The sequence below is a fragment of the Pithys albifrons genome, chromosome 11 (assembly GCF_047495875.1).
Source record: "Pithys albifrons albifrons isolate INPA30051 chromosome 11, PitAlb_v1, whole genome shotgun sequence".
Taxonomy (NCBI): domain Eukaryota; kingdom Metazoa; phylum Chordata; class Aves; order Passeriformes; family Thamnophilidae; genus Pithys; species Pithys albifrons.
This window is the reverse complement of record NC_092468.1, coordinates 4,763,798-5,002,861: the sequence shown is the minus strand read 5'-3', so window position 1 is coordinate 5,002,861 and position 239,064 is coordinate 4,763,798. Positions and strand designations below refer to the sequence as shown.

General features: G+C 43.7%; 2 protein-coding genes and 1 long non-coding RNA gene across 3 annotated transcripts; 2 read left to right on the top strand and 1 right to left on the bottom strand.

The window, feature by feature from the left end:
• Window positions 1-104,466: 104,466 nt before the first annotated feature.
• On the top strand, window positions 104,467-204,769 carry ARHGEF4 (Rho guanine nucleotide exchange factor 4). The gene is given in 12 exon segments (XM_071567023.1): window positions 104,467-104,787; window positions 161,273-161,412; window positions 192,656-192,835; window positions 195,471-195,653; window positions 196,616-196,795; window positions 197,339-197,571; window positions 198,854-198,983; window positions 199,826-199,957; window positions 200,958-201,201; window positions 201,914-201,991; window positions 203,184-203,281; window positions 203,284-204,769. Coding segments are annotated over 12 exon segments (2,013 nt in total). The 5' UTR covers window positions 104,467-104,600; the 3' UTR covers window positions 203,512-204,769.
• On the top strand, window positions 176,134-181,182 carry LOC139677214 (uncharacterized). Its single transcript, XR_011698792.1, has 2 exons — window positions 176,134-176,769; window positions 176,856-181,182. It is a non-coding gene; the product is annotated as an uncharacterized lncRNA (long non-coding RNA).
• A 6,717-nt stretch (window positions 204,770-211,486) lies between the features above and the next one.
• Window positions 211,487-236,708, bottom strand: FAM168B (family with sequence similarity 168 member B). Its single transcript, XM_071566230.1, has 7 exons — window positions 236,605-236,708; window positions 229,733-229,813; window positions 225,153-225,236; window positions 220,797-220,939; window positions 219,630-219,807; window positions 217,816-217,945; window positions 211,487-216,479 (listed from the first exon to the last, which is right to left on the bottom strand). The coding sequence occupies exons 2-6, from the start codon at window positions 229,800-229,802 to the stop codon at window positions 217,833-217,835; spliced, it is 588 nt and encodes a 195-aa protein (XP_071422331.1). The 5' UTR covers window positions 229,803-229,813; window positions 236,605-236,708; the 3' UTR covers window positions 211,487-216,479; window positions 217,816-217,832.
• Window positions 236,709-239,064: the final 2,356 nt, after the last annotated feature.

The following is a 239,064-nucleotide window of genomic DNA, read 5'->3' as shown; positions in this document are numbered from 1 at the left end:
AAACCCAACAAAAACAAACAAACAAATCAGACAAATAAAGGTGCAAAATGGAATATGTGTCTCTAAGCTTGGAATTACTCCCACTGACAGGACTATGATCAAGTTCTTCTATATTATTTTGTAACTTTTCTTAAAAATAGAAAAAGACTTTTAGTTTGGCCATGGAAAACCTCATTGAATGTGTTGTTATTATTACTTCAGTAAGCTTTCTGAGATTTTACTGCTGTGAATGAAGAATTATGCATAGCCTACAGTGTTACTTTAGCTGAGAATCTTCTTCCTCATCTTAAAGATTGTAGTTTCTGTGAAACCAATGAGGTGGGAGAGGTCCTTTAGACATACAGAAAAGGAAACCTGGCAAAGTGTGCATAAGAAATGGGGTTTGGGCTCATTTTGTAAATAGAACATCAATTGTTGTTTTATAAGGCATTAGTATTGGAGATGGGCAAAAGGTCTTGAGGCAGAACCTTCTGCTTGAAAGTTTTATTTTACTTTTTCATTTCCAATGCAAAGTTCAAGCCAAGTTCACTAAAGTTTGTGAACCTTTCAGCAATGCTTGGCTAAGTTACAAGCAAGCTTGAAATGGTATGTGGTTTGGGTGCAAATCAGGAAGGGTTTGATCCCAAGCCACTTGAAACACAGCACTTTTGGTCACATTTCAGCGTTCTGGCCCAGAGCTGGACTCACCCAGAGGAAAGCTGTGGTTACAGCCCCATGACTGGTGCCCGCTGTACCTCACACTGGTTTTTCATGGAAATGGTGAGCCCCGTGTGCCCATCCTGGATGGATGGCTCAGGTTCCAGTTCAGCTGCAGAGTCATTAGACGCATATCCCTATGTCTGAATTTCAAAGCTGAGGTAACATGTGGGTCTCGTGCAGTTTTCCACAGGGAGTTTTCTTCAGAACAGACTCACTCCTGGAGCTACACTAAGGCTCTAAAGAAAGCCAGAATGATTCCAAAGGGGGCACATTGGCACTCTTCCTAAGCTTTACTTGTGGTGTAATTCCTCCAAAGAAATTTTTAAAAAGTTAATCAATAAAGACTTTTTGGACCTGTAGAAGTAGATTCCTTCCCATAAGTTTAAGTTTTTCAGTTCTCTTCTGAGTAGTTTAAGGTCTAGGGAAAATGTTTTCAGGAGCTACAAGGTGCTTCCTGCAGGTCTCATGGATTTATTTCTCTGTGTCAGCAGTCACAATATGACCCCCTGCCATGATGGCAGGATCAAACTTTGGTAACCCAAAATGAGCAAACGGTGGTCCTGTCTGTGCTAAAGACTTGACATCTGTGGAGCTGAATTGCTAGGTAAGATGTTATAAATAATTACTAATATAATAATTAATGATTATAAATGACAAGAGGACTCTTACAAAAGCTGTTATTGAGTGAATATTTTGCTACCAACTCGTGGAATATTATTTTGTGATACAGGGTAACATCTCCTTTGGTACAATGATTGAACAACTTTGAATTCCAGCTGAGCAAATCTCCAGCCTTTCTGAATTTGTATGGAAGAACTAAGCCTTGGCTGGGAGTTTTGTGACATGGTAATGTCTGTTCATGTCCTTTGCTGGCTTCCTTTCTTCCCTGTGAAGCTCGTGAATAAAATGACCAAGAAATAAATGCAAGCACCTTTTAAAGAACAACACTAGGAGTAAGTCTACAGCTTTTACAGCAAAATTTTAAAGGTTTGCCATGTAATCAGTCCCTTCAGAATCTGCTCCTGTTAGAGAATTCTGGGGATATGCTCTGTATGGAAGATGCCAAATCCTGGGGCCCAGGTGAGGCAGAGGGTTTGACTCTGGTTTTTAGGTAAGAAATGGGTAGGTTACTTCCCCTGTCACTTAGACAGAGTTGTCACTGGCTAATACCTTGTGTCCCTTGTCACCTGAGCAGTGACTAAGGACACGTAGCCCTTTCTAGAGGTGCTGCTGTTTAGCTGTAATTACTCACCTGAGAACACTTTTCAAGTGACATGAGCTTGACAGTGTGTTTACATTTATGTAACAAGTGTTCAGAAAAGAACTACCTGAACTATTCTTTTTATGATCTCCAGCACAGGAGTAATTGAGAATAATAGAGGAAAACTTTGGACATGAAGTAAATTTTTAGAAAGTGGGATTGCACAGTTTAGAAATCTTTCAGTTTGCTGTTGAACTATACAAATGCTGCCTTAATGTGTGCATTTTGAAACTCTTTTGTTGCATAGTCCACAGTGAAATCTAGCATTTGAAACAATTTGACATTAAGTGCCATTTTTAGTATATTTTGATATGGGTCAAATTCTATTACCTCTTTTTACTTCCAAAAATTACTTCTGTTAAAAATCAAACAAACCTAAGATTGTGATTTTATAGCAGAATAAGTTATATGTGCATACAGGTAGCACAAGGGAGAATTTACCACAAAATTTTGTCTCCAGCAACCCCTCTGTTCACCCTTGCTTGCAACCTCTGCTTGTGCTGTTTCCAGACCAGTCTCAGATTCCAGCCCTCGAATCCTGCCTCCCCTGCCCACTTGGGGGTTGGTTCTCTTAAGGATTTTTTTTCATGTTCTTTTTAGACACAAATACTTTTCAACGGGGTGTGGAATACACACATTCTGGTGGCAGATTCTGGACCTCTAAAAGCAAAGTTCTCAGCACAATTGTTATATTCTGCTGGACTTACAGCCCAGACAGTGTTAGTATATGCTTGCAAGATAAATAGAATTCTTCTCTAAGAATGACTTGCACTATATACTGCTAAGAACTTTAAACTCATCTGCTAAGCAATAAAGAATTTAGGACTTGCTTATGATCTGACACTAGAATTGTCTAATGCTCACAATTAGGGAGTTATTCCTGACTCATCACTTTGAAGTCAGGGCATGGCTGGCCATTTATATAAAGTTAACATCAGAGAGCTTCCAACCTGAATTTTTTTTAAAAAAGTTCTTGTGAATCCCCATCCAGACAGACTTTTTCACGTGTTACCACCACATAAACATGATTACTGCTTTAAAGCGCTTGTGGTCTTAAAGAGAAAGTGGTCTTAAAGAGAAATGTAAGAGAAAGTATTAAAGCACATGAACTAACTGGAATACTGATAGGCAGGAATTTTGCTACCATTTTTTTTTGCAGTGTGTATAGAAAAAGCTTCCTCTCCTACTCTTATGCCGAGCTCCTCTCTGAGTAACTGTTAAGTTTTCCTTTGCTATTTTGACTGGTTTTGCCTCTCTTCATTTAACCCACCCTGTCAGGCAGAGTCCTGAATGCATAAGAAGCTTTTGCAGTGTGCCCTGGAGCATGTATGCTGATGGAGCACATGCAATGTAATTACGGGGAGCACAATGCAGCATCATGAAGTGCCTTTGTTTACAACTTCTCTGTCATGAGAGGATAATGAACGGATTCGCTGAGGAAATGCAAAAGCAGATGCTTTTGGCTGGCTCCTGTTCTCTTTTTTGGCAAAGACACAGGGACGAATCTACTCTGGGACTGCCCCACTGAAGTCCGATGAGTTGCACCAGGCAGGAACCAGGAACTGCAACCTTTTTCTTTTCTTCTTCTTTTTTTTAAAATTTCTTTTAAAGAACACGGTTTCCAGATCTCTCTTCCCTGACTGTCACAATTTCTCTTTCCACAGAAAGCCTATGAGAAAAGACTCTCTGCTTCTAAAAAGGTAGGATATCCTTTTAGTCACCAATAGCTAATTCCCTCAGCAGTCTAAGTTCTGTGTGTATCTACCAATGTAATAATAAAATCAATAACTATATCTGTTTAAAAATACTAAAAAACTAAAATCCTACTTTACTTACTGGCTGGGACAGTGAGATGAGTTCATGCCGCGAGGGGCTGAGCGCTGACACTGCCGTGTGACCGCCTGGGGTGGCCCAGCCCAGCGCGAGGCATCGCCGGGCAGCGCGTGCGGTACCTGCGGGGGCTGAGGCGGGCACAGCTCCTGAGGGCACCTGGCTGGGAAAGCGCCCACTGCACACGTCTGTGAAGTCTTTAGGGAAGACAAGCCTGTGGCGACTCGAAGCGTCTGCATATTTGCAAGTGATGATCTTTAAAACCAGTTTGTTGGGGTAAACCCGGGGTTGCACCTCATAGCACAGAGTAGAAACAAACGTTAGCAGCGCTGCTGCTGCTTTGGGCCTGCTCGTGCAGCGACCATACTTGGGGGGTTTCTCCTCTGCTGAGGGCCTGAATGGAGCCTCTCATCTAAAACCTGCCACTTACAATTTGCCTTTTGCTGAGGCCTCCTTTGTGCTCGCACAAGGCAGCTGGCAGGAGAGCTGACCTCCCCGGAACAGAGCTTGCCAGCGCTGCCTAATCAATATTCAGTGAGTCGGCTGCTCGTTAGGAAGCCATTGATTAGCTCGGGGAGGTCACGCCCCGTGTGGGTGTCACTTTTCGCTGTCCCCTTTACCGCCCCTCCGCCCCCAGCCCAGGCTCCCAAGGGGAGGAGTGCTGGGATGGAAATGAGGTTCGCTTTCAGCATCTCAATAGTTTGTTGTCAGATGTCAAAACAGTCTTTGGAAAGAAAGTTATTTCCTCACTGCCAGATTTTTGTTTATACCAGGTTTGTACTTTTAATTTCTGGGATACTTGTAATGATTGCAAGCTGTGACCCTTGAAGTGTTTGTTGTATTTGACTCAGGCAGGTTGCTATACTTACACTAAGCCTTGGTCTCCTGTGACCAAAGGAAAAACCCCACATCTTTTGCACAGCTGTAGCTGACCTTTCTGACCTCTTGCACAGAAGGGGATAGCCATGATTTCATATTCCATGCTATTCACAAGCAAATTAATAGGGAGGCTCATGGAGAAGTGAAAACATGGCACAAACCCCAGTTTGCTGGTGTGCTCTGCTCAGAGCATACCCAACTCCTCTAACAAAAGAGAGGAGGCCAGTGAGGTTTGTGTGGCACAATACCTGCCCACTAACCTGAAATTAATTTGGCAAAAATCATAATAGGTCTCTCCTTTTAAATGTGAATTGTCTGCTTAAGGGTGTATTCAGTCATCAATACAGCAGTAGAGAACTGTGAGATAAATATGCAAGTCTAAACACTTGAATGTATTAGGATATAAGAGTAGATACCAGATATATGGACTGATACAGAAGAGCTACTGAATCAATTATTTGGCTAGTTTGATTTAGTTACTTTAGTTGTAAATATGACATTAACAATCACAGCAGAGATTACAGGTCAAAAAGGCCAGGTCAGAGGTCTCAGAGGAGGTGAGAACGCAGGCGGAGCTAAGAGACAGATGGGGAAAAGAAAGGCATTTGGCACAGAATAATTGTATTCCTATCTCCATGACACTACTCAGTTCAAGTCAGTGCCCCCCCAAAGAGCAGAAACTGCACTGTGTTGTGACCATCTACATTAGCAGAAGAATTGAGCTTGCAGTTGATGGACAGTAATTCAGTGTCCAACTTCCTGTTTGCAGAAAGGAGATTGAAAGTCAACAACTCTCGGGCTTTATCCTGCTTGTCTCTTCCCAGCTTGGATTTAAGGCACCAGTAAACTCAAGCCAGAGGCTTCTGTCTGAATGGGAGTAGAATCAACAATGCAAGTCAAGTACAGCAGGAGAGAAGATGAGTGTCCCTTCTCCTGCCCTTAGCACTGAGGGAGGGGCTGTTGGTGCATGGAGAGCAGACCTGCTGTCTGCTTCTGGTTTTATACAAAGTGCTATCAGGGAACAGAACAGGGAAAGCACTAATGCTTCTGTAGTGGAAGGCAGTATTCACTGTTGCTGGAACAATACCTAGACCATACCTGGTTAGCACCTTGCATTGCTGCATCTTGGTTGATCTCCCAGTGGCTGTGGTTTGTCAGGTGCTGATGATTGAGCCCATGTCTCCAAGGGCTATTCCAGCAGCCAGCTCTGTGACCATTGCCAGCAATTTGATCCTGTCCAGTTACTGATACATACCAGAGACAATGACAGGGATGACAGAAATGGCAAGCTGGCATTAACTGGGCTTTGTTTAGCCAAAGGGGTTTCCTGTCAGCTCCCTGTCTTCCTGATCAAGGCATATGACACAATGGATCTGTCTGACTGCCAGAGAAAGTTTATTTGAAGTGTAAATCAGGAGTTAAAGTGAAAGTGGACAATGAAGAGACAGTTCCTCAGCTGACACAGAGGAGCTGTCCCTAGCATAGCAGAAGAGTGACTCCACATGCCATCCTCTGTCAAGAAGTACTTCCTTTTGGTGCCGGTTCTCAGCCCACAGATACTACTTAGTGTTTTTTGTATTGTCTGCAAGAAGGCTGTGTTGCTACTAAAGTGAAAGGATTCCCAGATCTGGTATTGTAATGAGTTTGGACACAATGCCATTTACAACCAGTTTGTCTTTCAGCTGCCTTAAACACACCTGGAATGTACTTAAAGGTGAAGGACTAATGTTATACCTTGGTCAGAGAATATTACCAGTGTATTAGAAAGGAGATCTTAACAGAGAGCCTACTGTTCCTATTCCCCTCTTAGGCAGAACCTTTCTGTCTCATATTTACATTACCCTGTAGCTATCACTGCAGTCCTAGAGGGAAATACTGACAAAGACAGTGCAAATCACAGCAATCACCAACAAATCCATCTGATGTAGCACAAATATTTGTCCTCTGTATCTCCTTTCCATTCGTGCTTTGGGATGTAGTGAGTTCTGAGGGAAGCAGAGTCCTCTTGGGGCTGCAGTGACAGCCAGTGGGTTAAAGAGCAGTGACATCTTTGTGAAACATTCCAAGGAGATGTGAAATGCCCCTGAAGCCATCTTATGTGTTTGGCAAATAAAATTTAATCACAGAGTAGACTTATGTTTTTCCTTCTGGATTATTCATTATGCTGGTGGTGCCTACTAGCTGCACAGTGACAGTTATAGTGATGGAAAAGAAAGACCTCATAATGGTATCCAAGTATGTACTATGTTGAACCTGAGAACCCTGCATTTGTTTTGAGCATGATTTTTACTGGAGAAAAAGTATGTGTTTCTGGTTTGGCAGTAAACATGGAAGGAGAACACAGAGATCAACTGTGTAAAGACTCTGTAAAATCCCATGTCAGTGTGGTCATGCAGACAAAAGAACTGTAGGACTGACCTCCGCAAGTGGCACATGCAGAGCATGAGTTCATATTTGCAGTGTAGCAAATGAAGTATCCTCTGGAATTCATGAGTGTAGAATACAATTCTGAAAGACCAAGGAAACTTTTGGTGCCAATGTTATTCTTGCATTTTTAAAAATTCCGTAAAGGAACATAGATGTGAAGTCATGGCTGATATTTTGGGCTATGCAGATTCTCAGAGCAACTGTAGGTCAGTGGCTGTTTGCAGACTTCTCAACTGTTGTATATGGGACTGAACCAGTGAGTCTGTTCATATTGCAGATGCCTACAGCCACTGAACCTGTATGGACCTCATTTTATTACAGGACTCCATAAAAAACCTTAATATATTGCAGTCTGAAAGTAATAAAACTCCAGCATGTGGAATTGAATAGAAGGCCAGACAATCTTTTGTAGCAGGTATATTTTATACATATATTGCATGCAGTTACACAGTACACACTCTTACACTGTTGTGTACTTATGTTTAAAAGGATTGGTCAGAAAGTATTTTCAGTAATCCTTGCCCAAAGGCAGCAGGCTGTGGGAACTGTTTGTGCAAATGTCAGCATTTCCCTTTATAATGAAATATATCTCTACTGGGTAGAGGTGAGCTCTTGCCCTGCATTATCAGATGCTGTCTTTGATTAAATGCCAGTAAAAAGGCCCACTGAGTAATCTGCCTTGTGTGTGTGTAGCCTGAATTATGATTACAAAGGTGCTACAGATCTCTGTTGCCTTCCACGTTGGAGTTGTGCCAAGTATTTTCTTCTGAGTTGATGAAGCGCAATGTTGATTATTCTCTGTTTGCTGTCAGTGCAAGCTCTGAAAGCAAAGATAGAATCTGGAGTCATTTGTCTGCAGTTAGAACTTGTTTTCATTCTGGTACTTCAAAGGCTGTTGTAGAAAGAGTATCTGATGGTATGTGTTTGTTAGTGTACGACAGGTGGAATTGTTGCATGCAACGATTATACTGCTCAGACACTTGATCTGCAGTCAAGAGAATGAGTTTGTGTCAATGGTCACACTGAATTTTAACATTACAGTGGTCTGTAAGAAATTCACCATTAGCTTTCTGCTAACTTGTTTTAACTTTCAGTGTAAAGCAGCACATAGAAGATGATTGTCCTTGGCAAAGAAGGAAAAGGGAATGATAAAACCCCCACTTGTTACTTTGCGATTTTTTTAGGTGAAGAACAAAAACCAAACGGGGTTGGAGGAGGTGACCTTTCAGGAGAGTACACAGTTTATAGCAAGTCAGGACAGCATTATCTTTTCCTTTAAATATGCTTGTACTTTTTTGTATAGAACTTATCACCATGGTGTCTGAGTGCCTTTTCCATGCATTCAGTCTTCCAGTGTCTTTTTGTGATGTAGCAAAAGGAGGGTGAGGGGTGGATACAGTGAATTATTTGCTCAAGGTCATTCAGAAAGTCTGAGACAGCACCAAGAACTGAATGCAGATAACCTCACAGTCATATATTGTCTATCCTTTATTTTAGGAATGAATGAATCCCAAAGATTGAAAGCAGTCCACAATATTATTTTCTATAGCTGTTTCAGTTTAGATTGACTCAGATCCAGGCTTTCCCTTGGCATCCATTTGTAGTAGTAGATAAAAGGCAGATGTGTTCAACAGTAAGCCCCTGTTTACAGCATGACTTGAGCTTGCATCACTGCAGCCTCTTTTTTTGTTGTAACTTTCTGTCCAGTGTTGTCTTTGCCTGCCTGGTGCAGAGAATCACTTTCTATAGAAAGTGGCTTGTAAACCCCTGGGCTCATGGCCAGTGAGGACAAGAGGTTTGCCTGAGGGGGGCATAGAGCTACTTCCTTCACACATTGCTGCTCTGGCTTCCTTCAGGCACTTGTGACCTGTTCCCATTTGCTGCAGGTTCTACAAACAGGAGCTGTTCAGGGTGACCCCAGTCCAGGAGCTCCTCCTGGTTCAGCGTGGAAGGAAAGTGCATTTCAGAATCCCCATTTTACATTAGTGTGAACATCTCTGTGACTGTGTCTAGCAGTGAAGAGCACTGGAATGCTCAGAAAGATCCTTCCTTCCCGGTAGGTGCCTGCTTCTGGAGGTGATTTTCTCACTCTCCAAATTTTGTAGCAAGACTGAGTGCAGAGTGCAACTTGTTCTTTTTTCCATCTCAGTGTCCCTCAGTGAGGGCAAGATGCATGGCTTAAAGATGCCTTATCCCCTCAATGCTCTGCTAACCTGGGAGCCAAAAGTCTTTTATTTCTTGTTGCTTGAACTCAGTTCCTGTCTTCGTTCAGGTGACAAACAGAAGGGTCCCTGGGGAAGTTGTGGTCCCATCAGGTGTTATACCTGATTCACTATGATTTCAAATCAGAATTTGTCCACTAGCTTTGGAATTTGGTCTCGGAGTCCATTGCAAGTCAGGATGCTTAGGAGTATGACTGCACTGTATGTGGACCCTACGATTTCTACCTGTTGCCTCAGTGACTCAAGATTATTAGCTGCAGTTACCCTTTAGGATAAGATTAAAATTGATCTGTGGTTTGCATTCAGGAAAGTGGAAACAGTGAGGGATGAAATACTGGAAATTTCTCGGTTAGGTGAAATTGATGACTAATTTCATACCTACTCTCAGTTCCCACTGGTATCTCTTAGTACAGATTCAGGCTCATAATTAAGATGCTTATTCTGCAGGATATATTGCCTTTAAAGTCAAATATATGGAGCTATTAAACTATTATTTTCACTAAGTTTTCCTGGAGAAACATTTTTCTGGGACTTTGTACTGTACACAGCATGTAAAAATATATGAGATACTTTAAATTATAATAAGGAAAACCTGGGCTCAACCCTTGGAGGATGAATTGCTAAGGCATACATTTCATATGATACTGGCTTGTTCTCTTGTTTGTAGCAAGAATGTTGCAACTACCATCTGGGTAATTGTTCATACTATCTTATGTTGCAGAGGGAATGGGGAATCTGCTTTCCAAAGAGATTTACAGGCCACTAAACACTTCTGGTGTAGTGTACAGCATGAGATATATCAGGAAACCAGGCTTAATATCACCATCCAGATGAAAACATTTGAAGGATAGAAAGTAAATTCTATCTTATTGCTGAGACATTTCATTACAGCAATTGATGTCACCACTTTGCAGCACTGACCTGGAAGGTTCTGCTGCAATAAACCTGTACCTAGTGAGCATACTTATACTTTTTATACCTTGTTGATGTTGATTCATCCCACACTGCTGTGTGCAGCATATCTGTTTAACAAATAAATTCAGAATGAGGTATTGCAGTAGACACTGCAGAACATATATGAAGGTGTATAGAAGTTAACTCTTTCAATCCTTTGACAGAGATAATCCCTAAGAATCCAGGGCTCTCTCTTTCCAATGCTTAGTTTAAGGTATTACATATTTAAAATGGCCACTGTCCAGCCTTTCTAACTCCCATACTTAGCACAACACACACTTTACAGATGGCCATAGACCACTTTCTGCTCTGTCAAACTTTCCAATCATTTCTTGACACTCATAGAAAGTGTTTGAGTCTGCGGAGTTTAGGAGGAATTTTTTTTACCGTGTGAGGTTGGAATACTTTTTATCAAAACCTGCATCCCTAGAGGGTTTCTGTCCTTAAAATGCCTACCAATCCAAGGAAACTTCTGCTGCCATCACATCTGTGAAAGGCGTGGGTTAGTGGGAGTCCTCACTATCCCAAAATGGGCAATGGGGGAATGCAGTTGTACTGGGTATCAGAGTTAACAGTGAACTCTGAAATGGCAAAGGATCATCATTTGCAGTCCTGAAGAACTCGCAGAATCACATTTTAGTAAGTTTTTACTTTAACTCCTAAGCAAATGTGGCAGTTGAGAGGTCTGTGTCCGACTCCCTGCATGTACCTTTTGAAACTGTTTTTAACCAAATTTAAATGAGAGGTAGAAGTATCAAAGCTTCCTGCAAGTTTCATAAACACTGGAGTTCAGTAAACAGGGGAACAAGCCCCAACTGGCCAGTCAGCATTTATGAGTGGGAATATAGTGAATGCAGTGAAAAAGGGTATATTAGGGGACAAAAGTCCATAGGAAACCATGGTTCATCAGTTCTGCCTCTTGGGGAACAAACTATTGTCTAGCAGAGCTCAGAGATGGTGCATAGATGTGAAACCTCAGTTACAGTTTAGCTTTTGTCTTTTAGTAACTGAGTGTGATGTGTAAAGACTCTTTCAATATTTGGACAGTGGAGCTGAACAAAAACGAGACCATTATATGCAATATCTGTCAAAACTGGTGAATGGTCTGTGCTAGCCTGCCAAATGCAAATGGGGATAGCCTATTCATTTAGTCCAAGAGAGAAAATGATATAACTTCTTTGTTCAATTAGTTTACTGTGACAAATAAACAAGGAGGAGAGGACTCCCATATGGCAAATGTTCAACTTTGGATAGCTTTAAGGGCTGTGGAAATCACACTGCCCTGATGGTAAGCCTTATTTTACATTCTTTGCTCTAACAGAGTTCTTACACCTTCAGAGTGATTTATGTTTCCCCCCTGCCCCAACCAGTAGACAAGAATTGAGGCCCAAGAATTAAGACACAAGTTTCACTTATTTGCCTTGGACTTTAAGGCAAAGATATATTCATCTTTGTTGGAATGTGGGTTGTTCTCAACCAGGCTGAGCTGTCCAATTTATTCTCTGCTGTATTAAGTTCAGTCAAAGCACTAATGCAATTTTGTACATCTCTGTCATGGAGACATTCCAGCTTTGTTTGCAAATGCTGGTCTGCACCTGTGGGTGGGAATGAAGGGATATGGGGATGTGGGTTTGGAAAGTGATGGTTGGTTTCCAGCAAACCTCCCAAGCACTTTGCAGAAACAGGCCACAAAGAAACGGTTCAGCTGCTCCTCTGTGTTTCAGCTCAGGTTGTGAGACTCACCTGAGTCAATGAGGCTCTGGGAAAAGATGGGTAGGCTAGAAGGGAAGCAGACATGCCTTTGTGGTTGTGATAGGATTGACCCTCTCACTGATGGACATAGCATGGGACAGTTGGGGTGCTCAGCCTGGGCACCTCCAGAGCAGCAGATTGGATGCCATTCTGGTGCACTCTCCTGGCCATTCTCTGTTGCCCAGAAAGGGCAGTCCCATTTTGCCGTGGAGAGTGAGCAGCAAGCTCACAGACTGTGCTTGTGCCAGGCAGGCCAGCTAGGAAATGTCCAGCAAGGTGATGGATCCTGTTCAGCCCAGAGGTCAACAAACTGCTACAAATAAGACTGTCACATCAAAGACCTGCCCCACAAACTGGGGTTTTCTTCACTTGGTAGCTGTGCTTCCTGGCAAAGCCTCACATCTTCACCAGCACCATGTTATGGTTGGTTGCTCAGTGCAAACCTTGTGCATCCTACAGAGGCTGCAGACCTTCAGTGCCTATACCTTCAAGTAGATCTCACTGGTAACCATTCACTGCAAAACTTGGTGACTTAGTTTAGGAAATAAAAAATGAGAAGATTTTCAGCCTTTGTTTCACAAGAATGTTTTTAAAGAAAAGTAACAGACTATGTGGCTTGAAATAGGGTTATTCCAGGAGCCTGATTTGGAGGGACACTTGAGGTGTGGTTCATCTTTCTTTTCCAACACTGGCGGGTTGCTGCCTTCCCTCCAGCTCCAGCTTAGTCCAAAAATGTATTTGCTCAGCTGTTTTGAAGGAAATGGAGCAGGGGCAGCTTGCCCTCTGCTGGCTGCCGGCACCCATGCAGAGGGACCCCCTTGGGCAGCATGAACTCATGAGCTGGCTAATTCGGGAGTATAAACTGATTAGAACCAGATGGGTGTTGGCTCAAAAGCTCCTTCTCCAAAGTGACTGCCGTAGGAAGTGGAGCAGTCTGTCAGCAAGCCAGCATGAGCAGTAGTGTAACCATCCCCAGACTTGAACCATCAGGTGTCAGCCTAGTTCTGTCTCAAGGGTTTTCAGTGCTGGGTTGTACTGGTTGTCTTCTGCCCTACAAGCTCTCTTTCTTTTCCCCACCATACACACGAGACTGAGGATCAGGTGCTCCCAGTGAAGTCCACAGTTCATATTCCCTTGGAGAGAAAAGTTAAAGGGATAGATGGGTATGTGAGGAATGGCCAGGACTGCTTTCTGGGAGCTGTAGGTGTGTTGCTGTCTGTTACAAGAAGGTACAACACACACCAGGTGTGCTCTCCTGCTCCCCTCTCCAGCTGCAGGGAAGGTGAACAAGGGTGGCATATCCCTCCCAGAGCTCCACAGTGCACTCAGGGTTATATACACCTTGTGCTTCCATACTCAAAGCTGCCCACCCTACAGCTTTTCTGTCCTTGTGAACTGGTTCTTCAGCAACCCTGAATTTGTTTTGCCATGTCCTTCTGTCAAAAAGAAAAGCTGTTTCCATAACCTTATATTTCATGGGTTTATGTTAATCCTGACATTCTTTATCTAAATCCAAACAATATGTATCACTTTTACTATTCTAAAGGAAAAATACTTGTCTTGGATCTTAAATGCCTAGTTGCATTTGATTAAACAAAGCCTTCTTAAAATAGACCCCAGAAGGAAAAGACACAATTGTTGGCTTGTTAAATATCAAACTAAAACAAAACTCTGAGGAAATGAAGGGGTAGCTGCTGATGGTGTTACAGTTGCATAGGGACTGATGGTAAGAAAAGTGGCATATGTCCAGAAGAGGCCCACAGCAAAGAGAGGAAACCTGGGTCATATGGAGAGTGGGATAAGGTACTACAGAGAGTGGTTCCTTTTTTCAAGTGAAATTTAAGAGACAAATGTGTATATATTATATAGTTTGAAGACTATTAATTAAATAATATGAAATAAAGTGGAAAAGAAAGTAATTATGATGACAAGAAACAACTCAAAACACTACTGTGTTCTTTCTTTAGCTCTCTGAAGACTGCAGGTCTTTGTGTTTCAATGCATGAGCTACTGTTTGGCACATTTCCTGAACCACTTTGTCTATTCACTTCTTCCTAATGTGAAAGTGCCCAGACTCCCTGGAAAGGCAGCTTTGTTGGAAACCTTTCATTATCAAGGATTAGCTGTTTGGTAAACCTGTGTCCCCTTTAACAGTCTGATGGGAAGTGCCAGCTAATGAAGGGCTCATTGTAGTGGTGCTGTGAGTGGGGGACTTGAGTCCATTTTATTGCTCAGCTCCCAAACCAGGGTCTTTTGTGTTCCAAAGGACTGGAGGGAAACCGAGTCATGCCCTTTGGTTCTGCTGAAAATGCATGGTGGAAAATATGCTTTCCTTTCTCAGTACTCTTGCCATGTTTGTGGTCTAAAGGCTTCATGTGTCTGAGAATTTTGTTGATATGTTACGGAATTACATGTGTACATTTGAGCAGTGTTGTGCTAATGCTTATGCACAGCTTACATCGAGCATTTCCACATAGTACCAACATGGAAAACTGAAATAATACAAACTATGAAGTGCCTTTATCACTTCATAGTGTAGTTACAAAGCTTTTGAATTAACAAAATCTGAACATCCTCATGGCACCCCTAGGCAGGTAAAAGGCATGGTAGACTTTTCCATTGATACACTTCCATTTTTTTTTAAATTCAAGACAGATTTATTGAAATCATTTATGAAAGTAATGTAGTAGAAATCCATTCTCTCTGAAAAGTGTTCCAATACAACTGAAATCATGAAGAAATCCTGCTGAAAATCACCATCAGAGTCTGTGATGTCAGACAGGATTCTCTCTCGTTGAAACTCCCACGCCACTCACACACCCAGGGATGCCCAGTGCCTACAAATGCAGGGGAGCAAAGAAAGGCAGCCCTGTAAATCATGTGGGCAGGGAAACAAAGCCATGCCCACAGCCCCATCCAGGCTTCATGTGCTTGGGGAGGGGAGTGTGAAAGCACCCAGAGACTGTGAAACGCCAGTGCTGTTGGGGTGGGGAGGCTCAGTGTGCAACTCCTCATGTTCAAGTCAAGAGGAGGCCCCAGGCACATGGATTGGATTTTGCTCTCCCCTTCTGTTACAACTAATTAGGCCAAGCGCAGAGAGTGTCCCTCCTGATCCAGAACTCCTGTGACACAAGTGGTTCCTCCCAAGGGGAAGCAGCTCTGGGTGAGTGTTATTAGCTCTGCCAGGGCAGGAAGGGCAATCAGGTAACCCAGGGGGGTGTGCAGTTGGGGGGAGTCATGGAAGAGATTATGTTCTAATGCAGAGTTTTGAACTCATTGTCTGACCCACATTCAAAGGCTGCAAGAACACTAATCATGCACATTAATGTGTGTGGTGGGAAGTGACTGGAGAGTGGCCAAGGCTATAGAGGGTACTGCAGCCCACATCTCACTCTCCCACTGCCCAAGCCCTGCCTGACCTCTCAGCTGTGTGTGGTTCTGCCTGTCTGGTTATACAGGGCTGTGTGAACACACAGGATTGTGTTACATTTTACTGGTGAGCCTCAATAGTTTTTGACCATAGGCTTCTTATGTCTCTGTGCCAAAGTGGCTCTGTACCATTCATAACGGGAGGAGATGTGGTGCTACTTTTATATCTTTCTGATGTAGCTGCATAAGTGGGTGTAGGACACCAACTGCCAGCACAGTCTGGGACTTTGTGGTGGTGCAGGGGGACAGAGCAGCACCAGGACACAGGGCAGGAGCTGTGGTGCTGCTGCTGACTGATGACACCAGTGCAAACCAGGCCCTCCCTCTCTAAAACTAAACATTCTTCTGCCTCTTTATTCTGCCAATCCTTATGTCCCCCAATAAATATGTTCAGTGTAAGCCTCAATTTCTGAGATACCCCAAGGAAAAAGGTACACTATATTCTTCCAACAGCCTGTGCCTTGGCTAAGCAGGAGGGACTGGATGTGGGATCATTTTCACTGACACAAATCTCATTCCCTGGATAAAACTCTGGCCTGTGCCTCTACCCCTGCTGCTGCAAAGCCACGGGCACCAAAACTGGTCCAAGTCTCAGCTGCAGCAGTTTTTCCAGAATCACAGCACTTCTGGCAGTACCATAGTAGGACACTGAGGTGACAGCTTCCCACTGAGCACCCCAAGACCATTCCCACATGCAGAGGCTTACAATGCTCTTCTGTCTCCAGCAGTTAAAGAACAAAGACTGGAGCCACATGCTGAAACAGGCCAACAAAGTGACATCTTTTTTCCCCCCCCTCTGCTTTGCAGCAGCAAAACCAAGGCACCTAATTCCCACCTCTGGGTGTTTCCCCGGAAGGGGAGCCCAAGGAGAGGGAGGAGAAGGACTGACCCTGCCAGAGGGCTGCTCTGGATGCAAGAACCCTGGGAGGGTGCTGGTTCCAGCAGAATGTGATGCTGCTCCAGCTAGTCCTTCAGAGCAGGGATCTGGACTCAGGGATCCCTTCTGACAACAGAGAGTCTGTGATTCCTCCTACCATGTCGAGGGCCACTTAAGCTGTCCCCTGGCTGTCAGGTTTCTCTTTCTCTTCCTTGGCCTTGGCTCTCTGTTTTTTGGTGTTTTTTTTGGGTGAGGGGTGCTGTTCTTCTGTTTCTAAAGGAGTGAAAATGTGTAGAAACCATAAAATGCAGAGGCAGAAATTACTGCCCCGCACAGACCAGACCCTCAAATGTTTGTGTGCTAAGTTTGAGCCTATTGTTTGGTTACCTGTCCTTGCTGTCCTGAACACTCATCCCTTCACCTTACATGGCTATGCCTCTTGCCTGTAGACCTGGCATGCCCCTGGGCAGGGTTTCCATCCTGGTTTTTGCTATTTCCTCTGCTCTGGATCAAGCTTCTGTGTTTTCCTGAGACACAAACCCCCAGCCATCACATGTGCAGAGAGGATGGGGAAGGGCTGGTAAGTGACCTGAGCTTGGGGCACCAAGCATGAAGCTGCCCAGTTAAAGGTTTTGTTGGTCTCTCTGAAGGTGAAATGGTACCAGCATGTAGCCAAACTCAGAGAGAAAGCTGTAAGAACAACTCTATTTATTTAACAATTATTTTAATATCATAATTAAAACCATAGAGGCCCTTTCTGATTCATATGCAGACCTTATTTAGAACTTTGCAAACATGATTCTGTTCAGTTTTAGAAGTCTTGGACATAAATACAGCAAGTGCTGTATTTGTCACAAAGCTGGTGACCACATAGGAAGAGTTGCTGTACTAAAGGGTTGTCAACCACTCCAGCTTGGCCTCACAAAGCTCTCCTATCCCTGGGCAGGGAGCACCTGCTCAGGGTTTGATCATCCTAACTTGGTCCCTCCTGGTGTAAGTCACAAATGAACCATCTACAACAACTCTCCAGTGAAACGAAGCAGGGATGTGGAAGCCACCTGTGGCCCTCACCTGGCCTGTGCACAGCACCAACGTTTTACTGCCTGGAGCTGTTCTACAGAGCCTCCTTCCACCAGAGGGCAGCTGGGAAAAGGAATGTGATGGGCTTGCCTGGCTCGAGATGAGACAGCAGCTAATTTGATACTAATTATTGTGGTTGTAATTTCCTCCCTAACCAGATGCAATTCCCTTCAATGACCTCTAAGGGTGTTATGCTTAGGGAATGCTTCCCATCACAGAAACAAAGGCAGAGTTCTTCACCAGTTGCCCACAAGATCCATCCTCAGACATAAGCTGAGCTGGACATAGTGCAATTAGTTATTTGTGTTCCTGAATTAGTAAGAGACTAAACTTTAAATATCCAATAATGCATCTGAACAATGTGTTTGCAACCAGTTTATCCCTGAGCTCCATCTGTTGCAGATCTGGCATGTTTTCTGCAGCCTAAGGTGGGCAGGGCAGAGGAAGTTGGCAGCTTTTTACAGAGACCTCAGCACTGCATCTCCTCCCTTTATGTAAAGTGTGGAGCGACTTTAGTGATGAGACATAAAAAGCCTATGGTGAAAAACTATTGTAGGATCACAAGTGAAATAAGTGACAGCTACTACCTGGTGTAGTTGTATATGAAGAATACAGGGAATGAGGCAAAACTACTTGTCCTGAGTACATACTTTGCCCTTTCTTGTGACAGAAGAAGGAGTTACTCAGCTACCAGACTTGGGATCCTTCTGTGCTGGCATATCCCACACTCACTGTGGCCATGGTGTGTGCTTTTGCTGTTACAAGTTTCAGATAATCACTGAAGACTGAAACAAAAGATTCAGTGTTTTTCAAACAGACACAAGTGGCAGCTCTGACCACCCCCTAATGACTAATCTCAGCCTAATTGTGGTTTTTGCTTTTCATGCTTTCTCTTTTGCTCTTTCTTTCATTTACTTTCCCTTTTATTTATACTGTTGCTTTCTCTGGGGAGAGAGATTTGCTCCTCTGTGTCATACTGAGGCCTAATTCAGCTGAAGTCAGAGAGGTTTCTACTGCACTTGCAGTTCTTTCCGTGGAAATAAACTGGACTTCAGAGAAGCTGGAGCTTAGGATGATGCTTGCAACTGAAATATTATTTAAGGGTTTTCATGTCTCATGTTGTAAACAAGAAACTCCACCACTGTACTCATCTCTCACAAAGACAGCAAAACCTTAGTTGTGATCAGTTCCTCTCCCTCCAGAGACACCACCCATGTTAAACCCGAATGTTTGTTGTTCTTCTCAAAGTTTTAGTTAAAACTTTGCATTGAACAGACAGGGGATATGTACTCTGAGAGCTGAAGACATTCTGCTGCTTGTTGCCTTCTTTCGGGTTTTGAATGGAAAGGTCACATTTTCATACCCATGGTCCCTCTTGGTTTGTGTGGCTGGTGTCTGATCATCAGGACAGACATGGGAGAGAGTGGGCAAGAGCATGGTCTACAGATGGCTTTAGGGATATGGGAAGAGTGGAGGGATGAGAAGATAAAAGAAGGAGCAGTTAATCTCTAAGGCATGCAGGATGAATAAGGAATTGAGTTGCTGTGAGTTGCCAGAGCTACAAAGAGCAGAAACTTCTCTCCTCCTGGAATCCCCAGTGGTACCCCAATGCAGCCACAGCTTATGCACTGGCTGGCTGCTGCCAGGGGAGCAGGGCTGTGCTTTACATGGACACAGAATTTTGGTGCCTACAGCAGCAGTTGCTTCTTTCCTCTTCTTTGTAGTCTGAACAATGACAATAATAACCCCAAGTCTTGAGTGAGTTTTGTCCATTTCTGTGTGAGTGAAGCCTGGAACTTGTGAAAATCCATTTATGTTATGTAATTAAAGACTCTACTCAAATACATAGTGTCACATCAGTCACCTTAAGTCTGGTGATTCCTAATGTTTGAGAGCCTGATTTTGTAACCAGAATGATGTTCCTTTAGTTCTATTTTCTATGAATAGTTTTCACTTAATTCAAGAAAGATTTTTCCCCATGGGCAGGTGGACTAAAAGCAATAGTGTTGATGACTCCTTGTTCCCAAATTGATTTTTTTCCCCTTCCTTGCTGTATCTCTGCACAGGAGTGCCAAGGAAGTGCTGCAGGAAGGATTGCTGGAGAAACAGAAGAGAATATTTCTGAGAAGACACGGTGCCACTTTGAGGTGAGAGTTGTTTCTATTTGAGCTGGGAATGTCCTTTCATTCATGGTATAGTCAGTAGGGCTCTTTGTCTCTGCAGGGACTGGGACTAACCATCTGTGTTCTACCAGTTTAAAACAAATTCTGGCTTCTTTAAGTGGGAATATTTGAGCAACATAAGAAAATGTTCACAACAAAATCTATTTCAACATGATACATAGCAGGAGGTTGCTTTAAAAGCTGCCAGCTGTCTTTAAAGAAATTTCAGAATATTCTTTAATGGAGAGCTAATTTTATAGCATAATCTTTCTATCAAGCTCTGACAATACCAAATACACAATTGTAAGTTCACTTGCATCTCTTACATATATTGAATTATGATAGATTCTTAATTATATGACAGTACACTAAATATCACATACAGTGTGGCAGAATTTAATTATTCATTTGAAGACAATGCAACCTAAATGTGTTCAGCCTTCCTAGGGTTGTCTCCCACATATGCACAATGACTCCAGCTTAAAAGCTCAAAGCAGCAGTGATTATTTTTTTCATGATTATGAGCTATGTGAAATTATTATTTGAATCTGTCAAACTAAGAGTTTCCAGAACTTAATCCTTTTTTCATCTTAAATGGAGTTGATCTTGGATAAGTCAGTGTGTCAGACCTTGCACCTGAGCCCTGTTTGATGCTAGTTTTACTAGTTTATTTAATTAATTTTCCTGGTACTATGTAGACCTGTTTTATGCAGGTTAATAATGCTCTCACACCTTTCTGTTTAATTTGTGTGCCTGCACTGTGATAGGATGTGAGAGAATGCCTTGCATTCTTTGTGTCTGCCTGTTCCATTATGGCAATTCAGGGAGGCACAATTATCCTTGAGGAAATGTTGAAGGGAGGTGCAACAGCTATGATAGGGCTTGTCTCTGCTCTGTCTTTTCACATAATTGCTCTACTTATAAGCTTGATCTAAGTGTCTCCCATTCTGCTTCTTCTCTGTTTCTTGTTTACTACATCTCCATTCTTCCCAAAGCCATAAAGTACCTCAGTTTCCATATGTGTATCTCTCCTGCTTTCTCTAATCTGGCTTTTGTCTCTCTGCTGCCAGAAGTGTGACATATAAGCATTACAGCTTCCTAGCTGCAAAGGATACCTCCAAGAACATCTTGTTTATTGTTCTTCTGGTTTGAAATTAATGAACTTTATGGCAAACAAAATGAACGTGGCCATGCAAGTGGGACCATAAAAACCTCTGGCCAGGAAAGCTCCTTTCTGGCAGGTTCCCTTCCTTCCCAAGCCTGCCCATGAAGGAGTTCACACATCACTTGTTGCAAGTGTTTTCTCTGCAGCTAAAACTGACTCCTAAGGCAAATTGCTCTGTCTAGGGAGGAGGAGCTCAAGGCTCTGTGTCTGTCCTTGTGGGAGGGGTTCTGGGGGGGAGTCTTAGGGGGAGGCTTATTTTGAGGGGAAGCTCAATTTAGAACACAACTGAAAATGAAAAATAGGCCTATTCACTGAATTCCAGGTAAGGTTAAGAGGAAAGCTTGGCAGCCAGTGCTGTCAGTGATCTGTTTACCTGCTTATGGCCTTTTCTAGCAAGCAGAAATTTAAAGGGATTAATATGAAGTCACTACATTTGAATGACATTTAAACAGCAGTTTTCTCTGTTGATTTAATATATATGAAATATTCTGCTAAAGTCTGGAATTTCATGCTGCAGATGCATGAATGTATCCCCTTCCCTGTGTTCTCCTCAGAAGAACATCAGACAGCACCACATACCTTTGAAAAGACAGAATGGTAAAACTGGTTTCAGAGAGTTCCTGTCTGAGAGGAAACCATTCTTCAAACATCCTGGATTTCAAATGTTTCTGCTGCTCCCTGGGAAAATAAGTAGTAAAACAAGCTTGTGTGTATGTAAAACCAGTTATAAAAGTAAGTTGCCTACATATAAACAGTCTTAAAAGTGTAGGGTTTTTTCACATAATGAAGGAATTTCTGTTAGCTTTTAGCATAGGAGCTGATGTCCTGTTCCTGTTGGAAAGGTACAGCAAAATTTTGGAAAGGTGAGGGGCTCAGTGTTTCAGAACTGAACAGCTTCAGTTCACTTCCTTTACCTGGTCTGGAAGGGGCTGACTTGTAAGCAAGTTCAAATCTTACAAACAGCATTGAGAATCCCTTGAGATCAAAAGGAATATTTACATTTCTGACATCTCAAGAGTGGAGTAGGACAGTGTTTCTGGTGAGAGCTGCACATCATACTTAAAACCCTAAACATTTCATGATGTCCCCTGTCTGAAAAAAGAGGCCCTGAAAGCAAACTATGAAATAGCAGTTGAAATGATCAGCTACTTGAGATGTAAAAGCCTGTCTTTAGTGCTCCTGTTTCAAAATTTTGGCAGATGCTCACAATCTCTATAGATCCTTTCCTCACAAAATGAAATTAGGTATTAATTCAAACCCACCATGGACATTTATGATTTACCAAAGTTAGGATTCATATGGAAACTTTGCTTTCATTTATGTCTAGGACTCCCTAAGCAAGCAAATTCTCCTGGGGTAATGTTCATTTTAAGTGGAATCTATAGGAAAGTTCATGTTTCCTGAAGCCATCTCTGAAATCCTCATATCTCCTCCATTGATTTGCAGGAAACAGAAGGTATGGGCTTTAACAACTCAAAGATAGGATGTGCCATGTAGGGCTTATGTGATACAGAAAAGGTTGTGGAGAAATTTAGGTTGTTTTTCAGTCCTCAGTTTCCTGGTTGCTGTTCAAATGGATATTACTGACAAAACTTGGGATCCCTGGAAGCAGAAGCACAAATGCTGTTACTTAAAATAAGGCTTTCATGGAGTGAAAATGGAAGAAAATCATCTCGTGTGGTTTGAACTAGTGGTAGCAGAATAAAAAGCCATATTAAAAGCTGTGCTGTGGCTGCTGACATGAAAACCATCAGGGTAGAAATGTCCTCCTCTAATGTCGCCTTCATTACAAAGCAGGTGTACTGAGTTCCTTGCTTGGAGAGAGCATCTAAGTGGAGATACAGTTGCTTGAATATTTCAAACAAAATAGCAGATTTAGGGCAAGGAAAGGGTTGCTCAAAGCTAAAATGGATGTGTTGACTTGAGGAAGGGGTTCTAGCATTAGTTGACTGGAAGTTATTTAATTTAATGAGACTGAAGACACAGATGTTCTTCCATGTGAATGTATGATTGTAATCAATTACCAAATCAGAAGTAAGTTTTCCCAGTTTGAAATAGAAGTATCTAGAATTCATTTATTCTTGAATGACTTAGTTCAAACATAGGAAAGCCTTGATATTCTGTTGCACAGTGGTTCAGCACAATAGTTGGTAGAAGAATTTTAAGTATTATTTTAATAGCAGGCACAGTGTTGTGAAGAAAAAAGCAGCATGCTACTTTCCTGGTCTATCAACACAGTCCTAGGAAGTGTAAAGGAAAGTGAACTTCTTTGTGGGAAAGATTGTTGGGGTGAGCTTTTCCCAAACACCAGCGCATAGCTCAGATGAGGAAAAAAAAAGTCATAAAATACTGTCAACATTAATTTGCACTGAAAGAAAGATGGCAAATGGAGAACACAGTAAAAAGCAAATTGGCTTCTTTCCGTGACTCTCTCTGGCTTTCACTGTCCTGGAGCTGTGCAACTGGTTTTTTCTGAGCGTGAAGCAGATGGGACACAACAGGCTTAATCTTGTTTTTCTTGATGTTGGTGACTCACCTGAGCTTTTATACGTGTGATTTGAAGCCTGTGATCAAACAGCAAGGACTGAGAAGACATGAGGAATGGGATACCCTGTAAGTCAGTGGATGGTCCAGCATGGTTTGGTCCAGAGCTGAGAGCCTGAGAAAAACAGCTCTTCTAATCTGGTATCTTCTGCCAGCACATGGGTGTTTTCTTGGAACTTTTTTTAGTCTCTATCATACTGTGTTGGAAAGAACTAGTTTTGTGGTGAGCCAAGGGAGCATCTGGCAGGCTATGAAACTGGTAGCTAACCCTTAATGACTCAGAAGAAAGCTTTGTGTCCTGCCTTGATTTACTGCTAATTCATAGACAATCAAGCTGGCTTTCAGTCCCATTACTAATGCCAGGCACACACAAACAACATAAAGCCTGGGATACAGTGACATCTTCCCGGTTTGAAACATTTCCATTTCTTGCCTGAACTGCACTTTCTGGGACAGCATTCTCCCTTATTTCCATCTTCCCTGCTTTTGCTGCTGATTGGAAAGAGATTTTTGCAGGTTACTTCTGCAAGACAGGCCCAGTGCAGGGGACAGGAGCAGAAATAATGATCAAAGCAGGCTTAGTGTTCACAGATGGGTGTGTGCAAGCTTGAACTTGCAGGTATTTAGAACTGCCTTGGTGCATAGGCAATGCCAAAATATGCTCATTGTCTTATACACACATTGAAAAATTTGGCCCACTATTGTAAAAATGTTTTTAAACTGTTCTTCACAGCAGAACATGGTTGCATTTTTTTACTTAAGTCTTGAACTCTTGAGCAGCTCTAAAACATTCAATAGCAATGTTTGGCAAAAATAAAATGCAATAAATCTTCTAGACTGGGCCCATTTTAGAACATAGATTTGCCAGATCTAGCTTTTTGTCCTAAGAAAGTGCTGCTGTTCAGAGTCTTCAGCCAGAGTTTCATCTCCCATTTTTTTTTTGCTGGCATTGGTGTGTGAGTTCTTCGGGCTGTGCAGACAAAACAGCCTGGGGAACGTGAGTTCATTCAAGTGCATAATGCTCTGTGTCTCTGACTTTCTCCATTGCTGAGATCATCCAGATCCAGTTCTCCTCTCTCAAGATGTCATCGCTGTTTTACTTTTATCTCACTGTCAACTTTTCACAGGTTTTCCATTTTCTTGTCATGCAAAGTTGCTATGAAAAAGTCTCAGAATGACAATTCAATTATTGTAGCTCTTTTGGGGAGCCAAAAAATGAAGGGGTTTGTAGGCTGAAAAATGAAATATTTTTTGTTTGTTTTTATTGTTCCAAACCTCTTCCCTGAGTTACTCCTGAGCTTTTCAAGTGCAAGGATTCTGTTCCTGGAAAAGTTAAGACACTGACAATTTAATTATTTAGTATGTGCATCTCAGTGAGAATAATTAGTCAGTGAACGTAGCAAGTCACTGTGTTGGTTTTTCTCACCTGCTGTGCTGAAATCCACCATTACTGTAGAACTGCTTACCTCAAAGAACAGACATGGTTATAGTGTCCCTTTTCAATTCTCCCTTGCTGTTTGTTGGGAAATTCTGCCATTTGGACTTTTCTGGGCAGGTTGTTGAGGGTGTTGATAGCACAACATAGCAGTGAACATAAATCTTATCTTACTCTGTCTTGCCATCAAAGAGTGAGCAAATAGTTGGAGTTCCTTACCACTCAGCAGAAATAATCAATGTTTCTGGACCTCTAGGTGTAATAATTGCATCCATTCAAGATGGTGAGGAAAACTTCAGCAGCTTTCAGGTGCTGAGGGAGTAGTTAACATTTTAAGTAGCCAGCTTTGTAGCTGTATACATCCATCAGTGAACATAATTTTCTGGCAATGGCAGATGCCTGGGGCAAGATTTTATCCCTCTCTTAAAGTCAGTGTGACAAGCCTGAATATTTGTCCATTTGGTCTGTCACTTGACCCATGACATATGTGAAAAATCGCTCAAAATACCTCAGATGCATGAATCTGAAAAGATCTTAGTGTGAATAGACATTGGTAAGTACATGAGTTCTTGTGGAAGGTTTCTGTTCAGCCATGAATCTGAAAAGATCTTAGTGTGAATAGACATGGTAAGTACATGAGTTCTTGTGGAAGGTTTCTGTTCAGCCAAGCTTAACAGTATTTTACCAATCTGAAAATAAACTACATAAATGCCACAATGCAAATAACTGGAAAGGCAGGGATTGCAGACTGCAGGTCAGGAATGTCATTTTGTCTATTGCTTTGTGCTTGGTATTCCACAAATGCAAATATCTGCAGGGCTTCAGCAGTCACAGTTATGAATACAATGATGAGGCCTTATGATCTGAGTAAAATGGAAGTGACAATAAACGAAGACAAAAATAACAAAATTCTTACACTGCAAAAGCTGAGTCTATAGAGACATTGGCTGACAGATGTTCTGGGGCTGCTGCATACTCAGTGTGCAGCTCAGCAGTTCAGGATTGTGTTTTGGCACTGTGATGAACATGCTCTCTGAAATCTGAGCAGGAATGGATGTTTCTCGTTCAGGTGACTCTGCTTGTCCAAGATCTATCCATAGACATGCAGAGATGCTGCCATTAGCTCATAGTTCATGATGTACCTGGAAGCATTACATGGTCAGCACACACCTCTCCATACTAATCCTTGGATCTAGCAGAAAGCAGGAAGCAGCCCTATGCTGAACTTACTGGGCTCTTTGATAAAGTCTTCCCTGACCTGCATGAGGAAGGAGTGGCTACCTGTGACTCCTGCCACCTCTGGAAAGCAGTGCTTGCTGAACCTTCTGAGGTATGGAGAGCTGTGAAATATCACAAGACTCTGCAAGACTTGCTTTAGTTCTAAAAGCCTGAGCCTTTTGAACTGGGATTATGTGAAGAACTTTGATTTACTTTGGAAAACATTTCTGTTCCTTAATATTTTCCAGTGTGGATAAAGGCTGAAAGCTAAAATTAGGAAGGTAATTAGATAAAAACTTTATTTTTCTTCTTATAGCATGGAGACAAGGCTAATGGTCTTTGCACTTGGGACAAGTTGGCAACTGTTTGTGTCTGTGCTCCTTCCATGACTATCACACAGCAACAGCTCTCAGCTTGTTTTGTTGTACATGCCCTGGCTGGTCTTAGTCATCTTGAAAACGAGAGCTGTGCAGAAGTAGATCAATATCCACAAGCTGTGCCTTTTGCAGAGATTATTCAAAGGGCATCTCTGCATTGCAGCTGCAGCAGAGATTGGCTGTACATGGTAGCTTTGTCCCACCTGGAATAAATCATAACCATGAAAGTGCAACTGCCTGGCATCATCCTGATTTTCCCAGGGTACTGGTGCAGGTTGTGCTGTCTCATATTTTCTAATACTGCAGCAACAGTATAGTCTCAAAAATAGTGTGACTCCACTGGCACATAAAGCAGGCCAGGATTACAGAGACTGAGGAGAGGTCTGAGGTGTCTTTTTAACAGATCGGCTCAGTTTTCTAAGATTCATCTAACGCAAGCATGTCCCTGAGAGGAAATGGAGGAAATTCCCGGTGGGTGGAAGATTAGAAGCACTTACATGGTTATGATTAGTCTCTTTCCACTCCATACATGCATTGCCTGTTAATACTCCAAGTGCACATGGACTTCTGCAGTCCCCAACTCCAAGTCAATGCACAAATGCCTTTGGGCACAGCAGGCAGAATGTCAGCAGCTGAGATGTACCTCCAATACCAGTTATGTTCCCCATGAAGAGATACCTTGCAAGTGGGTGGTACTGATCAGTGGCTAAGGGGGAATTCTTAGGTAATAATTTAATATATACCAACTGCAGAGTCAATACACAGAGTTAATCCTTGGATCATATACTAAATATATGATGGTGACTTGGAACAGCTCAAAGATAAAAGGCATGAGGTTTTAGAGCCTGAGACAGATCCCATCAGGTGGTTTGGTGCAGTAACTGTTCTGTATCAGCTGTAACTGCTATTGTTCAGCATAATCCATTAACAAAGCTTTATTTTTGTTTCACAAATTCATTAACTTGATCTTGAGTACAGAACTGAGGAACTGGTGGACACGGGAGCAAGGTAGGCTGGTAGTCCATAAGCTCCATGCTCCCTGCTTGCTGCACACTGCAGTTCAACCCTGGAGCAGCTCTGTTGTTCCAGCTGTACCTCCCTGCCTGCTGCCTCAGTCGTTGGTGCTGAATGGGTGAATTACAGGCCTGTCACATGAACTCATGAGGGTTGCTTGGGACTGTTCTGCTGCCTGACCAGTTCAGGATTCTAAAATACTCAAGTTAGTGTGATTTAGGGGGCTTTTAATGCACACCCACACAGGTGTGGCAATTTGCCATGAGTAGTATGACTCAAATACCGGGTCATGGCTTGCATAACAACCGGTTATTGCTGGAAGGAATTAATACTAGAACTATGTGTCTTTAACTCTTGCCAAGTGCCATGCCATGCTGGTGGAGATGCATATTTCTTGTTTTCTTCTGATACTTTCTCACCTGTATTGGACTGTTTGTGTCTGAGGAGTTTGCAGGATAAGAGCTCTTGGCAGAGGCTGAGCAACACCTGGATTTTCCAGTGGTGGGCAAGTGCCAATGCCAACTAAGTTTGCAGCCTAGCAGTGGGGTGTGCCCAGTTCTTAGACATCCAGCTAGTTCTGTAGAAGCATGGAAACATGTGTCACTTGGTTTCTCTGTCAATAGAACAAATTGTTGAGTTCTCTCCCATAGATAAACTGCAAGGCAAGGTTTTAAAGATATTTGTGAAAAAATGACCTGCACAAAAGAGCTAAAACTATCATGAAGAAGTAAAAACCAGAAAAGCCAGGAAATTATATAGATGAAACAATACTGCAGGAAAAACACATGCAAGAGGGCAGGCACAGTGAATGGATGTTGAAGTTAGTACAGGATCTGTACACTGTGATTTCCTGGAAGAAGGATTGCTGCCAGACCAACCAAGCAGGAAAGCAAGTTGGTCATCAATCTGTATTAAAGGAATACAGTGGAATATTGTCCCTGGCTATACAAAACTTTGTCCTTCCAGGCTCAAGGCTTGTTCTGCATTTATATTTTCCACTGTAAAGTGTCAATAATGGCATACTCGTCTCTGGCTACACAATCTACTGTATATTGTGTAGCTATTGTCTCTGTATGCATGATCTAATTACTTGTGCTACAAGTGAAGGCATACTAATGCTAACAACACCTTGCTTGAAAATATGTTGGTTAACAAGAACAGCATTTATATGTTAATCAAAGAAATAATTGCACCAGGAGTACAAGTACTTGGTTTTTTCCTCAGTTTTGAAGTAGTTCTTGACTGAAAAACTGGCCCCAACTTAAATAACTAACCTTGTGATGTCACCCACTTGAGAAGAAAGCTCTAGACTTGTTCCACGCTGATCAGCTGTGGGATCTCATGAGAGAGGGAGACAGCAGCTTGTGGGAATTTCTTTTTTGTGTGTGCACTGGCTATTTCTGGAATGGTTGCCAAAGAGCTTTTCCTACATGCAAACCTCTCCAAAATGTATTCTGCCTCTGCCTCACTTATTAAGCTTTCTGGATTAGAAATCTGAATGTTATAAGTACTTGAAAGAGTAACATTGTCCTAACCAGAATATATCACTTCATAAAAGGGTATTGTTTTATTCCCTGTCTTATCAAATCTCCCTAAAAGCTTCCTTTGATCAGTTACAGTACAATGTAGCCCTCAAAGTGGGACAAGGACTCAGACTTGAAAGCAAACTTTTAGTAGCCTGAATATTGGCTGAATATTGGCTGTTTTCAGCCTTCCATCAGACTGGTGATACCCACTGCTGGTGTATGTGTCTTTCTGTCCATGCACCAGTGGCTTGATATTTTAGCTTTAGCACTGGTGCTGGTGTCACTGCATCCCACCTTACTGCAGGTGCCAGCACTTCCTGTGCCTCTGGGGGGTGCAAAGACATGAAAATGGATTTATGTCCAGCATAGGGTACATTTAGAGTGATGGTTTGGATTCTGGTTTGCAGCACAGTAATACTTCCAACCAGGCAGAGGAGGTTTTAATGGCAAACTTGAATCTGATATAAGATGGTATAATCTTACAACTCTGAGACAGTTATAATCTTCCAATTTTGAGACAGCTGTCCTGAGTTCCTGAATAACTTTAAGAATAAAAATAGTGGAACTCTGCTTCATTATGCCCTGTCATTTTTCATCATCTGCATGTGATAACACCCCTCTGCCATCCACTTGGCTTGGAGACTGTGGAGAACAGGAGGTGGAGAAGCCAGTCATGCTGCTTCTGACTGACTGATACCAGCAGGATTTCTCTGCAACCACAGGAAAAAAATCATATAAACTTACTGCATTCAAATTTCCTTTTATTTGATTTGTTCAGAGCATATTTGAGGGCAGAACTGCAGTTTGGGACCTTGGTATTCCCACTCTGGACTTTCTCTGGACCCAGTCAATTCTTTCTAGAAATTCTATTTGGCTTTATTAGGGTCTAAGGCAACAACTGTCCTGGGTTTTTTAGCTCTTTTCTGCAGGGGATTTTTAAATTAACATGAACAAGGTATTTTTGTAAACCCATAGTAAGAGCTCCCTGTTGGACTAACCTTCCAGGCATCCAACTCTGTGTTTCTAGTTTAGAAAGGAACTTTGGATACCTAACCAGCCCAGAATTAACCTTGTAAGACTTGTAGTAATGCTGCTGGGTCTCACAGCCTGGGCTCAGTCCTGAATGGTATTGTCAAACTGGATTGAAAATATGTTCATTTTTCTGCAGTAGGGACTGAGCATGTGGTGACAGCAGTGACTGTTCTCTTTGTGGCAGCACCAGAAGCTCCCATACATACATCCCAATGGATGCTGGTGCCATTACTGAACAAATTCCAATCAGGGTTTTATCCATGACTTTTGCTGCTAAGATTTTTTTTCCTGTGGAAGCTTATAAATAAAATCAGCTCTTAAACTGTCCTGTCATGTAAAGCATAGCCTGAGAAATTGTGACTTAATAGCTGATGTCCATAAGTAATGGGATTTTGTTGAGCAATGGTGGCCAGTGTTGGTGTCCAGGGATTTCTGTTTTAGCAGCACAAATGTTTACCCAGCTGAGAGCTGAGGCTGTGGTAGAGCACAGAAATACCTATATCAGCTCCCAAAAGTGCTGGTCTGTGTTATAAGCCCAGAATCTCTTACCTTCTATGAAGACAAAAAACTTCAGTGCTTTGATTACAGGAGGGAAGTTCAGAAGGATTTGAAGAGTACTTGAACCAACATGTTAGGCTGCACCAAGAGGTATATTTTTATGATAATGGTAATCAAATGAACTGCCTAAGGGCAAATAAGCAATTACAGGGGAGATGAAAGTGTCTGACATGATCAGAATACCTGTTTGGTCACTTAAGTCATCATGTTCAGACACTTAGTGATGGCTGCCTGCAGCATGGCCCTTACTGCCCTGGTCAGGTTGACAGCTGAAAGTCTTCACTTTTGGTTTCAGAATGTAGTCTTTCAAAATCTAAGAGTCTGGGGACATAAAATAATGCTCCACTGAGCCATATTCAATGCCTTATTTAATAGAGTGTGGTTATGTCTTTACTGACATGAAGACAATGAAATCTCTGGGCTTTGTTGTCCAAGGGGAAGACATAGAGCAAAATTGTTCCTTGGATGAATCTCACAGAGCATATGGTGCTCTCAGGAGAGGCAAGAGGGCAGACTCAGGTCTCCATCCTCATTTTAAGCTCTGCACTATGCACCCAAGACTCCTCAAGTTTGACCTTTGCAGCCATAAATGTGGAATGACATCAACATATTTTCCAACCTGGAGTTGGTTTGGAAGCCAACATGATACAATCTACATAAAACTCAATTATGTCAAACTAACCCAAGTGAATGGTACATGAAGTAGTCAAATAGTTGAAATCAGGGGAAGAACAGCCTTCCACTACTACAGTAGTGGAGTTTCAGTGCCACTGCTCTGCCTTCAGAGAATGCTGGTCTCAGTTTTCTGCAAGGTTTTGGTTTCTAACTTCAGCAGGTAATTTGGTTCAGGCACCCCGTGGTGCTGCTCTGCTGAAAGCAGTGTCACTTTAAACAGTAACTTTTGACTGTGGTGGTAAAAGGCAAAAGAGATATTTTGTTCTATGAGTCAGTGATAGTTTTCAGCAGCTGTTCTTTATAAAGCAGAAAAGGCATGTGGATTTAGATAGGGTATCAGTAAGAAAAACGTCAACAGTGGCTGGCCTTGGGCACTTGAGGATTAACAGCTCTGTGCCTGCCCCAAAGAGAGTAACTCCTCATTGACCAAATAAAACCTCAGAATCACACACTGAAAAGATGAATACCACAGTTTTGCAAGTGAAGTTTATGTTAAGTGATAATCTCCTCACTCTGAAAATGGCCTGGATAGTTGTGAGCTCCTGGGAACTGATTGTTTGCTTTTAAGGGGAGGGGATAAAACGGTGAAAGGGTAGCTGTGGAAGCAAGCCAGTCTTTCAGCATTAGCCTGATGTTCTAGAAAGTGCAGAATTTTACAGATTTACAAACCCGAAGTCAAGGACTTCAGTAGATGTAGGTTGGAGGGGGAAAGGAGATCCGTCAGATGTTTGCAGATGTCACAGATTAAATGAGGTTGCAGATTCTCTCGAATGCTGTTAGGTCCGTGTGGTGGTGGGTTTGTTCCCCCCCGGGTTGACTTCTCCCCATTCCCTTGACTGGTGGAAGGAGATTGGGAGTGGGTGGTTGTTCCTGGCACAGGGCAGCCTCCTCCCCACACAGAGACCAACCCACCACCCCCTCCCCTCACTGAGATCCCTCCACTGCCCACTGTGACAGGGCACCTGGTCTGGCCCATATTTTTCAGGACTGTAAAAGGACTTAGGTAGCCCCATAATGATTACTCAGGTGCAGCCTCACACTGGCCTGGTTGCTAAGTAGTTTATTGCAATTTCTCTGAAGTTTCCAACAGCAGAGTTTCAGTAACAGAGGTGTTGCCTTCAAGGAATTGCAGGTTAAGGGAATACTGTGCAATTTGCACATCCTGTGTGGTGAAGTGAAGTTTACCAGTCTGAGGGAAAGTTCTCAGCTGATTTACAGAAGGAACATCCTTGTTTCCAGCCCAGGAACAAGTAAAGCATGGAAAAATAGAGTGAATGATGGGCAGTTGAGCTTTAACCTTAATTTCAGAAAAGATAAACAAGTGAAAGGGGAGTCAGGTCAGAAAAGACAAACAAGTGAAAGGGGAGTCAGGTCCTCGGAGTAACCCCCATGGCCGGTGACAATGACCTGCTTTGGGATGTTGTTTGTGACAGAGACGTCTCTGTAGAAATTAGAAATACTTATAGATAAAAATCAGGCAACAGAAATCTGGCTTTTCACATACATAAGTCGATTTTTAATAAAAGTCTCTTAATTCATATATGAATAGAGCTTTATTTTCCTTTTCACTTGTGAAAAGTAAATGCCAAGGCACTGTGGAGCTGGACTTGTCTTAGTGGGCATTTCCTTCTGCTCAGAGTCTGAGCCAGGGCTCAGGCAAAGAATGTTTCAGCTGAACCTTGTGAGCACACACAGCCTGTTGAGTCAATACGAGGAGAGGCAAGCAGGAAGCAGAAGCCTGAGTGCCACTTCTTGAATTAGCAAGGTTTAAAAGAGTGACAGTAATTTCAGAATAAATAATAAAAAGTAATCCTTCAAAATAATTTAAACCTAAAAATTAACAAGTGAAAGCATTGAAAAAATCACAAGCCAGGCACATTTCCCTTCAAGAAGTTTTTTTAAAAACTGACATTGGATTTTTTTATTATTTTGAGACTTGTTTGAATTTTTATCTGCAATTTCCTTCCAAATTGTGGGCCAAAAGTTTACTTTAAAAGTTTGCTGTTTATCTATAATATTGACATATGTTTGTATTTTAGAACTAAGCTTTAGGGAAAACCAATCTTTTAATCCATTAATTCATAGGAGATGGCAGGACCAAACCTCACAGGAGCAGTATTGTCATTTGGCAGATGAAAGCACAGACAATATTGCATTTGTGCCTTGTGCTGCAATTTAGAAATTACTGGCCTGGCTTCTAACAAGTGAGGTGTGCCCTTCTGTGTGGCTGCATGTGCTTAACTGAGGCAGGTCCCACAAAGGCAGAGAAACTGTGTACGTGGTCAAACGCGGCTTCCTGCTCCAAAGGGTGTGATTTATGCACCAACATCTTATGTACTGCCAAAACACCAATATTCCTGTTTGCTATGGGCTATCCAGGAGAACAGCTCTAGATGCTGTGGAGGGGTTTGCAGTGTGGCAAATCCAAATCAGGTAGGGGATGTCCTTACTGGGGCTGATGCCAGAGACCCTGCATGGCACGGGGCGAGTCAAAGAGCATGTCTAATGTCCAAGCTGGTGCCAGTCTTGGGCAAGGGCTGGGGCATCAGCCACACTGGGGGACTCTGTCCCTCCTCCCACCTTGCTGTGCTGAGGCCACTGCACATCCATTTGTTTTTCTCCTCTGTGACAGTGGCATGGAGCATCACAAGCTACTCTGGAGCACCTCCCTAAAACACCTTCTCTCGGTGGAAACATTTTAATGGTGGACAGTTTGAATAATTCACTTATAAGCCATAGCTAGGTTAAAAAATAAGTAAAAGGCTGGGCTTGACAGTTTCTGTAATGCAGAATGATCCCACTCTGGAAACTTGCTTGCAGACTGTAGTTGTCTTTAATTCTAAGTGCACTGTGAGCAGGCTGTGTGTAAGTCTCAGTCCTGGCCACTAAACATTATAGATTCTTTACAGTGTGGCAGAACTTGCATCTCTGTGTTGCTGAATGTTCCTGAAGCACAGGTAAATTTCAAGGGACTTTAATGTCAAGTGAGGAAAAAGAAAATGAAATTACATTTACTCTTTGCACTTCAAAAGGCTTGTTCTGTAATTTTTCCTTCCCTTTAAAGATAGTAACCAGAAAGCTCACAGTGTGGGAGCCTTTGCTTTTAAATGCTCCAGCAAGTGTAGCACTCACTGGTTGAACTTGCAGTTGGCAAAAGCAAAAGCTGGGGGGGATGTACGGGAACATGTGCTGTCCTTTGTAGTTCCAGTTCTTTTAGAAGCACTCACAAATAGCTTTAGTTTCTTTAGCAAATACAATGGCATCATTCTGGGCATGCCTAGTGCAAGTGTTCTGGGGCTAGTAAACTGTGAACAAACCTGTTTGCATTGCTGCACTGTACAGCAGCACAGATAAGCCCTAATTGTTATGCAACTCCTTAGCATAAGCTCCTGGCATGGCTCATATGCTTCCCTTGTACTAAGACCGTCCAAAATAGCAACAAGAAAGCATGTAACCAAAGACACAGCAGGAGTGTGGAATTCACCCAGGCCTTGGATGTGCTAAAGATTGAACAATTCTTCATTTTAAACCTTCCAAAATGCTAAGCATAATGTATTTTCTTCGGAGCTTCTTCAAGGTAAGCAATTTCAAACTTTTCCTGTTTGTTTGGTTTAGTTTTGTTTTGGCAAGAGAGAAACTTAGATTTGAAGTCTTTGTACAGGAATGTAGTAAGTAGCTTTCTTGGGAACTGATGCCCAGGAAGTAAGTGCACTCACCAGGTTTACAGTTTGTTTTGTTGTATTTATTTGTAGAAAGTGCTTATTTTCAGCTACAGTAAAAAGGAAACACTTGCTGTGGAGTTGTGTTGAGAGATCCTGATATGATGCAAACCACAAAATTTATGGTGTAAGCTACATCCATCAACAGGGAGTTGTTAGCAGTGAAAGATGAATTTTATGAGACAAAACCAAATTTTAAATCCTCATTTTATGATGATTTTCTGAAGTGTTTCTTCTATTTTAAACAAGCCAAAATTGATCAGTTGAACACTACCACAACTGAAAACATTTTAGATAAAAATTAAAAAAAATCTAAAATGTTGCCAATAGGTGTAAGTTTGTATATCATATCAGGTGACCAGACCAAAAATCCAATACTCATTGATGGCTGGGGACAGTTTCAGTTTGTGTAAGTCTAACTCCAGTTGTGTGACAGAGGTCCTGCTGCTGCCAGGCTGTGTGAGATCTGAGTGCCAGCTGTGGCTGTCACCCTGCCCCGAGCTGTGGCAGCTGGAGCAAGGGCTGCAGCTTTCCTGGAAGTGTGCACTGTGAAATGCAGGGATGATTTGGGGAAGTGTGAGTCAAAGGAAATGAAAGTTTAATAGGATTAGAGAATATTGGATTATTCCCTGATCTAAAATATTAGAATTTTAAGCTCAATGGAGAATTATGCTAACTTAGAAGAAAAATACTTAAGGAATAGAATAACTGTAATCAGCTGAATTCCAGTTTTCCATTACACATTTGAGTGCTGAGCTGCTTCTTGACAAAGTGTGCTGCAGGATTGCAGCTCCAGGGTAAAGCCAGCTGTAAATCTCAACACTCTCTGTGGAGACCAACTGCTGTTTGAAATAAATATGAGACAAAGTTTAATTTTGGTCCTAAGCATGGAGCTACATTTAGCACCTGCAACCACCTGATGTTTTTTAGGAAACCAGTAGCCCTTCTAAGGAGCTGGGCCTCATTTTTGGCAGCCTTCCTTAAGAACATTGTATAGAGCTGGTCTTAAAAATCTGCCTACATTTGGGTTGAAAATACCTACTGAGTTTTTTTCTTAATTACCTTGTTAATCTAAACACTGCATTCTTTGGGAGGTAAAAGAGAGAGACAGGAAAAATACAAAGGGAAGGTTTTTCTCCGTTACTGGGATATGGCTGTTGACTCATCATACTTACATTCTTGCTGTTTTATCACATGACAAGCCTTGACTTTAAAAAATTTTAGCATAAATCTTGCTGCTAAAGTGTATGTAAATATCTTACTTTAACGTGGGAGAGTATATACTTCTCAGTACTTAAAAGAGTATATTTTTACATAAAGATCAGTCATCTACAATAGTGTTGAGACAATAGTGTTTGGGAAAAACAGGACTGAGTAAAACTGGTAACTGTCAACTGTATTATAGGGATTACTCGTTTCTTTCTGAATTATTTTAATATAACAGCTTTGTGCCATTCCATTGGTTTCAGTTTGAGAGATTGGCAAGGGCCAGTGCATGTCTATGAGTTTCATTGTGTTTTCATGGACTTCAATCTAACAGTCAGCTAAGTCAGCCAAACTATGTCTGAAATGGAGGAAAAGTTAAGATTATTTCAAGGACAGTTTCTTCATTGTTTTCTGTTAAGCTTTCTTCAAATAGAAAGCTCTTAATTGCAAGCTGGCCAAAACACAGTATACTATCTAGAGCTGTGTTTTACAGGTCCTGTGCATTGTGCTGCTCTCTGAACTCTGATACTCTTGTGATTTGGGTCATGCTAGAATGAGCCAAATAGCTTGAAATGCAGTCTCAGGTCTTAGCCATGTTTCTCAATAGGATTTGAGCTACTAAAATTCCCATATCCATGTCTGGGAACTTTGAAAGTATCACCCTCATCTGACTGGAAACAAAAAGTAGCCTGGACCAAACAGCTGATAAACCTGCCCTCAGTTTTGGGATAAATGCTGCTATGGGAGAGTTATTGTGGTGCCTCTTGTCCTCCTCTGGAAGTTGCATCAACACCTCTGCTGATGGAAGGAGCAGGAGGAAGTGGGAATAGCATAAACCTGTGAATAAAAAAAATAAATAGCATAAACCCCTGAGAGGTGGGGGCAGGACCATGGGACAGAGTCGGTAGGGAAGAGCTCAGGCCCCTTCATGTGCCCCAACTTGTGTCTGATTCAGGGCTTTTCTAGCACAAGACTGAGTTTTCAGTATCATGGTGCCTTTCAAGCAGACACTAAATTGTGTGTACATCTCATTTTAGGAAGATATGTCAGCAGTTATAGCCTGTTATATCTTGGCCAATCAAGATTTTTGTCTCCAATAATAATAAATTTAAAGGCTTAATATTTTTATCTGTGGTTCTGCCAAGAGAAGTGGAAATGGATATTGGGGTTGTTATGGGTGCAAGACTGCATGGGTCTGAGCTGCTGATTTTTCTCATTAATTTAAGTAATTTAAGTAATTCTGTAATTAAAATATTCTACATGACTGTTCACTTGGTGTGAAAATATTTGGTTTACACACAAAATATGCAGAAATCAAAGCGTATCTCCTTATTAAATGAAAACCCATATAAAATGGCTCAGAAGCTGCAATTGCTTGGTTTTTGAGAAGTGGGACAGCAAAGTTTATGTAGGTATCTTATTGTTTTCTGTAATTTCAAAGCCAGAAACTGTTGATTAATACCGCTGTCTTTTATAATGATGACCACAATAAGAATCCTGCTTATGGCACAGAGCATTTTGAAACAGGCAGCCTGTTGCAGTCATTTTCAATTCACCTCTAATGCCACTGGTACAGCAGTAAACAAGGCACGATGCAGATTTGCCACTAATACCTTTAATGCCTCTAAAATAGTACACCTATTGTTCTCCCTGAACCAAAGCTCCAGGCCACTAATACCAGCTCAACAGTTCCTGGCCAGTGTGTGCCTGAGCAGAGGTGGCTGCGGTGCCAGCTGCAGACAGGGATTTTGGGAGCCCTGCTGCTGCTGTCATAGGGAGCTGGATTGCACAGCTCTGGAACATCCTAAATTTGTATCAGACTCAGTGGTCCAAGTGTGGTACCTTTCTCTCTCTCCTTGGCCATGATTTTTGTTTAATTCTGCTCAGAAATCTGTGTCACCTGCCTGATTAAACTTGCAGCCCATCCAGCTTTGACTTTGGATCTGAACTGAACTTTGCTGGTTTTCTCTTTGATCAACATGCCAATCAAACTGAAGAGTTAGTTCTCTGATGTACTTTTGTTCTGATTTAAGAAATCAAACACCACATTTGTAGTAGTTTTAGATGCATGCATTTCACTAGATATTCACCTACCCTGAAAGCTTAGGTTCCCCCTTAAACTTTGTGATTCAGTTCCTTTTTTATGGCTATGAGTTGTTTTGCAGAGCTAGTCTTTATTAGTTTCAGTCTTGGCATCTCAAAGATACCTATGAAATGAACACTAAAATAATGTTTGGTTACTCAGCTCTGAAGGTCAGCTCCGTTTTCCCTTCTAGTGAAGGAGCAGAGATTTCTAAACAAAGTTGTGTTTTCAGGTGGACTTGTGCCAGATATTTATCAGAGGCAGGGATCCTGCTGAACAGACATTCCCTTGGAAAGTCAGAAACTTTCTCACTAAAAATGTACCTTGTTATCTGCAGAAGCCTTGGTTCTGTTGTGTGCAGTTGTAACATTGCTGCTGAGTGGGGCCATGTCTTGACTATAACATATTTATCTGAATAATGACTGTGGATATTGCAGGTTTTGCCTAAAACTTAGGAACAGCTGTAACATGGAGCTGTTCTAAACATGTTTATCAGTTGTGTGTCATCTAATCTATATGATGTGATCTTTAGGCATGCTGAGGTGCCAGGCAGGGAGATGCCATGCAGGTATCTTAATGGTGCCCTGACCTTTGGCACCCCATGAGCGTGTGGAGGTTCCAATCTTGGGACTGGCGAGGTCGTCCCGTACTGTGGGATTTCTGTGCTCTGAAGCTGCAGCTTTCTAAATAGCTACAAAAAAAATATAAAGAACAGAACATTTCAGTGCTGGGTGGGAACTGCTTTCCTGCAAAACTGGCTGAAGAAGTCTGACAGTGCTTAGCTAATGAACTTCTCGTAGCATAAATTAAACAGGGCCAATATTGAGCTCGAGCTAAAATGACAATCCCAGAACAGCAGCTTAGATCTTACAGTAATGCCTATGGCAACTCCTACTACCTGAGTAACAACTCTGCAAGTAATACCAGAATACACACCTCTTCATTAAAAACCTTAAAAGAGTTGCTAATGTCTCATTTAATATGCAAAACAACAAGTTTGTATGATGGCATGTATGGTTGCAGGGACCCCTGGGTTACTGCAGCCAATGCACCGAATATTTGTTCTTGGAAAAATGGCTTTACAAAGACAGCTATCTTAGGAGCATAACTTCACATATAAAATGCCTCTGGGAAGGTCTTGCTTTCAGGGGGACTGAAGCAGCTGTAGATGAATACTTTTCAACTGAGGTAACATGAACTCTAAATTTTGCCCAAAGAAAGTAGAATGCTTTGACTGAAGTGTGTTTTCCACTGAGACAGACAATACGATGACCAGAGTTAAATTATCTAATAGTAGCTTTGATGCTAAAGAAGAATGGAAATTCATATGTTTTATTCCTGCAATGGTTTCCATCCAAAAAGACATTGTTTCCTGATACTGAATTAAGCTGCAAAGTGTATGGCAAATTATCAGAACTGGGAATTTCTTGTCCCAGACAGTTATCCCCTACCTTCTTAACCCAAAAATGCCATATAGTGCATGGCAATGGGCAATCTTCATGCAGGAAAAAATGCTGTAATATGGGGAAGAAGATGATACTAGATGAGGGTACAGGAGATATCCAATTCTGTATCAAAAGCAAATAAATTGGTAAGATTAAACTAAGAGCTAGTTCACATATCAGAAGATTAAAGAATTAGCCTGAAAAGACTAATAACTGAAAAATGGAATGAGGTTTGGATCAACTGTAGTCATTATGTCAGTGAAGATGTGCTAGTACAGAAACAAGGTGTGTGTCAGATGAGCTCTCACTGTTTTAAGGAATGAATGACTTTTGAGTGGAAGAGACTTAAGGAGGTATAAAGGGAAACCTTGTACTGTTTAGTGTGCAAAGTATCTGAATAATGAAAAGACAGAGTCTCTGAAGCATTAATGCATCCTTGACGATAATGGAAACTGGAATTAATGGCAGCCAGGTAATTCCTGATTAACCAGCCTGTATGTATGTAAATTAAAAGGGGTGATGCACACACAATACACTCCTCATCTGAAATACTGCTGCAGGAGTTAGAGTGTCTTTGTCTTCAATACAGGAGTGCTATTATCAGTCTGGGAGAGTAGAAGGAAATTCTGCATCCAAGCATTAATATGTGCAATTGTTACTCAGTTTATATTAATGCCTCACTTCTAAGGCAGGACAGACTGAGCCATGACTTATATTGCAGAGAATGGCCACTAAAATGTAAGTGTTACAATAGGTACAATTATAATGTGTCCATTGACAGGAATTAACAAATATATCCATTTGCTCAGACCTTTAATTGGGAGGAGGTACTAAATGACATAGCATTTGAGGGAATCACTTTGACTTCTTGGCCACTAGGATTAGTTACAAAGTGCACCTCAGTATATGACAACATACATTGTTTGTAGGCTCTAGATGTTCCAAGGAAATTAGTGTCTTATGTTTTAGAAAAGAATCATAGAATCATGGAACATCTTGAGCTGTGTGGGACAAGTCCAAATCCCAAAAAGATGTGTGCAAAGTGACATCCTAGAGTGAACAATGGGTTTGTCACAGGTCAAAGTGTGGGGAAAGCCCTAGAGGGCTTGGTCAGCTTTTGTGTAATCAAAGCTTATATTATGCTGAGGTCAAGATTTCCTGCAAAGGGGTCATTGGTACTTGGTCAACAGTTTCCCAAATCACCAGAATTATGACACTGTTGGCTGTGCTCCAAAGAATTCAAGCTGCTTGGGAGTCAGAGTTTTCTTTAGCCTTCAGAGGTGGAATCCTGCACAGCCAGAATAGGTCTTGCTGCTGAGAAACATTTAGGAACATTATTGAGGTCATACAGACGAGTATATAATTACTTTGATAAGCAGAGTTTCTATTAACATGATTGCAATCTAGTAGCACTTAAATAGGGTTTCTTAAGAAGAGGATTTCACCCTGTACACAACCTATACATGAAGAATGAAAATCTGTATGATTAAACCACACCACAAAGTTAAACATTACCAGAACCTATACATAGCCTTAGGTTCAACTTTTGACCCCACAAGAATTATTGCCTGCATAAAAATTCCAGGAGAAGGGATCCAAGACAGGAATTTACATCAGATCAATTGTCAATGACGATGTTTTTGTGGTTTTATGCAAAATGCAAGAAGAAGATTAAAATAATGAACAGTGCCTTGCAACATGCAAGCACTCCTTGACTAGGCCAACCTTCTTCCAGGCACCTCAGCCAGCTGGGGCTGGAACCTGTGCAGGCATTTTCAACAATTAGCTGAAACACTTCCCAGATGAAGCAGCAGCTTTCAGATTACACACACAAAAATAAAGTGAAATACTGATATGCTTTTCAGAGGACAGTCTTGACAAGACTGAGGGTGGAAATTCAGACAACCTTTGCTCCAGCAGTGAATGATGACTACTCCTTCTTCTGATTATAACACTTCTCTGTGTCAAACCCCTCTGCTGAGCCAATTTCCTACTCTGACACCAAATAGGTGGGGGCTAATGAGCAATCTGTTACTCTTGGAAATCTCCCATGGTAGGCCTGCCTCAGACATGCACTTGGCAAGTTCAGGACAGTGTTTAATTTTGACGGAAATGTTACCTGGGCATATGTGTGACCTTTCTGAAAAACAAACCAAATGCTTTTCCTCTTCGGTGGGGTCTCATAGGCACCTGTGCTTCTCTGCTACTAAAAAATTCTCCTTTTAAAGCAGTTTTGTGGTCATGGAGAGCCTCAGACAAGCCTTGCTTGCAGAGCCTGGCTCGCTCTGCTGGCTGAGGTTCATCATTTTTAACAGACAACTTTCTGATCAAACTTAGAATGTGACCTTTTTGGTTTTCAGTACAACTTCAACAGGTCTGTTTATAGCAGGTGAGCATCAGGCTCTGTGTATTCTCTGTGCTTGTTAAAGAGGTCAAGTATAATAATTTAAGAAGCAAATAACCAATTGTATGAAGAAACCAAATTGTTTATAATCATATTTTGTAAAGCAACAGCAACAACAAAAATAATTTGATTCATTATCAGATGAACATTCAAAAATTAGCAATTTAAGACTGGATTAAAAATGGGTATTTCTGCAGTTTTGGGAAAGGAAGAAAGTCTTTGAGTTCACAATGTGTCCCTGTAGTGGAGTTAAGCTGCTGCAGTTTACCTAAGCTTTGCATTCTTGCCTGCTTCCCAAATTCTAGGGTTTATATATGCCAGTTTTTACTTCAACATTTAATTGGCAAAGATATGTCATTAAATGGAATTTGGGATGCTCTTTATATATTTTCCTGAAAATTAAGTTTCATGAGTTGAATGTCTTAGAGACCTCTGTAATAGGAATTGTATAAAATGATGGAGAGGCAAGTCATGACTGGGATAGTTTGAATCAAGTGTAAGGGAAATGAAACCTTTTGAAAATCAACCTATCTGCTGTCTAATAAAAGTGAGCCCTCTGTCTGTCTCTAACTGACACTCTCCCTTCTGTAGATTTATCTCAGATTTGCCTGCTAGGTCAATTGCTGTGGGTAATTGGATGTAACACAGACTAGAGTTAACACTCCTTAGCATGGAGTTACCTTTCAAGCAGTGGAAAGAACTGGATTGCACCTGAACTCACCAGTAGGCTGAAATCATCATGACCAAATTGCTAAGACAGGTGTCTTTGATCCTGCTCTTTATCAGGCACAAAGTTATTCTGGAGTCCTCATGGTTACTACAGGGTTTCAGCTGGTACCAGGTACCATATCACCATTAATTATAACACCTTCATAGCACACAAAGTTTGTCTGTGGTGTGTGCTGGCAGTTCCTGAGAGTCTAAGTTTGTTCAGCTCGACACACAGCCATGTAAACCCTCCCTATCAACACTAATCCATCATTGTTTATTCTAGATTTCAGTTTAACAAGTGCCATAATGCCCAGGCAATAGAATCTCAACAGGCATCCCATGGTAAAGGTTGTTTCTAGCTTCAGGACCTTGTTTTGAAACAGATGGCTTTAAATATTTGTCACCAATTGCAATGAAGACAATTATGTTTTCAGAGGGAGTGTCTGTTCAGAAGGTATAGATCCTGCAGTAACACCTCAACTGTCTGCTGACAGTGAGGGAGCACGGGACAGTTCTGGGACTGATGGCACAGCAGAGGCTGCTCCGGTGCCTGGGCAAACAAGAGAACTGAGCCCCCAAGGAGCCACTGCTGCCATGCCTGTGCTGTCACCCTGCTGCCAGCTCCTCCTTTGGCACCTCTCTGCAACTGTTGAAAGAAACATTGGCCTGAATTTTGAAACCAACATGTCCTGAGCCAGCTCTGGGGGTATTCTATTCTATTCTATTCTATTCTATTCTATTCTATTCTATTCTATTCTATTCTATTCTATTCTATTCTATTCTATTCTATTCTATTCTATTCTATATCCCTCATTTGTGTGAGGAGAGACATGCTACCTTATTGAATTTTGGCCATCTTCAGGAGAATCAAACCATTTGATTACTCTTCATTTATTTATAAAATGAAATAGTTTTCTCATCCAGAATAGAACATGTAATAATCCTACAGGTAATATTATGTGCTCTCTGAATGGAAATGGAAATTACCTGTGAACTTTCCTTCATAAATTCATAACTAGCCATTCTGCACTGCTATAACAATATACATATAATAATGTAAGAATATATGCAATGTGCCTAAGAGACATCTTACATTGCTGTAATCCACCCTTGCAATAAGCAAAAGTTCAGGAACAAATCGCATGTGAGTGGGAAGCCAGAGATGGGGCGCTGCAGTCCCAGCCCTCAGGGCTGTCACTGCCCAGCTCTGCAGTTACGTCTATGATGATCTCAACAGGTTGGGTTTTGTTTCTGCTCTTAGTCCTGCTATAACAGGGATGGTATCACTATGCTACAGGAACAAACCAGAACCTGAAAATGTTTGTGCCTCTTCTCCTTCCTCCTCTTGCCCTCCAAATGCAGCAGAAAATAGGCAAACCATCCCCATGTAGCAATAATAAGCTGCTGTGCCTCCTCAGCTGTTTTTCCCCCCGCCCGTCGCATTCTGCCAGCTCGGCAGGTTCCGCTGGCTCCGGCCGCCGCTCTGCTTTGTTCAGCTCCAGCCTGTGATGACACGATGTCTCGGGGCCGGGCACAGCAGCCTTGTGTGTCTTTTTTCTCCTGGCTGTGAGGTGTAAACTGCTGGGACAGTATCCTCTACCCTGGCAGTTCTGGAGAGGGAAAGAAGCAAAGTCAGTTTGAGTTATGTACTCCTGGAGATCTGACTTTCTGTGAAGAAATAAAGATTGCTCAGATCCCTGGCCTTCCACCCTCCCTCTGGCCTCTCCTGTTAATGCATCACCCAGCGGGCGGTAAGAGCCTTCACACGCTGTGTTTGCAGTGCTGTTCCCTTCGTGCTGTTGCTGCTTTGGTATTTTCAGTGGTTCAGCATTCAGGCATTAGCTAATACCACAGGTCCTTGCCAGAAAGCCTGAAACAACTGGAATCATTGTTATTTGCAGTATCTTAAACTTTTTCTAATGAATTTCCTTTTCTTGTTTGATTGTTTTTGCAGCCCTGGGGCATTTGTTTCTCAACAAGACTTCTGAAATAGGCCAACTTTTGCCTTTCTTACTGTTTGTTTATCCAAATCATGATGAAGGCATTTACTAAAAGCAATTTGTATGTGATCTTGGTGTACCATTCATAGCCTTCCCAAGGCCGAGTTTCCATGACAACTAATTAATAAAGATTAGCTTTTCTTATAGAGCGTAAGACTCAAGTACATCTTGTTTTGTGATGTAGATGATCTCTCGATCTGGTTTTGGAGGCTGGGTCTTGTCACAAAGATGCCACAGGCAATCTGTTCTGATTTATAGCCAGACTTGGAACACCTTTAGGAGTGAAGTCTTTTAGATAGTTTTTATTTTCCCAGTTCTTACGTTTGTCCACTTGCTCATTTGTTTACATGTCCTTGGTAGGTGGGAGTTTCTCAGCCTCTTTTGGTTTGAAGGACATGGGAAGAAACCACACTCCTGAACTTTTGCTAACTTTAAAATTAGCTGAAAAACAGCCTAGGTCTACAGACAGCTAAATTATGTTTAAAATAAGGTATTTATTTGAAAAGCATGATGTTATATGGGTAATAATATAAAAGTTATCATAAACCAATGTAACAATTATTCTACTTCTTAGCATCATTCTCATATAACATCATTCTCATTATATAACATACCTCTTATATTATTAAGAGCTATCACTGGAATTTCGAAAACAAGCTCGATTTTGTCTGCCAGATTACTTTTGGTGCTAAGAAACCAATACTTGCTTTCATATTTAACCTTTTCTCAACTGTGAAGTTGCTAAAAATGCTGTTATTTTCCATTTGTGGGAAAAGGGAAGACAGGCATCAAAGCTCCCTTATCCTTAGGGGCCTGTATTATATACTTGGGCAACATCTGCTCTCTGTTTCAAACACTCTTGGTGACACTTCCCTGAATGGAAGACTATTTGCTTTTGTGTAAGGGTGAACCAGGGACATCTGATGGTGTACACTTGATTTTACTTGGATATGTGACCAACCTGAAACTTGTGGTTTTTGCTAAAACAAAGAATTTTTAGAAGAAGAGGATTTTACATTAGATCCAAGATGGTGTCTTTCCATCACCTGAGAATATAAGCTCTACATCCATGCATTTCTTGTCTTCCTGTATCAAAACCCAACCAAACAGAAAAGAATGGTATTCTGTCTTAAGTTTTGCTTTTGATCTCCCTTTCTGTCTGTGCCTTATCTTTTTGAATCAGTGAAGTGCTACTTGGCAGTTCCCGAGGTTGTGTCAGTCCCATGTTAAGCTATGAGGAGATTCTGGCAGTAGTAACAGTGTAGAGCTGTGTCAGAGTGGTGGCACTCCAGGGACTACCCAGCAATTTACACTTCAGCAAAATGCTTTGTTTTGCCTTGACTTTTGTACCTCCTTATTGTGCAAAGCATTTTTGCAAGTGAAATCCTTTTTACTGCTGACATTTAGTTATAGACTTGTTGGTTTGGGTGCGTCTTTCAGTGAGGTATCAGGTACCAGGTGCTTTCTGATGTGCTGTCAGTAGCTTGAGCTCCATTTGGTTATGATAAACCTCTGACAAAAAACTAGTCTTAATAAGATCTGAAAAAATATCTCTTGAATAGATTTATTCTATCCTTACTTTAGTACAGCAGGTTGTCTCACTAGGCTGGCATGCAACAAGGAAAACCTGACTGACAAAACACTTTTTCACACGGTCTCTGTGCAGCCATTCAGTGCTGCATCCCATTTGCATGAACAGTGCCAAGTGCTTTGGTGCCCTGCAAATGAGGATCACGCTCCTCAAAGTTGAGAAATAAGCCAAGACCACCCACATTTAGGAGGAAATGTGCGTTTGCAAGCTGAAAATTAGCTGATGCAGCATATATCATCATGGGAGAGCACACTGGGCAGTGGTGATAGTGTGGAAGCTGTCCTGGAAAGCAGTAAGGAATCACAGGGTCAGAAATCCATGGACAATCATGTCATTCAGTGTAGCACAAATGTCTGACTTGCTAAATTGTCAGCATCTGTTTGCTAATACATCAAATTTAGTCACTTCATCTTTGCAACCAGAGAGCAACTGAGGAGTAGCATGAGTTGCCTTTCTGCGGGTGTGCACAGCTGGATTGCAACCTCCAGGGTCAAGAGACGCTGCCCTACAGGAACTGCCCTTACCTTTATTTCCTATGCCAGTCACTGAGAGGGGACTGGTTCCAGTGGGTGTCATGTTGGTGTCTCTGAGGCAGCAGGGGTGAAGAACAGCTGCAGTACCCAGAGAGCAGGGCTGCACCAGCCCCTGGGCAGGGCAACAACAAAGGCATTTTCACTTCCCAACTGCAGCTTGGATGAACTGTAGTCCAGCTCTTGTTGCCTGAGCAATACCTCTAAACTCTCTAACTAGCATGCTAAATATTTTTATGTCTTGCCAGGAGAGTCAGATGTCAGTGTAGAACACAATTATCCCAGAGAGACTTTAACCCCTCATTTATCTTACACCACACTTGTGGAACTCTGCTGCAATCAGTGGGTCTGTGTCAGTCAATTGTGTTTGTTCTGGGTTTATGACACTTGGTCTGGGCTGTCACGTGAAGATACATGAATGTTTTCCTTCACAGTGCTTTTGATTATCATCCTCCTGTTCCTCCCTCTCATAGTTTCTGTTTCTATTTTGACACATCTGCTGTTTTAAGAGCAAACTTTCCACATGTTTTTAATTCCAGGAGTTTGGTGTTTCAAAGGAAATGACACCACTGCTTCATGCAAAGATCTGTGTTGTGAGCTCTGCAAGTGCAGAGATTGCTGTAAATGCAGCTGAATTCCCAAATAAGAAACATGCAGAAAATGTTTTTATTGACAAGATTTTTGCCACTGTTGGACAGGGGAGTTCATCCCCAATATTTTGTACTGGAAATTTTACAGAGTTAGAAGTTCTGTGTCAGATTAATTAGAAAAGAGGTTTTTCCTCATTTTGTAATGGGTGAGAATACTTATTCTGCTTTTTCTTATGCTGAGAGATAGATAATTCTTCCAACCTTAAGCTTTTTAGCCTGTTGGAATGTGCCCTGCTTCTTTTACAGGGTTCTTTTTTCAAACAGATCAGTTTCTTGAACAAAGTAAATACCCAGTTTTGGGCATGAGGAGCTGATGGGAGGCTGAAGTAAATAAAACATCTGTAGGCACAAGTCACTTTCTGGAGAGGTGAATATGCTGGTATGAAATTTGACCCAAAGCGTGTTAAGAACAAACAATTTCTCCTGCTGACATGTTTAGACAATTTACATGTCATTTTCAAAGGAGACTGTTTTCAGCAGTGGGGGGCCTAACAGGCTTCATTTCTATGCTCAGTTCATTCTCAGCTTGAATTTATGAACAGCCTATAAATTATTTAAACATGAAAAGCTCTGGCATTTATCATGGCACAATAGCAAATATAAAAATTGCTTAACATTCAGTATCAGCATGAATTATTGTCACCTGCAGGTCTGGCACCTCAGATACTATCTCAGCCTTCAGAATAACTTGTGCTTGAAAACAAGTCCTCAGGTAACCTGAATCCTCAGGTGACACCCTCCTGCCCTGAGGACAGGGAGGACACGGCCAGCCTTTGGCAGTGGGTGGGGTTGTTCCTGGGTGCAGGGAGCACCTGAGGGCTGGGAGCAGAGGATGTGGGATCTGGAGCAGGGGCCACTGGGCAAAAGGCCTTTGGAGTAAAGCCTCTTTTTCTTTCCCATGCTGCTAAACCTAAGTGGCAATATTATCCATGCATTTATCATCTTTAAAGTGATGGATGCTTGCAGGTTTTCACAGGTAATATCTATGGAAAAGCTTGACACAGACAACAAAATTTCTGTCTTGCTGTTTTTTCTGAAAGAAGACTTTAATTGTGGATGTAGAATAACCTTTACTCTCCAAGAACAGTATTCATCCTATCCCAGTCATTCTCATAAATGAGGCTTTCAAGAAAGAAGAAATAAGACTTTTACTTCTGAATCAATAGAGACCTTTTTGGCCCCAAAATTAAGGGGAACAGAACACAAGGCTGTATTCTTACAAGTGGGATACTATTAAACCCCACTGAGGCAAGAATTCAGACTTGGAAATAAGGGAACCTTTTCAGATCTTGCTCTCAGTCACTCTCAGTCTTTGATACAGTGATATAACATTATTATTAAATCATTCTGGGGCTTGTCATACAACTTACAATGTGTACATTATAAATTTAATCAGATTCCAGGGGTGTTATTTTACCATTCTCTTGGAGAATAAGTCCCCAGATTCTTGGAAAGGAAACTTTCCATGTAAAGGAAAACTTCCAAATGGTAATTGTGTATGAGAAGAATTTGAACACTGCATGTAACTGCTTAAATTTTTCAGAACCGTGTGTTTCCCTGTGTTGGCTTGTGTGTAGGTTGTACCTCTTTGATACCAGTTTATTGGTGTCTGTCTTTCCCTGAGGCAGAAGTTGTTGTGGTAGGGAAAGGAAAGTGTGATGTTGGTACTTTGCCCCTTTGGGATTTCCACTTTCTGCTTGCAAACATGAACTGAATGAGTTCCCCCTCCTTGAACAGCTCCGTCTCCTTGGCAACGCCAAAGGGAGGAAAGGTGTTGGGAATGCCTTTACAAACAGAGAGCTGCTCTGCTGCAGATCCTCCTGCCAGCACAGACTTTGGGGCGAGCCCACCCCCTCTGTTCCTGCTGAATCGTGGCACAGGCCTTGATCCTTCATCCAGCTTTTCCCAGCATGGATAGAAACCACTGTGCCAGTTTTGACTCTTGATGGTTACTGACATGATTCTAAGTAGTGTAAATGTGAAATAGGCTCTCTCTCACATTTTGAGCAGCAGGAGACACTGAAGGTATATGTTTTTTTCTGAAGAATATGAAGAAGGCTCTGACTTCAGATGTTTCATAAACTGGGTGTTTCAACTGGGGACTCCTAATCCAAATAGCTTAAAGACAGGTCCTTAGAGGACACAGTGCCCACGTGCTGGAGTTTGATATGCTGATTTGTGTGTCTTGATTATGCTTTTTAGAGTTGTGCAGACAATCCTGCACTCAGTTTTCCAGACCTGTAAGCTGGAAGCAAGTGACACATTTCCATCAGTGAATCTCCACAAAGATGGGTCCATAAAGCTGAGTCTGAACTAGTATGTCCTCACTTGTAACACAGCCAAGGGATAAACAACTACTGGCACACACAACACATGGATATGAACTAACATTGCTATGAAGTTTTGTACCAGAAATGTAAGGCAAGTAACAGAAAGCACTGACAACACTTGTATCTGAAATCCCTCTTCCCTCCACTTTGAAGTTGAATTAAACAGTGGTGTAATGTGATGTTTGAATGTGATGTTTGAATGTGATGTTTGAATGTGATGTTTGAATTGTCACTTTTTGATTACTCTTTGAACTGTTGGGATTTTACAGTCAAACCCAAGACAGTGGAAGCCTGGCTGCCAGAGGGAAACCTTCAGTGGGAAGTGGAATCCCATGGAGGAGTGTAGCATCTGGCTGTGTCCTTTGGGTAGTATTCTTAGTTTTATCCTTTTGCAGTCATCTTCCTTGCTTTATTCTGCTGACAGGGATATTGTGGAGGTCTTTTAGCACAGGGTAGGGGAGTTGACAGCAAAGTGTTCTCAGAGTGGTCCCTGCAGTTATGGACAGCTCCATATGTCTAATCTGGGTGGTGTGTGAAGTGGAAGGGTAAGAGTTGCTGTAAGTAGGCCCATGACAGGGTTTTAACTGGTGAGCAATGGATGGATTACAACAAAAGTTTGCTATTTCAGCATGACATAGTAGTAAATAGTGGATGAGTGGTGGTTCTTGATGTTGCTCTGCAGAGCAGCTCCTGCAACCCTAAGACTCCTAAAAGTTGCAGTGGTATTTTGGTATATTAAAGTAGTGGAGACATATTGGAGTAATCTGTGAACTGCAGCAATTGAAATGTAATGGTCCCTGCTTGGAAAAGGGCCAGGATGCCACTGAAATAGTATCACTGATGGCTGCAGGAAAACAGAAGTATTTATAGGGTTGTGGAAGTGTCAAACCTTTTGAGGAGAGACTGGAGGCCAACTACAATCATATGAGGTGTTTTTGTTTAGCCTGCTCTTTTAAAAACAAAATTGAAGGAGACAGGCTACCTTTCTATTTTGGTAAATATAGTAAAAACAGATGTAGCAGGATGAAGGCAATACTAATGTGCTGGCTTAGCTTTACTTCTGGAACTCATTTCTGCACAGCAAAGCCACCCCACCAGCAAATAAACTTCATGGACTTGCCAGTCAACACAATAGGCAGGAATCCTGCCTGAAATCCTGATGGAACAGGGTCCCACAGGGCAGCTGTCCAGACAAAGTTAATCAAATAGCTAATTATCACCATGCTGATGATCAAGCAGCTGATTTGACACAGAGCAATAGGCTTTTTTTTTTTTTGAGCAATAGGCTAAAACTTTGGAGCTTAGAGAAGCTGTGAAAAGGCAAAAAAAGAGAATAGTTTGGAGTTGATCCAGGGGAACAGCGAGAGACAGGAAGTATCGGCTTTGGCTGCTCTGGGTTGAAGCCAGAGAAGAGGTCCTGCTACAGTGCCCCCCCTGTGACAGAGGGAGCAGTGGTTTAGAGGTTTGTGTCAGCCCATTTCTGGGGAAAGGGCTGGAGTGGAACTTTTGGTTACCTGTGGAAGAAGAATGATAACTCAAAAAAAAAAAAATTGGAGTGGCAAAAGTGGTGCTGAGCTGGCTTTGGCTGCAGAGCTGTGGCTTGGGTTGTGCTCTGCAAGCCCAGCCACTGAGTGTGTGGTTTGCTTTGGAGCTCCCAACTCCCTCAGGATGCCTGAGGAAATGTTTCTCTTATTTAATGGCTTACCCCTGCCACTTACAGCCACACAGCTGGTACAATGGACCTGGAAAAGGCTATTTTTGCCCACAAGCACATTTTTGGTTTGGATTTTCCTCCAGTAACAGGAAAAAAATATTCCTTCTGCTGATAAATATCTGGAAAGTAAGGACTGTGTGCACTTCTCTTACTTGGGGGACCCACAAAAGAACCGAATTCATCAGAGAAATTGAGGAAGTGTTTTCTGGAGTATTGTTGCATAATCTTGCATGTTTTTACAGGCTGTACTTTGATATGCACTGTGCTTTAGATGATTATTACCCTGTGTTGAATTTCAACTTCATGCCCAATGTACTTCACCTGGACTTGAATGTTTGAGCAACTGAAATTCTGTCAAACCACTTGTGACTTGCACAGATCCAGTCCAAAGCTGTTTGCCTCCTGCCAAGCCCCATCCTTCAGGAGGCCAGAAAACTTAATCTTTTTACTTTTTCAGAGGGAGAGTTGTTATCTTTCAGTAAAACAACTGATGTATTTGAGATGAAAAACAGATATCCAGCCCTTCTGGGGGTTAGAACTGGATGATCTTTAGGGTTTCTTCAATCTGATGGTTCTGTGATTCCTCCATTTAGTTTCCTTGACCACTCAAAGGGAGAGAATTTTGTCATTTGGGACTATTGTTATTTTTTCCCAGTGGGCTGATCTCATCCCACACTCACACTGTGAGCCTTTCTGTGCATATAGGAAGATCCTGCTCAGGTGGTGGGGGAACTCAGCTTGTCTTTGCCCTCTGGAATCTACTGTGGGGTTCTCAAAAACAATTGCTATAGCCAGGACTTTCACATCAGTTTGTTCTTTGTCTGTGTGTGGGTATGTGTTGTACTACTGATGCTACTATTCTAACACTGACAAAAACTAAATAAATGAAGCAAAATGCAGAGCAGAGTAAGTTCAAGTACTTAACATCTGTGCTGGCCAGGAGCCCTGATGTCTCTGTGAGAGCCTTCTGGGGCTTCCAGGTGTGATGAAAAACTGACAGTCCACCTCGGTGTGAAGAAAAATGGGAGAATACTGGCCTGGCAGCTGAGCAGGGACTGTAGAGTTACCTCCTTCTCTGCAGAAGTGGAGAAAAGAAGCCTGAGATGGCCTAGTGTGAGACAGGACAGGTATAAAGAAAATAGGGACATTTGAGGATGGACAGGTGAGGTGAAGTCCAGAGTGCCTAGAACAGCTGCAAGCCTAAAAGCAAGCTGGGGAGAGAGGAGGATAAAGAAAGAGTTGAGTGTCTGATGTCCCAGAAGGTGCCTTTTTCCTTCTGTGTCTCTTATACCGTGGAGAGCAGGTCTGTCTCTGTGGGTGGAGGGCTTATTGTAGAAAGCTCATATTTTCCTCTGGAAAGTAAAAAAAAATAGCAGGTTGAACTACACTTAATGGCCTAAATAAACAGGTTTTCCACTCTGGAGGTTTCACCTGGAACAAGCCAAGGTAGGCTAAGGCAAGGCTGACTCTTGAGCTGTTCCACACATCACTGTGCTTTATCAGGTGGAAGAGCCATCCAGTGCTGTAGAGACCCCAGCCTGGGCATGTCTGGGACACTCACTGGCTACACCCAAGGGACCTGCCTGATCTACTGAACTCTGGTTCAGCTGCTCAGTTTTGTTTCACTATGGATTACAATTTTAATCTCCAGCATGATGGATGAAGCCCTAAAACAAGAGTCATCTTCTCTCTGGCAGACCAGGGCAGTGTATTTATCTGGGTAGTGATGGAGGAAAGCAAGGAGCCAGCAGCATCAAGTCCCTGATGAGCCCCTGTAACTTAACAGCAGAAATATTGTTGGACTCCTCCTTATTGCTCTTCATGCTCCACACAAGGCTCACTCTGCCTCCGTGTCTTTGGCAGACCTGGACAGACACTACTGATTCAGAGAACTGTTATATATTCACAAACTGCAGGAGCCTGGCAGGTGTGAACATCAGGCTTGGGCTGAGCTGTGCATGAAATGTGCAAGTCCTTTTCATGTTCACTCCCTTTTTTGCTTTGGTTGTAGAGCTCATGTGGGCAAGAGGAAGTCTCAGGAGGGAAATACAGCATGTATGATGTTAGGCCTGAAAGGTTCTCCGAAGATTTAGATTCTGATCCTATAAATTTCAAATGCATATCCAGGTGCTGGGAATTGCTCATCCAAGCAGTCTGAACCTCTTATGTCTAAACTGTAGGACTCTTGCAAAGTTGGGAGTGAGACTTCTGGAATGTCTGTGGCTGGTTGGGGGTTTTTCATTCTCGGTACTATGCAGTTTTAGCACAAATAAATATAATTTTACTGTGTCAGAATAAGCCAATTCTACACTTCTGCTTGTCCAAATCAGCTGTGAGAAGTGCTGTGGGTGCAGAGGGCAGAGAATTCTGTGGCTGGGCTCCACCTGCTGCTGGCTGGGGCTCCCTGCACGAGCAGCTCTGCCGGTGGGCTCTGCTTCTTGGGCACGGATTAAAAGCAGCAGCAGAAGGGAAAACTGCGTCCCTCCTGCCCCTGAACCCGCTCTAGGGTTTTCTCTTGTGTAGGTGATGTAAATGTGCAGGGATTTCTGCAGATCAGTTGTGCCCTCTGTCTTTGTGAGGTTTGTGCATTGTAAAGAATCTGCTCCTGGAAACTGCCTGAGCTTTGGTTGTTAACAGTCATCAGAATTAAATCTTCAGAATTTCTCCACTGAGCATGGAAAGCTAACAAAGCTGACTTTGGTGTATTTTGCAGCATCAGTCAGTGTCTTTTATTAGAGCTGTTAAATAACTTTGTTTGGTCTTAATACTGCTGTAGTTCAATGCAAGATTTCTTCAGAAGTGCTCATAGTACACTTGGTGCTGAGCAAGAAACACACAAAGGAGGAAAACAAGGTAAAATTCATAATTCTTGTGCTAGCATGATTTTGCCAAAGAGGAAAACCTCTTTAAATGTTCACTATTACTCCCATGTTGAATACCTTCTTAGGGAACTTGATGGTGCTTGTATTTCAGTTCAGGCTTTGTGTGTCTTCACTTGAGATTGGGTTTCCCTTTTTATTTCTTATCAATTCCTTTTCTGCTCTCTCTGAATAGGATGTCAGGACTCCAGCAGGATTATGAGAGTCTAGAGGCTGTGTAAACTAGACTGATGCATTGAGCAATAAATGCTGTTTCAGACCACAAAGTGGCAGCATAAGCAGTTTAATTCTCTCCCTCTCACATTCAGTTTTCTTTATTATGCTACACTGTACTTTTAATCATAAGCAGAGCACTTAATGGTAGCAGAATGTGCTGTATACACCACAGTCAGGGGCTGGCTGGACTGTTCACATCTGCTCAGGACTGAAACATTTTCAAAGCACTCACACTTATTCTTCCAGTTCTGGGACTTGTTTGGGCAGAAATTCCTGCTTCGGTGCAGTTTGGGGTTGCTTTTTTGATGGCTGCGAGTGAACAGCATGAAATGCCCACATTTAGTTTTCTCTGAGATGGACTTGGGCTTTGAATCCAGCCCTTAAAAAAGGAAAGGTTGATGCATTAAACTCTGAAGTACCCAACATCCTCAAATATTGTTTTTTTAAGAGGCACCACCCCCCACTACCCCCAAATAGTAAATAGAAAATATGTAAAGAGGAAAAGGCTGAAAATGTCTAGCAATGGAGTTGACTTATGTTCATTAAGAAAGTGAATGTTCTTTACCCAGGTCTTTTGTACCAACCAAATAATACATTCCAATGTTGAGAATTAGGATATTAAAGATAGAATGGGAAACCATAAATGTTCTTGTTCTCCTACTACTGTCTGCTCCCAGTCCCTTTTTAACTTTTCTGCTTTCCAAAGTATGAGCTGCTTGTTCCAAGTTAAAGGACTTTTCCTCTGTTACCTGTGCTGTCATGGTGCTTTCCAGTCTCTGCAGAGGGCAGGGCTCAGTGGAAGCTTTCCCTGGCTGAGGAGGGTCTGGGGTGAATGAGAAGTTCTTGGTGTGAAGGTGATCACTCCCACCCCTAAGCTTTGGTCTTTTTTCTGTGATGAGAATTTTCTTTACTCTCTTTTATCCTCTGATGGTTCAGCATATTCGTCTTTAGACCTCCTCATTTTCTCCTGAAGTCTTCCTGCATTCAGACAGATAATCTAATCCCTTGTTGCTGTTCCCAAGAGGAAAGGGAGCTGTGGCCCAAGCTTGTACCTGGTACCCTGCTTGGAATGGTGGTGCAGCTGATCAAACATGAAGGAAGTTCCACAGAAGGAGCTGAGTTTTCTTTCCTGCTGCACTTACTTTGCATTTCCATTTCTCAACTGCACCAGTAGCATTCATTTTATACTCCCCAATCTGATCAAATATTTCAGATTCAAGTGGTTTGACAATTTGGTTTTGTTTCCTGAATAAATGATGATGGCAATTAATTATTATTATTTTTAAATAAACCACATTTGGGGCTGGGATTGCTTTTAGTCATCTTGACCAGCAAAGCTGTGTTAATTTTGAGCCCTTGGCAGTGTAATTATGTCACATAAGGAAACCTAACTCTCAGAATCCTGGCTTTGCACAAAGAAGTTATGCAAACAGCTGTTTCACAAAAACCCGTGTTGGGAGTTTATTAACCACAGGAATGACAAGCTATTGTTGCATTTTCATATAATCTCAAACTCTTGAGGTTTCCAAGGTACTGACAAAGTGCATACCTTTACCTCAGCTCAAAATTAAAACCACAGCTCCAGTACCTCAAAGGGACTGTGGAGAGGACAATGCCCTTCTTTTCACTAGCATTGAGAACTTGCAAAAGCCCCATTTGGAGACACTTTCCATGGAAACTGCTGTTGTGAATAAAGCAGATTACTCCTGTTTGTTGAGGATTTGTATTTCTACTGAGCAGGGTAAATCAGACTGTGTGAGTGTTGGCCTCACTTGCTGAGTTGGATCTGGTCTGTGGGGACGGTTCCCCAGGGCATGAAATAGCTCCTGCCAGGCCTCATTCCAGAGCAGTGGGGAGTGGGAGGATGCCATGAGCTTTCTCTGAGGGTGTCAGCACACTGACAGGCCCCACGGTGCACAGTGGGGTGAGCTCAGAGCATGTCACCTGCTGTGCAGTGCCAAGCAGTGAGTCTGTGGCTAAGCAGTTTGCTCTGGTTCATCATTGCTTTTTGTTGTAAGTTGAGGATAGTTCTTCATACAGAAGCTCAACTTGAAGAATAAAAAGTCATTTTCCTTTCTCTCTGGTTGCTTTTGAGCTACTGCTATTCATCTTCTAGCAATCTTCACTAGCTTCTAGTTTCTCTCCTTCACCCACCCTTAGCACTTTCCTCCTTGCCTTCTCTGAAGGGTTGACTTGTGAGGGGCTCCCTTAATTTCATAGTACTGATCACACAGTGCCACTCACTGAAAAAACACTCCAAGGGAATCTTGTATAAGGTTTCAAATTACTATGGGGCAACCGCCCTGTATATAAACATGAGGTACAAATGTAGGATTTTCTCTTCTAGCATAAAGTCTTCCATTAATCACAGGTTCTCCTATGAAGAACCCCTGGTTCAGAGGCTCTGTAGTTTTTGACTGAAAATTGTGCCCTGAAACTCCTGAAGGGCACTTCCCACGATTCAGGGCTGTGTTTGTGAGTGACGGAGAGGCAGAGACTTTGGGCAAAGAGTTTGTAGGCTCCATTTCCATGCTGTTTGTAGGAAATGAGTCGGTTTGCATATGCAATGTGGATAAAACTTCTTAAAGGCAAAGGGCAGAGCACAGTCCAGCTTTAGATGTTCAGGGTTTCAGAGAAGTTGTGGTAATTTGTAGTAGCAAAAACTTTTGGTTTAGTGTCCTTCATTTCAAGCAGAGGCACTTTTAAGGGTAATGTTGTTTGCCAGAAAGATGCACTGCAAGTTTTCCACAGTTTTGCTAAGGATCAGATTTTAGATCTTGAAACATATTTCTGTCTGACAACTAGATATTGTGTCTGAAGGTCCCTTAAAAATGGTGTCTTATGCAGTAAGGGTAAGGTGTTATTGTAGTAGAAGAGAAACTGAGATAAAATACGTGCACTTGAGCTCATTGTTCAGTGATGCTATCAAATAGGAGGCTGCCTTCTGCATCACAGACTTCACCCTGAAAAGGCTTAAATACAAGGACTTTACTCAAAAAAATCCAAGAACAACTATCAAAGACTCATCAAGTGTCCTTTGAAAGGGAAAAAGTTTTTCCATTTCCTTTTTTGACAGGAATACATGTTAACATCCACCTTGGGATAAAATGCTTTTGAGAGAGATTGAGGAGAGCCATGCCAAAAAATTAATATTGCTGTAAACTAATTCTTAAGTAAATACATACATTGATTTAAGTAACTTTATGCAAGTGTATGTCTAAATGTATAGTGCTGCATGATTTATAAAGGTCATGTTGTATTTGGTTACTGTTGCAGACTGAGTGTAGTAACTCATGTTGGATTACTACACAGGAGTTCCATAAACAAGATGTGCTTCCCTCAGTGAGTTGTCCTGATTAATTATTAGCAGGGCACTAATTGATTTGGCAATGTTCCCTGGGATTGCTGAGTAGTACCCAATTTTTCCCTGTGTTTGCATTGTTGTGGCTTAAAATCTGTATGACACAACTAGATGCCAAGTCAGCACATGTTTTCAGTCTATCTTCATAGTGTCGTGCCAGGCTTCCCTTTCTTTTATAGGAGAGAAAAGAAATAATAGTTACACGGTTACTCATGGGGTGGGGAGGCTTTCACCCTCAGGATTCCCAAGGGCTTTTTTCCCCCACATAGTCACAGCTTAAAGCTCAGTCCTATCTTGTGATACTTAATTTGGTGGGGCTTTCAAGGCTGCTTGAGAAAGTAACTTCCTTCAGCTCACAGTCTGTGAGGGTGCAATTCTCTCCTTTTCTGGCCCATGCCCTGCCCAGCAGCACCAAAAGTTCCAGCACTTAGAGGTGGATCCACTAAGTTTTCTGCAAAACACAATCTTGAAATCTGAAAGTAGAGATGTTCTTGAAGTTTTCTTGTGTTGCCTCAGCCAAAGAAGTTAACTAGGTCCTTGTGTCTGGTGGCTGGAGTGAGCCTTGCTTCCCAGGCTCAGCACCATTGCCTTATGGCACTGTTAGTCATGAGGATGGAAAGGAAAGGTATTGGTCTCTGATCACTTTGTTGACACAAATTCCCATGTACACATCACTCATCAGCCTTTTCCAGGCCTGGTAATCGCCTCTGGCCTCTGACTTGTGCTGTGCTGGGAATTGAAGAAATGTACTTGGATCTGGTCTACAGAAAATGTGTTTCATCCCTCTAACTGTTGGCTTGGTGCACAGTTAAGAGATTTTTTCTCAAATGAAAATAATAACCCCATACATTTCAGTTATGTGAAACTCCTGACACTAGGGCTTTGAAATGAAACGTTGCAGGATACATTGCACGTGTCTTGTCATCCTCTGGGAGCTCTAGCAAGAATGTTACAGCCAAGGACTTGTTCAAAATCCAACATCTGTGGAAATTAACACTTTCAAGTTTCAGTTTTATCTTATTTCCCCACCTGCTTGTTTTACACCACAGAAGATAAAGTTGACAGCACAAATGCTGCAGCTACATCTTAGTCTTAGGGTGGGATTTAAATGTGTACTTGATCCCATTCATCTCAGAACTGGCCCTGCACTGATGACCAACTGTGGTCAGGTGCATTAATCTTGCCATTGATCTTGATAATCTTGATATTAATCCTGATAGTAATGTATTATTTTTGAGTTTAACTGCTGTCTCTCACACTCTAACCTAGAGAATATCTCATAGTTGTCTGCCCTTCCCTCTCCCTTTTCTCTTTTTTCACCCTTTTTACTGTCTTTCTTTCTCTTGTCTTTTGACCCTGGGGTTTTTTTCCTGGCTAAACCTGAAATAAATTGTTAGTCCATAGAGTGTGCAAACAATATTAGTTTCTCTGGTTTTCTATAATGGGACACCCATTAAGGCTGAACAGTGAAGCTCTTCTGTCTTTATTTTACCTCATTTAAAAAAACCCCAAGAAAACAGCAAGAACTTCAGGTTTACCCTCAGACAATTGTCATTCATCAAAATACCAGGAGAAGCACATCTTAGATGTTTCCCCTCTTTGAGCAGTTTTTGGCCCTTGAATGTTAAAACATTATCCCTTAATACTTCAATATTACAGCCTTACTGCACCTGCCATGAGGGCAGCTGCCTTTCCTTCTTGGGCAGATCTTTTCTCACCTTCTCAATACTTAAAGTGGTATGGAAGAAACAAGTGCATATGTACAATGAAACAAGAGAGTCAAGGATATCCAGGAAATCCTGGGACTTCTAGATGCTTATATCTTTTAAAAAATATTCTATTTTTTCATCCTGTTATGTCAAATGGCAGTGAATACAATGGAGTCACACTCATCCTGCATTCTTGTTACAGATAGAAGCATTGTGGCACAACATGTAGCAAGCCAAGGTAATGCTGGAAATCTGGCAAAGTCCAGCTGAATTTGAGTTCTTTTAAGTGCCTTGAGTCTCAGAGGAGAGTTAAATCAGAATGTTGTTTATCTCAGCTTGGTGCAGACAGTTGAGCAGTGGAGCAGACAGAGCATTCTGCTTTGGAAAGACTCCATATATTCCAGTGACTAATGAAAACAGAGAGGGCAGGGGGAAAAGTAGCAATTAGGACATGGGAAAATGTGTATCTCATTTCAGAGTGCAAGGCTTCACTTGTACCTAGTTCAGTGCTGCAAGCTTGGTGCAAATTCCACTGTGTGTTAATAAATCTGAGCATTTGCCTTACCTGAATTTAAGTGTTCCTATTCCTAATGCCATATACATTTCAGTGTGACACCTCCACAAATTTGTGCCAGGATCATTGGTACTAACAGGCCTCAAGCAATTACCTCATGATTCTTTTTTCATTTTAAAGCAGTAGAAGAAGGGGCTTCTTCCACTCCAGGAAGTCTTTCAGCTCTCCTCAGCATGGCAGACTCACACTTTCTGTAAGATGTTCTCACTGCAGAAACTGAGAAGTGCCTGATGAGTAATGAACAGGATTTTCTAAAAGCTTCTGGGTAGGACTCTTGGAGCCACAATCTGCCTGCTCATCAGAGCCTTTCTAGTGAGCAGCATGCCCATGGTGGTAGCTCAGTGAACCACAGGGTCCTGTTTCACTAGCACACTCATTTGCACCCAGCTTGCCATGCTGTCTCTCTCTCTGAGGTGTCTAATGATCACTTGGCACACTGGGCCCAGCAGCTACTGAAGCAGAACTGGAACAATAATCTTCTTTATCTACAGAGGTAGGTAGAAATAGAATTAATACAACTTCTCTCAGCAGTAATTAGTGGTATGAGCTCTTATATTGCCTGGGCCTGTTTCATTATTTGCCTACTGTTATTAAGAGACAAGAGAAAGGTTGATTGTATGTGAATGATGGCTCCTGTCACCTTTGTTTGATGCAGTGATCCCAGACTGAGTTCCTGCAGTAAGCAGATAAGGCATTTAGCAGATACAGATCTTCATGGCACTCCTGGGAGCCAACTCCATGTATTTACAGTCTTGAAATCAATTGAATCCTTGCAATTGTGAAATAGTTGGGGCAGATTTTCAGTTCAGACTGTTGAACTGATATGGTTCTGTAGCAGCTCTTGGATTTATAGTAATGTAGGCATTTCTGAACTATAACCAACAAAACTGACCTCCTCTTATGCTGTCAGTGTGGGAGTTGTTGTTTCCACGAGGTTTAGGTCATTCATATTAAATGCTTTGACATAAGAAAAACTTTGTGGGACTGCAGTAACACATCATACTATGTTGTCATGTTCTTAGTGTTAGTGCTGCTCTAGTGTATATCACAATCTTGTCTGTCCAGCTTAGCTGAGATGCACCATTTATGTTTTTAAATCAGAAATAGACATATTAATCTCTATATGTATACATATATCACCCCAGATCTTGTCAGTACCTCCTTCTTTAAATCCTACATCTTTCAGTTGGAGCTGAACATTTTCCCTCATGAGCTTTAGTCACCAGGACAAGAGATTTGTGAAATCCAAACTGTAGAGTCAGTCTCTATGAGCTTGACAGGTACCATTGCAGGTCTCAGAGTCTACTGAGATTCAGGTACAATGCCAGCCTTCTCCAAATCTGCTCTTGTTGATTCTATGCAAATCTAATTTTATTTTGTAATCCCATTATCTTTACATTGACATGGCTCTGCAGTGGAAGCCTTAACAGTATATTTGCCTGTGCTGTAGAAAATGCTACATGCAATTTTCCCTCCTTTCCTTATGTTGATGCTCAGTGAAGTATGTGGTAAGAAAAAGTCCTTTTCAGTTGATCATTTAGGATTTGTTCTAATGCTGTACCTTGTTCTAATGCTGTACCTTCCTTCACTTTAATGCTCAGTGTATGTGCTGACAGAGCAAATCAAGCTGCTTTGTGGTATCTCACTTTCCAGCACTGCTCTGAAAGGCAAAGTTTAGCCTTTCTGGCAAAGCAAGATAATTCTTTTTTGGGGGAAACCTGTAAAATTCTTGAAGCACCTGGTTCCTTTTATTTACTGAATACTTGCAGATACTAATTTCCTACTCCACAGGACCCCAGATGTCTTCCTTTTCTGTTTAATCCAGACATCCTCTCCTTTCTTCAAAATCCTGGAGTTGTTTCTTCAGGCAGAGCAGCATCTCAGCTGCAGCAGAGACAGTGCTGTGGCAGAGGCTCCAGTGTGTCCTTTCCATGCCTGGTCACATCCTTCCAGGAGAAATTGAGGGTCCTGTTTTGCAGATCTTTCATGTAAGTACTCCTAAACCTGGAGGTACTCCCATGCTAAAAGGCAGATGTGGGAAAGGGGAGCAGGTTTTGGTTTTGTACATGGATGTAAGTGTGTGTACAGCTGAGGGCAGGGCTGGAGGATGCAGGGACAGAGAGAGAAGCTGACAGACAAACCACTGAGATGACAGAAAATACACTGTGCTTCCCAGAAAAACCTTTGTGTTTACTATAACCTTGACAGCTTTGCAGCTTCCTGGACTGAGAAGAAAGGACTTGTTCCTCAAGGACACTGGGCATGGGAAACTTCATCTACATCTCCTTTGAGTGTGTCTGTTTTGTCTGACTGATCTGAGGGCTTTAAGCCCTTGGATTTTCTGGTCTATATTCCTATACCACTGAGGTTTCACAGTTTACACCTGCTTGGGTGTCTGTCTCTTCTGAGGAATCCTGCAGGTAGAAGTGTGTCATGGCTGGCTCAGGGAACCCAGTATCTCTGCCTGATTAAACCTGAAGGGACTGTATAAATGCTGCATTCTCTGAATCTGGCAAGTACTTCACTCCTTGGCTGTTGAATTCAGCCAAGCAATAAATGTGAAAAACAGACAGTGAAAAATTAGTCTATGCCATAGGAGGAGAGGAGTTAAATACCTCAGAGATATTTTTGGGGGTGAATTTACTATTTAAAATGAGGAAAACATTGATATTATTCTGTAGATAGTGTCATTCTTTCACTACTGAGACTGCAGCATTTCTCAGAGAATTAAATACTTTGGAAAAACAGATCTTGCTTAGAACCTTGAAATGAGCATCTCTGAAAACCAACAGCTCTTTCTCAGGGCTTAAATCTGGAACAGGGGAATATTTGTAATAATTTTGGTATGGCAGCCAAGAGAGGCCTCATGGATTTTTCAACATTCCACAAATAGAAGAGAGAAGTTTGTGAAGCTCTCAAAGTAACCAGTATAGAAACAAACTTCTGGCTGTGCAGTTTTTGTTTGGTTCACAACATATACTTGGCCTTGAAGTTGCACTGATAGCAAAAGTTTGTCTAATTTTAGATCTTGGAATAAACTGATATAACAGCCTGCCCAGATCTCTGCCATCTGGAATGTTACTGGAAGCCACAATAAACTGCAGGGTGGTAATTCTTTCAGCTAATGTCCAACAGAGAGGGGATTTGGCCTCACAGCAAATCAGACTCTTAATTGTAGTCTGAGAATTCTTGACTGGGAAACCTCTGTTGCTATTGCAAGTCATGTGGAATCCTGACACTACTTCCAGTGATGATCTTTTTATTGCCTGAGCAGGAGTACTAACATTAACAGTGTTGGTTGGGTATGGATTGGAAAGGCAATGATCTTGAAATTATCTCCAAAAACACAGGAGAGCATAATGTTGTTCTCGAACGCTCTGAAGCAGAGAGGGCTGGCTGGATGTGATGGCACTTGGTACTGAATCCATCTTCCCTGAGGCTACTCAGGACTGAGTGCAGAGAGCAGAGATATTTCTTGAAATAATAGGCTTAGCTGATGTGAAACCCATATACTGGCTTCTATAATTATTGAGTAGTTAATAAAGCAAGCTAAGATGGGAAAGACTTTGGTGTCTCAGTGCTGTCCTGCAGAAGACAAAAGTCCAGGAGATGTTGATAGGATTGTTTCAGTAATGTATTGCTGAGCCATTGAGATTCAAATGTCCATCCGTTGTTGGCAAAGTGAAGAGCAGCTCCACAGACAAACTGGCTGAAGGACAGATTTCTGCAGTGGTGAGGCTGCTTGATATACCTGGGATTACTGGGCTAGAACTGGAGAAATGGTGTTCACACTAAGACAAGCCTGTGGAAAGTGCAGTTTATAACTAAGGGAACTATGGATACAACCTGTGACAACTCCAAATGGCATTTAAATCCACCACCCAAAATTAATTTGCTGAAATGGGGAAGGCAAGTAAGATTAAGAAGATGATGAAGGATACAATCAAATAAACTTAAAATAAAGAGCAGATTTATTAGTGGAATGTGCAGTGATAAATATATATATACATGTGAAAATTTTTATACCCAGAAAATCCTGTAGATGTTCAAGCTAGTGTGTGATTTTCAGCCAATACAACATGCAGTCTGTGTAACTTCCCTTTGTCCAATCATGTTATACTCATGAGCCTTGTTTAATATGGTTAGACATCATGCAATTAGAAAATATCTAAAGGAAAGGCTTTGTTCTTCAGTTTTCTATCACAAACATAAAATTGTAGAGCCTTATTTACAGGGAGGGCAAAGAATCATCAGGTTCTTGGTTTTAATCAGCACCAGCAGCACCAGCAATAATGCACTTCTGGGTGTTTCTGGTTTTTCCAGTTCAAGAGTGATGGCTCCTGGTGCATGAGCAAGTGTGCAGTCACTGTTGGAAATGTAAGACAGGCAATCCCTGAGACCTGAGTCGACAATGAGAGAGAAAATGCCTCTTATGCAGCACAGCTGTAATTAGTGTTGAAAACTTCATGTTCAGTCACACCAGTGCAGAGCAAGGTAATAGTTACAGAAAGGAAGGACTTGACTAAAATACCATGTTTGTCATTCAAACTGGGTTTTTTTCTTCTTTGTAATATAATATGTTTGTTTATATCTCCAAGTCAACAGAGATGAGAATGTGATGGAAAGCAGGAACATCTGATCTGCCTGCTTGGGTTTGTCTTTGGCATCGTGGTTTGGAGACAAGAACTTTTAGAATGGTATTTGTGCAGCATTTTTATTCTTACCCAAAGTTTTTTTCACATATTTCTGTCCCTCCAGGACTCTTGTCATGATGAGGCATGATGTGGTTTAGTCATGTCTTAACAGTGAAGTCAGAGTAAGTGGAAGCTTAAGTGTAGCCAGCTCTTTATCCTTTGTCTGTGTTGTACTGTTAATGACCATGAATGGCCATTTCTGGACTCTCAGTGTTGCTCCCAACACTTAGGCTGTGCAGGACAGCCTTTCTGGACATCACCACTGTATCCAGTTATTTGTAGTCACATCAGACTCAGGTCAGATGGCCTCTGTTTGACCCACCACACTGTAGAGTGTAAGAGCTCTTGATTTGAAGAGCTGATGTAGTTCACAAAAGGTTCAGCCTGCAATGTGCTTCCTCTTAACCCAACCTAATTACTTTACTTGACTTTCCATATTTCAAAGTTAAAGGCTTTGAATATTCATTTTTACAGGCAAGTTTTCCAAAAGAAACATCAAGATTCAGGTCTCCATGTTTAAAAATCCATCCTGAAATTTTGTGAAGGTCAGTTTTTGGCATCATCTTATTTGAACTTGTTTCCTGCTTTGTGAAGTGAGGAAAAAAAATAGCCACAGTGGACAGATGGGTTTGTAGTCTGTTCTGTTTAGCTCAATATCCTGTCTCTGCAAGTGATTAAAATAAGATGTCCAGGAAAAGGTATGAAAATACAGCAAACACACTGTGAGACTTCTCCTGAGCATTCTGTCAGCTGTCAGCAATTTCAAGCTCAGGCTCTTCTTCAGTCAGAGAGGCCTTTTAAATATCATTGTTGTTAAATGTGGGGCTGGTTAGCAAGAGCTGGGCTGGCAATGGCTCCTGACTCCTTTGGACAAGTATGTTCATTTCCAGAAGCAGAGCTGTGGGGAGGGGATTGGCTTGGTGTGCTGCTGAAGGAAGGGGCATGGGATACTGAATCCTTAACTTCCTACCCCAGCTTGGTCTCATTTATTGTCTAAAGCAGATCACATCGTGCCTCTGAGCTTCTTTTCTGTGTGTGATAAGGGAGTACTGACCCAGGGTGGAACAAAGCACAGTGTGAAGGTGCTTGATATGTTAAAGAATGTCTCGTTCAACCCCAAAATACATTTGTAACTGGAGGATTCAGAGTCCATCCCCTCTGCCTCCCTTCTGCACAATTATTCTGCTGGGTCATCGAATCTTTTAGGAAAGGAAACTTTTCTTCATACTCCTCCAATGTGCATGAACAGCAGTTTCCACTAAAGGAAAATCCTTTAAAAATGTGTTATGTGGCTGAAACGTCAAAATATATTAACATTATCTATATTAGCAGTGTATTTCCCTGACAGTTTTGTCCAGCTCCAGTAAGGAGCTCTTAAGAGTTTTACTTTACAGGAATTCAGACAAAAGTCTTGTGACTACAACACAACTGTACACTGGAGTGTTCTGAGCAAAGCAGATCAAGGGACTTTGGTATTTTAAATTTTGCATAGGTTTTTGGGAAGTTTACCTTCATTTCCTTTTTTGACTTCCCTTACTACCCTTAAGTCAGCTGACCCCATAAAAACAGTGGACACTGAAAATTTTGAGTGGCAGAAAAACTATGCCCTGGGACAAAGTTGAGGGTTCTCATAAAAATAACCAAAATCTGTGTAATTAATCTCTGTACAGTAGATCTTATTGCTAAAAATGGGTCTGAGACTCTCCAGATTAATTTTAACCTAAATCCTCCTTTAACAAATTGCTGGGACCATACTTTTTAAACCTCTTAAAGGTCAAGTCTTTGAAAAATGCAAAAGCTGTTGAGCAATTCAGCATTCCACCTCCACCTAAGCCTGTTGTGTGACCAAGGCTTTACTGGCAGAGCTGGCATGTTCCCGTTAAAGGACATGGTGAGGGCAGCTATAGGTAAGTTCAGGAGCTTCTCCAGTGTTGCTCAGGAAGACTTTTTTAGCCAAAGAAATTATTCCATGTTACTGTTATTAAAACTGAACTAATAGAGCCAGCTAATTCATTGAGAAAGGGTATCTTAAAACCATGGACATCTTGGCCTATATAGGCATTTGGCTCAGAGAACCATTTGCTTCTTCCCAGTTATAGGATGGGATGCAGAGGTCCCTCAGGTCTCTTTGGCTGGGATCCAGCAGACACCCACCAAAACATGAAAAACAGGTAAAAATTGTTTTTTAGTACCATACATATTCACAAACATGCAGGGCAAGCAAGACATCTCCTTCTTTCTCATTATCTTTTCTACAACACACACTTTGGAGGTGCAGTGTTTCCAGTTGTGCCTGCTACGTGATTGCTTAAAAAACTGCAAAATGGAGGCAGCCCCAGACTCCAACCTGAGAAGAATTGACCATACAAAGGTCTTCCTACAGTCCTTCTGCTCTTACATGCTGTGGGACTGGTCTCTCTGAACTGCTGGTGAAATAATGCCTGTTTGGAACAGGTCGATGGGGTCTGGCAGGGGTGGATGCCATTCTTAGGGATGATTGTTAGACATGGAAAAAGAAAGAGCAGCCAGCCTGCATCTATGAAGGCAGGCATAAGTCATCCTTGGCTGCCTTCACCTCATTGCTGCTCTGCTCCTGCTCACTTTCCACAAATGCTCTGGAGGCATGTGGGGATTTTGTGAAGATTGTGCTGTTAGTTATTGTGAGCAATATGTGTATAACCATTAAACCTGGGGCTTGTGTTTGAGTCCCAGTAAACATTTGACAAGCCTTAGGGTATGCAACCAAAACTTCCTAGCAGGAAGAACAGTCTTTCCATGTCATCTTCTCATTTCCTTCCCATTTAATTTTCTCTTATCCTCACCTGTCCCCCCCTTGCTGCCTGCATGGGAGGAGCACTGCATTTCCTGCTCTGCCAGACAACCTGGGCTGGAAGGCAGGAGTCCTTTGGGTGGCAAGTTCAGAGGTAGTGGGAATACCAGTGGACCTCCACAGCAGTAGCAGGAAGGACTGGGGAGCTCCTGTTGCATCTTGCTGCCAGTTTCAATTCCTGCATATTGCTGGGACTGTGAAATCTCTCAGGTTCTTGGCTGATTGTTACATTTGGCTCATACAGATAAGTGAAACCTGCAGGTTCTCAGAGGACTGTTCATTCACTTTGGGTGTGAAAGATTAGAGGAATTTTTACAACCTTGGCTTCAGCTGCCCCCTTTGAAGAAGCAATGAAGAAGATTTCAGTGCACATTAAGCCCAGGGAGAGTCTGGCATTACAGAGGCTCCAATTCAGGCAATGGGAACAACTGCCAGGTGAAACTTTTACAACAAGAAAAGCTTCAGCACTACAAGAATTGGCATCAGTCTGTGCTTTTGGCTGTTGGCAGGAAGAGCTGATCCTGGATCAGCTAATTGACAAAGCAGCAGACCGGCAAATTCAGGAGAAGCTCTTGATGGAACTTGGTACCTTGTCCCTGGCCCAGGCAGGGGAGCTGGGACCACAGATGGAGAGAGTGCTGCAGAGAACGTGCCCTGGGTTTATGTCAGTTCTGACAAAGCATTGGGGAAACTGGAGCAGCAGTAAAATCTGGAAGATAAGGAATGATAATTGCTGTAATCAGTGTTGCTGCTGGGGACAGCAAAGATCTGCATTCTCAACAAAATATGATCAAGAGAAGCAAAATCAATTCATCCCGTGTTGTCGCAGCCCAATGTCATCCACACCAGTTATGAGGAGGCAGCACTTGGACTGCCAACTGAGATACCCTGCCACTTCAAATAGAAACCCCAGGAGAGTCAGGAACCTCCAGGTAGGCTGCTGGTTGCAAAGTGCTTGGGAAAGAGTGACAGAAAACTAAACAGGGGTGCCTGGGAGCCATCTGTTCAAGTTGTGGGTCTGTTGCTTATGTGGATTCTTAACTCTAGACTAAGTTGCAGTCCTCCAACTGCAAGTTATACTGCAGTACTTGAGCACTTAAGTGGAAACCTTTCCTCTCTGGAATGAAGGTATTGACTACATGGTGTTACATGCTTGACTTTCGCTTTTCATCTTTTGCAAGACTTAGGTCTTGCATGAAGGCTTTTGGTGAGGTGTTAACAGCTGTGAGAGCAGTGTCTGCACTGGTTCTGCTGTATTGATGTGTTGGCTGGAGGCTTCTACTAAAGGAGCTGGCAGAGAAATAATGTTAGAAATGAAGTTTTCAGCTTAGTACTAAAGGAGGTTGTCTACTGCCTGAATAAAATCTTCTTAACCCTTTATAACATGTAGGAATAGAACTCATTTCTGTAAGAGTTGTGGAAATCTCCACTGCTCCATAGTCATTGTGCTCTGAAATGGTTGTGTACTGGAGCATCAGATTTATAGAGATACCTGTAAATAAAGATCATAAATAATGACATAAAAAGGGGACAAGCTGGTGGGCATCAGAGAGTTGAGTCCATATATGAGATACCTCTCAAATAGGATTGAGTCACAAAAGTTCTGCTGTAACATGTCTCTGTCCACAGTATTCTGCTCTGGTTTAGTCTAAACTTCCTACTTCTATATCATGGCAGAATAAAGGAGGATCAATTCCTTGCTTCACTTCTTTTCTTTTTTTTTTTTTTTTTATTTCTTTTCTGGTGTGTTTGGTTTGGTTGGTTGGTTTTTTTTTCCTTTTCTTTAAAGACATGATTTCAGCATCTTTGATTCTGATTTCACCCTTTACTTGATTTCTCTCTGGTAGATCAGTGGAATGAGCCATTTGTGTTAGGTAATAACAGGGATGGGAAGAAAGGAGACAATGATAAGGAAACTTGGTAGAGCCAGATTCAATAAAAGGACAAATGTTAGCAGAAGTGATGATAAAATAAGAGAACACAAAGTACAGTCAGTGTGGAATTGACCTGTTTTCCAACAAGGTGATCACCACTTGGCTCCACAGAAGCTGAAGTAGTCCCCCTCTAAAAGACTAAGAGGAAATAGGATTTGTGAGTGCTTTAGAAATGTTTCTCCCACTGCTGCTTGCCTTGTCCTTGCTGAATCCTGTGCCATGAGCTCAACAGACAAGCTGCATCCCCTCACAGCTGCCCTGTCTTCCCTAAGGCAATTAATGGTGATTAGCTATCGTAATGTAATTAAATGTTTAGGCTGTCCTGAACAATTGAATATTGTACCTCTAATGCCTGTTATTAGTGCTATTCCTGACAGGTAATGAAAACAGATTGAGGTTAAAAATGTCTGATAGTCTTTGCATATTCAGCATTGAAGCAAGTGAAAAAGCTGTCTGAAGAGAAATGAGCTGTAGTGAAAAGTACTCTGACCTGAAGCTGTGCCAGCAGGATCTTCAAAGACTTGAAAATGTATGATTTGCATCTTTTTGTTTCCTTTTATATGTCACTTGATCTTTGTGGTTAAGAGCAAAGTTGAGCTCTGTTTTGTTAACCAAAGTTTACAGCTTTTTGGATGTTCATGCAGTTCTGTGTCATTTTCCTTGAACTGACCATAAGAGGGTATCAAATGCAACACAACTTTTGCAACTATTTTTTTTACCTCATGATAGTTTGAAGTCAGTGCTGTGCCAAGTAAAATCATTAGGTAGGAGGCTATAGTTACTGTATTCCTGATTTACAGTGCTGAAAGCTGGATTTTGGCTTCAAATGCACAGCTTTCCTTTTCTAATATCTGACATAAACCTGCCCTGACACAACCTCAGGCCATTCCCTGGGTCCTGTCCCTGGTCCCCACAGATCTGAGATCAGTGCCTGCCCCTCCTGAGAAAGTTGTACCTGCAGTGAGGTCTCCCCTCAGTCTCCTCTTCTCCAGCTGAACACACCAAGTGACCTCAGCCAGTCATCCGTCAAGGCCTTTCACCATCTCTGTTGCCCTCCTTTGGACACTCTCTAACGGCTCAATGTCTTCCTTACATTGTGATACCCAAACTGCCTCAGTATTGCAGGTGAAGCCGCCCCAGTGCAGAGCAGAGCAGTGCAATCCCCTCCCTTGCTGTGCCTGGTGCTCCCCAGGAACAGTTGAGGAATGAATGACTTGATATAACCACACCCAATCCCATCTTCTGCTCAAAATCCTCCTGCCCTAGATTTTCTTCCGTAAGATCTTTTCCTTCTTTCTGCATGTTGACAAGTTGGAGCAATTGTGTCATGATTTATTCCAGCTTGTGTCCTCCAGCCCTCTCTCTAAATTTGGAAAGCCAGGTCCTTCCCACAGAACCAGGGAGTGACATGCCCTTGAAGTTAACACTTTCTGCAGGCAGCAGCTTCTGCTCCTTCTGTTTTGAAAAAATAAATTACTGCTTCATTGCTGAAGTGTAGGGAAGCCAAAGACAACACTTGCTGCAATCCTAGAATCTCCCACAGGTATGACAGACAAAGGAGCTATTCCTCCACCTGAAGAACTAAGTGGATATAATTTGTGATTCTAGTTAGGGGTATATAATGCTCTCTGCCAGTGTAAAAATCTTCACTGTAATACACATTGTCCCATGAGACAACTGAGATTGCAGGGCAGATGTGCCTGGGTGGATTGTGCCAAAGGACTTAGGATAGGGACAATTTCTGTCCTTTTGGCTTTATCATATTGAAGTTTTGGGGCTTGAAATAAAAAGCCAAAATTATAAGGACTAGGTGGTATGTGACATCTTGCACTGTGAAGTTTTCTCTAGGGTAAGCAACAGGTGTGGTTCTTTCAGTCTTTTCTAGTATGTCATGTTTTCTAGACCTCTCATCTATTCAGTGGACGTTCCTCAGCCCTTTCTGAGCTCTGCATCTAATACTTGCAGAGAGCGTTGTGGGTTGCTTGTAGATCTGGATTGTTGCAGGAGTTCTTTGCTTATGACTGTTCTTGTGTCTCACCTCTGTTAGAATGGTATATGCCCCTGGGACTGTGTATTGCAGTAAAATAACTGAATAAGCACCTACAAGATAATAATTACTGAATTATAGAGTTACCAAAAATAGAGAGGAGCCAAGAAAAGTTTTCTGGTCTGTCCACCACTGGAGATCAGCTCTACCTGTGTTATTCCTGTCAGGTGTGTTTCTAACTTATACTTAAAGACAGAAAGTGATGGTTCTGTGCTATCCTCCAGGCAATCTGTCACAGTTTTTCACTATTCATACTGTTTATTGATTTTGTTTAACTTCAGTCTTATCTGTTTCAATTTAAATCCCTTAAATCTTGTTTTATCTGTTCTGCACTGGGAGAGGAGACTGCCACCTTGTATTAGGAGTTGAATATTGTTTTCACATTGTATTCTCTCTCTGGACTATGCACTGTGTTTCCAGTCTTCCCTAATGATTCATCCCAAATCATTCTTGTTCTTCTTTTGACTACTGCCACCTGCTCCATGTATCCCAAGGCAGGACACACATGAAGCTTTCTTGAAGGTTCCAGCTGAGGCCTCATCTGTGCCAAGCTCAGGTTCCCTGTGCCACTGTAACTCCTGTATTTATTGTCCTAGCCACATGCCCTGTTGGGAGTGTCAGAAGATCCCTGGAAGCTGTTGACACCAATGAGACAGGAGCCCTGCAGCAAAAGCATGGCTGGTAGTTACACTGACTCACTCATGTAGGGAGTCAGTATATCTAATCTAAACCAACCCAAGGCACATCAAATGAAGTCATCACTGGGACAAAAGGTTCCTGAGAAAAGACAGGACCTCAGAGGGAGAAGGGGACATTTTGGTCACGAATTCATATAACCCTTGTGGATTTAGAAAGATAAGGCAGGGCTTATGTGACCTCAGTTCATCTCATGAGTCAGGAGATCTCATTCCCCTGTGCCGTCATTAATCTGGTATTTGCAGTGCAGCTCGGAGGTCAGGAGGGGTGGCCATTGTTTTACAGAGCAGGAACAGACCTGGGATCAGGTATCCAAGATCAAAGGAGTAAGGCATTAAGCTGGATACTGAGTATCAGCATCAAAAAGCACCTGAGCCACTTCCTACGCCCCAGTAGTGAATGGCTTGGTCCCTCATGTCACAGTGTGCAGTCCATGGCAGCTTCAGTCTGTGTCTGCTGCCCTGGCACATGCTCATCATGAAAGGCTTTCTCTTCATGTGCCATGTGCTTGAGCTTGACCAGGAGCAGTGCCCCTCCATCCCCCATACATCACCTGCAGGTCAGGCCTAGCACTGATGCAGTTCTTGTGCCTATACCGAAGGCTTTAAATCCCTGTAAACAGCCCTTCCTGCTTCCTGTTAGCTGGGAAGAGAACTGAAAACTGAGCAATAAAAGTCTTTGCAAATGGTACAACTTCATGTAGCTGAATCCATGCTCTGCAACAGCATTGCTAGCTAAGTTTTCCTTGAAATTTGTTATTTCATACAAGTTGGCAAGTTATTTGATCTCTTCTGCTTTGAAGAGCTCATGGAGAAGATTTCTCAACCACTGTGCAGAGAGGAGGGAGGGAGAGAGCAGACTCTTGGCACTGGAACGTCTCACGTCACCCAGCTCAGCTAAACTCTAATAAAGTGCAAGGATGCAAAGTTGTGTTGGATTCAATTCACTTCTTATACTCATGAACAAGACTTAGCCTCTCCTTTTCCCGTGTCTGAAAGTCATTCTTCTTCCCATGTTCCTGGTTTTGCAGTTCATTCCAGACCTGGTGCAATCTGTTTTTAAGAGCTGCCTTTGGCTGCAAAGCCTGTCCACTGAGTTTCTGTTTGTGGAACATTAACAAGAGGCCAGAGGCCACGTTATGCCCTGCAGAGCAAATGTGTAAGAAGCAACTACTAAAGATCAGTAGGGGCAGCTGAAGAGGGGAATCCTCATGTGTTTTATGCACATGCAGTGACATAGACCAGCAGTTAACCTGAAGATGAAATGCAATGACAACAAAAAGAGGAAAACGATCATATCTGATTATCAAAGGCCAGGCTGACTTTGTTAGCAAAGTTCTTAGGGAAAACTATCAAGAACATGCAGTAATGGCAAGTCAGACTGAGACATATTAACAAATAATACCTCTGTTATTCATATCTCATGGCAGGGGTGCGTGTTTAACTGAGTGTCCCTTTAAGCTCACCTGAATGATGCAAAATAAAGTACTGTGCTTTTCTTCCCTATTTGTTCTCTCTTCCTACTTATCTTCTTCCCCTTGATGCCCATCTCACTTCTGCCTTCACTTTGATGCCATTCCTCCTTAAAATGTCCTAAGCAAGAGTCTACAACTGTGTTAGGTGCATTTCTGTCCTGTCAGTGAGTCTCCAGCTGATGTATATACATCCCTTTTAGTCACGTCTCTTTCCTTACTGTCCTTGAGATTTTCTTCTCTGTTTACCCAGTACTCTGTGTGAGGAGACCTCAGCCTCCAGAGAGAAGTTAGACTCAACAGAGAAATGAAAAGGTAAAAATAATGAGCAGGAATTGAGGTTGTTGAATGCCTGACTCTGCTGAAGATGCTCTGGGATGAGTAGACCAAGTCATTTACTCTGAGTCTGTAAATGAAAATAGTCATTCCTCCCTTTGCCTGTTTGTCTCCTTTATCTTACATAATTAAACGCCATGGGGCAGGCACTCTCACCGTGTTTATCCAGCACTTAGCACTATTAGGTCAGGGGTCTTTAGCAGCGAGGAACTCAGCAGAAGGATGTGCCAGAGGAAGCGTGTTTGGTGTAATCATGTTGCACCAGGGCTGACAAAAAGGTGCATCATGACCATAGAAATATTAGTTCAAAAGCGAACAACATAATGAAGAGGGAGCTGCAGTGGTTGAGTGTGTTGGGCAATTTGTGATGATGTTTCCAGCGATTGCAGGAGGAAGTCTAGAAAGGCAGGATTTTGTATCAGTCACTGCCTTGCATTTCCCAGGCTTCCTATAGGCCCTTCCCTTCAAAGTCCTCTTTTAATTAACAGCCTGAATTATAACTCTGAAAACTGAAATTCTTGATTTAACAAAGAAAGCTTATGGTTCTAAAGTGGGCTGAGTATTTAGATTATAAGATAAATAAGCCATATATTTCATGACCTTGAACTTCCAATTTCATTGAAGTCACACACTTGAACACTGAATTGATGACTGATGAGGGAGTATCAGTGGATGGCTTGTGGCTACATGTATGTGCACACGTACACTTGGAATTTCTTGGGCCACTGTTTGTCTTGAATGGAGTCTTTTTTTCCCCCAATGGCTTTCTTCTTTAGAGGAGTTTGCTCAGTCTTTAAAATGTGTGCCATCTTTCTACTTCTTTGATTCAGGATTCCTTCCATAATTTCTTAATGGCATTCTGAAAAAGAGCAAAAACAAAAAAAAAAAAATTGCATTTTAAAAAGGTAAATATGTCTGTGCTAAAGTGTACTCACAAAAATGTAATTGCATCAAGGCTACAGTAGGAGGACAAACCACCACAGCACTTCTTTACACTGTATCTTCAACATGAACACAGAAACTTCTGATCACCTTTTTCAGGGGCATTCCTGAGCTTTTTGCTCTTAATTAAACATAGAGGAAGTGTGGGAGGTAGGAGGAGTATTGACCTGATATTATAAGGCAAGCAAAATACATCCCTGTTCTCATGAGAAGATAATCAGCAATGTAACAATATAAGCTTTGCTTGCGCTGGAGGCAGAAGCACGATGGAGCAATAAGCAATATATTCCCCCTTCGATCTGCCAGCAGAGGGAGCGTTGCCTTGCAAAGAATGCAGATCGTGCCAGAGAGCAGGGAAGCTGCTGGAGTCTGAATTTAAGTTGCTCACATTCCAGATTTTATTTGATGTGACAAAAAACCAAAAGGACATGCTTCTATTTCATAACAGTAACAGTGTTAATTATTGATACAGTCTAAACTTTACATTTTTAGAATGAACCTACATAGTTAGTTCCTTGGCTAAAATCAGCTGTCATTTTGTGAGAATAAATCTACAAATATTTTCATGATACTTTTTGTCGTATTATTGAATGATAAAAATGTACTTCTGATGCAAACTGCAGTTTTTAAAACTTAATGGAAGAAATAAACCACAAACACCAGATACAGGGAGCCGTGAACTTTTCAGTCTTGTGCAATCATCTTGTACAAACAGCCTGTACATATTTATCTTCGACTTAACACCATAAGTAGAACACTATAAATCTTTATGCTTCCTAACTGCCTCTCCTCTTCTTCTGCTGGGCAGTCCTATCTGGCTGGAGCTAAAGCTGAGGAGTTTGCTGGTGAGCCATGTGCCCTGCAGCCCAGTGAGGTTGGGAATGCAGCTCGTGTTTATGGAGGGGAGTGTGGGTTTCCCTGTGCAAACCGAGTCTGACCAGGAGCCTCTGTCACCTCTAGATGGCTCCCAGATTACACACACTGGGATCTACCACACCTTGGCAAACATTTCTGCTGAACTATGAGTGGTAATAGCAAAAGGGGGAAGCAAGCAACAGGACAAGTCAGCAATAGGACAAGGGGGCACGATGGGCTCAAGCTCTGCCAGGGGAAATTGAAGTTGGAGAGCAGAAAACAATTCTTTGCAGAGAGAGTGGTCAGGCATTGGAATGGGCTGCCCAGAGAGGGGGTGGATTCCCCATCCCTGGAGGTTTTTAAACTGAGATTGGCTGTGGCACTGAGTGCCATGATCTGGTAAAGGAACTGGAATTGGACCAAGGGTTGGACTTGATGATCTCAGAGGGCTTTTCCAACCCAATCCATTCTATGATTCTAATGTTAATGTCAAAGGGAGAGACAATGTTTTTGGCTTTGGGTTTTAAAAGTGTTTTTATGTTGGAACTGGCTTGTTGAAAGGAATTGGAGAAGCTCTGTGGAGTGCAGCAGGCCCGCTGCCTGTGCTATTTTTCTGCTCTTTCAGTCCTGTACTGATCAAGTGTCATGAGTCAACATCATGGTGAGACACAGATGACCTCTGGGCCAGGTCAGTCAGGGCTGTATTGTTGGAATACTGAGCAGAGACAGAGAACTCAGGCTAGCAGGAGGGGGAAATTCACTGAGGTTTTGGCAGTTATGGTGCTGTTATGATGTTCAGATATTTCACTGATTCTGTGCATTGTCTTGCCTTTGATTCCAACCCCTTCTCCCTCCTGCCTTTGCCTGGCATTACCACTGCCAGAGGCTTGTGCAATTGCTCACCTAGTCCTGCCGATTTGGGAGCTGCTTTGCCATTGGGAGGCTTTCTAGTGAAGGCACTAAATACAGCCTGAGCTGTATGAGTGGATGTCTGTGTGTTGTTTCCTCATGCCAGAGATCATTAGTGTGGTGCAAGTTCTCACAAATCAACAAAACAGGCTTGGAGATATTTTTCAGCAAAAAGTATCTGCACCATTTGGGAACAATGAAAAATCCATCTTTTATGGAATAGGGAGATATGTTGTTTTAATGACTTCATATATGAATGGTTCTGTATATAAAAATGTTACCACATAAGGATGGAGAGCCCTGCAAACAGTGCTAGTGCTGTGTATAGATGATTAACAAAACATCTGTGTCATCAAACAGCTGAAGGACTTAGTGCCAAAGTTACTTTTGGATGCCTGTACATGTCTGCACTGACTGAAGCAAGAACCTCCTGGGGAAGTTCTGCTTTTCTCATCCATCTGTGCATTTCGTTTCCTCTTGTGCAGTTAAGATGCAAATGTTTCTGTCCTGCATAAAAAACTGAATATGTTTTGCAAGTGAAATGGTGTCATTTAGTGGCTATAGAGCATTCTTCTTGCTACCTGCAGAGGGTTTCACTTCTCTTGTAGTTCAGAGTGCCTTTGAATTGCCATTTGTGCACAGAGCAGAGTCACTCTGAGGGTTCAGCAGCACTGCTGACAGCAGCATCACTACTCAGCAGTCCTCATCAAGGCACAGTGCTGCATCTGCTCCTCCTCATGCTGCTGTGCTCTTTATAGGCATCTGAAGCACCTATAATATCCACTGAAATGACAGACAATTCAGAAAAAGTGGGGTTTTGCTGACTGAGACACTGAAGTTCTGTCTGAAGTTAATGTCTTTAAATCTACTTCTTCCTCATTAAATATAACAAGGTTTATTTTTACAAACCAGTAGTAAATAAAGGCAGTTTCACAAAAGGGTTTGAGTATCTGGATTTGATCAGGAAGATAGTTTGAGGCCTCAGGGACCTTATATGGCTATTTAATATTATGTTTTCTTTATAGTTTCTAATCTGAATCTTTGATGGGTCATTTTTCCAGCAGTGCAAAGGGATTCTGGGTGGGTCACAGCTACTGCTCTGGCCCCTGCACTGTCACCTCCTGTCTGAAGTCCTTTCCCCCTGGTAGCTTTTTTGAGGGCTGGTTGTGTCACTTTTCATTTTAGAACCTTTCAGAAGCTCTGTGCTTCTGTATTGTGGGAACCCTGAAAAACACGAATCTGGGCATGCAGGAGGGTTATCCCAAAGAATTCTGTGTTTTCCCTGCAGAGAATAAATCTTTACATGCACATTCATTTGCCACACAAAGTTCTCCTGAGCTATGCCTGTGTCTCTTTATTCCATGTATAATCCAACCCTGACTGTCATCTAATTTGCTTTAAGGATTTCAGGCTTTGCATTTATTGAACTGTGGAAAAGTGTAGGTAAGTTGAGACCATTAATTCTGAATCTGTATCTTTTCCTCAAATGTGTTTAAAGGGCTATTTCTTTACACCTCTGTGGTGAATGAGGTGCTGTGACTGGTTCCCTGGACATCAGCTGAGCTCGATCATGGCCATGAACCACTTCTGAACCCTGTGACAGATGTTCTTGTGAAGGGGAACACTTTTTGTGCTGTGTTGGCCTTAAATCCAAGAACATAATTTAGTTCATGCAAAGTCACTTCTGTGACTGTTCTTGGTGGTCTTAGATCTTTCCAGGCTTTTCCAACCTGGCAAACATTTCAGAGGTAACATCCCCTTGGGCAACCTTTGCCAGCCCAGCTGGAGAGACCACAGCCTTGAGGCCAGACTCCCTTCTCTCTCTCCAAGGCTGTACCTCTCAGGGCAGAGGTGTATTAAAGGCCCTAAAGGAGAAAATGAGTATTTTGTGTGCCGTTTCTGACCTGTGAGTGAACATACCTTTGGTTTTCCCTCTGTACCCTCAGCTCAGGATATCTATAATGGCAATAACAGTTCTGTGACCAGCATTTCTCAAACCTGTGTAGGCCACCTAAGACCCTACTTGGTTGTAGAAAAAAGCTCAGCTTTTCACAGCTCTCATTACAGAGAGGGTGGATGAGTTTTTTGCTACCATCTTACACTGCCTCAAGTATTTACCATTTAGCTGTCATGAAAATTTCAGAATTTCATAGCCAGTCACTATCCCTGAGACAGCAATGAGGAGTTTCAGAGACTCAGCAATTCCATTCAGCTTATTTTTTAAATATATAGGACACAAGTTAAACCAATACAAGTAACCACAGATGACATTACAACTGGAGCCTGAAGCAGCTCTGTTAACAATCCTGTACTGCCAGTGAAGGGGCCTGTTTTATCCACGAGCTTTGTCTGTTTCTCTCTCCCCGCTCTTTTTAGTGTTGTCCTTCTCAAAGACAGTAATGGAGAGAGAACATGTAGACAACCCCAGCCCAGAGTACTGAAGCAGGCACAGCCAATTCCTGGTGCCCTGAGCTCCTCTGTACTTGCATCAGCAGGAGTGCAGAGCACACAGCACTCTGCAGGGTAAGGCCTTTTGTAAATGGGAATTCCGTGGGAATTGCACATTTCCTTTACCTGATGGGCAGGGCTGAGGCTGCTGAGCAGAGGGGACAGCTGGCCTCTCTCACCTGGGTTAATGGGACTGCATTTTCCTCTCATCCATTGCAAATCAAAGGCACTGGCCTGTGGCTCCCAGTCAAACAAGGTATGAAGGGAGATTCAGGAAATGTGTATTGATAACAACTCAGGAGTTGTTGTCACCATCACCTGTGGAGAAAATAGTTGTCTGGATCCTTTGAAATGTCAACTGAAAATGCTTTCATGTTGTCTCAGTTCAGGGAAAAACTGTTCTGATGTTCCTTGAGCTGGAAATGAGGTAGTAACTAGGGTCATTAGGTACAAGTTTCTGGGAAAGGAAGTCAGGCTTGCTCAGGGAACTTGCATTCAAAGTAAAAGCAAAGGCCATATAAATGGTCAGATTCTTTTTTGTGGTTGTGAGTTTTAAGGATAAAGTCCTTCATTGAAAGACTAGTTGAAGTCATAAAATTGTTTGTTTAATCCATCCTGCCAGTTGTTAGGCAGAGAAAATTAGGGAGATACAACATAAAACTCACAATTGCCACAATATAATATTGTGTGAGAAAATTATTCAAATACTAAATCGGATTTAGAGTAAAAATGACACATGACTTCCCCACCAAATTAAAATGTTCACAAGACATTTTCACCATCCCTGGAGGTTTTTAAACTGAGCTTGGCCGTGGCACTGAGTGCCATGATCTGGTAAAGGGACTGGAGTTGGACCAAGGGTTGGACTTGATGATCTTGGAGGTCTTTTCCAACCCAATCCATTCTATGATTCTAAGACAGGAGTGATTGAGCCCATGGAAGCAGATGTCTCATGTGAGGACAACTCGGATGGAAGGTGTTTTATGTTATGCAGATAGAGATCTTCACTTCAAACAACAAAGTCACAAGTTTTATTTTTCTGGTGACTTTTAGGTTGACATGATAATATATGGCTGCATGCAATGATAACAAGACAGAGCAGTAACTTCAATTCCATCCTATTTTCTTGGCATATTTCAGGGATGGTGAAAGAGATGGAAGAGAAAAGCAGGTGAAGTGCAAAAGCCTTATTTCAGTAGTTGTTTTTCATATTTATTTCAGGCCCTTTCATCCAACTGTTTATCTGCTCTGCGACTGAGGAGATGTATAAGCACACAACTCTGTCCGTGGATACTGGGGTTTTTTCATGAGTTTTTGCCAGGAAAAAGCTGTCATTTGTCTTAGTGTAATCTCATAGAAGTTAAAGGCATGAGGACTGTTGTCTCATGAGCACCCTCACTGAGAATCACTGCTACAGTTCTCAAGCCTGTGACTGTGTTGGGGTCACAGGGCTATGCCAGAGCCCATTGGCAACTTTCCCTTTATGCTCTGACTGAGTCCTTTAGACTCGATTTTTACATTAAGCAGTAAAACACCATGAGAAGCAGTCCCAGAAACCCTAACAAAATACACACACTACAGGGTGGGAGGAAATTAAACCACCTATGACAGAGCACATGGTCAGGCCAAAGACCTGGCCTCCCAGACACACTGAGAAGTCCAAGACCCGTGGAAGAAGGTACAAATGGCACCATCTGCGTGTTGTTTGCCCTGTTAGGATTTCTTCCCTGGTCACCACAGGAAGTTCAGTGAGCTCAGAAATGTCAGGTTTACTGGATGTGGCACTCAGTGCCATGATCTAGTAATCACTGTGCTGTTGGATCAAAGGTTGGACTTGATGATCTTGGAGGTCTCTTCCAACTCAGTTCATTCTATGATTCTGTGGTACTAGAACTCAGCCTCCCCTGTCTGTTAGGCAGAGGACTTTGCTAGATTTGGTGGGAACTGAAACTTCTACATCCTCTCCCTGCTCAGGGGAACTCCATCACGGGGCACATCTGGTAGAGGTGGCCCCAGGCTGATCCTGGCACCAGCCCGTCCCCTGAGCAGCACTGGGGCACATGGCCAGTCCTGGGCCTGCTCCAGGAGTGTTGGTTGGCACTAATTGGTGCCTTTCATACCTAGAAGTTGTTCCCTTGTTTCTCACAAGTTATGGAGCCAATTTTTGGGCTCTTCTTCTGCTTTAAATGTGTAATTTTGTATAATATACATTAAAAACAAATAATGAATTTGGGAGAGTTTCACAGTATGAATATTCTGACATAGCTATGTTTGGAACTATAGATGGGCTATGAGGGATTTCTGCCCAAATTTGTTTTGTAATTTAATTCATAATTATCCTTGAGGACAATTGGGCATCTTCATTACTTTGTTCCTCCTTCCCTGAACAGTTTTGATCTTAGATCATTGCCATGTGTAAATCTGTGTTCAGAACAGTGCTGGAGAGGCTGTGCTGTCACTGCACTCACTGCTGTGGGAGCCAGTGCTCACACCCTGTGCTGTGCTACCACCATGGGAAAGGCTCTGTGCTGGTCATTTCTGTCCCAGTGACAGTGGGATTTCACATTATTAAAGGATCTCAATTACATGTATCACTGACTGCACACAGTAATGGACATATTGCTCTGCTGGTTATGTGACTCATGTGCCACTATAGTGCAATTTGGTCAGGTTTAATGGTGCAAAAGTGATTTTTGGACTAGGTTTGAAGCACTGAATTCTGCCCCTCCCCTCCTCCATTCAATTTGTATTTTTGTTCTTCTGTCAAGAGAAAATACCAGTCTTCTCACTGAGATCCCATTTGGAAATAGCTCTTTTGCCTTCCTTTTTCCAATTTACCCTTTATGTTTTGGAGTCTAGAAGCAGAAATGCTGTGACATATCCTTTAATGTGATTTGGAATTTGGCTTCCCATATGAGGACTCACAATTCCTCTGTGACAAAGCACCCTGAGGTGCAACTCAGGCTGAAGGATCTTGTGTTGTAGTTTGATGGCTGCCATTCAGTTGTGGTGGGTTTTGGTTTGTTTTTTTTTTTGTTGTTTTTTATTGTTGTTTTGTTGTTTGGGGTTTTTTTTTAAGTCTTTCATTGTTTACTATCTCAGTATTCAGATTTTAAAATGTGCCAATCATTCTTGTGAGGACTGTTACCAAAGTCTGGTTAGAGAGGCATCCAGAAATTAGGGTTAAAGGCTACCATTTATATTTATACAGCATCTTATTCTAAATATTAATTGACTGAAGCTGGAATCAGCTAAATATCTTTGTTAGATACATTTGTAGAACTTCTCATAACAGCTGAACCTGAAGCTGACAGACACCCAAGTATTATTTTTACCTCAGGAAAGCTTGCTATGATTTCATTATCTGCTTCAAACTTGAGAAATATCCAGACTTCTTTCTGGTGGTTGAAGAAAGAAGACTGAGGCTCTCCCCGGGTAGCTGTCTGGGACAAAGACATTTCCAAATATTGACAGTGTGTTTTGATTTTCCTGCTCTGAGCCACTGATTTGGATGTGCTCTGATAACTGATACATGCAGTGCTCCTGGAAGAAACCATCTGGAAAATGAGGTCTAAGGCTTCTTTCACCTCTGGTTAAGGCTTTGGTATAGGTAATATCTATTTACTAAGTGCAGCTATTCTGCATATTTTTATGCCACATTCCTGTGATATAGACACTTCTCAGGTTTTTCACATAAACCTCCTTCTCAGATTTGAAAATGTGTTCATTAGAGTTTTTAGATCTACTGGCAAGGGATGATTTCCATTTGACATATTTGAATGTGAAATGTGTTTTGGTAATGGGCTATGAAAGTTATGGGCAAAAATAAAATTTTGGCTTCTGCATAATTGCATATGGAAAAAAAGTTAATTAGGAAACATTAAAGGGAAAAAAAAGTAAGAAACAGAAAGACCAAGACCTCAGGACCACCAATACGTATAACACCAAGTATAACTTGCAAAGACATCAGTGTGTATTGAATTAATTGTGTTCCAAAGTCCCTTTTCTAATAATAATTCATGTTACCCTGGTGCTGTGGGAAATCATTGCTAAATCACTCATTTCTGTTTATTTACAGACCCCACAGCCAGTTGAGAACTACATCAGTGAAGGAGAGTTTGAGGACGATCTGAGTTCTTCCACCCCAAGCACAACAGAGCTGGAGGTGCGTGGATCGAGCCAAGAAACAGATGAAGATTATTTTGAGACTGTGTCACATCAGAGTGGATCTTTGTCAGATGTAAAAACTGAGCCTTATGAAAGTGCATCAGACACAGAATCTCTTTCCAGTGATGTAACTGGGAACGCTTGCTTGGATTCAAACTGCCTGCTTACTGAAAAAAAACCCCTCTGCTCTAATATTCCCAAAGAAAGGGCAGAAACAACCTTCCATGAACTGAAGTGCTGCAGACAACCAGGATTTACCCAGCATGTACAGTTAGGATGGTTCTACAAAACAAGAGCAGCACCAAGCAAGGCTGAATTTTGCATACAATCTGCAAAGTCAGACGGGGAAGAATTGGGTGATGAAGAACTAACATTATCTGGTGATATTTCCATCACAGAGGACCAAGTCTGTGAAGAGGGCATTGTATCACAGGCAAATAGGAGGTCTGTAGCAGCATTGCAAAATAAGGCAGAGTTAGAAAGCTTTAAAGTGCAGAGCTATACCAACTCAGTACCTACAGGAGATGATGTGACAAGGCAGAAGGAACATCCTGCAGTATCAAGCATTGCATGGTTCAAAGCAAACTCAGAAAATTGTTTGTTTTCTCCTGGGGTACAGCAATTCTCCTTCCAGTCAGATGCAGCATCAAGCTGTAGTTTGCCTAATCTTCATTTTGAAACAAATGGACCAAGCTGTAAAAGTTACATCGAGGCATCTGACTATAAGTGTGAATTAGATTCTATGTCCAGTATAAAATGCAGCAGGAGGAATTCAGTTGACAGAGAGCAAACTACAGGTAAAAGGATAAAACATGGAAGTACAGAGACCATGCTGACATCAGATTCCCTCTTTTACCAGAGTTGCTTCAAACCAAAATCTGAGCCACCATACACAAAGTCAGAGATTACAGAAAGTAGAACATGGCACAGTGTACCTGAGAACATCAGTGCTCAAAGCCAGACAGAATACGTGGGGAGCTGTTTTCACCTGACAGACAAATTCAGATGGTCATGTTCCAGAATACATCTTCAAGGACTGGATTTTGAATACACTTGGAAAAACTTAGGAAGGGAACCTGCAAGCCCTGAGAAGGCAATAAAAGTAGAGGGCCAGTTTGGCATAGAAAGATCTCTTCTTGATACTGCCACAGACTCAAATGAGTGTCAGGTTCCTCAATCAGCAGACTCTCCCCAGTGCACTGATAATTGTTTGCACTCTAAATCACAGACATGTGACCTTAGCCCAGGGCCAGCTGGTCCCTGTGCTGACAGCTTAGCACAGGGTGATGCTTCTGAGTGCAGCCCCAAAGAACAGGAGACCTTCTCTGCCCTGGACTGTGAGCCAGTGACCACAAACGCTGAAGAACTTACAAAAAGGGATGAGTACAAAGCTGAAAGAGATCTGGAAGCAGGCACACTCCCCTGTGAAACTGTTGTTGAGTTGGACACTGATAGCACTGAGAACCTTGCAGCTTCTCATGTAGGTTTCCCAGTGGAAAACAGAGGTTGGGATTGTTCTGTAAATGGTGTTTCCAGTAGTGGAATAGAGCAAAAATGTTTGAAGGAGAATGACCTTGAATCAGAACTGTCAAGTAGAGGGGTTGTGGCAGGAGAAAGATGGGCAGATGATTCTTCTAATCTTGACTTTGGTTGGAAAGTCCTGGAAAGTGCAATGCAACCAGGTGGCAGTGTCACTGGGACAGAGCACAAAGAGGCAGTGAAGCAAAATACAAGTAGCAAAACTGGTGCCTTAAGGAGTGACTCTGAGCTAGTAACAAATGGACACCCTACTCATAAAAGAAAGGATGAAGACAATGTCTTTGCTGTTGAAAGGACTCCCAGATCTGATTATATAAGCCAGAAGAAGGATTTAATGACTGTTCCAGAGTTAAAGCCTGCCCTAATTATAGTCTCTGTAGAGCAGAAAGGATTACAGTCCAAGACACTGAATGATAACCGTCCTCCTGAGGTGGTAACCGAAACATTGAGAAATGAAGTGAGCAGAGATTTGATGTCTTTTCATACTGTGAGCAAAGCTCAAGATGAGCCAGAGAGAGTTCTCAGTGAAAGCTGTAGCTGTGAAGAACAAATTCAGGCTGCCCACCCCATTCCTGGCAGTGCAGAGGTACTCCCTGGTAGGGATAGAGCTGAAGTAAAAGCAGAAGTTTCAGGAGAGAAAGGACAGAAAGGTGATGCAGTTTCATCCTTAGAGTTCCCATGTAGTAATGCCACAGCAACAAGTGCAGAAGTGGAATGCAGGAGTGTTACTGTACCACTGAGCAAGGATACACTTAGTGCAGAAAGTCAGACAGATGGGTGTGAAGAAGTGCTTCTAAAATCACACAGTAGAAGTGGTGGGAAGGTCTCTGAGGAAGAGCCCTGCACAACAAAGACTTGTTTTGAACCAAGGACAGAACAGTTCAGGAAATCAGGCTTCAGAAAGCCTGGAAGAAGAGATGACCAAGTGTCTAAAGGAGAGGAATTCAAAGCACATCAAGGCAGAGAGGAAGAGAAAGGCTTATTTATAACTAGTGCAGTAATGCTGGAAACAAGCAGCAGTGTAAGCAGTTTGTGTCAGGGAGATGGTGCTGATATTGGCCTTCAGGGGCCCAGCATTGTCTCTGAACAGGCATTAGGCAGGCAAGGAAATGAAGGCTGTAATGGCTCAAAGGAAGAAATAGGTATTTGTGAAGAACCTTCTCCTAGGGAAGGAAAGGAGGGCTCTCCTGCAGAAGACACTGCTAACCCCAGCAAAGACAGTGCACTCAGTCTAGATGTGTCTGATGTCTTTGATGACTCTGTGACCAGGGAGACCCATAACACTTGCATGCTGGGCCTGGATAATATAAGTACCTGCAGCACAAACAGCGAGGAAATGGATGACAATTTATCCCACATCCTGGGAAGTAACAGCAGTCTCCATAAAGCAGTGCAAAAGCCAACAAAGAATGAGAACTGTGGGAAAGCTTCCAGGTTTTTAGTATTCTCCAAAATGACATCTTTCAGGAAAACTAAGCCTGCCACAGCAGAAAACCAGGGAAGCAGCAATTTCTTTGCCAGCAAGGCAAAGATAGAAGAACTGTATGCTGGGAAAGATGATGAAGACACTGCAAGTTTACTGTCTTTCAAAAGCTGTCCGTCTGGTTTAGTCTTCCACAGGAAGGAAAGTTACACCTCTGAGTGCTCTGATGATGATGATTTATTCTATGAGAGACCTGCAGGATTATTCAACAGACTGAGCCTGAGGAAGGCCTCTGCCTCTGGTCGGATACTGATGGAAGATGTAGATACAAATTCAACATCTCCCTGTTTGGTAGCTGTCAAATATGCAGATCGACAAGTTTCAGGTTCATCTGAAAACAATGACAGTGAACCTGTGGAGCATTCTGGGATTAGAAAATCATTCCCTGAAAACGAATACAAGAGAAACAAAACCCCTGAGGGTAAGAAGTTCAAGACAAGATTGGCCTTGGCACACAAATCCCTCTCGAGCTTATTTGAGTCCAAATCTCCAGAAAAGGAAAACACTGAGCAAAGTTCAAGAGTATCACTGAAAAATGAAAAGGAAAAAGCCAAACTTCGCCAGAGCACCTGGAAAGGTTTTCTAAAAAGCAAGGAGGCAGATGGACTGAAAAGGCCTGGCTTAGCAAGTTTATCACCAGCACAGGAGAGTCTCAGTGCCACTGGTGGCCATGTGATGAGAACATCAGTAGAGCGACAGGGTAGTTCCAATGGACACATTTTTTTAAAAACAGAAGCAGACAATGGCTCCTCAACAGACTCCAACTATTTTGACAGCTCTGTGGAACCTGTTGATGTCTCTTCACCTGTAGGTACGTGGAGAAGACGAATACAGTCCCATGACTTGGGCATCAGATACTCACAGAGTTCAGACTGTGATGAACAGCAAGAGGTTCGGAGCAACAGTTTAAATACTTCCCTAGAGGAATACTGGATGAAATCTCCATTTAGCCCCACTGACTTGCAGTCAGCATTTAGTCAGTCAAGTCCATCATGTCCCCACCTCTCAAATTCTGATGGTAAAGACATGCCTTGCAGGCCCATGAGTCCTAAACCACAGAGTCCACGATCCAGCTCTCAACACAGGAGCTTCCGCTACCCTGGGAGAGTATGTGCCACTTCCATGATCTCTCTTGGGAACAGCTCTGGAGTCGAAAGCAATTTGGAGGCTCCTGAGAGACCAAAGACATTGAAACCCAGAGGTAGTCTCTTACTTTCTGTACACTCACTGGACAACGAATACCAGAGGGATGACAGTGGCATAAGCAGCCAATCCCAGATCAGCTTAAATACAGCTTATTCCATTAGTGACATGCTCCAAGATGAGGTGAGTTGTTGTCTGGGAGTGATCAGAGGGTGGTTTGGTTTGCAGTCTTCTGTTTTAATATGGTTTAGGAATTCCAGTGAAACTTCTTAATGGCTCAATGGACACATTGGTTAGATGAATGCATAAGTATTCCTCTTGGTCTAAGACAATCTTTCTGTTTCTGTATATGAATTTTAAAGATGCACTCTTTAAAAGAGGATTTGCCACAAAAATCTTAAGGAATGGAGTAATCACAACAGCCCTACTGCATAACATATCTCAGACAGATTTCACAGACCCCACCCTATGTTCAGCTTCAGTTTTCTGCTGAGTCTTACCTCTCTTAAGGTAGAATTGAGCTTTGTAACTAGTGTGTAATAAATATGTTTCTCAATGTGAAAGGCAACATAGAAATTCCCATTGCTAGCAGTCACTTTTCAAGAAGTAAAAGTAAAGTATTTTTTTAAAACAATAAGTAGCTGTCTTTCTAAGTACCACAAGTCTTTTGCAGTCACCCTAACTACCCCTTGGTTGCTACTAGAAGTCCTTTTCTGCCTTTTCTACAGCAAACAGAAAAAAAGCCTCATGGACTCAGGGTCTTCTATTCATGTTGTATTATGTTCTAATCCAGGAAACACATGAAATCCTTGGCACAGGCTGGATCTCACAGAACAAATTGTATCTTCAGTAGGGATCTCTTGATTGGCTGAAGCCTTTAAAAGTAGAGACTTCCTCTGTCATGAGCCTTTTAATCTCAGAGAGGATTTCCCAAGTTGTAAGGGTCTGGGAGCTTAGAAATCTCCTTCAGTGGCTGAGCACAACCCCCTGGAGTGACTGAGCCTGAGCTGTAACAGATCCCAGGACATGCCTTGGTCATGCTCCTTGCTCAGTTTTGTTGCTGATGAGTTTTGACATTAAGGAATTGGAGAATAATTTTGTGGGGCAGCTTGTCAAAAGTGGCGCTTGAGAGAGGGTGTGAGTTTCTGCATACCCTGAGCAGACAATTTTCAGAGAGTTCATTAATCTGGAACTGCTTGATCTAATCTACAGCTGAGGGCTGCGTGTGTTCACCTCAAATGAGCCCTCACACAACTTTTGCTGCTGTTGCCTTTTGTCTCTCACATCCCAGTTTATATAAAAGTTTTAAGATACCCTCCAAAATGGTTTTAGCCTACACTTTCTATTTTTTTTCAAAGACGCTTTTTATTTTTTGTATAGAAACAAACAAAGAAGTAGTTGGTGGGAGCAGGCCTTGAAATGTCATCTAGTCATACAGGACTAATGTCCAAACAAGACACTGGAGTGTTACATCAGACTAGGAAAAAGTAAGAGACTTGGACTATACATGCTGTCCACAGATGAAGCCTCTGAGAGGATGAATAAAATCACTTGACCTGTAAATTGTAGCTCAAAAGAGCATCTAGAAAAGAGTGGGAAGATGAGGCATGTGTAAAGCCTTGAATAGGCAAGCCCACATCCTATAATGTAACCATTAGGAGCAAATAAATAATTGCTTAAATTGATTGCTAGATTAAATTATTCAAAGAAAACCATAAAAAATTTAAATGGTATCTAAGCCATATAAAACCAGTTTAATTTTTCTGATTCTTCTGGAAGCTGCAAAGTAGGATATCTGAAATTGAACAAATGCAGCTGAAGCCTAGAAATGAATGTAAATGTCCCAGCTGTAAAAATACAACATCTAATCTAGTAAAGCAGATAGGACTTTATTTATTTCCATTTTCATGCCTTGAAGTAGAACTGTACCCTGGATTTTGTAAGTGAAGTTATTTTTTTCAGGAATCTCTGAAAATACAACAGAGACACTGAGCAAAGTATATTTGCAATGTTAAGTCTTTCCAACATAATTATCATCTATGCACTAAGGATGATCTTCCCAATGTATGTTGCTGAGTAAAGAGGTCATAAAATTAAGTTTATTGATGGATTTGAAGAAAAGTCCTTTTCTATTCCACATCAGAAAAGATATTAATGCAAAACAAATACATAATTGTGAAGTTCTTGAGCTCACTTCTCAATGTGCCTTCCAATATGGTGATTTGGATTTATTCCCCAAGCCAGACAGGTGTTTTTTTCCAGTGGTGTGGCTTTATCTGTGTGACAGTGCTGTGCCAAACTGCCCTGCATCAGCTTGCCCCAGACACCTCTGGCTGCCACTCTGGCAAAGAACTCTTCTTAGCCTGGGGGTGGGCACGGAGCAGCCCCTCTCTGAGTACCTGCTTGTGGTTAACATTCTCAACATTCCCCAGGTTGCCTCCAGGACAAAGATTTTATGCAGAAAACAGCAAGACAGAACCATTAGTAGTTTGCCCATCTGTCAGGGCCTTCATTATATGTTTAATTAATATTTGTGGCACGATTTTGCTTACATAATTGTGTTACTCATCAGGCAAGAGCAAACTGTCCTACAATGTCCCATGTTTGGAATTTGCATGTTCTCCTTGCTCCTCTCCAGTCTGATGGCATTAGGCATAGAACACCAGCAGGATACACTTTCCTTTTTCACAGCATCTCGTGTTTCTAAGCTGTGGCATCTCTTACCGGGGGAAGAAGAATTGATCTGGAATTGTTGGTTAGTTGAGAATAGATAGGAAGTGCCTGGAGTTTTGTTTCTTTGGGGTTCTTCCAATGAGCTGTGGGACACTGGGCAGATACAACTGCCAGAACAGAGCACTTCTTTATCATGAAAGGAGACTCCTGAGATCATTCATTCACCAGGGTTGGTATCTCCCACCTTAAATATTATTGATTCTAACACTGATGCTACCCAGAATAGGAGTTGCTTGCCTCAGGTACACTTGATTTCAAGTTGTTCCAGTATAAAAGCTGTGATTTTGTGCAACCACTCACATGAGAGTGAAGGGCAAAGCTGAGCAATTCCTCACTCTTGGCCCTGCATCAAACAAAAAAAAATGGATAGTGTAAAGAGCACATCAGGAAACACAGGGCTTAATACACCAGACCTGCAGGCACCTAGGAAGCCTTTTCACATTGTGTAGCTGAAGTACAGCTGGAAAAGCAGAGACAGAGAAGAGGTCATTTTTCTATTTTCAGAGATACTGTCTGTCCTTGTAAATAATATTATACAGACAGAGTGACCTAAATCCCAGGAGTAATTGTAATATGCCATCTACAGTGAGGGTGAATAGGGCCCTGTTCTGTGCAGAGGGAGTATGTATTGAACTCTCAAAGGACAGCAGAGCTGTTGCTCCAGGGTGGAGTCCTCCTAAGTGTTTTCTTCTGAGTAATTCTGGAGCTGGATAATTGAGCTTTACCATCTTCTGTTCAAACTGACTTGAAGCAAACAACATTTCCATCCAACAAACCCTGTGTTTCCACCTGCTGTTTGTAAAACAGGAGTCTAAACAGCAATGTCAAACAGCACCTGAAAAGAGGACAAATAAGAAATGGGTTCCCCATTGCAAAAGGAGGCCCCCCCGGATCCCACCATGCCCACGCCCTGTCTCCACCCTGGAGAGCAAAGCCTGGAGGCTTTCCTTCCTTGCTCCAGATGAAAAAGCCAAGATGATTCCAGAGAGGAGGAGGAAGAGACCTAAACCCCTCTATAAGTGCTTCAGCTTCGATGATGTTTGGATGGAGAGGAACCAAAAAAGGAAGCTAGAGAAGGAGACACAGCCAGAGAGAGGGGTTCAGTTGCAGCATCTCCCAGAGGACCTGTTAAAAGTAAGAAGCCATACATCATCCTCCTCATTCTCTGGCACTGTCTTCCTCTCTGCTCCAGCTGCTTATCTCTGCTGTCATCACGTTCCTGTCCTTGCACTTTGTCTGGTACCACTTCTGTCAGCTTTTCTGTGGAGACTGATGGAACACTAAACTGCCCCATAAGTGATGATATCAAAAGGTGATGGGTGTCTTAGTCACTGTAAGCAGTTCCTGCCCTGTGCTATGCTGGAAATAGGATGCAATAGCATCAGATTCCTCTGTGAGCTGAGAAATAGGGAGAGCAGAGAGCAAATCAAAGTTTACTTAAATCAATATAAATTAAACTGGTTAAATCTCACTCTGTGCCCTGTGGCATTGCTGTATAACTTTAATAAGGGACTTCTAAATACTTCCCTTGTATCTGAGACCAACTCCACAATTCTTACTGAGGCAAATTCCTGCTGTGAAGTGCTCAAGAAAACATCACCATTGGAGTTTTAGCTATTAATATTCTCCTCTTCACTGGGGGAGACTTTTAGATCAGCATTATGATTGCTTGTGACAAACTTTGTGGCTGTTGTGACTCACACTGATGGCATCTGTTACTCTTGGATCCAGAGCTAAGGTCTGTTCCCTTCAGGGAGAGCCATGAATCTGTGTCCAAGAGCCAAAATTAGCCCTCATATATAATAAAGAATGGCTAGGGGAAAAGGACATGAGATTAAGGGATGCTCCATGCAGCATCTCATGATAATATGGAAAAAGTTTCTGATTAAACTTGAAGTCAACTTAAATAAAAGCTTTCCTCAGGGGTTTCTGGTTTTGTCTGTTATCTGTATTTGTTTTTCCTTTCTCTCTGTTGTCCTGGTTGCCTGTTTCTGATTGCTCTTACATTGAAATGACAATGTTTGAGGGGAGCTGAGGCCCCAGCAGTCCTGTCACTACTTCAGAATGTGTTTGAGCTTATGTGTACAAGTAGTTCTGTGAATGGTGAGGGGGAAATATTCCCCTGACAGAGCTCAGCTTGTCCACTATGGCTTTCCCAAGGAAAACCTGCTGCCCCATGCCAGTCTGCCTGGAGAAGCCTCCCGTGGAAGCAGATGGACACCTGGGACAGGAAACCAGGCCAGTTCCAGAACAGTTTCTGAAAAACTGCCCACTGTTCTCCCCTCGCCAAGGACAGGGACTAAAACTCTGTGCTGTTTTGTATATGTGGGGTTCTTCAAAACAAAGTACTGCCAGTTGCTGCTTGGATGTGTGCTGGGTATGATTCTGTGATGTCTCCTGCTCTCAGTTCAGTTAGGATGCTACTCTGGCTCAGCTCCAAACTAACTGTGTGTTGGAGATGATGAGTAATGCTCCTGAGGTATGTGTATGTTAAGGTGGGAGAAAATATAATTAATTAATTAATTGGGTTACTTTTGTATCCTGTTCAAAATTCTGAGTGCATAGTGCTGTACCTGGATGAGACGAGGTAGTGAAAACAAATCCCTGGCTTACACAGAGTCAGTGATAAACAGAAATCAATACAACACGCTAAAAATATTTCTCACAATTCCTTGACAAGCGTGGATAGTGATGGAAATCCAGCCCATGCTGCAGGGCATGGCGGCCAGGACTGAGACTATTAGTGCTTCTGAGAGGAGTGACCAAGTTCCCTCAGTAATTTCCCCTGGAGCCATCAGATCACACAGCATGAATGCTATCTGCTCTGCACACTTGGATGGTGCCAGAAAACAGCTTCTCCTTTAGGCATTTCCACCCTTATTTACTGGTGCAAACTTACCTCTAAATTGGAATCAGCTGCACAATTATTTGCAGCTGCCCCTGTGCCCATGGAGACACCTCCCTTAACAATCACCTGCCCGGGGGACTCTGGGCTCTCAGTTTCCTGGTTCATTCTTCTCTGGGTAATAGAGGTGAGCAGAAGATATTTAGTAGCATGTAGGTAGATTTGGGTTTTATTGTTCCTGTCAGTTTGTGTTATGTAGGTTATTGATGCTTTAATCTTTGTGGGCAGGCCAAGAAAGCACAATGCTGGTTTATTAAGAGAGCTGCTGGGCTTCAAGGGCTATTATAACTGCCCATATAACTGCATTTCTTGGCCTGTACTTTTAATTTATAATAGTAATCACACAGTTTCTTTTTCCTATGGTTTTATTCTGCCTTTGCAATGTTCTAGTCCTGTAACAGTGCTGGATTATTCATAGCTCCAAGTGTCATGGGAGTGCTGTCACAAGCTGTGGTGTTTGAGGGCAGTTTTATAAGGATGCTAGATCCCCTTTAGTAATAAGAAACAAATTAGCACAAAAGCAGCTTTGTAAGATGTTCATTGTCTGCTGTGGTTTTGTGACTGTAACAAGGTGACTGTATGGGGCTTTGGAGATGTGAAATTTCAAGTCTGATGTTTTCTGACACACGACTGCCTTGGGATGTGCGGCTTCTGTTGCGACGAGTCGCATTGTGTTAAGTCAAGATCAGGTCAGCACACAAGGTGATGTAATGCTGCATTGGGGAAGCAACTTAATAGGGCAAAGCAGGGAGGAATTGTTGATTTTTCAAATGCTGATTTCTGGTCCTACTCTATCATCCAGATCAATACATGTGAGTGATGAGTAAAGTGAAAAATATAAGGTTACTCTGAGGGTTGGCAGTTGGGATTCAGAAGGAGATGGACAAACAATCAAGAAACTACCTTTAAACTGAAAAAATAACCATTTAAAATACCAGTCATAAACAATTCTATATAATGGTCTTTGTTTTGCTGAGGTCCAGTAAGCTGCTCCCCTGCTTTAAATGAGAACAGCCAGGTCAAACTCAAAGCCTGACCCAGCTGGCCCTTATAATGAGATGCTGCCAGTAACAAGCTGAGCAGGTTCTGATCTTGGACCTTAAAGTCTTAACATAACACCCCCCACCCCAAGGGGGAGAAGAGAAACTCATGTAGTGGGGATGAATCTATATTCTTCTGCTTGGCCAGGGGCTTTGCCTTCACATGGTGTTGGTTTCACACTGTAGCCTGGGGTCCTCTTACTTGTTTAAAATGCAGTATAGGTTCCCTAATTGGAGCACAGACAATGCCCCAAAACACTGACATATGTAATGCTGTACTGGCAATGGGCTCTTATTTGGGAATAATTTCTGCAAAAAATTTGTAGTGATGTCTCTGAGCTGCCTGTCTGTTCCCATCCTGTGCTTTCCTGTTTTGACAAACTTAAACCCTGGCTGTTAAGCTTGCTGCCTCTGGAGTGCACAGCAATAGGAGCACAGACATAGCTTCCACATGCATTTGTTCAAGCACAGTTTGTGCACTGCCAAATTAGAGAGATTCCTAAAAAGCCCATCAGGGGGCTATACCCAGAGGGGAATTGTGCAGAAAAAAAGCCCTCTTTTATTTTGTAAGAGAAATGAGAAGCAGTGAAAAATAGATCTTTAGCTTATTGCCCTGAATATGACTTCTGGAAATCTGATTTTACCCTACCTGAAGTAAGGGAAAATGAAGTTTTGCTGGGTGCTGCCATGGTTATGAGCTCTGTGGGCACCTCAGATACACTTCAAGAGGGTAATGACTGTGCTTTGGAGATGGGATTTAATGACAAAAGTCTCCCTCTGTTGTGCACCTGACAAGGTGCAGACACACAAGGGTAAATGCCAGAGACTGACAGGGACTGAACTGCTGTGCATCAGAGCATAGAAACAATCCCCTGGAACCTTCAGCAGAAAATGTAGAGAAGATAGTCTTTACTATGTTCTGGTCCCTTATTTCCCCTCTCCTCCCTTGCAGGTTGTAGAAAACCTTGCCCATGTATTATTAATGCACCTGAAAATATTTCTTCTCCTGACTTTGGGTTGCACAGGCCTGGCTCCCACACGATAGGAATCAAATGATCCCTGATATCCCAGGGATTAATAAGAAGCATGCAGGTTTTGGTGTAACAGCCCTAGGGCAGGATTCTGCTTTCTAGTCTTACACAAAACAATAATGCTTTCTATCACCTTTCATGTAAATAACCTAGACTTTACCCTTGACATTTTCAGGGCTATGGCCCAGTAAGTTGTCTCGCTTCATTTCATTGTCACTGGAAGAGCGTGTGATCTCACTGGGGCTTTGCTGTAACTTTTCTAGAAAAACAGGCACTGCTCAGGTTAATTTGAACAGGGTTCATGTTATCCCTCAGGAGATGGTGATTCGTGCCAAAGTATTGGCTGTGTTCTCTTTGGTTTAGGAAAGTCCAGGAAGAAGAAAGCAAACCAGGCACAGAGCAGCAGCACTCTCAGCTGCTTGGGCAAGTTTTGGAAGGAGGTTCTGACTAATGATCCTCTTCTAAAGAGGAGGTTTCAGCATCAAGGCTAGTCAGCAGACTTTATGCTGATTGGACATAGCATGGGCTGGTAGCGAGAAGGAAAGATCCTTGGTAAACTACTGGACCTCAATATACCAACATACCAAATTTTGGCTCCATTAAGGATGGATATGTCACAGCAGCAAAAGGAAGGGGAGTAGCAGTAGAGATGAAAAGTGGCTATGCCCATGGGACCAGTGCTTCCTTACCAACTGATCTCCCAGACACCTGCAGTCACTGGTGTGTTCTGTGTGTGCCAGCCACAGGAGATACTGGGGAGAAGAGACAGAAGGAAAAAGGGGTAAAAGTGTCCCTGCATTATGCATTAATTACTACATTTTGTACTAGAGGTCATGAGCTATGTGTATCTATACCTTTTCCCCTTTAAACCAGCAAAAGTTACTAATTCAGTCAGATCTGGCAATGTTTTCAAAGTCTCATAAAGTTCTCTAAGCTTTATAAAATAAATCAATCATGTAGAGGGAGCAAGAGTTCTTATTTGTACCTTTAGCTGAAGAGAAGAATGTTATCATCCACATTCTATATGGTCGGGGACTGGTACCAATAAATCTCTGCAGGGAAAGGTTTTATTTGCATGTTAAAATACCAGAACAGGAATGATTTGTCATAAAACTGTAGGAAAGGTTCTGTAGCTGAAGGGATGACTTGATTGATGCGCTTTCCCCTCCCACTAGAAACACTTCATAGGAAGGAGTGTAACATTCAGTGAATGTTGGTATGTTGTGATTGTATGTGAAGTATGAACCCAGTATCTGGTTATCCACTTCCCCTCATCTTATTACCTTGCAGTTTTCCTGCCTTCTGACTGTTTTCTAACCACTCTGGCCATAATTATCTATGTATGTCTACTAATGTTCTGCTTACTTACATGCCAGGTATCAGAGGTGGAAAGAGGTGCTCTGGGGTGAAAGCTGTATTTTGTCCTGTGGGGCATCTAAGTTTAATGTTTGTTGCCTTTGTTTTTGCCTCCCCTGTTCCAGGCTGGAATAAGTCCATCCATCACATCTCCTGTTGCCTTTGACATCCTGCCACTGAAACTGCATCTCTTTTCCCAGAGCACTCCAACAGGCCTGGACTGCGTGGGCTGGAAACGGCGCATCTCCGCTCCCGGTGTGTACACCAGTCCTAGCTGGGCATGAATTATGAGAGAATTAAGCTCTGGTTTATTGGGTATGGAAGCTATGTGCATTCTAACCTATTTATGATGGTTGTTGCATCCATGTCTGTGCAGAAACGTGCTTTAGATTTGAATCTTTAATGTGCTTTTCATATTCTGGTTTGTTTTCTCCCTGGGCAAATAAACAGGGTGGTGTTTAAAGGCAGTGGTCAGCTTTTAGGGAAGAAGAGCTCACTGATGGCAATGATGGTGTGCTTGGTGTAGAAGCACTGTGTTGTCTCAGGAGCACTCTGTCTCACCTGGGATGATGCCACTATATCACACTCTTGAATTAGGTTTCTGAAGACTCTGACTTGTGTTTGCTGGAGAGCACAACGGTGGGTATGCTGAGGCTCCTCTCAAGTTGCTAATTAGGCACTAAAGCAACTAAAGGAGCCCCTAGAGACAGAAGTTTCCTGTACTTGAAATCCCCTTGAGAAAAAGTATGCTGTATTTTCATGGAGTATCGTGCCTGCTTCATTTCCAGTGACTGACACTTTTTCAGAATTAAGATGTAAGTTACACAGATTATTAAACAGTGAAATGTATCTTTGCCAGGTTTTTAAATTCTCCATCTGACAGTGCCTGCCCAAACACTGCAGATATCTCTATCACAGCACTTTGGGGTGAAATAAGAAAAACAGAACGCAGAGAAGTTGTTTAGTGGTTGGGAATCTAGCCAGGAAAAGCCAGCCACAGTTGGGTGCCAAGCTGCCATTTCTGCCTCAGAAGGGCTCTGTACCATTGATTAAACACTGCTGGAGTTACCTAATTAAGGAATAATAACATTGTACTAATTACCTCAGAGTTGAATGGTCATAGTATTTTGTTAAGCAAAACTGGTTTGCTTTCTGATACTTGTACAACTCTTGCACAGAGTCATGAGGATTCATCTGGAAATAAGAAAACAAACTACTTCCCATGGTGTCAAGAGCCCTGCCTCTGCTCTCTCAGCACTGAGGGCTTTGATTGCTTGCTGTCACAAGCATCTGGTGCTGCCCCAATGCTTAGGAGCAGCTCTCTGGCTGAATTAAAAAAGCTGCAGCTTTACTCCTTGGAAATCCCAGATGGAAACCCATCATTGTCAAGTTGTCTGTGCATCTCTGACATTAGCTGAAATCCCTGAGCACTGGTGTCATAGAAGTAAATTCAGAGTCACAGCTGAGACAAATTTCATGGTAGTTCCCTACTGGGACCTGAGGGAGTTAAAAAATATGTATACATTTCTGAGGGTGAATAGGGGAAGAAAATGTATGTAGACTGACCAGCTGGCAGTGCTGTAGGTGTTTGTATGCTGTCTAGAAAAGGGGCAGGAAACCAAATTATCTATGATTCACACATTTCTGAGATAGATACAAGTGAATTTCATACCCTGGACTTCAAGAACTTCTGAGTAAATGTAGCAAAACAAATGAAATAGAGCAGAATTTTTTTCCATCACCAAAACCATGTGGGAGGAAACTGATGGAGAGAGGAAGCAGAGATTCTTCTGCCATAGCCATCTCTATCAGCGGCTGCTTGTGGGCTTCATTTGAAGTGTTTTGGGCGTGATGAATGTGTGCACATGTCCTTCCTGTGGTAGGATGTGCCTGAGAAGAAATCTGCAAATTACCACAGTAATACTCTGAAGCTGATGGATCATTTTCAGGATTGGGGATGTCCTTCAAGCAGCAGTAGTGCAGCAGAATGCAGAATCTGATTTTTGCACAGCTTTGTTGTGATACCTGTTGCTTTTGACAGAGCTGTAGGTCATATAAATATAAAATGAAATGATTACTTAATTTAATCTAATTTTAAGATTTCTATCTCCAAGGCTGCAACTGCTTATATTAATGATCTCAGTTTATGCTTTAGTCATAAAAGACATGGGATATGAAAGTACTGTGCAATATGCAGTGGTACTTTATGCTTGCATGTTGAAAATATGGATAAGTTTCTCACTCCCAAAGTCTGCACCTGGTGAGCTTGTGCAGGGAATGCTTCAGAGACTGTGGGGAATGGAGTGTTTCAGAGGCCTCACTAGTTCTTCAGGTACAAAGTGATGCCTGTGACAATCCCAGCCCCAACGGCCACACACAGCCATGGGACTCCTGTCACCGCCCCGGTACGTGGGGACAAGAGCTTAGCTGGGTACAGACTTGTCTTAGGCGAGGCTGCCTGTTCGCAGCTGGAACATATCAGGAGTGCTGGGAGAAGAGCTCAATTTTAAAGCAGGCTGCTGCGCTCGTTCCCTTCCGCTGTGCCACCAGAGCACGCAGACATCGCTCTCTGTGCCTTTCTGCCCTGCTGGAAGGGAGGAAGGAAGGAGGCAGAACAGCTCGGGGCTCTCCCCGCGGCGGAGCAGCCGCGCCGTGCCCGTCCCGTCCCGTCCCGTCCCGTCCCGTCCCGTCCCGTCCCGTCCCGTCCCGTCCCGTCCCGTCCCGTCCCGTCCCGTCCCGTCCCGTCCCGTCCCGTCCCGTCCCGTCCCGTCCCGTCCCGTCCCGTCCCGTCCCGTCCCGTCCCGTCCCGCGGTGCCCGGGCAGGCTCCGCACACACCGCGCGGCACCAGCAGGTGGCTCCGGGCCCTGGGAAATGTTCCTGGCGAGGCTGTGCCGGCCCTGTGAGGGCCGGGCTTGGCTGAGCATGCAGCCCCCGCCGGGCAGGGAAGGAGCGCGGCCACCGCTGTGCACACACATGCACCCCACAGTCCGCAAAGTTTACTGTCCCTTTCAAGGAGCAGGAACGTTTAAATGCTGTGGAAGGACTTTCTTGGCTGCACTATGCACTTCAGCACGTAGTGTTGATGAATTTAGAGAGTCTTTCCCCTTTAACTTACAGAACCACAGAATATTCCGTGTTGGAAAGGACCCACAAAGATCATCGAGTCTAACTCGGCCCTGCATGGGTCCATCCCCCCAAATCCCACCATGCGACTGTGAGGGTATTGTCCAAATGCTTCTTGAGCTCTGTCAGGCCTGGTGCTGTGACCACCTTTCTGGGGACCCTGTTCAGTGCCCAACCACCCTCTGGGGGAACAACCTTTTTCTAAACCTTCCCTGGCATCTTCAGGCCATTCCCTTGGGTCCTGTCACTGGCTGGCAGAGAGAAGAGAGCAGTGTCTGCCCCTCCACTTCCTGGCATGAGGAAGCTGTAGGTAGTGATGAGTCTCCCCTCAGTCTCCCCTTCTTCTAGTTGTCAGGTTATTTTTGTCTTCATTTGTACCTTGCAATATGTTCCTTACTGCCAGTGTTGGAAACAAGCCACTTCCTAATATATGTATAAGGATGGATGCTTTTCTGCTTTTAGGCAGCCTCTGAAGATCTTTAGAGACCTTTGACACAGGAGTTGCACCAGGAAAGGGATGAGAGGGAAGAGCCCAAAATGCACTGGAGTGGGCAGTGGTAGAGTAACAAGGCTTCGGGTTAAAGCTGTGGACCAGCATGTTTGTCTATCAGACTATCATACCTATCCTCTCCTTCTCCATCTCTCTTCTGAGACAGATATTTGTTTATAACCCAAGAGCTTTTCCTAAAATTGGGGATGTTGCTGGGAAGCTGTTTGGACAGTGTGTGCAGCTGTGAGAATGCAGCTACAACAGGGCTGAAGCTCAGAGGTGACCAGTTCTGGGTGTGAGAGCTGCTGGCCCACAGGTCTGGAGCAGAAGGAACATTCATGGGAGGTGCTTCCATCTCTAAGCTTTCCATAGAGGCTTTTCAGCTGGAAGCAAGTGACAGACAGACACAGGCAATTTTCTGAGAGTTGGAGGTGTAGTTTCTTGATGTTCTTGCTGTTATCTCAGCCAAAGACTTTTCTATTCTTGGGCCAGCTCATTATCTTTTCTCAGATGTTTTCCCAATGCTGCCACTCAGAGAATCTGTGAAACTTTTATTTGGTTTTTTTTAGTGGATAAAGACACACATATGACCATAAACCTTCAGAGTTTGTCGTATCCTTATAGAAGGAGAAACTTGTAACTAGTGTACTGCAAGATCAGGTTTGTAGCTGTGCTAGAACAGATCTTAAGCCTGTATTATTTTAAATCATTATTTAAATGCAGACCAAATCTTTTTGGCAACTTTCCATGTGTCTTGTCAAACTTAACAGCCTGAGATCTTTTAAATTCCTACTATCAGATGTCTGCAAGAGATGTCCTGCAATCACACCACAGTGCTGGTGTTGGTTGTGCCAACCAAAGAGGAATGAATTCATTGTGACTGATGTGCACTGATGAACATACTGGTGGCCTTGGAAATCTTGCAACAGCACCAGGCAAGCCAAGTTCTCAAAGGCTGAATCTTTTGTGGATAGTGTGGAAAACAGTGACCATTTCGTGATACTGATTTATCCTCTGGCCTCACTGGTGTAGCGGAAAGTATTTCCCAGAGGCAAAGGGACTGTTTGTTTACTCAACATCATGTGGCCAACTTTCATCTTCTTTTCCCAGCTATAGATGGGCTGTTAAGCTCACATTTGGCAACAGTTAATGTGAAGATGTTTGACAGCCACTGGAGAAATCTATTCTAGAGGGAAAATATTAGCTCAATAACAGGACTTCATTATGTCTTATAAATATTTAGCAGTCCTGTAGTTCAGCAAAATAACAAGCTGAGCTATTTGTTCCATTTTTGTCATTTTAATTCTTGAAGGGACACTGAAGAAAGTGGTATGCAAGTTCCCAGATGTGTACCATTGTAGCTGTAGCATGAAATGTTGATTCCATCCTCATTAACCCATAGAAGTGGCTGAAAAATAATCATGTTGCCTACTGTATGTTTTTCACTTCATCTCTCAATCACAGAAAGATTAGACCCACAATGTCAATCTTGATTCTGTTTAACCACAGCCACAAACATTTGCAGTCTATGAGGTCTCTGATAAAATGTCCTCAAAGGTTTTCATCCAGCCTGAAAAGCTGGGCCCAGTGGTGGCCGAGTTCCTGAAAATTTGTCTTAGCAGGTTGAGTGGGAGTGGTTGTATTAGCTACTGAAATGAAAGATTTAGGATATCAACAAAAACTAGGGCAAAGAGGGAGAGAAGATCTTAGCAAATGCTGAATGATTCTGGCAATCACTGTTCAAAGCAAATGAGACTACAGGGGAACCCAACTGAGGCTAAAAAATCCAACAGATATTTAGGATCAGGCTGTGCAAGGTTCAGTCCAGCCTGAGAACCTTGACCAGGCTGTGCAGTGACATCTTTAATGCTGCTGCATCAACTTTAGATGACTTCTCTCTCTAGAGTCACAGAAAAAAAATCTTAGAGTAGCTTTAACAAGAAAAAATAAAAACCTATAGTCAGGTGGAACGCAATCTTGAACTCTGATACAATATTTGCTTTCCACAACTTGGCTTTGTAGTATTTTTCCTCTTTCCATTCTAGTAGAAAATGCCTCTCCAGTACATACATACGATATACACACCTCTGTAGCACCTTCAGCTGAGGTAACAGCACTGCTGTGTTTGGCACTGAATGATATCTTTGGTATTTGCAGGGAGCATCCAGTGCAGAGAGTGGGAGGGTGAGCAGAGCCACAGCTGGAGTGATGTAAGCAGAGATCTGCCAGGCAAGGGCTGGTGTAAATAATGTCAGGTTCAGCAGGTCAGTCAGGAAGAGAAACAGGTACCTGGAGTTTCCTTACTCCTCGTGCACCAAGTGGGGATTGCAAGGAGGAAGAGTAGCATCATTAAGACTGAATTGTGGCCTCTCCTTAGCACCTTTTATGTCTGAAGAGCTGCCCTGTCCCTTTGTCTTCTCAACGCCCTGTGCTCCACGTCCACAGAACAGCTGCATTCACTTTTGTGGTCCATGCCTAACTTCCCTCTCCCTCATTACTGTAATTAAGAAGTGTTTCTCTCCAGCTGTACTTCAATGCAGGGAGTCCTGGAAGAACCACATCAATGCAGAAGACTGGTTCTGCTGCAGTCAAGCAGAGAACACATTTCTCTTTCTGTATTAGGAGGCATTAGGGAAGATATTTTGGTCTAAGCTACATTCAGAAGATAATTGAAGGAATTATTCTGTTACAGGCCACTGTAGAAATGTTATTTTTATTATTGCTGCAGAGACCTCTCTTTTAAAGAATAGCTGAAATATTTAAGGACTCAAAAGTTGGTTCAGCATTGCTGGGTGCTTTGTAATATTCTGCAGTGATGGAGGATGAAATTCTTTTCCTTTGGAAATACTCAGTAAACCAGAAGCTTTACTGAAATAAAATAACTCTGCTACTGCACAGATAGTGAGGCAAAGTCAAAGGGGTCTCTCTGTCAAAACAGGCTGTGATGGCCATATAACATGGCTTTATTTACTTTGGAAAAAACTACCATTTCAAAAAAAGTAAAAAGAAGTGCTTTCAGTTCTTGTGTGAAATTAGGCTCCTAGTTTTGGGTTTGTGTGCCCAGAGACATGTCACTCTAAGCAGTAACAGCAGCGTGGCATTGCCCAGCCTGCTCCTTTGTGGGTGGCTGTCACCCTCCCAGCTTCGCTGGCACAGCCAAGCTCCTCCTTTTCTTTGGTCATGCCCCTGAGTCTCACCTGGCCTGGGTAATCTCTCACTGAAGCAATCTAGTTCTGGTTTCTGCTGCACATGGTACACACCATGTGGCTGCTCTGAAATTATGTTGATAGTTTGACATACCTGCCATTGTAAGGCAGGTGTTTGAGCAGAGTGGCAGCCCAGAAATGTCCTTTATCATAAAACCCCTGTGATGCCTCAAAGCTGTTGTTAAAACTGCACAGGTATTTTTTCCACCTAAGGAAACTGGTATCCTTTTGGAATTCTTCAAATAGGGGCACACTGAATGACATGTTAGACAATGAGAATGTAAAACTTTCTATTTAAAAAGTAGTTGTTGATGTTGTTTCAATTGGACTGAGGTCTCTTACAAAGATCACACATGGAAATAGGGATCATCCCGGGTCTACAGTCTGCGAGTGGATGCTAAATGATTTTTCAAAGCTCCCAGCTGCAACCTCCCCAGATCTCAATCTGTGTTTTTCTGGCTTTGATTTAATTTTGAATTCTTTTTCTGAGGACTTACAAAAATAGTTTTTTAATAGCAGCAGCCGCAGCCAGTTCTAAACATGATTAGTTTATATGTTAAGTCCTTTCTGAGTTCTCAGGGGAAGCAGATAATATAAGGTCTCTCTCACTTGGGCATTTTTAAAATGCATGAAATTCTACTATTTCCACTTATTTATTTTTAATCTGACAGTCCTGCTAAATTAGGAGGAGAGATCTCCGTCTCACCCTTGCTTTTTTTTTAATGCCTTGAAAATCGGCTTTGATGAAAATCAGCCTCTCGAAGCTGCAGCTGAAAGCGGTTGAGCTGCCACAGAGGGAGCCTCCTTGGCGGACCCCTATGATGTCAGGATGCATCGAGGCAAGCGGAGAGGAGGGTAGGAATCCAGCTCAGTGCTCGGGCAGCGCTGCCAGGTCCCGCTGCCCTGCGAGCAGCCGCGCCGCGCTGCGCCCCTTTCCTCCCCCGGCAGAGCAGAGCCCCTGGCTCTCCCTCTCACCTGCCTGCATGAGGACCCAGCAGTGCCCCAGTGAGTCCAGCGGGGCACACAGTGGCGAAAACTGCAGCAGCAGTGGCAGCTCCGGGCTCTCGCCGGGCTCGGATTCAGACAGCAGCGGGGTGGTGTGTGGTGGTGGTGGGATGAGAGGTGTCCTGTCCAGATACTGGAGCTTGGAGAGTCTTCACTCTGCCACAGGTAAGGGGCTATTTTTTTTCTTTCTTTTTATTTTTTTTTAACCTGCTCTATGATATTGCACTGACCTTGAGGAATCAAACCAAACCTTCTGGAAAAAGTATATAATTTGGAAATGCAGTCTCTTAGTCTTGACAAACAGGTAAAGTGTTTAGTATTTGGTAGTTATACCCCCTGAAGACTTAGAGCTAAAACAAAACAACATAGACCCCTAATAGACTTCTTAAGTCAGAAAGGAAGAAATAGGTTCTTAATGGCTTTGGAAACAGTGCTTAGGCTTCTACCTGATTAAAGCTGTCCTTGCCTTTTAGAACAGTATTTCTTATATCAGTTTAATTCTATAGACCCCAACGTTATGATTGCCATTTCTCTGTGTAAATTCCAGTATAGAGTACTGCTGCCTTTAGAAGATGTCCAAGCTCTGTGCAGCAGATGAGGGCTAGGTAGGGTTGCCCTGCTGTGCACTGAGGGAGGGAAAGGCAGTTCCCTGAGCCAGCTGCTTGAGTTCAGTTTTTGTTTTCCCATCCATTATTTAATGCCTTTCTGAATCAGAGATATTGGAGGCATGTTCATATAGCTTGGACCTGTTCTGACTCAGCCTGTCTGGATCTGGCACTCAAGTTTTTAGTCACTGATGTATCTATTTAGGGTTTGAATGTTTGAACTGCAAGAATGGTCAAGAAGGTTTCTCCTTCCCAATGATAGGAGCAAAGGATCCTGGCAATGATGTTAACGGCCAGTGATTGCTGAGCTGTTCAGCTCTTGCTGTTCACAGATTTTTAGTAGAGCTGCAGTAAATTAGCTCCTCTATTAGATAAATTCAGACAAGTGCCTTCAAGGCCACCAGTGATGCCATTTCCTTAGTAAAAATACTCACTGCTACCAGCTAGAATCAAGGCTTGGGAAGAATTCAGGGTGTAGTTCTGTGTAATCTGCTTTAGTTGTGTATACTTTTAATTATTGAAAAGTCTTGTAATTCCCTCTGCTACTGTAGATTTTGGGCTGTTTAATACAATCTGCTTTGCTGCTCTGGATTCTCTGCTGAAGTGTGAGGAGCTGCACAATCATACAGGGAAGGAACATGGCAGTCTATCTGACTTTCCAACCCACACACCAGACTTTTGGTGGCCAAGAAACACTGAACATGTACAGTGTGTCCTGAGAGTCCACAGGCAGGAAAAAGGCTGAGGGTGAGATCAAACCATTGGTGCACTGTTTTGGGGAAAGATCTGGGCTGCAAGTCCAAGGGGATGTGCTTTTGCATCTCTGTAACATCTGCTGGCTCATTTTGTCCTGTGACTGGGAATGCAAATAATCCCCAGCACGCCTCTGACATTGGCATAAAGTAACACTGGCACAGAGACTTTTTGCAGATTAATGCTCAGAGTTGCACAGGGGCCCATGACAGTAGTTGTGTCCCCTCTGTGTTGGAGGGTTTGCTGTCAGCTCCCCCGCCATGGATGCATCCTTGGCCTTAATCAGGTCAGTTGATACACGCGGGGTACAGTGATACAAAGCAAGGAGGTTGGACACTTAAGTGTCTTTCTTTCTAAATGCTCTTTCATTTCCACAGTAGTCTTGCTCCAAGGGCTGTGAGACATCGTGTCATTTTGTGGATGCTGCATGCCATTTAGCAGGAAATGCAGAGAGAGGAGGAAATGGAATAGAAAATGGTATGGAGACAGACTGAGGACTGACCAAATTAAGTTTCATAATTACAGTGTTGATATATCAATACAGTAATAAGAGCAGATCACTACACTTCAGACTTCTTGCTGCCTCCAAATACTATGGTAAGTGTCTTCTCATGTGCAGTTTGCCTGTAACTGCTAACAAAATTCAGGTCAGAATCAGGATTAAGCCTTGCAAGCAATACATCTCTTAGAAGAAATTATTTTGTGTTGCTTTTTCTGTATCAGAATTCTCTTTTAATTAGATTAAGGAAGTTGTGGTACAACTGTTCCTCATCATTAATGTCAACTAGATGTCCAAGGCAGGATTTCTTTAAAGTTTGAGCTAAATACCATTTTGAATGGTAAAACTTAATACACTGCTTCAGTCAACCAACCAGCAGGAGCAGTAGCAGCTGGCAGTGCATGAGAGAAATGGTAACTGGAATGCAGGGCAATGTCCTCTCCCTGGAGGAGCTGGAAGTCTCCACCATCTTTGTATATGATACACCAAGAAGTTGGGGGGGGGGGGGAAGAGTATGGATGTGGAACCACTGCAAGTGCCCAACAGTGCGTTAGAAAAGGACTGGGAGATGAGTCAATCTCCTTCTCTGCTTTAAAGGGATTCTGCATTTCCAGTAGTGGCCTTTAGGCTGGATAGGTGGGCTTGGCAGGCAGAGTTCTGCTTTTCTCCTGATGTGTACATAAGCTTGTCCACAGGGATTTTCATACTGAGTCTGTTGCTGTCTAAGACTTCAGAAGAGATTAGAAATAAACCAGATTTAAGTGACTGAAAAGTAGAGGTGAAAGGAAGGTGAGAAGTACAGTTGGAATGAAGCCATTTGAGTTTCTCTTTTACATAATTTAGATTTCAAGGGAGTGAAAAGACAGGTGTGTGTGTGTGTATGTTTACAAATGTATATGTTTGACAGTGTGTGATTTCAGAAATACAAGTTGACGTCACCAGTGTAGAAAGGGAGGTAGTGTTTTCCCATGTCTTTGGTTAGTAATCTTCCTGTGCAGTCAGCAATGAAGTACAATTCCTTTTGGTTTGGAGTTGACCTTCTTGTAGTATATTGATCAAGAGGGGAAGCTAAATGTGACACAGTTGAAAGACAAAAGACTTGTTGTTGCAGCACAAATTTCTGTGCAAATGCCATTTGAAATGCAAAAAAAACATGGTTCAGACTTGTATGAAGTAGCAAATTCTACTGGTTTTTAGCATCAGCGCATGGCATTTTTGGTCTAAATGTCAGTAATCAGTACCTTACATGAGGAGGCCTCTCTCCCTGAAGCTAGACATAAACATTTAAAAGAGGGAATGCTTTGCAGTTCTACCAGGCTCTCCATTTGAGGATGCCAGAGGGCTTCACAAACATTGAAAACCTCTCAGGCCCTCTGTGAGGGTTATTGAAGTATGGCTTAGGATAAAAAAAGAGGGACATATGGTTTGATGCTTGGATAGTAGCCTTGCTATTTTTAAATACTTAGGAGCAATTTCCAAGTGTTTGGCCAGTGCAGTTCTCCAGTGAGAAAATGACTGGGAGCTGGGGTGGCTCAGCAACTCTGGAAATCAGGCCATAAGTATCTCAGCTGGACAAAAACCCATGAGGCATCCAAATTAAAGGTCAGCTGTGACAGTGCTCCAGCAAGTGATTCAGTAGCACTATGAACACTCTAGGCAAGACTTTGTATCCCAGGCTCATGCTGCCTGTATCCCGTTCATCAGTGTTGTACAACTTCCCTGAAAAGTTGGTTTCCTTTGGAATGTTTCCAGAGTCAAGCCTGTGAGCAGCTCTCTTTGCTTTTCCAGCTCCTTTGTTGCAGGTCCAATCCCGACCTCATTAATACTTCTGTTTATTCTTTTGCTTGCCCAAGTTGGGAAGGACTGGAAGAGCAAAGAAAGGTAGGGACAAAGTGGGAATCACAACCTGGAGGGCTAGTGGTTGCCATAGTTTCCCTTAGATCCTCTGAGTATTTGTGCATATGTAGCAATTTAATTGTACAGGCTACACTTCACTGTGCCTCTGCACAGTTTTGTGGCTCCTTATTTGCAGATATGCTCATCTACTGCCCTTGGGAATATGGCCTTTAAACAAACAAGAAAACATGAAACATGGGTGTGGAGTCTTTTTCTTAATTCAGAGCTTAAAAAGAAAATTATGGTCTTTTAGAAATGTTTTTTCCAAGTCCCTTGCTTCATTGTTGTGGCTGATGAGGGAGCCAGTAACAGAGCTGTGGCAAATCCTTTGCTTCTTTCTTGTTTGGCAAGAGATGTTCTTTCGAGCCCTTTCATTTTCCTCTTTCTTCCCCTAGCCCTGTCTTTTTGGTACTGCTGTCTGCAGCTGTGTTCATGGACTGCAGTACAGAATTCCACTGACTTCCTCCTGTAGGATCACACAGGCTGCAGGAGTTAGAGGTCACACAAGGAGAGATTGATTTAAGGTTCAAATTGCTTCAGAACACATCCAGAGGAGAGTGGAGAGGAAAACGTTAGTGCCTCAAAGCATACACTGCAGCATGTTGATGTTCTGTTTGCCCCTTAACTTGGCAAATTGTGAGCTGGGATGTTCCACCTGCATTCATGGCATGTGTCCTGTGTGTTCCCTGCCTCCTATACATCCTGCCTCACCTGCCAGAATCACTTCCATTCATCTTCTGAATAATTAATCAATGAGTTAAAAAGAAAGAAAAGATACAACAATCCATGCTAAATTAACTTTGATTTTTCTCTCTATGTGGATTCATTTCTAATGGTGACTGATACAACATGAAACCTAAGGGCAATTCTGGACTTTTGAGGAAGAATTACAAGATTAACATCTCTTGGTTGAACTACTGAGCTGCCCTAGAGCTTAAGTAAATATTCCTTAGGTGGAAAATACATCTTCCAAGTAATATGTTGAGTGTTGCTGAACTGTGACTTGGCATCACACACAAATAGTCAGGGCATCTGTATTAAATAAGTGGTTAAATTCATTTCAGTGAAGGAATTCTCAGTAAATGCTAAGTGTGTGTAAACTTGTCCACCTAACACATTTAGCATACTTAAAGAAATGTTTTTTTCAGTGCAAATTATCCTCTGGCATCATGCTTTCCCATAAAAGGGAGTAGAGAATAGTGTTAATGTAGGTAGGAATGGCTAATCATATTCCTGTACCTGTTTGCAGCAGAACCAGTTTTTGTAAGTTCAGCTATTTTGGAGTTCTAATTGCATTTTAACATAATTGGGGGGGGGGGGGGCTTCAGTTGACTTTCCCTTGAGATTTTTTTGTTTTGTTTCAAAAGAAGTAAATGCTTATTCTCATGTCTCTGTGAGGCATCTGTACCTACGAGAGAGAAACATTCCCATCTTTGCTGATGCTGTGTTTGCAAAGCAAAACAGGGGAAAGACAAATCTTTGGGAGCACTGCCTTTGATACTTCCCCAGGCGTCACAGGTACACCGTCTTTGTCCTTTTCCTTCTCTGCCTTCAAAACAGCTCTCACGAAGAACAGTTAAATTGTGATTACCATTCCCTTTGCTGAGGAATATGACAACTTCTAGGACTGTAGTTCCTCAAAGATTCAGTTACCTTTAGAGTAGCATTTCAGACCAACACTTCTTTGGGACACATCTAAGTTTCAGTTACTGTTATTTTTCTAAGTGGAAGTGAAACAGCCCTAAACCACCTGATTTGGACACAGTTCTTGTAGCAGCAAGAAACTTCTGTGGTCCAAGACAGCAAATGAAAGGGGGAATGAGGTGGTACCATGAAGCCTACATGACTCCTCCTTTCTCTACATTTGGATAGACATGAAAAGGCTTGGAATAACTGTGGAATGTGCCTGTTCATTTGGGTTATCTGCATCTAGTTCACATAGGTAAAGAAGCAGCAAAAAATAGGTGGCAAACATGTGCTGGCAAACAGTGTATTTGCCCAGTGGTCACAAAGAATGTGTATAATTGTTGCCTACACATGATGAGGCTTCACTTTGCTGCTGAGCATTTAGTTCAGTTGAACAATGTAGGTAACAATCAAACCTGTTCTTTGCCATCAGGATGCGTCCTTTAACTTACTAAGCTTCTCTGTAACTAAGCTTATTCCCTATTAAGGTCTTTTTCTCCAATTCATCTGAATCACCAGAAGTGTCTTTGAAGGATTAGAGAAATACAGCCCTCTTCTGAGGGTCAGTAATTATCTGTGGAGGTTTCTAATTTAATTAGAGTCCTGCTTTATCTCAGAATCCTTTTGTAGTCTGAGGTTTGTTAAACCAACCAACTAGTTCAGTAATTTGCTTAACAGTGCTAGGGATAAGCTGGGCGTGCTGGACTGCTCAGGATATCAGCCTGAGCAAGCCCAAAGTCTGAAGATGAGCTGTCTGCTTGAACACTGAATGCCTTCAGTGGCTGTGCGTTCCAGCTCTTAAACGACTCTTAAAAGTGGTGTCTGCACATGAAAGTGAGACATAAGCTCAGGTGTAAGGTGATAGGACCATAGTTTGCACCTGGTTAACTGTCTTGGATTACATTGTGTGAACATCTAAGTGTTGGCAGCTCTCACTGCAAATATACCTCAGGGTGTATTTGCCTAAGCAGGTATACAGCTTTGCTGGTCTTATTCTCAAGCCCTTCTAATCAAGGAACAAGAGAATCCCTGAGCTATGATGTTGGCTCTTAAGAGTTCAAGTAACTTTTTTTTTTTTGCCATAGAGTTCAAACAGAGTAATTGCTTTGCTGGAGTAATTGAGCCATTTCCAAGCTGTGCTGGATCCCAAAGAATGCTTAGGGAAGCTTTAATGCATCAGCCACACGTGCAGTTTCTTTCTGCATTCTCTGGCCTCCAGCACCATGTAGGCTGGCAAGTGGTAGTAGAATAGGAGGGAATTCAAGTGCCAAAGGCAACTGAGTATGCAGTTGTATTGAATGACCTTCTTGTTCTTACTCTGTTGAATTCTCTTTATACCTCATATTTGAGTGTATGTGTGTATATATACAGTCATTCATGGGTTCATCTTAGAATATTCCACAACCTTATTATCTTGAAAACAACCATTTCTAGGTTTGGGCTCCAAATTTGTTTATCTACTAGTAGATAAGGCTTCTTTTAGAACAATTCTTAAAGGATCTAACAAATACGTAAATGATAATTTGAATTCTATTTGAAAAGTACTGTTAAGATATTTGGTACCATTCTATTGTATTGGAAGGTAAATTAAATGTAAGTATTTATAAAATAACTTGGAAAATAAGTTTTTGTTTCAGAAGCATGCAGGGCTTTGATTTTCATCTTCTTTAAAATAATAAAAAAATCCCCATTACATCAGCATTGCAATGTTTCGTGTTGAGAACAGAGAAAGATAAGATTGGCAATGTTTTCAGAACAGCTGGCAGAGATTAATTTCTATGTGGGAGTGAAATAGCAAGAGTTTTCCTTATGGCAAATGGAAATAGTTTCCGTGAAGTAGTTTTCAATTAGCCTCTTTTTTCATTGAAGTCTGTTCTTTATAAGTTAGACAAAAAGACGATGAGGTAGGAGGCCCAATGTTAAGGCCAAATGATCTGTTTTAGTGGGTAGGATTAAGCTGTCTGTGCTTTCCCCCTGCCAATGAAATCTTTCCACTCTAGGTGTGAAAATCCCTCAGCTATGCATGAACCAAGATCACTCCCCAAATGCACATGCAGAAAGACATACTTGGCAATTAGAAACTGCAGTTCACAGAGTCTTTAAGACCGTGGCACTAATTGGCCATGACTTCCTATTCTTGGAGCTGTCATTAAGGTTAGTCCTTGCAGTCAAGGCATATAGAAGTTTAGAGCAGGAAAAAGCTGTCTACTTAATTATTGAATTTAAACAACCCCAACCCAAACTGTTTGGCAGCTAAAGGTTCAGCTGTAGCAATAAGGTGCAGCAAGCAGTGAGAATCAGTCTCATCTGCTGAACAGGAGCACCCCAAGGGCTGCTGGTGCTACATCTCTGGTGTGGCATCCCTTGCTGTGTCTCAGGTCACTGTTCTGTTATCCTGCACAGTGTGGGACACAGTGTGGCTCTAAGAGAGTCACATGAGCCGCAGCCCTGTTCAGTGCTGTGTGCTGAAGTGCTCAGCTCAGAATTCATCCAAAAATACACACCTGAAGTTTGGATCTGACCTCAGGTTCAGTTGGGAAGTACCTGCAGTTGGAAGGTGACAGGAGGATGCTGCAGGCGGGTCCAAGAGTAAGGCACTCTGAGCTCCTGGGCTGCCTTGCAGTCCTACAATAGGCAAACTGCTCGTGTGGCCCTTGTGCACAGTTTGTTGTGTGGCTGTACCCAAAGTGTCTCAGTTCCCAACGATCCAGAGCGACCTGGATAAGAGAATAATAGCCTGAATGCTGGGGCTGTTGTTTGGAGCTTTGAGCACCTCCTGGGTTGGCTCAGCTCCTGCTGACTAGACTGGTGCTCTGGCAGGAGGGCCCTCTGAGCAGAGCTGCATGTCAGCTTGAGGTCACTGATGGTACATCCTGCTCAGGGCAAAAACCTACTCTGCATGCCTGAAAGAAGCTTTGACAATAAACCTTTTAAGAGAGTTTATTATGAAAACACAGCGTTACTAATACCCTGAAAACAGTGGATTTGGATCAATTTGAAATGTGGCATTCTTATCAGCCTTAAAAGCCTGAATAAATTAAAAATATGCAGAACCCATCTGTACTGAAACTTGTTGATTGGATCCGTCAGTTCTCTTTAAAGAAAGCAAAATCATTTATTTTGGGCTATTTTTTGTCCCAATTCTGAGCTTTACCACGATCTCTATACTGCTGTAAATCTAGGGCCTGGCAGTCCTATTCCATGTCGTCTCACCATCAATACTCTTCATAGGCTGAATTCTGGGGGCTTGGTCAAGCTTTCTCCTATGCATCTATGGCCAGAGTTGGTGGTATCATGATCACCTGTGTTCAGGCTGCTTTTTCTGGCTCACATGAGAGCACAACTGCACATTTCACCTGGCCCCCCGGTGCCCCTTGACCACCATCCCTGAGCCACTGGGGACGTCTCCAAAGTGACTGTATGTAGGACAGCTTATGTGTCTTTTAGGCAGACACTTGTGATTGCCTGTTCCAGATAACTCCTCTGATCTGGAGAACTTAGCGTTCAGAAATAAAAAGAAAGATAATTCCAAGGGTAAGATAAAGAAATGTCACAGCTTTTCAGGCCAGTGACTTGACACTTGAACAGAATTATTTAAAAATACACTGAATTAATAATGGCCAGGTCATCAGTCTTGAATCATCTAAATCATTCTTGATGTCTGAAATCATAAATGTAGAGTGTGAGCACTGCCAGGTCAATTCCTGAAAGGCTGCTTGGCCAATTACATGTTTTCCTTCTGGATAAAGGTGGGCTTTGCAACCTGGCATTCTGCCTTCCTCTCAGGTGCTGCCTTTCTTTTTCTGAGCTTTCATTTCCAGGAAAGGCATCTTGATTGCAATAGAAATAAAAGATGAGGATGACTTCTGTTTTTTATGGGAATATAGTGCAAATAGGGGGAAGAGGAGGATTGTTCAGAGGACTTGTCACCTGTTCTTACACTTTACACTTCCAGGCAGGTGTTCATTGACTTGCAGTGGCACCAGTGCTTCAATTCTGCAGCTGACTGTGACCCAATTCCTTTGTCATACTAAGCAAGGAAGGGGCAGTTCAGCAAGTTCTAAGTGCTTGGAGGAAAATGAGCTTTGGCCAGGTGCACACTGTATGCAGATTAGAGCAGAAGTGACTTCTTTCAGTTACATCCTTACTTATGACAAATGTTTTTAATGGCACCTTGACTTGTGTGATTTGCTGTGCTGGATGGATTATTGATCCTTTTCCCTTCCCTGATCAGGCAGCAGGTAGGATGGAAGTTTCCCCCTGTACTTTTCAGGGAAGCTGATTTGTATGATTGACACTGATTTCCATTAATTGTGCTCTGGTTTCCAGAGTCCTGGAGAGCTGAAGTATCCTCTGCCATGGGCTGCTCCTGAAAACTTTACCTGCTGTAGGAAGTTCTGGGTTTGCTTCAGGGCTTCTAAAGCAGTTCTTCTTCCCACCCCAAATCTCAGAATGGTTTAGACAGTCCAGTCTCATTCCCTGGCTCTAAACAGGATCACCTGGAGCGTGTGACCAGTGAGGTTTGGAAACCTTCAGGAATGAAGACTTCATAACTTCTCTGGGCAACTTCTTTCAGGCTGTGACCACCCTTAGTGTAAACAAGTTTTACATTTGAATAGAATTGACTGTATTTCAGTTTAGATCTATCTCTTCTTGTACTTTGGCCAGCACTAATCAGTCTTTCTTCTTCCCCCTCTCCCATCAGGTACACACACACATTAAGATTCCCTTGAGACTTCTCTTCTCCAGACTGAACAACCCCAGCTCTCTCAGTCTCTCTGTGTATGTCAGGTGCTTCAATGCCTTAATCATGACTGGCCTTTTGCTGGGCCCATTCCAGTACACCCATATGTTCCTTGCAGTCTCAATTGCATTAGTTGTCACCTGAGTTCTGGCTGAGTTTGGTAGACTGGGGGTTTTTGAGTTCTGAACATCTTATTGAACATCTTGTTGCCTGTGGGTAGCAGAGCAATTGATGTCACATCTGAAGCTTTATCTGTCAACTCCTTTCTTTGGCAAAGCAGGTAAGGAGATGAAATTTTTTGAAAACACAAAGCAGAAGCACATTTTTCCTGCCTTATTCCTGAGGGCTAGGGTTTGCTGACTGTGGGGTCACTGCAGGACTCACAAGTTGCTTCCTATTCATGAGGTGGGCACATAGCTGGAGAGGAAGCTTTGAGAAGCCAAGATGGGTCAGAGTTGCTTAATTGCAGCATCTGTTGTTGTTGATGGTTCATTGGTGACATGTGCCTTTACAGACAGTCTTTGGTGCCTAAACCTCTAAAATGGTGTTTGCTTCTTCCAGAGTATCAATTGCATATTGTAGGGTATTTTGTTTCTTTCTTTGTGGTGGCTTTTTGTGGCCTCTTGCTGCATATTTCTGCACTTGAAAAGCTTGCCAGTGGGGAATGAGGGAGTTAGCATGGTCAGTGCTGGTTCTGCTTTTCTGAGAGTAACCTCAGATACCAGCTGGACCACAGCCTCAGGCATATGCCAGGCCAGACTTTGGTGTGTAGACTTTGTGTGAAAGGGAGTTGGTTGCACAAATAATTTATGCAAAGGTGGAGCCTTGTCTGAAGTATCTTTAGAAAGCACTGAGGCTGTGTGCCCTTGGATCAAGCCTTGTATGTGGTTTCTGTATTATATACACTGAGACTCATTCAGCTTCTCTATTTATAGCACTCAATAAGTAATAAGTCATAGCACAGAAGGGACCTGCCATCTTGGGCACAACAGCCTACAGTGTCACTGCTGTAGAACTCTAATTATTAATCCCAGAAATCTATGTGAGAGGCCAGTGTGCTTGTTAGAATGAGCCCTTGTGAGTAAATTCCTTGGATAACCCTGATTTAAACACAGCATCCCTTGGTTGTGAATGTCTTTTCTTGTTGCTCAAAGGGTGTTGATCCAGCAATTGTTCTTACACAACTTAAAGCATTGCAGTTAAACCAGGGCTTTCTCCTATGAATACTGATCCCAACTTCTTTCTTCTTGGCAAAGCACTTGAGGTAGCAAGACTTTGGGAGTTTTTTGGGACAGACCCTGGAAGTAGATAGGAATGCTGGGGGAAAGGGAGTTTTGCAATCACTGTGTGTGCTCTCTGTGGCAGGCAGGCACATTACCTTCATTCCTGCTCTGTTTTCCTCTCCTGTTAAGTCTAAATACAAGGGATAAGCTTGTGTGGGTTGCTAAGTGCTGTCTGTAAGATAATCAAAAAGAAAACAGAACTGGGCCATAGACCAAAAGCATTGCTACAAGTACCCTACAAGGGCCATAGAAAGAGATTGGACTCTGCTGCAGGTTGGAATTTCCTGGCTCCCTGCACAGCTCTGATTCAGGAGCTCAGAGCCCTGTAACTGGGAGCGTTGTAGATCTCTGCAGTGTAACAGGAGCCGTGTGTACCCCTTCACTATTTAAATGGATTGGTGTTAAAAGGCCAAGCAATTCATAGACTGTGAATGACATAGTTACTGCTTGGGGTCCTGCAGTGAGGCAAGAAGAACAAGGTGCTCTTAGTTTGTCTCATGACATGTAGTGTGTTCCAGGCCATGTTGGATGGGGGCCTGGCCAACCTGACCTAACTGGTGGCATCCCTGCTCATGGCAGGGGTTTGGAACTGGAAGATCTTTGAAGTCCCTTCCAACCCAAGCCATTCAATGATGATTCTATGGTAAGGCAGCAGCTGAAGCAGGACCTCTGGTCACCTGCTCTGTAATGGTGTTCATTCAGTGGGTAATGCTGTTTGCAGTGCTCTACAGGAGGCCTTGCTGCTGTGTGAACCTCACTTGGCTAGAGGAAGGAGGAAAACGCTGGTGAGCCTTTCTGATGTGACTTAAGGAGTTGTCTGTTCTTTGCTTCTGTGAGTCTTCTACCTTCAAGGCAGAGCTGGTGAAGTGAAATGAGTGTATCAACCTCAGCTCTTTCAAAATGAGGGTGGGAAATAAAATTTAAATCTCTCTTCATCAGCACTTAATGCTCAGCTGTTTGATTCTGTTGGAGAACTTTGGGTGAAGCTGGGCAGCCAGTTTCCTCCCTTCTGCAGCAGGAGAGAACATGGGTGGCAGAAGTGTGAGGAGAGAGCACTTGTATCACAAAGGGCTCCCATTAATTCTTTGAGTGTTTGCCCACAGCCATAAGGAAGGAATGGGGTTTAAATGCAGTGCAGCAGAACACCCTCTAGTCATGTGTCTCTTCCTTCTCTGTTTGTTGAAGTCAAATGTCTATATTTGGCACATCCTAGGCTGTTGTCATGGAAATGGTTGTATTGACACATCCATAGCAGAGCAGCTTTGTTCTGTACAGAAGGATCAGAAGGACGATGGGTGAGAAAGGATGAGGCCTGTTCTCACCATTCAGGCGTTCATAATATTTGTTCTTCAGCTTCTTGGCTCCAGTTGGAAGGCACAGAGCTCTTGAATTAGTTGCTTTGAGCCAGCATTGAAAGAATTATGTAGGACAATACCCAGCATTTGGACACAGCATTACTGAGCATCACACAGGATAGGATCCCCAGCTACAATAGCTGCCTCCTGTGTAGCTGGTGTGCTTCTGATTAGCACCATGGCAGAGCAGTGACATCTCTGCTCAGTCCTTTTTGCCCTGTATTTCTAGTTCATGGAAGATCTTGCATGTTCCCAATATTCTGAAAATGGTGGGAAATAAGGCTTATCCAGTTGAACACTGTAGCTGGAAACTGTAGCCAGATACTTCTTCCTGAACATGGAGAAGAGAGTAGTATTTGAAGAGTTAACGAAGGTGAACTTAGCAGTAATATTGGCAGATTTCACTCCCAGTGTCCTTCCTGCTGCTGCCAGGCCACCCTGCACTTTCCCAAAGACATGCTATCAGCTGTGAGAAGGGGAAGGAATAGAAAAGGAATGTTGGATCTGTTTGCCTCATGTCAAAGTGTTTTCACAGCCTGTTACTACAGGGAGCTTCTCAGCTTCATGCCAAGAGGAGTCAGAAGATAAGAAACTTCAGAGCAGTGAGGGAAGCTGCATCTTGCATCTCGGAACTGAGCTCTGCAGGGTTCTTTCCTCTAGTGCCTGGATCTGTGGGAGGAGTTCCTCCCCCTTCCTGTGCATCTTGAACGTGCTGGGAGCCTATTTCAATGCTTTTAACCAGATATGTGGGGTCTCTTTTTCTCTGTTAAATGTGCATACAGAGGCTGATACGTGCCTAGCAAAAGGCATGCTGTTTCTAGTGCAGTCTGTGTATCCACCAAAAATCACCACAGTCAGACTGCAGATAAGGGAGGTCTTTTCTGGTTGCATGACAAAAAACTTCAGTTATCACAATGGCCCCAACAGATAAGACAGAATGCAAATAAGGGGAGCTCCTGTCCCTGCACAAGTGTCCCATGCACTCTGGGTCCCCCTGTCAGAAGGTAAGGTGGGATTTGCGTAGAATCCACCCCTGTGTGCTCCCAACCACTGCCAGGTGCTTTGATGCATTTCATCTTTCCAGATTCCAAGAATGCTTATTCATTTATCAACTTTCCAGATAGTGTCATATAGGAGCAATCCATATGAGGGTGGTAAAAGGTATTTGTAATTGGCACTTCCCAAACACCAGGTTACAAATTTTCCATTGCATATTTGATTTTGAAAAAATAGAAATAAGCAAAACAAAAAAGTGAGCCTTTCTTTTTTTAAGCTTTTGATGCTATCGTCTGTTTCCTGGTGCTTTTATTTTGGGTATGTAGGAGGGAACCAGATTGGAGGGATTTTCAGTGTGTGTAGAAATATTCAATATTAAGAATGTCATTTTAATATTTTAGCTGCTTATAACTGTGCCAGCTGTTCTGCCAGAGAAAGCTGCTGCTTCCTTCAGGGTTCTGTGGCCATAGCACAAACTGGTCACCCTGTAAATGCTGGTGGATTAGAATTACAGGAGCCATATTATTGCTGGTGTTCAGAAAAGAGGCATCGACAGCAGAGCCTTACTGTTAATATTTGATAAAGCCAAATACTGAAAAATGTTCTGTCAACTTGGTCTTTAATTGTGATGGCAAGTGAAATGAATGATGGTAGAGATTTAGATGACATTATCTAATTATTAGTAGATGACATTATTTATTACTATTTAGCATTTTATAAATAAAGTGCATATTAATTTCTCTTCCTTTATAGAAAGGGAGCTCTCTTGAACAGTGACAGCACATCTCTGTTGCTGCCTGGCCAAGCCTTGGTTGGCTTTTGTCTGCAGGATGTGGTCATAGTTGAATAATGGAATGAACAAAATATGAAGTATAATTAGAACAAGTTGCCAGGCATTTTTTTCATGTTAGAATTTGGGGAAAACCTTAAGAAGAAATATTTTCCTTTAAGAAGCTATTGGTATATACATTTTCTTTGAGCAAAGGGACTTTTGCAGGTATTCCTAACCTCAAGTAATCTTTCCAGATCAAGGAACCTCAGCCAAGGAAGAAGTGCTGATTTCTTTCAGTTCATCTCTCTGGTGAACTTTTTATTTTTGTATCTCACAATGGAAACATAAAAGTGTTCCTTTTGGATCAGGACCACCTTTAAGGCAAATGCCAAGCAACTATTCTAAGTGTGCTCAATGGTTTGGTAGCACAGCAGAAAAGGTGATGGAATCACTGGGAACTTTGATATATGTGCTGTTGAGCTGTGCATTGCCTTTGGTAAAAAAGATGAAGGCAGTTTTCAAACTAACCTTTTAATGAAGGTAACAAAGGTATAGATCTGCTGTCCTTATCTGGCTTCTTCCAGCAGAAGTAGATACAAATCTCTCCTGACACCGCAGTGGAAAATCTGATGTGGTGCAGAAGCAGAAAATGCCAAATGCAAAACTGTCATCATCCCCATTGCAGGATGCCAGCTTGGCTAATACAGGAAGTCCAACTCTATTATTTAGCAGCAGGAGGCATTTGACACAGAAACTACTTTGCCCAGCCAAGACCTGCTCAGTTACACATTGCAACTCCCCAGCTCCACACAGTGTGTTCATCCACTTATCTGGTGTATCCTGTTTGCATAGTTTTGGTGGCTGCAGCTATGATAGGCATCTTGAGTTGTTCAGAAACACTTTCATCAGCCAGAGTTTCAGCGTCTGACCTGTCCAAGAGGAGCAGGATAAATCTCTGTAATCAGATTCATATGGGCAATTAGTTATGGTTAAAGCATGTCTTGTTTTGATGTGACCACCCATCTGCTCACTGAGGGGAAGTAATTATTTGATATAGTTGAGTAATGAATTGATGTATTCTGTGGAGCCTGTGACCTGTGGCATCAGCAAGAAAATGGGATTTGGTGCCTGCTTCGGTACTTCTGATTGAGAAGTTAAATATGCACATGATGGTAGCAAATGAACATATTGATGTTTTCTTGGCTGTCCTTAGTATGTGAGACTATATCTGTCAGAGTCATGTTCTTCCCTACACCCCCCATAGAGTGTACTTCATTTGTGCTCCTGCCTTTTCTGCTTGCACAGTCCCTCTCCAGTCTGCTTACTGTGGATTCACAGGTTGAAGGTGTGGACCCATCTTCAGTTCTTCTTGGACATGATGATTTCCTCATCCTGCCACCCACTGGCTTCAATCAGCTCTCTTCCCCTCCCAAACTTTCTCCGTTATTGCTTTCCTATTTCTAAACACCATTGTCATGTGCTCCTAGTACAGCCTGTCATTTTGGTTTGATTAGTTAAGGTATGTGGGAAGAGATCCTTGAATTTTACTTGGACTTGTGAAAACTTTTGATAGAGAGATGTATCCTCTGTCCTCCAGAAACCTCCACCTCTGCTGGAGGCACCTTAAACTGTGTAGGTCCTCCTGTAATAAACTTACAGCTTTGCTGCAGGAGTTTGGCTCGGCTCACCTTTCAACACTCTGAACAGCACGAAGTTGTACCCTCTGCTGTCACCTGTGTGTAGCTCCTGCAGTTTCAGGTCTAGATAAACTGTCAGGAGGGTAGAATTGAGGTTTGCTGTATGGAAGGCATCAGACCTTTGTCAGTATAGAAGTGCTGTGTGTTCAAAGTGGATCCAATCCTTCCGTTTTACAGCTTTCAGAGAAACCTATCCCTAGATGACTTCAATTAGCTTTTACTTTTCCAAAATGAAACCTTAGAAGCGTGCCTGGAATTAAAATGTAGGCATCCCAGTGGGTCTTATTCTGCTTGTATTGCCATGAGCCGAAATCATCTCCTGCAAGAAAGAATCGTATGCAGGTGACAAGATGTTATCTTAAGGAAAAGGAAAGTTTCCAAAACAGTTGCATAATATAAAGTGACTGGAAAATGAAAAGCTAATTGGCCTGCAAAGTTAGCTCTGACTCACTAGACCTTGCTCTGTTCAGCTCTTAAAACTATCTTAAATAGTGATTTTCACATCAGGTGTCTCAGTAGCATTCCAAGATCCTCACGCTCTGGAAGGTGATTCCGTGATTAGTTCTTCTTATGACTGATTATATCAGTTTTTCTCCTTCAACAGCTGAATTCAGTTGTAGATAAGTAGAGTTGTGAGATACGTGATACAACAGCATAAGCTGGGAGTGTCTTTTATCTGCACTCACTTTCTTCTCTATGCACTTTTACTTGGCATAAAACTATTCATGCTAGTCTTTGAGATTCCACTTTGAATCTAATTTTAATGGCTTTACCTTTACATAGACTTATAACCACAGGAAGTAAACCCCATTTAGCTGTTTGAGGTATGGATCTCCTATGGATCTCCTGTCTTCCAGGGAAAAGCATTTGAAACTGGTGACATGCTCTGTGAATTAGCATGAGGTATCAGAAAATTTAATTGGCTGCCTTTGAGTGCACAGAAATGAAGACTTTGTGGCATCAAGAGGAAATACCAATGGTTTACAGTGGGCAACTTCTCACTGTTCTAATAATGCAAATAGACATGAGCTAATTGGTATGGAGTAGAGGATGCTCCTAATTGGAATGTATAAAGAAGAGGCAAACATGCAGAAGAAAACTTGGCAGTGGAGCACTTTACAGCAGAGAGACAAGTGCTCTGCAATGTTAATTAAACTGTACCTGTAGCACAGGTTTGGTCTGCTTCCAGTGAAGAATTTTGTAATACATAGATCTGATGGCCACTCAGTGTACTTGCAGTTAATGGTAATTTATGACTTGGAATAATCTTACCTCTGCTTTGCGACAGCCTTTGCTTGTGAGACTGGATAAAGTAAGGACAAACCAGGACAAGCATGAGGTTTGTGTAACACAGCAAGGGTTTTTGACTGGGACTGGGATATCTCTCCATCAGTGGACCTTTCTGGTGAATATCTGGTGCCTCAGGGTGAGTGGACATGCTCACTGCCAGGCTGGCATGGCTGGCTGGATCCCTCCTACAGTCTGGCAGGCAGAGCCATTTCACCTCTGGCATTGCTCATGCAGAAAGGAATTCAGGGAGTGGTCGGTATCCCTTTCACTCTTGATGGGACAATAAATGCAGGAGGCAGCATACAGAGCTGGGAGTTCCTCAGCAGGACTGTGCCTCATTTACATTGATGCTATTTTTTGATGTCAGACAAAAATGGTATCTCATTTCCAAACTGAAACATCCACTTATGAGTGGAATAATCGGAGGTTTATTAGTGATAGCAGGAGATAGATTGATGTACCAGGATTTCAGCTCTTCCCAGATCTCTCATATTCCTGTTCTAGGCTTCCAAATTTTGTGTGTTCTCTCAGCAGCAGAGACTGTGGGGCCGTGAAAAATATGAGGTTTTGTTTTGGGGCTTTTTTGTGCCTGAAAAGTTGAGACCTTTAATGTTATGTTTAATGTAATTTCCCCAAGATTATCAATTAGTTACTCATTAGCTTTTCACTAGAGGAGGGACATGGTTCAGTCCCTGGAGCCATGAGCCAGTGGATGGTGCCTCACATGCACTTCAGCTACATCACAAAGACTCCCACTTGCCATGGAAAATCCCCTGGTATTTCCTGGCAGCTGGCCATTCGTGAAGGCCTTGAGCTCCAGAGCTTAGAAACTTGAAGTGGAATTAAGTTGGATGAATCTGGGCCCTAATCCCCATTTACCTCAATGTTTTCATCTGTGGTTCAGCAGCATTAGTGTGCATGCCAAGGCTGAGGTCTTGGTCATTAATACTGAAAGAGATTGAAAACTATTATTTTCCATGCATGGTCTTCCAGAAGTTCTGTTTTATCTGAGACTAAAAGACTCTTGGTGCTCTTTCTGGAGTGGTGGATCTCTGTATTAGGTTCAGTCTGTGAGGAGGTGGTTCTGTTGTTACTGGTTGTGTTGTATGACCTTGGTTGGTGGGAGATATAAACCAGCTAAGGCTGTGCAACCTTTCCTGTGGCACTTACCAGAAACAGAAATGGGGCTGTGACTGCTTAGAGGAGCCCATGTTTGGAGTGCAAGCTATTCCATCTGTGATTGGGAACATATGGAATGCCTTGCCTTTGGAGCACACTCATCGTACAGACATCTGTTCTGGGAAACAAAGAACGCTCCGTTGGGTTCATACTCATGCTTTGTTTGACTTGATGGGCTTTGCCCAGGGCTGAGAGAGGGACAGACAGACAGTCTGTAAATGTACTCGGTCAGTCTTGAATGGACATCAGAATTTCTGTTGCAAATGGGAGTTTTGTTTAACCAAGAACAATCCTTGGTGCCTCTTTTTATAGATGCCAGCCAAACTCTTGAATAATTCTGTACAGTTTTGCTTTCAGGGGAATAGGAATGTTTAATGATAATGACTCTTACCTGAGGAACTGAATTTAGAGCATCTCTAAAGTCTTAGCTTGATGCCTAATATGGAATGCAGAAGAGGGCTGTAATTCCTGAACCCAGAGCACAGATGAAAGAAGCTGACAGCATTAGCCTCCTAAGCCTCTTTGACAGCTTCTTCTATTTTATTAATGTTTACTTTAGAAACAAAGATGTACTTGCTCAGTTTGCTCTTTTTCTGAGACTAATTTATGTTCTGAGTTCAGCCATATTATTTTCCTTCCCGCTATGGAATTTGGTTATATTAACATTGAAAGAAAAATCCAGAGGGTTGATCTAGAGACAAGCTTAATTTATGGAAGGAGGAAACCCTGTGGGATATCTTATCACTCCAGTTTTCAGTAATAGAAGGAAACTACTCAGCTCTTTTTGTCCAGATATTATGGTGAACAGAGCTCCAGAACTCTGGCTGCAGCACTTGCAGAAAAGAGTTAATCACTTTGGCACCTGACAAGCTAATGTACTACTTGACTCTGAAAAATAAGGAGCATGGGAACCTTTATGCAAAGTATAATTAGGAAGAAATAACTATAATGAAGTAAAAATTAATCATCTAACTCAAAACGTGAATTAAATGAATATTTTTGAGGGAATGCTACAGACCAAATGCCTTGTTCAAAGATTTCAGGGAGTGTGTTATAAATCCAAGGCTCTTACTCTGAGGAAATTTTATTACTGCACACAAACCCCGTGTAACCCAAGGTGACAAATACCACTTCTCCTTTCCCCACTTCTTTGAAGGAACTGTGAAAGCACTTCATCTTTTGTTAGATGTTGTTGTACTGTGACCTAAGAAGAGTTAAGGGCACAAGAACATGAGAAGTTCCGGACCCGGTTTGTTCATCTCAGAGGGAGATACTTTAAATTTAGAAATTGGACAAGCTGTGTAAACTTCTTCTGCATTTTTGGTTTTGGTTATTTGGTAGGTTTGCTTGGATTGCACAAAAATCATTCCAAGTTTTGTCCTGCTCCCATCTGTTCTTGGCCCTGGTCAGCCTCACTGGGAGCAGGGAAGTGTGGATTGGATTGTGCTTGTGCAGAACACAGAGCCACAGTGAACATAAGGTTGGTTCTAAGCTAAAATTCCTTTAAATCAAAGGACAAGATTCTCCTGGTTCTATTTTACCCGGGAGTCTCTATGTCTCAAGCACATCTCAGTGGCATATTTTAGGATAAAGGACAATGTCTGTCTGTCTTGGGTCAGTGACCACTTAGTTTTTATTCCTGACATGAATGGCTAACTGGAAGAAGACAGCACTGCACTTAATTTCAGGTTAAAGCACTGTCTTAGCTGGTTGTGTTTTACTATCACAGAACATAATTGTAAAACTTCTGATATACCAGGGCATTGTAACATTTTACCATTGACCAGTGAATACACCTGAATTAAGACTAGGGGGATTCAGTGCTTGTCATTTTGCAGCAGGGTTTCAAAACATGATTAAACAAAGATAATTCCAGTGTTTGAGGTGGCAATAAAGATGTGGAATGTGACCATCAGTTGAAAACATTAGTGGATTTCTTGGTGTGTAATACATATTAATCAGCAGCATTAGCACCGTCCCATGTTATCACCTAACCCAGTGTTAAGTCTGTAAAATTAACAGGGAGAGTATTATTTTTTAAATTAAAAAAGATTTCTTATTGAAAGGTGTGATCAAATGTGCTTAGCAGACCTTATAAGAACAATTCCTACTGTTGGGTCATGCTTCCTCTCTTAATTAAACAATGCAACTCAGGGCTTTAAATAATTCAGCTACAGCTCTTACAAGAAGAGCAAGAGGCTGTACTGGAGGGTCCCACAGTTAGGTGTGGTACCATTTATGGAAGAGCTCAGTTGGATCAGTTTTCCAGGTGGAAAAGAAAGCTTTATTTAGCCAAGTTATGCAGAGCCTGCTCACTGTCTCAGCCCTGTCCTCAGGAACAAGTGTCCACATCATGAGAAACACAAATGGGGGTTTCTTGTCAGGCTCTGGAATGAGTTGGTTAATTCATCCCAAGAGGTTCCTTCCTAAATAGGACTAAAGAGCTGGGCACTCCTGTGGGCAGCTCAGACAGCCTCTGCCTTTGCTCCACCTGCTCTCCAAACAGATGCTGAACACTTTCAAGGATCTGGCAGCCTCTGAATGTTTCTCAAGTGCTCACTTCCTATCAGAGCTGAAGGTGCTATTTGGGGACATGCCCTTGCTAACCTTGAAATGAAGTGATCACAGCAGGAACATGAACTAATTGCTTTTACTTCGTGTTCTGTAGGACTTCCCTGTGTCTACAGCCAGACAGCAGCTTGTTGGCTCTGTTTCCTGTCTTGTCTTTTATCTTTTCATCCAGATTCACCCTCTTTCATTTTTAGGTATTTGGGTTTTGGTTTCTGAGAGAGAAAGAAAGGAATCTCTGATGAAAGCAGTAGGCATGACCATTCTTGTAAGAAAAGAGAGAATGAAAAATGGAAGTATTGTGTAGCATGAGTGTTTGCTGAGGAACAGACTATTCATGGTTTTATTGTGAAGCAGAATGAAATTCCCAGTGGTCAGAGTTCAGAGCCAGAGGAGTTGGCTGTAGCAATAGGCAACAGCAGCCCTGCTAGGAAAGTGGTTTTTTTCAGAGATTTTTCTACATGAATAAATTCAGTTTGCATAATGGAGTGAGGAATACCTCTTTTTTTAGCTGACCTCTTTTTGGCTTCTCAGCTTCTTTCACTGTCTAATAGCCAGAGACAAGCTCTATCTGCCATTCCCACAGTTCTTTGTCCCTTTCATTCATCAGCCACCTAGAAACCACTTGCTATTTCTGGATTAATGCTGGGAAGAAGTTATCTGGGGAACTTGAGAGTAAGAGAGTGCATTTCAAACTCACCTCTGGATCACTAGAGCTGGATCATGCCATGTATTGTCCAAAGCTACCAAACTCTGTTTTAATATCACAGGTAATATGCAGAGAGCAGAAGCAGTGTTGGCAATATATAGTACAACCAAAATATATTCAGATTTATGGCAATTCTACTGCAATTCTGGGGTAGAATCTGAATTTTAGCATCTGTAGATGTACTAGAATGTGTTTCAGAAAGAAAGCAACCAGCCTTTGTCAGCTGGATTCTGATTCCTGCATTAATTAATTCCTGATTCCTGCATTAATTCCTGAAGCCTTCAAGAATCTCTGTAAATAATAAAGAACATGATGATAAAACAATGTAGTGACCCCTTCTCTAGTACTGGTGTCATGTCCCCCATCCTGTCTGTGCTCCCTCTGCCTTGATTTTTGGTGAGGTACAGTAACAAGAGAGGAATGAAAGTATAATTGCAGCCAAATCTTATTTTCTGAATGTTCCATAAATGTTTAGTTTTGTTGCTTTGAGCTTTCCTTCCCCCCCAGAAAGCTGCTTAGTTGGTCATGTTTGAGCCTATTTGCCAAGACCAATTCATTGGCACATTTCAGATGCACTAAAGAAAAATACGTTGTCTTATCAGTCTTTGCTTAGTACCAAAGTTATTTAATGGTGCCCTTAAATTTGGGGAGCAACCCTTTACTATATAGCATTTTCCATGAGATGGTAATTTGCCCCTTGAGTCATTTATCACTTTTTTTTCTTGTAATGTATATTTTGTCTGTTATCTTGGATGGCTTCAATCTGCTGTGTTGTTCTGAAGCCAGAATGTTTTCATCCTGTGCTATGTGACTGGTGGTTCTTGCAGAGAGTTTCTTGAGAGAAGTGTTTTAGAACCCAAGTTCATCCCTGTGTGTCTACCCCAGGCACTGTCTGTGCCTCCTGCTCCAAGCTGGGCAGAAAGTCCAGTACAAATCCATTGTGCTGCTTAGCGTGTTTCCCTTTGGATTTACCAGATGAGGTGGCTCTGTAAGGCATAGAATCAGATCTCAGAAAGATTTATATTGTGGATTTGAGGCATTTTTTATTGCTCTGGAAATTACACATAGAATGTAGGTCATGATTTCACAGGGAAAAAAATGGGTCAAAAAATCTTCCTGAAACAGTGCTGGTCCCCTGGTACTGTAGGTAAGCAGAGCTGATACATCCTCTGCATGCTCAGTGTTCATGCCCATCATGGGATCTGCAGCTCTCATCTGCACGAAGTGTGAGGAGATTGGGGGTTATAATTGGAAGCCCTAAGCCTGTGCTGTCCATATCCAACACACTTGATGGCCTTAGGGGAAGCCTGTGATGCACAAGGAATGTGGGTTTGCTGCCAAGGGTTATAAAATGCAGAGGTGACAGCTCTGTTCCACAGAGCACAGTCTAGAAAGATGCAGAAACATCTTTTACATGATCCTGGTGTCCTTCTTTTGGGAAAAACAACAACACAGACTAGTAGATCCACTGGTAAAGGTGGCTGGAATGTTGTAGTGCCTTATATATAAACTTGTATCTTGCCTTAAGGAAAGCAATTCTGGAGTGATTGTATATTTTTATGGCGGTTTGTTTCTGTCTTGGTGACTGAGATTTTTCACTAAATGGCATTGTTGACTTTAATTTATCAGAAGTCAATTAACATGATGCATGAGTTTGCTACCTCCCATCCATTACCTATGAGCACTCTTACTGTTTTCACTCATAAGTAATGTGTGCTTCTGACTGCAGGTCTGGTTAAATTGATTAGGCTGTTAATCAGTGATTTTGAGCTGGAGTAATTTAAACCAGTTTCACTGATACACTACTTTATCACCAAGTCTTGGCCAAAATATCCATTAATATCATAGTGGTAAAGCAAGGACAATGTCCTTCCTTGCAAGTTCTCTCTTATGAGGATAAAAGATGCTTACAGTGTAGTGGTAACTGAAATACTGAGAGGAGTCTGAATAAACAGAGATTTCAAGTGGCTTTTGTAGGCTGTTAAACAAGTGCTGACTTCCAGCTGAAACAGTCCTTGGAAACACTGGGGCTAAAAATCACTCTGGGTTTTTTCTTGGAAGAGAAGTTGCTGGGAAATAACTTTCAGGTCTGGCCAGATATTTGTGAATTTTGAGTTGGGGATTTCTTAGTGACTTTTGAAGCAGCACATCCAGGCTTGGGTTTGGTATCCATCTTCCAACAAGGTCCTTCCAGTGGTGGAAGTGCTTCTGCTCACAGTTGACACAAATGCCATGAGCAATTCCAGTTGGAGGCTGGATGCTGAACAGGCAAATTTAGTGCTGCTTTGGGTAAAGTCTGTCTGTGTGTGTAGATATCCTTCTCCCCATCCCCAGCAGAATCAGCCTAAGCCAGTGTGGCAAGTGTTTTTTCCTGCACACATCACTAATGATGCGGTTCCAGAAGCTGCACAGCCCTTGTTTGCCTGTCAGACGCTACAGGGAATTTGTGGAATATGAGCTTCCTTTGGGACAGACCTTCAGGCTGAGCCTGCTAATTAGTGCTGCAGAAAAGGCAAGTGTGAGGGGAGCTGCTCAGAAGGAGACTTTTGAACTAGGCTGGCTCTATGTTTTGATTCTCTGGAAAAGAACAGCTTTTCCATTTTATAGTGTTATTAGTGGAGAGAAGTGCTGCTTGTGCAAAGGGCTGCTGTGACACTGTTGGCAATGATGCCTCTGCTCTGCTTCAAACAAAGCTGCTTTTTGAAAAGTGGTGTCTTACCCACCGCAGCATGTTAATGAGACTGAAGGTGGGAATGGAAAATGTTCTTTTGTGTGTATAAGCTAAAAGATGGGAAGGGCCTGAAGTCAAACTGACTCCTTCTTTGCACTAGAGAATAGCCCAACTTCCCTGCCTGATTCCCACACACTGGCCATGAATCTGTCATTTTCTGTGCTGACCTAGAGCAAAAATTCAGTTTGGGACTGCCTTAGAGGTTAAAAACTAATTTAAACTTTCTCAAGTAAATATTCTTGTGTCTGCTTTCCCACATTTTTGTCTGCATCACAACCACAGACTACTTCAGCAGCTGCTGAAATTCTTTGCTTTATGAGACTGAAATGCTGTTCTAGGTTGATCTCTTTTGCCAGGTGATGTGTGTGTATGAGTAACTGGCAAGTAGAAGTTCTGCATCGATGATCCTTGTGGGTCCCTTCCAACTCAGAATAGTCTGTGATTCTGTGGTTGCTTAAGCTGGTTTGATGGCATATCTGTGTCCCTCCAGCAGTGTAGAATCCAGAGTCTCTCTGAAAGACCATGCACAGTTCATGGGGTGGAGGGCAGAAGCCACCCCTCGTCTGTTTCTGAATACCTCTGTGCTGGTCAGTTTATTTTAGGGAATAACAAGTCTCCTGACATAAATCTGAAAACTTGTTAGCAGCCTTTCTGCTCAGCTGGAGCACCTGTTACCTTAAAATAGAAAGAAGAAGGAAAAAAGAAAAGAAGGCATTAAAACAAGAGATGGTGTCAAACTCCACTTAAAAAAAATAAAGCTTGCTTTGAGGTATTAGTAGTTGAGAGCCAGCTCATAATGTGCAGACAAGTCCTGTGCCAGACAGCTAGAACTGGGCTTTGTTCTTTTAGTGTGTCACAGATACCTCACCCTGGAATTTGTCGTCTGAAAAGGGAAGCTGATGTGGTCTGGCCCCGGGCCAGATTGCATTACTTCCTCAACTAATCAAAAATCTTCATGCTACATGATCAAGCCAAACTTTGCTTTACTGTTTTGATACTGGCATAGCTTTGACTCCTCAATTATGGATCCAATCAAAACCCTGTTGGTTTCAGCAGGAGCAGGATTGTAGCCCTCAAAGCATATCAGTGCAATAGCTGTGGGGAGGTAAATGCTCACCACAGTGAACTGTGTATGAATCAAACTTATTTCCTCTCCTCCTAGATGGTGGTACCCAAGATGTCCAGAGGGAACAATTTAGTAGCTCATCTGTAAATGACATGAACATTTTGTGCAAATAAGATGCCTAATCTGATAGCAGGTTGGCCAAAAAGCTTGTAGAGCAGGTTAGTCAGCAAGCAGAAATGAATACCAAATATTTTCTCTGCTGCCTCCCATATTTCTGGAAACTGTTTAGAAGCCAGAAATGTTCATTGGAAGTGTTCATTAAAATGATCCCCAAAGTGGATTAGTCAGCTAGTTCTGGAAGAACACTGCAAATTCTCTTCTGTTGTGCTGTTGGCCTCCTTGCATCACTATTAATTATGAAACTTAGCTCTTTAGCAGACTGCTAATTAAATTGAGGGGCAGTGATACAGGCAAGTAGAGGACCTCTTTCTATTCTTTGCCGAGCTAGTCATATATCCTGGGGTTGTCATGAGGAAAAGCCAGCCAAGCTGCCAGTTTTCCTTCCTCTGGGGATGACGTGTCACATTGCATTTGACTACTTGTCTGTTACAGTGAATCTCTCCCTCCTTTTCTTTTAATTTTAGATTTGTTTATCTCATCCTTTTTCAAGGCGAGAGTTCAGCCCGACAGTGCCTTTTTTGACTTGGTTTGTGGGCTCTTAATCAGTCAAGTATGTAATTCAGGTCTGTCCTGAAGGCAGTGTTGGCCACAGTGTGGAAACTGAAGGCAAGGACGTTACCAGGAGTAGCATTTTTGTAATCATAAACACTGTCCCAGTTCTATAAATCTGCTGATCTTTAATGTTTTTCTCTTGTTAAACTTACTTAAGCTACAGGTGCCTCACAAACAGCTTCACTCTCTCCAGACACAGCCTGATTTCCCTGACCTCACTGGGGAGAGGTGATGCTTTACTTCACTCCATCATCTGAGGGTTGTTTGCTGTAGCTCTGGTAAGGTGATGATGGAGAAGGAGTTTTGTTCTGCAACTTCACTCTGCCCTTTTCCATGGTAAAAGGATTCTGAAGGAGAATAGAGTGCCAGAGGAGCAGGTTTGAGCCACCTTGGTGAAGGAACCTGCGAACTGCTGGCTGAGGTGTAGTGGGGAATGGTTTGCACCCTGTTGAGCTTTCACTTGGGAAGTCCCTTTCATATTCCTGGCCTATTGCCAGTAAACCATGGCATGATATTTATGTACCTCTGCTTTTTCAGTCTGTTCTCTGAGGAAAGAGAAAGGTTGAAGCAGAGAAACACCAGTTTTTCTCAAAGAGAGTAAGGCTTTTGCTGTGTGATTTATGGCTGCTGTACCCCCCTGAGCACCAGTGGGAGGCTGGTTTGGGTCACAAAAGGCTGTTTTGAGATGACGAATACAGTGCTGTAGTGAGCTAAGAGTTAACTTTCATTTCTCACCTTCTGAGCATTGAATTCCAAAGACCCGTCTAACAGAAACTGCAACACGATGACATTTTCGCAAGCTGTGCTGGTCAGATATTGATCAAAACCTGCCTTTTCACTCACCATCTCACTTAAAGATGTGCTATCTCTGAGATGCCAATCTTTTCTACCAAGAAAAATCCCCATAAACCCCCTAAACTCTTCATGTTCTCTTGTTTTGATTTAGGTATGTTCTTCCTGGAAATTTCAAGTTTGTTGAGCAAGGTTTGTGAGTAGAATTTACCAGCTGAAGGATATCAAGGGCACTGTGTGCATGTAACCTCCTGCTCCAAATTACAATTTAAAACATAGCAGAGGGATTTGGAATTTGGTCTGTACAAAATGATTCCCATAGATTTGTGGCCTGCCCTGTTATAGCCCTTACATTTGCATCATATTTACTATCCATATATGAAAAGCATATATGTTATTAAGTTTTCATTTAAAAAAATAGATTAATTTAATCTTTTCTGTCCAAAATTCCTTATTTGAGTTTCCTAGTAATATTTTCTTGCAACTTGGGATGTTCTGTTGTGTTTTCTTGTTTGACTTTCAGTCTCTCACAGTTATTGGTGTCTTTCCTTGCCAGACTGGAATACACAACCGAGATTGTTAGAAACAACTAATCAGACTCTGGAATTCCTCATAGTGTGAGAGGCCACAGTCACAACACTAATTTGTGCATTCTTGTTACAAGACTTACTGAGAGATGAAAATGCCTACAACAGGCTATTGAAACTAGATGTAGCGTGGATTAAAAATACTGTGAATTAGTTAAAAAAGTCTTAAAATCCTCACCTCGAGGAGGCTGCATAGTTGTCTTTGCAGAAGTGTTACCTTCAGTGGGTTTATTGAATTGGGATCACAAGGGTAGCTGGTCTTGAGCACATGAGAATAAGAACAAGCTGACTGAAGAAAATTCAGCACAGGGTTTGCAATAAACTCAGAATTGCCAGCCTAAAGAACTGTGAATTTTACTGCAGGTTTGGGACAGAAATCTCCTGCAAACAAGGACATTGATTGACCAAGGCTATATGAGATACCTGAAGAAGTAATGAGTACTAATATTTTTTTCCAAGCAAGTCTCAAATCTTTTCAGGCACAATGTTGTTTAGTCTTCCATTAACCCCATGCATTCAGTAGATGCTCACCCTGTTCAAATAGGGAAATCTCAGCTCCTTGAGAAATAGGTTTGTTTGCAGGCCAGTCTGTATCATGAAGGTATCACGGCTGCTTTGTTTTACAGAAAAGACTCTGGCCTCAAAAACCTCTTTACTTTTCATATGCATGAGAAGTTTCTGTAAAGCATCTTCTCACCAGCTTTGTTGGGTGTTGTGAGTCCATTCATGAGTGTTGCAGGATGATCCTGGCAAATAGGTACCTGATGATTCCTCTGGAACCAGAAGAGAAGGAAGAAGTTGCTTCACAGGACTAAGCTCCAAGTGAACAGAGGGGTTTTTCCTCTGATACCAGAGCTGGGTTGTTTATCATTCATATGATATGATATCTTCAGCACAAAGATATCTTCAGCTGTTTCCTGACAATGTCTGTGTAAGTTTGTAGCTTCAACTGCAACAGGGAAAGTTCCAAATAGATTTTTTCATACAATTCAGTCATCTTGCTGCCTACTGCTTTCACACTAGTAGGGGGGAAAAAAGTAATACTAGGCCACAGACATTCAATCTGTAGTAGCCACTTCTTTGTGTGTCTGGCTCCCCTGCTTCCTTCTGTCCTCCTGCTCATTGTTGAAATTGCAGAGTGGTGTCTGTTGCCTCTGGGCTGCTCTAAAGTTCTGGGCATCACTTTGTTCACCCCCAAATCTCAGCATTACACAGGTTTGCAATTCAAGGCAGCATGGTGGATGGAAAGATAAAACTGTGCTCTTGACCAAATGATGCATAGTAGAACTCTTCAGTGGCCCAAATCTTTTCTTTATATTTATATTATTGGTCTTTATGTGGTGTTTCTTCATATTTCTTCCTGTAATACATCACCTTCTGCTGTGCTCATCTGCCTTTGTTACTCGTTGCGTACGTGAAGCTCTCCAGTCTTCAGCTCTGTGCTCTGTTTGTGTTGTACATTTTTGAATCCCATATTTGGCCACTTTTCAGCCTGCCTGAAGTACGTTGGGTGTGTTTGGTATGGCCCCTGGTTAGCTCTGTGACAGACCACAGACTGTCCTGTCATCACTGTTATCTTGCTGCTTATCAGCCCCACTCTCAAAGTCCAGCCCTTGTTTTACTGCCCTGCTGCACTAATTAAGACTCCATTGTTCCCTTGCTCACAGAGCTTTGGTGCAGCCCACGAAGGGAGGCCACAGCAGCCCAAACCTGCTTCAGTTTGCCAGTGCCTCCCACACAGAGCTTGAAAAGGCAGCAAGCAAGCCATGCCTCTTCTGTAGGCTGAGAAAAGTCTCTGCTTTCTGCTCTGTTTACTTGGGCAAGGTCTGATCCTCAGCCAGAAGTCCTGCAGCAAAAGGCCACCTACCAGAAAGTAGTCTTTGGGTACTGCTGGGAAAGCCTCACATGAGGGACAAGGCAATGGGAGCAGGACAGAGAGATGAATTGTCCCACTCCCCTCTGGCTGGTGTGGCGTCACCTGGAGTGCTTGTGCAGTGCTGGGTGCCACAATATAAGGAAGATACAAAGCTGTTAGACAGCATCCAAAGGGTCTGGAGGGGAAGCTAAAGGCACTTGGCTGGTTCAGCCTGGAGAAGAGGAGGCTGAGAGGAGACCTCCTGGCAGTCTACAGCTTCTTGTAAGAGACACAGAGGGGCAGGCACTGATCTCTTCTCTGTGGTGACCAATGACAGGATCCAAGGAAATGGACTGAAGTTGTCTCAGGGGAGGTTTAGGCTGGATATCAGGAAAAGGCTTTTCCCTCAGAGGGTGGTTGGGCACTGAACAGGCTCTCCAGGGCAGTGGCACAGCACCAAACCTGACAGAGCTCAAGGAGCATTTGGACAATGCTCTCAGGTACTTGGTGTGGCTCTTGGGTTGTTCTGTGCAGGGCAAAGAGCTGCACTTGATGATCCTTGTAGGTGCTTTCCAGCTCAGGATATTCTATGATTCTATGTAGAAGATTGGAACTTTTTCCTTCTCCTACCCTTATCCTTTACAAGGTCGAACTTATCAGTTTCTTTGAAAGAAGCAAGACAGAATTCCTGGGTTTGAATTAAACCAGGAAACAGTTGTGGCAAAAGCATTTTGAACAAAACCATGTAGTGCAGGCAGTGCCTCACGGAATTGGATGAAAAGCTGAAAGATTCCAATCTTACATCCCCTAGTCAGCCAGAAATATTGCACCCTCAGGGATGTTAAAGGATAGAGCTGTGCAGACAGGAGTTATAGCCCTTCCTGTTACTTCCTATTGGATGGGGGAAGAGCTCTGCACAAAGGCAATTTGATCAATTCAATTTAAACTAGAGAAATAAAATGACAAGAGGATCTTTTATCTTTATTAAATTCTAGGGTACATTTCCTTACGAGACTTCTGTGTTTGTAACATATTATTGATTTTAACATGGTATGCAAAGTAGTTAAAAATACTACTTTGAAAGAAGCTGGAGCCTTACCCTGGCATTTTGAAGTATCCAGGTTTCCTTACAGTTTAATGAACTTTTGCTGTGCACTGTCCAATAACCCTGAGTTGATAAGGGGGTTTATGTGCCTGTTATTTGTGGGTGTCCAGACCCACATAAATGTCTTGCATGTGGTCAGAAGGGTAGCCCAGACACAGCTGAGCACACAGAGCTTGACAGAGCCCTGCCTGTACACTTGGCTCCTCAACACTTCTTCCTGTGCATGCAGAATTAGCATCCTCACAGGTGCCTGGATTGGTCTGGAACATGCAGCAGAACCCACGTCCTTACATGTGTTCAGCACAGGTGTCCAGTGTGGTTGCTTTGCTTATGAGGGTTTTTCTTGGTTTGTTTAGTTTTTTCGGTGGTGACTGATCCTTAATTTGTGATCCTTAGTTAGTTTTATAAGAAAATACAGGACCATCAGAGGCTTGCTGAGTCACTGTCTTATAGTTTCCAATGAGAACAGCCCTTTTTCTCTGGTTACCAGCTCTGTTCTCGTGCACTTCTATAACTTATTTCCCAGCAGTGTCTCTAAATTAGCTGGACTGTCCTGCCTTTCCCACTGCTGTTTAGAAGGCTCTTCCATGACTTTACTGCTCTGAAAGTTGCAAGCCTTCTGTAACCAAAGGGTCTTCCCAGTCTTAAATTTCCTTACAGCAAGTTGGTACATGTTTCTCCTTGTGCCAGGGTTGCCTTTCCAGTTGAATAGCTTGTCCCTCCCCACCCCTAAACTGTGTAGACATTTCTCTTCCAAGAAGCCCCTACTGCTGCACCTGTCACAGGGGATTTCTCTGTGCCAGGAGAACTGGGCTTTGCCATTGAAGGTTATTTCCTCAAACCGGGATACTTTGTGCTTTGTGAATTTTATGCCAACAACTGAAAAGAACCTCAGCTCCCCCTTACCCATGGGAGTTCTCCTCACAGCATATGTCCTTCTGAAGTAAAACTCCTCCATGTGGGAATTCTCAGACTCTTGCTAGCTTTTGTGCAGCTAAGAGAATCCTCAGGTAACCCACGAGCCAGGTGTTTCTAAGCAAAAAACGCTTGAGTGTCGGGGATTTGGGGATGTCATAGTTAAGCAAAAAGTAGAACTACCATAATGTAGTGATCCTTTTGCCCTGGAGAGACTCTTACCATTGCATTGGCATTATAAGCACAAATTTCTTCCAGAAACACTGTGCACAAATGAGATGTTTGGGTTAAAGCATCTGGAATCCTCAGTCATGTGTTCTTCTCTGACAATTTATGTCAAATTCAAGATTTGGAGCTTCCAGGCCCTGTATTAATGGCCCTGTCTCATTCTTTACATTCCTTGAGATTTGTTTATGTCTATGGAGACTATGATTGAAGAGACTGTATGTTCATTTAAGCTGTGCAAGGAGAGAACTGAATTCCACCCTTCCTAAGCAGGTCTTTGGTTACTTGTGCTGAGATCAGAATAGGACTAACCTTGCCTACGAAGTCAGTTTGGAAAGGGGAATTCTCACTCAGTGGTCAAGATTTTGTTTACTCCTCTTCCATCATCTTCAGGTGATTTATTTGAACACTTGGATATAATTTTTGCCTTGATTTCTGAAAAAGAATTTAATTAATGGATGTATCATGGTTGAAGCAAGAAATCCCTATTGGCAAGAATGGGAGGTTGCACTAATTGTTGGCTGATAAGTTTGCATTCCAATCCAATATCAGCTAGATTTACAGGGTCATAGGTTCTGGGGATGGATTCCTCTCTGCTTGAGACACAGACTGCCAAACTCGAGGGTTCAGCCACATTTCATGTTCAGCTGCAATGTAAAGCAGATCTTTGCATCTGCCAACATAACATGGCATTAACTGTGCCATACATGTTACAGGCTCCATAAAGTAACAAGGGTTGATCTCCTTTGTTTTGGATTTCCTCAGTGTGTGTATGCTATTGAAGGAAACCCTTCTCTTTGTTCTCACTCCCATGCTGCTCCTAAGAGGAATGTTTTTATAGCTGGGATACTGAAGATCTGAAGCAGTGTCAGAAAATTGGAAAGCACAGGGTAAGAATCATCCTAACCTCAGTTATGGCCTCAGCCTGAAGTTATTTGCTGTCAAATGCTCGCTGCAGTTTCTGGTTTTAAGGCTCTAGCCTGGCCCTTTGGTTTGCAGGAGGCTCCTTTCAGCAGCAGGCAGGGCGGTGTCTCCGGATGTGTGCAATAAAGATACACATCCACAACAGGTATAAGGTTTCTGGTTTATATACACCAAGGATTGCCACAGGAAAAACAGTTTGTTAAGTTGTCTTGGAGTCTTCTGCTGTGAGCCCAAATATTTGCACGTCTAAAGTGAGGCAGCTTCAAGACAGGCTTTCTAAGATAAATTGTGAGTTTCTTCCATTGCCTCCTCTTCCCAAAAAACCCCCACAGCTGAGACTTACAATCTGGTTTAATCTATTTCTTCTGCATGAGGATAATCAAGTCTTTTAAAGTAAAACCTCCACACTTTTCTGTGACTCCAAACTTGAATCTTTTCACAGTCTCTTGATGCATTTACTGAGTCTAGAAAAGGCTTCTCCAGAATTACTTTTTCTCTTTTATGTTTTGTTTTCCTGGTTCATGCAAAGTTACCTGAAGAGCAGGGAAATGGGTCCATATATTATACTCGGGGGTACTGAAAGCATTTTGAGTTCCCACACAGTCCATATGCAGCTGAGCACAGGATCACCAGGCCACAGAGTGCCAGTCACAGCTGGTGCAAGTCTGGTGCTTGCTCAGCATCTGTGATGCCTCTGGGATGGAGGGATTGGAAAACTGGGAAGTATGAAATTCCAACTTTGAGAGCTTTCTGTGGGTTTGGGTGGAGAGAGGACTTCTTGCCAGCAGGAGTCCATGAGAACAAAAACATCCTGGCCTGCTGCAAGCAAACAGCACGCTGGGTGCATTAGGAAGCGTGTGATGCATGTCTTGAACGTGACTGCTGGCAAGGCACTTTATTCCCCAGCAGAATCAGAGGAGTGTCCCAGGATGAGTATGGGTTGAAGGAATCACTGAATTACAGAGAGCTGATTCTGTGGATATTTTGAAGCACAGGAGTGTGTTGTTCTGCCATCCCACAACTTGATTTGGGGTATTGTCTTTTTCCCTGCTATTTTCTTTCTCCATTGTAATTACTGCTGGGAATGTGATCCAGGCTTGCTGGTTTTGGTGTCATGCCCATCTCCTGTGCAGATAGTGGTGCAGTCAGGCTGCTGCTTAAGGAGAAAGCAAAGTTGAGGTGTGCACAGCAATGGAAGGACCATCAAATGCTCCAAATGCAACTTTTGCTTCGTTTTTGCAAAGCATAAATTCAGGGGTTTGCTGCACTCTTTCCTTTGGGCAAACCACATGCATGGCCATTCCCTCACAAGGGCTTCCTTTTGCAGCTTGAAAAAGTGCAGCCAAAATAGTGAATTGCAAAATAGTGAATAGTCCATTGCAAATGTTGTGTTGCAGTGGCAAGAGAGTCCTGCCAACCCACAGCCTCATCCCAGCCTATGCAGTGCAGGCAAGTCTGGCTTCAGAGCACAACTCCCTACGTGGTTGGGCCGTACAACATGAATGTGAGTGCCACTGCTGACCTGCTGCTGACCTGATCAGACAATAACCAGATCAATAATAATGTAATCCTTCTGGCCAGACTTCTTGCACAGTTGCCTTTTCATTTAATCTATAGCAATAAAGTCAAGTCTTTGCTTAGGTATTTTTATTAATAGTTTTACAAGCAGTAAAAGAGTAGCCTTGGGCAAGTCTTTGTTATCTGCATGTCTCAGGACATTATAATCTGAAAGGATGCTGTCATGGCTGATAGCAGTTGTATAAGATGATTACAAAACCAAGGGAGCTTTCAGGCCTGTTTACAAAAGCCATGATATTGTGTCTTCCTCCCAGTGGTAAGAGCTCCAGGAGCTATTCTACCTACTGGGGAGTGCAGCAGAGGCATGGGCAGAAATTCATGTTTAGTCCTGTCTGAGTGTGTTTGTAGGTAGTGGCATAGGTGAGTTAGCAGTGCAGCAAAACCCACAAAAGTAAGAATGAGATCTTGCTTCATTTTCAGTGCTTTTACCAGCAAATGGCTTTGTCTGTCTCTGCTTCCTACTGTCAGCCTTGTATGGCAGCTTGTTCCCTTGTGTACTCCCACCTAGCAGAGGGTCCGTGTCCTTAAATTGCCTGGCAGAGTGGTGGTGTGATAAGTCTCCCTAGATGGTAGTAACACAAGGAGCTATTCAAAGCTTTTTGGGGAAAAAAAAATCCTGTTACAGTTTTGGAACATGCTCATACTGAGTAACTTGTGCAGCAAAAAGGAATTGTATTCTTGGAGTAAGTGGACAGCAAAATTGTTTCCAAGGGCAGATCATAGACCATGACTATGTGACTTCTGTAGAGCTTTGTTTTAATGACAACATATTCCTATATATAAAGGACATACATTGAGGTAAATTCATTGCCCTTGGCACCAGCATCTGAGAGGTTATTGCATGTTCATGTAACCAGGCAGGCACAACAATAATTTTTATCTTGAGTTGGCCTGTAAGCAGCTTTGGGATTATATTGCAAAAAGCCCTGTGATGCCTGGATTTTAAGCATTTGAATTAAACCCCAACAATTCCAGGAAGCATCTGAGTTCTTGTCCTGATGATCACTTGTCTTTCTCCTCACTAAAGACTGCATGGAAGAGAGCAAAGCTGCAGTTATGGCCTGAATAGTATGAACAACTAGAGGATTAAATTATTTTTAAAATTGGTCTGCAGCTTGAGCACCCTTTTCTGGCACAAACTCGTGTTATTTCAAAGCACCACTTGCAGAAAACTGTGAACTACCACCTCTTTCGAGCTCCCAGTCCCCGCTTCCTGTGCTTGATTGTAAGGCTATGCTGGAAAATGGAGTAAAGTTTAGGACACAGGGCAGAAGAGGGCAGCTGAGGTCGTGTTTCCAGCAGCTGGGGCTGGCAGGCAGGCTGGACTTCACTCCTGACTGTACTGTAGCACAGTATGAATTGGGATCCACTTACCTGGATTGCTGAGCTCATACTCACTTGTGACATGTCACTGCTTTAGAAGGCACAACTGCAGAGAGGTTTGACATACTAAGGTGAGCAAAGGATTCACAGTTTAGCCTTTGATACTCGGTTTTGGTTTGTTGTGGGCCCTGTTTTACCAGAACTTTAAATGAAATTTGGTATTTCTTTCCTGGAAAGATGTCTAGAAAGCTCCCTTCTACCTGTCAAAACCAAGCACTGTGAAAGACTTCCAAGGCAGTTACACATGAGCAGATATGTCTGTGTGAGTTAGATCCTCATAGCCAGGTTGTGGCAGGTCCCTGTCACAACCTGGCTAATCAGCCTGGCTGAAGCAGTGAATTGATGTATCCATGCTCCTTCTGGACCTAGGTCATTTTGGGCTATTGGTATTGATCCTTCCAGTCTTGAATTAAAATTTTAAAATTACCATGTTCTTCCCATGCTGTACTGCAAGATGAGCCACTCCCTCAAATGAAGAGTTTCACTCCTGACCCCACAGACCACAAGATATCAGGTGGGATACAACCCAGAAAGCTGCTGCGTTTGCTGCCTGGGTGCCCTGCCCACCCTAGGATTTAGGAGAGCATGAAAATGTTGGACTCTTAGCTGGTCCTAATTAGCAGCATCAGCTGAGTGGTTCCTATTGCAGTGGCTTTGGGCCCTTGGATTCTCTGGTCTCCACAGCACAGGCATGGAACTGTCAGAACAAAATCAACAGGCAGGTTTACTGAGAGATTAAAATAAAACCTGCAAATTGGCCAGAGCAATTTCCTGATGGTGCTTGAGGTGAGGCTGGAAGTCATGCTCCAACTGCTCTCAGGACAGTGGGCTGGTGAGCAGCCACAGCTAATTGGAGCAGGACAGCATTTCCCAGGGCAGCTGTTCTGTCCTTGTTTGAACAGATGGAAACCACTCAGAGCAAACCCTGCTGGTCAAAGTCGTTCAGAATCCAGTGAGAGCGGTTGGCTTGAGAGCCTGTTGTTCTGCTCCCTCCGACTGAGCTGCTCCCTGTTCCCCTTGGCTGGAGTCAGGCAGTGTGGGAGTATTCTGCTCAGCAGGAATGCCTGCCCTGAGCATTCCTCCCTCCCCGCTGTGCCCCAGTGATGCTGCACTGCAGCAGACTGCCCTAATCCCCTTCTTCCCATGTCCTCTTCCCTCTGGGGCTGGGGGAGCCAGCATGTACCAAGCCCTCCTGGGCAGCTCCCCCGACCTCAGCCTCTGCTGCAGTTTAACCCAGGGCATTAATGCTCCTGTGGTGGGATTTGACAGCGCTCCTGTTTATCTAGAGGGGGACCTTTCACCAACACAAATATCTGATATTTTGTTGCTGGTGACTGAGGCAATTAAAAGTTAAATGTCACACAGCAGTGTAGACTGCACTTTCCCAGTGGAAATATTGCATGGTGATTTGGTGGCAGCAGTTAATTAGCTTGGGCAAATGATCTCTTGCTGTGGATGTTTATCAGTGCAATCACATAGTTAGGCTAACTGGGTAGGAAAAAGGGAAGGGAAGACTGCCCTTTTGCATTAGGCAGAGCAGATCGAGTGGTGTGACTCTTGCAAGACAGGGACCTGGCTCTGTGCTTTTTTCCTCAGTTCTTTGCTAAACAAAATGCTCAGCGGCAAGACTGTCTGCTGAAGGTCACTGAGCTGCACACAACAAGAACTGACAGGTCTCTTTCCAGGATCTGACTGAGCTGCAGTAAATAAGTGAAAATGAGAGACATCCAGGTTCAGCAGAGCTCTCAGGAGGGGTGTTGAGAGTTCAGGCCCAAGTGGGTACCAGAGACTGTGCTTTCTGTGCTGTGCACATCCAGAGGCACAGTAAGAGGTTTTCCAAATCAGAACATGATGGTGCCAGGACATGTGCTGGTTTATAGAGCAGGTGTGTTACTGTCTGGCACCTTTCTCAAGGAATAGCACTGAACTTCTGTGAAGAGAGCAACAGCTGCTGGTGTCCAGAAACACAGTGCCCTGAATTTAACTAAGTTGGAGTGAGTTCACAGCAGATAGGTTCTCATTGCCCACTCTAGTCTAAAACACACTACATCAATCTTCTGTGTAATTTAAAATAAAGCTGACCTGAACTCCTAACACTGTCATTTGAATGTGCTTAGCTTTAAGTATGAAACTGTGTGTAGGCTGAGTTGTTAAGTGTATGCGTAGTGGCTTAAAGGAAATATAGTGCATATTTTGGGGGGCCACAATAAGAGTGCTGTGGGATGAGCTGGAGAGGAGCCAGAGGGAAGTAACGAGAGTAATCTGAGGAACGTGATCAACAGAAGTTTGGGTAATGTTAGGGGTGTGCAGTAGAGGAGAATAGAGGAATACATGAATCTTGAAATGCCTAAAAGCACTCTTGTGATGGGAATAATTTGTTTCTTATGTGGTGGGGAGAGCTGGGGAGTAGATGGGGCTGGGAAATCTGTGGGAAGTAACTCAGGATACATGGATATAAGGAGAAGACCTGGGAAAAGATTATCTAGAGAGATTGAAGCCTCAATCAGTGAAGGTCTTTAGCAGGAGGTCGGGGAAGCCTTTCTCAAAAACTCCTATGGCTGTTGATTCAGCTTTGGAGTAGATGGATTGTCAAGAGGGCTTTGTGAGTGCCCATTCCGGTCTTACCTTCTGAAGACAAGGTCAGAATGAACACTGGGCCACCACCTACACTTAGAGATGCAATTCAAGTAATCAGCTTCAGTGATCTTATTGCACAGTAAATAAATTTAGTTACATTCCAATATATTCCTGTACTCTTGGAAAAAGTTGGATTAAATAACTTCTGCACAGTTAGGAGCACAGCTATGTTTTCAATATATTTATTTCCTGCTTTCTTCTTATGTATTTGAAAGCATTTTATGTGTTTGTAAAGGATGAAGTTGGCTTTACAGGCACTTCCCTTTCCACCTTCAGTGGCATGTTGTGTAGATGCTTGAGTTGTGACTATTTGTAGACTTAGTAGGGTACCTGGATGGTCCCACAGATAATTCAAACTATGTGAGTCATGTATGCAGGAAGTACCAGATAAAGTTTGGTTTCTAGGCAGCATAGTACCCTCCTCTTGAAGAACTTATTTATAGTGAGCCTCCTTTCTGATCCAAAAATGAACAAAACCCTTAAGTCGTGACTAATTTAGATATGATGGTGTTTAACTTTTTTACTGACATCATCAGTGGGGCACAGAATCCAGAGGCCAAACGTTATCAGGGGATGTTATCAGCAGGAGTGTGCTGCTCAGCAGTTAATGGTATGTGCAGTTTGGGGGGTTGTCCCACTCACTGTAGTCCAGCAATGCTGTGCTATGTCTGTGTTTTCTTGCCTTCCTGACCTCATTCTTTCTCTAACACAGGTCAGCAACTACTAAAAATGGTATTGCACACCCCTGGGAATGAGAGCTCTGGATTGTGCTGTGATGCCTCCAGGGCCATCTCCATGTTGTTGTTATCCCTAAGTAGCTGCATTCAGCTGCACACTTGGGCATCTTACAGCAGGGACATAACTGGGGAAGGTTGAAGGAGAAGTAAATCAGATCTGTACCAAGAGAAAATTAAAGCAGACTCTCAACATCTCTCTCACTAGAACTCACCATAAGATTTTTGTGGGGCCTGGGAATATAATTTACAAGTTGTTCTCTCAAGCCAAAATTTGCCTCTTGCTTCTCACTGCATAAATGCAATCCATTAGTCAGAGACTTAAGAGGCTTGTTCCAGTACCTGAATTGTTTCACACTGTTTCTGGAACATACTTATGTGGCTTCACATGTTGTTTCTAAGGCCCAAATCTTCTCTTATTTCTATGGTGGAGATTAATAAATATTAGGTTGAGTGACAGCAAGAAGGAACCTGCCCTCCTGCAGCATATTAATTGTGTTTGTGGGGCTGGGGATGTGTCCCTCTTCCTGGAGCGAGGGTAGGAAAACAGGCAGAGTGTCTTGCTGGCAGCAACCTGTAGAATCCTACAGATGATGTAAGGGTAAAGAGCAAGTGGATTTGGTCAAAGATCCTGCCTCCCCTGCATTTTACCCAGTGTTTCTGAGAAAGAAAGGTTGTGGATTAGGAGGAATTCTAGAATATCCTGAGTTCAGATACAGTGTTTGTGCTTTAGGAGTTGGGGTTTTTTTCTTAGTAAATTGAGTAAATGGAATAGAAAGATGAGGAATGGCACACTCAAAAGTTTGTACTGTGCTGCACTGCACTAAGGATTTATTCAGAAAATATTCTGCCCTGGCAGTATGTTGGGTCCTTCCTTAACAAAGGGAAAAAGAACCTTGAATCATGGGGTATTACAGAGGGAGGATCATGGACAGAGAGGGGTATAGGCTGAGTACACATTTTAAAGCTCCTTCATAAAAGTAGAAGAGAATTTTCTGTTTGTTGATGTGCTTTAATATGGGAAAGGAAAATGATGTAAGTGTAGTGATTTGGAGTAAACCAGTACTGTGATAATTGGGGCTTTCTGTTTGGTTGTCCCCCTATTTAGCTTGTCTTGCTCTGCTTTTTCCACATCACACGGAGAAAAGTGAGATTACTTTAGTGTGTGGGTAATAACAGCATCACTCACTGATGCTGGAAGTGTAAATTAGTAACTGTAGGGAAAAATGTTTTGTATCACTGGTCTTCTTTGGACAAGGTAGATGTTCATGGTACAAAGCAGCTTGCACCCTCCCTCCCTTTGCTTGCTAATATTCCATAAAGCTGCTGCCACTCCCTTTCTGCTGGAAGACAAGGTGCTCAGCTGTGAGCCCCCCTAGAGCAGTCCTGCAAGCTTCCTTCTCTTGCTGCTGACTCCTGGTGTGATCTCACCTTTGTGCTGCCTCAGGGACAGTGTCTGCTCTGGACTCTCCTTGCACACTGTATAATATTGGGGTTGTTGTCTTTTCAGCTGTGGAAATACCTGGAATTTTAATGTGATAATTTTTTTGCCTGAAACTCCTATTTCCAGGTAATCAATTCCGTGACAGCGATGATGTTGATTTTTGTGCCTAGCAAAATATTGACAGGAGACTGAATTAGATGCAAATTTTTCTTTTTCCTGCAGTTGTTTTCCAAAGGGAGATCTAATTGTGATTATTTGGAGGAACAGAGTGAATTCACAGTTGATGAAGTAGCATCAGTTGTGGTGAGATTGAGTTCACACTGTTTCCACTCCCCAAAAGGGAGAGGAAAGTAGCTGTGAAGCCAAGAAGCCATCCTCACCCAGACCAAACTCTCCCCTGGGGTTGGCAGATCCCACTGGCTCTAGCAATAGCCAGGGCAGGGAGAATCAAACATGTTCCAGGCCCCAGCACTGTCACCAGGAGCATGGGAGCCTTTTCCTTGCCATTTCCAGGTCAGTTCTTCAGCTGCCATCATTTTGGAACTGAAAAAATCTACCAATTTCTTCATCAACCTCAGCCTCTTCTGCCAGCCCCAGAACCCCTTGCTCAAAACAGTAACATCTTGATAATGTGCTTCTCTGCCTCCCAAAAGGCTGGATTAAACTGAAGCTGGCTAAAAAATGATGCTGAACATTTAGTGGTGGAGCCATTGGAACTGTGATGATCCATGACCACAGTATTTGGGTGCCAGAAGTTTCTGGATTTCAGTTGTAGTACCAAAGCCCACTCTGAAGTGACAACTCACACCTTTGGTGATCTCAACCACTGCAGAATGTGATGAGAAATGATGGGGACAAGTGAAAAATTCACGTGTTGTGTCTACAATATTGGTTTCACTGCAGCCAACATCAAAGGATGCTATTTTGTTGCTTTAGACTCAGAGTACTAATTAGAAGGGAGGTACTAATTATACTTTTCATCATCTTTCTGCTACTACCTTTTTTGGCTGTGAATTCATCTGTTCTTTTTGTCCCTCCCATCTAGTTTCAATCTGTTCACCATTAAGAGATATGTGCATACAGAGAGCAATTTTTTTCACCTCTCAGAGAGCTCTCTAAGCTTTATCAGACTGGAAATGCCACACTGTGTTGAAACCCAGCAAGTGCCCTCGTGCCTGTTCTGATTGTTTTGCTGTTGACATTTTTGAGATTATGCAATGAAGGCTCTGTGCAGTTTCTTGTAGAGAATCAGCTCAAACCTTTAAGGTTACTGTGAGGTTAGTAATGAAACCCATCCAGCTCAGAAAATGTGCCCTGGGATCGATTGGAGGCAGTGCTGTGTACAGAGCAATTATTCCCAAGAACGACAATTTCCAGTTCAAACAAGCTCAGCCTGTATTTACAGCCAAGGGAGACTGGAGTCAAGGGGATTGTTTAACTTCTGATACACTTTGATGACATTTGCTACGTTTTCAGCAGGAAAGATAAGCAGACGCCAGGAACATGGTCTAGAAATGGCAGTTTCCTGCCCTCAGTAGAATTGCACCTGCTGAGTTCACAAAGGGACTCAAAAGGAGGAAAATGTCCCATTTTCAGAGATTGTCCTTTCCATTTGTGTTTGAAAGGAAAGGAGGCAGACAGAACTGTAACTAATCATGAGGAAACAGGATTGTGAAGAGACTTACATACATCATCTGCATATAGGGCGGTCCCATGTAATGGAGAGCACTCTGGACTCTGAATCCCAAGGACCTGAGTTCGAGTCTCAGTGGGGACCATTCCCTGGCAGTTCAAGCCTCCCTGCCATCCCATCCCGTCACACCTGGGGTGCTCAGCAGGGTCAGCCCTGGTCAGTACCGGGTGCTGTGACAGTCCCGAGGACTTTCCTGTCGCTGTCCAAGCTCACTCGGCTGTGGCAGATGGACCTCAGGACTGAAATGGTGGGGCCAGTTCTGCACACACTGAGCCTCACCTAAACAATCCACTGCACAGGCTGGAAGGGCACGTGGGGAGAGCCCTGCCCAAATCTGCATTCACAAAGTCTGGCCATACATACACACATGTAGAATGGCTCTGCCAGCTGCAGGACAGCTCCTTGGAGAGTCTGCTGTGGTGGGATTGAGAGCTCTACAAGGCTGAGGCCAGTGAAGGTGGAAGGTGATGTGCTACAGGCTGATGTGGGTCCCCATTTCCCTCATCTTTTGGTTTTGTTGAGAAGAAAGAAGGGGAGGGCATAGGATCACCACATTTTGTTGATATAAACAAGCAGCTGATTTGTAAAGATCTGTGAGTTTGCTTTGGGCTAGTTTGTGAGTAGAAGGGGCAGCAGAATGGCTAAAGAGTGTCCTGTGCTGTGGCCCTGTGCAGGACTGCAGTTCCAGCAGTGCTGGCTCTCTCCAGCCAGGGTGAGGGCTGAGGGCTGTTAATCATTTGCCTTCCCAGGCGCTCCCACAGGCGCTGCATTGCGGCATCACCCCCGAAGGGAGGCTGACACGGACGCTGCAGCTCAGTCATGCACTTGGAATGCAGCAGCCAACACCACATGGATGTGCGTGGAATATCCCTCAGTGCTGCACCCAAATGGCCTTCTGGACTGAAAATGCAGCCCAAGTTTTTTCATGAATTTTACGGCACCCTAAACTTCCATGATCCCCAGCACGTGCTACATGCCTCACTCGCTGATTTTAATCACTAGAATAATTCTCTTTTAAAGCTCCTTTAGGATAAATCAACACTCTCACTGCTCCTGAACTCTGGATTTGGAAGAAACTGAGAAGCAGTGTGTCTCCCACAGCTGCTTTTGGGGGAAAATCTGTGCCTGCTGTGGCGAGGCAGTCCATGCTGTGTGTGCCTGCCCTGCTGGGGGTTCCCTCCCATCCTTCTCTCCAGGTCACTCTTTACACATCCCGCAATTGTCAAGTAAAACAAATGGTTTTGGTGCTGGGAGCACTGGTCACTGTCAAAGCAAAGATGGATGGCTTTCCAGGCTGGACAGGCATCTTCTGGGAATTTGTTTTAGAGGTTGGGGTTTTTTTCATATTGGAGGAAGAAATTTATATCTTTTGACAGTAGTCTCCTGGGGGCCTCTTTCCTTTATTGATACTTCAGTGTTGTCCTTTGATGTAATAATCCTGCATTACATAGGCTGTCACTCAGAAATGATGAAGTTGGGCTTCTGGTGCAGGGGAATACCACCAAAGCTGAAAATAGTTATTTAATTCTACAAGATGGAGACAACAGCTATACCTTAACTGAAAGGAAGATGTTCCTGCACAGAACCATTCACAATGAATATGAAAACAAGCCAGGAGCTTGGTTTCACAGAAACGAAATCTAAAGTGACAGATTCTGTGTTTATGTTTTATCCAGCCAACTTAAAATTCAGATATTGCAAGTAGCCTTTTCATTGCAATTTTAAATATACCCCAACCACACCATGCTCTGTAGCAGGTTTCTGTTTGGGGAAAATAATATGTTTATAAATATGGGAGGATTGGTTTTGTTTTCCTTGAAACTTCATTTTAAAATGGAATAAAGATACTAAGACTATGAAACTGCAGGATTTGAGCCAGGAGAATTTGTGTTGCTTTATTCAAAAGATCAAATTTTGATATATGAGAGTAAAGCTCAGGCAAAAACTGGGCTGCAAAATTAGAGAAATCAGCTTGGTTAAATCACAGGGAAAGGAGAAACTGGATGCTTAGGTTGGTCATTGTAAATGAATATGCATCAGGTAAAAGACCTTTGGAAAATAAGGTTAATTAAATATGACTTCTAAATTGGCAAGTTGTTGCTGGAAGAATTCCTTCACCATTTGCTGTAATTCTGAGGCACAGTAATTTTTTAGACACTGAAGGACCAAGTCATTGTGTAAACCACGGCACAACCTCCAGGGTATCTGAGGCTCAGGGTAATCCTGTACACTGAGAACTTTGAGAGCTTGGTGGCAAGGGCCCTGGGTTCCTTGTTTCTCTTCCTTGCCCCTCAGTCAGATCTCCCCAGTGTCACTGGAGTGGTTTGGAAAAGTGGAATATGTTTCTGAAAAAATGGTGAGCCTGGAGTCTGGAACAAGTAATTTTTTTAATTTTTCTTTTTTTTTTTTAGCTGCATTGGAAAAGCTGAGGGCTGGGAAATATCAAATTTATAGTTTCTGTTCAGAAACAAAGTATTTTCCTATCAAAATTGGTGGCATATGGAATCTAAATAAGAATCAGTTATTACATGGAAACAATGACAGTGGCACTGTGAAGTTAAATGTTTTATATTTTGACCAAACACAGGAAAGATCCCATTGGACATGCCTGCCTTTAAGTGAAAGGATTACTGTGCTTTTTTAATAAGCTCAAACAATTCATAAAGAATTGCAGGTTTGTTGACCAGTGCAGTGCATTAGAACAGACAGAGATTTGTTCTGGAAGGGCCAGTCCGTGTTTTAGCCTGGGTTGATTTTACAACCAAGTTACACACTGGTGTCAAATTTGCAAAGATGATTTTGAGTGCTGCTGCCATCTCTAGAGTGTCCTTTTTGTCATGAACCTTAGGGACAGCTGCTGTATGTCCTGGTTCAAAGAAGGATGGACTTGCTTTAGGTCATTTCACTTCTGGAAAGATTTCTTCTTCTCTTACCTTTCTAAGAGGCCTTGTTCAGCTTTTTAGGTAATACTGAGATTATATTGCTGCCTGTGTTAATATACTTTTGCCACTTAAATTTACCATCTCCAGCTGGGGTTGATTTCAACTTTTAAATTAGTCTCCAAAGCTTCCAAAATATTCTGTGTTGTATGCAGTGATCTGTAAGAGGTAGTGTGTCATTTGGAATTCACAGTTCAAAATGCACACTTGGCATCTCAGGCTCACCATTTGCTGAAATGCTGATCTTACCAATTCTGCTGTTCTGGTTTCCTTGTTGAAGCCCACAGTAAACATCCTCAGTAATGAATTGAACTATTAAAGGCACCCTGACCAATATGACCTTGACAGAATGCTTTCTCCTTTCAAAGGGATGATTAATAATGGCTTTGAATTGAGTACTTGATGTATTTCAAGAGGAATAAGGTTTTTCCTTGAAAGAGTTTTCTTGCTGTAGGGTGAGATTGCATCTGACACATCCAGTGAAGATTCAGACCTGGAGCTGAATGTTGTGAAAACACTCTGAATTAAGGTACCTTCTCACACCAGGTCACATTTTATTGACTGTGAAGTCTCCTTTTGTCCCTATGTTATTTGAAGATTTATTGGGATGCATCAATCAATAGGTTCAGTATCTTGAGTGTAATTCTTTCAGTCTGATTTGCAGTAACTGATCCTATTTACACCCTCAGACTCCCAGGGAGCAAATGCTTCACACTGGCCAGCTCTGTTCCTGCTACAGTAAGAACAGCATCAAATGTACAAAGCTGTAAGGGCTGTCCATGAACTCTAAAGCATATTTCACATGGATATTGCCAACCATTCACAATTTCAAGTTACTTTGGTGCAGAGTCTTTCACTTTCACATATATCTCTGGCAGGGAAGTCTGGAGTCCCTGAGGAGGGCTGACTGGTGTGGGGACTGCAGCTGGCCCTGGTGTGAAGCACACCCCAGCCAAGCAGTGAGGGCACGAGACTCCCATCCGGGTCACTCCTGTGCTCCAGCCTTCTTTTGTTGGTTTACAAAGCTGCTCTTCCACACAGGTAATGGGCTGCCCAGAGAGGGGGTGGATTCCCCATCCCTGGAGGTTTTTCAACTGAGCTTGGCCGTGGCACTGAGTGCCATGATCTGGTAAATGGACTTGGAGTTGGACCAAGGGTTGGACTTGATGATCTCGGAGGTCTTTTCCAACCCAATTGATTCTATGATTCTATTAAAGCCAATCAGTCCTGGAGTTCAGCAGCAAAGTTTACACCAACGAACTGTAAATATGCACTGTCTCAGTGGGTTTGAAATGTCCACCTTCTCTCTGAGGTTCCTCTAAACTGAGCTGACCTGGTGCCCTCCTGTTCTGCTCCCATCCGAGATGCTCTTGTGTCTTTGTGTATTCACAACAGAAAGACTGGATTACACTTGGCCATGTTCAGCATCTCTGCTGCAGCGTTTTCAGAGCTGATCTCCCAGATCTGTTCTGAATAACACCAAAGAATCTCTCTGATTAACTCAGAGCCTGTTTCTGACTCCTTTGTATAGAATTGCGTGATTCAAACATATGCTGGGAAGAGCCTGATCCTTCAGCTATTGTGGCTGTTGGAGCTAAACAATATTAATCCTTGATTTTCTGTTTTCCCTTCAGAAATATTTGGCAGCTTGATCTCAGGGATTTTCTTAGAACTCAGATTAAAATACAAACTGGGGCAGAGGGATTTCCTAAAGGTAAAGCAGTTTCAGCAGTATTTTTAGTGAAAAGACTGTACCCCAACATGAATCCATAAGATGTGTTGTGTATTACACGAAGACTGGTCATTCAAAATAATGTCAACCAAACAATCTTGCTGCCCCTTGAGACTTACACTTGATAATGCACAAGAGCAATTGAAAGTCTTCTCATGGCATTCATTTTTAATTACTTCTGTGGTCCAAGGTCACAGATATAAGCCACTTGTCAGCCTGGATAGCTTCACAAAGATAAAGACTAGATTTATGGCATTCTGCAGAATTCTGGGAAAAAACAAAGGTCACATTTTTCAAATTTAAGTGTTCCAAGTTAGCCTCTTAAATCCATCTTCAGCCACTCAGATAAACAGCCTGCTCTTCACAAGTGCCAGGCAGTGGCTCTTTGTGCTGACTGTTGTGGAAACAGCCTGTGCCCAGTGGGTCTGTCATTCATCAGCCTGGTTAAACTGGCTTTGGGCTTGCAGGCCTCCTCCAGGCTCTGATGGCAGTTTTGCTCTAACCAAAGGTGGCTGCAATGTCAAGGCATTAAATTATCATGAAAACAATTCTTCATTTTTAATTGTTCAGGTTATAACATGGATCATGCCATTATAAGGAAAACCCCGTCTGTCTTTTTCCATGCAAAGTTGGCATGACCAAGTGCAACATTTTTATAGACTTTTGTGATATGAATTGTTTTACATCCTAGTGACAATTCTTCATAAAAATGATCTTAACCATTCTTTACAACATGGTCTTTTCCAGGCCAGTAGCTAAAGCTTAGTGTATAGTGGAATTTTCTCATTTCTAGACTGTGACTGAAGGCTGAAAAAACTATTTGCTTTTAGGCAACAAAATCTTTAGCAAAGACTTCGCTTCAGAGCTCTTGATCTTTCGAGGGTATGCTTGGATATAAAGATATATTAAAAGCACAGACTCTTCAGAAATACAAATGAACCACAGTTTGCTACATCATGTTTGAATTCTTTCCTTTGTTTAGGAAAGTAACAGGTACAAGAAAGGCGGCTCTGTGAGAGCCCATCATAGCCTGGGTTTCTAACACTATTCTGTGAGTGTTCTTTGGAAGTTGTTTCAGAGATGAAGCAAACATCATGGCTAAATCAATATAATTAGAACAGACAAGGGCAGCCTGAGGTTTGGGACATAACCACACTTGCATTAAAAAAACTCCACTTAAATCTTTGGAAAGTACTGCAGAGGTGGGAGGAATAACAATTCCTGAGAGAATGGGGGAACAGTTTCTGTTCAAGGTCTTCATCTGAGGACTGGTGATGACTAGAAGTATTGATTGTGTCTGAATTGTTTGAGGCTCTTTTCTTTGCTTTCTGGAGTCAAAAAATAAGATTAAAACACAGATATTTTGGGCATGCTTGTGTTGCACCAAGGCTTTGTGTCAGATTAACTCAGATTAAGGAAGGCAGAGCTGTAAGACTCAGTAGCAGTAAGACAGTGTGCCTAAGATAGTGTGGCTCTTTTGTTTACAAGTTTGTGCAAGGAAAAGATGAGAGAAACCCAAAGGTGACCTCTAGGAGTGATGCCACATGTAACTGTGCACTGAAGTAGTGGCACGTTTTGAGATCATGTAGGGAATCTGTGGGAATAATCTTTTAAGAAAAGAATGTGTCTCTTTTTGCCATGTTGCTGATCTTCCAACCTGTGGGATGTGCCTACCAGGTTTTGGAAATCTGGAGCAGATGCTCTCCCAAAAATAAACAGATACAAACAAATAAAGGCCTGAAATGTTATTGACAAAATCTTGTTCAATCCGTGTTTGTCAGGCTTGTCAGCTGCACTAACACTCTTTGATGTTGCTTTTACCTCCTATGTTTGCTGAAGTAGGTGTTGCCCCCTGTAAATAACTATTGTTCTGGTTTCCTGGCTTATTTGCTTGAATTTCCTCAGTTTTTGTTGCACTTCTGGATAAGAATGGGTGGATGTGGACACATGGACATGGTGTTTTCATCTTTGCAGGTGAGCTGGAAGCTCATCCGAGGACACTGCTGATCCCAGGCAGGGTCAGATGAGTTGTTTCCCAACCAGCAGCCTGTCAGCATTTGGGGACACAGCTGTCTGATGAAGGGGCATCTTTGTTGTTGTTGTTTTTATTGGTTTTTCCTTCAAGGGAGCGCAGTTTGGTCTGGGTTTGATTTTTACTTCCAGACGTAGCAGGCACAGGGATAATCACAGAGTTAAATGGACAGGTAAAAATTCAACATGAGTTTGGAATGTCAGTGTTTGTTACATGTTAGAAACAAGGAAAATGGTCATTTCAGTCTTCCACAGAGGAAACGTTCAAAAAATTATGATGGATGGTTTCATCCAGACACCTCCCCACACCCTCCAGCTCCTTTAAATAGCAACCACTCCAATGAATAAAACTATTTGCTGGGGCAGTAAATAACATGCCAGGTATTCCAACCTGTATGTCCTGCCAAGGAGATAGGAAAGAACGTGCCTGGACTCTAGAACGGATTTGTCTGCTAGTTGTGATTGCTACAATTGATTTCATGTTTAGATTGTGATTGGGCTTGAAGCACTGAACTAGAATTGGTCCTCATGTCCAGACATAAAGTAAACAGCAGTTCCAGAGACATTCATCTGAAAAATGAGAGCAAACACGTCAATATGGATGAGTAATCAGACCTGAGCAAATAAACAACAAATATGTGGAGTAGGAGGACGTGCCTGCTTTTTTCCAAGTCAGTAGCTGTGATGGGAACTTGGCCAGTGAATTAATAGTTTGTGTGCAGTATAACAGAGGGATTTTTCAACAAAGGATCAGGCTTTGGATGGGCAGTCCTGTGGATGGGCACTCTGGACTCTGAATCCCAAGCACCTGAGTTCGAGTCTCAGTGGGGACCATCCCCTGGCAGTTCAAGCCTCCCTGCCATCCCATCCCGTCACATCTTGGATGCTCAGCAGGGTCAGCCCTGGTCAGTACCGGGTGCTGTGACAGTCCTGAGGATTTCACTGTCACTGTCCAAGCTCGCTCGGCCGTGGCAGATGGACCTCAGGACTTAAATGGTGGGGCCTGTTCCGCACACGCTGTGCCTCACCTTAAAAAAAAACAAAAACCCCAAAACAATCCACTGCACGGGCTGGAAGGGCACAGCCATGTGGGAAGAGCCCTTCCCAAATCTTTGTTCACCAAGTTTGGCCATACATACATACGTCAGGCTTTGGATCAAAAAAGTATGTTTATGTGAATTCCTACCTGTTTTTCCAATTTCCACTCTTCCTCAAAACTATTTAAATTGCTCCCCCCCCCCCCCCTCTGTAGCATCATCCCCAGGCCAGGTAGGGTCTGGGGCAGCTCTGCCCCGTGTCTGGCAGGGCCGAGCTGCCAGTGGTGACGTGCAAGTGGGAGCTGCAGAGCCATTCATAATCCACGGCTCTCTGCCCCATAATTATCTCTGCTACCCGAGAGAGCTGAGAGCTCCCTTAAGCCTCCCTGCAAGTCATTTAGATTCTAATTGGGATTTAAAAACTCTTGAAACCTGAGTGGGTGGCTCAGTGCATTATTGCTGATGAATGTTACCCTGGGTGATGTGCCCAGCAGACCCACAGAGGACTTGTGCTCAGCTTCCCACTGAAGAGCTGTCCTTTTTGTTTTCCAGAACAGATTTACTCTTTACCTCAGCTAATTAGGAACTGGTTTCATTCACAACAGCAATTCTATTTGTGGCATTATACCAAAATGTTAATTTAATTTTGTTATGTTGAATGCTTTCTCTTCTTAATGCTCCATTAAAATGGAGGAATTGAAGCTGGCTTTCCCCACTTTAATATTTTCTGTCTCTCCTTCCTGGGTTGTGATTTTTTCCTCAGAGTTTCACTTAACACAGTTTCATTACCATCTCATAAATGTCATTGTGAGGACCTTACCTCTCTAGGCTTTGTTTTGAAGGACCATGTCTGTGGTTATTTTTCATTTTGTTGGATTTTTTTCTCCTCATGAAGCTCATCCTAACTGGTCATTGTTCCCTTGTTGCTAATTCCCTGCCAGACTTCCCTCTTCCTGTTAAACTGGCCCACAACCATCAGCAGAATGACGAGAGAGGGTCCATCAGCACAGTAAGAGCTGGAGAATTGCACTGCTGGGGCAGAAGTGGGATGACATCACTCTGATGGATTTTACTGTGGCAGCTGCATAGGGACCTCTGTATATCAAGCATCTGATAAATGAAGCACATAATTGAAAGTAGGACTGATGGAGGCTGCAGCTCTTCTGTGGCAGCTATTTCTAAGGGAGAGGAGGGTTTAGCAATCCAGAATGGGTAAAGAGGAGGGTAGAGGGGTTCTTTTCACACAGCAGTGTAGTCTGGGTTTGGTTCCCCCCACACGCTCCCTTTACTCGTTTATCATCTCCAGTCTCTTGAAGTACTTCCTCCAGCAGCTGCACTGCGCTTTCCTGTGGGCGCTGCACACAACCACAGCAGTCTCTGCTCACTCAGGCAGAGGGGATGATGTTGTTAGCTCTGAATTAATTTGCTCTGTGAGTGTAAATCAGGCTCCTACTGTTATTTTGCTGAATTATTTTAAATGTAAATGCTGCAGAGACAAATGAAATGGGTGGATGTGGTACTGAAAAAACACACTTGAACGACATAATTCAAATACATAAAAGTTTTTCCCCTTGTCAATATAATGTGCTTTTAATAAACTGTGGATGCTCTTGGCTTTTCAAGCTGTCCCTAATCATCAGGGATTCCTATCCCAGCCTTACCCCTAAAAGCTGTAAACTGTTAAGTCAAATACAAACAGATCACCAACATTTTGGGAAAATGCCTCTAGCCCATTTTCCTTCAGTCGTGGGTCACTGTTCAGCTTCTGACCCAGACACACGTCTGGAGCTCCTCGCCAACGGGGAGCTGCTGGGGTTTATTCCAGCTGAGACATAAACCTCTGTGACTTTGAGAGATCTCTGGTAAAGGTCTTTGCTGTGGTGTCCAGTTCCTTTGAGGAAACTGTTCTAGACATTTACTCTGTGCTTCTCCAGTGAGAGGGTGGGATTACTTCTGGGTTTGGTGGTTTTTTTTTTGGTATGATTAGGCGTATGGGGGTCATGGGGGGCTATTTTGTTTTGGTTTTTTATTTTTTTCAACAGCAACAGGTGTTCACTAATTCCTGGCACTTGGAATGTATGAAGCTGGTCCATCCTTTGGGAGAGGAGAGAAGCACAGACTAGGTGACACCAGAACTCTGGACTACAGCAAACACTTGTTTTCTGAGACCTTCAGTAGATCATCTAATCACAACTTCTTTTGGCTTCCCACCAGTCTGATGAAAAACACAAAACCTCTTTATTTTTCCCCTTCCTGCTGTCTCTGTTGGTCATGAGGATCAAGGCTGTCCCAGCGTAGCCCAGATGATTTGTTCTCCAGTGTCAGATTTTATTGTGGCTCCCAAGAGTAAAAATCCCCTTCCAAGCAGCTGCCTTTGAATTATCCCAGCTTAGGTCTAAGCAGGATGCAGCTGCAGGGCACTGGCTGGGCTGGCAATGAGTTGTACAGCCATGGTGTGTCTCTCACTGCAGGCTCAGAGTGCTCTTCTGTGTGAAGCCACAGAACTGGTGACATCTCCAGTGGCCTTCTGATGAGATGGAGAGCTCTGTGACTGTGCTCTTAGAGTTGCTTGGCGTCACCTTTCAGCAAGGTGGGGACACAAGCTGAGCCCTGCCAGGACCCTTCCCACTGCTGCCTGCTTATACCTGCATCCCAAAGCCTGCAGGAAGGTGCAAGGGTGAACCCAAATACCTTCTCCTGGGCCACCTTGATTAAGCTTCATGAAATTTGTATGGACTTGTTCCCTTTTGCTTTTGTGACTGCCCTTGAATGTAGCCTAATTCCTGCCTGCTCAGGCACTTGGACACAGCCCACCTGGGCCAGCTGCTGGTCTCAGTGCCGAGTTCTGGATGAGTTTTGCTGCTTCATATCTTCAAGATATTTCTCCATGGAGTCAGTTCCTGACACCTTATTGTCTGTAAGGGTGCATAAAAATGGGTTCATGTGGCATAAACTATTGCTAGAGTTATTCATCTACTTTTGTACTGTAATGACGTAAATTCTGAGTTTGGGATTGGACTTGGACTTGGATTAATAACAGTACAAAGCAGAGTTTTAATACTTGCACAGAAGGTTGTAGTTCTAAGTGTTGGTGTTGTGCCGTTCCTGTGTATGGGATTTTGTTACCATAGTGAAATCTATCAGGACAGAGGTATAAAATATGGATAAATCTGCTTGAGCTAATTGATGTTTGGCTTTACTTTTTGACAGAACATTGTTCCTTGGTGTTGCCTGATCACCAGGGACAGGTCTGAGGGACATGGAGAGTCCAGACGTGACAGTACCAGTAGATTTCAGTGTTAAACAGAGATGAGCATTTGGTGGGGGCAGGAATGAGGCATCAGGGGCAGCTACTGTGCAGCTTAATAGTAGCCTGTCCACCCAGTGCTGTGCTCCTGAGGAAGCTGATAGACTATTTCAGGAATCTCTGCTAACTTGTCTTTTGAGATTTTTGTATAGTGCTTGCTTCTTTTCTACTTGACCTAGTTTATGCTGTGCATGTTAAGTCAGTACCTATGTTAAAAGCCTTCATTCTCCCACTTCCTGTTGGTTTTCTAGTGCATTGGGTCACCATTCCAGACTCCTGTTTTATTTATTTATTTGTCTGTGGTCATGTCTTCTATGGAAGCTGCTTCAGAGCAAATTCTTATTTTTCACTAATTTAATTCTTCCCCACAGCATTAGTTTGGGAAAATCTGTAATTGCTGTTTCGGGCCATTCTTCCTCAAGGATTGAGAACTTTCTCCTGCCTGTGAATGGTGGGTTTGGTGCAGTGTGTCCATCAGGACTTTTCTGCCAGGAAAACTAATCCTAAATGCAGCAGCAGGTTTTGAGACTGCAGAGAATTGATGAGCTTGGTAAGATCAGAGAAGAAAAACAGATCTCTAGTAAAAGCAAGCACAGCTTTCAAGGCACTTAGCAGAGGTATAGAGCATTTTAAGTAACACAGATAAATATCTCCCTGGAGCTTTTGCTTTTTCATCTAAGCACAGATCAGAGAACAAATAGGAAAATGTGGGGGCAAAAAACAAAAGCTTTAAAAATGTCAATGAACATTTTTCAAGCTGAAAATGACTTTCAGCAGTAAAAATAGCAAAAGAAGCATTAAGCAAAAGTAATGAAGCCATGTGTAAAATAAGGGAAAAGGAGATCAGAAGGCTGCAAAGGAAGTTTTGAATTAAATGACTGCTGACTTCCTTCCTATACATGATTTATTTTTATTTGTTCTTGAAAAACATTTCTAATTTGTTTCTCTTGCTGCACTAACACACTGAAGGTTGTTCATTGCTATCAGACAGATGTTTTTCAGGCAGTGTATGAGCACAAAGTCATACTTTAACAGTCTTTAAAAAAATAAATTTAAGTGCAAACCATGGTAACTCTGCATGAAATTATAATATCAGTGGCATTCCAGCTGGTTTTGATTTTATATTAATGGACTAGGTCTTAGCCCCAGAACTGTTTTATATGCACTCTATACTACTGGCACATATTCAGTACAGAACTTCTGTATAATGAATGATGTGATGTGTCAGAACAAAGCTAGGAGAAAGCTTGATTTTTTTTGTGAAATGTCACTTAAAATTGAATGGTTGGGTAGTTCCACACTTGCACAGAAAATTTTATTTTAATCATAAGCTCGTATGCACTTCTGTGTCCTGAACTGCCATCAACAGTGAGTGGAGTTCCAGGTTTAGACAATGACTCCATCTTTGCTGTGTTGTGTGTATTTATTGAATTCCAAGCATAAACAGGCAAATATTTAGTTTAAAATAATTCACACTCATCATTTTAAATTCAAGTTACTGCACTGACCTAAGAGCTGCTCCACTGAGTTTCCACCTCGCTGTTATTGGAAGCAATCAGGTGGCACAGCCTTAACAAACCATCCCATGTCCTGAAAGCATCAACAAGGGTGAGCTTTGCAGGTCTGGCTGTAACCTCTGGCAGCACTTTATTCTGCATTACTGGGCAGCTTTGCTAAGGAATAAGCTCAGGAATCATTAGGCACTTTTGGGTTTGGCCCACTGGTACAATGAGGCTCATAAGATGCACTTGCACTGTGGAAAGAAATGAGGGCTCAGGAGCAGTTTTGTGTGTCCCCAGACTATGACTGGTGATTTCCCTATCCAAGCACTACCACGTCAAGCTCAAAGGGTTTTTTGACCTTTTCTGCAAGAATTTTGAATGTGACAACATGTGTAACTTGGACAGCAAAGACTGTCCCCAGGAGTGCTGACAGCAATGTCTGTGGTTTTGCTTCATCCAGTTCTACTGCTGTAGCCACATCAAGCCCATTAAACTAAAATTGCCAGTTCTATCAGCTGTTCTCTGTGTCATGTTTCTGTAGGTCCTTGCTCCATGCAGAGACATCTTTGTGAAGGCCCCCTGCTTTGTCATGGAAACTGTTGCTCCAGCAGTTCCTAATCCAGATAAATGTCAGCAAATGTTTTCTTTAATCATGGACATTTTTCAGCTTTTGAGAACAGAAAGTTTATGCTCAGTTACCTATACAGGGATGGGATGAATGATTAGTCTACATGGCACTGAAGGGTATTTGCTAATGCCTTGAGGAGACTTCAGGAAAAATTTCCTGCCTATGAAACAGATGAAGTGCCATTTTCTTCTGTTCAAGGAGTATGAATGCCATAATTTTATTTCTCTCAGGCTTCTACCTATATGTTTCGACTTCAGTGCTTGTTCTAGTTGCAGAGTGTGAACCCTCCATTATCTGTAGCTTGTCTGGGGCTGTGCTGAGCAGAATGGCCCTCCTGTGGTAATAATGGATAATTCTGGAGCAAACACCCTTTAGGCAACATAAAAGATTCTCAAATAAATGCATGGCCAAGGAGGTGAGTATTTTTCCCAAAGGATGGGAGTTGCTTTGGCCTGATAGGATTTGGCAAGTCATAATCACCAAAGTATGAAGTGGCAGACATGAGCTCCTTACCTAGCCAAGCTTCCTGTCAACATGGCAATCTCCTAATGAAATCACATTTGTGCCATCACTGCCCTGCACCTTTTCACAGACTCGCAGACTATTCTGAGTTGGAAGGACCCACAAGGATCATCGAGTCCAACTCTTAAATCAATGGCCCACACAGGGGATTGAACCCATGACCTTGGCATTATTACAACCAAGTTTTAACCAACTGAGCTAATCTCAGGGTCAGCAGAAATCTTCTAACTACGGCCAGACCCGGTTTTCTTATTCTTCTTTGATCTTTTCTTTGTAACATGCATCTGATGAATTTTTTTTTTAATCATATTCTCCAGTCAAGAAAAAGACACAATCATTTATGGCAGCAAAACAGGAACAGAGAAAAATTCTCTGAAAAATGGACATTCACAAGGCTGGACTTGTGCCCTGAAACTACCTATGTAGCTTCCTTGTCTTTTCCCCTCGGTCCCTGATCCCATTGGGGCAGAGCTCTGGGGATCTTGTGCTCCCACCAACGTGTCTGTGTTGCTGTTGCAGTGCTCGCAGACGGGACCCTGGACAAGACGGCTCTGACGGACGATGTGGGCAGCGAGGAGGACCTGTATGAGGATTTCCGGAGCTCCAACCACCGCTATGGCCACTCTGGAGGAGGAGGGGAGCAGCTGGCCATCAACGAGGTACGGTGCTGCTGCTTCCTCACGGGCAGGGGTGGGCACAGCCTGGTCCTTGGTGTGTCCATACGAGAGGTCAACAGCCAGACTGGCAATGGCAAAGGGGATGGGGCTTCCATTTATTGTGGGTACCACTTCCACCAGGGTGCTGTCCCTGAGGGAAAGCAGAGCCACAGGTCCTGAGCTGGTAACTCTCCTCCTGGGGGTTTCTGGATGAGAAGTTTGAAACTGTTAATGAGCAGCCTGGCCAGAGCTGGTGTGACACTTGGAATGTGGGGTACTGAAGGCATAAAGGGAATGCTGAAAAAAATCCCTGGTCCACGTTCTTCTTTACTGACTGGTAAGAAGGGTGCAAAGTGTAACACAGGTTTAGTCTTCACTGCTTCTTCCTGTTCCCCAGTAAATTCACTCTAGGGGTGTGAAAGACTTGCCTTTTTAGTCACTGCTTTTAGCTCTTTTCTTTTATAGTGCTGACAACAATTAACTTGATATCAGCAATTTAAAAATGTGCTCCTTGGTTTAACTGATGTGATGAGCAACACACTAACAGATCTAAGAAAATATTATTTTTTCTTATGCATTAGAACTGGCGATCCCTTACACACAGAATGCTTTCTCAGTGAGGTGAACTTGCACTGGAAGTGGAGCATGTTCACCACATGAATGATCTATTGCACTGCTACACCTTCTTTCTGTTACCTTCGCATGACCTTCACAAGATGAGAAGGCAAGGGTAAAACGTGTTATATTTTCTTGTGGCTAAGCTATAACTGAACTTGTGTGGACTGAGGCTCTGTGTGCATGTTTGATATACCCAGTGATGATGCTCCTGGGGTCTGAAAAAGCTCCAGAAAGCTGCACAGTGAGGATAACAGTTTTTCTTCAAAAACAGCAAAAGCAAATGCTCTTCCAGCTGGTTTCCATCTCTCAGTGCTCAGAATCCCTGCCTGCAGCCCTGGGTGCCTGGGGTAAGGAAGGGAGTTACTTTATTTTCTTCCCCTATTGCTTATAGCCATTGGCAGAGCTTTTTGATTTAACCTTCGCTGTCTTGGACTGTTGTCCCTGTCAAGCAAACATGAGTAGAACACCAGAAAATCTTGAGTTGTTTCCTCCCACACTTTCCTGGTGTGTTTGTGAGAGTGCCAGGCACCACAGGAGTCAGTCCCATCATATGCACTGAGGGGGTGGGAAGAGCATTCTGCTTCCCTCCCATTCAGCTGCTTGACTTGGTAAATCTTCTTCCTCTCTCCCCAAACAGACTGCCCTCTAGATTTTTGTATTGGTTTCTTCTAAAGGAAATTGCAAAATATCTCACTTATTTGAAGAAAATCTTTACAACTCTTTAAAATCAGGGGAAAAATTAAGCTTGTCAGCAGGTCTGTATGTCCATGATGCATGTGGTGGTTTTCTCTTTCATTGTTCATTATTACTGAGAACAATTGTTTTTCTTTCTTTTCTTAGAAGTTCATTTTATTAGAGTAAAATTCCATCACTTCTAATCAGGAAAGCAAATGGATGTGTCCAAAGCAGGTGTAATTTGTATAATCTTTGAAGCATATGTGGGGTTTTGTTGGCCAGTTGACTGAAAGAAAAAAGATTATTTTTGGCTTGTTCCCTAGAATCTTGCCTGCTCAGGAGCCAGCAAACTGTAAGAACAAACAGTACATTATTTACTTTGTCGACTGGTTCCTACGGGTAATTAATCCATCACTTAACTTCAGTGAGCCTTAGCAAAGTGCTGCCCACACAACCTCTTCCCAGAACAAGAGATTACAGTAAAATACAAAATCTCTGCAGTGAAATACTAAATCTGGGAGGCAGAAATTTTACAAGGACAGACATTTTAAGTGTTGGAATTGAAATATCTCAAATAGCTGGTAGTCAGACAGGCTTAACCTCATCTTCCCTACTGGACCAAAAGCTGGATATTGATTAGTCTTTGAGTCTTTTCTGTCGTGCTGGTGAAGATTTCAGTGTTCAGTCATTCACTCTCATCTTACGAGTAGTCTTGTCTTTGTTTTATTGTGTTCCAAGTTGCATTTTATTGGTTGTGGATAAGGAAACTATGGTAACCACATTATTCTTAGCCTTCTTGGAAGAGGCAGCTTTCAAATAACAGAGAAGGCTGAAATACATTTTTAAGGCATTTGGCAGACCAAGTGTTGCATTAAAAAAACAAAACACCCAACCACTGAGTTATAGTTCATTTTGGATCAAGAGAAAATGGTTATGAAATAAAAAAGAAATCTTTCCTAAAACTAGAGTCATTTATTGGCAGGGAGAGCAGAGGGATAAAAGAAAGCTGAGAAGGTTGTATAGAGCCCACCTAAGAAGATCAGCATGAGAGTGTGTAAGAGCCAAGAAAAATCAATCAAAAAGTAATAATAAGGGTTTGGGATGAGAAAAGAAGCAGGGGAAGTAATTTTCTTGGAGCATCTGTTTGACATTCTTTCAAACGCATTCTTGATGTTCGTGGAAAGAGATTTTTGTGTTTGGATTGTACTTGCTGGAGTTTGCTTTGTGTTTGTTCCAGATAAAGACCCTATCCTTTTATTTGATTGCTTCCAAGGTATCATTAGGTAAAAATGCAGCAGGAGGAAAATCTATACTGCAAATACATTGTGATTCTGTCCTCCCAGTGCTGCATAAATGTTACAGACACAGCTTCAAGCTTCATTAAATGTCTTATATGTGTTCTGAAGTTGAGAACGTGAGGGATTAGGCACACAAAAAGCCTGCCTGGCTCTCCAGTGACCATGGTGATGATAAGCTGTACAGCTTTCCTCAAGTAATTGGCCTGGGTGAGGAAGCTTAGGCCTGTTTGCCTGGGACTGTGCATGGGTTTGTGGTGTCCTGCTGTGCCAAGGGCCCCTCTGGATCCAGGCTCTGGAAGAGATGCCCTTGCAGCCTCCATGCACAGCACCATCCCAATCTTGTGACAGCAAAACACCAAGAGTTTGGAAATTTCCAGCAAGGCTTGCTGCTTTTGCCTTATCTCTAATGGCTCTATGCCTGATAAGTTTGGAATTTGGTATGCAAAGTCTCGTTGCTGAGAAATGCACAACTCACTGGCTTCAGCAGGATGGGATTTTATCTAAGCCATGTTTTAAAGTGACAATACTGTGGTGTGTTACAGATGTTTGTGCTAACCAGTGCTTGCTGACATGAGACAATTCAGCTCTTTGCTTCCAACATATATGTTTCTGATTTAACAAAATAATTCATACAGGGAAACGTTCAGGAAATGGCACAAACAACACATTGCCACGTACCAAGGGCAGCAGATATAGCAGCAGTACTGTCTGTCTTACTGAGTCTCCAAAACATTATTCTTGTGCTCTTTGATCACACACTGGGAAGTTGTTCTGGGTGCACCCAGTGCTCCTCCACGCACACTCAATTTTAAACAAGACAGACAGACAGACTTCTGTACTGGGGTGGTTTTTGGTTGGTTGGTTGGTTTTGGTGGGTTTTTTTAAACTCCCAAAAGACCAAAACCAAACCAAACCCCTAAACTCATAAAATGTTAATACAGATGAAATCAGAACAACAGATTTTAATTTTGTTAAACATGAATAATATCCTTCATAGCATTTTTCACTTCATTTATCTCCATTCTAATTAACAGAAATCTCTTGTGTACCATCTGAGGACAAACTTCAAAAGACAGGAACATTTTAAAATAGTGCCACAAAATGTTGTTGTCCTTTTTTTTAAGAGCAGAAAATAGGTTACAAAAGCTGTGGTCACAACAGGCTTCCAGACTAGAAGCTTAATTAGAATGACTGATCATATGGAGGCAATATATAACATTCCTGTGTAATCTGGGAGAAGAGATTTATTATCACTTTTGTCTCTTAATGTGAGTTTATTGCTCTCCCAAGTGATGCTAAAGCAAATAGGAACCAGTTGACAAACACCACCACCTCCCTCCGCGCTGTTTTTTTTCTTTTTTAATTCCTGCTTTTGTGTCCTGACTATTCCTGCAGCCAAGGTTGACAACCATGGTCCAGAAGCAGCAGATATGATTTATTTGCAGAATATTGTAGAAAGCTCAGTACTGTCAAGGACAAGAAATAATGTTCCCCTGTGGACATAAATCTTTACTGGATCCTGGTTTTTGGTCCCAAGTGCTTGCGTAACTTTGTGTAGGGCTCAGATGGGAATGTTCAGGATATGCAGGCAGAATTGCAACTTCTTTTACTGCCTGATGGATTTAGTTTTTACAGTTCTCTGCTCTGCAAACTTCTAAGGTTTCAGAGAGCTTTTTGCAATGGATTTAAAGCAAAGCAGTATACTCAAATACTCTGTGGCAATTATGTCTCATCAAACATCAGGATCAGGAACTAAGTGGTCCCAGGGTTGCCAGAGCCATATTTCTGCTTTCTACCATGGGCAGCTGGGGCTGCTCTGAGATGCTTTCTCACATCCTCATCAGCTCCAGGACTTGGCCATCCCGTGCTTGTTCTTACACACACATGGCAGGGGAGGGTGGGGAGCTCCCATACCATTATGTATGGTCTGCAGCATACACACCACCAGCAGGAGCTCAATCCACACTGAACCATCTCTAATATTATGTCTTACTCGACCCATGTTTTCTCTAAATACCCTGATTATTCTGATACTCATTAGGAACAAACAAAAAAATCCCAGGCTTAGCTTAGCTCTTGGGTCAAGTCTAACCCATGGAGGGGTGTTAGTTTTAACTCCCAAAGGAAAATACTGAGGTGTGACAGTGGAAGGAGTTCTGCAGGTGTGTAAGGGAATGAGTGGGTTGTGGGCTTGGTCTCTGAGTGGACCAAACTCCTTTTAGGAGCAAACCAAAGCAGCAGAACAGGAGTTGTAGCCTCTGTGTTTCCCCTCTTTGTGGGCACGGGTGTGTCTCCACACACATACAGACATGTTCAAAGAGGGGAAGGGACTGCCCAAACTTTCATCTGGGGCTGTAAAACAGGCCCAAATACGTCACTCAAAGGAAATAACTGGAGACAGTGATGGCTTTGGGGTTCTCACATCAGCCTTGCCAGCTGTTAAAGACTAACAGCTTCTGTTAACACTTGTTAATGATAATGTGAGTATTAGAGACTATTAATAAAATGTCTGTTGTTTGTCGGCATTAAATGTGTTCCCAGTTACTGGGGTGTAGAAAGGGGCTTGGCTGCACAAACATTATTCCCCTTGGAGAAAAAAATGATCCAACAGTGTTTTAACTTCTGAAGTTACTTGTGCCAATTCATCTCAAAGTCTGCCTGTATTTTATCCAGTGTATCCATGGGTTCCCAGAACTCCATCCCCACTGCTTAAAGGAAACATGGTGTGTTTACTGATGCTGCTCACAAGAGGCGGTTTTCTCTCTATGGTGAAGGCTGCAACCAACTTTTGGCACTCTGGTGCCACTGAGATCTTCAAATCCTTGCTCTGGGGCACTCCAGTTAGTGTGGCAGGCAGGCACTAACCCTGCGAGGTCCTGGTGGTCCTGCCTGCTCAGGGCTCTCCATGCACCTCCTCGGGTCCTGTGCAAAGACACCCAAGGAGGTGAAGGTGAGTGATTTCATCATTAATGTGTAAAGTGGGAGACTTTCAAACCTGCCCCCTTTCTGATGCAAAGAAGGAACTTACCCTGTCCTCAGAAGCTCCTGGTTTGGTAAAGTAAATAAATAAGACGAAGGAAAATGGACACCACGCACCAGACCAGCGTGATGAAGAGAATGCCATTTATTACACACTGCACATGGCTTATAGAGGGTTAAGGCTACGTTCAATTGGCTAAATTGAACCTCACACCATTTAACTGCAAATCCCAGTTGGTTATAATCCATATCTCACAAGTCCAGTGTTTTGGGGAACTCATCCTGACTGTTTTCAAGAACATCCCTGGTGTTATGTGGGAAACCTGAGGAGTTCTCATGAGAAACTTCTGGGGAGTTGCTAAGAACTCCTAGGGAGTGATTTCTCCTTTAACAGTCTGCAGCAGCTGCAGCCTTGATTATTCTTAGCTGCTTTCAGTCTCACAGGGTCTATATAGATCTGAATTGCTCACCTTTGATTTTTCTGTACCAACAGTCTGGCTTTCAGGGATCCTTGGTTGGGTGCCTAACTCTGCCTCTGTTTTATGGGAGGAAGAGCACTGGAAGCACTGCAATATTTGCACTTCTGTGAAGATTTTACTTCAAAAATGTTGCAAAGTTAAACTGCAGTTATCACTGCTTGAAATGGGAGTCTGATGATGTGCAAAGACAAGTCTGTTTTGTAGAATCTCGATGTTACTATTTACTTCTGCCAATGTCTTTATTTTAAAAAGAGGTTTTGGGATGTCCATGCCCCAGGTTGTCAGTTCAAGAAACACCTGTGATGGATAACAGCACAATAACAAAGTGGATTTTGCAGTGTGAAGATTTATTGAGAGAAGGGGATAAAGAAGGAATGTGACAGAGTAGGAATGCTGGGTAAATATTAGTGTAGAGTTATTCTAGGTTTCAGTGTTTGCACAGAGACAGAGGAGTGAATATACCTGATTTTGTACCATACTTGTGCTTCGGGTTCCTCTCTGCATGGTTTTGATATCAGAACATTTCTTGGATTTGTTCTTCTCTCTCCAAACCCTGATTTTGAGCAGTTCCTCTCTGCAAAGTTTTCTGTTTTTCTCTAATCCTCAGAAGATATTTCACCTCTGGGGTGGAAAAATAAAGTCCATCCTGACTCTTCTGGCCCTTCAGAAAGCACTGTTAATCCTCAAAAGATCTTCCCCATCAGCTTCAGCCCTGTCCTGTGACCAAGGCCCCTTGTCCTACACTTGTTAAACTGGGGCCAGAGTTACCATCAAGTTCAGCCATGGCTTAATGCAGTGAAGTCACTGGCATATTCCTTGCAGTTTTATCACTCTGATAAAAGCAGCAAAACTGTGGGACCTGCAGAGGGAAGAAAGATCAAGAAAAACAAGGAAACTGCTGCAGAGCCAACCCTGCTTCTCCTGAGGCTCATGGAAAGACTCCCCCTCCCTCTGGCACTCGGGGCCAGCCCTCTCTCTGTGCCCTGGGAGAGCCTGTTCCAGGCAGGTCAGTCAGACTCTGCTCCTTGCAGCAGAATGAGGAGGTGTTACTTGCATTAACCCCACTCCTCCCACATGGGAACACGCGGGAGCTCCGTGGGAACAGAAGAGCCTTTGTCCCCTGTGCCTGTGCCTGGCACACCTCCATGTGCCACATACTTGTCGGGGGCTCTGCCTGGAGCTGTGCAGTGAGCAGGGCGCCAGAGGACACGGGCAGAGCTGTGCACAACTTGAACAGCAACTTCGGCTTCTTTCTTGCACTTTTGAATTGCAGGGAACAGTGACCTAGTGAGGTGTTGATGAGGGTTATTTTTTTCAGCCCTACTTCTAGCTGGTTTTATCTGTGATCTTTAGAGATGATCCTGCTTCTGGCTGTTCCTGTGACTTTGCCACTGGCAATTCTTTAAGTCAACAGGTTTTATGAAGCGAAAGCAGGATGTGTGAGCTATCCAATACAGACCAAATGTCCTGGTTTTTTCATATTCCTCTGTCGGGGCTATCAATTTCCCATCCTTGCCTTTCTGATCATCCTAGCAGCCCCTTACCAAGTTTGATTCTGAGCTTTAACTTCGATTGTTACTAAATTTTTGGTCCACGGGGCAGCTTTTGGAGACCAGCCCATCAAGATTCATTCCATTGTTCTGCTGCATTTTTCCAGCCTGCCAGTTAAAACAGAGGTATCCAGGGCAAACATGGCCTCAGAAGGCTGCTTGACCATGTAACATTTCTGCCCTGCTTTTCCATCATGTGGGACATAGAAATGTTCAGCCTGTTTCTTAGACACAGCTTATGTGTGTCTTTTACCCTCTTATGGCTTTTCTCATTCTCATACTCCATGGAGTTTGTTCTCCCCAGCCCTCCTGTGGCTCCCTTAGTTGAATCAGGAGACAGTGAAGGAAGACTCCCAGATTAAAATTACTAAATGCCAGCTTGGAAGAACTTTAGAGAGCTGTTAGTTGTAAGCAGTTTTCCTGTTTTCTGCCTCCACAAGACTGGTATATTCTATAAGAGGTGATAACACTGAGCAGTCAAAGTGTCATAACACATCATTTTATAGATGACAGCTACAGGAACCCTGTACTTGTATTTGATAATGTATGGGCTCAACAGAATATCTGAGACAGCCCAAAACTACATGGCTTTCTTGCAGACTCCTGTAAAGTCAGAAATAAAAGAGACTCATGGTCTAGGAACAACCAAAATAAAAAGCTTGCCCCTCTCCAGTCACCTCTTGTAAAAACTTTTAAAGAGTTTATCTGTTACTGTGTTTTCAGCTCTGTACATTAGGCATCTTCCTCTACCCCATGTTTGTCACCACATTCATCTCATTGTTCATGTTTTGCTGTTATTCATCCCCTTCTTCTCATTCACTTTATCTGTTTTCACTGGCTTCATTGCAGCTTCCTCTGACCTCATCTGCTTCAGGTCCTACAGCTCTACCCATGTCTGTTCCCTGACTTTCCTCAGAGTATTTCTCTACCTCTGTTTCTCCCTTATTTCTCTGTTCCAGCCCACAGAGTGCCCAAATGACCACTCTGTGTTATCCATGGCTGTCAAATTTTCATCTCAAAACCACAATATCTCCCCCCGCCCCCCCACCCCCCCAAAAAAGGCATTAAAATAATTTTTAGGACCTTGAACACCTCCTCTCTCAGTCACTACGGATGTCATTGCCAGCCTCTGTTCCTTCTGTCTGTTCCTCAGCCCTGTAACAAGAGTGTCATCTTCTATTCTGACTCCTTTCTAGCTGTTGCATTCAGGCTGTGTTAATCTTGCTGGCTCTCCAAGATGCAGAATTTCCTTTCCTGTCCATTTGTCTTACTCTAAATCCTGTTCAGCCCATCTTTATGTCAGAGCATCATTATTAGTATTAGTTCTGCCTGTGTCCAGTCTTGTACTGAAATGATCCATTTTCCTAGGCCATTGTATGGACTGTGCCAGCCTGTCTTTGCTTCCCTCTGCTTATTCCTTGCTCCACCATATCACAGAATCATAGAATCAATTGGGTTGGAAAAGACCTCTGAGATCATCAAGTCCAACCCTTGGTCCAACTCCAGTCCCTTTACCAGATCATGGCACTCAGTGCCACGGCCAAGCTCAGTTGAAAAACCTCCAGAGATGGGGAATCCACCCCCTCTCTGGGCAGCCCATTCCAATGCCTGAGCACTTTCTCTGCAAAGAAGGTTTTTCTGCTCTCCAACTTCAATTTCCCCTGGCAGAGCTTGAGCCCATCGTGCCCCCTTGTCCTATTGCTGAGTGCCTGGGAGAAGAGACCAACCCCCACCTGGCTGGAACTTCCCTTCAGGGAGTTCCAGACAGTGCTGAGGTCACCTCTGAGCCTCCTCTTCTCCAGGCTGAACACCCCCAGCTCCCTCAGCCTCTCCCCACAGCACTTGTGCTCCAGTCCCTTCTCCAGCCTTGTTGCTCTTCTCTGGCCCCATGCTTTGTTTTGTTTCCCAGGCCATTCCTGCCTGTATCACTCCCCTGTCATCCATCATTCAGTGCTGAGAGAGAATTTTCCACCTTCAGTCAAACCCCAGAGTGGGATGTGTTGTGTCGGCACGTGGCTCACGGCAGCAACACGTTCCTCTGCCCCCAGAGCTCCAGGCAAGGATAATAATTCCCAGATGCTTCAAATGTGTTAATAGTTACTGTTGCTGTTCTTGAAAATAAAACTTGCTTTAGGAGAATTTTGAAGATTTTCTAGCTTTAGTAGAGTCTGAAAGCAAAAGGTTGGTTGCTAAGCAGATTGTGGGTTTGGGGATTTTTTAATTTTTATTTTATTTTTTAATTAATTATAGTCAGAGGTGGTCAATCTCAACGACTTCTTTTCTTGCGGAGTCCCAGTGTGTCCATGGCTTAATCTCTGCATTGCCCCAGGGAATGGTCAGGCCAATTTTTTTTCCATTGATAATTATCTTGTGAATCTTGGTACTCAAGCACAAGAACAGCTTGCAGCGTTTTGGCAGAATGACATGAGTAATCTGTCCAGGGAAGTACTGGCTGCAAAAGCTGTGTGGGCTTAAACCATGCAGTATGAGCTCGGGAAAGATGCAGTGGGAGTAACTGTGCTCTAGTAACACAGTGTTACACACTGTACAAATGCAAAGCAAATTGTGGGGCTCTGACAGACCGTTTTCCATTTTAGAAACACACGATCATACGCAGCTGAAGGAGTTGTACTTGTTCTGATGTTTTCTGGCCCTGGCTCAGTGGGGATGGTACCCTTTGGGGAGGTGATAGCTGCAGTTGTTACTGGGAGTTAATCAATACATAGCAGGGTCGATAGGTGCTTCATTTGGATGCTGGGAAAAGTGTGAGAGTGAGATATTTGGGAGTTAAGGAAACTTGGTTTCCATGGAGTGATTTTCAGGTAGCAATGCTTGCCCCTCTCACAATTTCATTGTCATTCGTTCTTGTTTGTTGCTGAGCTGAAAACTGAGTAGAAATTTGTGCTCTGAATGTCCATTGAGCCTGGATTCTTTTTGAAAGATGCATTTGAAATGATTCCTCCTCCCAGTGTTACTAGACAGAAGTATTTTTATCACTCAATTAAAAACATTAAAATCCCCAAGAAGCTCTGCAACAGCTGTGTCATGGAAAGGGCAGGAGTCATCTGGTGATTTTTATGTCAAAACAAGGCTAAAGGGGGAAAACCCCCACTCATAAGGACTCAGGTGAAATTTGTTACTCTGGCTGTCAAACAGTTGAAGGTTTTTGCATGTACTGAACATGTTCTCTTCCTCTGTAGTTCTTTATGCTGAGCATCCAAACAACCAGCAATGCCAATGAGAGGGACAGGGAAGTTCATGTTTGTCTGTGGCTTCACTGATATAAAATAGAGAGTAATGCTGTCTCAAAAGGTGTCCTATTTAGGGACACCTTTGGAAAACTTGTAAAGAAGTTTGTATTTGTGTGCTGTGTTTGCATGGCATGTCAAGCTCTGCTGCACAGAGCCAGCAAACACCATGGGGCTGCTGCCTGGTCTGTCCAGGCACTCCACCACAAGCAGACAGTGAGGCAGCACAGCTGGGGCAGAAAGGACCTGTCTGTGTGTCAGATGGGCCCAATCCAGGATCACTTCTAGCACTTCTGTCTCTATTGCTTGTTAATATTTTTACATTTTTTTCACCTTGTTGGAGAGAAGGTATCAATGACTGACCCAGAACAAGTGTTCTGTTTCCCTCTAGGGGCTTTTAGAGCAGCATTTATTTGTGCCTACAATACTAGAGGAGTTCAATTGTGTTGTGTCTTGTAGCAAACACATCCCTGTTTGTGGCACTCCAGCATGGTGTGTAATGTGCTACTGGATTCTTGCTTTCCAAGTCTGCTCTCTGGAGACAGGGGAGAGGTCCTGCTGACAGGGCTGCTCCCCCCATATGAGTGCCCTTGGTGGCCTTGCTCTGGGACATGTGCTCTTTGCCTTCCCAGCATGATGGGAACTTCACTGCTTGTGTCCTCAGTTACTTATTTGCCTGTTCTACTGACACACCTGTGCTGCCTATTACAGTTACTGTTTTTTCACATCTATGTACATGTGCCTTTCCATTCACAGTTCAGAATCAGAGGATTGAAACGCTCTTTGCACTGGCCAGCATGGGTTTGTCTGGTCATGGCCTCCTAAAACTGACACCTAAACCAGCCTTCAAAATCTTAGGCCCCATTTGCTGCACATACAAGCACAGTGACAAGTAAGGACTGAGCAATATTTAGTATTATATCAATGAAAAATTTCTATTTTATCTACTATTAGACTGGAAGTTCTTAAGTGACTCATTCTCTGAAGGCTTGGTCATTGTCCATCTTCTGGGACTGCAGCTTGGCTTTGTGTGTGCTGTGCTGTGCTCACCACTTGCTCCGCTGGAGTGGTGCATCATTCCTATGGTGCAGTCCTGCCTGAGGATGGCTCTCAGAATGAAGGAAATTATGACAGCTGCAAATTAGATTGCAATGGAGATTGCACAACAATTATTTGAAATATGCTCCCTTGGTGATAGTTATACAAAGTAAGTCCCACTGTATTACAAGCCACAAGGTAAAACTTTCAGCTATATCATCTCTTGCTGATGCCACCTACCACACAAGCATGTCTGATCAGTGAGGAGTAAGAATGAGGCTTTATTTCCATCATGGAAAGATGCCACATGGTGTTAAGAGAGTGCAGCAGGAGCTGGAGATCCTCCCCACTGCAAACACTTTGAGTTACCATGGAAGTAACTCCCCCGTGCAGTGTCTGCCAAGGACCCTGTGAGGGGATTCACTGCGTGGGGGTGCAAACAAAAGCCAGGTCACAGCCAGAGTCACTCTGCAGCTTTTGTCCTTGTCAAGACCAGTTCCTATTCACTGTGGGTTCAGAAGGGTGACTGCAATTTAACATTAATTGTGCAGTGCTCCAAGATGTACACTGGGTAAACATGTTACTTGTGCCCAGGCAATGTTGTGCAGGGAGGCACTTGGATCTGTACATCAGAAGAGCAAAGGAACGTAGCTGTGGCTCAGGGTGTTTCTTAGAGACAACAGAGGTGGATGAAAATGTGCCCTCCATTACTATTTTGTATCCTTTTTTCCCTGCACTTTCATCTTGGTATCAGTTTCCTCTGAACTTTTCCTTCCAAGTGGGCTCACAGCAGTGTCTAAGAAGTGAACCCTTTCAGGCAAACTTTCTGTCCTTTCACCTGCAAACACTCAAGCATGTTCATAAGATTTCAGGAGATTATTGGAGAATTACATCATGGATTTTAGATACTTCCCAGTACCCTGTGACACCAACAGTGTCAGACTTGTTGAATCATTGGAGTTTATCTATTTCTTTTCAGTGTAAGTGCCTAGAGAAGATGGTGGTTGCTGTGCAGATTTCAGAGAAGCAGGTGTGATCATGCCTCCCATTCACCATGATTAGCTTCTCCTCAAAATCCACATCCCTCCAAATACTGCTCCGTGGCTTATGGCCAAAGTCATTCAGTCATGAAAAGCCTTCAAAGCCAGACAAGATTTGCAGAGTGCCCAGGAGTTGAACAGTGCAATGGACTTGAAGAACTTTCATTAAATTGAAGCCTGTAAGCTTAGGGATCAAAGGGTTATGCCATGGTGCATTTGGCAGGGAGAAATAGTTTTTCAAAGCCATGAAGTGAATGCAGGCCAAAAACTCAGACACCCATGAGCTTGAGCACCTGTGGATCCCAGTAGTTTGCTCTGTATGTGGAGTTTTTTTGCCAGGTCTTGAAGCTGCACTGAGACCACAAGCTCTTGTCCTATGCATTATTCTCCTTGTTCCATATTTAAGCTTTATGTTCAGAAACCAGAAACTGACATAATTCTAGACTTGATTTATGAAGCCTAAGACAGACAGCTGTCTTAAACATTGCAGAAGCATAAGGAGACAGTGGCAGTTTTGACTGCTTAGCCCTTTCTCTATAGCCCCTGCTGAGGTTAGCACAATTTGAGGGAAAACTCCAAAATTAAAGTTATTCCCCATAACTCTTAAACCTTTTCGCTTTTAAACCTCTCACCTGCTGTGTTCCAGAATATCTACAGGAGCTGTGCAGATCTCTAGGAAACATTACAGGCATTGATGTGCTAACACCTGAAAAAAACCAGCTTTTTTTAGTGCATTCTCTGCATTGTGAGAGCAGCTGAGAACATTCTGTCCATACCCACATCATGTGGCTGCTCCCTCATTGCCCTTCCCAGACATGGATGCGTAGGGGGAGAACCATGACTTCTGGTTCCTGCTCCTAGGAATGTCTCTGTGTGTATGTTGGGTTTGGGCATTTTTTTTTCACGTTTGAAACAGTTGCATAAAGTGCAGAGTCATCCTCTTGGGCACTTCCATCTTCCATGAAGCAGCTCCATGCACTATCCCAGTATCATCTGGTGCTGGATCACTGGATTCAAATTTCTCATTTTCACAAGGAAAAATGTGTGGGATAAGCACATGAGAACTGGAAGATGTGAAACTGCCTCCTGTCAATGAAGAATTTACATAGTGGATCCTTCTTTTCCTCTCCTGGGGAGTAGTGTTGAGTAAGAGGTGGGCTCTGCTTTGCTGGCTAGAGGAAAGGAAAGGGCTGTAGCCAAAGAGCTCTCCAAGGTCTGCCCCTGCCTTTCCAAGGGGGAGTTGCCTTTCCATCCTCTTCCTGCTCCGCCATCCTGGGAGCTATGCTTCACTGTGGCATCTCTGAGTGTACCCCGGGCAGATTGATGCTTGGTGAACTTTGCAGTCCAACAGCAGCAGTTGAGTTCACAAAAGAACATTTCGGGCTCTGCAGAGCTGAATAGAGGCTTTCTGGTTGCAGAGATTTGAGGTTTAGGTGACTCAGGCCCACGGAGGCGTTGGCAGAGGGAGCCAAGTCCTTTAGACATTCTGGCTCCAGGATCCTGGCAGGAGGTGGATGGCGGAGTCCAAAGGGAGCCGCTTGTCCTGGACCCCCACCCAGAGGGTTGTAGCGCCCCGTCCCCCTGCAAATGCCCCGTCCCCCTGCAAATACCCCGCACTTGTTGCTCCCTCAGGTGTGTGGCAGCCTGGCCCTGTCCCACGGCCCGCTGTCCCCATTCCCACCCGGAGCGGGGGATTTGCTCCTGGCAGGACTCCACTCTATTGCTGGCACATTTTAGCGCGGGTGGAGGGATTTAAAAGAGCAGCCGCCTAATCCAGTGCTGACCCTCCTTAAGAGCCTCCCCTGCGCCCCGCGTTGCTACGGCCTCGTGTATCCTGGAGACGGCGCGCAGCAAATAGCGGAGCCGCTCTCCGGAAAGCCAATATCGCAGCCGGATTGCAGCGCCGGGCACGCTCCGCGTCCTGCCGGCAGCGCTCCGTGTTCTGCCGCCGGAGCCATGGCGACGGCTCCCCGGGCAGGGCGGACCGGGAGCCCCGAGGATGCGCTGACAGGCGGCCCCTGAGCTCAGGGGGCGGCTGGCACAAGTGCTGTGCGGGACCAGCGATGGCTGTGCCGAACCATTTAGACTTCTGCCTTTGAGAGCCGCAGACAGCTTTTGTTCACAGCCCTGTGCCCCGTCCGTGCCCCGGCTGTGGGCTGTACAGCAGGCACTTAAGCTTTTTTTATTTTTTTTTCCTGGGGGCAGAAGCCATGGCAAAGGTCCCCGACCGAAGCAAGCACAAATGGAGTGCGCTTCACACTTTCCTCCGCTGCAACATGAACCCGGAGACCCAGCGGGTAGTGGTCTTTGTCATCCTGCTCTTCCTCATCATCGTCAACGTGGTGCTGATGTTTCTTTTGGCATTTCACTGAAGGAGGACTGCCGGTAGTGGTGTGGTGCATGGGGGTTTCCAGGACTGGGCAACGAATCAGCAGGTCAGCTTGTCGTTGTCTGCCTCTGGTCTGCTTGTCTGCTGTTACGGTAACTGTGTGTCTCAGAGTATGCCTCCCTTGTTTTTTAGTCATCACCTCCTTCCCCACCCTGCTCCCCTCACTCTCCGTCTGTCATCACTTGTGCCTTGCGGTTTGGATCACATTTAAACAAGAGAAAGGGAGAGAGGTAACGGAGCCAACCTGCTTAACCGTGACCGTGGCACTAAATCAGCCTCGATTCCTACCAATGACGATACTGTGCCTGTCCGTAGCACTTCCCAGCCCTGGAGAAGCCCAAAGTGCCACTGCTTTGTTTGCAGAGGGACAGTCATCCTGTAAGGAGCCCTTACACAAGGACCTGCTACATGTAAACACCTGCTGTAAAAGCTGAAGCCTGTAACGCCTCTGTTGCTCTGTCACTGTGAACATTGTGCTGTGCAGTGGCGTGAGTAATGCCCAATTAGCCAAAGAGATTGATTAATAGAGTTCATCAGGAATTCTGGCTGAATAAACACTGCAGCAGTGTGGAAGGAGTGTTTTGTTGGCTTTAATCCCATTTCCTTTATTATACCTCAGTGCTTATCAGCTCTGTGTATCAAGATGGCTGGCAGAGCCACAGCACAGTCCACTGCTTGCAGGCCACTCATTTCTCACGGGCCAGTGGCAGCCGTGCCCGGCGGGGGAGCGACTCAAGGACCACTCCTGTAGACTGAGGAGGGAAGGGCAGCAAAGCTGCTTGCTCCCTCCAGGCCTGTTCACCCCTGTGATGTGTTATCAGCAGCCCTGGCCAGCACAGCACTTCCAGACTTGACACTGGCACCTCAATGGAGCAACCCCTCTGCTTGATGGCACTGAAGGAGACCAATTCCTGGAGGAAGACAGACTGGAAAGGAAGCCATGGTGCACTGTTCTTAATGATGCTGCTTGTATTTGTGCTGGGGACTGCAAAATATCCAAGCCCTTAAAATTCAGCAGGATCCTTCATTTTGTGTGTTAGGTAATCTGCAGTTTAAGTGCAGCTTTCACAAGGGCAGTGCATTTGCTGGCACTAATGGTTGAAGCTACTGCAGTCCTTTCAGACCTGAATATTTATGGCTCCTGAAGTCTGATCTGGTGTTGAGAAGGGGTAGATGGTGGTGTTGTCTCTGTCATCACGAGTGATGTACTCTGTACCAGTTATTTATGTGATTGTGTAATACATTAGTGTTGTACAAAACCATGTCACTTTAGCACACAAAGAAATGAAATTTGTACTTGCTGAGCTCCTTTCTGTTACACCTGAGGTAAAGAACATCCTTTCTCCCAAAAGAGGAAACGCTTCTGCAGTGCTGGGTGTGGGGCAGCCACAGGCCCCAGTTCCCTGCACTTCTCTGAGAACCTCTTATGTACACAAACAGTTTTGAATTATTAAAAATCTCAAACTAGGCTCTATTATCCATACACTGTGATAAACAGCCACTGGAACCATCCAGTCTATCTTGTTTTCTGAAGTTACCATTAAACAAAAACAAAACCCAAGCCACAGCACACAACGCTTTCAAACAATTCTGGTTTCTCTCACCTCTAGACTTTACCTGTGGTCTTAGTTACTGATGGAATCAGAACTTAATGGCATAAAGTAGAAAAAAGATTGCTTATTGGAAAGGACAAGTGAATGATGTGAATGTATACCTCAGTCTTCAAGTGACAGATGAGGGACCGAAGTATGGCTTTGGGGTCATAGGTGTCAGTGACAGCTTTTGGCAGCTGCTTGTGTGGGCAGATCCTGCATTAGGTTTGAGCAGGCTCTGAAGGTGTCTGAGGTTCAGAAGCTCTTGGCCCTTATCTTGTGAGAGCAGTAAGAAGCCCCAGTGTAGCAGCCCCTACACTGTGTTTGAACTGTCAGTCATTGCTGTCTCTTCTGCTCTGTATCCTGAAATAGTGCAGAAAAAATCTAACATTGGATAAGAAGTGCAGTTGCTCACAGGGCCTGCACACACACACATTGCTCTGAAAAGCATCTGGTAGATTAGCCCATTCATAATCCCAGTGTTTGGCTCCACATGGAGCAGCCATGTGGGGCAGCTGGTAAGCTGAGCACCAGTGTCTGCCAGCCCAGACTGATCCTGGATCACAAAGTGACTCATGCTCTTGTTCAGATCAGTGCCATGTCACTCAGGTGCTCCTTGGGTGGCTTTTGTCACTGAACTGGAGACTGTAGCTTCCTGTTAAACTCTGTGTAAGAAGGTACTTCAGGAAAATTTTTCAGAAACTTGTTTTTATTTATTGTCCTGTAAAATTGATTAGCTGGAGCTGGTCGTGGTGATGAAGTCATTCACCCTCTGCCACCTCCTGCATGCTTGGCCTGGGGGTGCCCTGTTCCCTCTCAAGGGCTCTGCTGATTGGGAAGGGATTGAATACCAAACCTCGAGATGTTGGGTTCCCAGGGCAGGCACAGCTCCCACAACACTGCAATCTCCTCCTCCCCTTTTCTGTCTGGTCCACCTTTACCACACCTGGTACAGTGTCCTTATTCCCAAAAAGCTCCCTGTGCTCTGCCTGGCTGCAGGGGCTGTGTCTGGGGGAGCCAGAGCCTTTTGCCTTTGCTGCTGTGACACATCAAAGCCTGTGCAGCAGCAGCAGCAGCAGCCAGTGCATGGAATGGGAGGTGCAGGTGTGTCTTGTGACAGCTGATGCAGTGCCCCAAAGTGCTCACTGCTGATACAAGACAGAAAATGTAAGTCCCAAGAATGTGACTTTGGTCTATTAATGCTTCTAAAGTACAGAGCTGCCACATTGGTTCCTGCAGGGCAGCTCTCCTCTCTGGGAAGCATTCTACTTATTGATGGAAAGGGCCCCAGTCCTTTCAGCTGCTGGAGAACTAAAGCAAAGAACTTTTTCTTCAAGGCCTGTGAGGAGTGCAGGACAGTGAGGAAGGATATAGGAAAAGAGTAATGCAACCTCTGGTGGAATTGCCTTCCCCTTCCCTGCTTGGGGCAATTTGCATTGCTCCTACTTGGGCAATTTCACCAGATTGTTCATTTCAGAATAGCAGGGAGCAAAAAAAAGTAGGATTGTTCTTGCATTTAAAAATTCTGATCAGAAAAATAGCACGATTACAGAATACCCTTTGGAAATATGTTACAACACTGCCTGCCACAGGTTTTAACACTGGTTGGTAAGAGCCCGGGAATACTTTATCTCTTGATACATAATGTTGGGTGAATTCTGATTTTCTAACACTTGTCTAGGTTCCTGATACATGACTATTCTTGAAGTATCTCTGTCAAGTTTTGTTATGGGGAGCCCAGTGTTTGTCCCCTTCCTCAGCTTCCCCTACATCTGCACACATTCAGCTGGAAGCTGCAGTTGACATGTGTTAATCAGTCTGATATTAGTTGTGACTCATTCAAGCCTGCCTCACATTTTGGATGAAGAAGCTTTGATGGCCAGGAATGCCCAGGAGAAAAAGAGCTGATTAAGGATCCCTGAATCATGTGCAGGAGGTGTAGATGGTGGTGGAAGGTCGATGAGGAAGGAGAAGCTTTGACATTTCTGTTCTTTTTTAGTTTGCTCTCAGTGCACTTATTTGACACAAGAGCTGAGTGCTCTGCAGGAGGGCTGTGATTGCCTGCCCTGAACATCAGGCTGTGCCATAGCACTGGGGACACAGCCCCAGGGAGAGAGCAGCAGTGCCAGGGAAGGGGCAGCAGCACAGTCCCTGCCTCTCTGCAAAGCAGTTGGGGTGCCTGGAGCCTGCTGAGCTCTGCTCCTGCTGCAGAGCAGGGCATGGCAGCCGGGCCCTTGTGTGGCCACTGCTCAATTCCTGCTGCTCGTCCCTGGGTGCAGGGTGAGCTGTGCCTCTGCCCTCCCCGTGTGCCCCAGCTGGTGGGGAAGGACCGGGCAGGGACAGGGCAGTGCTGCTGCCCCGACCCCCACATGGGGACTCTGTGTTGCCCCTGTGTGGGGCGAGGTCACCAGAACTTTTAAAAGGTAAGAGCTTTGCTCTGCTGCTGCTGTGCTTTGGGCCTGGGGAGTGCAAAGAGCATCTGTGAATAGGAGTGAGACCAAGACATCATTTCCGAAGGGAGATCTGGGCTTTAGATTTTATCTTTGCTTAATTTGTTCTCCCAGGCTAAACTCATTTCTGTGGTGATATGTTATATCTGCTGTCTTTGTGATTTATTCTTGGAATCCAAGGCATGAGCTGGCCAGATAAGATACACAGTAAGCACTTAGGATGATACCATCAACAATTACTTTTAATTAATGCTTCCAGTGTTTTGATTTAAAGGGGAAAAAAGCAACAAAAGAAGTCCCATTACGCAGGTTATAGATTTCAAGAGAGGGAGTCCTTGTTATTGATGCTGTGTCACTGGCCTTGTTCACTACAGAATGTGGTGAAAACTCTGGAATAAAATTATGTCTTATATGAATCTTTGTTCTTTGGCTGGTATTACTCCAGGCATGACCGTGGTTCTCACATATAGTGCACCCCACTCTGTGTCTGGTTTTGGCAGAGGTGGTGTGGACCTGCCTCACACCACAGGGTTTCTCTCTGTCCTGTCCTGTGCATGCAGGCTTTCTGCACTGGCAGTTGGTAAGTGTGATAGCTCAGCTGTGCTGCAGATGCTACATGAAAAATGTCTCCCCAGATGCGAAGAGGATGCTGGTCAGCCTTTCAGAAGAGGAGTCAGTCAGGTGTGAAGGATCATGGAGAGGGAAATTTGGGAGTTTGCTCTCCTTTGCAGCTGCCCAGCAGATCTGCCCCTCTGCAAAAAGGGTCTGGTGCTGGGTTCTGGTCCCACCCTTTCCTCTGCAGCACCAAGGTCCCATGTCTTCCCCTTCTCCCTCCAGGGAGGGGGGCCCTGGCACAGCCCCTTCCAGCGTGCTGTCCCCTCCAGAGAGTACCAGCTTCACTTTAGGCATCTCAATCTCTGCTGTCCCTTGGTGGCAGAGACGTAGAGCCACTACTACCTGGGGGAACAAGGGCTGCCTTAAGCCCCCTCTGTCCTTCCAGCAGCAGTTCCTATCCAGAACAGGCTGCTGGACAAGGTCAAGGTGACCCAGGGCATGGAGCAACCCCCCACAGCATCCACACTTAGAAATCCTGTGCTTCTTCAGCATTGCATCCATTAGGGATATCAACACAAGCATGGAATTAGCTTGTTGTCTTCTGCTAAGATGTGCTGATTCGTAGTGGCCACTGTGCAGGGGCAGTACATGAGTGTTATTTTAGTCCCAGTGTCTGTAGCCTTTGTGGTAATGTGGCTCTGAACAGCACAGTAGAGTGGGGTTTGATTGCTTGTGGTTGTTTTGAACTATGATCTTATCCAGTCATGGCATGTTGAGTTTCTGCAGAGTTGTGGCAGACTTTATGTGGAAATACAAACACTGTGTATAGGGATCATGTGTGAATCCAAAGAGCCACACCAGGATCTCTCAGCAAGCCTAACACAGCTTTCCTCACCTCAGCAAATGAAATAGTTCCAGCAGGAGATTAAGAAAAGACAGACTCCAAAGGAGTCATGACTTAGTATTTTTAGCATCCTGGTTCCCACCTGTAGTGCCCAGGAGTCAAGACTTGTTACAGTGAGCATTATCTTATTATGTGGTGAGATTTGCACTGGGTGCCAAGAGAGGAGTGTTGGGAATGGCAGTATCCCGTCGCCGCCTGACCTACCAGAACATGCTCTGCACTGAGCTGCCTCTGCAGAACAGCTTTTCTACTGAAAAGCCCATGGCCACTGTGGGAGGGCTGTGCAGGGCATCAGGGTGACTGAAATGAGAACCTGTGCACAACAGGGGATGTGTGATCTTCTCCTGCTTGGACTAGGGAAGCCTTGTCCTGCAGGAAGAGCAGCAGGGGCTTTGGTCCTCCATAGTCAGAGGGTTTGTTTGCAATGTGGTCTTGGAAACAGAAGTGTGGTTCTGGTTTGAGGCCTTACCTTTCTTTAGGCCATTGAGGCTCTTCATCCAGGTGTTGTGGATGTGAGACAAATGAATAAAGTGGATGTATTTAAAAGCATAATAGTACAGGGTCTCAGAAGATCCCAGGAACCTGGTGCTTCCTGAACCAGTCTTCTTTACATAGCACAGAACATGGCAGCAGGAAAATTTTACTGGCTTTTTCTCATGAGTGTACATAAGCTTGAAGAACCGTCTGCAGCGACTACAAAAGAAATGACTCATTTTTATATTTACAGATACTAACCAAAACCAAAGGCTTAGGCAGCCTCTTTTGCCTAACAGTGAGATATTATCAGCTTTTTTTGTTCTTCTCTTCTTCTTTGTTACTCAGATTTTCCTCTGCCCCATTTTCAAAGAATAGGATAGACAGCAATTCTTGGTTCAGTGAACAAAGGATCTAACCCAGTGTGTGTGCACTGGGAAAGAGATCACCAGAAAGGGGAGAGGGGGATGGAAATCATAAGTTTTGGGTCGCCAAAACCCTGCAGGGTTTTTCTTCCAGAAGGAAGTGAAGAAAAGAAGTGGATAGTAAACTATGTGTGGTTCTGCTGAGGCAGAGGGACCATCTTTGAGCCACGTCATGGAAATTAATAAACAATCTGTGTTGGCCCAGAAGGTCTGCCAATGATGCTCAGACTTTGGCACAGTTTAATCCAAGGGAGATGTTTTCACAGGAGTTAAGAACAATAAAAATCATTTCAGGGTGTTCCATTAAAATGAAATCCTGCACACACATGAAAAGCAAAGCCATGTGCTGTGTTTCTGGCTTACTGCCCACTGTGAGCCCTTCTGATGATTCAGAGGGGTTTGCTAGCAATGCAGTTTGTATCTGCTTTAAAATATTTTCTTTAACCTTAGTTGTAAACCAAATTTAGATTAATTTGCCTTCAAGTTATAACTGATTCTATAACTTGCTGTATCTTTTGGCAGAAGGCCATAGCAAGAGTCATCAGTGGGCAGAGAGCTCTGGGACCTGCGCGGTTCCTTTTCCTTTCCTTTCCTTCTGCAAGGAGTCAGGATCCAGCATTTATCCTCAGTAAAAGCCTGTGTCATATGAGCTGCAGCTGAACTGGTTTGGATACATTGTCCTGAAGGATCTGTAGAGTATAATTCTCATTTACCCAAAGAAATAATAGTGAAAAAGAAAGCAAAAAAGGAGATAGAAAGGAAAAATCACAAAATTAAGTCATGGGAGAGGCAGTGGAATCAGGAGCTGTCCTGCAGAGAGGGAAGAAGATGGGAAATGTCCCAAGGGGATGTGCTGGTGGGAGTACAGAGAGGAGGGGTGATGCTGCAGCAGCAGCAAGAGGAGAATGGGGAAAGCATAAATGACACAGAATTATGTAACGTAGCATTAAAAATATTTTTCTGAACAAAACAGATTCTATCTGGGTGTCTGAGAAATGGTAGTGCAAAAGGGATGGAACATCAATCACTCTTAAATGTGAGAAAAACCACACAGAAACATCCTGGGCTGTTTCCATTCCCAGGCTGTACAGTTAAAATTAGGGCATCAGAAAATGCAAAAATGTGTTAACCAGATTTGCTTCATCCTCTGCAGTGACTGTAGAGTTCAGAACTCTTGGTGAGGTGAAGAGGAGAGTCAGGCAATCTGATGTGGTTTTCATCTCCAGCCAACCTGGAACCAGAAACTACAAACTGTAGATGTGAGAGCCCTGGGTCAGAGGCTTGTTCCAACCTGAGAGTTCAACCCTGGGCCTCTCTCCTTTCCACTCTTTGTAACCAAAGAAAGTAGGAGAAGAGTATGTGGACAATTTCCAGGTACTGTTACAGCTGCATCTGGGCTGTTTGGGGTAAATGGGACTCTGGCACTCGGATGCTGCCTTAGCCTGGAGTGCCACAGCTGGGAGAGGTATGAGGAGAGGCTGAGCCAAAAGTTAGAGATTCTTAAACCACTTTTAAACCTTAGAGTATTTCGAGCTCCTTAAGCCACTTTAAGGCTTTAGATGGGTTTAAAATGCTTAAAACACTGTAGGGCCTTAGTTGAGTTTAAGCTGTTTAAGCTGATTTAGAGCTTTGGAATGACTTAAGTTCTCTGCTTTTAAGGAGGTTTTGAGGTCCTTTGAGCTCTTGGTTGTAAAGGTCTTTCTGAATGTTCTGGGAGAGGATGAGGCACATACCCACTCCTGTGACCTGTGTTCAGAGCCTCTTTCTCCCAGGCAGTGTGTGAACAGCCAGGTTTCCCTGGGTAAACTTTCACCTTTCTTTTTTAGGGGTTAAAAAAAAGGAAGTCAGGAGTCAGCCCTCCATGTGTTAGGGATGAGTGGCTCCTCCAGGTGTGTGAGCATTGTGGGGGGAGGATGGAGTGTGTGAGAGCTGTTGTCGAAGCCATGTGGATGTGCTGAGGAGTCCCAGCCAGGAGGATGACAGCCCTACCCCACAGGACATTCTAATGTCCCTGTAATTACTGTTGGCAATTGCTAACTTTCCACCTGAACTAGAGTGCTGCTGTACCTCACAGGGTGTATCTGTGCCTGCAGGTTGACATTTTCAGAGCTCACAGTTTTTGAGAAATATTTGTGGGTAATGCGAGTCGTCAACATTTCTTTCCTTTTGTGTTTTTTACTACCCTAATGTCCAAAGGCCAGGTCTGTAGGCCCAGCCAGAAACACTTGTGTACTCCCTTCTCTGGAGCAGAGGCAAGTATGGCCTGGCTCTTTCCCTTGTGTGCCTTCCCAGGTGTGTTTAAGGACCTTGATGGGCTGTATCCAGAGAGGATGTGTTTAAATGGCCTTGAAGGACATAAATTTGCATTATCTCTTTTTAAATCACCTCTGTGTTTGGCTGCAGGGCTCCCTGTGGCACAGCTTAATTAGGCACTATAGGGAAGAGGTACTGCCTTTATACCAAACCTCTTGCCCAGCAATTTCCCTGGGCATCCAGTGGCCTTGCATTAGGAATAACCTCTCTGTAAGCCCTCAGCTCATGGCCACCCTCCATCCACCTGTCTCTGTTGCAGCTTCAAGGTCTGTTCAGTTTGTACTGGCCTAGAAACCATTCCTGTGTTTGATTTGTGATGCTCTTTGTGCCTTGCCTAGTTCTCCTCTGCCTTTCTGAGTCATTCCTGACATTTGGACTTTCTGACCCTGATGGAGAAGGCCAATGTTTTCTTAAATGGGTCTACAGAGACATTCCTGAGGAGCAGCTCATTTAGTCAGTCACCTGTGTTAGCTATTGCTTGTCAGCATACATTTCATTGGTCATTTTGTCACCCTGCCACTCACTGTTTAGAAAGAGAGAGAATATATTTCATTTTTAGCAGAAAATAAAGGTATTAAAGAAGTTTAAACAAGTGCCCTCTGGAAACTTGTATGACAGGTCAAAGTGGAAGCTGCTTTACAGCTTTACTTACTGCATGTGCAACATGCAGCTATCAAATACCAAGAGTACTGAGAGGTTTGAGAAGGGCTTTGCTCTTCTTGTTTCCTTATGCCAAAACTTAAGGATGTTAGTTCCTCAAGTTAGCACGTTCTCTTATTATACAGATCATGGGAGAGTGATGGTTGGAGTACTGAGGGCACTGACAGGCTCCAGAGGGATTAGGTGTCCTCCTCAGCCACAGGTAACAGTCCCCACTCTTCTGTAAGAACTTTCCTGGCTATTTCAGGCAAAAGTAAAATGGGCAATATCAATTTTAATTTGTTTTGTTTTGCATTTTAACAATGACCTCCCACATCTTTGGTGAGGAACTGAGAACTTACATCACTCTGGAGTTTGAAGAATCCCATTGGATGGGACTCAGATGGACGTGCACCTGGCAAGGCTCCCTCACACCGTGCTCTTCACATGCAGGTCTCGATAAAGCAGGCACAGCTCTGCCTCCTCCACCTTCCACAGGGGCTGCTTCCCTCCTCCTGGAGCACTCAATAAAGGGAGCTTTCAAAGCTTCTCCTTGCCTGCTGCAGGGGACCCTCCTCCTCCTCCCATCTGTTAAAGCCACTTCTGAGGGGGAACTGGGACTCAGACGATATAAATAAAAGGGAATAATGTAATTAATGCCAGTCAGAATGGTTTTGTGGAAAATAGTTCTTACCAAATAAATGTTATGACAAATTTTGAGTGTTTGGTAAATGGAGGCAGCTGTACTAGATGTCACATGAGGAGTCTAACTACAGGCACTGACTAAAAAAGCAGCCCTGTGGAGTATCAGTGTAGCACACTTAGCTGGATTAAGATCTTCATTGACTGACATCTCAGATTTGCTAAGGAGGGTCATTGTCAAATTAAAATATGTTGAATGGAGATCTGCAGTGTTTGGTAAATGCCTGAGAGTCCTCCACTATCTTTAATCAGTCTGGAAAAATCTGTGCCGAAAAATACGCAGCTGACACTGTGGGCACAAGGGCAACAACTGCCGAGGGCACGGCTTGAGTGGGGGCACAGTGTGTGGGTCTGTGCTTCTGACCCCCTGCCCACGTGGGGACACGTGCCCACTGTCACACTGGCAGGGAGGGCTCTGTTACCCTGAAACGTGTAGGCAGAGGAGCAGCAAGGAGCAGTGAAGAGTTTGCAGTGGCTGCAGAGTTGTGTCAGTGGTTCTGGCACCCTGGAGCCAGGCAGCAAGTCTAGTCTAGCACAGCTAGCCCAAATTCCTGCCTGGCAGTGGAGGGAGGCAGGAACTCCAGGGTCTTGGTTAACTCATCATGCTAAGATAGATGCTGAAGATGAACCCTCCCTGGGGTGCCTGTCTCTCCCCACAAAGGGGAGATGCTCTGAAAAGACAACCAAGATAACTCGTTCAGACTCAGTGCCTGCTGCTCAGACGACAGAAGCTCTACGAGATAAATTTAATCTCTGTTGTCCGTCATTAGGCAGTGAAGCTAAAAGTTTTGAGAGGAAGCAAGACCAAGCTGTCAGGACAATTTGAAAACTGTCCCATGGCTTCAGTTCAATGCAGAGGCCAGCTGGCTTCTGCTCACTTTCAGAGAAAATAACTATTTGTGTGAGTGAAGCACTTCTTTGGGGCAAGCGTGTAACTGCTCTGCTGCACTTTGCCTGAGAGGCAGAGAAGCTCTGGAAGCAGAGGGACTGGAGAAGGAACTGGAGCTGGGCATGGGGCTTTGCCTCTGGGGTCAGAACTGCTGCAGGGTTTAAATGTTTGCTGTGCTGACCCAGTTCAGCTTTGGTCTGCAACACACAAGTTCTGGGTGGGTCAAGCAAGGAACACAAGCTTCATGGCAACCATTTTAACTCACCAGGAAGGGCTTGGGTTCAGGTGCTCTCTGTGGAACATGTCTGTTTTAGGGTCACAGAGCTGAAAAATAAATGCCATTTTATTGGAACCTTCTTCCTGAACTCCCCTTTTCCTGGCTCTTTTGATGCTCCTGGGTTTATTTTTTAGCTCTGTACGATCCAGTGTACTGAGCATTGTCAAGAGGAGGTTATTTAAATTTTATTCAAATAGAAATGAGTAGCTCAAAGATATATTTCCTAAAGGCATCTTCATCACCCCTTCTGTAAGTTGTTAAGATCTTTTATCTCTGCTAATATTGCCTGGAGCTCCTGTCAGAGTAAGACCAGGACATACAAAGTAATTATGTCAAGGTGTCCAGCCTGAGACAGACAGGGACTGAGTAGCTGCATTGCAAACAAGCCCTTAGATGTGGGCATTGACATGCCAGATCTGTCTGCCCACATGTCGTGGACTTAATTTGGGGCAGCTACGTGCAAGAGCCCTGGCTGTGTCTCCTCCTTGGCAGCCTCTGTGCAGACATTGCGTGGAGGGGAAATGCCTCAATCCTGCCCTTCCATCTGCCTGTGGCAGAACCTGGCCCAGCACCTCCACCAGCCCCTGCCCTCAGCACAGGTCTGTTTGTGAGGAGCAGGAGGCTGGGGCTGCACAGGCAGTGGGGAAAGCAGCTGGGAATGCACAGAATTCCAGGGCACTGGCAGAGCTGCCATCGATTTTCAAACCGTTGGTGATGCCTTTGAGTTGCAAATTCTGTTGTCTGCAAACTTAAATGTTATAAATAAAGAAAAAGAGCTGATTTCTGTTTATTTCCCCCCCTGCCAGGTGCAGGAGCTAAAGCAGCTGTGGGGTGGCTGGTCTGCATTCTTCATCTTCTAATGTTCCTCTTCTAGACACTGGTTTGGGGCTCTTCAAGAACATGTACTGAGTTGTCCTTGATGTTACGAAGCCAGAACATAAATATTGTTTCATATGGAAATTAATAATTGCCTTTCAAACCTTGCTTTAATTGCAAAGATCAAAACCTGTGGTGAGTGGTGCTGAGGAGCTTGGCAGTGGTGAGCATTCCCTGGAATACGTGCTCCTCTGGAAGCTAGGCAGCTCTTGCAGTATGGCTGGTTGATTGTGCCATACTAACACATTTTGCAGAAAATCTTTTATCTGCTGATGTTTTATCCTTCCTAGGACAGGGAGAGTCCCAACCCTTTTCCCTCAGTAGCAGCACGACCCTGGGAGAGGGAGCTGCTACAGGCTCTGTCCAGCTGGAAAATAATAGTACAAGGTACAGCCTGGATTGGGGGCTGACAGAAACATGAGCTCTGCTCACGTCTGGGCTGCTCTGCCCATCCCCACGTGCAGGCACAGACAGGAGCAGGGCAGGGAGGGACCAGGCAGAGCCTGTCACCCTGAACACGTGGAGATGTGTCAAGTGCTGCTGTGCTAAATTAACTGAGACAGTCCCAGGCACAGATGAAATATTTTTTTGCTCTTTATTTCCTGCTTTGTTCCACGTGGACCATTCCTCCCTGAAAACATGGTGTTTGGTGTCAGTTAAACAAATCCTGGCCTGTATTACAGGTGTATTTTATTTACTCCTTTGCACAAGAACTGTCTGACACTATGGTGTCTTACCTGTGCCTCTTCTGCCAGACTGGTGATTGTGTAGTTGTGACTTTCTATATTTTAAAAATCATATCCACAGTATGGCTGTTGTTGAATAGAGAAAATTTAAGACAGTGAGATTAATGTATGGATTAAAATGCCACCTGAGATTCTCCAGTCAGCCCCATGGCTTTCAGGGGCTCTGAGTAGAACCATGTGGCTCTGCTCCTTTTGAGCCGAGCGTATCAGCCCTATATGCTGTTAATGCTACGTCAGGCTTGGTCTCCTGTCTTCTCATCAAGATACCAAGATGTGACAGCTTGGTACTGTGAGGTATTAATGCCTTCACATCATCAGTGCTCTGCCTGTGTGATCACCAAAATGCTAGAGGAAGTCCACTGAGTCTGGTCATGGCCTGGCATGTGTGCCAGCTGCCACATCATACTTGGAGCACTGATCCAGAGTATGATCTAAGCACACAGCAAAGGTATTTTGTCTCAGAAAGAGCCATGTTCTCTATGTGCTGGTCACAGCTTGTATGTTGAAAAGCCTGGTGAATGCCCCTTTCCCAAAGGTTTATTGGCTGATGCCCATTTCTTGAGCAACAGCCACCCCTTACCCATGGGGATGTGTAACTCAGCATGGCATGGCAGCAGCTGCAGCAGGGCCTGGTGGTAGGGCTTACCTAAGTGCAGGTGACTGCCCAGCACTCTGTATTTAATCAGCTCCCTCCATAGGGGTGGCCAAGTGCTGTCACTGCCCTTCCTGCCCCGGGGGAGCCGGGCTCAGCCTGGGGTCAGCACAGGCCCTGCTCACTGCAGCTGGACTCTAAAGCAAATGGATGGGCTGGACAGGCAGATTCTTCAAGCAGCAGCAGAGCTCTTTTCTGGGGGTAGCCAACACCCACTGTCACCCACAGCCCAGCTGCTGCTCTGGAGCTGAACTCTGATAGCCCAGTTTGGAAAAATACACACTTTTACATCTACAGTCTTCTCTACTCTAGTTATTATGGCTTTATGTTAAAAAGCTAAAACCTTGAAATTACTGAGGGTGCACTGAGTCCCTTCATCCAGATCATGGATAAATATATTCATAAAATCACAGAATATCCTGAGTTGGAAGGGATCTGCAGGGATCATTGAGTCCAACTCCTGGCCCTGCACAAGACTATCCTCAAGAGGCTCATCCTGTGCCTGAGATCATTGTCCAAACTCTTCTTGAGCTCTGTCAGCCTTGATGCTGTGCCCACTGCCCTGGGGAGCCTGTTCAGTGCTTGATCACCCTCTGGAGGAAGAACCTTTTTCTAATATCCAGCTTAAACCTCCCCTGACACAACTTTAGGCAGTTCCCTCAGTCCTGCCCCTCTTGAGACAGCAGGAATACTCACAAGCTCTTGACTGTCAAACACTCCCTCACATACAGGGCTCCTGCCCCACCTCTCCTGCCATGCCTGTCCCTTCTGAAGGATTTATGGCCATCCACAGCAGCACTCCAGTTGTGAGTCATACCACCAGGGATCTGTGATGGCAGCTGTATCCCAGTTTTCCTGCTACACAATGTCTTCCAGCTCCTCCGGTTTGTTGCCCATTCTGTGTGCCTTGGTGTAGACGTGCTTCAGTTGGACTGATCCCGACACATTTTTGTGGGGAGAAGCTCTAAGTTTTAACATGACCACTCTCAGGCACTTCTGTTGTTTCTAACACATGAATAACCCCCGTGTTTTTGCTGCCACGTGGACCTCCATCCTCTGCCTCCACAGAGAAATACATGATGTCACTCCACTGTGCCCCATTTAGCTCTAGCTATACACTGGCTGTGTAGATAAGTGGGAACCTCTCACCCTCTCCTTCCCCATCATCCCGTTATTTTAGTCAAAATAGAAAGACTGCATTAAGCTGTTTCTGGTTCAGTGCAGGGCCATTGGCCATCCAAAGGCAGACTGCATTTGAATTTTCTTTCAAATGCCTCGTTAACTCTCTTCTGATTTACTCAGTGCACGATTATCCTGACGCTCTTTTACAACGTGCATCTCTCTCTCTCTCCTTTGTGGACAGCCACAACCAGTAACCCAGAGCAGCAGATAACTATGGGTGACTGAGCAGCCCAAGGTGTGTGGATGGCCCGTGCTTTATGAGCTGTGGTGACACTGCTTGGTGCTGGGAGATAGACCAGAGACATTGGGGGTTGTACAGCTTTCCTCTTTCTCCCTTGTGCCTCATGGACTGTCTTCCTCCTATTCATCATTGCACCATTTTTCTGGATTAAAAAAGGGCTTTTCTGCCACTTCTTAGTGGCCAAAACCTTTTAGCAGGAACTCCAGTGTATACTCTGCCTTCTCAGGGAAATCCTTGGTGTTCAGTCAGTCTCAGGCCCCAAGAAGTCTGTACATCAGGTCAGTCTCCTGACACACAGGCACTCCTGCTGTAGTGGCCAGCATGACCAGCCCACAAATGCAGCACTGTACCTTGGCTACACCAGAGCTGAGGTGTGAATGGCCTCAGACACAGCTAATAGCCGTGTGGGGGTTGGTTTTGGTTTGGTTTTGTTTAGTGTTTGGGGTCCTGTTTTTCCTGGAGTGGGGCATGTAGTAAATAAATAACTGTTATTCCTCAGTATAATTGCTTATACTCTCCAGGAGACATATTTTAAACACCTTCACTGCTAAGTTTACCACCTGAAAGACTTCAGGCTCTATCCATCCTGGAGTAGCTCTGAGGCCTCAGAATGCTTTCTGCTCTGAAGTGTGTCTCTAAATATTGGTGCTCAGGGTTTTATTCCAAGGCTTTCAAAATCAGAGCTGCACTGGCAGCACCAGGGCATCCTTCCACAAACAAGGTACCACTGAGCCTCATTTGCTGGTTGAGGCAAAGTCACCTGTATGAAATTCCAGAGCATCAAATTTATGTTTTTTATGGTTATGTTTTTACTGTGTCCAAGTGATTCTGAACAAATGCTGTTGAGAATGGGGTCAGCCAAAGCAACTGCCAGACAAGCCTCAACTCCTTTTCACGTTGCTCTTGGGGAGTGCACAGTTACCAGCAGGTGGCTGATGGTGCCAGAGCTGCAGCCACTGGGCACACGGTGCTGCTTTCCTGCAGGGCCTGATGGTTTGACTTGCTGTGCCCACAGCTCATCAGCGATGGCAGCGTGGTGTATGCAGAGGCCCTCTGGGACCACGTCACCATGGACGACCAGGAGCTGGGATTCAAGGCCGGCGACGTCATTGAAGTGATGGATGCCACCAACAAGGAGTGGTGGTGGGGCAGGATCCTGGACAGTGAGGGCTGGTTTCCAGCCAGCTTTGTTCGGGTAAGAGCTTCATCTCTCTTTGTGTCTCTCCATTAGCATCAAAGTCTTTTTTGTTTTTCTCCATGTTTAATGTTGTGTGGTGACACCTCAGCACTTTCACTGCTAGAGACAGTTGCTTCAACATGTTATTGTTCCTCTACACGTGGCCACTTTGTGCCCTCTTGGCTGAGCTGCCTCCAGTGTGTAACTCCCTTAGCATAAGTAACTCGGGGCAAGGGTGGTTCAGCTGCAGACTGGAGCTAAGCTGAGCTGTGCCAGCTGGGGAGCTGCCCTGTGGGTTGGCTGCAGCCTGGGCTCCTGCTTACCCGTTTGTATATTGCTTAGTTTGTGCCCAAGCACGTGGCATTCCCTGCCACGAGTGAGCAACACTCTCCTAAAGGAATCCCAGATGCAGCTGGCAGAGGTCTTCAGTGCAGTGTCCACTCAGACAGCGTGGATGAGCATGGCACCAAATTCAGCTTTCTCCAGCTGGTGCTGGGGCCAATGCAATGCCACATTTGTAGACACCTGACACACATGCACCTGCTCTCAGCCCATCAGGCTGTCACACAGCACTGTATTCCAGGCACTTAAACATGGAGAAGAAACCACAAAAAATGTCTTGGAGGTCATGTGAGACGACTGATATGGGGCAATATGAGGCATTCAGAGCTTTGGGGTCAAGGCTCTCCCTTGGTGCCAGCTACAAAGGCCACGCAGCCATAGCTGTGCAGCCCAGAGCAGGCAGTCCCAGCTGCACACGGCAGGGTTAATTTCCAGCACAGCTTCTGAAACACATCTGAACTCTAAGGGCAACTGGGGGGGAACCAGGGGTGTGGTAACTGCTGTGCCACCCTTCCCTGCTGTGAGGAGAAAGGCTTTTATTCCCTTCTCCGGGCTGTGACTGTGGGTGTGGGTGCCTGTGCCTGACCGCCTTCACCACCCCAGGGCAGCTCCTCAGTACGGCAAAGGCAATGAGTGCTTAAGGGCAGAGATTCGCAGCCCTTTAGCTCTTTATCCAGGTCACTTGAGATCACAAGTGACCCAAAACCAGGTGAAGCGTGAAAGGAGGTGACACGAGGTGATCTGGTGTCCTTGGAGAAGTAGGGCAGATAGTGCTATAAAAGTTTTGAAGTGCTTTGTTATAGGTTGCAGGAGATGGTGTCAGCTGGATAATTATTACAAATGGTGAAATGCTTTTTGCAATTACCAGGACCACTCTCAGCACTGGTGGGGACAGCACTGGTTTGTTGGGTTGGTTTTTTTTTTTGTTGTTTTGGTTTGTTTGTTTTTTTCCCCCAGTCAAAACACGGGTCTTTTTTTAACTTTTACTGATAAATTGAATCGTCCTGGCTGGCAAAGCCTGCGATGATATCCTCGGGGAAAGGGGACTAGTACCAGCCGTTAGGGATGCAGAGTAACAAATTCTTTGTAATTACAACACTTATTCAAGCATCAGGGCGTAGATTTCCTGCTAATTAGCGCTGGGTCTCAAACTCCGTGCAGGGAGGGCTGGTCTGTCCGGGGGTTTGGGTCAGTCTGCAGCTCTCTCAGTTACTCCACACAAGTTTCAGGCCAAGGGCTCAGTTTAAGACTTTCCACGTTGTTCTGCTCACAATGAAGGGAAACCGGGATTGCTCACCTTGAGAGCTTCAACAGCTGTAAAGAGTGAGTAAATAATCTGTGCCTATGTTGACAAGGGAGGGGGTGTGAACTGTTTTTTTATGCAGATGTATTTGTATGGAGTGGTAAGTAATTGTGTGTAGAAGAAGCTACATTAAAAGTTTAAGGCAATTTTGTGTCATTGTACTAAAAATTCCAATAGTTATGCGTGTTTCTACTTCATATCTCAGGTATCTCTGTGCTGAGATTGATCATTTGAGTCACGTACAAAATATTCCCGGGGGCACTTTGAGAGCTACAAGAGCGCTGCAAACGAGAAAGCTCCCGAGTGAACTGCAGCAATATTTGCCTGCTTTAACTCGGGCCCTTTGCGGTTGACTAAACAGGCTGTGTGGCTGCAGTGCTGTTGCTCTGCCCGTGCTGTGCTGCCATCTGATGGGCACCGGGAAGGGACCCTGAGTCCCACAGCCCTGCAGTGGAGTGCCGGTCCTTGCCACAATGTGTGCCCACCGGCAGCTTTATCTGCTTTTATATTTTATATGAACAGCGAACTCTCTTTAAATACTCCTGGGGCAGCAGAGACTGAGACGCGATCTGTTATTGGTAGTATGAGAACGATAAACTAGATCAAACCCCAGCCATTTACTAGTTTCCCTCTCCCTCCCTAAGTACTCCCTCGTATATCTAAGAAATATCACTTTATAAACTATTTTTGTCCTGATTTTTTATGTATTCTTCCTGGAAGACTACATATAATTCCCGTGACTTCTGTCCACGAGTGATGATTGTTTAAAACCACCCAAATCACCCAGTGGGAGCAGCTGCCATGTGGATTGAAAGTGCCCTCCCCAAAGGGACTATCTGGCCTTAGTTTTCCCAGGGGGAAAATATCCCTACAGGCAATATGCAGGTGCAGCCTCTTCACACCTAATGCAGAGCCAGCCTTGTCTGCCATTCAGCCGGCTGTCCCAAACTCCTTGGATGAGCTGTGTTTCGAACCACAAACAGGGAACATCTTGTGTGTCTGTCACAGCTGCGAGTGAACCAGGATGAGCCCATGGAGGATTATCCCCTGAAGGTGGAGGGGGGCAAAGAGGACGATTCCCGCCGCTTCGGGATGGGCCAGTCCACCAAAGACCAAATGAGGACCAACGTCATCAACGAGATCATAAGCACAGAGAGAGACTACATCAAACACCTGAAGGACATTTGTGAGGTAACAGAATAAAGGGGGAAGTGGCTGTACGAGCTTGTCTGAAGGGTAACGGGCTAAGTCCCACTCTTGCCCAGAATGGGACCCTAAGCAGATAACTTTCCTGAAAATGAGATTGTATTTCCCTCAGAGCCTGCTCTGCTGGATGGCATTACATGCTTAGAAAACAGAAGACAATTCATTACAGCAATATCCCAAATGCCTCTGCATTTGGAGCACTCACTTGTGCTCTGATTAGATGGAATTAATTGAATTTCCCAAGCCAGAGAAAAGTAAATATCCAGCTTTGCTGTCCTCTCTAATATATGTTCTGAGGTAATAAAATCAGCAACTCCAGCCTTCAGGCAAGTCGTGCTCAGATCAAAACAACTGGGGGGTGCTCAGCTAATTGGGGCCTTCACTTGCAAATAATGCTGAGTATTGTGACACCACTCCTAAGAGAGATGCACTGATCCCAGTGAAGGTAATTGGTGGGAGTTCTGCAGACACACAGTACTTCACTGAAATGGTACAAAAGTGTAGTGGCTCCCAGGAGAGCAGCTGGGGCAAAGCAGCACCCACATACCAACAACCCTCTCCTCTGCAGGGTCCCCCATATGCACTCCTCCTCCCCTGAGTCACCCAGGCATTTTCCAACACGAACATCCAAACCAGATCCACAACTGGATTTAATTAGCCAGAATCTATCAGTGGGTCGGTGCAGTGGTCAGAACACCTCATAGCCTGCAGACACATAAAGGTCTTTCTAACACAAGAGAAAGCAGCTCTGTGACTCCTTCCTCCAGGGCAGTGATGTGTCTATGGCTTGGCTTTTGTTTCTACCATGTTTGGAGAGACATCAGAGGAAATAATGGCCTGTGCAGGAACCTGGTGTACACCTGACTGCAGTCCATGGGGCTTTCTGTTGGTGACCAAAGGCCCCAGAGCAGATGCCCAGGAAGGTTTCCAATTTGGTTTCCCCCTAGGGTTACATTAAGCAGTGCCGGAAGAGAGCTGACATGTTTACAGAAGAACAGCTGAAGACAATCTTTGGGAATATTGAGGACATCTACAGGTGCCAGAAGAAATTTGTTAAAGCACTAGAGAAGAAATTTAACAAAGACCACCCACACTTGAGTGAGGTTGGCTCATGCTTCTTGGAATATGTAAGTAAATTTGACTTCATGGGAAAGGGGTCACTGAGCATGGATTAAGCCAGAGGATTTACATATTGATCTGTCAGAACTGAAACTTTCTTTAAAAATACCCACCCAACCAAACTAAATGCCACACCACCCCCCTCTGCCCACTGAACCACTCCCCCTACTTCCAACTAAACATCCTGTAGCTCTTGTGGCTGTGGAAAGAACATTTTCCAAGCACCCCAGCTTCTGATTACTACGCTCCCTGCCAGACCTTGGTACTTCAGGGAAAAATGCAGGAAGGTTCCAAAATCTCGAGCAGGACCTGAGGATGGTATTTCCAGGTCAGCGCAGGATCAGCAGCAGCTGATCCAGTCATTAAAAGCATTCAGCTGAGAACAGTTGAATAGGAATGACTTGGTCTTTCAGATAAGTGCAGGTGTTTTAACCTGCCTCTCCCCAGCTCTGGGTCTCTGGGGAGGATGCAGAAGTAGGACCTACTCAGGGAACACACATAGCAGTCTGAGCCAGGAACGTGGACAGTTACCCCCTCCATTTCCCTTGCAGCAAACAGAGTTTCAGATCTACTCCGAGTACTGCAACAACCACCCCAACGCCTGCATGGAGCTGTCGCGCCTCACCAAGGTGAACAAGTACGTGTACTTCTTCGAGGCCTGCCGGCTGCTGCAGAAGATGATCGACATCTCCCTGGACGGGTTCCTGCTGACCCCTGTGCAGAAGATCTGCAAGTACCCCCTGCAGCTGGCTGAGCTGCTCAAGTACACCAACCCCCAGCACAGGTGGGTCAGGGAGGGGAGGGAAGGAGTCCTGTAAGGAGGGCAGTTACCAACAGCAACCATCTCCACAGTTTGTATGGGTTGCCTTGTAGAAACCAGGAAAAAAGTATTTTTCTGTCAAATACATAATTTTCCATTACAGTAGCACTAGGCTTCCTGTCTCTTACATATCTGGAGTTAAAAGATCCACCTTACAATGGTGCTCTTCTATTTTATTTGACTCACCCGTCCGTGATATCAACACACAGATACTTTGGAGTTACATATTTCTGGTAGTGGTGTTGAAAACTTTGCCTCCAAAAGCACTGGTTGGACATATTCCAAAATGTCCACTTTGCTACAGTTCACCAGTGGGAAGTCCTTACTTGCAGCAGTCAAGCAATGCACACTCAGTGCCCTGTCAGCACCAGCTCCAAAGCCTCCAAATCCATTGCTCACTTTCACAGTGAAGGTCCTGCCTTTGGCTTAAATAACTGTCACTTAATCAAGCATCTGAAATAATCAGCTACAGAAATCAAACATGAAAAATCTGGATTAAAGTGTTATTATTGGTCCATTGTGGCTTGCCTTAATTTCACCTTCCTAATTGCAGCCCTGGCATTTCCCAGAATGGTTTTAAGCATGTCTTGTTAAATCTCTAAGCATGTTGTCTGAAGCTGACCTGGGAGCAGAAAGCTCCTTAATGCAGTGCACAGATGTTTTGAAAGTTGCCTTAGAGCCAGGTTGTGCAGCTCAGCTCCTTCCCAGCCGCTCTGAACTCAGCAGAAGTAGCTGGTGGCAGCAGATGGTGTGTGGGGGAGGGAGGATCAGCTTCTGTCCTACCCTTCCAGATAAGCCATGGGCTCCTATTGGAAATGAACCAAGTTAATGCTGAACTGCCTCACCTCTGCATGACTGATCAGCCCCTGGATGGAAACAGTGGCATGATGAGAATGTCGTATTATACTGTAGAAAGAAAATGAGGCTTGGAAACCTCTGCAGATTCTTCCAACAATTTGCATTTACACCTCTGTGGCTAAATTTGATTAGTTACCCCCTTCCCTTTCCCAAATTTGGCCTGGATTTGTTACAAACCCATAATCTGTGCCTGGAAAGCAGCATAGTCTGAAAAGCTGCCCCCAGAAACAGGTACCTCTGCTCTCCAGCACAGACCAGCTGGGATAGACTGCCAGTGGAACTGCTCTCAGTCCCCAGCTCCAGGCTGTGCAAGGCTGCCCTCCTTGGCAGTGCAGGTGCAATACACACATGCCATTTTGCCGTGCCTGACACCTCTGCCCATCCCTAGGGATTTCAAAGATGTCGAAGCTGCCTTAAATGCCATGAAAAACGTCGCTCGGCTCATCAACGAGAGGAAGCGGCGGCTGGAGAACATCGACAAAATCGCTCAGTGGCAGAGTTCCATAGAGGACTGGGAGGTGAGAGACTTCCCTTCTCCAGGAATCCACTGCTCCCTGCTGATTCTCTTCTGCGCTTCCAACAGCTTCTGCCTGTAGTGAGATCTTACTCTCCAGCTCTACCTCAGTTCTCTGCCCCTCCATGTGATTTTTATTTTGTTATTTAAACAGATGTGATATTTTAATACAGCTGAACAGGTCTAGCACATAACCCAGCTGGACCAGCTGCCTTGGCATGTTCCCTGGGATTTTTGCTTTTTTTTTAATGAAATTAGCATGTAGGTGAAGTTCTGTTATTTTTCCCTTGCCCCCTATTTTATCTTGAGTGCTTTCAAACTCTCAAGAAGAGAATTGTCCCTTATTGCTTAATAGGCCAAATTATTGTTGCAGAAAGGCAAGCTCTGATATAGTGACAGAGGAAGCCAAGGTTCCCTGTAGACTCATTAAAAAAATTGCTAAATAAAAGAACCAAAAGACTTATTTTCTAAATCCTAGGTTCAATAAGACCACACTGGCCAAAGATGTCAGGCTAAATTCTCAGCTCTCTGCTTATTTGCCTCCTTTATGTGTGGGCTGGGGCAGCTTCCTTGAGCAGACTTCCCAGAAAAGGAGATTTTTTCATTTGACTTGCTATTGTTCTTATCAAATTCAGTTCTCATTCCCTGGGTGCCAAAGGCACAGTGTCCCCTGATGTGACAAGGACTTTCCTCCAGGACAGAGAATCCCTCTCCTTCTGAGAAGACTTTTGTCAGCAGGAACTCCGGTCCCTCAGCCAAGCTGAGGTGCTCCAATGAGCCTGGAGGCTTGTTTCTTGCCCCGTTTTCAGATGGCTGAGGCCAACCTGTTCTTTGTGCTGTTCCCAGGGTGAAGATGTCCTGGTCAGAAGCTCAGAACTCATCTATTCTGGGGAATTAGCCAAAATCTCCCACCCTCAAGCCAAGAGCCAACAGAGGATGTTCTTCCTCTTCGATCACCAGCTTGTGTGCTGCAAGAAGGTAACCCCCCCAGCCAGGCACCAGTGCTGGCTCCCACAGTGCTGAGGAATTGAAGTGAGCTCCCTCTCCACCCCTTTGTGTGCTTAACACTTACTGGCATCATGTGCTCCTGGCCCCAGGACCTCTCTGTGCATTCACTGCGGTCTTTTCCCTTTGTCTTGGGGTGTTCTCTGCCCCTGAGCACAGCAAAGAGCTACTGGCCTAATTCCCATACCAAAAGAGGAAAGCACTGCACTTCTTCTAGGGTTAGTGTAGGGGGCATTTGATACAACTCAAGTATGAGCATTTTCACACATTTTCTTTTAAATACCTTCTTTTTCAACTGTGCTGTTACTTGAGATCAGTCTGAGAAGCTAAGCTGCAGGTACCTGCAGCTTTGATGAAGAGCTGCAGGCCCTGGCAGTCAGTAAGATCATTAACATCACATGTAAAGTCTGTATGAACAGCCCATGCTATTTTTCATAATCTGAGTGATAAATGTTTCTTCTTTGAGACAATGAAAGGCATTTTCCTCTGGAGTTTCAAAACTGAATGTGCCAATTATTTTTTGCACATTCCACAGCGTGCAGGTAACTCCAGGTAACTTAGGCATGCAAATCACTGTTTTCAAAGTTACTTTTCATTGTCAACACAAAAAACAAGAGCTAATTCAGATGTTTTTTTGCTTTTTAACTGGACCTGAAGGATTCAAATAGTGTTTTCTGTCAGAGGACAGAAATGAGGGATTTGGGATAACGTGTAATACTCAAGCTTGCTTCTCATTCAGATCTTCAGAGCAGCTGATGCCCCCTAAGAGCAGATGCCAGCCTGTCCTGGCCCCATGGGCTCTGACTGCCAACAGCGCCCACAGCAGCTCAGCAATTCCACAGATTCAAATCCAACATTTGGGTTTATTTTAATAGACTTTAATTACTCCCAGGAAGATTAAATGCTCCATCACATCAAAGGAAGTGAATGTTTAGGGCAGGAAACATCACCTCTGTTGTGATGCCTCTTGCAGGACCTTCTCCGCCGGGACATCCTGTATTACAAGACTCGGATCAACATGGATGACATGGAAATACTGGATGTAGAAGATGGGAAGGACAAGGACTTCAATATCAGTGTGAAAAATGCATTTAAGCTGCACTGCCGAGACACTGAGGAAGTGCATTTATTCTGTGCAAAAAAGCCTGAGCAGAAACAGCGCTGGCTGAAGGCGTTTGAGAATGAGAGGAGGCAGGTGCAGCTGGACCAGGAGACAGGTATGGAAGGAGTGATGCTGGGAGGCAGTGGGTTTGGGGTTTGTTGTTTTGCCTTTTTTTTTTTTCCCTCTTGTTATGGGTTCACAAGACACCTCTATTTTAACCCACAACCTAAACCCTAGGAGGGAAAGAGTGGGGAAGACAGTCCATGCTCCAGTCCAGCTCTGGGCTGCTGAATTGCACGTTCTGAATGAATCTGTGCAATTAAAAAACTGCAAATCACCATGAGCCGACACTGCAGTGTGTCCTCAGGGAGGCTGGTGTGTTTTTAATGACTTCAGGCAGGGCTGAGGAAATAGTCAATTCACTACATACAACCTCTAGTCTTCTGCAATACAGTCTGAGTGCCCAGCTTGGAGGTATCTGTACAGAACAGGTTCAGTAAAGAGTTCTCACTGTACAAGAGGGTTTGTGTTGTTTTGTCCAAATCCTGCTTAATTTGCACCAGTGTGATAGTAAGATTTCAGTCACAACTGGTCTGGACTGGCTTCTTCACCCAGCAAGTGGGGAGTGAAGGGCAGGCAGCAAACCTTGCACAAGAGGCGGGGAAAGCTGTGCAGTGCAGGCCTGGGGGAGGACAATGCCCCTGCCAGTCTTGGCAGGCATTGTGCCCTCTCACCTCAGGCATTCGCCTCCCCCTGTGTTTCCCTTGCTGTCTTCCCCTGAGATAGCAAACAAGGACCTGCTGCTGACAAACTGTTTTATCTTCCAGGTTTTTCAATCACTGAGGTGCAGAAAAAGCAGGCCATGCTGAATGCCAGCAAGCAGCACCACGCTGGGAAACCCAAGGGTGAGTCACATCTGAACACAGGAATGCTGTGAGAGTGGGGGCTGGCCCGGTGTTTACTACATGGGAAGAGTTTCAATGAAGTGGCATTAACAAGCTCTAGAGAAGGCCAGATGGTGAGCTCTGATGTGACAATCTGCACTACAGTTCCTGGTAGATTCAGATGGCTGGAGTCAGGAAACTGTTCCTAACTGCAGGAGAGCTGCTTTGCACATAATTGCTGAGCTCTGTGCCAGAAACCATCAGCCTTGATCAGTGCACAGCCTGGCACAGGCTCTCCCAAGAGTGTGGCAAAAAGGAAGCTTTGTAGCCCACCCCATGATGCACAGAGGGGCATAAAGGTGACGGCAGCAGGGGCTGTTCCTGCCTGGGGAAGATGCTCTGAAACCTGCAATGTGGGCAGAGTGCCAGGGGTAGGTACCACGTTCAAACACAGCTGTTTGTGCAACCTGTCAGAGACAAGGACAATTTAGCAGCAGCCAGGGGAGTGTGAACTCAAGCAACAATCAGGAAGCTTCCTATGCCCATAGTTGGCTGAAGAGAGCCCTGGGGTGCCACCTTCCCCTTCTCTCTGTTCAGAGGAAGAAGTGTCACTTGCTTTCCTCTGGACACAGAGGAAACCACTTCCCCTTGGTGGTACCAGCCAGCACTGGTAAATCCCAGCCACGTCTCCAGTAAAAAAGCTTGGCTAAATGTCAAAATAGGTCAGAAATAAGATTTGGCTGCAAACAGAGGGACCTTTGGAAGGAGGCCAGATCTCTCTAGCGGAGCAAAGCCCTTGGGACAAAGCATTAGAGGCAACCCCACAAGCCAGCCCTGTCCACGGGGCAGGCACTGATCACTCCTACTCAGAAATCCAGCCCAGAACGTTGGAACAGGCAACAGCAGCACTTGCATAGCAGCTGCTTCTTGCAGCACAGCCAAAGGCACCAGTTAAGTTTGTCACCAGTGATGAGCTGGAGCTTTTCAGTCCTGCTGTCATGTTGGCACAACACCTGGCAATTCTGTGGCACAATTCTGGAACTTCCACAGCATCAGCTCTAACTCTAAAAAGCAGTGCTCAAAATAAGGATACCTTAAGGGAAGAGTAACACTAAGACAAACCCAATTCATGGCCCTGCAGCTCTAATGGGGGTGGGGTGGGGGCAGAGAAGGGAGCTGTGCTCAACTAACATTCTTCCCCTCCTCCTCCCAGCTGTCACCAGGCCCTACTATGACTTCCTGATGCGGCAGAAGCACCCCACGCTGCCCACCACGCTGCCCCAGCAGCAGGTCTTCATGCTGGCAGAGCCCAAGCGCAAGCCCTCGAACTTCTGGCAGAACATCAGCAGGCTGACACCCTTCCGGAAATGAGGGCAGCGCCGTGTTTGTGCCTGAACCCCTTCGGAGAAAGCACTTTATCCGTCAGTCCTGGCAGGTGGAGCCCAGGTCCTTCCAATCCTTTGTTTACAGAGGATGGCACATGTGCTCCTGCCTTCCCTATTTATTTTGCAGCCCGACTGACCGCCCTGGCTCTGAGGTGAGAGCTGCGTGTGCATTTGTGCCAGTGCCACGGAGCCAGCCTTGCACAGCGCCCTCGAGGCAGAGCTCCCCCAGGAGCTCACAGGAGGGAGCCTGACACACTTCAGCCGAAGAGGTTTTGCTTGTCAGCTGCACTTGGACTTCCTCCTTCCTGCTGTGCCCACCACTGCTGTCTGGCAGCTGTCAGGGGAGGGCAGTGACCAACCCACTGCCGTGCTCAGAGCAACAGTTCAGAGCCACTGACATGACACTGTCTGTGCAGGGAGAAACCCTTCTGCTCTGCCCACCCCCTGCCCCACGTTTCTCAGAGACATGATCCTCCTCCACATGCCCACCTAACTCAGCCTCTGCAGGCCCTCAGACAGACACAGTGAGTACTGCACTGTGATCTCTCCTCTCCTCTAGTCCAACACCACTGGTGAATAGTATCGTACATTAAACTGTGCCAACCTGCAGCATGAGTCAAGTTCAAGAATCTCTCTAGTGGGTTTGAGTTACATAAGTTAGAGAAAAATGTGCCTAATTAATACCATCCTCAATTCCTTAGATTCTCGTCTCTCCACCATTCTGCCATATTTCCTGGCCAATGAAAATGCTCATTGTTTGTAATGTGTTTATTTATGGTAAAAATCAGAACTGTGTATTTTGTAAGTCTGTAATTGTTCTTGTCAGATGTTGTTAACTTGATGCCTGTTTTGTCTGTTTTTCTTTTTTTTTTAAAAAAGGTCAATATTTGCAAACCCAGCTCCCAGAAGTCAGAGTCTGCTGTTCAACTCTGAAATGTGATTGTTATGCAAACTCCCACAGACCCTTAAATTCAAGGTGTGTTACTGACACTTTTTTAAAAAATGGGAAACCACTTTAAAAAGGCCTAAATTTGGCATAAGGAGCCTCATTTAAGTACCCAAGTTCCAAACTGTGGCCAAAAGCAGTAATTTAATAAACCTTGGTTAGCAAAAGGAAAGATTTGCCTTACCATAGTGAGAGTTAGAAGCCATACTGACTGAATTCCCTCGCTTAGGAGACAGCCCATGACAGTGGAGGGAGGACACCTGCTCCTTCCACCTCGACACTAGTGTGAGTGAGCACTAACTGTCTGCAGAGCTCAGAAATCCAGTGTTTGTTGATGCTGTAGCTGACCAAAGTCTGGTCATCCAGGGATATCTGAATTCAGTAGCATGTACAAAGTCCTTCTTGCACTATATCTTCCCCCCAGACCAGGGGCAACATTTAATTTCATAAAGAAACTTGTAAAAGTGACTCTCAGCCTGTGTTTGTCTCCAGCATGTCTGTGTGAACTTGTTTCTCTTCGAAGTCACTGCAGAGATTCTGCTCTTGCAGCTCCAGCCATTGATGGCTCAGCCACAGAGCCACACCAGGTCAGAGCAGCTACCCTGGGGACACTGGGAACACTCTGCACTGGAGAGGACACATGGCAATGCTTGGGTGGGGCAGGGGGAAAAAACAAACCCAAACAGAAAAAAAACAGTCCAAGAAGCCACTGGGATCAGGCAGCTACATCACTACCAGCATAATGCACTTTGCAACACGGACACACTGAGACACCCAACAGACACACAGCGAGAGGCACTGGCAGGACAGACAGACACACTGACAGACATAGACAAGGGGGAGAGAGATGGTGGCCAAGAGAAACACTGCCAAGCAGACATGCACATGCACACAGAGGTATGGCAGACAGTTGCAGCCAGCACCCCTGAGGAACAGAAAGCAATTGTCACATTTGTGTTTACCCTAAATGTCTGCACCCTCCTTTCCTTATCCATGGCGTGTTTGTTTTGATTGGCCAGGAAGCAAATCTATTGGCGCTGAAATTATCAATTTTTTGAGCTTATCACCAGCTTTGCAGGAAGTTGGGGAGAGGACAGTTCTCCCCAAAACACATGCACACACCCTCTAACCATGACCAGCTGTGAAGATGCATCAGGTTTCACATGATCTTGTCCAGCTGCCATCTGAGTGTGCTCAAGGATGGGGATTGCCCCAAAACCTCTTTGCATCCCTGAATGAAACCTCACTGTTCCCATCATGAAAGAAGTGCTGATATGTATTCTAAAGCACTCCTTGCTGCAACATCTGAACTGTTTTTTAGCCTCTGTGTTGCTTAATACACTCAGCTTTACATGTACATTGAAGTCACTCCACTAGAAATCCTCACCTCTTCCCCAGGGGAAATAGGGTGGCAGTGGCACAGGACCCGCAGTGCAGGAGCTGTGAATGCCCCTGCCGTCCCCCTGCTGAAACACAAGAATTGGCTACTGATAATTAACTGGGTGGCAAGACTCTGAACAGCAGATATGCACAGAGTGGTTTAAATTATCACATCACTTACCAGCTCTTCCAGAACTGATTTCACGTCTGACCGGTGCGCACAAATGACTCACAGAGACGCTTTTCACAGAAGCCTTTTAAAGTGCCAAACCAGACTCCTCTGGCCAGACAGCAGCGATGGCCAGTTAATTATTTCTGGTAGAGAGAAATACATTTTCCACTCAGTTGTCAGTACTCTTCCTAAAAAGTGTCCTCATCTGGGATTCTAGTCTTGTGTGCCGTGTTTGGAGCTAAGACCTGATTCCCTATGCAAGACTGAGATCAGGTGCAAAGCTGATCACACTGGAAGAGGTGGAGTTAAAGCAGCAGCACTGATAAACAGGTAAGGCTCAAACCCACTGTGCTCAACACGCCCACCCCTCTGCCTGCTGCGAAGAGGATTTCAGCACAAACCACCACCCTTTGTTTTCTACTCAGCACTACTTCCCAATTCTCTAACCAGTTGTTTTCGGAACAAACTGTGTAGCACATCATGGGCAATGTCCATTGGTTTTGTGTGTAGACAGTCAAAAACATCTTATCCTCCAAGTTTCTCATTAAGTGGCAAAGTGTATTTGTGTGTGTGAGATGGTGGTAACAGATTAACCAGCCTTGAATTTCCCTGCTCTCCACTCTGACCTCTGGATTTCAAATGGAGTTACATTGTTCTGCCAATCAGGGAGAACACGTGTAGGCCACATGTGTGCACACAGTGAGCAGATTCACAAAGGCAACAGCTAAACTCATGGTAATGGGGTTTCTGGCACATGAACAACACAAGTACAACCTCTGACAAGCTCTCTGAGCTAAAGGGACAACACAATCTTACCAGATCCACAAGAAGGCACCATTTGAAACGTCAAGAAGCAGAGCTGTGAGATGTCAGCACCCACTCCTCTGGAGACAAACCTTCTACATTGGCCAGAAATGCAGATCTTAATGCGAAACAAACTGAAGCTCTTGACGTGAGTCTGAACAGCACCAATCCTTCTGGATTTCAGGGTAAACCCATCCTAACTACTCAGAAAAACTGTTCTGCACTGAGTTACATAAAGTGGACCAGAAGATTTGATTCAGGGGTGTTTTGGGTTTTTTAAAAGATGTTGGTTCCATCTGTTCCCCTCCTTCTGTAGCTATCCATTTAGGAAGCTTCTTGTGCAAACAGCCATGATTCTTAAGGAACTACATCTGCCCAGTTTTCACTGGTCAAGAAAGACACAGAGTTATGTAAAGCATGTGAACCAATCACAAGAATGATTTGCTGAAACTACCAGTAAAGTGAAGAGAACCAGTGGCTGCTGAACGATGCAGTTAATGCTCTGACCGGGAGGGGGCGGGGGGATTCTCTCTTTTGAACTATTAGTTTGAAATAAATGATTCAGACAAGGTGAATAACTGATTCAGACACTGTTCCAAGTTCTGATAGCATCAAAACCAGACCAAACTAAGTCAAAATAATTCAAAATAACAACTAGATAATTTTCTGTTTTGTCCATTCCCTGAAGAACTGTGGGCTGTTGAGTGGTGGGGAGCCCTGTTTGTGTCCAGCCTTGTCCACTGCAGTGATTCCCACCACCCAGGACACTGCTCCACAAAGCCAGCACAGCCAGCCTGTCATGCAGGAACCTGTGATGCACCGACCACCTGCACCTGGGTGTCCCAACAGCTTCCCAAAAACAACAGAAAGCCAGGCCTGCCCACCACCAACAGATGATGGGATAACAGAATCAGAGGCACTTGCCAGTGACAGGCATTCCAAGAGAATCTCAGCTACAGACTGAGAGTGCTACATTTCTTGGGATGCCAGAATGACAGAAATTAGCTTTTCCTTTTTAAGTAAAAAGTCCTTTCACCTTGTGCAATATATGTCAGAATATCAGGCTGTGCTCCTCCAGATTTACTGCAATGGAAGCACATCTTCATTTAAGAGTAGAATTGAACAAACCAGTGCCCAGACTGATATGTAACTATCAGTGTTTTGAACAAGTGCTGTACTGCTCACCACCCAGACTGCTGGAGAACTGTCAGCACCTGTGTGGGACAGCATCCAGCAGGTGCTAAATTCTTATTTTACTGGTTTTACTTCAGCTATTTTAATGCTCCTGTCAGGTTTCACCACGTACCTGCTAAGGAGGGTTATGGCACTGCCAACACCCATTTGGACAGTGAATATAGTAGAGTAGCACAGCAATTCCTAAAGCTTTAAGAAGGGAACTATTCACACCTCATTCAACTGCTGGAGCCTCAGCCTGTACGTGCTGCTACTCATTTTCTACCAAAGTTAGCAGGACTTGCCACTGCCCCTGACATCAGCAGTACCACACTGACACCATCCCAAGTCTCAACCATAATGTCCTGTTCCAGCCAACCTGCAGAAATTCCTTGTCACAGAGCTCCCAGCCTAAGCAAAGCTGTAGGATCAGCTCCTCAGGTAAGTAATGGGTTAAAGAGCTTTCATAATGGATAGAAAAAAAATTGAGGTGTTTTCAGCTGATCTTAACCCACTGAAGGGACAGTGGTGTTCGTTTAGGTTGACTGATCCCCTGCCTTGCACTATCTCCCAAGCAGCAGAGACAAATCAATTCAGCTCGTTTCAGAGTGACCCAGTGCAAGCACAAGAGTCCTGCACTGCCCTGAGTGCTACACAGGATGGGGGGATTGCACACTCCAGAACAGCAGCAACCTGGATTCACCTGCCTTTACACTCACAGCCACACAACTGCAGGCTCAGAAGCCAAAGGGTGCTCCTTTCCAGCCACACAGTGATCTCAGCTTGCCCTGCCTTGGGATTAACACTTCACACCACACTTCATTTCTCCCCATGTCTCTCACATGTTATCCTTAACAAGGTACATTCCTAAAATCCCAGGGCTTTGGCAGTGCTGGCAGTTTAAGGAAAAACACAGGCTGCTTGTTCTTTCTGCTTAACACTCCTGTCATCTTCCTCCCCACAACTCCCCCCTCCTCTCTGCACGTACCGAGCTCCTCTTTTGCACAACTTTGCTACCAAAGCAGCTCCCTGTTTCACAGCCTGTGCAATACCTGTTACTTACCCCCCACCTGTGTATTTTGTGTGACTGCTTACCTATACAGTTGTGAGATGGGAAATAAACAGGCTACCAACCTTAGTCTTGTCTAATTCTGTAATCCTCCCACAAACATTACTGAGCATACAGCATCAACCTTTGTATCTGCCACAATCACATGAACAACATTCTGCTTAGAAGTTCCTGCTATCTTTCCACACCTGCTTCCCCTTTGCTCACAAGCAGCAGCCTGCCCACCCATTGCCTGGGCTTGAGAGTAATTTGTGGCTTTTTTCTTTAGCCTCCAGCAACCTGGAACAATATGCTTGCTATCTACATCACACTATGAAGAAAAACCTTACCCCCAGCTACAGCCACACTGGCACTCAGGCACTGAAACACAGGGGACTGCATTGCAGCTCAGCTGGGAAGTTCACAGGATTACAATTCTTACAAGGCTGACAAAAGCAAAACTGAGGGAAAGTGTGTTCCTCTCCCCCTTTCTGAAGCATCAATTTGTCCATGTATTTTACCTTTCTTGCCAGGAAAAGAAAAAGCTATTATAAACCACTATAAAGTAGATTAACATAGTCCAAAAATGAAGGTCCAGCTGCAGTAATTGAACCTGACAGCTGAGCTGTTCACTGCCAAATTTTCTCTGTCAAGTTTGCGTTGGAAATATCTTTTAATCCACCAGCAAGGACTACAGCTCTGGGTTACCTGTACCCACAAGGCCCAACAGCCTTCCCTCCAGGCCTGCCATTCCTTCTGTGACACACAACACAACTTGCTGTAGCTCCTAAAGACTTCTTGCTGTTGCAAAATTTTTTAATGTTTATTTTAAAGTAGTCACATGGCCCCCATTCTATTCTGGGTAAGTAAGATAGGATAGCTAATAACCTGATGGATACTGAAATAAAATCCAGGAGAGCATTTAGCCTCCCACACACATCAGACCTTTTATCAGCAACACCCTCTATTCCAATACTTTCTATGACTGACATTTCCCACAAAGAAAAATTGCCAGCTAAATAATAATTAGTGCATCACTCGTGATTCCAGGGGAGCTCACCAACAGAACTATTTCTGTTACCTCTTTTACAATGAGACATAGAGTTTAGAATCTAAAGCAAGACGTTACAAACAGCAAACTTTGGTTTTGCCCATAACTAGTTACAGAAAAACTTGAAGCTCAAATCATCTTGCCTTATTTGTGACAATCACTGAGTGGATGGTTTCTTGGAGGAGGCTCTGGCTGTTCTCATGTGTTCAAAGCTGCCCTTAAAATGAGGAAAGTTCTTATCAGGGCATCTAAACTTCTCAGCAAGTAACTAATTCTCCTTGTCAGCAAGAGAGCAGGACAGTAACATGCATTACACTGCCATTGCACTGCCATTGCACGATGAATCTGGGAAGAGGGGGGAAAAAAATCAAACCATTACTGACCCACAGTTTTGGTAGTTCCATGGATACATTTAAAAGAACCATGAAAGAAACTCCATGTACAGATTTAAGAGTTCAGTACACATTCTTCCAAGTGTTGAATACAGCACCCAGTCGTGTTTCACAGCATGACAACAGCTACACCAGAATCCCTCTAGCCCAAGAGTAATCAGCACCATTCTGAAGAACAGTATTTCCCTTTATAGCATCCCAGATTCCAGCAACCCACTGGTTGAGGATTATGAATTTTCACCAGCTCCAGTGCTCTGCAAAGAACACCCCCAAACCTTTCTCCCTGTAACATGAAAGCAATCCAAGGACACCTGACCAGGAATTAGCTTGAGGGAAAGCACATTGCAAAAACTGTTTATGGGATCCCTCGTGCTTGGCTGCAGTTTTAGAAGCTCAGCCACTCACTGACTGAACCACATGCAGCAGTCCCTCAGGGACCACACACTGTTCCTGCACAGCGATGCAGTCACGTTGCACCTTCCTCTGCCACGGGTTGCTTTTCACAGGAATGTCACCAGGTAAGTTATTATTATTTTTGGAGACCCTCAATAAATGAAAGTAGCCAGTTTAAGCAGCATGGTTCTGTTCCCCCAAAATACACATAATTCCATTTTAACATTAGTGCCTTACGACCACCCACACACTAAAGAAATAGGATAATTACCCACACCTCACACCTACTCGATTCTTTTCCTTCTGGGGAGCACTCGAAACACTGATTTATAACAGCCTTCTGCTCAGGGCCTGTCACCTCTTCAATCAAACAGCACGGATTTGGCATCAAGCAAAAGCTGAAGTATTGTCAAATTTTACATCTGTTCCATTTCCTTTGTTTTAAACTGTAAAATAAAGCGAGAAACAGTCAAACCCCGGCAAATGCCTCAAAAAGGAACAAGGCAGGGTCGCACATCTTTACAGCACTCTCAGACAAGGCAACTTAGGGCATCTTATTTCCCATCAGGGAGCCTTTTCCACTGTGTTTTGCTGCCATTAAGAAACCTTATTGAGAAAAGTCACTTAAGCCATTTCAGTGTTTGGCTTTGCTTCAATTAATCACCAGATTTCATAGCTTACTTACAGAGTTGAAACACACCACCCTCCTCTCCAGCAACAGAATCTTTTCTGGAAGGATGTCAGCAAAGACAGTAGGGAAAAAAACCCACAATAAGCAACACAAGTCAATCTTTATTGAAAACTGAAGTATTAATACATAACAATTCTTGTTACAATAAACGTGCTTTTAAGAATTTAAATCTGAGCTCATCTACTCATTGAATTGCATAAAAAATAAAAAAGTATGAATTTTCACAATTGAACTGGCTCAGAATGGGATCTCCACTCTTTGTGTTGATGCGATAGTTCAATGCAGGAGTGAATGATGCCTTAGAACTTATTCTGGAAGACAACATTGACCTAAACTTAAAAAAAAAGTACCAATACAACTGTTCCTAAGACAGTTTTAAAAAAAGTCATAGAAAGGAAACCTGTGTCTATTTCATAACAAACATGGAGAACTATTACTGGGGCCTCTTGTACTTCCATTGCATGCACTCACTTTTTTAAATCTTAGACAGGAGGGCAGCCAATAATAGCATTACAATTAAAAAAACCCACTAACAAATCCCTTCTACTTAAAACAAATCTGTACAGCAGCCAGCTAAAAAAGCTTTCCCAGTATGCCTGCTAAGTGCCCAAAAGTCACAACCAGTTTAGAAAAGTCATGTTCACTTTCTTGACATTTAAACTTCAGAGCCCATAAATTTTACAAATCACAAATGGACCCTTACTATGCATGAAATTCCGATGGTTCAGTGTTATATGCAACCCACACAGGAACAGGTTTCCTCATCCCCAGATAAGCACTGTTCCTTTTCCCTCTCTTCAGTCTACAAACACCCCTTCTCTCCCCTCAGCACCCCCGAGCAGAGGAGCACAGCCTGCTGAGGCCCTGCTCCTTCGGAGGAGAGCTCAGAACAGCTCAGCTCTTGGCGAGTGCTGATGCACAAAGTGCCCTTCACTGCTGCAGGAGCTCCTGCCCGGTGCCATTTCCCCTCCTCAGTCTGAGGGGTCTGCAGGAACCCTACGGCTGATACAACACAGGATTAGAAAGCTGACACTTACTGACGAGAACAATGTGAATGAGCTGAAATTGCCCTGTCTGTGTCACAAGCAGCTGGACACGGGGCTGAGGCTCCTCTGTGCCCAGGCCTGACACCTGCTGGACAAGGCTGGGGTGACTGGGCCCGTTTCCCATGGAACGCTGCACAGACACAGCCTGGGCACGGCCACCGTGCCTGTCCCTTCCCTCGAGCTCCAGCTGAAGCATCACTATTGCTCATGATCCTACGATGGGAGGTTTCAAAGACGGTCATTGCTACTCCTGGGATGAGTTCAAGCCTAGTTAGGCGGTGGTAAGGGATCACTGTGCTGACCTATAGAAGCAAAACCCAAACGAACAGTGTGTAATACTGTGCTGAAGCACTGGGGAGTGATTCCAACACAATCCTGACCATCTCTTGCCTTCCTACCCGAGGAGCAGTGAAGTCAGAATGCTCCATAGAGAGCAGTCAATGCTGAGTACCCTGGTTTACAGCTCTGTACCATCAACTGTTCTCAGACAACACTAAGACATGGTGGTACTTACAGGTGGTGGTTTGGTTCTGGATTTTGTTTTTTTCAGTGGATGAAGCAATACAAGGAAGAACTTCAACTAAAATAAAGGACTTTTTTTGTCTACCACTGCACCTAATCATTTAACTTGCATAGTACACTCAAAAAGAAGCTTTCGTGGACAGCATTCCTGCAGGTCTCCTAGAAACTTCAAAAAGGAGATGGTTACAACAAGCATAAGCAACATCTAATAGCAGGTTCTCTCTTTTCCTTCCTAGTGTTTAGTTCACCACCATGCCAATGACTAGGGCTACATGTTTTTGGTGCCAATTATTAGCCATTTTTCTTTTGCTGCTGCTACATTTAAACGACATTTTCATCAGCTGTTACTGAAATAGGGAATAACTCCATTTTTAAAAATACTTTATCTAAACTCAACACCTGAAATTTGAATTTTAACACAAAAAAAATATCTTTCTTGGACTTCTCTTTGTTATTGCTGCAACAGTTATTTTCAGTTCCAGGTTTATAGTAGTACTTTTTCTTTTTAATCATATAAAGCTGCCATAAAAGGTTTTTTGTGTGTTTTTTTTGTTGTTTTTGTTTTTTTTTAAAGAGAAGCTTGATCTGAAATGTCTCTACTGCACTAGCTCTTTTCATTTGCTGAGGAGCTCTAGTGCAAACACATACTGTGTACTCATTTATAAAGGAATTCTAAATAGGGAATGTTATATAAAAAGCAGGAGAGAATGTTTCGTAAGACCCTCACTGTGTAAACGCCTATTGAATGATGTACAGTTTCCCCCGCTGCAGTTTTATATCCATGCTTTCTACTATTTGCAACAAAATACCATTAAGATAGTTATATATACACATATTCCCCCGTCCCCCTGCACTGTGCTTTTGGTTACTTTTCCTAACAGCTCCTGGAGACACACTCCAGCCTCCCAGCAGACCAGAACTGCTCACAGCTGGGAGGTGTGGTACCTCTGGGAAAGGTACAGTTTCTCCCTCCTGGATGAATCCCATAATGCAACTTAGAAAAAAAGTGCTCAAGTCAGTGAGACTGCCTAAATGTTATGGAACACTACATGGAGACCAATTCCAAGATGACACAGGAATCTGAAGTCAGAGCAAATACAGAGGAAGTTATAATAATTCCTTAACTATTTCTCTATTGCAGCATTCACAGAAGCTTTCTCCTATGATTTTCAGAGCCTTACTTTCTGGTGATGAGACAGGAGACAGCAAAGCTTTCAGTCTGGCCTTCCCAACTCTTCCCCAACACAGCCCTGCTCCAGCTCCTGCTTAAAACCATGCTCAGGACAAGTGCCCTGTGTTAATGCTCACTATGCTCTGCCACACCTCAGAGATCAAAGCTGCACATCTACTACACAAATGGAATTGTTAAACAGACTACAACAAAGCAGTACAGACTCAACTAAGTTTGTCTTGGGTAATTTTCTGCTCCATATAAAAACATATGGAAATTCTAAGCTGCAGTAAGTGCTCATGAATAAGGTTTAAAGTACTTAATTCTAATAACATAGTTATGTTCAAGGCATTAGAAATAAGGGGGCCATCCACTGACAGTGATTCATGCAAAATAAACCTAAATTTTATTAAAAAAAAAGATACAAAATACAGAGAGTGCTTACTGTAAAAAATAAAGTCACTGAAGGCTCTAACCACCAATGGGGTATGAAGGTACACAAGCCTCCCACCAGGGCAGAGTACTGGGATGGCAGCATTAAATCAGCACTGATGCTACCCCTAAGCAGCTGCCAAACCTGTACAGGAGCAGAACACCCCAAAACAAAGCAGAACTAGATAACACAACTTCAAAAATTTTAACTCTGAATGGTAGTTGACCTAAGGGAACAACACAGCCTGATATACCTCGGTGTAAATGCTTAAAAGGGAACAACATTTTACAACCATTTACTATCTAATTTATTGCAGGCAGAACGTATCAAAAAAAAAAGAAAAAAAGAAAATTGCATCTTTTTGGAATTGTAAGTCAAGTAGGTTTAAAAAAACCCCTCGATTTCAATGTGCAATATTCAAATTTAAAAATTTAAAATCTCTCCCATAATGATTTTGGTATACAAATGGGTTCCAAGGCTAGCCCTTTATCCCTACAGCATTTGCTTTGAGGTACTTTAAAAATTGAAGTTGCAAGAAAGAATATCACAAATGACTCACTGCAATGAAATGCTAATCTGCAGTTAAGTCTTATTTTACATGCTTCCAAGTGCAATTTAGGAAGTAAAAAAAGAAAACACAAAAATGCTGTAACCAACAAGTGGCTCCTCCTTCAATCACAAATACTTTCAGGGGAAAAAAAAAAAGAACTGCTACTGACATCTCTGAATTCTGGCAGCCCTCCTACAGAGTACCCATAGTCCATACTGCAAGTAACTAATAAGGAAATTGTGTTAAAATGATTTGTTCCCCTTTAACATACTCATCAGGCACACCAGCTTTCCTCACAGTAACATGCAGCTGAACCCTGTTGCAGAAAGCCCTCGCACTTCTTAAGTTTCCAGAAAGCAAGCTGGATCAGCTGCACATACATTTTCAACTGACTACAACATTCTCTAGGAAAAACAGCATGGATTTCCTCAACTGAGAACTAAAAGAAAGTGTTTTCTATCAGTCTGTGTGGCAGTCTCACTTGACACATCTTGCATCATATGAAAGATAGTACTGGATCTAAATCTCCCCAGGACATGCAGTTCATTATGCAGGTGATTTCACCTCCTACTATTCCTAAGAGCCAGTTTTGCCTCAAGGAAGTTTTTGCCTTATTTACTGGCACACACAGCATTACCTTTGTCATTTCATTCTGATCCTAAGAATATCTGTATAACACTGAATTCGTATAATGAAAATGAAAAGGTATGAAGTAAACTAATTGTGTGCGGGATTTCTACAGCTTGTCTGACTCATTTTCCAGTCACTCCAATTTAGTAGCTGAATTTGAAAAGAACACATCACTTAAATAAAAATATGCCCCTTTCAAACTGGCAACTCCATCAACCTGAAAAAGGCTGAAGCACTTATCTAGTGTATGTTATGGTATTCTAGAAAGAAACTCACTTCCATGATTCTACCTTTTCAGACCCTGCATACATTACAACAGTGCATTAGTGATACAAGTTGTAAAATACTTTTCGGTTCCTTTGGATTTGCATATGATGGTTTTTGCATCAGTCACTGCAGGTAGATTGAGCAAGCTTTGTTTTTGTGTTTTAACATGCATTCAACTAGATATGGATCAGAATAAATTTATACTCCCTTTTTATCATTATAATTAGCTAAAAAATTGCAAGACAGTCCACAAAACAGGATTTGCTTTAAGACTAACTGCTGGAGTTCCAAGATGTAAGATATGCAGCACTGGAAAATCTTCAGTGATCAGGAATTAGTAGTGTTTAGCCAAGTGTTGAAAGCATTCAGAAGGAAAGTCCTGGTTGGAGGCATGAGGGCTTCAGCACCAACTTTTAAACCTCAATTTCTTGATTGCATATCTCCCATCTTCAAACCTACATTAAGAAGGGGAGAAAGAGTGGGAAATACACTCAGGTAGGTGAAATACTGTCTGAATGTGGCAGAACACTCTGATGTTGCACGCACCACACTGATACACACACACAAATGTTCAGTGCTATATAATGTTACCCTTGCACTTAAACTGTTCAACTGACATGTACAGGCTTTTGGGTTAAGAACTGACTACAGGATTTCTCTTGTCAAGTCCATTCCAGCTTTCTGCCATCACTCAAGTTCTGTCTGAAGTAGAAAATGCAACATTAAAAAAGTATTTTGCGCTAAATTTAATTACCATCAGTCCTGAGTTTACTCCCAGCAAAACTAGCACTTTTTACACTCACATAACAGCACGTCCTTGGCTGAAATGCTCTGTGAGACACTTCAGAGGTGCAGACTGTCATGCAGCATCACAGCAAAATGAGAAATGGCTGCTGCAGAACTAACTCAAATGGAACAGAATCGCCTGTAATCACAGAACTCTGTATTTCTAACTGCTGACACAAAAAACCAGAGAAAGTTAAAACAAAGTTAACTTCTGTCATAAACTAAATAGACTAAAGAGTGAAAATTTCAAGATCAGTTGGTCTGACACGTCATTAATCCAAACCAGAAACAGAAGTATCACAAAACATTAGGCCTTGTGTCATTTTGACACAGATCCCACCCCAAAGTCCATCCCAGTTTATAGCAGATTTCAAAATTAAACTCCTTTTCTTGAAATCCATGATCTAAATTTTGGTTCACACTTTTTTCCACACTGACTGCAAGCAGCATGAGCTGATACTTACCTGAAACAGAACGAATACATGAAATTATCTCAAGGTGGTTTATTTGTTTCAGCACCTTCTGAGAAAGATTCACCCTCAGAGCAAGGCAACACACTTACTGTGCCTACATATTTAGCCAATCAATAGTAAGACTTGAAAGTCACACACACACTGTTTCATTCAGGAATCACATTATTGCTGAATCCAACAATTACCAATGATTCCAAAAGACTGGATATATTTAATTCCAGATACATTTTAAGAAGGCAAACTTGAGGCTCATTCTTTCATTTCTGACAATCAAGAACCATGAAAACCATTCATGATTTGTGAAGACACACACCACTGAAAAAGCCCCACTGGCACAAAGTACAAAAGTACAAAGTTGTACTTTGCAAGGAACATCTAGAACATAAAACAGTAATTCTGTATAATCCTTCTCAATTAGAATACTATAGAAGGACCCCACATTGCATACCTTCTGGAGACTCCCCCAAAGAACCTGCAGTTGCTGTCATTTTTAAGAAAGATTAACTGCTTTCAGTCTAGATCAGTAACTTACACTGACTGCCAGGATGATCACCACTGTGGGGGCACATAACTATAGGTTGGTGTTCCTGGAGCCCGATACGTGGGCATAGTGACTGGATGAGGGGCTACTGGAGTTGGGGAATGAGTTGTCAACAAAGTACCTGAAATAAAGAAAACAGTTTTCAGTAAGCACAAATTCTAGTAGAGAGAGGGGAAAAAAGAAAAGGAGGAGGGGAAAAAAAAAGAGAGTCAGTTTTAAAAACAATTACAGCTTGCTCAACTTTGAAATTCCCAGCACCATTTTGCACTCCAGCCCCAGACTTCCTTCAAACCTTTATGCAAGGGGGTCACAGTAGCACAATGGATGTTTAGTCCAGTGCAACAAAGATACTCATTACTCAAAAACAGCTCTAGCAGAAACCCTGCAACATAAGCATTATTCACTGCAAGACTTGCCCACAGCAGGCGTTAGGTACTGTAAGAACATCTGATGGTAGAGATAACTTGACTGAAAAACCAGAATAAATTGGTTGTCATTTGAATTATTACAGATAGGTTTTTACAGACTAAGTGGCTTCAGAAACAAGCACCCTGAGAGAGCAGGGTCAACAGCCTTACTCTACATCACTTTGCAGAACCAGCAGCAAACACCTGGGATAAGCTTGCCCACGAAGGAAAATTTAATGTGAGCTCAGTTTGTACTTAACTCTTCTAATTTTGAGGTTTCTCAAATTAAGTTATAGATTTGACAGGCTAAAAACCAGAACCTTGAAACAAACTCATGGCTCTTGTTTTTTAGATTACTAAATCAAGCATCCTTTGAGTGATGTGGACACTTCTTCACAAGTTAACACCCACTGGGTAACAAAGATGACACCCCCTCAGTAAACACCCACAGAAGGAGACTGGATTATTGGTGAAACAACATTTTCCCCAAAACATTACCATCAAGAGACTGTGGCAATAGGCAGTAGACATCCCTAACCAGTCCCCATGACACAGAGGACCTGTAGGTAGTGCAGACACACCAAGTGGTGTATCTCAACACATAAGGAAGGTCTGTGACCTGAGGGGTGGGCTGTGGGCACAGCATTTTCCTCAGCCTTTTATTAAAAGGCCGTTGCTGTCAACAGGCACTGAGATACACACTGGGAAAAGGAAGTCAGACTCTTGACACTGATGAGAAGAAGAGGATGCAAGAGTAAGTGAAATTCCATACAATATGAAGAAAAACTACCATCCCATAATACTGACATCAGAAAAACAGGATGTGATACCTCCATCCTTAGAGGTGATCAAAGTATCACTGAACTAGCTGGACTCACTCTGAAGACACCACACTCTGACTTACACAGTTTTTGTATGGCCAGACTTGGCGAACAAAGATTTGGGCAGGGCTCCCCCCACATGGGTGAGCCCTTCCAGCCTGTGCAGGGGATTGTTTAGGTGAGGCTCAGTGTGTGCAGAACTGGCCCCACCGCTTAAGTCCTGAGGTTCATCTGCCACGGCCGAGTGAGCTTGGACAGTGACAGGGAAGTCCTCAGGACTGTCACAGCACACGGTACTGACCGGGGCTGACCCTGCTGAGCATCCGAGATGTGATGGGATGGGATGGGATGGCAGGGAGGCTTGAACTGCCAGGGGATGGTCCCCACTGAGACTCAAACTCAGGTCCCTTGGGATTCAGAGTCCAGAGTGCTCTCCATTACACCACAGGACTGCTCCACACAGTTTTATGATTCTGCCAAATACACCTCCGGTATTACATTTGGGTAACACAGCCATGTTCCACCTCGAACTGAAAGGAGCTTCCCCAAACCCAGGAAGGGCTGTGAGTTCACAAACCTGCTGACATTGCCATAGTGGTCCCAGCCACCATGCCCATGGTCACGCCGTTCCCTCTCGGCGGGGGGATTGGAGCAGGATACATGGTTGCTGGCATTCCATTGGGCTGCACAACTGTGGTGTGGTGAATTACGTGGGGTGGTGCTGCATATAAAGGCTGTGTGTAGTAAGTGCCTTGCTGTTGGAGAGAAAAAGCAGTACCTTAAGTAATTACAGTATAACTGTTGTGGAAGAGAATTGGTATCCTCTCTCATGAATGTATCATAAAATAGAAATATTACTCTAAGGATGCAAAGCATTTACAGAGCAGAATCCAAAACATTCATTTTAACTATTCCAACTGTGTTTCACTTGCAAAATTTTTAACATTTGATCCCTTCTTAAGGTGTTTAGGGTAACAGTCAAGGTAGGGACCTTTCTGGAACTCCAATGTTACCTGTACTTTCAACAATAAAGTCTCATTTGTCATTAATTCCTTTCATTTTTTCTCTTTTTCATATATTAATCCATGGCAGAACTTTTCTCAGTCTTTCACTACTTTTTATTCAGCTGCTCTTAGTTAAAGAACCAAATGGTTTTGACAAATCCAAGTACATTAAGGAGACTGGATAAAAGTTGTTACATGCTTATTAATTAATTTCAGCTACTGCTTACACACCAGGCAGCTTCCCACTACGCAAAGAGGGCCAACTTTTCCCAAAAATATCACGTTTACTGAAGTGTCATAATCCTATCTTTTCTAATAGTTTTCAACAGGTTGGTTAGCATGAGACTTGGTAGCTCCCTGAATTCCAAGAGAAGCTTGCTAAAAAAAATTTAATGTAAGTTTATGACAATTTTTGATGAAATGAAATCAGGATATTTGTAGTTTTAACACCCAGCACACATTTTGAAAACTACTCAATCTAGTGCCTCTTGAAGAACTTCAAGGACTCTTCAAGAACTGACCATATACATACCAGTAAGTGCAGAGTAACCATCATGCAGGAGAACATAAAACTGCACACACTCACTGTTAATCACTGTATTAACAATTCTTACTGGAGCAGCTAAGATTCTCTCCATGCACAAAGAAATGAATATGATGAAAGGTTAAGAGTTCACCTGGGTATTACAGGGAAGACAAAGCACTGCCCAAGCAGCCATTTTCTGGATTTGCCCACATACCTGTGCATATGGATTCTGCTGTGGATAGGCACTTCTGACTGGGTACACAGCAGTCTGGTAGGGATTCGGTGACGAGGAGTAGGGTGGCACAGCTCCACTGGTGGGGGAACAGGATACTTTGTACGGGGTGCCTGGTGTGTAGCCTGAAACAAAGGCACAGTTGCACTCAGGACATGGGAAGCACAAGGCAGGACACTGCTTCCTAAACTTAGAGGCAACAACTTTCTTACTTTGCAACACCATTATCTCCAGCTGAGTACTCAGTAAGCTGGTATCAATATCCAAGCACAAGTGTAGTCATTTATGTAATACTGGTAACAGTAACTGGAAACAGGATTTGACCGGGTCAACTAAGCATGAAAAGTTAACAGTGTATCTGCACAATGTACTGTTCAAATTGTGAACACTGGGCAAAAAGTGCATTTTCATAATAACATCAGTAAATACTTGGCTTGAGCACATCAGGCAGCATCCTTACATAGGAGGACATGGCATGTATTACCATCAGTCAACTCTCAACACCTACCAAACTGTTCTGGCAAAGTTAACTAACCTGCCACCACCTTCTGTAGGAGATAATAGGGCACAAAGAATGAGAATGTCAAAAGCCAAAATCATCAAAGAGCTCAAGACAGATTTTCAGAGAATAGACACATACAATCTGCAACCTGTACTTACATTTATTTGTAATTGTTTTCTGGCACTTTCTGAACTGGTTAAAATAAATATGCAAGGCCATACCCTTAAAACACAAGGCTGAATAGTTCACTGCAAATGCAAATTAGGCTTGAAAGGCATCTTAGTATCTTTAAATCTTCTTTTTTGGTATTATATATGTAGACATACCCTTAAACATCACTTAAGAATTGTTATTATACTTTTTAGTTAAGACTTCAGATGCCATGGGAAAGTGTTTTACAGTCCTATGGCACGACCCCCAAATCAGTCTGCCTTGTACATGTTTGGAACTGTTGAATTTTTGCAGGAATATGTAAGGACTGCTTACAAAGTCCTGCTTTGCAGTACTGCTGGCTCAGTTCTTCCATAATTTCTCCAGCACTCTGATATCAGACCAGGTCTCACAGTAACAGAACAAGGGCTGGAAGAGGCACGGAGGAGATCTGTGAGAAGCAGCACTGCTGCTCTGTGCAGCACTGCCAGGATTATCCTATGGCTTAATGGCCAGAGTGGGAATACAAACCCCTCAGCAGCAGCATCCAACAGTAGTAACAGTCAGGGCAGCAAACAACAGGCACAACCTACTCTGGAGAAAGCACCGAGGCCCCAGCCTGGGCTATGGGGAAAAGATCTTGGGTCTCATGCAGGCCCAGCACACCAGGAGATGCAACATCCATAGGTACGATTCCTGCTTAGGTGGAATTGTACAAACTACTACCAGGGCAGTGCAAGAAAGAACAGGCACTTGGTAACTACAGAAAAAAAAAGGCTATCAGAGTAGGGATTAGGTTGACTTGAAAAACTGTCTACAATGTGCTGACTCCAACACAGAGAACAGATCTGAAGCCAAACAGCAGAGAGAATGCTGGCAGGCATTTGTGCTGTCAAGAATCAGTCTGTGCAGACACAATGACAGATGACCTTCATTCTTTTTGCAGTAGTCTGAGATTCTTTGCAATTTCATTGCACCCTTCAAACTCAAAGTTGTTTAGCTAATGAAGAAACAGGTTTACATTTTCATTTTAATGGAATTTATCACCCTTAAAGAAAGCTACACCACAGCACTTACTCTGGGCTCTTGTTTTTAGAGATCCTGAGTACTTCACAAATAGAGAACACTGCCATTAGCATGGGGAACTATTTGTGGTGGAAACCATGGCTACAAAATGCTGAACATGGAGCATCACTACTGAACTACAACCATGTCCTCAGTGAAGCCCACTCTCATTCTAAAAACCCACTGATACAGCTGCACAGGCAATTTCTTTTTCATTCTTGCAAAGTGGTAACTCTACACAAGAGGTATTTGCTTTTTCTCCCTTTACATTAAGCAAAGACCTTAACAGTAAACTATATGATTATTCAAAATCACAGTAATTTAAGACAGTAACCTGTAAAAAAAACCTTTTCTGAACTGCAGTGGCTTGCTCAAATACTGCTGCATAATATGAATTTACAAAAGCTTTGATTCTACAAACAAGCAGTTACATCAGAAAGGTTAAAAAGGTATAAAAATGCCAGCTGTTAGGACAGAGTACTTTAAGTTATCTGCCTGAATAAGAGAGTCTGTACATTTTGAACTTTAGTTCACAGCTTGAAGAGTAGCCAAAAATTAAAGCTATTCTTAGTTCTGAAATAAAAGCTTATTTTCCTTCAACAGTAATAAAGACTCGAATAGTACCAGTTTTTTAAAAAGTTAACGACATTCAAAAATAGTATCCAAATTCTATACATTTCAGAACTTTTTTACTTTTGTGTGGAAAAAGCATTATTATCTGAGTTTGCTATACACCATGAGAAATATTCCAAGATTAATCAATGCAAATTAACATTAGAACATGATTAAGTCTAACATTGAAGCCAAGAATCTGGCCCAGAAATCATAAACTTCAATTACAACATAACAGAGAGAGCTAAAAACCAATAAAACTGGGGAAAAACAGTCTCGTGATCCAGTAAACTGATTCCATGCAGCTTATCTTCATCTTCCCATGGCAGGATTTGCAAACTGCAACCTGTAGTAAGTCTGGGAGTACCTTTCAGTTATCTGACCCCAGGATCAAACCCCACAGCTACTCCTCAGCAGAGATATATGCAGTGGAGCACAGGAGGCACAGACACAGCACTAAGGTCACCCCAACTGTGACACTGAACAGCCTGTTTGCAATAGAAGCCAATAATAAAAGCCCACAGAGGGTTCTGATGGCTCAGCCAAGAGTTATATCCTGATGGGAACTGCTCTCCTTGAACATTGTAGGGGTGACTGTAAGTGCATCCCTTAAGGAAAGCAGTTTAGAGTTCTCCCTTAAAGAGAAGAGAGCTACCTGGAGTGTGTGGGGGGTCTTGTGACCAATGAGATGCTTTGGTGAATGTGAGGTGAATGGGCCAGCCAATAATGTCATGACATGTTGGATGTGAGAGGATATAAAAGGTGTGGATGTTACTGAGAATAGAACTACAACTACTATGAACTTCTACTACTACTACTAGAACTACTACTACTAACTACTACTGCAATGATCTATGAGCTATGAGGAAACTCTGTTACACTATCCTGAATAAACTCTTGTAACCCTTCTGATCCAGCCTTCTGAGGCCGGCTGTGCCTGAGCTCTTCTGACCCTCATTCACGCTGCCCCCTTACTCGGGTAAGGGCAACCCCAGTAAACATCACTCTCAAAAGAGTTCTGGAGCAATTCAGTGCAAATGGCACTCCCAGATATGACCCTTGCACAGGGGCAATACCTACCCAAGGGATAGGAGTTTTAAATTTTGTTTAATTACTAGAACTTGTAACATTAATCCAGTGAGTGTGCACTCACCCTGCAAACAGTGAGTGTGCACTCACCCTGCCTGTAAGCAGCAAACTGAACAGTGACACAGGTTATACTGACTGGGACACTCCACGGCTCCAAGGAAAGCTACACACTTTAACAGGTTCTGCAGGCAAGCATTTCACACGACTTACTCTCTCATCTCAGTAATTGCTGCCACACCCTTAAGAGCCTCCTGCTGGTTAACGAAACACGTTACACCAACCTGCAATATCAAGCAGACTTCCACAACAGAAGCTTCCCAATGTCCAGCAGTATCCTTTCCTATCCCAGTAACACAAGGGCATTCAAGGACAAACTTGGATATGTGCCATGTGTATCTGGAAAACTGGCTTAATACATGGAAGAGCTCCTGAGGATGGCCCAGTTTGACATTAACAAAGCAAGGTAAGGAATTCCTCCATGTACAATATAACCATAGGGAGAATACTGTTGTTTCAGGGCAGAAAGACACCAGCTGGTGAACTTGGAAAGAGATGACTTAAGGTAAGACTGAAAAAGAATTGTTAGAACAACAAACAGAAGAAAACACAGGAATCTGGGAAAGACCAGTACAATACAAAGCAAGCAGTGAAGGGAGATGCAATGTATGCCTCAAAGACCATCCTGAAATACAGAAACAACAGTCAAAACCTCAGCTGTTCTCTCCTCAGAAGATTCGAGCAGTATGACTTAAGATTATATTAATTTTAATTTACCAGATGATTCCCTCTGAGTCATATTCAAAGTAACGTAAAACTCACCCCACAGTACAAGTGTGAACCCCTCCAGCTTTTCCTCATTCCTGCTTCTCTAACTGCTCTGAAACATCAGGTTACTGCTCTGCCATGCCTACCACACATACCTGTTTGGAAAGTAGGATTTGCTCCAGGATACATGTTGGGGGAATAGGCAGGAGCAGCCGCTGCATAGCCCATTGGGAAGCCAGCTGGAAGAAAGCGAAATTCACAGTTACTTCCCTGACTGACCGCAAGCCCACCCAGACTGCACTCCATAAGGTTCTTGCTGCACGTGTGTTAACTGAGGTAAAGCAAACAGACAGCCCTCAGTCACACCTCCTCAACTGCAACACTGGGCCCCCCTTCTCCCAGGCCACCTGAAAGTGCGTGTTTGGTGAGAACAGCACTTGTGATACTTCAGCTTGCTCCCTCACATCCCTGCTTCAGTGAGTTTCTGTTGGCCAAGCAGCAATTAAATTAGTTGGAAAACAAAGTTTTGTGTGATCACCCTACATTTCTCCCCTCCTCCATGAGTTTTAAGATCTGATGTAGCTACAGTATTTATCTGAAGGGACTTTTTCACAAATCCCCCAAAGTCAGAGTGACTCTGACTCTCTAGATCAGAGATATCTCAAGCACAAAGTACAAAGCAGTAGTAGCTCCAACTGTTTGTTGACTTGGACACAGATTTGTGATTACACTTGCTATCAAGCAAGCTCCCCAGTTTCAGATACACAGTTAACAGAACAGAGTGATCAGAGGCACTGCTAAAATGATAGCCAAGCATTTCTACATCAGGGCACAAGAACCACTATGGCTGAAGTAATGTGACATACTGGCCTCCAACACAAGGCAAAACACAGCACTAGCAAAAAAACAGTTATTTGAAAGATATGAAGCTTGTCTAGATTTAGCAAGTGAAATTTCTGAATAAATCATAGCTATTAATTTTTTCAGAACTTATTTACATCATTCCAAACTGCAAAACTGAGTAATGACAGTATTTAAGAAGATGGAGTTGCTACCACATTCCGTTATCAAAGTAAAAAGGTTTCAACTTCTATAGATAAAAGGCACTTACTGTTTGCATATCCACTCTCAGACTTAAAGCTGCTAGTTTTAAACAGCTATTCCAGTTTTAAGGGCTTCTATTTCACTGTAAATCCCAGAGCCCTCAGCAATTACTCTCAACAATAAGAATTTCTTAGCTCAGGACTACACATGCTAACCTAGTTTTGTAAAGCACTCTGTAAACATATCAAGTGGCACACACTTGGCACTGCCCTTAGGTGGACAGCATGGATAAGACTAAGAAAAGCATTAGGCTTAAAAATCAAAGTTAAAAATAACATATCCTGGTCTGTATCAAGAATAGTGTGGCCAGCAGGCCCCGGGCAGTGACCCTTCCCCTGGACTCTGCCTTGGGGAGGCCACACCTTGAGTGTTGTGTTCAGTTCTGGGCCCCTCAGTTCAGGCAAGAGATTGAGGGGCTGGAGTGGGGCCAGAGAAGAGCAACGAGGCTGGAGAAGGGACTGGATGTGGCACTGAGTGTCCCCTTAAACACCTCCAGGGACAGAGAATCCACCATGTCTTGATCCAACCCCACTGTGATCACTCTGGCACTCTGTGCCATGGGCTGGTGATCACAGTGGGGTTGGATCAAGGGTTGGAATTGATGATCTCAGAGGTCTCTTCCAACCCAACTGAGAAGAGAAGAGCAACGAGGCTGGTGAAGGGACTGGAGCACAAGGGCTGTAGGGAGAGGCTGAGGGAGCTGGGGGTGTTCAGCCTGGAGAAGAGGGAGGCTCAGAGGTGACCTCAGCACTGTCTGGAACTACCTGAAAGGATGATGTAGCCAGGTGGGGGTTGGTCTTCTCTCAGGCAACCAACAGTAGGACAAGAGGGCACGGGCTTGAGCTCTGCCAGGGGAGGTTTAGGTTGCGTACCAGGAAGAAATTCTTTACAGAGAGAGTGGTCAGGCACTGGAATGGGCTGCCCAGGGAGGTGGTGGATTCTCTGACCCTGGAGGTTTTTAAGGTGAGTCTGGGCTTGGCACTGAGTGCCATGATCTGGTGATTAAAGGTTGGATTAAAGGTTGGACTGGATGATCTCAGAGGTCTCTTCCAACCCAACTGATTCTGTGATACCTGAATCATAACAACTTTTCAGAGTGTAAATAGCTCTTCAGTTTTCAAACTCATGAGCTGCTGGTGAAAAGGTTTAGTTCAGCTTTGCACCAACTACACATCTGCAACAGCACATACACTGCACACATGTTCACTCCTTCCTTTCTTCCCAGGTTTAGGATGGAGCACTCTGAGCTTCTCCACAAACGGGTCACTTGTAAAAAATGGAACTACAACAAGCAGCAGTTTTAACTTCTACACAGAACTTCCATCTGTATGAGAACATTTGAATATTGATTTTTTTTTTGCTGCTGTAAACCTATCCAACAGCCTAAAATAGGTCTAGTATAATAAAAACTGTTATTAAATATGCGACAACTTTAGAAACACACTGCCTTTCAATAATGCATTCCACCTACTGCTGTGTTCCCCACTTTCTATTACCATGCAACCCATGGAAATGCAATGATTCTGAGTGCAGAATCTGCAGCCTTTAAATTAGCAGAGGCAAAAAAGGGGACTTAGTCATGCAACAGTTTTTTTTAAAAATACCTAAAATGTAAGTCTACTTTTCCATCTGGAGAATGTGCTTTGCATTTATCCCCAAATCTCAGAGCCTGGCCCAGGCAGCTCAGCAAACTGATGGTGTAGCACACACTGACTGAGCTGCATGTGAGGGTCACAGCTGTGGGGCCTGATGGACTGACTGCGGGAAGGGACAAGCCTGAGTGACCAACTTGTACCGTGACATTCAAGGCGCTTCTGTAACAATTCTACTTCAATTCCATATATTTTAGTTATGCAGACCAGTAAAAGTAAAGTATTTACATAATTCAATATTCAGTCTAGTATGTGCAACAGTAGAATAAAAGATCAGAAGTGGCAGTGTTCTTTAAATTGCTCTTTCTGAATCTACAATAGTGTATCTTCCAAAGAAAATTAAGGTATGACTTAGGTTAGTATAAACAAGAGCTTCAATGTGTAAATGGTCTGAAGTACAAATGAAACCCTGGATAATATAAATCTGCATTTAGAAAATGAACAGAGCTAAAAATAAAACTTCATATTCAAATAATTCATAATAATCTTTATCTAAAGCAAAAGAAAGTCCTGAAAAAGCAATTACTATAAATATAGAAACAGCTGTCTCATAAATTATGTTAATTAGTAAACTTCTGCTGCTTGCCTTATTGCAAAATTACTGCAGTCCTTACACAGTTACAGAGAATAAAACCACCCTGTGGGACTGATGGTTACACAGCATCAGCTTTACAATTTATTACTGCACCATCCCAGTCACTCAATAGACTTAAAACAGTGCAACACACTTGGTGTTTTCCCCTTGTAAATACTGCAGAAATCAAGAAATGTACACTAGTCTGAGGAACCTGAAAAGCAGAAAATAAAATTAAAATGTTTTTGAGACAATCAGTCAACAATAAAGAGAATTCATTTATGCACCAGTATTTAGAAGGAGGTACAGAGAAAGGTAGAACAGGAAAATATGACCTCCTGTGCATTACCTAAGCTGAAAAACCAATTTAAGAACAGTAAATACCAGTAGGAAAATATAGTACAGAACCAAGAATATAAACAGTAACAGCAGAGAGGGATTTTTACCTCCCAACACAGACACCAAAAACATCACAAAAACCCTTTCCTGTAAAAACTGAAAAGTTTAACTTCTTAGGAAATATATAAAATCTAAGCTGAAAGACCTTTCAGCCTCTCCCAGGATGGAAATTCCCTCAGAATCATAGAATGGATTGGGTTGGAAAAGATCCCTGAGATCATCAAGTCCAACCCTTGGTCCAACTCCAGTCCCTTTACCAGATCATGGCACTCAGTGCCACGGCCAAGCTCAGCTGAAAAACCTCCAGGGATGGGGAATCCACCCCCTCTCTGGGCAGCCCATTCCAATGCCTGAGCACTCTCTCTGCAAAGAAGTTTTACCTTATCTCACAGGTACCAGAAAACAAGGCAGCACCAAGATATGGTACCTGAGACACCTCCCAGAGCCACACAGGCTTCTCTTGGGCCTTCCTGGAAAGTTCTGTCCAAATACAATTTTGCCTCATCCACTTTTAGACTGTGGGGACATCAGAAATGAAAACTTCTTGCACACCCATTAGGAGATGAGGGGAAAAAACCCTGGTGAGAAACTTGAAGTCAATGAGAAACAGGTACAGCAAGAAATACATTTAATTTCTGTTTCAAAACCATCTTTGGCCATTTGCTTGGTCCCACTCCCCCTCATAAACCAGAGTGCATGGAGAAGAGTTGGAGGATAGAGAGGTTAACAGTGCCAGTCAAGCAGCAGCAGGAACAGACTGACTCCTCTTCTTGCAGGACACAATTATTAGAGCTCCTAAAATAAGCTGCTTTGGAAGAGATACTGAAGTTAGAAATATAACAGAAGAAATAACATCACTCTTCAAATGTCACTTTTCAAATTTAAAGACAACCCCACCCCAATTCCAAAACAGATTTACATGAAGGCATCATTAAGCAACTATTTCTTCTTGATTATAAGCAAAGAGCAGTAGAACTGCAACTCATTAGAAAACAGAGTTACTTACCTGGATAACCAATTCCTTTGGCATTTGCATAGGGAACCCCAGAAGATCCAGGGCTATACACAGGATTCATGATTTCAGTAACTGAAATAGGAATAAAGAAAAAAAACAGTATTAAATTAAGTACAGGGAAAGTTTGAAATCTAAGCAACTACTGTGAAACTGGGAAAGTTTCAAAGAGGAAAAAGCAGTAATTCCACCACTCATCAGCATTAAAACTGTAGCCACAAAGCAGAAGACAATCACTGCAGAAATAAAATGTTAAAGCACCCCAACCCTCAATCAGCCAGAGACTGCCTCAGGAATGAAACATTCCCTGTTGTGGGGCATGCTTTCAACATATTTCCACCACCCAGAATTCCCCCTGGTGCACAGACCCAGAGCCCACTGCAGGAGTTCATATTTGTTGGAATTCTCCCCTCCTGCCATCCATCACTCATTCATCATCCATCGACCAAATCTTGGCCTCTTCCCCTTTTGTTCATCAAGTCTCTTGCCAAGGGAAGAAAATACTTATGGTCTGTTCCTACTGGCATTTCAAGCCTGGGATTCCAGTCCTTTACCAGCACTAAATCATCAACCACCAACAGTCCAAGCACTGCAGAAGGAAGTGGCAAAAGACTCCATGCATTTAGACAGCCAGCCCACATTTATTTATTTGTTTACTTGCTGCCAAGTTCTTCAGACCTGTGAGAAGCAGACAGTTGTGTCCAGTCCCTTCTGAATGATGCATTCAGACACCAAGAAGGCACCTACAGCTGACACCACCCATGGGAACAAAACCAAATTCCCAGCTTTAAAAAGAACCTTGGGAATAAACACCACGGAAAGTAAAATGGCATTGAAGATGCTGCTTCTCAAGGGGCTCATACAGGAGCACTGTTTGCAACTACTTTTCTGGCATTTTAGATAAAAACGCCCATATTTAACCTCAGTATCTTCAATTATCTGATTTTCTGCATGTATTTACAGATTCAGCACGTCTAAAGGGAGGTTTAGGCTGGATATTGGGAAAAGGTTCTTTCCCCAGAGGGCGGTGGGCACTGAACAGGCTCCCCAGGGCAGGGGCACCAAGGCTGACAGAGCTCCAGGAGCCTTTGGACAAAGCTCTCAGGCACAGGGTGGGACTCTTGGGAATGGTCCTTCCTGTGCAGGGACAGGAACTGGACTCTGATGATCTTTGTGGGTCCCTTCCAGCTCAGGATATTCTGTGACTCTTCCTGCAAGCACCATTTTTCACCACAAAGAGCTTCCAGGAGCAAGACAGAAAGGCACCCTAAGAAACCAGACTTTATTATTAACTGTGAACAGCTGATACTTGAGTCAATTCCTCTTCTACATCTCAAGCTGCTCTTACTTAAACCAACGGGGTGTTAAGCAGTTTAACACAGCAGAATTTTGTAAATAAAGTTTAGGAAACAAGAAAGTCTAATTGCACATGTGTTACCTTAGTTACAGGGCACGTCATGGCAGGGACCCAAGGGAATTATCAGTGTGGCTGCACTGATAAACATGTGGGGACTCCATAAAGCATAAATAGTTTACTTTTTAAAGTAATGCTAAACCCAGCTCTGTGCCAAGAGTTTCAGCTGCACCCAGTACACAACAGAAGAGCCATTTGTGCAAAATTAGGAAATCAAAGTAAGTGTTGTGGGAAAGTTTATCATCAGGTTTCACAAAACACTCAAAGTCAATATAGGAGAATGACAAGATTTTATCAGTTTTTTGGATTTCCCCCCACTTTGCAGCAATACTAACCTTAACAGAATTGCCTTTTTTCCCTTCAGATTCATACTTGATTACACATCAAGACAACAGAATCCACAAAGACCGAGTTAAAAACCAAACAACTTGGCACTTACATTGCTTAGTCTGAATAAAGTTCCCCAGAGCAGCAAGTTTAAGTCACCTGACCCACATCAAAAAGTGCCATTTGACACAAACCTCTTTGGAAATGTTCCACAGCAAACTCTACTTCAAGTATAAAGTGCCATTTTCCACCAAAGCCCCGTGGAGGTTTAGCAGCAATAACTCTGCACTGCCATAACCAACAGGTGTATTTGGCTGGACAGGCTGCTCTTTTCTCCCCTCCCTTCTCCAGCACACCCTCCTCTATAAAAAAAGGACTCTGATTTGCTTGAACACTTTCAGTCTGTTCCCTTAATATCTCCAGCCCTTTCCTCTCACTTGCACCTCTGCTCCTCTTTCAGTGTTGATTTTGTCACGTTTTGTCTCCGACCTTAAGAGGTTCAAGCTTTGCTTTCATCTCAGCGGTTCCCAGTTGTGGGGAGTCTTAATGAAGGAGGTGGACAAAACCTTCCACTCAAATAAAACAGCACTCCCACACCAACATATCCCTACAAATGTGCTGCTCCTCCTCTTATTCTCTACAGGAATTCGGTGGAAAGAAGACCCTGTAACTCCCACCACCCTGAATGGCAATGAGAAGCAAAAGGACTGTTGGCTGAAAAGCCAGCAGGGCCTTCTGTGAATATTTAGGTAAAATACATAAACCCCTCCCCCCAGCTGATAAAAGTAGTAGCAGTCAATGACCAGAGAACACAAGGACATTCACTAGGAGGGATGAGACTTGAAGAGAAGCCACACAAAGCTGAAGAGGTACAGAAAATGAATAGAAAAGGTGAGACAAGACTTGATCTCGAAGTACAGATGGAGAGAGAGGAATTCCACTTGAATAAGGGGGAAAGACCTGGCACTGGGAGCCTCAAGCTGCCTCTCCCTGGAAACAATGTGCAGTTGCACTTCAAATACATCCACACGTCCACCTTCACACATGGACACACATTAATCCACCTCGGGTGGGACAGAGCCTTGGGAGAGGTATTTCCTTTCACCCTCTGGCTGCCACCACTGACAGACAAGGCAGGAGCCCCCAGCCCTCACCAAGTGCTCATGGTCCTTGTAATGCAGACAAAACCACAGATCACTTTCTAATTAAAAATAATTACTTTGGAGTCTTCTCTGAAGGATCCAACACATGTAATTGTGACTATACAGTACTACCCAGTGGTTGCAATCATCTCACTCTTATTGTAATTTTACTTGGAAGGGCATCTGTTACATTGAAATGTGGAATCCCAAAGTCCACTCCCCAGGAACGCCTCAAGTCCACATCAAACACTGGGGAAACTGGAATGAAGGGAGCCCAAAGAATCCTGCCTTTCAACTGCTTTGTTGGCATTCCCTCCAAAGCATTCTCATGTTAATGGCTATGCAAATAAGTGTCTACTGTGCATCATCTGTACCTAAATTGCACAAAGTAAACTGTATAAGGATGACTCTTTCAGTTGAAATGAAGGCAATCACACTTATTAAAGACGCTCTGATTAAAGACCACGCAGGGATGCTTGGGAAGTGTAAACATTCACCTTTCACTCTTGCCAAAGCCAGGCAATTAAACTCAGTTTTGATCAGGCCTGTTAAATCTCATCTTGATACAGATACCAGGACAATCATCCTACTCTTAAATCGATGTTTTGGGAAGCTGAGCACAAAGGCCAACTGCTGCTAATGCCGAAGCTTTAGCATTCCCAATTGGATCTCCTCTGCACACAGCTTTTCCTGCTACATTAGGAACACAGACGTTTCTAGGAAATTCTGCTTCTAGAAACAGTTTCAGAGAGATGCAAAACCCCACAGATCAATGCAAATACTGCAGGAGAAACTGCACATTCCTTTGCAACAAACGTATTTTGTTATTATTGATTTTCAAAGTTGTGCAGACATGCTGTAAGAACAAGATCCACTGAGAGAACAAGATCTACTGACCGTGGCTTTGTGCTCATTTTATGACAATTCCACCACGAGAGCTGCGGCAGAACCTCCCAGTCCCTTGCCCAAAGCACAGCACTGAGGCCCATTAATGCTTTCCTCCCTGGAACTTAAGCAGGCCCACATTAAGTCACTGTAGTGCTTAACATCCATCCATCCTGGAACACTTTCAGAATGCCACTTGCCATGGAAATGCACAAACAGCCCAGTTTCCACTTACAGAGCTAATTATCATCTTAGTAACATTCTACATTTTACTCATTTGACTTCCAATCACAGCTTAATAGAATGAAGGTTTGTAAGTGCCCGGTAGTTTGTAACATCAGAGAAGTCGTTTCCACTGCTGAGTAGTGAAGAAAACAGTCCATGACACTTCAGCTCTTCAAATAGCTGCCAATGATTAAAACTTAAAACTGAGCCACCCTTAAAACTTCAGCCACCAAAACGGGCTGTTTGATGGAAATCCGAGGCCAAAAACAGGCACTTCTGTCAGAGTGTAACAAGCAGCGTTTGTCTCAGCCGGCACACAGGATGTGCCAATGGCCAGGACAAGGCAACCCACGCTGGGCTGGCACTGCCAGGTGTGTGTGCTGAGTGTCTTTGCATCCAACACCTCAGGAAAGGTCACTGCATTTCACCAGGAAGCAAGAAATGTGCTCAGTGCAGGGCCCGGGGTCCCGACTGCAGCCGTGTGGAATCGATGCCTGCACAGAACTGCCATGCAGGGGGCAAACAACCCCACCCCCCGTGCCAGGACCCCTCGCCAGGGTGGTGGGCAGGACCCTGGGGGCTGTTTGAGGGGTTTCTGGATACAGGATTGCTGTTTTCCATCTACCAGCTTGGGAATCATAGAATGGATTGGGTTGGAAAAGACCTCCGAGATCATCAAGTCCAACCCTTGGTCCAACTCCAGTCCCTTTACCAGATCATGGCACTCAGTGCCACGGCCAAGCTCACCTTAAAAACCTCCAGGGATGGGGAATCCACCCCCTCTCTGGGCAGCCCATTCCAATGCCTGAGCACTCTCTCTGCAAAGAAGGTTTTTCTGCTCTCCAACTTCAATTTCCCCTGGCAGAGCTTGAGCCCATCGTGCCCCCTTGTCCTATTGCTGAGTGCCTGGGAGAAGAGACCAACCCCCACCTGGCCAGAACTTCCCTTCAGGCAGTTCCAGACAGTGCTGAGGTCACCTCTGAGCCTCCTCTTCTCCAGGCTAAACACCCCCAGCTCCCTCAGCCTCTCCCCACAGCACTTGTGCTCTCGGAGGACCGAGACACGTCACCAAATCCCTGAGACAGCACCGGGTGCGGTGCAAGGAAGGGAGCGAGACTGGACAGTAACAGCAGAGACTGAGGCTGCAGAATCACAGACTGCTAAAGGACAATTAACAACTACCTAAAGGACAATCAACTACCTACAGTTCACACATGAAGTAAAACACAGAGTGCAAACATCATTTCCCAGGCAAGTCTGACTCCCCTGCTCAAGTTACAAGATATTCTTGTCATAAAAGGAAAAGACAGCTGCAATCACCTTCTATGTTTTGTGATCATGTTTTCTTTTTTCTAAGACTAGAAAGGAATGGAGCAGTTTAGACTTATTAATCCTTTCTAATGAATACAATTCTCGTCTGTAAGCCTGTCCCACCAGGGGTTTGTCATCAGGAGTTTTGTGTGTAACATACACATACATTAACACCAACACTACCTGTACCCAATATCAGCAAGGACAGAGACAACACAACAATACAGCAAAGACTCAACAGTTGCACACGTCATTCACAAAAAGAAAACACACACAACAAATTTAATACTAATATCGTGCTTGTGGTCCAACTTCATTTGTACAATAGGGGCATTGCTCTCCTATTCAAAAAAAACCAAGAACGTTTTTTCCTTCACAAAATCTTCTGCCTATGGAAACATTAACCAAAATGCCTGGCATTTCTCAAAGCCTGTAATTTCTGTTGTTGCTATGGCACGAGGGGATAGAAGTTGTCATCTCCTCTAAAAGTTTGAGTTTGTGGATATTCTCATCTCAAACAAGTCCTCAAGTCCTCAGCTCCTCCCTGTAAGAACCTCAGAAGGCTCCCTATTGCCAAGCTCAGGGGAAGTTAATCAACTATTAGAAACAGAGAAAGAAAAACCAGATTGGAAGAATGAAACTACTACATGAAGGAATCACATTCAGAACTTTCTAGTTAAATCCTACAAGACCTTTTTTCCTTAATTTTCAGATTATTCTATATTCCTTTTTGGAACAACATGAAACCATCACAAGTTCATAACAGAGACAACTTCCAAAAGCCTCTTAATTCCTCCTCCTTTCCAATCTGAAAGTTGCGGTGTGTAATTACCGCCCCAAAGGCACAGGTTGGGAAGCGGTGTGAGAGCACGAAGGTTTTATAGCACCGACAATTACACATCTTACAGTAAAATCACACCAGAGCAGACAGAGAGTCTGCTCACACTGGGTAACGTGCACCCCGCGACTGAACGTTTAACACCAAACTAAGCCCTGCCGAGAGCTCTGTGCCTCCTCCACTCACCGAAACCTTCACTTTCTACCTTTACAAGAGCAGCGATGTCCCCATTTGCCTGGTGTTTACTCGGCTCCGAGCACTCCAGAAAAGCACTGCAAGCCGGTCTGCACCTTTTCCCGTTGGGCCTCGCAGCTCTCCGGGCCCGCAGAGCACCGGACGGCGCTGCGGCCGCGCTCAGGGCCGGTCCCGGCGGCGGCCGCGGCGGCTCCGCCGGTCAGCGCGGCCCGCGGTGCCCTCATGACGCCGCCGCAATTTCCCCGAGTTACCGCCGGGCGCTGTGACAGCGATAACCGGCACGGCGGCCGGGCCGCTCGGGCAGCACGGAGCGCAGGGCCGGGCCGGGCCGGGCCCTCCGCAGGGTCCGCGCTGGGGGCCGGGCCGAGCGCTGCGGGCCGGGCCCCCCACCCCGCTGGGCCGGGCTGGCGGAGCGCGGCCCGCCGGATGCCCGCGGGGCGGCGGCGGCGGGTGCCCCCGAGCGCCCCGCACTGCCCGTTCCCGCTCCCGTTCCCGCTCCCGCTCCCATTCCCGGTCCCGCTCCCCTCACCGTGCGCGGGCGCTCCGGGCTGGCGGCGCGGCGGGCGCTGGCTGCGGCCGGGCGTGCGCGTGCGCGTGCGCGTGCCCGTGCGTGCGGACGTGCGTGCGTAGGCCCGTTCGTGCGTGCGCGGCCCCGCGGGGACGGCTCCGGTTGGGGGGGTCGGGCAGCGGCCGCTCCCACCACCGACCGCCGTGGCGTCACTTCCTGGCGGGGCGCCGTCACGTGACGCGCGGGGCCGCCATGGCGGGGCCCTCACAGGCCCTGCGGTGACGGGACCCACCGGCGGGGCGGGCTGGGAGTCCCGCGGCCACTAAAGACGACATTGCCTCCCACTGACACGGAATAAACCGCACAGAGCCTGTTCCTGCGGTCAGAGGGGTCTGTCCCGCGGGCAGCTCCCCTGAGCCGCCTGTGGGCGAACGGCGGGGCCTGCACAGCACCAGCCGAGGCTGCGGCCCCGCTCGGGGAGCCCCGTCCGGTTCTTTCATTACTTTTTGAAGGAAATCTCAATGTTGTGAAAAGCGTCCATGTGCTATGGAAAAAACATTTAGAAAACTATTGTTAGCATTAGGGGTTTGCTGAAGCTAAAGGAACTAACAGAGTGGTTAAGGGGTAATTAGTTTCTAACGGTTTTTCCCACCTTTGGAGGGGGTGGGGGGTCTTGGACAGGCAGGCGAGCCGGGCCGGACTGTGAGTCCCCAATTCCCAGCCAACAGGAAGAGGGGGCAGGGACCTCGGCCAGGGAAAGGGTATAAAAGCTTCTGTGTCTTGTTGTTTTGGGTCTGTCTCTTGGGCCAGAGGGAGACACACCCCATTCGACCAAATCTGTTAAATAAACGTTTAGTTTGCTTTGATGACTTTGTCCCCTCTAAATTCTATTGGTAAATGTAAGGATTTCTCACACTATGAAGAACTTACTAACCCAGCTGGGAGGAAAGTGATGGATTAAACAGCTGACAATACCCTGGGAATGTGGTTACACCCCCTGGAAATGCTGCTTTTCCAATAGCTTGGGTTTGTCCACAGCAGGCAAAGCCATGAAACTTTTTTAGATATGTGAACTGTACTGAACTCCACAACCCCAAAGCAGATGAGCACAGCAAACGAGCAGGCAGGACTGGGGTGAGGGAGCAGCCTCACCAGCCCCATCCTCAGAGAGGGCTGCAACCCAACCTGGCTGCTCTTAGACCCACCTGGCCCTGGCAAGGTCTCAGTCTGAGCCTCAGACAAAACAGAATTCCCATCTTAGGAGATCTGGAATGAATCTGAAAAAGCACCAATTGCTGGGGACAGGACAAGCCACGAGTGTCTGGGAGGTGAATTTCACAGAATCACAGAATATCCTGAGTTGAAAGAGACCCCCAGGGATCACTCAGTCCAACTCCTGACCCTGCACAGGACCAGCCCTGAGAGTCACACCCTGTGCCTGAGAGGATCCAAACTCTTCTTGAGTTCTGTCAGCCTTGGGGCTGTGCCCACTGCCCTGGGGAGCCTGTTCAGTGCCCGACCACCCTCTGGGGGAAAAGCTTTTTCCTGATACCCTCGATACTTTTTTCCCAGATAGTTCATATTTCTGATTCTTTAAAAAGCATGCATGAAGCTGAACACACTTGTGGTAAAAGCCCAAGCCAAGACAACACTCAGCACTGTTCAACAACTGTTGGGGAAACATCATGTTTGGAGGGAGCCTGGACAGAGAGGGGTTTTCCACAGAGTCGATACAAACAGCACCATCAGGTCAGGGCTGTTCCCGACAGGCACCACGACTAACCCTGCCCAAGGGTGCCAGGGAGGCAGCAAATGCATTTTCATTATTCATTATTCATTGTCCCTGGGTTGCACAGGAGTGTGCACAGCCATGTGCTGCCAGAGCAGTCACCTGAACTCACACCTGGCAGCACACACACAACCCACTGCTGTCACTTGCTAACCCTTAGCACTGTCTGGAACTGCCTGAAGGGAAGTTCTGGCCAGGTGGGGGTTGGTCTCTTCTCCCAGGCACTCAGCAATAGGACAAGGGGGCACAATGGGCTCAAGCTCTGCCAGGGGAGGTTTAGATTGGATATCAGGAAGAAATTCTTTGCAGAGAGAGTGCTCAGGGATTGGAATGGGCTGCCCAGAGAGGGGGTGGATTCCCCATCCCTGGAGGTTTTTCAACTGAGCTTGGCCGTGGCACTGAGTGCCATGATCTGGTAAAGGGACTGGAGTTGGACCAAGGGTTGGACTTGATGATCTTGGAGGTCTTTTCCTACCCAATCCATTCTATGATTCTGTGATTCTATGGATGTGGCACTGAGTGAGAATCCACCATGTCTTGATCCACCATGTCTTGATCCAACCCTACTGTGATCACCAGCCCAGGGCACGGAGTGCCCTGGGCTGGTGATCACAGTAGGGTTGGATCAAGGGTTGGACTTGATGGTCTTGGAGGTCTTTTCCAACCCAATCAGTTCTGTGATTCTATGATTC

Bases quoted from the DNA above. Each gene is read 5' to 3' on its own strand.
- FAM168B (XM_071566230.1), bottom strand. From the start codon at position 229,802: ATGAATCCTGTGTATAGCCCTGGATCTTCTGGGGTTCCCTATGCAAAT. The intron at 220,940-225,152 runs GTATGTGTGGTA...CCTTTGTTTCAG, and splicing joins AAATCCTACTTTCCAAACAG to GCTACACACCAGGCACCCCG. The intron at 219,808-220,796 runs GTATGTGGGCAA...TCTCTCCAACAG, and splicing joins AGCAGAATCCATATGCACAG to CAAGGCACTTACTACACACA.